Raw genomic sequence first — 220,547 nt, 5'->3', positions numbered from 1 at the left:
CCAAGGAACGCCTGACTACGGGCACAACAAGTTTTGTGGAGGGTATGAGGTTGCTATTGCTCCTAACCCAAGACTGACAAAAATATTCAGTATAACAACAGGGTTAGTCAAATTCCTAATTGTCTGCTATAGAGAAACCTAAAAGGAACACCAACATGACCAAATGTGAAAACAATATTAGCAACATTGTACAGACAAATATAAATTTAATGCTTATGGAAGATGCCAGACTGCATGCCCCTGTTCGTCCTACAGCAGGCATTAACAGAGAACCTTTAGGCCTGAACAAGTACCAGCAGTTCAAGTCAGCCATGCCTGACCGCTTGGGTTTGGAGGAAGAGCTAAGTGACCGACTAGGCATCAGGTTTTTCGTTTTGAGTTATCATCATTGAGGGCCTCACCAGAATTTGAGAAAACCCTACACAGGTCTTTGCTCAGGGTAGGGACTGTAGAGATGATTTTGGATTTTGACGATGTCAGCAGAAGATTGCAGAATGCAGAAAAGAAATGTGATCCCAAGGGACTCAGCCTTGCTCGCTGCTTTGATAATAATCAAACACTCACAGTAAGGCAGTTTTTAGTTCATCTAATATTCAAACTCTTTATTCTGTCCACTGCAGGTTTTCTCACTCACAATGCCATGTGACATTAAGTCAACCAGTCCCATCGTTCTACCAAAAAAGGACATTACAGACAGTGGGATTGAGTGCACCCTCAGCAAGCTTGCCGATGACACCAAACTGTGTGGTGGTGTCAACACGCTGGAAGGAAGGGATGCCATCCAGAGGGACTTTGACAGGCTTGAGAGGTGGGCCCGTGAAAACCTCAGGAAGTTCAACAAGGACAAGTGCAAGGTCCTGCACCTGGGTCGGGGCAATCCCCAATATCAGTACAGACTGGGAGATGAAGGGATTGAGAGCAGCCCTGCCAAGAAGGACTTGGGGGTACTGATAGATGAAAGGCAGGACATGAGCTGGCAATGTGTAGTTGCAGCTCAAAAAGCCCATCCTATCCTGGGCTGCATGAAAATAATCACGGCCAGCAGGTCGAGGGAGGTGATTCTGCCCCTCTACTCTGTTCTCCTGAGACCTCACCTGCAGTCCTGCATCCAGTTCTGGGGGTCCCAGCAAAAGAAAGACATGGACCTGTTAGGGAGGGTATAGAGGATGGCCACAAAAATGATCAGAGGGCTGGAGCACCTCTCCCATGAAGAAAGGCTGAGAGAGTTGGCGTTGTTTAGCCTGGAGAAGAGAAGGCTCTGGCGAGATCTTACTGTAGCCTTTCAAAATGTAAAAGGTGCCTCTAAGAAAGATGGAGAGACTTCTTTTTACTAGGGTGTGTAGTAACAGGACAAGGAACAACAGTTTTAAATGGAAAGAGGGTAGATTTAGATTGTATATAAGAAAGAATTTTTTTTCAATGAGGGTGGTGAGACACTGGGACAGGTTGCCCAGAGAAGTTGTGGACACCCCCTCCCTGGAAGTGTTCAAGGCCAGGCTGGATGGGGCTTTGAGCAGCCTGGTCTAGCGGAAGGTGTCCCTGACCATGGCAGGGGGGCTGGAACTGGATGATCTTTAAGGTCCCTTCCAACTCAAACTATCCTGTGATTCTATGACTACATTTCTTTAACAAAATCTACCTTCCATGAAACCCACTGACTGGCATTAACTATATTTTTAGCCTCTAATTCTTTGCTGATGCAGTCTTGAATTAACTGTCCTATGACTTTTACCAGAACTGACACCGAGCAAACACTCCAGTAATTTTCTGGGTCACCTTTTTACCCTTTTTAAATATTGAAAGTATATGGAAAACCTCCAAACTGTTAGTATTTTCCCCATTTTCTTCAGGCTTTGTTGAAAGTTAACACTAACATTCAGAAGGTGATTGGTTAAATTAAAAACAGCTGAACTAGACTGAATTGTCCCAACTTCCCCCACATTTCTGTCTGTATTTTGAATTATGCTGTATTTTTATCTAAGCAAAAGAGCTTTACATGAAGAGCAGAAAATTAGATTTAATACGCTTGTGTTTGATTTTTTGCTTTGACATTGATGCAACTGTAATTTCACTAACTGGGATTATAAATAGTCTATATATAGGAACTAGCAGGACATGGATCTAATTGCAGACTCCAGAATTAAGTATATTAATGTAATGGGAAATAATATTTTTTCCCCAGCATTTGGGAAAAAAATGTAGGGCTAAAGATCTTTGTGCCGTAATCCGATTAAACACAGAGAGTGTCTCCTTCAGGAGGAGTAATCTCCTTCAATATCTAGGAGACTCCTGGAAATATCTAGGAGATATATCTAGGAGAATTCAAATCTAGTAGACTCCTGGAGTGCATGGAGGGCAACTTCTTAAGCCAGGTAATAGCTAGCCCTACCAGAGGGGATGCAGCACTGGACCTGGTGATCACCAATATAAGTGAGCTCATTGGTGATGTCAGGATTGTAGGCAGCCTTGGCTGTAGTGATCACACACTGGTAGAGTTCACAGTCTGGAGAGGTAAGGGTCAGGTGAAGAGTATAGTCAGGACCCTGAATTTTAGGAAAGCAAATTTCCAGCTCTTCAAGCAGTTTATCAACAGGACCCCCTGGGAAATGGCCCTCAGGGACAAGGGAGCAGAACAGAGCTGGTAAGTCTTCAAGGATGCTTTCTGTAGGGCACAAGAGCTCTTGATCCCCAGGTGCAAGAAATCAGGCAAGGAAGAGAAGAGGCCGGCATGGCTGAGCCATGACCTGTTGGTCAAACTGAAGGGCAAGAAGAGATTGCATAGGCAATGGAAGAAGGGACTGTACTCTTGGTAAGCGTACAGGGACACTGTCCGGTTGTGTGAGGATGGGATAGGAAGGCCAGGGCTCGGCTGGAGCTGAACCTGGCGAGGGATGCGAAGAATAATAAGAAGGGCTTCTACAGGTATGTCAACCAGAAAAGGAAGGTTAAAGAAAGAGCACCCCTTCTGATGAGCAGAAGTGGCGAGCTGGTAACAACAGACGAGGAGAAGGCTGAGGTATTCAACAACTTCTTTGCCTCAGTCTTCATGGCCAACCTCTCTCCTCACACCTCCTGAGTCAATGGGCCATTTGACGGGGATGAGGGGGGCAGAGGTCCTCCCACTGTAAGAGAAGACCAGGTTCGCGACCACCTGAGGAACCTGAACATACGTAAGCCTATGGGTCCTGACGAGATGCATCCGAGAGTCCTGAGGGAACTGGCTGATGTAGTTGCTAAGCCACTCTCCATGATATTTGAAAAGTCATGGCAGTCAGGTGAAGTCTCTGGGGACTGGAAAAAGGGAAATATTGCAGCCATTTTTAAAAAGGGTAAAAAGGAGGACCCTGGGAACTACCGACCTGTCAGCCTCACCTCTGTGCCTGGGAAGATCATGGAACAGATCCTCCTAGAAGCTATGCTAAGGCACATGGAGGACAGGGAGGTCATTCGAGACGGCCACTGCAGCTTCACCAAGGGCAAGTCCTGCCTGACCAACCTAGTGGCCTTCTACGGTGGAGTAACTACATCAGTGGATGAGGGAAGAGCTACGGATGTCATCTATCTGGACTTCCGTAAGGCCTTTGACATGGTCCCCCACAATATCCTTCTCTCTTAATTAAAGGATATGGATTTGATGGGTGGACTGTTAGGTGGATAAGGAATTGGCTGGATGGTCACATCCAGAGGGTAGTGGTCAATGGCTCGATGTCCAGATGGAGAACAGTGACACGTGGTGTCCCTCAGGGGTCCTCACTGGGGCTAGTGCTCTTCAATATCTTCATCAATGACATAGACAACGGGATCAAGTGCACCCTCAGCAAGTGTGCAGATGACACCAAGCTGAGTGGTGCAGTCGACATGCCTGAGGGATGGGATGCCATCCAGAGGGACCTGGACAAGAGGAACCTGGACAAGCTGGAGAAGTGGGCCTGTGTGAACCTCATGAGGTTCAACAAGGACAAGTGCAAGGTCCTGCACCTGGGTCGGGGCAACCCCCAGTATCAATACAGGCTGGGGGATGAAGGGATTGAGTGCAGCCCTGCTGAGAAGGGCTTGGGGGTACTGATAGATGAAAGGCAGGACATGAGCTGGCAATGTGTAGTTGCAGCTCAAAAAGCCCATCCTATCCTGGGCTGCATGAAAATAATCATGGCCAGGAGGTCGAGGGAGGTGATTCTGCCCCTCTACTCTTCTCTGGTGAGACCCCACTTGGAGTACTGCATCCAGCTCTGGGGTCCTCAGCACAGGAAGAACATGGACCTGTTGGAGAGGGTCCAGAGGAAGGCCACAAAAATGATCAGAGGGATGGAACACCTCTTCTATGAGGAAAGGCTGAAAGAGCTGGGGTTGTTCAGCCTGCAGAAGAGAAGGCTTTGGGGAGACCTTATTGCGGCCTTTCAGTACTTAAAGGGGGCCTACAAGAAAGATGGGGACAGACTTTTTAGCAAGGCCTGCTGCGACAGGACAAGGGGTAATGGTTTTAAACTAAAGGAGGGTAGATTCAGACTAGATATAAGGAAGAAATTTTTTACAATGAGGGTAGTGAAACACTGGAACAGGTTGCCCAGAGAAGTGGTAGATGCCCCATCCTTGGAAACATTCAAGGCCAGGCTGGATGGGGCTCTGAGCAACCTGATCTAGTTGTAGATGTCCCTGCCCATTGCAGGGGGGATGGACTAGATGACCTTTAAAGGTCCCTTCCATCCCAAAGCATTCCATGATTCTATGAATATAAGCAGTCTACAAATAAGCAACCAAAATAGGCAACTACTACAAGTTGACTGTAAAGGGCTATGAAATATATAGTATGTGTAATGCACAAGAGGTATTATTTATGCTATAAAACCCAGAAATCATGCTATGAATTCTTCAGTGCCATCACATCCATAAAGGCAATCTCCTCTCCATGCCCCATGCTTTCAAGAGCAACGTACTGTTCTCCATGAATAAACTCCACCACCATCTGGTGCTATTTAACACACCTGGCAGTTGCTGACCAAACACTTACAGAGTTACCAAGTCTCATTATGTTTTATAGATAGTCCCAGATCTCAGATTTAGCTGACCACATAAGAATCAAAACATGCATAAATAAAAAAGGAGTCAAAACAGTGAAGACCACCCACCCTGGGAGCATTTCTATGGTTCCAAAAAAGCGAGTTGTACAAAAATGCTCTCCCTCACCCAGCTAAGAAAAAAAATGCCAAAAAGCAATCACAAATTTTAAAACAATTTTAACATTTACATCTCTTACTTGTTTCTTGTGTACTTAAAATTGCTAAATCATGGGACGCAAATGCAGCCACTCCCTCTCCGAGACACAGTCCTTCCAGATCACCTTGAAGGCACCTGCAGCAGAAAGCAATAGAGAATGTTCATTTCTGTTCATTGTCTTATATTTCCGTAGCAGATAAATCAAAGGCTATAATGTCCATTTCTTAATCAAGCCAAATGTGCTCCTAAACAGTAGTCTTGAGATTATATTTTAAAGTTTAAAATCTTGCACTACAACTATAGTAAAACATACTTAATTGATAGAAAATCTCTTGTGTCATTTAAAGGCACAAACCTTTCTGTAATGCTGAGTATTATGATAAGAAGAACTGCAAGAAACTGTTACTCAACTCCTTACAGGAGCTATTTTGGTTTATGTCTTGTGTTTACTTAGTTTAAGTGTTTTTCAACACAAAATATTCATTCTTATAAATCAGCTTTGCATTCACTGACCTCCAGTAAAGTGCATCTACAGAACTAGAGAGGGATATGAAAGTAATATTTTTACTTTAAAGACAATGCAAAAACATGATGTCTGTAGGAGAAGCAAGTCATAGCCAGCGTTTTTACATTAACTTCTCTAATTAACTTTTCTACATTGCTATATGATCATTATAATAATTGCAAAGTGTCAGACTCTTAACAGAAGTTGCATTAGATCTATATTCATAAATGCACAAGTCCTCACCTACTTGCTATAGAAAGCAAGGACTATGTCATGACTGTTTCCCTAGCAAGCAGAAAAGGAACCCATAAATTCAGCCTAGCTCCAAAGGAGCAAGTTTTGCATCAAAAACCAAACACTGCATAAAGCTTATGTTGAGGCACAGGCTTCATTAAACATTCAATGACTGGTTGATCTGGAATATCTCAACTTTGTGGATGTCTCTACAGAATCAGCTTGAAAGACACTAAAGCTATCTAAGACAGAGTGAGCCAACGTGTAATCTGCTTGTGTATATGTTGCCTAGACCAAACACATCCCACAGAGAAAGGCATTCAGTTTCTAGTATTGCTTTTTGACTTTTTACAAAATAAGATGACATGTTGATGCTGTATAGTTTTTGAATTCTTGAGCTTTCCCCGTATGCAATGTCTTCTTTTCTTACATAGATATTAACAAAAAATAATAGGAAAACTGATAATAAGGAAATAATGGGTGGCCATATGCAAAGCTGCTTGTGTCATTAGGCAGGTGGTTTTTCTCTGCTGGGTAAAGTGTTATTTTCTTGAATGCTGGGTGTATACATATAATAAACCAAAGGCAAACCTTACTCCACAAGAGCCTGTCTTGCAACAGCAGCAAGGCACGTGTTTCCACGCAACTAATTCACCTCCCTTTACAATTAGTTTTATGTACAACACAATCTTGTATTCTAAACACATAGTGTATCTTTCTCGATATCTGGTTTCATACTCACATCACATATTGAAATCAGAAACTGATAAGGTCAGGAGCTTTAATATGTAGAAGGCTTAGGGTTTATTTTAATCAAAGGAGAAAAAGACTGCATAATATTAGATGGAAGCATAAAAGAAAAGGAATGGGGACAATAAACATGTCTTGGAGGCCAGATGTATAGTAAATTACAAATTGTTTATGTGAGGTTGAGTTAGACCTTGCAAATTAAATGAAAATGAAAGATTTAAAATAAAAGTTTTAAAATAAAAAGTCATAAAAATAAATGTATATGAAAATATTGGTTAAAAGAAATGCAGACATGTTCTATTACTGCTTCTCAACCTGTGGTCCATTAGTGGTCCCCAGGATATCAGCAAGTAGTCTCAAAATGGCTACGCGGCAAAACAAACTGACATATACATTCCCACGCTTGTAAGCAAACAAACAAGTAAAACTGAGGAAAACAAAAGAACAAATGGAACCATTTAGGCTAATTTTTACCTGGTTGTAAATGCAAAAATACAGCACGAACTGCAGTCATATGTCTGTTTTTTCCCTAAAAAGGCTAAGTAGTTCCTTTTAAAAGACTGAGAATCTCTTTCTACTGTGCACCAAGGATGGAATTGAGGTTAAATGTGATATAGATATAGCCCCTGAAAGTAAATGAACATTTTGCCTTGGTTAGCAATAAAGGGAGTGATGACATAGATGGAGCAAAGATGCAGTAAATTTCTAGGACTGGGGAGGATCACAGTATCTTCAGAAAGAACTGGATAGCTCAGGATATTATAGTAGAAATGAAATGATGTTTCACAATACAAAGCCATGCACACATAGTTAAGGAGCAGTTACAAAAATTCCAGCTATAAATTTCCAGCTGGAAATAAGAAAGAAATAAAAAAATGTATATTTGAATGTATTAATCTGAAACAAGATGTCTATAAATTGCTAACATGGTGCAATGAAAAAAGAAAAAGAAAAAAGCAAGGGGACAATTTTTTACAATGAGAACAATCAGCCATTGAAATAGTCTCCCCAGAGAAGTGGTGGATTCCGCAACATTGGACGCTTTTAAGATTCGGCTGGACAGGGGGCTGGGCCATCTTGTTTAGACCGTGCTTTTGCCAAGAAAGGTTGGACCAGATGATCCTTGAGGTCTCTTCCAACCTGGTATTCTATGATTCTATGAAATCCAACCATTGGGATGTTAGAAGCAGCTTTCCATTAAAACCATGGAAGTACTAATACCATTGTACTGACACTGTGAGACTTCATTTGTACACAGTTTTGATTATATAAATGTTCCAAAATGTGTAAAAAATGTTCCAAATGAAAGCAAGTGCAGAGGAAGGCTTCAAGAAGGATCACAAAAGGAGTCAGCTTATTTACATTGGAAAAATTAGTAAAAAAAAACAAAAAACAAACCAAACAAAATATGCAGGAAGCCAACCAGCTGGTCCCAGTTAAGTACGAGTGGGTACAAAACTCAACTCTGAGCTGGTCACTCAGTGGACAGATGGACTTCTTAGCTCTGCAGATAATTTCTGGCATATTTTTATTTAAAGTTTGTGCCCCAACTTAAAAGAAACAGATGAATCTGAACAGCAAAAAATCCACAGATTGCTCTTGCATATTGCCAGATGCAGAACTGCTGGACTGAAGGAAAGAAATCCTTCTTTAGAATAGAAGATAATAAGAATACTGACAGGTAACGAAAGGAGTGAAAAAAAGGTCCATTTAAAAAAGAGTCTTGGCATGGATACGGATATGTTTATGCCTACAACAGAAAGGGACATTTAATTTCTTCCAACTCTCCAATTATGAATATTAGCCCAATATCCAAGCTTCAGATTCATCCCCTGTGAAGTTCCTTTCAAAACAAATCTATATAGCCTGAACAAGTGTCACATATCATGGACGTCTGGACTGGAAGGCAAGGCACGAAAATACAACTCAAAACTGTAGATTTCAACCATTTCAGCAAAAGGAGAGTTTCTATAGCATAGGTTTTACCCAGTGTACGTGAGAGACCAGGACAAGATATCCCCCACTCACTCAGAATCAATGTCAGGAGACCACATTCAGATGAGAATTCCTTGCATCGACACAGTGACACTTAACAACAAAAAAACCAGCAAAAAATAATTGAATTTTTTTGTTCTCAGTTCTCTATTTCTACGTTCCGCCAGTTAGAACATTCAAGGCATTTTCAGCTTTAATGCAAGAAGCATGAACACTTGTATATCTCACTATGAATTTATCACATTAAACACAATGGGCACAGAGTAAAACAGCATTCCCTTTGCTGAAGAAAGGCTATCTTTTATTCTCAAAGACACTTCAATAGAAAAAAATATTCCAGGAATTACCTTAAAGATTTCCACTGCAAGAGTTAAATAACCTGGCAAGAGCAATGGCCTGCCATATGACTTAAGCATCACTAGGATTAGATGTTAAGTATGAACAATTACAACCATACAACTTTCCTCTTTATTACCCAGATATCTCCCTTATGCAACACAAATTAAATTAATCTGAAAACAGTGACTCATACCCATCTACTGTGCACTAAATCCAATGGTATGTAACCCCATTGTTCAAACGTTAATAATTCCATTCAGAGCTATCTTTTGTTCCTCTGCTTTGTCAGTCAACCCACTTTAATACCCATAGAGGCTGATAAATCTATAAAGCTTCTGATTTTTGTGTGGCTCATCTTGTTACAAAAGCTTATTACACAACATAGCAGTTCTTTTCATGGTACACACTGATGAAGAACGGATACATTGCTGCTCTGTCAAAGTGGGAGCATCAAGCTGCTCTAACCAAAGGATATGTTCGAGTTAACAAGGTACGTGTTCGCTGGCCGCAGCTGGTAACCGGGCATTTTGCTATAGTCAGCCTCTGTGTATCATGCACTTTTGCAACTTTGATTGCTTAAGGAAGATTATTTTCTTTGCAAAGCATTAGCATGTGATTTACTGTTAATGTTATCAATCTACATAGCCATCTTTTTGATAAGGACAGAACTAAAAACTGACCCAGCACTGTAAAAACAAATGACCACTTCTATTAAAAGCTTATTTTGTGAAGCATTTCCTAGGACAGACTACAGGACAATGGCCAAAATTCAAGATTTCTGCATACTGTTCTCAGCCCTGGACCTTGGGCAAGATATTTAACTCCTTTGTGACCCAGGTTGCTTTGCTGAAGATGGCAAAAAGAATTTGAAATTTGAATTAGCATTTTCAAGGTACCTCAAAAACAAAATCTAGTGTCTTGCATCTCCAAGCAAATGCCAATGAAGTAATTCAGCAGTAAGTTTCCAGATACCACATTCCCCTGAATAGACCCCATGACACATGAGGAGAGGTTGAAACTATTGGGTTTGTTCAGCCTTATGAGGAGAAGTCTAAGGCAAGATGTCTACAACCACCTCATGGGAAAGTGTAGAGAAGAAAAAGCTAGACTTTCTTGGAAGTGCACAGTGATATGGCAAGAGACAACAGACACAAGTTGGAACATGGGAAATTCCAATCATGTGCGAACAGTCTTTTTCACAATGAAGGTGGTCAAAAACGTCCAGAGTGTGTGAAATCCCCATTACTGGAGATAATCAGACATAGACTGGACGAGGCCTGGAGTAAGCAGATCTAATTGGATCTTCTTTGAGCAGGAGATTGGACTTAGATGGCCCCCAGAGGTGCCTTCCAGTCTAAATTATTCAATGACAATTATTCCTTTATTCTTAGATGAATATTGCAGGAACCAAAGGAGCAGGAAAAGGTAGTTTGTGTCAACATACCACCTGTCCCCAGGCCTTTTTCCTATACTTTTGCCAAATACCAGACTCAACCTTCTCCAGGAAACCTCCAAGGTAACTTCAACTTTTCTACTTTAACAGTGATTAATTCATTACCTGTTGAATAGCATAGTTTGTTTTCCCACTTCATATTTCCAGGTAGTACTCTGAATATAAAGTTAAGTGGGAATCCAGATTTTTTGCAAACAGCCCAAATGAAAGCCATAGGCCCAAGGGCGTTGATACTCTGATGATCTACAAATACAGTACTACTGGGCCATTTGGTATTCTTACATTGGAATTATGCTAGTTCCTGGCAAGAAGTCCCAACTCACCCACTTTTACTGTATGCATTTTAGGTGTTATTTGTCAGTAGAGGTGTTTTACTTACCTTTTGAACCTGGTTAAACAGTAATGCAAATAATAATAAAGAAGACTCACTTCATTAAACACAAGAGAAGACAGACTTGTTCATTTGCTTGGATCAAGGTGCACTAACTGTTTCATTTCATAATAGTTTCACTGTTTTTAGATGATACATTTACATTAAAATAGTCTCCATTGTCTCTCTCTTTCCAGAACTTTTATCTGTTATATAACTTGTTTCATTTAGAGATCTCAAAGCACATTTTATTCATGAAGATACTGAATAAAAAAGCAGTCACAGAACTTGCGAAAGTCACAATTTTCAGTTCATTGTTAAAACAACTTGGTACATCCAATTTCCTGCTACTCAGCCCACTCCTCTTCTTATGCAAGTACCTGCCTCAACAGTCGGGGGAAACTTTTGGATGGCTGTTGATGTGGAACACAAGCGGAATAAGAGCAAACCTTCTCGGTTTGCAAGGGGTCATGCAGCTTTCCAGACTGCAATCTCAGAAAATGTTAATGTTATTCCATTAGTGGAGCAGCTTTGCTCCCTCATCGCTTCCCTAGAAGTGTTCTTGCCATCTCCTCTCATCTGTAGGCAGAATGCTTCCCAAAGCTATCCCTGGGGACGTACCCTTTCACAGCCTGCCTATGCCACTCTGCCTGCTAAGGTCAAAATTTGGTTTGTATCTCTTTACAACAGTAAAATGTGCTCTACACTGAAAAATGCTGCACATCTAGAAATATTGTAAAGTAGTAAATAGTTCTTGCTTAAATAAATGAAAGAGAAACTCACTGAAATTAAAATGATAGTGAAAACAAAGAACCCGTCACCAGCAGCTAATAAAGACTGTTAGATTATCTGCACTTCTATATTCAAAGCAGCATTACACCTCTATATTCAAAGCAGTATTACGAGTATTAGGAAGAGAAAGAACTGGGAATGTTCACTAAATCCTTTTCATTCCAAAATGAGATAAATTTCTCATGCATATCTACATCACAAGCTCTGTATACAGAAAGCACACCACTCTGCTTTCCATGATCATCAACATGCCTAGCATATTTTTTCTTCCCATTTGCACCAGGTCATTAAAATGTGAGACAAGAAACATTGAGGGCAAACACAGGGAGGACTTAACAGAGAGATTTCCTCTCTCCAGTTTCTGTTTGTGCTTCTGCATCCTTTAAAGCTCACTCTGCAGTTAGAGCTATTTTGCCTGAGGATAGATGATATTTGAATAACTTAGCTTAGTTTTATAGCAAGATGGGCTCACAGTTCAGTGACATATTTTTACTTCTTCCCCTCCCCCCCTTTAATTACTCCAGAGCTCCTGTTAAAAGGTACTAGGTTGATAGTTACAGATGATAAAGTTGTCCCATTGACACAGCAGGTCAAGCTGAAAGACTTTCTCCACGCTAATGCTACTGTACATCCATTCTGAGATGAATGAAGCAACGAGGCATGGGTTTAATGGAGGAGAATGAGGAATGGAGGTAGAGGGGAGGGAAAAAAGGGGCCTTCTGTTTTTTACTGGCCTTCTCAGCACCAAGAGGTTTCTGCCATCTTTCTCTATCTCACAGTGTGCTGTGAATACTAACAAGGATGCCAAATGCTGGTCAACTGATGGGGTAGAGTCACCATGAGAAACCTCTCCACAGGGTTGCTGGTCCTTGCTGACTTGAGCCAGTCTAATGTAACAATGGAAAGACTCTTTGCAATAACCTCCTACCTACCTCTCGGGAGGAGTCTCTTCCTACTACCTTCACAGATTTAACTAACCATGTTGTTCTTTCAAAGCCCTCAAAATTTCTTTTTCTCTTGCATTTCTCAAACTCAGTCTCCCACCGTGCAGCAGCTACATGCAGCAGGCAGCAGAACTGCTCTTGTACACCAAGCACCAGCTTGCTTACAAACCTGACCGACCACTGCCTTGTTAGCAGACATTGGGGGGTCAACATATTCCTTTCTTTCCTCCCCTATCTACACTTCTAGAAAGGTTCTATGAGCTTTTTAAAATCTTCTTGAACAGCAATCAAATAGAGATGATAGAAGGAATTCAAGATTAAACTCCGTTATGAAGGACTGAAAGACAAAGCCTTTCTCCTGCTGGTTGGAAGGTAACATCAGCACTGAGCTGAACCCAAGGTCCAGCTCCCAGGGGCTCAGGAAGAGCAACATGTGTTAGGGGGCTACAAGAGCTTATCCACTTGTAGGAAGACACCTGGAACATGATGAAAGGCTTTCACTCTTCGCTGCTCCCAAGGCCTGCAAGAAACTTCAGGGGAGTATCCAGTCTTTTATTTTACTTTATTATTTTTCTCACTTAACAGTCGGGATCTGTCCTCTAAGCAGGAGGTGTGTGGCATGGGAAGCTCTCAGTAAATCCCGTATATTCCCATTCCACAAGCTCTTTAGCACAGGCAGATTAGTGGAAATTCAATAGAGACACCAGGACTCTCTAAAAACTGATCTACGTCCCAAAGATTATGAAGAAACTTGTGCTGTTTACAGAGGGAAGGCAACTACATCGGTCCTAAAAAAAGTTGACCAGACCGTCTGTGAAACTTCAACCTTTAATGGCTCAAAGACCGAATTGCCAGTTAGTTGTCACAATTCTGAATTTAACTTGTAACTTTTATATTGAAAAAAAGAGAATACTGTTCTATGAAAAGCTACACTTACACCACTGGGAGGAAACCAGAGGGGAATCTGGCTGCTGTCACTCCAGTTCTTCCTCAAGGGAGAAGGTGTTAACAGGAGGGAACGTAGGCTGTCAAAACATGTAAATAGGTCAGCCCTCAATCCTATTACAAAGTCTATTTCTTTTAGTAGCCAGTACTAGAACCAGCAAAGTCCTACCACTCCCCCACAATCCCCATGCTCAGCGACGAACTTATCCAATCAAACAAGTAAGAAATATCTTCCTGACTCCACCTAGGGATGAGGTTTGAAGCAGAAGGATATATAACAACTCTGCATTTCTTCTCAGCTAATTGCAAAGTAAGCTTAGGAATCATTTCCTGCCATGTAGAAAACAATACCCTGGCGGCACGTATGCCTGTGTGTGTTAGTGCACTGTACAAAGATCTATCATTTTGCATGTCAGTATGTTTGCGTACATAAATATTAATGAAATAGAGGCCAAACAGGAATTGAACTCTCTCTGGGAACTGTTCCTTCATGGCATACCCAGGGAAGCAGGGAATGAAACATTCAGCAACTGTGCACAAACTACTGAAAAACAAACACCACTATCTTCTATTGTGTCTATCTTTTGTATAAAATAACTCTGAGAAACTAAACAAGTGTGTTTATGCTGCTCTCAAGTGGGGTTTCTTTTTGGTTTTGGTTTTTCACTTTGTTTTAAACTCTAACTTGATTTAAATAACAAGAACAATCCAAGAAGTTATTCTCCTCAAGTAACTTATAAAGGAAATTTGCCTGTCAATACCCAGGAAATTCACTGGTACAATTTAGGCTCTTTCAGCAAATATTTAGGAAATATTTTACAAAGTAACTCTATAAGCCTTTTGCATTGCAGAAGAAACCTAGTCTTCTCACGATTTTCTTAGGGAGAAGCAACTACATATCAACAGGCAATATTTATAGGGGAAAACTGTATTTCTTCTGCTGTGCAATGAAACTGTATCTGTTCTGGTGTGTGATGGCCATTTTAAAGCCACATGAAATTTTTTGTAATTTGCATTGGATAATTGTTAGAGCTCCAAAGTGGCTGGATTTTACACACTATACAGACCAACTTTGCCAAACTCCTCCACTTTGCTGTTACATCTGTTACTTATTTCCCATCTCTGGCCTATATGCATGCTACAAATAGTTGTGCAACTGTTGCGTGCATAGACATATCTGATCTGTATTTAGGCAGTCATTGGTATTAATGGCTGAGAAATCACAAGAGCACATATATCCCATCCCCTGGACCGGGATGTCCAGGTCTGTCTTGGGCACTAGGTCCTTTCTCAAACATATAGCTGCTGCCTTTATAGCAGAACATTAAACACATAAATGATGTCATTATTTAGAAGGAACTCCATTTCCCATACCTCACACAGGAAAAATGTGCTTTCTAGGGATTAAAAGATGTAATTTATAAAAAAACTTCCTAAAGAGGAAGTGGGTTTTGTGGTTATTGTTTTATTTCTAAAAGGATTATCAAAATGATTAAGTGCTGAGGCACTGATTTTGAGAGAGTGGCCAGCTCGCTGAATGTGAGGCCCTTTCTGAGGTTTCTGGAAGAAGCCACCGTTTAAAAATCTTTCTTTAATTTTTGCTGCGACTAGAAATTTTGTAACTATGACAACACTGTACCATCTGCATAACAGGATCCTGTTATAGTATCCTTCTGGTAAGTAAAGGATTATTTCATCAAATCTTATGTTTTAAAATCCATGCAAGTGGGAAACATGTTTACCCCATGTGGTTTGAATGGAACGACACAAGACAGCTGGAAAATTCCTTGACCAAGGGGACAGACCATCAACATACATTAATGTTTTGAGATGGTTAAATGGTTAAAAATGAGCCATTACTTCATCTTTTGTTACATTACATACACCTCTCTCCTGTCTGAAAATCCTGCTGGAGAGACCCATGTCTGCCAACAGCTTAATACAAAGCTGTGGTTTCAAAGAACTGATAGGCAACACCTAAAGTAACAACAAAGCAGATGCAGGAAAATGCTGTGCTTTAAATATTATGTTATTAACTGGTTTGTATGAAACACAGAAACCTGAACTCTGGTTTTGTCATTTTTTCTACTCCCATTTATTGCTTGAAAGATCAGGCTAATGCTTATAAAAAGGATTCATTAGTGAATTTTACAAGTGGATGAAAACACTCAGAACAAGGAAAGGAATTTATTATGCTTTGAAAAGAAAGTCATGGGGGAAGGAAGAGAAGCAGAGAGAGAGAGGGAGAGCGAAACAGTTTTAAAGAGGGGCAATCCAGTGACTTTCTGTATTACTTCTGTGGAATTAAAATTAATTTTTAATGTTTCTCAAAGAAAAAGGAGATGGGCTCTATCCAAGCAGCAGGAAGGCTTAAATCTGCCCCAAATTTGACTATTAATTCATCTCTAGTGGGAGAGAAAAAGAGTGAACATCCACGAGAAAGGAAAAGACAAATAAGTCAAGAGAAAATGGAAAAAAACCCCCGCAACTTTCAGAGAACATCATAGACTAGTCACAGCACTGAACCAACACCAACATCTCCCAAGGTTTATACACAAACCAGGATCAGCAAACAGCACTGTTTGGGGGCACAGAGAAGTGAGACAGGTCAAAAGCAGCCCAATGACAAAGTGGAGTTGATCTGGAAGGCTTGGCGACTTTCCCAGCCAACTGTTTCAAGACCTTCAATCCAAATTCACCTGAAAATTCAAGCCTAAGTGAACTTCAGAATTCAACAGGTTGATTCTATCTCATACATTGAAAAAACAATACATTTCTACTAGCCAAGCTACGTCAAGCTGTAATCTCATCAGGTGGTACACTTATGACCTTGCATCCCCATTTTTTACTGAAATTATTAGAAATGTTTTTCATCCAGGTCCAATGACATAAATCTCCATTTTAACAAGAAGAAAAGAAGTTTAGTTCCTTAAACAAACATATTTTTGGTATAGCTTGCCTCAAAAATATTTTTGTTCCCAAAAATTTTATAAAGGGAACATCTTCCCCATAGGAATAATTCCCTCCATCTGCTGCTCTTTATAAAGTGAAGGAGGTGAGGGAGAGGAATAAAAAAATTGCTTGACCTGTGACCACCTTTGGATAAAGCTTTCTGGCACAAAAATCCTAGTGCCTAAAAGCATGTTCTCATTGTTCTCTGTTGCAGGAGCTGATGAGGTTCAACAAGGCGAAGTGCCGGGTCCTGCATTTGGGTCACAACAACCCCATGCAACGCTACAGGCTGGGGGAGGAGTGGCTGGAGAGCTGCCTGGTGGAAAAAGACCTGGGGGTGCTGGTTGACAGCCGCCTGAACATGAGCCAGCAGTGTGCTCAGATGGCCAAGAGGGCCAATGGCGTCCTGGCTTGCATCAGGAATAGTGTGGCCAGCAGGACCAGGGCAGTGATCATCCCACTGTACTCGGCACTGGTGAGGCCGCACCTCGAGTACTGTGTTCAGTTTTGGGCCCCTCACTACAAGAAGGACATTGAGGTGCTGGAGCGTGTCCAGAGAAGGGCAACGAAGTTGGTGAAGGGTCTAGAGCACAAGTCTTATGAGGAGCGGCTGAGGGAGCTGGGGTTGTTTAGTTTGAAGAAGAGAAGGCTCAGGGAAGACATTTTCGCTCTCTACAGCTACCTGAAAGGAGGTTGTATTGAGGTGGGGGTCGGTCTCTTCTCCCAAATAACAAGTGATAAGATGAGAGGAAACGGCCTCAAGTTGTGCCAGGAGAGATTTAGATTAGATATTAGGAAAAATTTCTTCACAGAGAGCGTGGTTAGGCATTGGAACAGACTGCCCAGGGAAGTGGTGCAATCACCGTCCCTGGAAGTGTTGAAAAAATGTGTGGATGTGATGCTTAGGGACATGGTTTAGAGGTGGACCTGGCAGCTAGGTTAACAGTTGGACTCTATGATCTCAGAGGTCTTTTCCAACCTTAATGATTCTCTGATTCTATGACTTAATGCTTTAAGAGAAGAAATGATGTAGCATTACTTCCACGACAGATTCAGGACCCTATTCACGAACAAATTCTGCAGTCAAGGTACATTCTTTGCACAATTTTCATGAGCAAATGTTAAATTGAGTGGCATACATGTTCTTCAGTCTTAAAAAATAAATAAATACAGACTTCTCAAAGTTTGCTGGTAGAAGAAATCCTGTCAGCTTTGGGGGATACAGCAGCTGCAGTGATATCTAAAAATAATGCATCAGCACCATAAAGTTGGCTTCTCTGGTTTTCTTTTTACAAAGCAATGAACTATTGCCCTCTGTTTAGGATAATGGGTTGAGTACACCTCCTCTCTTGGCTGCCTCTTCTTGTTTTCTGCACCTGTGTATCATAAACATTTTACATAATTGGTCATACTCCTGCCATTCAGTGAAGGGGAGATATAGGTCTGCTTGGAAATGAAGCAACTATCTATTTCAACTCACCTCCTGATTAAGAAAGGCATCAAAAAGGAGGCTTCCTTAGCATGAATTAGTAGTGTTCTATATGTATTAAAATGTTTCCTTTACCACACATGCACCCACAAGGAACTCTTATCTCCGAGTTGCTTGCACCTTGCCTTCTCCCCTAGCATCCCTTTCTCATTCATCCTGTTGTCCATACCAAACCTGAAGAGATGTATTTGTACCAATGATTTTAGAAGGAAAGCAGTGATAAGGGGAGGGTCTCCCACTGCTGGCCTCGAACAATTTACCTCAGTGTCAGAGAAGGAGATAAAATCTGTTTACATTCCCATTCCCTGAAAAGATCATGAGATTATTTAGATGATGTCTGGACAGTGCTTTGAACATTTAGAAGAGCCACATAATGCTAAGCATTATGATGAATAGTCTTCCCTTTCTTTTTAATACCCTAATTTCCAAATACATACAGGCAGCCAAAATACAGAGTTGAGTATGCCAGCAATGCTGGTGTAAATCCCTGGCATCATACATCAATATGCTCTTTCATGTGAAATTAAAAACTCGAACAGTCAAAGGAAAAACAGAAAATGGGAAGAGAGGTGATTGGAACAAATTGGACTGAGTTAACCTGTCTGCTCAACTCTAACCAAAGGGCAGCTGAAGAAATACATTTTCCACTCAGCTGCTATCATGTTAGCCACAAAATACCCCATGAGGCTTACCAGCAGGCCCTGACCGATCACATGCTAAGTTTGACGCCCATCATTTGTTGCATGCAGCTGCTACAGGATGTCTTCCACCTAAAAATCTAGTATTAAAAGGTTCTGTGCTCGCCCTTATATAGCTGTCCTGGAGTTACCTGGAAAAAATCACCTTTTTCCTGCATTCCCCATACACAAAACCAGATAAAATACAATTTATATACTGAGTTTCACAATATTTAAGTCAGTTTTGATGGTAAAGCAGCTTGAAATTTCAAACTAAAAGGTATTATAGAAACAATATCTACTTCAGCCATGAACATTCACTTAAAAGTGAACATGCCATTCCTTCTTAAATACCAATACTAAAATGAAATACTCAATTTATGTTTTGATGAAATGTTGTCCTGAATTCTATACCCATTAACATGCAAACCACTTTGACTTGAGTGCAGCACTGTTTCCAATTACAAGCAGCTGATTTGTCCAGTACATAGGCTAGAGTCATGATAACACTTTCACCTGGCTTAACAATCCACCCATTTTGCAAAGTCAGTACAGTGCTGATAGTCCTCAGTTACAGTCTAGTTCTATAGCTGTCCTTGTGTACCCAGGAAAAAAGAGGAAATTACGTTTGAAATGGGCCTCCCTGTTTGTCACATTCAGTCTCCTTTTGCCATAAACAGTATTTCTGTATAATTATTATAGAATCCATTTCACAGTGCATCAAGTTCCCTCACCCCTCCTACTAGGAAATCTTCTAAGAATCTCAGTACTCCATTTAGATGCCTCCATCCAATTTCCAACTTATGCTTGGACAATTCATATCCTTTTCTTCTTATGTTGACATCTGCCTTCAGCTTTATAGCTTTTTCCCCCCTGGTACGTACCACTCCCCCAGCTCTATCTGCAGACAAAAATGATCCCACATGCTCCCATAAGTCCCTGGGAAAGCACTAAAGGGCTGCTCAGCTCGTTTGAACAGAAAGAACCACAAAGTAAACGCAGCAGCTCTAGAGACCAGAACAGACAAAAGCAGGAAAAACACAGTAATTGAGCTTTGCTACCTGGGTACCTGGAACCTGCTGGTGCCACAGGCCACGAAAGACACAGGCATTGAGCAGGATTCACCTTACCCTGGTCTGTCTCATTAATATTGAATCTGCTTGAACCCCCAAAGTACTTTTCTCCCTTTTCTGCCAGGGTTATGCCAGGCATAAAAAACCCCCTTCCTGCTGCTGCTGCCGCCACTTGGCAGCCACTTGGGAAGTGGAATCTGCAGGGCAGACAATGCCGTTGGCACTCCAGCAGACCTTCACCAGAACCGTGATGGATGGCTGTGCATGTCTGCAACATCAACTATGTCCTCAAAATAGTATGACATGTCCTAGCCACATCTTGGTAACCTTCTGGCAGCCTCTTGTGACCAAAGGTGGAAAACAGATGAACACAGTCAGGACAAATAGCAATGTAACTATGTGCTGTGGGGTGAGGGGGGGAGGTAATTTCCCACACGTTTGAAGAAAATAATCCCAGGGGATTGAAAAAATTTCACAACTTTTTTTTCTTCATAAAATCCACAATAAAAACAGACCATATTAAGCAGAAATGAGCCTACCAGAACTTATGAATAACTTGCATTCTTCCACTGGAGCCCAGCCAGTTACCCTTGGAAAAAATTCCTGTTTACTTTGTAGTGAATGTGAGAGACACACAGTCTGCCAGAAGCTGTTCCGACAGTAAAAACACAGCCAGAGGCTGTCACAAATGGGGAAACCACAGAGAAAGTTAATTTGCAAACTTCAAGGACAAAGATTAAAACAATATCTATTTGGTAAAAAGGTATTTACTTTATCACATAGAAGACTTCAGTTGAGTTAACACGAAAGCTATTCTTGTTCAAAGGCAAATTTCAGATACTTCTTCAATAGTTAGCTTGTTTTTAAAATTTGATTAGATTCACAAAAACTTCTTTTCTTATTGTTCTCAGTTTGGCTGAGATTAATATTTTGCTCTACAACTGCATCTTTCTTCGACAAAGCCTCAGCCAGGATGATTGCATTAGGAGTTTAGATGCCAGTGTCCTTGCTCAAGGCACTTCCTAAAATCTGAGTATCTTGGGGGATGATTAGACATGCTTGCTCTTTGGCCTCTTTAGCAGTGCAGTCCTAAGGTGAGTCCTACATAAATTATGTCCCTAGGCCTGTAATTTTAGAAATCCCAGAAAACATATATTTCCAGTACCCACAAGCCTGAATTCTGGGGCCTGATTAAGATGACAACCTTATTCTAGAGGAAAAAGAGGGTAATGTGTAGCCCTTACAGCTCACACATATTTGTATTTTAAGCTTAGATTTATTTCTTTCTGATCTTCAACAAAGGTGAATGCATTTTTTTAATCAGTTTCCATCCTTTTGCGTACAGTATTTGTATTCCTTCTTTCTTGGTAAAGTATTGCAAACCGTAAGTTGAACATAAATGCACTTTCTCATGTTCATTTACATTCTTAATTCATCTTTTCATTTAACCTTCCTGTCTTTTATAAGCAACTTTCTGCTTCTCCCACAAACTAATGAAAGGCTCATGATCTACAGATGTCTGCTGTCTCAAATCAGTCACGTGCCCCCGAGCTGTCATAACTTCTTTCTGCCTCTATTTTCCTATTGTCTATCACATTCCTTTAAAGCACATTTTCTAGTCTTTGTTGTTTTGTTTTATACTTAAGACCAAGAACATGTTTAAGTCTTTTCCTGAACCAGAATCCAAGAAATGGTGACCTGATAACCTTGTAACGGTAGTAAAAACAGGAGACAAATACCATCTCAAAGAGACACTTGAGCATATCTGGCCTTGTCAGAAACAGGAAATACCAGGAGTCTTACGTAAAAGATTTCTAACCTAAATTTGCAGACCCAAGGGGCTGGAATGGCTTAAATATGGTTCAGATAAACATCCAGACTTTCTGATGATTATCCAAACTCTTTGAGAATCTGCAAGTTTTGAGGTTCACTCATCAGCACTACCTTGAGTACATCCTGGAAGCAGCCTGCACCTTGAAGACGGCAGTGATAAGGCTATGCTTTCCGGAAGCCAAATGCAAAAGCATTAATTAGACCATGTTGGTAGGAAGCTACGAAACAAGTGATGCCGTACAGATTGCCAAGTGGCTCAGGAGAAATAAATCAGTTTATAAATATCTTCAGAGTAAGAATATCAGTATTTATACACAGTCTTAGCAAATGCAGGATTTTTAAGACAAGAAAGAAAACATTTTGAGCACCTGCTTGTAAAAATTTCTTAGCCAAAGGGGAAAATTTATCTGTAGAAATCCTCCTTCCTTCTACCCCAAAGGAGGTGGCTGATGACTGTACAGCTAGAGAACAAGCTAGCACACCACAAAGCGTGGGAATAACCAATGCTGGTGATTTAACCAAGCTAGGACAGGAGTAACTGTTTTTAAAGCTGCTGTATTCATCAAGGGCTTGTGTAAACATGGACATTCCAGAAATTAACTTTTAAAGCAGATTAATAAAATCTCTATTCAGAAGTCAAGTAACTTTAATTTGACTTTGGAAATGAAGCCAGCTATATCAAATTAAGGCCAGTTTAATTCTGACTATGATTAACTACCCGGAGGCTTAATGCAGTTTGACTAATCCATGTTAAAATCACATTTTTAGTTAATTTAGATTATTGCTTGAGTGCTCCTGTAAAGGTGAGTCCTAAATCTCACCAGTCTTAATTGGCCAAAAGAAAGGAGGCCCTGCATTTAAGTGGTCGTTCTCCATCTGTTTCATAACATCTTAACTTTGAAATCTGTCCAACATAGTGCATTAAAACAGCAAAGAAACCTTTTAGGCTGCAATGGGCAAAATCCTGTTATTTTTAGTAAAGTTACTCAAAATAATTAAAAGGGAAGGTATTTTCAGATCTGGTTGGTGTACACAGCTTGTTGAAGGACCTCTGCGGATAGCTGAGAATTCAGGGGAGATTGGTGAGTTGGGGGTACATACAAATGGAACAATTATAATCTTACAAGAGGGTGAAGGAAAATTCACTGTCTCCAGCTCCTTGTACAGCTTCTTACTGACAAAAAAGTCTGAATTTCCATTCAGTCTCAACAACTGATTTACATAGATTTGTTTTTTTTATCTTTAGAGGGCAAAAGTCTAGACACATACAAACTCAAGTCTTCCTCAGGCTAATGCTATTAGCAAGGGATTCCCACATTTTCTCTGAGAACCAGCTCTTCTCTTCCAGCTTACCAGTAGTAGCAATCATAAACCTCATGTACCACTACCAGACCATAGATATATCAACTGATCTATTTATTCCCACTTATTTCGTGGACTTCAGATAAGGCTTTTTGCATTTGCTAGATACAGGTTACAGGCTCAAACTGTCAAACCTGAATCAAAATTGCTCTACTCTGGAGTGCCTCTTGCCAGCTAATGCTTTTAACAAGCTAAAAGCAATCAGCAGCTCTGCCTCATCAAAACCTCAAGAACAGCATGTCTGACCAAACCTTTGTCTATTTTTCCCCAATTACAGTAATTGGTCTCCTAGGGGATATTGACTCCACCTTCACACCTTTCTTGCTTTTTCTTGGAGGCATGACAGCACTGCTACTAAATCATGAACACAGTCAGCTGTTAAAAAGGCTGGTATTCCCCTTTCCTCCTGCTGCGATTTGTTTCCCATGCTGGACTCCCATAGTGTCATTCAAAACATGCAAACTATCCGTCACAACAAATTACCTCTCATATCTCCCAGATCAGTGACCACCCTTAAATAATCCTAATTACTGATTATGCCCCTTTCTAGCATCTCTTGAGAAAGAAACAGCTTTTATAGTTCTCATAAGTCAGGATTTTATATGCCAGCCCTGCTGGATTTAATATTTTCTCAAAGATGATTGAGAGAAATAACACACTATTTATAGAAAAACTCTTACAGGGTTTTGACAGGCTCTCACGCAAAGCCATTGTTTTGCTTTCTTATTTCTTGTCCCTATGGAACTATAACCCCCTGCTCTAAATCACGCATTCACATCTATTCATACATATGTGGCAATGAATTTCAAGACACCACAGGCTGGCTGCTAGTGCCAAAATGCTGTAAGGACATTTACAGCCGTTTGGAATATTTTTACTTCAAAGCAAAGGATTAATGAAGATTATGGAAATGATCCTCAATCTCTGCATTTCCACTGACCTGTTTTCCCCCCACATATCACATAATGATTTGTTAAAATATGTGTTAGCTATACTGTAGAAAAGAAATTTTTAGTGCAATGCAGAGTGGGCAATACAATCTTCCAGATGTACATACTGCTTCCAATGTAAAAACTCTTTCGAAGCACCAGTCAAACACCCTTGGCACTCAGACCCACTGTCCTGGACTGGTGTAGCACCATTTGAGGCAATATAATCTTCCCCAGCCTTTCCCCCTACCCAATAAATGTATATCAACTCCAACACAAAGCACAACTGCTAGTACTTCATCTGCACTAGTTGAGGAAAACATTTGCTCGCACAGACTTTACTCACTTCTGACCGCTCTCTGAGCTGCAGATCCACTGTGAATCCACTACATTAGTGCCTTTACATAACCATGGAGATAGCAGGAAATGAACTGAGAGAAAACAAGATAAGCATACTATGATAATGCAGCTAAACACATGAAAGAGACAATCTACCAGATCAGCAATGACAATATCAACAATACGCAAGCTTTTTATCTTATTTCAGTTTTTAAGAGTACCTTGAAAATTTGTGCCACATTATCTATGTTGATGATACCTACTCTGCCTACCTGTATTGACCCCACCTTGACCTATATTACCAAAACTTTTATTTAAAGACATGAAGTATGTGTCAAATCCCAATTACTTGCAGAGTCTTGTCACATTTGAGAGTAGTCAAACAGTGGCACAAGTCACCTGGAGAGGTTGTGGAGTCTCCATACTTGGAGATATTGAGAAGTCAATTGAGCCTTATCTAAGCTCACCTTGCTTTGACCAGATGACCTCCAGAGATCCTTCCAATTTGTAATTTTCATAGGATCATTCAGGTTGGAAGGGACCTCAGGATGTCTCTGGTCCAAGCTCCTATTCAAAACAGGGTCAGCTCTGAGGTCAGACCAGGCTGCTCAGGTCTTCATCCAGTAGAGTCTTGAAAATGTTAAAGGATGGAGATGGCACAACCTCCAAGGTTTGATTATCCTCATGGTAGAAAAGTTACTCCTTATATCCAGTCTGAACCTCTCATGTTTAAGTTATGCTCCTCCCATCCTGCATTACAGTGAAGAACAACTTCTCAATAACGTCCTCATAGGTACTGGAGGCTGCTGTGACATCCCCTCCCAAGCTGTCTCTTCTCCAGGCTGACCAACCTCCATTCCCTCAGCTTCTCCTCACACAGCAAGTGCTCTAGCCCTGAGCATCTTGGTGGTCCTCCACTGAACTCACTTCAGCTTACAGCCTTTCCTGTACTAGGAGCCCAAAACTGGACATAGTATCTCGATGTGATCTACCGAGTGCTGAGCAGAGGGGGGATAATCCCCACCTTGATCTGCTGGCCGTGCCTCTGTTCATGCTGCCCAGGATGCTGCTGCCCTTTGGTGCTGCCAAGGCACCATGAACTCCCCTCTGCTCATTGTCTCCAAACCCCAGCACCTTTCCTGTAAAGCTGCCCCCAGCCCAGCAGGCTCAGGCTAGATCGCTGCCAAAGACTGCTTTCCCATGGGCAGGACTTTGCACTGAACTGAATTTCATAAGCTTCGTCTCATCCCATCCCTCCAGGCTGTCTAGCTCACTCTGAGTGGCAGCCCTGCTCTCAGGCTGTCACCTGGTACCCCCAGTTTGATGCCATTTGCAAACTCAGTGAGACTGCTCTCCATAGCTTCCTCCAGGACATTGATAAAGGTGTTAAACGGGACAGGTCCATGGACAGATACCTGCAGTACTCCACTTTGTATCAGTCTCCAGGTAGAGCACCAACAATTAACCATCTCCCTGTGAGCCTGATCATCTAAGTAGTTTCTTAGACGGATGGACAAACAGATGCATAGACTGTAACTCCTAGGCTGTGTTTCAATGAACAATTTACTCTTTCATGTAACACAAAAAGGTTTTCATTTCCTTTTTCAGTGTATTCTGGAAGATGCTGGTCAAAGGACGTTGGAATCATTCAGATGTGCAAATGTCCTCAGTATGCCATTCAGTGAAGTCAGTACTGATTTTGACAGAATGTTTAGTACAATTAATGCAGCTGATTTTATCACTGTAGTGATATGGAAGAGTTCAAGACATTATGATGAAAAATTATATGCCTGAGAAAATAATTCATAACTAGGTTTTTTTTGGGGGGGTTGATTGATTGATTGATTTGGTGTACTTTTTAAGATCAGCTGTAAATAGAGCAAGCACAACTGGTGGAAACCTTAAGGAAAACGTTGTGGGAAAGTCTGTGTCAGGATCGCCATATACCCATATAATTTGGTTTATTACCCGTCTCTTAGATATGCTAAGTTGTGAAGGAAAAGAGTAGAAAATGTTCCATCAGTCATTTCCCCCAAGGCCTGTTTATTTTCATTACAATATCAAACCTGAAAAACCAGATTGTTTGGCTCACCCAGTCAAGTAGCAGACTGTGGTGATGTACTGTGGAAAGGGAAATCCCCCTTTCCCTTGCTTACTTACTAATACATTTGATTAGACAAACACAACAGGACTTATTCGAATACATTTGATGTAACAAATACAGATAGCACATTGTACAGAACCACCTCGCTTCCAAACAAGCAGAATGGGCGTGTTGTGCATATTCATGATACACTATTTGAAAAGCTACTTACATTCCTTAAACAAAAAAACAATTTTTAGATATCTAAATTTAGGTATAAATCATCTCATTCTTAGAACCAAAGTCGTCTTAATCAGTAAATGAGGTTACCCAGACTTTGCTGGGGTGATACTTTGGCTCTATTTTGTTTAAATGTAGATGTATTTGCATTTCAAAGCAACTCATTAAATCTTATTGCATTTTGATGGAATTGCAAATACGGCAGACAAGTTTAAAAATAATATTTTATGTGCCGACATCTATTTTGGAGGGATTTTCAATGGCAAATGAGTTCCATCTCAATGGAAAATGAGTTTCAAATGCCGGATGGTGTGCCCATATTTGGTAAGTGTTTCTCCTTTCATTTACCTGGTTTCAAATAATATTTTTACCAGTATACGTATGCAGCACCTTACTGATAAGAACAGTTACAAATGTACTCTCACTGCAAGAGGAAAAAGATAAATCTGTAGGGAGTGTCTTAATAGCCTCCTGTATAGCTAGTGGGCACAACTGGTTATGTGCATAACTATTGCAAGGTGAAGATTTCATCTAGTGCAGAGACAGCCATGTTATCTAGAGCTTCTTAAATGTGCTCTGTGCCAGCCAGAGGGACTCAGAGCTTGACACTGCCCCATGGTTGCGTGATCACAAACTTGATACACAAATGCAAGCTGGCTTTTAATTTCTGGCACATAAGAAACTGAATGAACACATTTTTTGTCCCTGCCAATCAGGCTTTATGTGCCCTGCAATTACAATTGACAACAGATGGAAAATTGCAATGACTAAACCCCAGAAGCTGGTGCTTTTCTACTTTTAAATTAGTAGTTTAGTGGATTAACGTTAAACATTTGCTTATTGCTGGATCACCCTGAAAGTATGTTAAACACTGGGTTAGGGAACAACCCTGTGAGTAGCTAAGCAAACATAAAATCTGGAACTAAACCTTGATTTGCAGGTACACAGAGATCAGAGAGACAAACAAACCTCCTACACCCACAAATGATCTTCTCTGTGTTTTGTTAGAAGTAACATGTGAAAGTATGCAAAAAAAAGTACTTGTGAGCATTTTGCACATGCAAATCCAGCCCAGCTGAAGAGCTGACTTGATCTCCAGTAGCAGAGCTCTTGTGCAATACACACATCTGCATCCCTCCAGGTCTTGGAGCCACACTACCAGATTTGCCTTGGTTCCTGCCGGGGGTTCTCTGGGCTTCGGGCCCTTTGCCCAGCCTGTGCTGGAAGCCTTATCTCCACCCCAGAAGCACAGTAAGAGTTGGATTTTGGTATTCAAACACTGAGGAATGGTTCTGTTTCCACCATAAGATGGGGAGAGGGACGTGGTGTGGAAAGCCAAAAGGAAAGACTTAGAGTTGGACTGCTAATCCTGCTGCCAGGAATAGATAGAAAAGTGGAGGCAGATCCTGCACTACACACCCAACTCCCTTCCAGTGCAGCACCCATCCTGTAAAGTAACCAGCAGGGCCACAGCAATCATGCTGCTTATAGTCAGCTGCTGCCCTAAGCGATGAAATACTTTCACAGTAATACAGCTTTCTGTGGGGAGACAAAAGCCACATGCTTCTCAGGATCATGTTATATTTCTTGTTCTTTGGTTTGACATCTCCTTCAGCCTACAGTAGGAAGGCATCCCATCGAAAGCCCAATTCAAAGTCCTCCTTGCAAAGTTGTTCCTCAACATGCTGGCAGCCATTACATGCTGTAGACAGCAGACATCCTCAATTCCCTTGCGCCTGTATTAAGAGAAAACAGAGTTCAGATAACACTTCTCCACTTGCATTTGAACTTTATTCCCTTCCAATAAGCTAAGCTAAAGCTGTCAATGCTCCAATTAACTTTTTCTCTGCCCACTATTTACCCCAGCCTGTTAGGGCAGAACAGAGATTCATGGCTGGCTGTTACTTACAATGAGTAGAATTACAGGAAAAGTTGCCATGAGCTGCAGCATTTGAAAGCAGGACTGATAAACAGGAGCCTATCTACTGTCTGGCAGCCCTCAGAACACAGGGAAAGAGGAAACATTTTAGGACAGGTCAGGGAGAGAAGAACTGAGGCAGTGGGAGCAAGAGGAAAAGGTAACAAAGTAATAAGGTAAAAGTCTAAAACTAGGAGTTCAGGGGCTTTTGCAATACATATCATCATGATTTCTTTTGTCTTACGTGACTCTTTTAGCTGGATTTACAAGAGTGAAGTGTTGGGGAGGAGACAACCCTAGCCATAAATAACTGAAAATAAAAGTAACAGGAGATTTCAAGCTTTGCTGATTCAGCGAGAAAGCATGAAATTCCTCTCTTTCACTACTTAAACACTTACTCAAAATAGAACTATTAAGAGCTAAAAGTAAGGATATTAGGGCAACTAGGATATGCTGACAGCCCTCATTGATCTAATACCCTTGTCTAGTCTTTAAAAAGTGTAGGAACAGGAATGTGCAAACCATAAATTGCAAAGCCAGCATCTGCAAACCTTCATTCAAGGTTCCTAATTGCTCTTTGATTCAACCAGACATGTGGCTCTTTTTATTTATTATTTGTGAGTATTCAGGCAAACTGACTGGTATTATCACATGCTTGGAGAACGGCCTTTTGTCAGTGAGGTGTGGGCATATTTCTGCTTTGTTTTTAGGAGGTCAGTGGTTTGGGACAAGGCTGAAACATTTCAAAGCCGGTATAAAAATTTCTTTTCTTTCAAATTATCCTCAGGGAAAAATAACAGCCTGGCCATTCCACAATTTTAAGAGCTACAGCCTTACTTCTGCCAGCACTTTCATCCATGACTTACACTGATGACAGTACAATTCCACAACCCTCAAGGTGCAGTTCACCACCTCAAAATGATCAGAAATTGCTTCGTGGCTCCCAGACCAAAAGCAGGCGCTGTTTCAGAGCATGTACATGTAATACAAGGAGGACAATTAGTGCTACAGAAATAGTCTTCAGAGCATGTCGATTCATTTTAAAGAGTACAGTAATGCTGTAGGTCATTGATTTTATATACAAAGATGTACTGTGTTTTAATTGCGCAATCCGTGGCAAGTACATAACCAACACTCCCTAGGAAAACACTGCAAACACAAAGACAAAAGGGGATGAACCATGTTTTAAGCTCTCTCCTAAAACAAAGTGATATACATTATTATTAGAACATGCACTAAATAGCCTAGATCCACCAAAAATACATATCCAGACATGTCTCTATTTCACCTCAAAAAAATGATACCCTAAAACATGAAAAATGAGACTAATTTCCCCTAGGCAGAAAACATACCCGTCCATTAACACCATACATGGTAACCTTAAGAGAAACTGAGCTAGGTGACCCTGGTACAGCTCTGACTTAGATTACCTCCTTCCATTTCTGTTAAAATGCTTTATTGTAAGCACTATGCTAATAAAATTCTTTTGAGTTACCTGAACTAATCTCCTAATTTGTTATTAGGTCACTAAAAGGAGAGATTTAGACTACCGGGATGTTACTTACTTTAACTGACATCCAAGCAAATAACTCAGGGACAGATTACTTCATAGATGGGTGGAGAATGGCTTTAGGTCATCAGAAAGCCAAACGCACTGCAAGGAGCAATAGCTCTTCTGAGACCTTTGCAAACCTACATCCTGCACTCCTCCCCACTGACGTCATGCCAACATACAAGGGCTCAAAGCCATGCCTTAAGCTATCATTACTCAACCCTTGGCTCACAAAACCTTAGAAAACAGTGGCAGAACAGAGTGAATTTCTCTAGACAAGTATTGGGGGAGGTAGAAGGAACCAAGCGCATCTCCCAAGGTTTTATGTATTTCATACATACAGCAATTTCGCAGTCAAACTATTATTTTGTAAAAGCAATCAGATTGTTCACATATGTGCTAAGCTCTTTATCAAACTCCTTTCTACAGCCAGACTACAGAATACAAAGCACATGCAATTACAAGAGACTGAGAGAGGCAGCCTTTTGCCACCCTCACAAGGTTGCTCTGAAGTGCTGGCTACACCATGCACCAGGCCTGTCTGTCTTGCTTTCAGCAAGATCAAGTCTGTCTCTTCCACTTGTGTGTCACAACACCCTCCTCCTCACACAGCTACAAACAGCATTACAACTCCCTAGTGTTACTACACCTTCTAGCTACTGCAATTTTTTGCTTTTCACCTGTTCCCAGCTTTTTGAACACACAATCTCAACTTTCATTGAAAAAAAACTACTGTAGACTCATTGTTGCAGACATGAGCTTGAAAATAACAACATAAAAAGATATAGGACTTACACTGTTGTTGACTTAGCAGTCTTAACTTCTTAACCATCAGCAATGGGCTGCAGAAGTCCTTCTCCTCCATGTAAGGAATAAAAACAAGCTGATTTCTGAGTTGGGCATTGTGATTGCACCTGCAAGAAGACATTTTCCTATGGTCATTGTTTTCTTTAAAAAGGGGAAAGTTACGAGTGTGTTATTCATAAATGGCTTAAGCCTATTTAAATTCTGTGCTGCAAAAAAGGCACGTGCTCACCTTTCCCAATTCCTGCCCTCAGTGCTAGCCCAAGTCAGTAGATCCATCTGCTAATTAACAAAGAGGAAAAAACAATTGCTTTCCAGTCAGGTCAACTCCTTCATCAGGCTGGCAATGAAGTCACATAATCTTTAATGCTGCTGACTCAAGGAGAGGCATGACTAGCAATTTTAAAGAGAGCAAACTTCAGATCTATTAAGACAATTGTAACAAAGTGAGTTCAGTGCATCCCAGGAAATAAGTGACTTATTTTGCCTGAGCTTTGCTTGAAGAATCTAGAAAGAATCCCTTGGTCTTCCTCCCCTGAAGAGGAACCCAGAAGAAAAGGACATATATTACTGAAGACCAGCATTAATGTTTGAGATATTCAACATGTCATTTGGAGATACAGAGCCACAGAGTATCTGGAAATGAGAAACTAAATGTGACGTGAACTAGACAGTGAAGTGGGAGGAAAGGCCTTTGACCATAGTCATGAAAGAGCTATAAACAGAGTGTGCCAGGAGACAAAAACATCTGAAGCTGGGCCCAGCAAAGATAGAGCATGCTGGATAGAAAAGTACTGCCCATGTTAAGGGTGTACCTCACCCCTCCCACACAGCCTAATTGATTTACTCACTGCTTGAGAACAGCTAGCTCAATTTGGAACTGGCCTTTACTTGTCATAGACCGAAATTACCCACTTGAACAACAAAATATGTTATATATTCTATACAAGTCTATTCTATTTGTATTCTATAACAGGTCTTAGGACCTCTTATAAAAGCCTAGATTTCAGAAAAATGCAAGCACAGCCCTGTATTCCTAGCAAATAAGTTAACAGTTTCCCAGCATATTCAGTGAATATTATTGCTATCACTGTGAAGTCTGCTTTCTGCAACTTGAAAAAAAAATCAGGCATAACGTAAAATAGGAAGAAACAAAGGAAACCATAACCACACATAAACAGTCTGAACTTCCTCCTCCTTGCTTATCACAGGGCTTTGTTTTTCCCCTCACAACTGTTTAGATGCTACAAGAGGTCAGAAAGTCAGCTGTTAATCACCCGAGTTCTCAGGCAGCTGAAGGCGAAGTAACTCACTGCTCGTCTCTGCATTAGGAAGCAGTAAACACCCTTTTCTTCAAGCTGTGTTTCATGAACTGCAAAAAGTCAGATGCTGAGAGCCTGAAGAGGCCTAGATACCGTCCTACTGGTGTCAGTAGCTAACCTCCAATTGATTTCACTGGAGAAAGACTGTATTCAAAATACAGTTTTATCAGGGTTTTTTACATCCTTTCCTCACATGACTAATGGTTCGGCTCAGCCAAAACATCCTGTTCCTCAGCAGAAAGTGGGGCAGACCCCACGGGCAGAGCAAAGTAAAGAAAACAGAAATCCTTTGGGGAGTGGGGGGAAGGGCAGGAAGGGGAAGAAGTAGACAAAAAAGAAAAAAAGGATTTCAAGTAACAAAATAGGTGGGGAGAAAGGAGTCCAGTATATTAACTGTGCAGCCATGACTGCATCATGTGTCATTTGTAGCATACATTCCACATTTGACTAACAGGAGCTGTAGTTATTCTTCTCCTGTACTTTTGTTACCTTTGCACACATTAAATCCAGCTCAGGAGGAAAAAAAAAAGAGAGCTTTCAAAATACTTTAATAACAGGCAACAACATAAACAAGAGATGTTGGTAAATCTGGAACAAAACCAGCTCTCTCTTGGAAAAGATTTCAAGCCCTATCAAGGCTAGCATGTTTAACACTCGTGTCCTTCATTTACAATAGGTGCAAAACATCAATAAACACTTTTACAGAAGCAGTTCGTTGAAATAAATGGCAGAAAACCCTACAGGTCCATGTGAGTCTGTTTGGGAATTTGGAGCTTGCAGATGAGCGGCTTTGTTGGGGACACAGATATAAGTGTGTGCATACAGCACACAAACATGTCACGTTACGGTGGACTTGGCAGTATTATTAGGTTTACAGTTGGACTCGATGATCTTAAAGGTCTTTTCCAACCTAAATGATTCCATGATTTGTGTGCAAGACTGGTATGTATGTGACAGAGGCAAGGGGCTGAGTGAATAAAAATTTTGAGAAGAATGAGGAGCTGAAGCCATACACAACCACAGGACTGCTTGCAGTGTGACCTCGAACAAGTGACTCCACAGTGAGTTATGGATCAGTACAACCAGCTGAAAGAAAAAAAAACCAAGAAAATTATCCTCCAGCATTCTGGAAAATGGGACTTATATATACCTAGATGCAGCCTTGCTAGTTCATAAGAATGTACCCGACGTTATCACAAACTTCTCCTTTCACATCAGATAATCTGTAAGACCTCAAACTCTGTCTACTCATGCCAAAGGGCTAACAAATCCTCATCTGTATTGGTTATATCTGTAGAACGTGAAGCATTTCAAACACCAGTATAGTTTCACTGAAATGAGTAGAAAGAGGTGGCTGATTCTTCAAAGCCTTGTGTTTTAATTGCTTGTAGAAGATCCTATCATGCTAAAAATACTGAGCAATTCACCTACTCGTATATAAACACTTATTCCAGGTAAATAAATTCGGCAGGCAGGTAAGTAGCAGTTTGATTTCAACATAACCTTCGACAAATTATTGAGCTCTTTACCTTGGAAATTGTATGGGTTTAGCTGGGCCTGATATACAACTGCAGAAGGTAGATATAAGCCTCGATAAAAAGCAAGTCCACGTGTTAGATGACTCATTTTTTCAGAATGCATACAAACCTTTCAACATATTATGAACCAATATTTTTAATTTTGCATCAGAACAATGGGAAACTGAGTTTGCCTAGAGCAACTGATGATCCACAGAGATTCCTCTTTACGCAGTGCATGTTCTTGCATTGTCTAAACACAGTGAGAAAAGTCTAATGTGATTTCAGACCCCTTCTCCTTCCATCACTAACCTAGAGTTGTTTGTGTATCAAAAGGAAGAACACACAACGTGCACTCAACCAGACAGAGCTGAACTGCCTGCAGCCAAAACACAAAAGATTGGATATGTAATTTTTTTTTGTAGTATAATCATTCTGTCATGTATAATGGATGCACAGGCATAGTTTGGGCTTTTGAAAACCTAAAGCAAAGCTTTACTTTATTCCTGTAAATCTCATGGGCTTCAAATTGAAGCATTCCCTTCTGTCAGCAGCACAATGCTTAGCAATGAAATTCCGTGGCCCAAATAGGACTTTGAGGCCTTAATTATACTTTAAAAACAGATTGTCATTAATGATTTTGTTATTTTGGGGGGCATATGAGATACAAGAGCTTTAATACATCTGTAACTCCATAAGGGGTGTGGGAAAGAAGGGCCCGAACAACAGGGTACCCCAAAATTCTGTTTTCTTCAGATGTGTCTAAGACTAAAAATTTCTGAAGGTCTGAGAGTGGAGGAGGCTAAAGGTGTTGGGGGGTTTTGGGGGAAGGTACAAAATATGTGGATGTGGAAAAAATTGGTTAGTGTATTCTCCAGTCCTAAAGAATTAATTAGGCAACCCTTATCAGTGTGCCTCAGGTGGAGAAGCGGTGAAAGCGATGGAGAGTCGGGGCTTTTTGCTTAGTTGTGGAGCCTGGAGGGAGGTGGAGGGGGCAACACAAAGATTACAAGAACGGATGCTGTGAAGTCCTTCCCTAACCAAAGTGAACAGTCAGGCTCAAAAGAAATGAATGGATAAAAATATTTCATATAAAAATTTTTGTTTCTCTGCCTGACAAGACAGTTTATGGCTCATAATGCCATATATCAAATTACCTCAAGTATGTTGCTTCATTTTCTTCACAGGATAACCAGAAATGTTGTCAGCCTTATTTTTTAGAAAAGGAATTATGGCAAAAAGAGACCAGATGACATGCCCAGAGTCAGCCACGAAGTCTGTGGCTGAGGTGGGAAAGGGTCTGAGTCCTATCTTTTTTAGATGACATAACTGCAAGATCACAGTCACTTTCCTAAATGAAAATCCTGTTTTCATAGTGATGAGTCTGAGCTGCACTGCCCAAATTGTGATCAAAGCTTTGGATGCCTGGCATCTAGGGTATTCAAAACATTATTTCAGCATGATTCATTACAAAGGAAGAGGCCAGCCACCACATTCAGATCCAGATTTTCAGTTTTTGAAGTGCTCAGTGCTAAAACGTTGGTTCTGACAGCACCTGACCAAACTTAGGTCCCCTTTGTGCCACCGTTACCTTCAAGACATAGAAGCCCTCCAAACAAATGATAACAATCCATATGCTTGTGACCTGGTCATAAGACCTCCTAGGTCATAGGCCTTGTATTGCTTGCTGTGGTTGCTTGCTCCTCCTGTGCTTGCTCCTATTTTGAGCAAGCACAGTCCAGTAACAGCACATATGCAGCTGTAATTTCAGCCCTGATGAGTTTTTAGGCTCAGGAGAGTAGGGAGGAAATTCCACTAGCGCAGCCACTACAAGATTATCCAGAAGAGGGAGTGCATAGCATACGTACACGTAAAGCCGTGTTTTGCTATGCTATGTCCTCATTGCAGAGCATAGAGGCTCTGCAAACGTCCAGCCCGATTTTAGACTCTGCCACATGCTCAGTGCTGCATACAGCTCAGTGAAATACCTACTGCACAGCTCATCCAACAATATATCACTCCTCTTTGCTGTGTGTCTGCTTGAGATTTTTCTTGGATTTTTTTTAAATTAAAGAAATACTTATTTTTGCTTTTTGATAAGCTTGTTTTACATATTGGCTTGCCAGTCAAAATTAACTTCTGAAGCCACAATTCAAGTAAGTTTGGTTCCAAGTCCCTTACAATTGTTCTTGCTCCCTGATTTGATAAGTAACTTGTAAGAAATGTTGCAGAATGCAAATTCAGAGTTAATTCCTCAGGCTTATTCAAGAGTGAAGTTCATACATTCCCTTTCTGTGAACAGTGAAGTTTTTCCAAGTAGAACTTCCACTTACGTTTATCTGGTTTTGTAACTACAGACCAAAACGGTACCTAGACAGTGTTGTAGGTGCCCTTGACAATTAAAAATGCAGTCGACCACAAGAACAAAGCCACAGGCAACCGCCGTGTACAGTAATTAACCAGTTAGACCTAGATTATGAAAAGGAAGCAAGAAATGGGCAGGGATATTACAGCAAGTTTATAACGAAAACAATTCTGATAATGTTTTCATGTTTTTCTTAATTTCTACATTGATACATGTCCTCTCCCTCCCCCTCAACAATCACTGTTCAATGTCCTAGTGAACTACATTCTTTTTATATTGGACTAAATCTCTGACCTTGGTTTGACTTTTTTCCATTTTGCTTATCTTCGCCCTTCTCTCTAGTTAAGAAAAAAACCCACAAGACTTAATTTTGAAAGAAGGATTAAAAGGCTATATTAACTTTGTTTATCTCCCAGTAATAGTATAAATAGTAATAACAGGATTCTTTAAATGATTATTACCTGTTTTTATGTGTCTTCCTTACCTAATCCTTGCTTTTTTTTTTTTATGTGTTTTACAGATTATCAAGAGCTAGTATTCTGTTGACTTTCGTTATTCTTTAAAAATGAAGTTCAAGGTCATTGTAGCCACAACTGATAAATACATGTTGTTATTATGGTCTTGAAAATAAATAACTTCCATTGTAGTGCAGTGAGTAAGATTTTGAAAAGAAAAAAATTGAGAGAGACTTCCTGCCTGTGCTGGGTTATTAAGCAATACTATACAAATGGGTTAAAAAGAAAGTCACTGCTGTAATTTAAATTATCACTACAATATACTGCTTTACGTTGCTCAACTTGTACCCTCTTTCTACAGAGAAACACCAATAGCAAGTTCAGATAACAACTCCTGCTTATCTTCAGCAAGGTAAATAACTGAGGAAGTAATCAGTATTAACTTGCAATTTATGAACATTGTTTCAGCTCTGTTATCAAGCCCTGAAAAGTTTAAGGCCCAGGTCCAGACTGGATTCACGTGATCTCTGACTACACGAGGAGCAGAAGGAGCCTGAGGAAGGCTCAGACAGACATGCTGGGCAGCAGCAAAGCAGAAGCATCTCTTAAAATGGTTCTCATTGCAGAAGGTATTTCTTTCTTTAGGAGACTGGGAGAAGAGGCAGCAATGGCTTCTCCTTTCACCTACCCCTCGCACACTGGGCAGTTTGCTAGCTGTACACATAAGTGGGCCTGCATTGCGACTCCTGGACAAGTGTCAGAGGGCAGGGAGGCACCTGCTGGCTGGAAACCTGAAGGTCTTCTGACTCCCAGAGGCTGTGCAGGGCAATGATCACATCCAGCGCAGGCCGGTGCCGAGCACACAGGTGAGCCCTAAGCAATAAGGAACAAGGCACCATGTAACAGTGGTTTAACAGCCCAGGCTCTGCTGTTAGATGCAAGAACTAGCAGAATAGGTATGGACATCTGGAGAGCAGGAGATACATGCCTCTCTATGTGTGTTTCTTTTCCCTTTTAACAGGCTTAAGTCAGTAGCATTGAAACAAGAGACCTTCCAAGGTGCTTTTTAGGAGAGAGACAGCAGTAGATTTTGCTTGCTGATACAAAGTCATTCTGACTTGTTTCCATGAAACTCCCAAGATTTTTCCAGCATAGGGATGACTGAGCGCACACAACAACTTGCACCACAATGCTTGGCAAAGGTACTAGCTTTTGTTTAGTAGTGTCCGAAGGACTAAAAAACCACTTAATTATTTGCAATCAAACATACAGTAATCTACAATAGCATTCAGCATATCAGTTTTGTCAACTGACTCAACCCTTCACTGTGGTTGCTATGAATGGGGTGGAAGTTCAAAGGCTTGACGCTAACAAAGGCTGAAAAAAAATCATCCTCTGTTTATATGTATCAGTTATTCAAACAAAAGAAGGGAATGGCAGTGAATGACGCTAGTTGAATACCTAGTATCAATAAGAACAGTCATGGAAAGTGGAAAATGACGACAAAAGTAGAACCCAGTGTCACAAAGTGCTGGAATCCTGGTATAGAGCAATGAATTACCCTCACCGGACTTTGATTTCTTCAAAAGACAAGGGTATGTTGTTCCTTTTACTACCTGCTCCAAGGATTGATTTGCTAATTTTCTAGAAGCTGAACTTGTTTCCAAAAAGAAACAGTTGTTACTTTTATTTTATTTAGTGGTTGAGCTAAGGTTCAGCTGAAAAAAAAACCCCAAACATAAAATCTACACCATGGTGGAATCCAGTGCAAGCTTTTCTACAGGAGTTTCCCATGAGGAGAAAACAAGTCCTTCCTTGTTGACCAAATTTCTGGACTGAGGTATAGGAAGAACAAAAAGCTAAAGAACATCTTGTTACACAAACTAGCTATTCTTAGCTTAACTTAGGAGCTGAAGCTCTCTGTAGAATCATTATAGTCTCCTGAGCTACTCAAGGCATCTAACTTACAGACCTCTCTCCTTCTATTGAGGCCAAAGGGTGTCTTGGTTCATAGGTTATGGCAGTACCTTCCACAAACACTTACAAAGTAGTTCTTTGGAATACCTTGCAGTTTTGACCTCTTTCAGTTTCTTTTCTCCTTGAGTTTTTGCAGAGATTTTCATACCCGTGTTAAAAGCAGGACAATCTATTTACCTGTCTGATCTGGTAAGAAAATTAATTTCCTGCTAGAGTAGGATTTTTATTTTTTTTTAAATATGAATACATGATGCTGGCAGAGTAGCCATCAAAGATAATGAAGTATTCATAAGTCCTGGGCCCCTGATTTTAACCAGCAAGAAGATACTAACACTGACAGTCTGTATTTTATCTTTCATTTTCAAAGTTGTGAAGTAAACTTAATGCTTCAAAAGAGCTTCACAGCATATTTGAGGTCTTACAGGTTATTTGAAAAAAGAACTATGAAGACTGCAATGTACCTTTCTTTCCCTTTATAGTCTCCAAACAAACAGTACACAGAAAGGTTAAACCAAGGTAAGGAAGAAAGAAAAATAACAGAAATTCCCATTGTACCGTTGTTTGGACAATTCCCATCTCACATGTTTGGAAAGACCACAAACATCAGATGTGCCAGTGTTCTTGGAGAGTGTTTAGGGTTCTTGGGGTTTGTTTTGTTTGGGGTTTTTTTAGGAGGCCGTAAGCCTTACTACCTGCCAGCACGGACTCCACAAAAAAAAACCAACCAAACCAACAATAACAATAAAAACTAACCTCCCACACACATCCCTGTTCTTTGGATTTGTATGTTTCTGGGGGTCTTTTTAAATTTTTTAAATAGGTCATTTGCTAATTTGCCAGAATGACACGAGACATTCAGTGAAACAGATCTGCGACTTATCTGCAAAGCTTAGGCACGAGAGCAATCAAATGCAACAACTAGCATTTCAATTCTCCAAGCAATTTTGTTATTCCAATCCTGCAGTAGATCTTTGATTTTGCGGAAAGTCTTCTCTCATTGGAAATCTACTTGAACTACCAGTTCAGCAATACTAACACATCTGTGGAACAGCAGCATAGGGAGCCCATGAGAAGGAGATATGATTTCTTTTTCCCCCCAGTAATGCATAAGACCCAGTTCAGTGTATTTCAGCTAAGAGCTGCTCTGCTGCAATAGCAGTATCCTATACAGAGCCAGCATTCTTCCAGGAATGAAAGCCAAAGCAACCACCACAGCTGTAAGGGAGGAGACTACATATAAGTGGGTAAACTTGTTAAAAATAGAGAGAAAGGGCAGCTAACAGAGAAATACTTGCAGGTTTTGTGACAACTTAAGAGCACTGTACTGGAAATACAAAGCAAAGGTTTATCAAGAAGGTTTGAGAAAAAGATAAGAGAAAAAGGCACAGCCAAACACAATAAGGGAAGTTATTAAGCAGGCGTCCTTCAAAAAGCTGAAGTCAAGTACAAATGAAGACAACAGGAAGCACTGCAAACTATGGCAGGTTAAACGTAAAACACAAAACAAAAAAAAACATGAAGGCAGGCAAAAAAAATATTTTTGAGGAACAATTTGTAAAAGGTAAAGAAGAGGTTATTGAACAAAGAAAAAAAGGAACTGTGACCTGACATCAGGATCAGATCATATTCATCCAACAGACTGGTGACAGATTCTGAAGGATTTCAGTGACATGACTGATGGAACTACAGCAGGTAGCATCTCTCTTGAAACTGGAAACTTGGGAAGTGGCAAGTAACACACCAACTTTTAACATAGGTATTAATAGAGGTCTGGAAAACTACAAAGTGGGATATCTGACATCTGAATCAGGCAAATTAATTTCAAAAGCTTTTAAGACTAAGATCTTCTAGATGATCTGAAGTCTGATAAAACTCAGTGTAAGGCACCGGGTTCCTGTGGTCACATTGCTTCTTGTGTGCTTCTCCTCAAATGTGGATGGCTATGGATTGGAACAGACAGATTTTGTGTATTTTCCGAAGGTGAGCCCCACCTGCGACAGTTTTACCGTAGAACAGTCTTGAAGTGACAAAGGCGTAAATTACTAGCTCACTGGTCTCTGAAATAAAGAATAATTTCTTCCTCTCTTTTGACTTATTCTGGCAGTGTTGCAGGCATTGGTTTTAATGTTTGATTTTTGGTAACCTCAAGGTGACCACATACCAGAGCCATTCAGAAGACTGATGTTTCTCCAGTTACTTTTGAATATGTATGTTTGTGGGTTTGTTTTCTTTTCTTTTTTTTTTTTTGAAGAAGTAAGCTCCTTCAATATTGGCACATGCATTCTGTCTCATAGCATTATTTAGAACTAGTTCTTCATGTTTTGTTACATGTAGAGCAATCAAATACAGTTAAAGAACCCATATATGTCATATTCAATTTTTTCTACTTGGACTCTGTTTCCCACAAGTTATAAGAAAGAATCAGGTCTTGTTCTGCACTTTCTCCCAGCCATAATTACTGTTAACACCTAGGAGAAACATTCAAAATCAGCTCATACTGTTGCTAGTGAAAGTATCTATCTGAGGGATTACTAGCACAGCATTAGACAGCTGCTTACAGGGATAAGAAATTGCTGGAAACAAGTCCACTCAATAGTTATATTGCAAACTTCAGAGTAGTTAGATGTAACCCCAAGCTGCTGTAGGCTTGTTTTGTAAATCAGACTCTTGGACAACAGAGACTGATTACACTTTATCAAGTTGTTCTTTGGTGCCCAATTTAAAATTCATACCAAACTTGGTCCATGAAAACAGGTCCATTTATAATTTTTTCCCCCTTATTAATAGATCGTAGATATCAATATGAGATCACCCTCATTTATTCTGTCCAATTATACTTGAGTTCTCTTGATTTTATATGGAAGAACTACATATATAAGAGCAGGAAAAAAAGTATAAACTTGTTCAACAAAAGATCAGTGTTGCTACATCCAGGATGTTGAGAGCACTGGGGTGCCTTTATAGTCATCCCTGTGACTGTATGTAAATGGTTTTAATAGCTGTTATAATTACACAGAATTAAAATGCACTATAAATTTGTGTGACTGTATGTATTTCACCTGTTGTTTTGAACAAAATGGGTGTGGAAAGAAAAATACTGGGGAAGTTACTCCTGACATTAAAAAAAAAAAAAAAAGAGAGAGAGAGACTAATTAAAGTAAACATACGAACTCTTAGTCATGTGAGTAATCCTTTCCCCTGCAAATAATTTTATTGACGTCAGGTGACGCTCCTTGTGTGAGGCAGGATTACTTAATGTGACCAAGGGCTTGCAGGATTAGGTTGAAACATTATTCCAGAAAGAGTCCTTATAGGTGTCCAAGATTAGCCTAATTATTTTGCCCTTTGTAAAGTACTTATTCAACTGAAATTCCCTCTAATAAATTCAATTTCTCCCCTGGGTTTTCTATTACCTTTCCATCGGTTTTTAGTTATTTTCTTGCAGTCATAGTGATTGGAACAGTGACCTGAGGTTTAATTTGGCAACATCAGGTAACGCTGTTGCAAGAATAGCTTACACTAAACTCCTGATATGTCTGGTTTTAGTTCACCATTATGAAGAATTAGAGTTTATATATTGTCTGTCACTGAGTTCAAGCAATGCCAGTTTATCGCTATTTCCCTTGGACTGCTTGATATAAGATTCCAGTGTCAAATTATTACATCATAAATGCAGAAATCCGGCTTGCAGAAGGCTTTAAAGCTTTTAATATATAAATTTCAAAAAACAAAGTCTCCTTTTCTCATATAATTCCAATCGTATTATGCTTCTATATTAAAAAACATGTGCTATATTGTAACAGCACTTCATGCATATCAGTAATGTATCATCATAATAAAGTCACATATCATATTCATCCTTTTTCTACTGAATTTTTAGCCTTACTCCAATCATACACTATTTTGTTATGAATTATATAGCAGTATATTTAGAGGATCACTACCAGAATCTTAGGTCAATAGTGTATATGATTTTTATTATGCATAATGGAAAAGAGACAATAGGTTTCTTAGTTTAGAAATTATCGTCTTTGACACTTGCTGAAGTAAGTAACTGCTGGCCCTTAAAATTGAATGTATTGAATTATCCAACTACCAGAATACTCTAACATAGTGAATGATATTAAAGTGTTTACACTGTGGCACCTTGGACCTTCTCTTAAGCAATAAAAGGGAGCTGAGCATGTCCTCTTGTTCCCATCTGGGCCTAGACATAGGACCCGTGGATGTGCGCATGTTTATGTGCCTCTGCTCTGTGCACTCAACTGCGCAAGTTTTCCCAGAAATGGGAGAGTTTTTAGTTCTCTTCTTCTGTTTCCTGCTGTAGTCCCAGCACTCAACTCAGTTCCCAACTACCAGGTTTAAGATGATGAAGAGAAAACAAGAGCTTATTCTAGTGTGAAAGAGTAGAAGTGTTCCCAGATTTAAAACAAATGTTTTAAAGCATAGAAATGACAACTTCTGCTCTGATGGATCTTGCAGAATACACCTTACATGGCCTCAAAACAGAAGGCAGCAGAAGATGGCCTGTTAGGGGCTGTTTTGTTTTAACCTTGATATCCCCCATGGCCACACAAAAAACTGTTGATCAAGTTCAGGATACACTCAAAGATTATAGTTAAGTGGTTTCTGCATTCATTAGTGTCTGGGCTTTCTTCCTTTTGGGGTGAGAAGGAGTGAGGGGCAGAATGAGAGGAAAAGAGCCTTTTCTTCCGATAACCAACAACTTTGGAGTCTGAATTGCAAAGAAAACTTGAAGATGAGAGCTCATGAGGGATGGAGTTGAGAGCAAACTTCACCCTGATGGAAGCGAGGCAGCCTATTAGCACAGTGCTGTACCTCTCTCACCCCATGGGAAGTCACTCTTCCTAGTCCTGGCCATTAGCAGTGCTCTGCGGAAGATTGGTATTCCTTCCTTTTTAGCATAGAAGATTATGTACAAATCAGGAATAAAGATCCAGGAAACTTCAATCATAGAAAGTTATTTATACGAAAGGAATGGCCACACTGCATTTGTGGTTTTCTGCTCAAGTTAATATTCTTTTTAGATTTATGTCATATGTGGTATCTCCTTTGCTAAGCGAAGAGATATGGACGCAATCCTAACCAAGGGCAAGAAAGGATGAGTAACAACAAGGCATTTAACATCATTTCTTGAGAAATTCATATCGAGAAGGAACTCAGCTGGCACAAATCCTCATCACGGCTAAAATGAGCTTCTAAATTATAAGTTTCCTCTACTGCAACACTGGACCCTAGCCTCAGCACAAGCTGGAGGAAAACCATTCTCAATTAAGAATCCATTTTCATATCAGCTGGATTCCCTGTGCAGTTTCAGGTTTACTTGCTGTCCTTAAACCAGATGCATATAGGGTAATTTTTTGAGCTGTAGGAGTGACTTCTGGTATACCATTGATATGTAATAGTAAACAACATAAATGTTGGTTAATGTCCTAGGAGTAAAATGTAGCAACGCTTCATCCTTGCACCTGCAACCAAACACACTGACTTCTCTGTTAAAAACATAGCTGTGCAGAATGGAGTATTCAGCACACAGTCTACTGTGCTAGGTAACGCTTAACGTATTTCATATGATAACAAGGCTGCTTAAAACTAACCCTAACCAGATACAGGGGTTTTGCATTGTAACAGCTCAAGAAAACACAAAGGGAGTCTAACGGTAAAATTGGGATCCACAGCTAGATGCAAAAGCTAGATGCTCGTGTGTTTATAGATGCTCAGATCCTGATTTTGATTTAAAAAAAAAAAAAAAAGTAATCACTTAAACACAGATTAGACTTTAGATCAGAGTTTCATGTACCTACAACCTACCCATTTAAGACTGGTGAACAGTGAGACTTGGGTTTAGTATTAAAACTAAGATGTACATATATATGTATCAGAGTGAGGAAGATGTACCTGAAAATGCAAGGCTTTTTATAGATTTAGAGGAGAAAAAAAAAAATCCCATCTTGCATAGAATGCATCACAAAGGATGATAAAACACCTCATGGACAGATGATGGGCAATTGATGCAGAACTCCTGCAAAACAAGCACCTTTGCTGAGGCTCAGATTCACTGCATGCTGTATGATGTATTTCTCCTGAGAATAGTAAAGCAGTAGTACTGCCATCTTCCCCTGAAGCTTTTCATTATAGAAACAGGTTGAAAGTGAGAGCTGGCATCCTTCTAGCAAAGCATCCCAGCTGTGCCTACTTGCCAGGAAGTGCTATTTTCTCTTGGATTCTGCTTGTTGTCCCACTTCTTGGGAAAAAAAAAGTAGGAGAATGAGCAATTCCTGTTACTCTCATCTTCTCCAAAGGTGGATTTTAGTTATAAGACCGTAAGTCATGGCTTATATTTACACAAACTGCTATGAACCCTAAAATGAACACAGTCCTTTAGGCAATTTGATCAGTGTCACAGAATAAGCCCACAGAAGAGTCAAGAACAAGTATTCAGGAGTTTAACCTTCAATCTACATGGCATTTAATTTCATTTTTTGTATTGTTGGGGGGGGAGGGGAGCAGGTTGAAGGTGTTAAATGCTGTCATTCTGCCTTAAATGGCAATACTCCACATGTAAATGGGGGGGGGGGGGGGGGAAGTGGAAAATATTTCATAGCACAAGTGGCAAAGCACCCTCTTTTCCACCAAAGTACAGGTTAATGAGCAATATTGAGTTGTTATGGTTTAAAACAATACTGTTGGTGATATCTTTGGGACTCAAGAAGCAGTGCAGCAGGTCCAGCATAGGTTTAGGGATACTCACATACATATAGTAATACTGCCTGAGCAGCTGGCCAAATGTTTGAAGTGAGCTATTGCATTTTTGCATGAGTCATTTGTTTATTGTCAGCTTTAGCAGATGAATCAATGACCCTGTGTATCAAAGTCTCTAATGTTGATTTGTTTTGTTTTCTTTCTAAAATGTTAAATTGCAACATCTATTCCATTCGCCAGGTAATCTTGCAAATTATTAACACTGCAATCCATAATAAAATAAATCATCAACAACAAACCAGAAAGGTCTTATCAGGGCAAAACCAATAATTTAGTAAAAACCCAAGCATTAAACACTAAATTATTTCTTTCTAATTTGAGTTGCTGGTATTTCTAGTTAGGAAAATGTGATCCCAAATGAAAAGCTTTCCCAGAAAAGATCATCAGTAGCCCACTCTCTAGCCTGCATCTTTACAAGTTTGAGTTTCTGTGAAAATTGCAAACAGCCTCACTGCAGGAAGAGGGGAGAAGAGCAGGACAACAAATCTCCCAAAATCTGTCATGCTTATATCATTTCAGCTCAATGTAATTGATGGAAAACTGATCACAATGTTTTTTCCCTTCCTTCCTCAATAATATTGTTTAAATTCAGCTAACATGAGTTCAAAGAAACTGTTCATAGACTATTTTTCTGGACTTGTGCTTCAGCTGAACTAATATTTTTTTCCCAAAGACAGCATGGCTTATCAGCAGATGTAACCCCATGAGAGATTTCAGTGCACTATTCTAGAAGAAAGCATCAGACTAACACACTCATTTTTATCAATATAACAAAGAAAACATTTGCTGTGAGAAAAAGCCTTCACTGTATTATGAACATAATAAATTAGGGCAGGTTGTTTGGAATTCTAGTTTCATCTAGGCCACTAAAATAAATCTGCAAACATTTAATTTGTCTGAACTCTAACTGTTTGTTCTTTGTCTGAGGACATTAATGCAGTAAGACCTAAAGCTCCCACACATACTTCTATTTCTTTCTATTTACCTTTTATAGATAGAAAAGGGTCTGATCAGGAATGCCCTGTGCGGGGCTTTTGGTGTTGGCCTTCCTCACTTTACCAAGCTCTTTAGGGACAGACAGAAATCCTAAAAAGTTAAGATAAGGCTCCAAACAGGATACAAGTCAGTGCTAGTTTTGGTATTGAATTCAGAACTATATACAAGTCTCTTTCTCCATTTTAACATAAGTGCAGGCTTCTTAATGAGATTTTCAACTGCCCCTACTTGGATGCACAAATGCCACAAAGTAGTACCATTTCAGGAGCACTACTTCCAGGCTTAGACTTAATTTTCAGGCTCAAGGAATGCAAGTCAGAGTGGGCCCCATAACACTCCACTCATGTTTTGTGAGAAATACACTTCCAGCGTAGCCACTTCCAACCCGAGTACTCAGTCTGCAGAGAAGCCAGTTTGGGATTATCAGTAACTTGACACAACTGAGCGCCCATTATCTGTCTGTGCCTGATCTTCAGTCCAGTCAGCAATCTAGTATTCATTATCAGCATCTATATAGGCTCAGAGCCAGCAAATATGAAATAGCAGGTAAAGAGAATGAATAACAGTTTCGGCAACCAGACACAAGCCTTTCAGGACATCCAACCTTACAAACACTGAAGAAATGGACACCAAGGCTGATTTTTCTTTTGTAGAGCCATTGGCTATCAGGAAGTACCCACTGCCACGTTTCCGAACTCTTATGCCAAAGTTTGTCTAAGAAGAGGAAACAGTGAAGAATATCTTTCAAAAGGTGGTGTTAACACTGATTTACCACCCAATGTATTTGCATAACAGCTAAAAAAAGCAGGATGCAAGAAGCTCCATTTGCAAATTAAGGGATTTCCTCTGAAATCCTCAGTTTGCTTTCGATTTATACTTATTCAGTAAATGGAATATCTTTATGTAACTAATTAAATTTACATTTTTGCGACAGTTCACTTCTCCTCATGAAAAAAGTTTTCTGAGTTATTTTTAACACAATAAATTTTGATATATTTCCTAAGACTGAAAGCCTCATGTATTTTGTCTTTCTGCCTTATCTGACTCATACACGTGGCCTATGTAATGTGTCATGCCTTTCACAAAAGTAAATTTTTAATCAACTGCAGTCTTAGTGACCTCCTTTGGAGCATTCAAAGTACAATCCAGGCTTGGTTTACATATTGACAGGTCACTCCAGAACAAGATCAGTGAGCCATGGAAGTGTTTCCATATGAAACTGAGCCAATAGCATATGCTGCCAACAGTTGATCAAATTGAAAAACATCCTGAGCATGCATGGTAACTACCTTTGCTAGCTGAGCCCAGTCCAGACCCCCTCCGGACAGTCATCACTCTGTTGCAGGTAGATCTAGCTGTGCCTCACATGATTTTCTCTGGATCCAGGCTGAATCCAGTCACTGTTTATCTTCAGAGGTCTTTCAGGCATGCCTGAACACAGACCTCTTGTCCAAGAGCTTTCCATAGACACATGTACCTATAGTCAAGTTCGGTTCCCAAAAATCAGGGTCTCAAACACCTATACTGTAGAGTTACACACACAAAAATGCAACTTTTAGCTCTTCAGGCATCTGGCAGCAGGCAGTATCTTTAATACCAGTGTGAACTACTGGGTGTTTCACAGTAGATGATCAACTGATGTACACGTGATACACGTAAAACTATCAGTGGAGAGTCCTCCTCACTTCCTGCCATCCTGAGATGTAGAAAATACCAAAGAAAGGCAGTTAGGCTGTAGCACTGAAGGGAAGGAAGCAAGGCAGAGGACATGCCGGGCAGCAGTGACATGCAGTACCATCTCCCAGGCCAGGAGCAGCAGGAGGTTTTCACGACATTTGGAAATTGCTTCTTTTTGGCAGCCTGGGAGCCAGAACTGAGCAGCCCTAAGGACACCCCATGCACCTTGTAGGGGCATGGCTGCCTAGTTTGTCCTTAGGTGGTTGCACTCTGGGGAGAAATGGAGAGGCAGCCATGCATATAAAAACCATACAATAAAACCTATCACACCTACATATTATAGCAAGAAATGTTATTAAAACAAGTGACACAAGCATAAATAGATAGATCTACACAAAGGCAAGGGAAAATATGAGCACAGACTCCTCAAAGTAAATCAGAAGTTTGCTCTTTCTGCAGCTATCGTAGATTATCGCTGTTCCTGGACACTGTTGTAATATTTCTGTCTTGAATGCAGACTAAGCAGAAATTTGGTTTCTTCCATTTATTGGAAGGATTTCCCCAAACCACTAGCAGGTTTCTTGTATTTTATAGAAGTTTATACAAGGCTACTCTCTACAGCTAGGAAGGAATCTTGCATTCCCATGTCTTTAACCAGCTTGCTGTTAGCTACTTTCAAAGTGTCCTGAACATCTGATGAATGGCAAAAATCCAGACTACTAAATAAAATTGGATCTACTTCAATGCTAATTGCCTACCACCGCTTGTTTTGTATACAATAGATAAGTAGTACAAATAGTTTCGTGGAGTTACTATGGGAATAGTCTATTTCTGTTACCCTTCTCAAGGCTGCACAGAGTGTTCCCTCAACTTCACACTTAACCTACTCCTTGTGCTAACATTGTGTTGATGTTTTTAATCACCTGAAATATATTTGTTTTAATGACCCATATCCTGATGTCAACCTGGCCACAAAATAAGCAAGTTCATAAAAAACTGCTAGGAAATAGAAGGTACGAGTTCAAAGACAGGAATTTCAGTTTTGCCTAGTTTAAGGCCGTGCTGACAGTCTTCCAGGGAGAAATGGTTGCCTCTTGTTTACACCAAGCTGAGCAGACAACCCCCTCCTGCCATATGCATTTGAAAGCCTGCTATCAAGTGAGCTACCTGCCTGGGGAAACGAGAAAGGCAGGCAGAGAACTGTTGTCTGGAAAGGTCATTTTTCCCGTAGTCAGGAAAACAGCTAAAAACTGCCCTCGTCTTCGTGCTTTGTTTTCAGTTTGAACCAAGATTACACTCTTGAAAGTGCCAGATCCACTCCCGGAAGTTGTAAACGCTCATATTTCCTTTTAAATATTTACAGTGAGACAGAAGACAGCGCACGTTTTGGTCACTTTGCCCCAAAAGTATGTACAAACACTGTGCAGTTACAACATTCATACAGTCTTGGATACGCCTCACTCCCACCCAGGACATAGTCCTGTGCAGCGCTTTCTGCAAAGAGCTGGGCTAAACCATTCCCATATTTTACACAGATCACTAGACAGGGCTTCTCCAATAAAGTGCAATATGTGTTGCGTCCTTGCAGAAATATGGGCTATTTACCTAAGCTTGCTAAAACAGGATTTGATCTTCAGCGTGTTGAGCAAATACGCCACTGTCTTTAAAAAAAGTGTAAAAGGAAATCTGAGGTAATGTATCAGTCAGCCAAACTTTAATCCCTTGAAAGCTCATGCAAAAACAAATATTAAACAAGAAGACACGTTAATTTAAAAAAGGCAACAAGTTATGTCAAAGCAATGTGCTTTTACTTTCTTGGATGGGGCAAGTGGTCCAGTAGCAGAAGGGGAAGCCACAGAGGTGTCTTTCCCTGACTTGGTAAAGCACATTCCCACAGGACATTCTCATAAGGAACTACTGCCTGGAGTGCAGCTCCAAATCATGGATGCACAACTCGCTGAAAACAATTCTTCTCCAAATGTGTTCATCAGTAGAAGATTTATTATTAGACCCAAAGGGTATTGCAAGCAGAATCATATCAGATGTAGGGTGAGCCTAGAAGTTATATCTTAATGCAATGACTGGGATAAGAATAGAGAAAGTTTGCTTACAGAATTTGCAAAGCAATTGCAGATGTTTTGGAGGACAGGATCAGAACTCAAAGGTGTCTTGACAAATTGAAAAGTAGGTCAAAAAGCAAAGAAACAGGACCCTAAAGAAACTATCTTATCTACCTTCTGACCCACAGGATCAGTTCTGTCAATACAATTGCTTCCAGTTGTTTGTGAAACTTATTCTCAAAATCCTCTAGTGGTACAATGATTCCACATGCTCGCTATGTGTTTGGTTTGTTTTTTGGTTTTGTTTTTTTTTTTTTCCCCAAGGCTTAATCACATTTATTGCTAGAAGAGCTTTTCCCACAAACAACCCAAATCTCCCTTAATGTAATTAGAGTCTTTTTTGTCTTGTCCACTGTGGACATAGAGGACATACCATTTTTCTTTCTTTTTGCAGCAGCCTTTTAAGGTCTTACAGATTTATGTCCCACTCTCCTTCCTTCAGTTGTTTTTAAACTGAAAGAACGGGTGTTGTTTTAATCTTTCCCTAAGAAGAACTGTATTTCTTAGATCTCTGACTACTCTCACTGCGCCCCTCCCAATGCTCTCCAATCAGCCCATGTCTTTCCTGAAATGTAGCATCCAAAGCTGGACCTAGGTCTCCAGTCAAGGTCTTACTAATGAGTAGAGCAGATACATTGCTACACTTTTTCAAATAATGCTCCTTATTCACACTCTCATACAATATTTACCTTTTCAACTACAGTACAGCATTGTTGATTAGCACTCAGCTTGTGATTCCCTCTACCAGCCTCAATTCCTTTGCTGCAGAACAGCTTCCTCCGCGCTTGTTGTCAAACTAAATGATCTCTTGTAATCAAACTAAAAGTTAAGGGCTCTAAAGTCAGATGTCCACATCTCCATTTTCCCAGGGCAAGGCCAAATGACACAGGTAGTTATAAGCCTGGTTGGCAGTATAGTTGTGATATTTTACAGGACTGGCAAATACTGTTGCTTTTTGGGTACCAGCAGGCAGAAAGAGTTTGCTGTTTTACACAAGTGGATTCATCATTATGACATAGAGTTGATTTGCCAAAATAAAGACAGTGCAAAAACACCAAGGTGCACACTCCTAGCACCTTCCTTGTGTGTGACATTTCCTTCAAGCACCTGCATAAACCTGACTAATCCTGATCTTTTTTGAGTCAAAGTGACACCCTGCTTATGAAGGAACTTGATTCAATCAGTACATGTCATCTCACTGCAGTCAATAACCTCTCCCCTCCGGTCTTTCAGGAAGACCTTTGTACAGCTAGTGTCTCCTTTGATCCCTAAGCTCTCAGCTTTGGCAAAACAAGCTACATCACCCAGGTCAAGTAAGGTAATCTGAATCTTTAGATCTATTACCTTGCTGTTGTTTCAAAGAGCATTGTTTGGGAGGCTCCTTATTAGGCATTACACTGCACTGGCTGAGAGATTTCCTCCCTTTGCCCAGGCCTTAAGCATGCAAGGGAATGCACAAGACGATTATTTTTGTCCCCTTTGTTTTGCCTTCCTTTCCTGTACTACCATTCCTTCCCCCCCTCCCCCATTCTTCCCTTTCACTATGTCTTTCTCTTTCTTTCTTTCTTCCTCTGTCTCTCTCTTCCTTCCTACACAGGCGCACACCCCACCCATACCCACCATATATCTTACCAGCTACAGCTAATAATAATAAGCCCAGTACGTTAAAGACTTAATTATTCAGGCTTATGTTCCATGAGCCACAGCAAGCGAGGATCCCGTTTCCCATTTTCAGTGATGTCAAAGTCAATGCTTTACAAGCCCACAGGCATTCTTGGCAAGTACTATAATCCCATTACAGATGGGATTTCTATTCAATTAGAAATAAACAAGCATGCAAAATAGCACAACACCCCCACCCCTACCCCCCAAGTCATCCTGTCACCTACCACTATTCCTGCTTAAAGTCTATATACATTATTAAAGACACTTTGCAAATGTGACCACACAAGACTCCAATCCTATACTTATCTACAGAAGGGTGATGTATATAAACATAAGCATTTCCACATTGCCCTGTTGTTATGGTCCAACATTTTACAGGTAAAAGAGCTATTCAGCTGCTGTCAGCTCAAGGTGACTAATAATTTGTCAGTGAGAGCACTAAATGGAGCGCTAATAGTGCAGGAGAGGGAAGGCTGGAATAAGGTCAGCCTTACAGTAATCCACCATTGAGCTCCACTGGACTGATATCTCTAAGTCATGCTAAGTCACTAATGACTTAGGAGATGGAAAATCCTGCTAAAGCATTCACATGAATCTGAACTCTCTCCAATTGCCAAAGCGGAGAAAAGATATGCAATATAAATCACAGAAAGAGCTTCTGAAGGTTCTTCAGCTGAAAGCTTACCAACAGAATAGCAGGCTTCCAGACATTTAAAAATACACTACGTTTTGCACCAAATAAGATATTAGCAAAAACAGAAAGATATTCAGATTTCTATTTAAATCTTTTCTTGCCCCCAAAGATAATGAAAGTGTCAGTTTGCCACTTCTTCACCTCCCTCTCTTTTCCCAAAAAACCCTTTTCCAACTGTCTTTTCAAATCTGTAAAAGTAATGATGTCCAAAGGAAAACACGTAAAGGACTTAAACATCATCTTGCAAGCCTTGTCAAAAAAAAAAAAAAAAAAGTAAGGGGAAGGCAAAGAAGAATGCAAGAAAAATAATTTTAAAATATTGAATTTATGAACATAAGCACATCCAATTCACTTTCAAACAGTTATTTTATTATAAAAATTCACACAGAGAGTAAAAGTTTCTACCACAAATTATTCATTCGCACTTCTGCAGAAGAAAATTGATTTTTCAGGGACCCTTACCCACAAGCTCCAATGCCCAAGAAGAGAGTACATATAATAAAACCTGTTATATCCTTTCATCTTACTCCATCAGACACAAGAAACATTCAAATTTTTTTCTTGTAAGCTTCCAAAATATGCATCACTGCTACTGCTAATGTTCGATTATGCAATCTTAAATCAACAGAAAACAACCAGAAGCACTATTAGTTTTCTTTATCTTTCTTTCTATTATAGAAACCATGCAATAAATATAGCCTATAGAAATTGATCCAGGAGAGTGATCCAATTGTACTATTTCACTTGAAGAAAGTTAGGGGCATTGGCTCACATAGCATCTGTTGAAGAAATCTAAGGAAGAGCTGGGAGAGCCATCTGAAAGCACAAATCTAGAAGGAGCTTTATAACAACCTCCTCTCCAAGTATTTCACTTCTACTTAAGTCTTTAGGCATTGGATCCTGTTTTCACCTATTTTATGATGCTGTTTGGGAACAGGCCTTATTTTTTAAAGAAAAATAAGAACAGAACCTGATCTTAGTCTAGGAAGAGTAATTTAAAAAATTAAATTAAAATTAAATTAAAAATTAAAATAAAATTAAATTAAAAAAAAAAGTCTAGGAAAGGTTAAAAAAATCAAACAAGCAAAAAACATGAGATTATCTTAAAATACAGATTATCAAGACCTTGCCAGTGGGATTTTAAGTGGTGAAATGCTTACAGACCCTCCGCTGCATCAATGGCAACATTTATATCAGCTTTTGGTACTTCTACTAACTTCCCATTAACCAAACAGGTGAGGTGATGTTAGCAACAATGCAATTTTTTCCAGATACATCCTTTTGAGTATGAAAGCCAATATTCCGACCAGGATTTGCAAATATATATATATGTATACATATAAACTAAATAAGTAGTCTTAGCAGGACCCTTATTACTGAGGTAAGGATTAAGCTACAACAGAAAGACCTTCTTCCCCAGCTTTTTGGTATTGTTTATTTCAGTTAGATCCTAAAATACTGTGAATCTGTCAAAAGAAAAATATTTTTGGTAGAAATTTTAATTGTTTAAGAATATGCTCAAACAAAACTGATATTCTGCTAAGTGCATCTAAATTCCCATGAGGACACAGTCCTTCTTCATAGTAAATACAAGACACATTCCTCTGTGCTAGAAGTAAACTACTTAAGACATGATTAAGAGTATCCACAATGGTAAATTATTTGACTTACTTCAGAGTAACTTTCCCACCTGTGCAAGTCCTACGTTTCTCTATATTTACTCTTCTTCATGCGGGTAGTTTCAGTGGGGTTTAAAAAGATAACTGGTATCTCTTTTTCTAGAGATATCTTTAGACTGGTCTTCAGTACTAGAAGGACATAGATCTGTTGGAGAGGGTCCAGAGGAGGGCCACAAAAATGACCAGAGGGATGGAACACCTCTTCTATGAGGAAAGGCTGAAAGAGCTGGGGTTGTTCAGCCTGCAGAAGAGAAGGCTGCGGGGAGACCTTATTGCAGCCTTTCAGTACTTAAAGGGGGCCTACAAGAAAGATGGGGACAGACTTTTTAGCAAGGCCTGCTGCAACAGGACAAGGGGTAATGGTTTTAAACTAAAGGAGGGTAGATTCAGACTAGATATAAGGAAAAAATTCTTTAAAAAAAATTAAAATATTTATAAAAATTTTAAAAAATTTTTTACTGGAATGGGTTGCCCAGAGAGGTGGTAGATGCCCCATCCTTGGAAATATTCAAGGCCAGGCTGGATGGGACTCTGAGCAACCTGATCTAGTTGTAGATGTCCTTGCCAATTGCAGGGGGGATGGACTAGATGACCTTTAAAGGTCCCTTCCATCCCAAAGCATTCTATGATTCTATGATCTTTTTTTTGCTAGAGAATCTTTTTGATTTTGTCAGAGCAATTTTCCCCTTGAATATGATGAACATATTTTCTAAGCCTGGCAGATACTACTTTCCTTATCTGTGTTGCCTTGGAAACACAGGCAAAGATTAATTTTCTTAACCAGGCCATTGATTTCCTCTCCTTTATATACTTATACTATACTACAGCTGCAAGACTTATGCTCCAATGAAATGTAAAACTTGCTTTAATGTCATCAAAACAGTTGGTATCAGTAGGTACTACTGATATGATTCTTCCATTCCTATGCTTCATCCATGCTTGAAATACTAGCACAGAAAAAAGATCAATATGCACGTCCAAATCTTCAGAAATTTTTGGGAAAGAATGCAGTTGGCAATTTTCAACCGCTTGATCCAGCAAGCACTTTTTTTAATTTGCTATTTTACTTGCCTTTTGCACTGTCCTTTCCTTCCTGTTAATAACATTATGAACATGAATAATTGGAAAACCCAACATTTAATCTTAAACTCCACAGATTTTCATACTGGGTTGACTTTGAATTGGACACTGAATCTGACCCAGCACATGAAAGTAATTTGTGGATGACACTGACTATATTTCTATTTGCAGCAGAAAGAGTGAAAGACCTGGAAAATGCCCATATTTCTAGTTTCTCAAGTAGTTGCAAACAAAAGCTTTTTCTATGTTACCAGCGTAGTAAGCATGAGTGAGCAACAGCTTAAGACTTCTTCCAAAATGTCGCATTTCAGAAACCATGATATCTACTGTCTGACTTCTGTCAATTTGCCTAAAAATTATTTGCAGGTTATCTGTTCAGTGCAGAAGGCTATAGAGAAAAAACTCTCTGAATAAGATGAGCATCTACATCAGGTCCCGATAAAACAGTACAAACAAGATCAGAATTTGTACCTCATCAGCTCTAGCATACCCAATGCCATTTAAGTCAGTTGAGTTAACCAAAAATTTGCACTGAAGCTGAATTTGTCCCAAAGATCACATCTTTAGTTTCACGGCTAGTATTAGGACTTGTAATGATGAATCACCAAATCCATTAATTATATGTCCACATTAAAAACTAACGACTGAAAAGAAAAAAAGGTAAAAGGAAAATCACTGAGATTTAGCCTCTATAGGGCTACAGAATGCACAGGGAGCACAGAAACAAAATGCAAACACTTTGCTATTGATTTAGGGAGAGTAGTGTATAGATGAGCATTTACATTAAGAAGTGTATGTAACCTATGTCTGATGAGGGACATCTGGAAAAACTAAAAGAAGCAGGGCAAACAAACATAAGCACTGCTGCAAATCTAGTCCTATAGTCTTGTAAAATGCAGGCTTTAAGCACATCAGCAGAGCTCAAGAAGTTAAAAGTCAGCTATTTTTAACCATTTAATATTAAGCAGTAAGAGACATTATTCGAAGTAAAGGTTTATCCATGTTGACCATTTCCAATGTAAGAAATGATTCAGTGGGAAATAAAAGTAATGTAGATACCTATGTGTTTGCTTCTTACGCCTCAGTCTTATATATTAAGAGCATTTAAGTAGAGACTCTAAGCGAAGCAAGGCAACTGGGAAGTTGCTTAACCTGTCACTAGGAAATACTGTACTCTAGATTTATAAATAAATAAAAAACCAATGAGAGGTTATTAAATGGAATCAAATGATTCTGTGATTTTTAAAACATATATAAAATCCGTATGTTAGTGTGGTATCCATTTAATTGTAACTGGTGTTTAACGGTAAAGGCACACAGGGTAAAAGTGCTGCATTTCAGGCAAATAGGACTTTAATCATCCAAACAAGTTTTTTATGAATAGTATTAGGTACTTTGTGAAACAATCTTACTACCGGATGATGTTCATACACTGAACACAGCACATTAGTGTACATGCCCTGCTCTTTATACCACCTCCCAATATAGTTACTGACATGACGATATCTCTGAGCCCTACAATGCCCCAGGAAATACAGACACAGAAAATACCAGTGCATTTTTATTGATTTAGAGACAGCACTGGCAAACCAGCATTGACAGCTGGAGATGAATGTAACCTACATCTGGCAAGGGACACATTGGAAAAATAAGAGAAGTGGGGCAACAAAAAGCCAATCTCAATTAGCTTTTATTGACCCTGTTGCATAAACAGACCAGATAGTAACATTAGTGTAGAGCCCTGGATGCATTTTTTCCTTTGTTTGTTTTCCAAAATGTCCAAGGGAGTAGAGGTACCAAGAATATTACATCCCAGCTACCTGTGCAGCAAAGCACAGAGCCAACCTTAACACACTTAGAACACACAACAAGCCTAGATACTAGATGAATAATAGCCTGCACATAGGGTTGAGCAATGCCTAGGGAAAAAATAACATACATACTCAAAAATTAATCTCAGGAGAAGAGCTTTCATCAGCTTCCACAATATTTTCAAATGCAAACTCTATTTTTACCATGTGTTCCCTTATTATGCTTACCAAAGCTAGAGCCCCTTACCAATTTTGCTGTCAATAAAAATGGCATTTCTAAGCAGTTCTGTATGGTATAAGAGGTATTTCCTTCGAGAGGAGACTCTCTAAGCTTTAAAGAAGTACTGAGTTTACAAATGGGTATTTGGATAAGAAGAAGCTAACATTCCTAATTAAAAATGGCGCAACAGGAGATGCAACCACAGACTAAGATGTTAGACTCATCGTTATCTGAGGAACAAGTTTTATGGATGGTGCAGAGAGACTATCAATTAATCTTGGCTACCGAGGGAATGATGATTGATCAAAAATCATGCCAAACTGTCATTAAGACATTCATATGGCCAGATATTAGTGAAAATCCAAGAGCAGAAGTAACGATGACATTTACTGTTCTAGATGGTGACTGTAATAGATATTAAAAAAAACCCCAACAACTTAACATGCAAGCCAGCAAGTGGAGTTCGGAAGAGTCACTGCCACTACCTTAAAAAGGGGAACAACTCCTGACTAGCTGTAGCCAGCATGTTGCTGAAAGTAGGTGAGATGTTTGAAAACAGGCACTGAAAGAGTTACATACAACAGTGCTGCACACTTTCCCCTGCTGGGAAGGAAATTAGCAGGAACACATCAGTTGCCATACAATTTATTTGATCAACCATGCAGGCAAACTAGTTTACACCTAATGTAAACATGGAAGAGATGCTCACCAGGCAGCTGCAGCAGGGAGGGGGGAGCACAAAGGCTCCGTTTTGCTCCTCTAGAGAGCAACACAGTTTTTAATCTAAGCAGAAATTTGAACTGCAACGAACTTGCTGAACCTGATACGTAAATTACTCTTGGTTTCTGTGGACTTGGGTATATGCTGTCTTCATTTGTTAGAGACACAAAAGGTTTCAGACAAAAGAAGTGATTTTCTGGTCTATGTCTGGAGAGAGCTGCGCTTTTCACCTTGTCCAGGAGTTCTTTGGGGAAGCTGAATATTGCTTTTTTTTTAAAGCATTCTTTTCATGACTTTGCCTTCATATTTCCCAGTGGTTTTGCCCTCCTGGTGGGAGGTACATTTCTACTATGTCCATTCTGATTCATCCATGAGTCTTACAGCATTGGCCACATTTCACCTCAAGCACAAAGCACAAGGTATGATACGTCAAGTGTACTACACCCTTTTGTCATGAAAAAACAGCATGGGATGAAGCATTTCTAATGCATATATTAAAGGGCACCTCTTTTTCCAGCTTTGCAAGGACTGCTACCACTACTTTGAAGTAGGGCTTTAAAGCAAACATTCAGAGACAGATTTTAGCCATGTGACTATGAAAAATAAACATGATATTTAACCATTTAACCACACTGCAACAATCTTAGGGGAAAAAAAAAAAAAAAAAGCTGTAGAAATATTTTCTCTGCTGCAAGGCTGTTGGTTACAAAAAGCAACATAGTATCTTACTGCTGAGAAATGAAGTTGCCTTCATGCTGCAATTCATGTTTTTATTCCAACTGTTTTTCTTCAGATTGGAAGAGCTGTTTATCCCTTCCGCTGTTCTGAGGCATGTTAAATATGCCAACTTGCCTTTGTTTGTATCTGCTGCATCTGCAGCCACTGTCAGAACTTTGCCTCAAACAAAAGCTGGCAAATTCTATTTCCTTAATCATCTTACTGAGATACTTTAAGCATAAAACACCAATTTCTTGGCAATATTAGCATTTTCAGGAAATTACAGTAATGATTATTTGGAAATCAAATACAGAATCACACTATCTAGAAAACAATCCTTGAGCCCAATTCTGATATTGTACTAATAAAAATTACCCTGGTAATATCTACTGACTGCTAGAGAACTGTAAACAACTCACACAAAGCACAAGATCAGAATCAGGAATTTAAATCAATGTCATGACCAGCTATCAGTATATCACTTGTACATAACAGGTAAGCAATGTTTTGGCTCTTCAAAGTGCTTGACATACACATTAGATAACACACACTATAATCCTTTAAGCGGTAAGGAGCATTACTCATCATATATTACAAATGCAGAAAACAAATGCAGCAGGAAGAACTAAAGTTTACCCACATTGAAGCACCACAGACAAGCCACAGTTCAGTCCCATCCTCTACAAACCATTTTAACTAATGTCCTCAACTGACAATTTCATACAAGTTTAGGCCAGCAGTAGGATGAAAACTCACCAAATTTCTAGGGTTTGGCCCTATTTTCAGGTCACAAAAGCTGGAAATATAATTACTGCCACTGAATCACTGGTGTTGATTCTTGTACAGGAAGAAAAGTAAGACCTCAAAAAGCAAAAATGGGAAGAAAGAAGGGAATCCAGTATTTGGTATCTGTGATCATTTAATACTGGAAGACACAGATCTTTCAAATAAGGGCAATTAAAGAGACTGAAAAGATTCAGAAACAGAATGGTGAAATTAGGAAGCCTTCCTGCCCGCAGTGCTAGCTGGCTTGCCAAACAACTTTTCAACAGACCAAAACCAGCTAATTCCTCATCTGTGCTGAAAGGAGCAAGCTCTTTGCATGCAAGCTCAAGCAGCCAACACAATGAGAAGCATGAGATTCTTTGCTTGCTGTACCACCTTTTTTTTTCTTTCAGCAAGCATCTGTAGGGTAAAAAGGCCATTCATATCCTAGGATCATGCCTGGTCCACTAGTATGGCTTCTCTTTCTGTGTTGCTGCACCTTTCAGGACTTGAGACGAATTCCCCCCCCAACTTCAATCCTTGCTGAAATCCCCAAGAGAAGGACCACTCCTCCACCTTGCAACTCCCCCTGCACCAGCTGCCATCACTGCTCACAGCTTTTGCCACTGCGAACCTTCCCCTCAGATTAGGTTTATCTTATGGCACCTTCTCACTGGCCCAATATGTTCCTGCAGTCATAATATCTCCTCCATATGCTTCAAATAACTGTGCACTGACCCCTTCTTACAGACTTACTCCAAATTTTTTGAAGGCTTCCCTACCTGTAGCACACATGAGTATCTACCACTGTTTTGATGTCTTACAAAAAGTGACCAACAGCCCTTGCTTGCATTTGCTGTGAGTCACGAGACCAGCATTATAACCTCCCATCAAGCTGTGGCATTCTCCTTTTGTAATAATTCATCCTACCATTTCCTCAGCTGCATCAAAATTCTTGCCCGTCAAACTTTAGAGATTTTTGTATTTTCTTTAATTCTGTTTCTGGAATGAAAAAAGGCTACTCAAGAAAGAACCTCAAATCCTGTGCCCTCTGGCGTTCCTATGCCAGCATTCAACATATAACCCAGGCAGGTACACTGACCAACAGACAACATCAAAACAGAAGCTGCTGTATATTTTTCCTTTAATTTTCTTCTACTCTGTAGTCCCAAAGAATTTTATGGAGTGCCTGTGGCTACAAATGCTAGAAGTAATTAGAACCCAACTCTACAACTCCAAAAAGTTGTTACTTCTCTGGTCTTGAGGAAAGATGTAAAAATGAACATGCTAAAAAATCAAAACAACATGGTCCTAAAAACAAGTATAAAAAAAAATCAGGTTCCTCACAAGTACTGTTGTTTGTAATTAGACTGTATGTTGTCATTGTGCATCCACTTACACTTTTGGAAAAGTTTTCCTGGCTATACCACCTGCACAAATTTCAGAAAGATCTCATTTCAACAACTAGTATAAGAGTTGGATCATGGAAGAACTTTGTGGAACTTACATAGATTCTTACAGTACTTTCCTTTTTTTAGTATGCATTTCAGAGAAGGTTGTCTTAAGATTTATGCATATATTTTTACATTTATTGCAGCAAGACATCAAATTAACATGTGCATAAGTCTTTGGATTATTACAACCTAACAGAAAGTGACATTTACTGCCATACATTTTCTGGTGTGTGTATCTGCTATAGATACCCATCTAATGATGGGTTCATTAAAGAGCCCATTTAAAAGCACATCACTTTCCATTAAACTCTTTAACTGCTTTGATTATCACAGAAGTTGCAATTGTTTCATCCTTATTAAATTCTTGAGAACTTGTTCATAAGAGTATTTTAATAGAGGCTGACAAACTGAAGATTTCAAAGATATTCTAAGCATTAGATTATTTACATCCCTAAGAACACTGTGCTCCAGACAGTGAAATTAATTTGAGCTGGCTTACCCTAAATTTTTTTCCAGCTTCTCAAGAGATTTTGCTACTGTGTTTAACAATATCAAGCTGGAAAAGGACAAAGTACCACAAGATTTGTAGAACAATACGTAAATCGCATATGGAATAAAAGTTCAAGGAATTAGATCCATTTGAAATAAAGGATTTATAATACAAAGAATGAAGTGAAAAAACCTGCCAAAAATAGTGATGTTCCTACCAGAAAGTAAGTCCAGATATGTCATAATTTTTTTCTCTATAAAATGTCTTTCTAAACTATTATTTGACTACTTTTCCCAGCTATAGGTACAGCTGGGAAGAATCTAAGGTGGTACACTCCCATACTCAAAACTGGATTAACTTCACATAGCATTTGATATTGAAGGTCTGCAGAAGCCTGCTATAATATCAAATACATTTTAAAATTGTCCCTTTCTCACTAAGAAGAGCATACCAGAGCTCTTTTACAGTGAGAGCTTCACCTGGAGCAGCAGCAGCAGCAGTCCTGGAGCCATTATTATCACTGAGTTCCTTCAAGCACTACGTATGGGCACCCAGCTCTTCAAGCTGCAAGAAACTCCTCACAACCAGCTCGTCCCTTGCCTTTCACATAAGCAAGACGCAATGGATCAACGGTGGCAAGGGACTTCCTCTTCCTTGCAACTTAAGAGTTGCAAGGACTGAGGGACTGTGGAGTGCAAGGAGCAACAAGGTCTTATTTGGTCTTATATCTGAGAGAGGCAGGTATTCTTGACTCTCAGGTGCTGCTGAGGTTGTAACTACGTTCCTTGCTCTTCAGCTGCTGACTGGCCTCATAACAGGAATAACAGACCTTTGTTTCAATATCTCTGTCGTGGAGACATGGCAGTTTCCCAGAAAATCTGCTGCAAACTCATTTTTTTCTTGATGTTATGTATTACAGATTTCATGGACATGGAAAACAGAGTAGTAACTTTGCCTTTGCAGCAGCTTTTTAGTCCTTGAAAACTTATGTTCTTCGGTCTCCTTTTCCTTAAGCAACACAATCCTCATGCTTTCAGATTGCCTCATACACCTTATTGTCCATATCCACGATAACTCTCATCACTCACGTCTGGACTGTTTGCATTGATCTGTCTCATTAGGGAGGTGATAGTGCCCCTGTACTCGGCACTGGTGAGGCCGCACCTCGAGTACTATGTTCAGTTTTGGGCCCCTCACTACAAGAAGGACATTGAGGTGCTGGAGCGTGTCCAGAGGAGGGCAACGAAGCTGGTGAAGGGTCTAGAGCACAAGTCTTATGAGGAGCGGCTGAGGGAGCTGGGGTTGTTTAGTCTGGAGAAGAGGAGGCTGAGGCGTGACCTTATTGCTCTCTACAGCTACCTGAAAGGAGGCTGTAGCGAGGTGGGGGTCGGTCTCTTCTCCCTAGTAACGAGTGATAGGATGAGAGGAAATGGCCTCAAGCTGTGCCAGGGGAGGTTTAGGTTGGATATTAGGAAAAACTTCTTCACCGAAAGGGTGGTCAAGCATTGGAATAGGCTGCCCAGGGAAGTGGTTGAGTCTCCATCCCTGGAGGTATTTAAAGAACGGATAGGTGTGGTGCTCGAGGACATGGTATAGATGGACTTGGCAGTGATAGGTTAACAGTTGGACTCGATGATCTTAAGGGTCCTTTCCAACCTTGACGATTCTATGATTCTATGATTCTCGAAACGCATATTTCAAACACTGAAAACTGAACATCTCTTTTGACTTAAGGGCTTGCCAAAGGCAAAAGCTTCTTCCCTGAGACCACTAAGCAAGTTTTTGTTATGGGAAAAAGAGACCCAGACCTTGGGAGTTAGACTGAAGGAAAAAGAAGTTATAATCAATCCTGTAATGACAGAATGACGAAAAAAAAGAACGACTAATATTGCTTTTCAGTTTCAGATTTCTATGATTAATCATAAGCGTATGAACATATTTTCAATAACTTGAAGGCATCTCATTAATTATCCATTACAAAGCATGTGTAATTGCAGATGGCATAGCTCTGTTTCACATATTCTGTGTTACACAACGATGATTATGGTGACCCCAAACTGCCACAACAAGATATTTAACACTCATTTCAGGCCAAATGTAAAAAAGATATTAAGATGCCTAAAGATGCAGATTGAAATCACTCAAACTATTAAAGCTAATTAAATTCAGCATGCATATACAAGTATATCTTGTAAATAGCTGTAATGAAAAATATTATTCATTAGTTTTGGAATTATTAATTCAACATTCTGAAGCTTCAGAAAAACGGACACAGCAAGAACTAGGGTTTAGATGAAGACTTTCATAAAATCATCAACTCAGTGGTTGGCAGCTGTCCAAAAGGATAGCCAGGTCTCAGGAGTTATTATGAAAGCAATAGAGCATGAAACAGAAAAAAACATTATGCCATTACATACAATCCATGGTTCTTTCACACTGAGTACTCTGTGAAGCTTTGGTCAAACATAAAACATTAAAAATGGAAAAGGTTCATAAGACAGTAATGAGGGTGATTAAATGTATGAAACAACTTCCATATGAGGAAAAGAGTTGACTTAAAGGCGGTGTTTTAGATGTTTATGTACTCTTGAATAGCCTGGAGGAGGTGAATAAGAATCAACTATTCATCTCATGCACTGGTTCTTGAGCTGGAAGAGAAAGTGAAGCTAGCGCAAGTCAGGTTCAGAATAAACCAAGGCTGTTGGTTCTTTCCAAAGCACTTGTTCAAGCATCTTTCAAACTCGTGTAAATTTTGTCCATCCTTTGGTGAAGAGTTGTACAGGTCTACCACAAGCTGTGTAACTATCTCCTTTTGTGTTTTGGCTGTGAAGTTCTACTCAATCAAACCTCACATGGAAGTTCTTCTGTACCTTTGCTGCCCTTTCCATTTGTTGCCTTTTCCATTTTTAATAAGCAAAAAGCTTACATGAGATCACAAGACAACTGGACAAATGCTTAGGAAAGAGCTGCAGTTGGGATAACAAAACTGACAAACCCCATCAGCCTTGCCTGAAAATGGCTGGGGGGTGGGAGAGAACATGGCGACAGGCAGGAGGAAGAGAGGGAGAGGGAAAAGTATGATATATACTTACCCTGTTCTTACTTTTTTCTTGTCAGCCATCCACTTCTGTCCAATATGGGAGTCAAAGCAGTGAGCCATGCAATACCTTGGTCCAAATCAGCATGTCTGTTCTCATGATGCCTAAAATCAGAGTGAAATTAAAGAAAATAATAATTTAATGTACTTTTCCCAAAAAACTATGTAGCATTTACTGTTCTGTCATGAGCTGATATGCTTGGAGCACTGTGTTTAGTGGTAGGTAGCAATTAGTAATTAGTAATTGGTAAACAATTATTGATAGCATTGGGAATCTTGCTGTACAGTTTATGATTTATTAAGATGTTTTGTGAAGATGCGTTCTCATGACTCAGTTTTCCAGGATAATTTTTTCCCTCAGGACTCCCGTAAGTTTGGCATGATGACTCATTCATGTCATTTATTCTTCATGCTAAGGGCACAGCTGTTTTGTGAGAACAGTTGACCAGACTGATGGATTATCATCAAGATCAAAACAAAAGGCGATGGATGGCTTCAACCTTTCACATAGTTTTAATTTTATTAGACAAACTGCCCATAAACTGATCTAAAGGACACAAACCAAGTCACTCCAGATTTTGGGGTATGTCCAATATTCTGACAGACAGACATTGTTAAGAGACATCTTACTCCCTATCTTTGATAAGGCAAAGGCCAGAAATGTGTGGGTTTGTGTTGTAAAAAAGCTGATAAGCATACACAGATGCTTCCTGCTTGATATTGCCAAGGATCGAAAGAGCCCTCAGTATCAGAAGTAAGACCTGACATTGACAAAGAAACTCTTTTATCTTTGCTGATATTTTGAATCCTTTGATACTCTTATTTCAAATCTGGATCCAAAAATTCCCAATTTATCTTTATTTTAGGCTCCTCTGAGAGAAAACAATCTTTTAAGATCCATGAAACTTCTGAGCAGTGAGGAAATGATATATTCTGAAAACATTTGTTTAAACCCAGCAGCATTCAGAGGGCAAGGTTGAGCTCAAGAACAGGAGTACTGTCCATGCCAGCATTTTTAAGGAAAATTTGGTTCCCTGTTGTAGCAATATAGGCTCATAGCATGTTGACTTCTATTGCCTCTAGCAATAATAAACAGGTTCATTGGAAGTACCAGACAAGCCTTATAGATCTTAGGACTCTCCTGTTCAGATTTAGTCTGCCATTTTCACACCAAGAATTTCCACATTCAAAAGAGGAGTGTGAACCAATGCTTCAGTGTTTTTCTATCAGGAAATCAAACAAACACTTTTGCTCAGTTTTTATATTTGCAAAGCCATTTGCTACATTAGCTTACATGCCAGTCTGCTGCATTTATAAATTCCTTCACATAGCAATATTTGGGAAGCAGCAAGATGAAAACTTTTCACAGATAAACAAGTTCTCTATAATCAGGAAGTTAGTAAAACCTTGCCATGGAACAACAACATAAGCTGCATAAACACTTTTACATTTCAAGACTGTGATAAACAAACAACAGAATTTCTAGATTTAAAAAGGGAACAATGAACAGATCAAAGTGAATGAAAAATATATTTACTGAATGCCCTTTGGAAACTTCCGTCCTGTGAGACTGCATGCGGAGTCACTGCCAATCATTCACAGTGAGCCAATTGCCATTATATACAAGTCAATGGTAGCAGCATGCACCTCATGAAATAGAGGCTGTAAATTAAATTCTTACGAAGTTTCATCAGATTCCTTTATTTATAAGGAGACTGAAACAAGTGAACCAAGCTTAAACCCATCAGAAGCAAGACCTTATTTCTAGTATAAACATCAGTAGAGTGACATCGCAGAGGAGAGACTTCACTGCAAATCCAATTTACATTGTCTGATCTTCTCCGGAGACAAACAATTTTAATTCCCGCAGAGGTAACCTCAAAGCAGTTTACAAGGCTGATCACCTTGTCTTTGTAGGCCAGCCCATCTTTACTAGCCCCAAGAGTTGTGATACTAACCTTATCTGTAAATTTGGGTCACTTGTATTTTGTCTTTGTGATTACACACGCTTGATTTATTTCGCTTCACAGAAAAGCAAAGTGTGCATGAAGACCAACAGCACCTCTCTTAAAGGAGGGAAGTAGGAAAGGGCTGCTGAGAACAGTGGGGGGAAAAAAGAGAGATTCACCTATAAATATCACTCAGTAATGAAGCAATAGAATAATGTAGTCTGGCAACAGAGCAGATGTTAGCAGGAAAATAGATTGTATGGTATAATATTTTTTCACAGAATGCATGTTTTTTTTTCGTAGTCTTTCTATGCAAGTGTTGTGCATTATTACAGTAAATTTAAAAGCTTAAAATCTGATTTTTTTTCTGAGCAGCAAATGCAATATTTTTCCACACCCTTTATTTAAACTACTGTAATCAAAACTGTCACTTGCTGTGGCTAGACACTTAGGAAACACAGCAGTTCCCAAGAGTCTGTGGAAAGGTTTATTTTTCCTTTGACTACTCAGACAGTATTTCCTTTTAGCCCTGTCATACTGCTCTTTCCACCAGATGGTTTGCTGGTTCCTATTCTAGCTAAGAAGGATTTAACCAGCTTGAATTAATCCTTACAGTTGTCATCAACTAAGTGTTAATGCTCTGACACTGATTTAATCCTTTGGGATTTCTTTCCTCTCTGCCCCGCGATGCCTTTTGGAAAGGGAGGGAGAAGAACGCTTGTGGTGTTGAGCTGACGGAGAACAACACAATGCTGTGCTCCATTTCAGCAACAAGGTTATGGGTACCCACCAGGCACTGCCTGGATAATCTAACCAGGTACCTTCATATGGTAGATACGAACGACTGGGAAAGAGCTTATCTTATGACAGAAAAACTCAATAATTTAAGCAATTATATGTGAAGCAGAAGCCAATACAAGTGTAAAATCTTGCTTATTTGGTTTGTCACTACTGAGGCTGGGTAGTGTCTTTCACACTGTCCTAATCTTTTTGTTTTCCTCTTTTAATATATTCTTTTTCAACTTTCAAAACTAGAATATCTTTTAAAATAGCTTTAGCTCTGTTTTCTTTCCTTCTAGAATCTGTATTTCCTATTGTACTGCTGAAATTATTAATCCAATACACCTCCATGCCCTCTGTGTGCATTAATAACAACCTGGAATTTGGGTCATTAGCATATCACTAATCTCTGGAAACTAATTATAAAGCGCATGCCCAATTTACACTGACCTTTTCACCATGTGACTTAGAATCCAACTAAACAACTGACAGGCTCTTACTTTGCGCTTCCCACTGTCGCTCTAGGAAGGCAGGATTACTTGGTGTTTCCAGTAACTACAGGTATCATCTGGCAGGCATTTAGCATTCTGTAAGAGATGGTAACACTTGTCACTTGTTTATCAAGAGATGCTAATATTCAGGGGAAAAAAAATTAGATTAGAAAAAGCCTCTTTGCTACCAATGGAGCCCCTCTGTAGTAAACCTTGCCTCCAGAAAACATTTTAGCTCCTTCTGCAGAAAGTAGCATTTCTGCTACAGATAGCAATCTGGGAAGCATTTATATATAAGCAGGATGACTATTCAGGGGCAATGTTCCTGCTGTCCTTGCAGAGCATCAGATCTGTTTAATTGTGACAGAATCTTTTCAGCAAAAATGGACAGTCTGTCACTCCCAGATTAGAAAGCATTCCTATTTGAAATTTTTTGCAAATGCTTTGATTGATAGGCTTATAATCTTCCCTAGGTAAATTGTCTCGACAGCAACCAGACAACCCTAGACCTGCTAGCTTTAGTAAACTAAACATGAAGTAATTTAGCAGAATTTAGACTGTGATCTCACATCCACTGAATTTAATAACCATTCACAAGTATGAAATTAATACTTTTAGATGTTTGCATGATGAAGTTTTTAAGTAAACATTTCCAGGTACTGAATGAGCAATATCAAAAGAAAATGTAATCCTTCTTTGTTTATGGCTGAGATCCTGAAAGAGTCATTCACATTTCCAATTTTTTATTTTCTGCCTTTTTTTTTTTCACTTTTTGCATTAGTGTTTTAAGTAGTATAACCAAAGTGTTTTTACAATAGAAGAAGCATATACTTATTCTACTTTCCTGCAATGCTTTCAAGAAGAAGCAAAGGAATTTTTCCTCAGGTTTTCTAACACTAAGCAACTAACTAAGCAACAACAGGTCATGCAGGACTTCTGTGCAAAAATGAAGTGGGTGAAAACATGTTGGCATAATGGAAGCTTTAGCAAGACTGCAGGTGGTATGACCAACTTCCAGTATTAGGGTTTAGGTTATATTTATGTTTCTATATCCCTCCACATGTTTATACACATTGTGTATTCCCTCTTCGTTGTATGCCCTACTTTAACTGGACCACTTTTCTTCCCCGCTGCAACACCTGGGCTCTGGCTTCCCATTCCCTCCAAAAAGGAGAAGACGAACAAATGTAACTTTTCAATCCACTTCTGTGAATTATGGCTCCTGAAATTATATAGCATAGTTACTGTTAAGCATACTCTTGAACAGGGATACTAGAAGATAAAAAGGTAATGTAATTACAAATGGGGGGATGGTTGAGTGTGCTAGGACAGATTTTATTCTCCATTTTCACATACAGAAGTTTGTTGTGTACTTTTAGCTCAGACTGACTTTTTTCCCTCCTGCTGCTCTATTGCAAGTAATACCTTATGATGTAAAGATCCTCATTGAACTGGGGTTAGGCTGAGACCAATTTCAGTGGGCTTTGGATCAGGCTGGAACTGTTAAGACTGAATATTCTTAGTTCTGAAATCCCTTTTTCCTCCCTCATGTAATAGAAATTTTACTTAAAGACAGGAATTGGCTCTCCTGTCTCAGTTTTTGCGTTCAAGGGCCTTTTGTTAGTGAGCAGAAGCTCAGGCAGGGTTTGCAAGGGTCCCGGCTCAGCAAAGCACAGCTGCATGATTGATTTTCAATGCCTAAGTAGGCCCAGTTTAAGCAAAATGATTATTCACACCACTAAAGGTATGTCTGCATTGTCTGCATGACACATACAAGCGCATCAGTTGCAAACACCGCCCTTCCTCTCATGTTACTGATTCTTTTTTCCTAAAAGTTGAAAGTATATATTGAAAAATTAAAAGGAAAATCGGGGTTTTGCTCTGCCCTCCAATTTTCATCCCCCCCAGTGTAATGGAGACATGAATGGCTGTTGCAGCACGGCCTCTTCCCATACACCTGTAGCAAGAAACGTGGTTTGGCTCGAGCTACATGAGCTCTCACAAAAAAAGCCTAATGACAATGATTAATTTACCCAAAATTTAACAACAGGCTGTTTTTGGGTGGGGGGCTGCCAGAAACCCCAGCTACAGCATCACTCCCCACTGCAACAGCCCCTATGCAGCAGTTAAACCCGTGTCCACTGTGGTTTTGCATTTCCATCATCCAGTGTCAACTGCACTACAGATTTGCCCCAAATTTGCCTTGCCTTGGCCACCCCGGCATACGGCTGTCCCTCCATTACCTACCTTCTTCCCTCAGGCGTCTGTCTCTGCCACAACCAGCAAGCTGTCAGACTTTGGCCCCTGAGCAGACAAAATGGCTCCTGCCAGGCTGTCCCCTGAGGTGGGGACAGGCCAGGGCTGATGAGAGAATGGATGCCACAGGGGCTGTGGGGAAACAGCCCTGGGCAAAAAGGAGGGATGGCACTCTGTTGCAGCCAGTGCTGGGGGAGGAAGAAGCTCTGCCATTGTGCAGACTCTGAAGTGGGCTAAAAATGGATGAGGAAAAAAATATCCTAAGCCAGAAAGGATGGGAGTGATGATTGATGAAAGGCCATTCAGTGCCCTGTGGGGAGCAACCAGAGACTGCCGCCTGAAGGAAGATGAAGAGAGATTTTTATGTTTTAAAATGGCACACTTCAGGTGCCCTTTCTAACCCAAATTTCCTCCCAGTCTGAGGAGGAAAAATCCCTTTGGGACACCCCCCCCCCCAGCACCATGACAGTGGATGGCATTGCCCCCCCACCTCAGCAGGGCTGGCCACCTTGGGGCAGGGGCTGCAGGGGCCATGGCGCCGCAGGGGCTCTATCCCGGCGATGGAGAACAAGCTCCTGCAGAGAAAGGAAACGTCCCCAGCATCAAGGCAGCCAGGCAAAGAATTCACACTCTGGATAAGTTTAAAAACACCAGCATTCTTCTCAGACGAAAACATAGGTCCTTGTGGAAATGTGAGTTTTACAAGGAAGAAGACGTGCTTCAGGCTGCCCTGTCCACTGAGCTTTAATTAGTGATGTCTTCCTTCCACATTTCCATGCGAGTGATGTGCTGATCAAGTGCCGTCGTGGCAGTTCCTGGGAGAGAAGCTCCCCACACAGCCACCATATAGACACAGCAAAGCAACTGATGGAGAAGGCTGCTCTGCTCCCCTCATTCTCTGCACCATGCCCTCAAACCCACTGAGTGATGGGACTCACTCCGTGTCAACAGTAGGGACAGTTCTATCTATCTAATCTATAATTAAAAGCAGTTCCAGTTCTTAACAGTTATTCAACAGTTATGATTAGCTACCTACTTCCTCTCCTTTAATCATCCATAATGTCAATTGCTATCAACTTATTTTATTCATGTGAATATGCTTATGCAGATATTCACTGTACCTCCTGCCACTGAATTCGCCACGTCCACTAAGTACTGTAAGCCTATAAATAAAAACTGAACAGTAGCAAATAATCACATTGCAAATAATCACAAGAATTGGTGCTCCATCAAAGTTATTTCATCCAGTGCTGCAGAAAGCCTGGGCCAAACAGCTTGAGTCTTTGTGGCAATAGTTTTGTCTGATAAAATGGTGCTGACCTACTGATGGATGTATGGTGATTTAACATATATGATTTCTCCGATTCAGTGATGAGCAGAGCATTCCCCTTTAGGAGGATTACAGTTTTATGGCAACGCCCCATCTCCTTACACTGAGCTCCTAACACTTGTTTCTCTCTGCTGTGCTCCAGAGGTTGAGTAGATTTACTTTGGTTGTGTACAGTACATTTACTTGCAAGCGCTTTCAAAGTTATGGCCATGATTCTTATCATCCCCTAAAGACTGTTAATTAAAAAAATCTCTTCATTAACATTTCAGCATTATTTTGCATGATGTCAATGATTACCTTTGGTATTACTCAGGACAACATCTTGTGTAAACCTGTGTCCCAAAGTTAATAAGATAGTAACTCCTGGTCAAGAAAGAGAGCCAACAATTATTTTATTCACATTCTTCACTGAATTTAAGCCCTGACATGTACACCTGCTCATGTTAAATACCACTATGGTTATGGTCTTTTATTCACACTAAGTATAAATGTATATTATTTTAACTAAACACGGAGGCCTGACTAGAACATGTAGTAACTAAGATTCTCGGTCTTGTTGTAACCTGTAATGATCACCATACTTTCCAACAGTCTGGTTTAATGCTTGCTTTTATGAATATTTTCCCTTCTGCTCACTAGTTATAATAGAGAGGGAGTTCACCCGTACTAGTGGGTGCATGTTGCTGTACACACTGCCTCATCTGCTGTGATGAGATGCAAGAAAGGAGGCAAAGGAGCACACATGAAGGATTGTACAGAAAAGAAAAAAGCACACACACACACAGAAAACGATATGCCCTCATGCTGCAGCCTCCCCCACTCAAGCAGCCTCTGACAGCAGAGGAAAAGACTTCACAGAGCAGTTTGCTTCGCTGCAGGAGTGACAAACCAAAAAGCAGCAGTGGAGCTATTTCTGCACTGATGAGAGTCAAAGCCTGTTCCTCTCAAGTGTCCCTCATAGGAGGAAGATTTGGAGAAGATGAGAGACAGCAGACATCTTCTCAGTTAAAACCACCAACCTGATCTTTACATATTGATTTAATGGCCACTAGCATAAAGGAAACAGAAATTCTGCATTCTACCTCATAACCCCCCTGTCTGAAATATCCTTGTACCTGGAGTAGCTGGCAGAGCTCCAGGGCAGCACAGCACACCATACTCTTCTGTTCAGAAAAATCCAGTGGGCTCAACAAATACAATTTGATTCAGACACTTTCCCAGACCTCTGTCCTTTCGCACCCCACTAAGGCTTGAAATAGTCTCACAACCTCAGTGTCTGTTTGGGTTGGTAAGTCTCATGTGGCTCTGGACTAACCAGCTACCCACAGCCCTTTTTAGAGGTCCTCGGCCAAAAAAATCACAGGTAAATTAAAATGTATAATTATTCTATACCTCACTACAGGTACTAATAGGAAGTTGCAAATTTATTCTGGTGAAATGTGCTGTAACTTAGCCATGGATACCTTGTTTTGTCAAGTTCACAACAGGCTTTTACATCCATGTCTTTATTACAGGAATCTAGAGCTCTGCTTTCAAAGGAAATAGCTTTAGGCTGCATCACATGTTATACCTCCATATGGTGATAGTTATAAAACCCTTTTCTTACACATATCCAGGAAAACTCAGAGCTGCTGTCAAGGCTGACATAACAGTCTGCTTTATCTTGTTAGCGGATGAACAGACTAAAATAGCCTTTTTCTCACAGAATGCTAATACAGTTCTGATTCTATATATAAGCCCATGGATTTATTGCAAATCTACTGGTAAAACTAGCACTACACTAACTTCTGTAAACTACTTAGTGCTTTTTTTCCCCTTTAGAAAATTTGAATATACTCTGAGTACTCCTCATTTTAAATGTTTTTAAAAGTTGCTTTAGGAAAACTTTTTTTCAGTGCTCTCCGACATTTCCTAATTATTTGACAAGCATCTTGGAAAACAGACATAGAATCATAGAATGGTTTGGGTTGGAAGGGACCTTAAAGATCATCCAGTTCCAACCCCGCTGCCATGGGCAGGGACACCTTCCACTAGACCAGGCTGCTCAAAGCCCCATCCAACCTGGCCTTGAACACTTCCAGGGAGGGGGCGTCCACAACTTCTCTGGGCAAACTCTTCCAGTGCCTCACCACCCTCGTAGTGAAGAACTTCTTCCTTATATCTAATCTAAATCTACCCTCTTTCAGTGTAAAGCTTAATGCATGCATTTGGGCTGAATCTGTCAGCTAGAGAAGTGAAATTAAAGTTATATATATGCCCTAACTTATCAAATGTCCATCTAATAATATTGTGCCCAAATCAATTGCCAGCTTTGTTGGCAGTGGCAATGTCTAACCCTGCCTGGTCAGAATATAAACTGGTGACCAGCTTTCAGAAGACTACATACCACTGCCAGACACATAAGCTATGCCTGCTCCCAAACACCTTCCTGTCTTTTATGGCTTTGCCTGAAGCATTAGTGAATCTTCCTTTTAGACACATATTCTGCATACTGTTAATAGCTGATGGTATGCCAGCATCCTTCTCCTCACTTATTTCCATTTCTCCAAACAAACCTTTACGCAAATCTTTTTTAATAACCTGAAAAAAGAAAAAAAGGGAGTTATTTATGGTAAGCTTTCAGCAGTTTTTCTTCTACTTTCTTCTTCCAAATTTCTTCTTTCTCTCTGCTGTAGTTACTGGCAGGTTCTAACTACATCTTCACTATGGATGCAAGTTCAAGATCTGATGTAATTCTGACAACAATAGACCACACCTTTCAGTGTGAAGTTTCTAAGGTGTGGTAACAATTACTGTGCCTTGCGCTCGGAGGCATGGGTAAACAGGTAAAATGCAGCTGGATTGGTGCGTGCTATTATATAATGCACCCAGCTTGAGCTCCAATTATCTAGTAATGCAATATTTCTTTGTTTTCTTAAAGTTCTGAGTAAGCTTTTTTCCTGCAGCACGTTAGATCAACATAGGCTTTAAATGTGAGAATCTTCCTTTAACACTATTCAGCAACCATTTTCCACCCTGGTAATTAGTAAATGCTGGCCTAGATATGCCAGAGCTAGATCAGAACAAAGGCGAAAGAAGCCTTGGATAAAGCCAGAGGGAAGGGGTACTGAGTCTTGTTTTCTATCTTACAACTTCTTTATGGTGCTCCTTTCTTTCTGAATTTGTATGTGGGATTTAGGGATTGGGGGTGGGGAGGTGGGGGGGGGTGGTATATGTGTTAAAATTACTTCATTTTCCCTAAAGACAGAAAATAATACAGCGATATCACATTCACAGGCAGTTGTGCTGGCTGTCACCTCTACATGCTTACATCAGATGTAAGTCTGCACAGAAAAACCTTGGCTAGCCAGATATCTGAAGCAGATCTTGAAATTCAGGAGGAGGTGGGGTGGACATTTGTGTGTCAGATCTGGTATAGTGACACTTGCATTCTCCTTTATTACTCATGCACTGACTACCTCGAAATCACTTTTAATTCAGATAATTATACTGCTGTTCAGCTCTGATATTTTGCTTTTAATGCTCCTGCATCTTGCTCACCTCCATCTACTGAGGTGACATTGTTTTTTATGAAGGGCAGTTTAAAAACTGTCACAGAAACTGAAGCTGAGCCATCCAGGAAAGTGCAAGATGTTCCCTTCCCTAAAAACATCAAGCAGAATAAAAATGAAGAACAGATCTGGCAGCACAGTTTGCATTTCCCATTATTATTTGCACTGTCTGCATGTTGGAGGTGGCAAGAGAAAATCAGTCCACTCTGAAATCTCTTTTCATTGCTCCTGAATAGCCTAGTTTGTCCGTACATCCAAACCTCTCATTATTCAGACAGACACTCCTACTATTTTCACCTCCTTGCTTTGTTTATCCATGATAGCATGATTGAGTACATTTCTCCCTTACCATGCAAGTAGGTGTTATGATTTATGCTTTGTTTTCTTAAATAACCTCCTACGACAGACGACTCCTCCTTCAAAACACAATCATCTCCACTGCACTTTTATTTTTTCACATGCATCAGATTAGGTACCATTCACGTTGTTTCTCTAACCCCAAGGAGACACAGCCTGGGTAGAACTGAGCCGTACTTACTCAGTACTTACTGAGAGCTGTCAATCAGCCATAGCCTTGATGTAAGCAGCTGATTGAAGGGCCATGGGGAGAAAGGAAGAGTTCAGTCTTCAGACCTCTTCAGTCCTTGTCCTTTTTACTGAAACATTTGGGAGTAGGTATACTTCTCTCTCTGGAATAGAACAGAAATCACATTTCTACCTGGCCAGTACATGCCAACCTGAATGGGAACTGATAACTCTATAGATGTAAGTAACAAAATCTCATCCTTCAAACCAATGATTCTTTACCATCGAACATAAAATTTTCAACTATTGAATTGAATTAAATCATTGTGTTTTGCACACGTCTGCCCATTGCAATTTCAGGTTGTAAGTACTAGTGCTGATTAATGACTTTGCTGTTTTACAAATCAAAACGACAGAAATCTTCCATGATATGGTAGAAGAATTTCCAAACCAGCTAGAAAATATGTACCTTTGTAGAGGAAAAAAAGTATTCCATTATTTCAGAGAAAAAAAAATATTTACTTGACAGCTACTGCTGAAACAAAGCAGAGCAAATACAGGAGGACTAGTACACTGTACTTATTATTGGATACACACTTCTCAATTAGATCTGCGATTTCCCAAATACATGGATAGTATTTACATTGCAGATTAATTATACTTGGAGTGAAAACATTCTGAAAACTGTGTCACTAGGTAAATATCTTAAGCTAAATGTTTAAGTTAAATTTCAAACTCTTTTGTCCAGTTACATTTCATCATGTCCTACTGGGCAATGTTTTTCTATGAAACATCTTTCTGAATTATTTTTTCTCTGCTTCATTATTCTTAAGCCATCTCTAGAGGAAGTTCACAGGATAAGGATTTATCATGTTTTTCCAAATAAAAATGCCTCTCCTAAACTCTGCTGTCATAACAGTCACGAGGTCTCCCAGCCCAGTTAGCATGCATGTTGTAAGAAACAAGCAAAACATTGTACTTACAAGCTTATGAACTTATAAGCACAAAGAGACAAAGCTAATCATAGGCTTTCTTAATTCAAATACCCCATATAGCTTGCCTAAAAAAGATATGCTCTGCCAGAGGTCAGTGCAGAGATCTATGTGGGAAGCAGACATTGAGATAAAGTACTTTTATTTCCCTGCTCTTCATCTTCAGGTGAAGCCACTTGACCTCCTTTGTAGGAGGCAACTTTATTCTCTTGTGTATAAAACAGGGAAGCCTCAAGTTTACCCTGAGTTTGCCATAGAGAGAGGCTGTTTTGTAATGTAACCTCATCAAAACCCTCTGCATTCAAGGAATAAAAAGAAAAAGTTGTAGTAATAAGGCAGGAAGGTTTTCCTGATAGAAAGACCCAGCAAGTTTATATTGCTTCATCAGTGTGAGATAACTTCTACTCAACTAAAACTTTAGCTAATGCTTCTGTAACCCAAGCTACATTCATGATTTTTGTTTGTCCTGGAATTTGGACCCTTCAGCCTGTCACAGATCTGTTTTTTCAACATATAATGCCATTAATAGTTAGATACCTTTGTTCTCTGAACATGAGAAATAAATTATATGTACCATATAACATCCTGCTTGCTTCAAAAATCTAAGAGCTCTTGATCTCTGTGTTAGTTATCTTTTCATCACTGTCATTATAAAAATGCATATGTAGTTGAAAATGGGTCATGTAAAAAAAAAAAAAAAAAAAAGACCTTCCAGAAATGATGCCCCAAGACATAATCAGAACCCTTAAATATCTATATTTCATTGGGTTCAGTGGAGCTATAGCGATTCAAGTAATTCTGTTTATGGTAGTCCATGGCCAGAAAACATTTCTGCATATTCAGTAATACTTCATCACTCATTCTTTACACACTATAATATTTATTTTTCAATTTATACTTAGGAGTTTGGTCTCAGGAAGTTAGTGGTGTTATCACATATTCATATAAGCTCTTAGTTTCATAAATGTAGTGTCATGAATTATTGTCATCACCCAAGAGGGATGTAAAGGCTACCAAGTCCTTTTTGGGAAAAAATGAATAAACCTTATCTCACACTGGGAATTTCTTGGTTTTAAGTGTCTGCAATTAATTACTGTTGCCTCGTAGATTCATAAGCTAGCCAATATTTCCTGGAGAGACATAGAGGCAGAATTCTTTCAGACAAGCACATCCAGAAAATAACATTTGCTCACTACAGATAATGCTTCCCACTGATTGTGTTAACAGCTAATGTTTCTTACATCTTGAACAATTATAGTCTTGAAAATATTTACAACTTATTTTTATTCTCCCTTTTTTCCCCTCTCTCCCATGGTGTCATATGAGATCTGACTGTGTATCACTAATTTTTTGAAATGTCCTGGATATAATTTGAAGCCAGGCTGTTTTCACATGAAATTGTTTCACAATGGATTTTAAGTAAGAAGCTCTTACTCCATCTACTAAATATGGTTTATGTTAGCTTCACCTTTCAAACTGCCTGAATGCATGAAGCCTCCTGAAAATTTACAATGTATATACTACAAGGTGATACCTAATTTAGTTTATGCTATGAAAGTCTGATCCAGTTCCCATAGAAATAAATTAAAAACATTATGCTGACTTAATGAAAATTGGATTCAACCCTAAAAGGGTAGGACTCTGCTTATATGAACAGAAAGGAGAATATGGTATTTCTGTCAGTGTTTAAAGTGAGAATGAAAATTCAGGAATCTCTTATTAGAGAGAAGGAGAGAGATAAAGACATAATACCAGTGAAGTCAGCAGAGATAAACTGATATAAATGCTTTCAGGTGAATCATACCATTCTGACAAATGATGCAAAAGCATAGTAGCTGTTACAGCCTCAGGTTAAAATCAAGACACAAAAATGTTTTGCATGGTAGAGACTCTACTGCATTTATGAACATAAGAACATATATTTAGCTCAGCATTTTCATCTTTTTCATTTTATACTTGCATTTATAATCTCATCTGGGTTTCCTACCCTCGTTTTCTTAGCAATCATAAACCTGCTATATTCTGTGCTTAGAGATTTTGTGAGCTATTATGGATTCCGCTTGGAGAACATACGTTTCAATACCTATGAAGCACTGCATCAGCACTATAAGCTGGCTTTTTGTTTAACTCATATGCTACAGCTTTCATATTTTGCAAATAGTACTTCGTGTAGGGATAAAGAGTTCCCTGAAAAAAAAACTTGGCCACCTCAGTAGAGGTCCAGAGGTCTTCCTGCGCTCTGCATACAATAGGTTGGAGAAAACAGTCTTCCTGAAGTTTCTGGCATGCTGTTCTTGCTCCCTTGGATCTTCCAGAGGGAAGTATAACAGCTGAAAAAGTTGAATTATTCTGTGTCATTAAGACTGTGTGTGACTCGGCATTTTGGGCTACCTGTAATTAGCTATGAAACCCTTTCTGATAGCTTCCTCATAGCATGGATCAGACTGAAGCTGTTACCATTCAGTGGGTGTGAAATGAGGTGGCACCCATTTGTTTGTTTACTCCTTATCTAAAATGCTCTGCAGCATTAATCTCTAATAGGATAACTACTGTGTATCTAGATCCACCCTGTAACAAAGCTGGTCCTTAGAATGCGAATAATCATCACCGATGAAATGCTGAAGCAGAATCTATTAAAGCTTCAAATACTTTTATGCTTACAAAAGACACAGCAGTACACTTATCCAGAATGTGGATTTTTGGAAAATCGTGCTTAAAGACTAGTAGCCACCATTAGAGAAAATAAAGTTGCTGAGCCTACAGTCAGCTTATATGCTTTTTCTAGCTAATTGATCTGTTTTTGCAAGTGAAAAAGTGTATCAGATGTTAAGCCCAGCTGTTCCTTGGTGGGACAGTTCCCATAACTGGGAACTACAAAGGGAGAAAAAAAAAATCACATGTTTATTTCAACTTTGAGGATCTTCATTAAAAAGGCATACATTAAGCATGGAATATAAATATTAATTTTAGAAGAAAGGCAAATGAGACACTATTAGTAAAGACGTGGATAGCATAGCTGAGATGGATTTGACTAATACATTAGCAATTACAAAATAACCCAAGTAATGTTAAGTTTCCCGGCACTAAGTAACCTTAATTACATTGTACATCTCTAATATAAACATATAGTTTGCCACAGGGCAGTTATCCATTATGTTGAAGAGTAAATTTCTGTATTTATTTATATAATTCTCAGTATCAGTAGCCTATTTTAAAAAGCAAAGTTAAAGTAATGTAATGTTTTGTATTTAAGGTTTGTTCCACAGCCCACTGGAGTCAGATGCAGTCACTCACTGAATCCCCAGCACAAAACTGAGCCTTATTAATGTGAGATGGTTCGTACTGGGGAGTGTAATTGCTCTGAGGTCTGTCTGCCATCCACTGAAATAGTGTATTTATCGCTTTTCTGTAGGTGAGAAAGTGACTACCAAAATTATGACTCAAGCTCTCTATGAAGTTTTACAGCTCTGTCTTGCAGGGAGGTTATGGAGAGCAGCAGTGACCAGGAAAGTTTTGCTGCTGCCCAACCTTCAGCAGCCCAATCTCAGCAAAACCTGAAGCAAAGGCAAATTGCTCTGAATTCTCCCGCTTGCATAAGGCTGGTAATGAATTTTATGCCCATGGATGCTGTGCGAGGTGGAGCCAGGGACCCTGCTGGTGCTTCCCAGCTGCACTGTGTCTTTTCCCCCTTCAAGGAGAGAAGGGTGGCCAGCCTGATACTGCTGACCGGGCAGCTCCAAGCATCTGCCATCTCTCTTTAGCAACAGCGTGCTGCCAGTTGACTAAAGACCCACATCCCAAATGAACTGTTAAAAGATAAAGAGGGACAAGGTAAGAGTTAACATGAAACATTTGAAACCATATTCTCCTATTTGCAAATTCTCCGTGTATTTTGCTCAACAAAAATTATTTGTGAAGGGAAAGAGATAATAGCTGTTTATAAAAGCGGCAGTATGTGTTATTAGTGTGAAATAAGAGCAAATCCTGAAAAAAGCAAAATTATCTAAATTATGAGAGAAGCAGTTGAACCCCATAGTGCTGACATTTAAAATTGTAAATATTGGAATGAAGCAAACACGTGAATAATGCCTTTCCACAAAACACTGCTCATAATAACTGACATTTTCAAGTCCCTATTTTAATGCCTTGTAGTATGTTAAATACTATTGCCACATTAAAATATAAATTTCAAATTTGAAATGTTACAGAAATAACTCCTCACTACCTTGAGGAAAGATGTCAATGTCAAACAAAATTAGCTCACCAGCAAAAACCAGCTTGTCTTCTGTTATGGAGGGACTGCAAAGAAATAAGAAGACGTTTATACACAGGTAAACAGACTTGAGGTAGGGGGCTATAGTACCCTTCTGGAGGAATCTGCATGTATTATTATACATTATATTTTGTCTGTGTTGTATTGAGCCCATCAACTGCTGTGCATTCAGTTTTGGGCAGTGAATGTCTGAGGTTTATTAATAAGAAGCACTTTTAATATTTACTCTGCTACAACCAAAGCCAGTTTTGCATTTCAAAGGGAATCATTGTATTTATTCCCTCATTAAACAACCTATTTTTCAGCTGGAGACAAGTTTCCTATTTTGAAGTATTAATATTTAAAACTAACGTCTTCTTATTTTGAGGATGTTACCTACTCATTAAAACAAGGATCCAGCTCACCTGGTCAAGTTACTTCACATCTCTCTGAGATGTCAGCACTCATAAGATGAGATTGATAATGCCTGCCTCCTTTATGCAAAGATGGGGCAAGGTTTATTAGCTCTTTATAACATTTAAATGAAGGGTATTGATCCTGTGATGTGAGGAAGATTTTGTTCTTCTTCTCAACCAGCGTAAGATTCATGTTTTGCAGTCTGAAGCTGGGGTGGTTGGGCTTTAGCTTATTGACCCACTGATTCACTCAGACATTAAGGTAAAATAAGCAGCATGTAGCTGAGCATTTAAACATCAAAACCTCTACTGTAAAGGGTACATTGATGCCAAATTAAGTAGCCCCCATGAAGTTTAGCTTTCGCACTGAATAATGCATCTTACATGTGAGGCAGACCAGCTCTTTCTGAGTTTTGCTGTTACGGATGGCTTGTCTCAGCCTGTCACCACCCTGAAGGTGAAGGTCCTGCTATAGTGTGACTTTTTAGGGCTTAACAGAATTTTTTATTTTTATATTCATTCTCAGGAAGTATTTGCACAAGACTTTACAAGCACGTTGTTTTCAGTGAAGGAGGTGTGTTTGTTTATTCTCAGATTGCTTTTGGACTTATAGACCTTTTCCAGCTTAACAGTTATATCTGAATGACATTCCTCATTCCAAGCTTAAGCAGAACAAGCTAATTGCTAAGAGACTTTATGTACACAGAGCTATTAATTGCAATTAGAGTATAATACACAAGAAGGCTGACAGAGATTAAATTTCATTATCTGGCCTCAATCAACTCACATGGACTGGGGTTGTAAACTTTATTTCCCATCACATGACTTCTCTGCATATTCCTTGGTAGTCAGCCTTGAAAGACACCAGTTATAATCTACAAGCCCTATTACATTTTCATAAATATTCAACTTCAGTGGTGATTTGCCGAGTGCCCTGTACTTGATGTTCTCTCTCACCCTGGAGTAATTTCCCTTGACAAACATTGATGGAAATGCAACCAAAGTTAATTGACACAATTTCCCTTTTTTGTTCTGAGTGTAGTTGCTCTTGGTTTTACTCTGTTTGCACAGGCCAAGGATCAGTTGTCTTAGAGAAGGACTTATTCTGCCTGAGAGAGAAGGATCCCTGTTAACCACGTCTTTCCACAGGCATTTCTGTGACGATCTCCTCCAGTCGTCCAGAAGTCTTTTGCCAGCCATTTTCATACTCAAGGATAGCATTAATCTTCTTGTGGAAAACCTTATGAAAATGAAAGCTGTTGTCACTGTTAGCAATCAAGAAGCTCTCCTTCCTTTTCATGCAACCCTGTAACTCTGCCCTGAAAAGATGCTTTCCAGAAAACAGGTATTTCTAACTCTGTTTTAACCAGAAATAGTTAGGAGTACTTTTTTGAAAGATACTTTTTAGAGGTTTAGTTTATCTCTAAGAGCCGTAGTATCAGGAGCATCAACATGAAGTTTGGCAGTGTTTCATGTCCCCTAAACCGAACTGATAGCACTGATCTGTCTCTAATCAAAGCCCACCTGATATTTAGTAACGATACCAGCTTCGCTTGCTTAAAAATAACAGCACCAATTGCTGCACTCCTGAAAGTTTTTACAACATTTGATATTGAGACTTCAAAATAGGAAGATAACTGGAAAATATAAATGTATTTTTGTAACACTTAACTTTGTTTATGATGGTATTATGTACACAGAATGTTTTCTGCAGACATGCCTCCAGCTTACATATTATTTCCTTGCTCGAAGCCCTCCGAAGATTAGTGAGTATGTCAACAGCAATTTATACAAAAGCAGCCTCCAGGGCCAAAACGTGATGCTTGTAAGGTTGGAAATTCTACAGTAAAAACGTCTTAAACATATGAGTGTGTCACTTTATTCTTAGTGTAAGTAAGTTAAAAAGCATTATCATTATATTAAGAATTTAAAATGTTTTCTGTTCCCTTCTGTTTTACAGGGAACTTGTCACTGTGCTCCTAAAGATTCCTGGGTCTCAGCAATTTTCAAAAGCTTCTCTGCAAAATTTTCCAATTTCGTTCGCTTCCGTTTACCAGGCAGTACTCCTGTTTTTTGCTATAGGTGCAGGAGCCAGCTTGGTTGCCTTTGGTTTGCATGAGCAAGACCATGCAGAGGTAATCAGACTAATGAACCTGCCAGGGAATGGCCAGAGTAAAGAGCATCAAGAAAATTTGTGCTTTCAGTTCTCTCTGATCTCATCTTTCAGCTCACTAATTGCTGCAAGGCCAACTCCATTGAGTTCCTCCTGCTATGGGAATTAGGATGTCTGGGCATCTTGCAACACTGGGCTCATCATTTGTGGGTTACCTGTGATCAAACTGTAAGGAAAATGGGCACTGAGGCATTTTTGAGGGAAAAAAAATTACAATTCCCCCTTTTTTTTTTTTTTTTTTTTTTTTGTTACTGGAATTGTATAGTAAAATAATCTACTCCCTATTGATTGGATTTTCAAAGGCCACAATTTTAGCATCCAAAGTGGTTTTTCTTTAACATTAAATCCTTAATATCAGGTGTTTGGAAGTATTTAAGCCTTGAAGAAAAGGAAAAGTTTTGGGTGCTTTTGAAAACATAAGCAGGCCTCTGTATTTTTCACATGTTAACCAGCAGCCTTTTTTGTTGGGAAAGTCTCTTTGCCCCAAAGTTTCTAGATCAGGAGATAAAGAAAACAGTGGGGCTTGTCTGTCTCATTCATCATTTGGGGAGAATTTATGCTTCTTTAGGCAGGCAGTGGGCCATGATTAGGTGTATTGCAGTTAAAAAATATGAAGAGGTGCATACAGAGATACACATAGAGATCAGTCCATTGGGATTCACTCTACAGCCAGACTGGGAAGCGAGAGCAGTGAGAGGAGCATTTGTACAGAGAAGCTTGTCTTTCTGCAGACTGTAAAACTTCCACATTACAAAGCAGACACAGAAAAGGAAGTAGAAACCATGCCTTGGGTAGTTCACATTCACAGGTGAGCAGATCTGAACCAGGGATTCTCTGCATCGAGGGGATGACATGGGAGTGGGGAGATGAATGGAAGTGGTAAAATAGCTGTTTGTATAACTGGGAGATGGTCTGTGCCAGACCAGGGTGTGCAGGCATCGCTCTCAGAAAAGATCGGTTCCCTTCAGGCTCTCCATACATTGTCTCCGGATCACAAACCAAGAGGCTCAGCCGCTTGTAGCCACTTGTGCACAAGGTCTATTATTTCTATATCATATAAACCAACGTAGAGTACAAAATTACCTGATTAGGTACCCTGCTCTGCTCTCCAGTCTGAGCTGATACTTGAGGGTGGGCATCCTTCTTCCATGTAGCAGCTACAGGATTACTATTTGCTGTTCAGACATAAGAAACTGGTACAACATAACAATGTAACTGGTACAATATAATAGCCTAATTCAAAGCCTCCCGAAGTTAGTGGAGTGACTCCCATAGATTTCAAGGGGATTTTGCTCAACCTTAGAGGACCAGATTCTTCCGAAGATATTTAGATGCCTAATGGGATTTTCAAAAGTACCTTAATAGATTAAGCATCTAGTTGCCCTGAGATTTAGGCACCTAATTTTCTTTTCATTAGATTTTCTTTTGAAAATGCGACGTCTGGGTGCCAGCTGCATTTCTAGGGATACAAAGATCTCTGAAAATTGGACTCTTAGCAATTTGCCAGAGAGTAAGTGGTATGTCAGTAAACAAACTCGAGAGCACCAGCTCTGTAGTCTGCTCGTTGTGGCTCTTTTTGAAGCTCACCCGGTCAGCCTTGGGTGCTAATGAAATTTCAGTGCATGAGTACGTCTGGTTGATATGATTAAAAATAACTGTAAATAAAGATATCAAAAGTAACTCCTTGTCCTCTCCATTCCACATGAAGTTTTATGGAAGAAATAACACATATTTGTAATTATTAATCATGAAGGAAAAAAAAGGGAAATTTTAAATCCACTTTAAATTTTGGCTTTAAAGGACTGAATTAGTTTATTTTTATCTCCTCTGGAGGTTGTTTTTTATTTTCCATAGAGGCTGAAAACTTCCTGTCCATCATATTTATTTCCTATTTATTTATTTTTTAAATGTCTCCTTTGAAGCTCTGTGTCCGATACTCCATCTTATTTTTCATGGAAATTTTTACCATGAAAAAAGAGGAGCAGACAGAGTTAGGGTAAAGGATACCACTTTACTTAACTTGGCCTCTGCATGGACCTATGTATTTGTTTATGATTTGCGAGGTTTCTGCTTTCATCCAGGCAGAAAATGGTTGCTAAGCAGCAGCATTGCTTTTTAAAATGCGGAGCCAGGGCCTGATCCTGCACTGACTTGTGCACGTGGTTATTCACAGGGTTATGCCCAAGGAATGGGAAAACTTATACGTACCTCCCACCTATGCACTAATATATGTCTCTATATAACTCACATAGGTGTGTACATCTGTGCGTGTATATATATGTACATACAGAGATAAAAAGAAATTATGTTTGTGTTCTTGTATGTATTTCTGGGTGCATTGGTACAATTTGACTTAAAACCTAGTATCTGTCCTCTTAAATGAATTAATAATTGCCTAAACTGTGATGGTGGTATGAAGCTGATCCATTGATTTTTGCCTTAGAAAAATCCATCATAAAAAACTTGCATCAGGTTTGGGTTTTTTGAGTTTCTCACCAGACTTCAAACACAAAAGTGAAAAGCTTTGAAGCAAACCAGAGAGGTTCGTAATATCTACAAGAACTATCAAGTAATGTCTCAGCCTTTCTTGCACTGTCATGCTCCTGCCGTTATTTTTACTAAAAATTACTCATTTGTTGAAATTTATGCAAGTGTGCGAGATGCATGAAGCTGTAAAAACATTTGGAGATTTCAGTCATTAATCCTTTGCTGATTTTTTACATTTCGTCTTGAACACAGCAGTCAGGAGGATGCATGCTGTCTTCTCAGCTCCTAAAACAGACCAAAAGCCTTAGAGGACATGAGCGCAAATATATAGATTTCATACATTTACCATATGAATATAATATTGTATGATATATGGATATAATATAATTTTAAATGTCCAGGTGATATGACTAAACTGCTGGAAAGCCACTGTTCCCACATAGTACCTAGGACTGGTGTGCTTTAAATCTTCAGAGTGCTTTATATACTTTACCTAGTTCTTCAGTATCACTCTTGAGAGACAAGTCGAGTACCTAAGTGCTGGTACAGCACCTGGGACGCCAGTCAAAGCACTGCAGTGGCTTTTTTAAACCCGTAAGAGGGAGTCAGATTGAGGAGAGGTGTCACAAATTCCTCGCTTCATGAGCCTTGCAGTAAATAGGCCGGACTGCAACCCATAAAACTAACGCATAAGATTCCCCGGATGTGGCACAGATTGGCAGGTGGCTTGGGAGGAATCATATAGTTTATCCACATCTTGTTTTCTTTGTGTGTATAATGCAGTTGTCTGGCTTGGCTCTGTAGGCACCTGGGAGATGCTGTGATAACGAACAGGGTGACACACACGTGCCAAACCGCTCAGTCTTGGGATCACAGCAGGACCACACATGGAGACACGCTTAGAAAATTCTGTTTTCAGATCACTTCCCTCCACCGTCATCTGCATCTTTGTGGCAAATCACAGAGTCACTAGTATTAAATGACCGGGAGCTGAACATTTGCAAGTGTAGCCACAATGTCCGACAAGGAGCAAGGTAATTTTTAAAACAAGCTTCTGCCGTGCTGTCTTTTCCTGGTATTTTTATAAAAACAAGAGACTAAGTAAACCATTGAGAGGACTGCAGCTTCTTTGTACCGCTGGAGAAGTTTCGGGCATTGAACAGAGGCTGTGGCCACAGTCTTGTCCAAATAAGCCCTTGTGTGCAATCCCAGGGACCCAGAAGAGGAATGAGATGACATTACTTCAGAAGAGCACGAAGAGTTCCCTTTGGAGGTACATTCAGGTCAGCTTAGATCCCTGGCACAAAAGTTGGAGCAAAACAAAACAAGGTTCAAAGGCAAATACACAAAGACCAGGTTGTTATATCTCTGAAATAGTACAGGAAGAGGACAAGAAAAAGCTAGTCTTAATCATCAGTAGCTGTTTTGCTACTGCAGATGGGATTACACAAGATACTTCCATGAGAATTTCAGTCTCACCCTGTGCCTCTGTTTATTATTTTTTCAGTATACTCACTTTCGTAGGCTTCGATACTGGATTACCTATATAAGAACACATTCCCAAAAAAGTGGGAATGTAGCCTAAACTTCTCAATTTTTCAATGCTGCTAACATTAATGTGCTTCTACAAGGTGTTCTAGCAGCCAACATTTTAACCACTCTGATGCCTAACTTGGTCAGAGAAGGTCTAGACTGCCCGGTTATCTAAAATAGCTCCAGCAGCCCCTCAGCAACTGTGTTTCACTATTGCTTAAATAAGACAATTCTAGTACCTCCAATCTGAATTGTAGATGTATGTAATTATATGTATTACTTCTCCTGTATTCTATAACATTGTGTCAATGTCAGAGTTTAAAACAACTTTGCAATACAACCTTCTTAGCATATGAAAACTTAACGTTTTGGCCAAATCTCCAGTTCTTGGGAAAACTTAATGCTGTTTCTCTTTGGTGTTGAAAAGCAAAACTGATTTAAAGTATATTTTTAAAAAGCCAGTGGGAAGTTAAAAAGAGAAGTCATGCACATGACTCACGGTCCTGGAAACAGCTGTACTGCTTTTGGTGACAAAGGGCTGGTTTTATGCCTTACGTAACTTCAGGAAAATCAATATGCAGCAAATGTAATGAGCGAGAAAGGAATCTGACCCAAAATTTTAAAAATAATACAAGCTGTCTCACGTTATATCTTTAAATGGGGGTCCTTTGGCCCTCCAAATATCTTACTTTCTGTCATGTCCTGAGAAAAGGATGAGTGATGTGTTTGCAGTAGATTGGGTCACTTAGGAACAGTGTAGATCAGAACAGATTCAAAGGTAATCACTACTATATCATGAGTGTTTAACAACATAAAGAGTATATTGGTCAATAAAAAAATGCCAAAATTCCGAGTTGCACCCAGCCTAATTGCAGGCATCTTCATGAGAGACAAAAAGGGCTATATGGTACAACTGCATCTGTACAGCAGCTGCCTTCCTCTGGACTTCAGTCTCCAGATATCTCTGTAAGTGCTCACAAAACCGCTCATTTCCACACCCCCAAAAGAACTAAGGAAACCGGAGCAGGAATGCTGGTTGTCTCTCTTAGGCCCAAATTCCATTTGATACCAAAAGTGTTGGACCATGAAAGAGTAACCTGTTCTTTAGTATGTATTTGAAATGGTTATTTTTGTGCCTGGCTGTAGTTTGTTTCCCAATACCCCTAACAATGTTTTATCTTGTGTTTATTGCTACAGGGTTCTGTTCACGTACTATTGGGTATTTTACTACTCAAAACTCAAACAAATCCAAATATCTGACATATATATTTAGCAACCCCATGCAGACTTATATACTGGGTATAAGAAATGCCCTTAGGCCAATGGTCCATCTCACCCAGGTTTCTGCCTCCAACAGTGACAACAGGGAATGCTGTTTCGGGAGAGCCCATGAGCCTGACCACTTTCTGTGGTCCCTCCTATTGCCCAACACCCACAACTGTGTTAGGGATATTAGAGGATACATCTTTACCTATTCCCTGTAGTAGCTATTTATGTACCTGGCATCCATGAATTTGTCTAATCCCATTTTAAATTGGCCTCCATCACCTCCTGTGGATACAAATTTTAGAAGTTCATTACACACAGTGTAAAGAAGCACTTTCTTCAGTCAAAGCTTTAAACCCACCTCTTACTTGTTTCAACATATGCCCCCTACTACTGAAGGATTTAGTGAATAACAGTTTGTTGTGCACCCACCACCTTCATTACTTTGTACTTATTTTGCCCTACCGATAGTAAAAGAACTACAAGTAGCCACTTTATGATATGGCACTGTTTGTGCCTTCTCCTGGTCTTCTTAAATATCAAGGCAGTGATATTAGGGATACACCGTACATAGTACTGCTATCCAGACACCGTAGCCCATTGTAAGTTGGCTGTAGTAGCAAAAGTAGGTGTTAAGAATTGCCAGCCAGCTGGCCATTCCCATGCAAAGTCAACCTGTTGAATGATTCAGGTTGAAAAACAGAAAAACCTCTTCAGAAAAAGAGTTGTTTCTTAGCTTAGGTAATTTCATTCTCCTGCGTTACAGCATGTCCCAGCAAATAATTGCATTGGTGTAATGGGGAGTGTTAAAAAACAATGGTGAGGCCATAGGGATTGCTCTTCCCAACCGTTTGTTTCTTCAGCTGGATTTGCAGAACTACAGCAAAAGTAGTAACACATAATTATGGGAAACTTGTTTGCCATATTTCTGTTTTGTTAGAAACAGATCCAGATCATCATGCAAAAACCCTCTCTTTTCTTCATTATGAATGAAGTTATTGACAATTGTAGGCTACGTCCCCTTTGCTCCTTTTTTTAACCCTAATTTGCAGAACCCCATAACTCCGTGTCTAACAGACGTATGTGCTGCAGTCCTTGTCCTATCAAAGCTCCCAAAGTTATGGCACTTTTTGGATTTGTTCCTGAAAAATAAAAAGTCATTCTAAGTAATCCAACAGGCTGTGCAATAAACTATTGTAGATTATCTCCGCTGCTGTGCAGGAGAGTCCCGTACAGCAGCAAGAAAGGGATCCCTTCTTGTGACAGCTGATATTGTCATCCCTTCCCATTCTCCTGAAGGGAAAGTTAGTACAGCTGCAGCTTGTATCTCTTCCTCTTTAGCTCATTTGCTGTATTTCACCCATTTGAATCATACATCCACCACTGAAATTATAATCCCCCGAGAGTGAAGCACACAGCCTATCCAAAAGCACACAACAGTGCCATGCTAATCCCTGAAATCTGCAGCGCATCTGATTGTCATCCAGTATTCCCAGTCCCACAGCACGAAGAGGAGGCAGAAGGTGAAGGATGCAGGATTATTCCGCAGAGCTCACTTTCCTCAACCACACAGACTCAGGACACGTTTTCCATATCTAGGAATAGTTTTCTCGTCACCTGATCTCCTGCTCCTCCAGATACCGCAGCAGCTGCATGCACAGCGCAGGTGGTCTGAGATAGGAGAGCAAGTGTTTCTGCATCTGTCAGGGGGGTTGTGGAGGAATAACATCTAACTTCACCAGCTGCTCTTCTGACCTAAACTCTGAGTAAGGGAGGGATGCAGCAAGGAGCTTGGGAGCATGCAGAGAGAGTTCAGAAATGAGAGGTGTTGAGAGGTAATAAATGAAGGGTTTCAGGCACTGAAAGTGTGGTGTAGTGGTGTGCCTGGGGATGTGAATGGAGACTGGAAAAAATGGCTGTGGATAATAACGAGCTAAGCAAGTCCTAAGGTAAGGAGGAGTCAGGAATTGCAAAGTCAAATTAATCAAGAGAGTTAGTTTGTGGATGAAGATGAATTGAGTCTGTAGGTCGAAAAGGTAAAGGAAAATTGTGTACTGGCTACAGCTGAAAGCAAAGCTGTCACAAAGTGTCAAATAATACCTCCTTCATTCCATTTTTTGTTGTTTGGTTGTTTTGGTTTTTTTTTTTATTCTGAAATTCAGAAGTCCTGGAAAGCTTGAGAGTGTTTCCTTCTATTTATTTCCTCTGCCAGACTTTTCACTATGATCATGCTGTTACCCATTCTTTCACCAAATACACAGTTGTCCAGTCCCAATGTTTCATTTTTCAAAGAGGTAGCTAGGAAGTATAGGAAGATACTACAGCAATACCTGCAGCTAGCCAGTTATTTTGGCCATCAGCCTTCACTGCTGACTTAAAAAATGGCAAATTTTTAATCTTATCCAAACGATAATACATCTTTCTGGATATTTCCTCCTTAAGATCATGCTGGCTTATTCATATTCATAAGGTGGTCCTCTTCTAAATGGTTACATAAAAGAGAAAAACAAGCATACATGCATGTATCACATATTATTGTTTGCATTACAACAGAACAATAGCTTTAGGGTGAAAGTGTTGATATAGGACTTGGGTGATCCAAATTTAACTCACAATTTTGGTACATTCTTCCTTTGTAACCTGAACCAATGACTTAGCCTTTTTGAGCCTCAGTTTCTTAAACTGTGAAATGAGGTCTATGAATCTGAGTTGTTGTGAGACTACAATCATTAATCTCAGTGATGGGATCAGATATTGCAGTGGGGAAAACTTCAAGAAAAGTAACTATAGTAGAATTTCAAATAACAACAGGGCATAATCCTGATTCGCTCATAAAAAGGGAATGACTACAAAACCCAAACAGATCCAGCTTTCACTTACAGGTTTGAAACACGTTTTCCTTCTCAACATTGTGGCTGTGACTTTATAAATGGTTATGCCACTTTGCCTTTCCCATCAAACAGATTTCAGGTCTCATTCATTTATAGGCGAAAGGAAAAGATAAGGCATCCCATAAAAGTACCACAAGAGTAAAGCCACTGGTGATTGTTCTTTCTAATGAAGAGTCTGTAATTTATCACCTTGGTTTTTGCCAAGTGACATAAAAGCAGACAATGAAAATTACTGAAGAAAGGACATTCAGAAGACAGACCATAAATGAACAAGAGAAAACAAGAGGCAAAAGTTAAAGAGATTAAGATAGATTATCAGTTAACTTCTTTTGGGGAAATGCAAGACAACATTCTTGGTTTCTTTTCAGAACTTCAGGCCTCAGCAACGCAAAGCGAAAATGTTTCTTTGGACTAATATAAAATGAGCATCTGCTTTGTTTGTTCTAGTAACTACTAGAATTCACAAGAGCTGAATACACACTATGTATTTTGGCCTGGCTGTATGTTTTGTTTGGTCTGTGTGTATTATCTGAATGCTGCTTGTATAAAACCACTAATACCTTTCTCTCTTTTTCCTAAATACATACCTTTTCTTTCCTAATGTTACAAACTTGCATGATAATTAAAAATGTAACACCATAAGTAAACCATGCTGCAACTACCTGAGGAATTTGGTTCAAATCAACTCACAGGGCTGATTGGTTGAGTGAAGTAAACGTTACTAAAGTCTATTATTTCACAAAATTACCCAAGGGGCCAGTTCTTGTTCCCACAGAGTTCAAAGGTAAACATGCTTTTAACTATAATAGGAGTAGGAACTTAATGTTGACTGGTAGGGATGGCTGAAGAGCTTTGAAGCTAGAACAAAATACATATGGCTATCACACATCAGTAATTATCTTGGCACCATGAACATTTATATATCAGCATGTTACAAACTCTTCATCTTAGGTATGATAATAGAATAACTGAGTCCTTAATGTGAGGGCCAAAATATGGTATTTCATCTTAATAAAAACTGAGTTTATTGTTTAACTTCCTCTCCTGAGTATCCTGGTATGTTAATACACAATACATAAGAATGGCACTATGTAATGCACATCTCTCTCTCTTTCTCTCTCTGAAGAAATAAGCTGGTCATTTCACTGCAGTGTTTGGCCAGATAACGACACTATTAATACTCTAGTGTATCACAAGGCAGCCTGTAGCAGTTATCGTTCTCTGTGCTAAAAGGATGGAGCCAAAAAGTGAGATGTATGACCTTATAATGGAATTTGCAGTCCTCAGGAGAGCAGATATACATGACACCGAGTGTACGTTACATACTCTTGTTGCATTTAGTTCATTCCCATCAGCAGCCATCATGCTGGAATTTTAAATCTCTGCAGCCTTTTTGTCTCCTCTCAAGGCTGTGCGGTAATTCAGATTCTTGAAGGGACACTGGTGCTGCAGAAAAAGTAGTTTCTTGCTCCAAACGTGCTCCTTTACAATTTCCTCCTGTGCTGCTCTATCTTCCATAAACCTTTCAGGGCTCATCCTATTTACACTTGTGTACATGTCTTCAAAGTGCATGGTATTTTGATTATGCAGATTTTCTGTGACTGCATTACAAGGTGCTGGCAACCTAAGGTCGCTTCTGTGCATGAACTGATTCCTGATTAAATCAATATGTGGGCTGACTAGCTCTAAAATAAGACTGCTTTGTTCCTGTTTTCTTATATTTAAATTGAATATTCTTGTTAAGGAGAAACTTGCAGTTACTTGTGGGACAATTTCCTTAAGTATAAACAGGTCACACTACAGACATTAAATATTAACATCTCCCATTTAATTGTGAGAGATTTGCTCGTATTAGCATTGCAATCAGAAGCTACCAGCTGAATACGGAAAAAATAAAAGCTGGAAACAGTGACCTGCTCAGTTTTCAAAGGAAGCAGGCAAGCAGAGGGAACTCAGCTGCCTCAACTGCCTTAGCCCAACCACTAAACTGAATCCCACTGCAATAAGGAGTATAATAAAGTCCTTATAGCTCCTAACTATTCTAGCATTCCTTATATAGCCCCTGTCCCCCACATCCCTTCCGGTGAGCCCTAGCTTCTTCAAGGTCGCAAGGAGAGGAGATTGCTTCTCAAGACACAGGTAGTTACCACCCCTGCAGAACGGAGGAGTTCCAGGCAGCAAAGATCCAGCCCCTGCACAGATCTCAGGAGGGAGCACTTGGGTTGATATGCTGCAATTACCAATGCAATTACCAGTCAGGGCTGCACTAGAAGCAGTTCAGTATGGCTCAGCACAACCAGCTGCTAAAATCACAGGCGGTTCTCCAACCTGCTCTTAAATATCATTCCCATCATTTGCTTTCTGCTGCAGCTCCTCCTTTTTATTCCCTCCCAGGTATTTCAGGTCACCCCTAGAACAGCATGCCACGCATCAGACACGCACCATGTGCTGCACTTGCAGAAGTCCCACAAAAATTCTGATGAGTGCAGACTGCCCCAATTTTCATTTTGTTGTATTCTCTCTAGATTGAAGAGTTGGGAAACTTAGTTTCTGTCAGTGTTGCCATTCTTGCACTTTTGTGGTCTCAGGCAAATCAGACAGTCCTTTTCATGCAGTCCACTCATCTGTGAAAACAAACAAACAACAAAAAAGTAAAGCATAAATATGATAGTTATCTCCTCCTATGCATTTCTATGCTGCTGAATTAATTTACATACAGTTCAGAGGTCTTAGAACAGAAAGCGTTACAGAATTCCAAACTATCATGACTCATGTGAAAGAAATCATTTCAACACAAACTCTGATGGCTCAACTTTACCTTTGGTTCATTTCCATGGAAGCGTTCCTCAACCCTATCAAAACCTACAATCTACGGCAGGCCGGTTGTAGCACTTATCAATGTTTTTGGAAATAAATCATACGAATAAGAGAGACCTGTCCCAAATGTTGAAGAAAAACCCCTCATGTTGAATGAACTCATGACACTGATGAAATCCAAGAGGATCTACCTATAAGAGAGTTATTTTTTTCAGACGCTGTCAAGCTGCAGCATAATACAAAGTGAGAACACAGTTTTAATAAATTTTTTGTGTTCTTTGGAATAAATTATGAGGTTTTAAGACTAATTCATTGCTCTTGATCAAGAAACAATATAGCTCATCTTTGGCTTGTTCCTGTGCACGTCTGAAAAACAACACTAAAGGAAGCTTTCTCATTAACCTTCTGCCTTCCTGCTAGCATGGATATACAAACGAAATAGCTTTCCTTTCACAGGACATAAAGGTTTTTCTACATTTTTCTTCTTCTTTTTTTAAATTAAGTTAGTCATAGCATTATTGTGGCTAAAACATATAAGCAGAGTTAAAGTGACTTTAGAAATAATGCTACTCTTCTGCTTGTGCAGAGACTACAAATGCATAGTCCAACTCTTAAATCAATTTTGTTCTCATTAGCTTTAGATTTTAGCATTAATTAAAAAAATAAAATTGAAGGGTGCTGGGCTCTTCTGCAAAAGCTGAAAAAAGAGCTTTCCTTGAAAAAAAAGCACCGAAACAGGAGCTTTGGACCTACTAGTACAAATCTTTGGTCATTGCCTGGAACGTTTTCTGAGCTCACGGTAGAACAGGATGTTTAATTCTCTTTTATTTTCCCAGAAAAGCAGATAAATCACTATCTGATCATTCCTGCACTCACAGCCTTTACGTTATTTTAGAAGCTAACCTGTCTCAGAGATGGAGATTACAGATAGTGTATTCCTCACAGCCACAGGAATGAAAACGGTCTGTCTTGGAGCGCAGACATGATCTCCCAATCTGCTAGGATGGCGCTGTGCCTGCTACCAACATCGTATTCTAGTGTTTCTAATTACCGTCATCACTTAATGACCAGATTAGGGGTGTAAAAGTCTGCAGAGCCATAAGTGACAGACCACTGGCAAGAAGCAGCCTTTTCCAGTTGCGGTGTCGTAACAGGAGTCAGTGATTCTTCGGCACAAGAGGCGGCCGCTGGGACTTACACACCTCCCTTTCTTTCGCTTGCATGACCCCACGCTAACATAGTTTTTCTTTGGGTTACAGGCAATTAGGTGTTTGTTTGTTCTGCAGAAATTCCAAGTGCTACTATTCTTAATATTTGAAGAAATATTCTCATAATTGAAAATTTCTAAATTATTTTTCTTTGCATTTTAATTTTTCATTAGGACCATGAGTGAAAGTAATGGTGTAGTTTCAGGAGGGGAAAAAAGAAGGTAAAGCAAGTTGGGAGCTACCAGACTGCAGTAGAGCCAGCAAACATATTTTGTGAATACAACACCAAGGACAAATAGTACAAAGCTCTTACTTGCATGCACAGTCAGAAGCTGGCAGAAAGCTTAAGGGTCATGAAGGCAAACAATTTAAGAGCAAACTGTTTTACAGCTTTTTATTGTAACACTCTGAACAGGATGTTTCAGCCAAAGAAACTATTGTCCTTATGGAAGCAAGAAAGACATACAGGTGTATGGAACAAGTCAGTGTTTTTGTAATGAACAAGTAGAATATATTTGCAAGTATCACCACGCAGCTACCATAAATTAATACAGCTGGAAAGCATGGGAGAGTTCATTTAATTTTAACTAGGCTTCCAGTCCTAAAGAACCAATAACAAAATTCCAGGTTCTACAGGAAAGCCATAAACTAGAGATTTTTTTTAAAAGGCTGATTTCTGATCCAGCCCTTCAGAAGCTCTTGAACACGCACCGTCCAAAGGGTCAGACTTTAAGCAAGTTTCCTTAATACGTCCCACCACATTTGCTGGGGAATCAGATTTGAATATCAAATTTTGATTTCTTTGCTCAGAGAACAAAGACAGGACAGATACTGCTTTGTGAACACTATTATGCAGTTTACGTAAGCACGTCCATACTTTCAAATTGGTGTTACATCTGAGTTAAATACTGTGACGACTGTCCCAGGCCAAGCAAAAATAACTTGTAACATAAATAAAGGTAGTATCTCCGTGCACAGAATGGATCTGCTGACAGTTGTCTAGTGAGAATTGTCTTGAAAGAACTGTAAAAGCTATAATTTTTCAAAAATTGTAGCTATTTTCTCTATGCAAGATATATTTGCAGCTGGGAGCTCCCATGATGCTTCATCTTAAAAGCTGTGTTTCTGAGATCACAGGATTGATCCTTCAAAGACAGGTAGTCAAAAGAAGAGGGGTTTTATTAAGACATTAACTAGCGGCTCTGTCAGAATCCTCGGTATGTCTCCAATGGAATTAATTAAAAAGACTTCTCTTTGCTTAATGGAAGTAAGACAAGACATAATTTATAACCTTGGTGTGGAAGAGAGGCTCTGGTTTTCCATGCAACACAAAACTATTTAAAATCAAGGAAGGTCACTGTGGAGAAAGAATTGTGTCTCCTGAAATGAAGAAGGAAAGTTGTTTACACTGTTTAAGAAAGATGAACAGAGACTTGACCGAGAACCTGCCTTTAAAATTTAATGCCACAGCTATTAAAACTGGGCCTTTTAATACTCTTTAATACTGCATCTAAATGTCCTACAATCTTTGCTCCTAAGTAAAGAATCATCCAAGATGATCGCTGCTTTGCCTAAGAATAGGGAAAGGAAAGGAGACGGACTGCCCTCCTCGGAGTAGCTGTTATCAGACAACCAGATGGCAAACGACGTGCCAGAATTTACAGGAAACAGTCCAGCACAGATCATTAATTCCAACACAGCCTCTACACCCCAAACACCATTAAAATGTCACTGCTAAGGACTCTGAGAGCCAACACACCAACAAAACGTGTTCTAGACAAGGATTTCTGCAACTAGAATGAATTATTGAAAACCCTTCCAAAATGCAGCAAGGAAAAGTTATGGAACTTTGGAAAGTTATGGAAGATTGGTATATGTGATAATTATGGAGAACACAAGTGACCTTCAATTGCAATACGTACCTATATATATTTTAAATATATACATAATAAATGATGTTTCACTAAATTGTATTCAGTTTCACAAAACATTTTGTTTGTTCATAAAAATGATTTTTTGAACAGAAAACCATGGCCCAGATCCTTGACTGGTAGCATACCTCACTCAGGTGGTGTACTTCACTGAGCTATACTAATCTGTGTCCAAAGAGAAATGCTACGTGATGATTTAAAGGTATATTGTAGAGTCGCTTACGTGAAAACAGATCTTGTTCTTACTTCTAGGACTAATGTATTTTTTCTACAATTTTTCAACTTTTAATGCAGCAATCCAAGGCACATATTTTGCTCTCACCAAATGGAATATCTTCTCCTCTCAGGCGGTCTTCATGACTAAGCTTCAGCAGAAGCAGAGCTTAATGTTATGACATTAAGCCTTGCAATATCCAGAGTTAACAAATTCAGCCTTTCCTTTAGACATTAGATCTTTAGATGAGACATGTGGAGTCCCTTATAACAAGACAGGGACCAGCAGAAGAGCCACGTCAGAGTCAAGGACACCTACAAACCGCCTGACTTAGGAGGAACAGACCATTTGGAAGAAAAGCAAGAGGGCTTTCCAGGAGAGGGCTTTGCATTCGTTAACTACGAAGATCTTCTGTGGTGGGAGACAACAGGTATGCAGAACATCCAGAGCCTCCACAAGCATAACTTTATTCATTTTTTTTAAAATACGGTGTTGTTAGAGAAGTGGCTTTGCTAAAGAAGTGTTCTTGACATCTTACAAACACTGTTACAGGGAAGGACAGTTGCCAAAACAGGAGATCTAAAACCCTAATGAACAACACTGCTCTGGTGGTTGCACATGTGCTGACTAGTTCTTCTGGCTCAGCTCCCAGTAACTCAGTCATCTGGTATGAACTTGATCCCACTGGTCCTTTTCAATAAAGTGTTCTTCTTTAGATATCAAGCAACCTTACTAAAAAAATGGCCATTACAACTTTCTGCCCTCTACCTGTTGACACGCTTCAACAACCAAGCAATCCTGCCTACTTGTCCCTTCCGTGAGACCAAGCAGCTTTTCTCATCCAGGCACCTCATTTAGACAGAGTGATCTCCTGCAGTCCATTGCTTGCCAGTGGCGAAGTTTTAGCTACTTTTTATGATATTTTTGTAAAGCTGCTGTACATTTCAAGATGCACTTTTGGCTAAGACATCAGGAAGCCTAACTGAAGCTCAAGCAGAAATCGTACTCGTATGTGTAACATTAATTCTACCATTGGATAGTTTTATACGTAAGAACAAACCATTTAGCAAAGCAAGAGAATACCCTGTCTTTCTGAGAGATCTTGTTTTCTTAAACAAAAGTGTCAGCTGGAAGGAACATGCTTGTTTCTTGCTTTCACTGTTCTCTTCTGAAGGAAGAGTGATAACTGTGTTTAAGATTTAGCATAAGTTTAATTGGGAAGGATCACGGAGGGTCTAGCAAATTGAAATAAAGTTATTCACACATTATAGAAGTCTTTTCCATCATCACAGGAAACACAGCTGGAACAATATTGTTTTAATGATGTAAAATAATTTCATGTTGATGACAAAGCAAGAAGCAGAGAAAAAAAACTTTTTTTTTTAGTGGGAGGTGAGTGTGGGTGATCAGAATGCAACCGGCCCAAAGGAGACGCTGCCTGAGCTCCCAGCCTAGCCACAGTTAGCTTGCAAAATCCCCAATGGATCTATGTGAAAGGAGCTGGAAACACCCATCTGTTAACTCTGTGCTGTCGGGAAGATGCTACGCTTGCTCTTTGACATCACTAGCAGCGGCTGATAATGAAAATTAATGGTGGTTCATAAAGACATCTGCTTTCCTAAGAATACTGGAACAGCAGCTTGTGTAATCCTGAGATTTACTTAATTAAGGAACATCCCCAGCACTGTTTTATTTGATCATAGTTCCTGTCTCTTGTCTTCACCTCCCTCTCCCTCCCAGCTTTACCACAAGTGCCTTTGATTAGCACAGCCCTAGGAAGAAGCTTCATTCAAAAAGAAAGCAGAGAGTGGGAAGGTAGGCACTGAGGTGTGGCTGGTGATTTAGAAACTGAAAGGAGGAGGGAGTGGAAATACATCAGAGAGAGGTGAGAAGTAGGGACGGTCCTGTTTGCTGCCAGCAAAACGAGAAGCTGAAGAGAGAGCCCAGCCACGCCATGGGCACTGCACTATCGTGTATGTCTCTAGAGACAGAGGCATTCGCATAGGTGAGGAATATACCTGTGGCTTAATGCCTCTGCTCGCTTCTGATGAGACAAGACCATTATTTTCAGTATTTTGAAGCACTTTCTGCTCAAAACCTCAGAATCATCCAACGTCACTGTTTTGAAACATGCTTCTCCACTGAGATTCTGGAAGAATGTTAGAGAAATGGGTAAATATTATCATGTATATCATACACATCTGAGAGGCTGAAGCTGTATCTAACACAATCTCCTACAGGTTTCCTAGTTTCTGACCAAGGCGGCCTCTGAGTCAGGAGAAAGCACACAGGGAAACAGCACGGGGAAGCGTATCGCTGCCTTCCAGGTGACCTTGGTGTTTTTAATCAGGAAGCAAGCAAGGAACTTCAGACTTCCTCCAGCTCCATGCTTTATTTATTATGATATTGCAGCGGCACTCAAGGCCCCAGCCATGAATCAGAAACCCATTAAGCTATCTAGCATGCAAACACATAACAAATAGACAAGACTTCTAACGCCCCTCATTTATCAGCAGTGATGTTTTAAAACTACTTTGCCTAGGAAGATAGGATTTATCGGCAAAAGCAGGGGGGATATTTCTCATCCAGATGGGAGGCGGCCTTTCGGGGCTGCTGGAGCCAGAGGTGGGACGGAGCGCAGCCCAGCCCCCACGCACACAGGACAGGCCGCCAGGGAGAGTTTTCAGCTTTAAATATGATATTTTGCGGTAAAGTGTCCTTGTATGCAGATATGACGCCTTGAACTACAGATCCGAACGATGACAGGCAGCCATCGCTAAGGAGAAAGGGCAACTCCAGGTTTGAAAAATAAAATTATTGAACCAGGCGGGCTTGTGGCTGAGCGCTACGAGTAACGACCGCGGTGGCAGTCACTCGTAGAAACGCGGCCCAACGCGGCGCGGCCGGGCCGGCCCCGGCTGCTCCCCTGCCTGCCTATCCCTCCTCCCACCCGCCCCGAGCCCTTCCGGACGCGGCTGCTTTTCCCGCCCCGCGGCCGCGACTGACGGCGGCGCCGCCAACCGCCGCTCCCTCCGGCGGGAGGACGGCGGGAGGGAGGACGGCGCCCCGCCCGCCCCCGACCCACTTCGGGAGCGGCGGGGGGGGCGCGGCCGGACTTGTTTCTCGGCGGAGCGATGCCCGCCGCTTCAGTGCCGCCTCCCGCCCGCCCCCTCGGAGGCGGAGGGTTACGGGGCGCAGTGCCGCGCCCGCGCAGGCGGTGTGGGGATCCTCCAGCTGGCGCGGCGGGTCCGTCGGTGCCGTGCCCGCGCTCCGCTCCGGTTCGCTCCCGCCGGCCCTCTCCTCCCTCAGCAGCGCCTCGCCTCACCTCGCCCCGCCGCCGCCTCGCCTTGCTCTCCCTGCGCCCTCCGCTCCCTCTTCCCGGCGGGCTGGGGCTGCGTCTCCGCGTCGGCTTCCTCCTCAGCCTGGAGGCTCCCAATATGAACAGCATCGTCTGCGCTGAGAGGCACCAGGTACGGCGGGGCGGCGGCGGCCCCCAGCGGGACGTCCGGGGCGGCGGGCCCAGACGCGGCCCGCGCCGGCTGTGAGGGAAAGGGCGGCGGCGTGGCGGGGTGGGGCAGCGACCATGAGGCCGGGGGCGGCCGGGCGCTGCGCCTCCCCGGCCCCGCCGCTCTTTGTTCCCCGCTCGGCGCTGGCGCAGGGGGTGGCGGCGGCCGGGGGCCGCGGGCGGGCGGGGCGGGCCCCGCCGTGGCAGCGGCGGCGGCCCCGCCGTGGCGAGCCCGGGCCGCCGCACCGTGCCCTCCCCGCGCCCTCGGCTGGAGGAGCCGGAGCCCCTCTGGCTCCGCGGGTTTTCGTCGCTTATTTGTGGGCGGTTTCTCAAACGGTGGCTAAATCGCGAAGTTGCCACGCTCATCGAAGCGAAGTTGTGTAAATGGCCTGAGGTTGATTCCCTCGCGGCTGCCGGCCCTCGTCCCGCGGGGGGTTGCCGCGGCTGGGGCGGGGGGGAGTCGGCGGCGCTGCCGTGGCCCCGCGTGGGCACCGGCGGCTGGCGGGCTTGTCCTGTAGCCCCCATCCCGGCAAGTCGGGTGTCCCCCACACGGGTGGGTGGGTGGGTATTGTTCCAAGGTCAGGCGTTGCCTGCGCGCCTTTCAGCGCCGCGCTGCCGTCGCGTAGTGGCACCTTCCTTAAACCCTTCATAGTAAGTGGGGGGGGGGGGAAGAGAATCGCAGAAGTCCTGGACTTTGAGTGAAGAAAATAGCCGTTTCGGGCTGAAGAACATGTGCTGACAGCTGGTTGCCAATGTCATGACCCTCCCTGTCATCTATACCAGTTCTAGGAAATAGGAGATAATACAGCAAAAACACTGGCTGTCAGTCCATATTAGTGCTTCTGGAGAAAGGTGATGAGTGTGAATGACCAGTCTTTTTTTTTGGGTGGGGTGGGGAGAGAAGTTCCGTATTTTCTGCCTGCATGCACAAGTTTCCAGCAGCTTTTTAGAATTTTTCAGAGGTGCTTCAAGGTAGAAAATATCTTTGCATTAGCACCTTCACTGTTCCTTCACTCAGGATTCCCATAGACATAAAACCTGAATTGGTTACAATTTCACACAGGGTGGAAAAAATGTTGATGAAGTGAGAGGCGAGGCGTCCGAGTTATTTACTAAGGAGAAGGATAGCAAGACTGAGCAGTGATAGACTAGTGGAAATTCAGTATCATGTCGCTCTCCTTATTTGTTGTGGTTTGTGAAGGGGAGGATTTTTTTTGTTTCCAGTGATGGGTGTGTAGACACCACATTTATTCTTTTCTGTCAGGGATCTACAAAATAAGAAACCAAGCAGGATGTGGTGCTTCGATGGCGAGATTGGTTTAATTTTAGAAAGCGGATTTTGTAGCCACAAGCCTAACTCCAGGATGCAACAGTCAGGGAATACTTTCCAGTTAGGAAATGGTACTTTAGCTACTGTAAATAGGTCTAATTTTGTTTTCCTCGGCTTGAGTTCTTAAGGAGCAGGAGATGGTAAGAAAGGCAAAAACTGCCCAGAATGGGGGGGTGGGAGACAGCAACGACACACAAAAAAACCACCAGTTTGCTGTTTGTGTGACAAATGTTTGAAGAACTGTGGGAAGTGTGTGTTAGTAGAAAAAAGAAATCCATATGGAGGGGGGAAAAAAAAGGGAAAGAGCTCAGATTTTAAGAGAGTGTGTGTGAGGCAGAAGGTAGAAAAAGAGGTGTAGATAAAGACTGTGACAACAGCAAAAAAGGTATAATGTGGAAAAGGAGAAGAGGAAACGCAGAACCAGTATGGAAAGGGGATGTAATGACCAGTGCTAAGACCCAGTGAAACAGTATATCAGAAGCATGGGGGGGCGGCGGGAGGATAGCATTGGAAGCAAGCACTAAATGGGCAGCTGGCGTGTTAGAGCTGAGAGCTGTAGTTGAAAGAGCAGTAACATTCAAGTATAAAACCTGCTTCTCATAAATTTTTTAAGTCTACATACATAAATGTGTGTTTGAAAGAGCTCTCTAGGCTTGCTCTCTATGGAGGACAGTCCAAGTATTACATCTTCTTGGACTGCATATAAAAGATTTTGGAAAATGTCCATAGTACTTTTTCCTTGGCCTTCAATTCTTAACCAGCAATAGCAAATGTTCTCTCCCTCTCTCCTCACTCTTGAGGTGCGAGCATAACTGAGGTTGATTTGCAGTGGAATAGAACAATTTTGTTTACAAGTCATAGTTATTAATGAGACTAAATCTTCAGTGGAAAACAACTGAAAAGTGAATAAGCAAAACAAAACAAAATTGATATAAATTCAATGAGTCTTACTTTAAATCACTGGTGTAAAGAATTTGAGCCTGTTTAGTGGTGTAAGGTGTGTTGATATATGTCTTGGTCCATGATGTTTTGCCCAAATAGAAACTCAGACATGAAAAGGTAGTGTGTTTTTACCATAAATAAATGCTAATGTATGAAAGAAAATTTTTGAGGACATCTAATTTTGTCTTCTGATACAGGTAGTGGACTACAAGTAGTTGTAGGTGTGACCTACATTTCTTCCGTACTGGGCTGTGAAAAGCCAGAAAGCCCACAGCAACTAAAAAGCACCAACTGTGGTGTTAAATTCCATTTGTGTTTCACTTTGTCAACAAATGTCAATCAAGTGTCCATCATTGTATCAACAAGTATCAACTTTTAAAAGATTAAAAAGTATCTCCCCCAAGTTTAGTGTTTTACTTGTGAGTTGAAGAGATAGTACCTTCATCTGACAAAAAAGTTTGTGCAAAATTGCAAGGGCTTTGTTTACTTTTTTTAATGAAAGGAAGTGGTACACGGTATATGGAAAGTACCAATGGACTGTGCTATAGATGAGAGCTCTCAGGTGGGATGAAAAATAAATATTACCTGTGTTCTTAGGTCATGGACAAGGTGACTTTTGCCTTAGTATGTGGCTCTGGGACCTGTTGTCTTGGTACCTCACCTGAGACCACAGCTCGTACCTCTGCTGAAAGTGGCTCTGCAGTGGAGAGTCCTAGGGCAGGATAACAGTTTTTAGATCTCAGAGAAATTCAACAGTAATCATCATGCAGCAGGTTTTTAAATTGTTGGAATGTTTTCTGCGGTGAACAACTGTTTAAAAAAAAAAATTGGGACAAACAAATCCTAAGTTCTAAACACAACAATTTAAAGTGTATTAATTATGACATTTATTTGCTCTTGTAACTGTGCTAGTCATATTTCAATAGTATGTGCAAGATACATGTAAGAGGACAGCATAGTGGAAGATGAGAAAATAGTATCCTTGTTATTTAGGTGAGTGTTCTTAAACGCACCTTTAAACATATATACAGTGAAATGGAAAGATGAGTTTAAAAGGGGGAAATTTCTCTTCTGGAAGTTACTTATGTGCAGCAAATGTATCTTAGAGTGTATTAGGAGCCACGAATCTTTCGTGGTCCAGTGGTACATACGTGTAGCAAATTAAATTCTCAGTCTGTGGTAACAGTAAGTGTTTAGGAAACACAATTACTGGAACACAATTATTTTTAAATTGAGCAACTGGGAAGACGTTTGAGTACTGGCATTCCTCTACTTGGGTACAGCTGTATCATCGAGACAAACCACATGAATGCTTCATGGCATCTGACCTGTCTCAGTCCTCTGCAGTATTACACGTAGTGTGATCGACTCTTGATTGAAAGTGGTGCCTCTGGGCTCAACACCAGTATCGATCTTTAATATTAAAACTAGAATGGAAATCCAGAGTTTATATATCACTTATTTTTTGCTTTGTTTTAAAAATAAGGGCAGGAATTAGGCCTGCTTTCAAGTAAGAATTTTCTGAAATGGAATGTGTTGTTCCCATTCTGGAATGCTAATTCTGTAGCTTTAACATGTTTAAATAATTGCATTTTGATGGTGCTTGAAAAGTGATCATTTCAGAGGCATCAGACTTAATACTTTACCTAGTTGACAGTGATATGTGAACATCACACTTTGGTTTAAAAAATTCAAAGTCCTGGAAAATGATAAAAAAAGCCGCTGACAGTTCTTGATGTGGTGAGCTAGAAGGGAGTATAAACAGGGGCGGGGAAGGTAATGACAAAGTTATTTAGATGCTTAAAATAATTTAAGAAAGGAATTTGTTCGCAGTACCTGTTTATAACCTTTAATGCGGAAAATGCAGCATTCTTGGCTTTTCGTTGAATTTTGGCTGATTGGTTGGTTTTTGTTCTAGCAGTAGTATACCAAACCAAAAAGAATGCAGTGATGCGTATGCTTGTGGTATTTCATGCCATTTTGAGTAGTAATATTAGCCATAACAGTATTGAAACTTCGTGGAAGTAATTAAGATGTTCATATTCCTAGATATTCAGATTGAACAATCCTATTAGGTGCATAAATGCAGAATGTGTGGTTTTGACCTTATGCACAAAGGAGGACTTTAAAAGACAAACCTTCCATTTCAACCCAGAATTATTTCGGATGTCCTTTATAGGTCTTGAAGGTCATAAGCAAGTACATCAGGCAAAGTTAAAACACTGCACTTGAAATAAAGTTCTTCTATTACAGCAGAACTTGACAAAACATGCCCAGAGACGTAAACTGAACGAGGATGATTCTGGAATTTAGTTGAAATTGTTTGAATAGTTGTCGTGTAGCTTGAAATCTTCCCCAAAGCCTCAGTACTGATAATTAACAGCAATCCCAATGAATATTAAACAGGGGAATGCATAATGTGATGAGCGAGCAGACTGGTAGCCTGTTTGTCTGAACTGTGGTAGCAATATACATTTCATTTGCTTTGGTAATTATGGACATCTATTCAGTTAACAAGAGAAATTCTTTGAGAGATCTGGCAGTTGAGAAAAAGCTGGTTTAAAACCAGTGGGAGCAAGATGGATAATCTGATGTGCCGTGTGTCGCTTTCTGCTCAGAATCAAGCAAGTGGTGACCGGGTTGATCCAAGCCTTTTCAGCAAAATGGTCTGATGCTGTACTGACCACCCAGTGCAACTCCTGCCTGGAACTCGGAGCTTGTCCCCCTTGACTTTCCTTTTTAGATGCTTGCTGTAGTTTGCACTTGGCTAGGTAATCTAGCCGTCATTGGCTAGGTAATCTAGCCGTCATGTCTGGATAATTCCTACAACACAAGTGGAAGGTTTAAAATCTGAAGTGATAAAGTCAGAGGTCTCCTGATGATAATTCTCTTGTACATTTATGGATAGTCTTGGTGAAGCAGAACTTCTAATAGATTCTTATAACTTTCTAAGCTAATTCATTGCAACACTTGTGTTGAAATAATACCTCTGCATCTTTGAACAACAGAATGTTTCAGCTGAGGTGAATCTTTGGTGAAAGTGTGGACATCAGACTGCTGCTGGTTTTGAGAAGTGAAATGTTTTGATTGCTTTAGAAACTGAAAAGGTTGTACCAACAAGAGAAGTGTTGACTTGCAAATGCTTAGTTAAATAATATTTGGTAAATAGATCTTGGTTTCAGTTTCATAAGTTGCCTGTAGGATTATAAAAAGAACATAACATTTAATCTATGGAGATTTTCTTCCTAGCAAAGTATGCTGGCATTAAAGTATGTTGTAGAGAGTTGTAGTCCCTGGGGTTCTGTTCCCGTAGTCCTCCCTGCGTGAGGGGATACTATATTACAGACGGACACCAGTGCTGCTCTGGAGCAGTTGTTTCCTTCTTTATATGTATGTGTTTGTGTCTGTTCTGGTAGCCAAACTTAATTAACGTTCATTCTTTCTACCTGGTTATCTGCTGGCTGAAACATTCTGTCTTCAGGGTTGCAAGAAGCTGTTAAGGATGGAAGCAGTTTTCCTGTGGAGCTGGTATGTTGCGGGCTAATGTCCCCTGCCCCTCTTGAGAATCAGCCTTGTGCTTGAGCTGCTGATCTACTTAGAGACCAAGGGAGGTACAATTCCTGCCAAAATGATCCTGTGTGTAAGCGCTGGCCGGGCAGTAGGGTTGTGAGGATCTCTTGCCTACAATGTAGGTGACTTAATTTTTGATGTGGAGAAATGAGCTGCACCTAATTTTAGGAAACGTGATTCCCAATGTGGCATTTAATCTGTAGATACAAATATAGTTTTGGAACTGCAGTGGGGAACTCAAGTGGATTAAATGATCGATGTTTTCCTGAGGTGGCATCAGGGTCATGGAAAGTTCCAGAGTGGGTGTTTGTTGCCTGTTCCCTCCCTGCTGCTGCTCCTCCTCCTCTTCTCCCCTCCCCAAAAAGGCCCGGCATAAACAGTCCACCCGCATGCAGAATCCCAACAAAGCTACTCCAGTCTGCACTGCCAGTGCAGAACTTGACCAGAACTTAACAGATTCTGTTCGCAGGGTAGCAAAGAGACTTTTTATCAAACGAAGTTATAATTGAAATAGTGATTTCTGACTTTATAATTTTTTTTGAAGTACCGGAGACTGGAGACATGCCCAGTCATTTCAGACATGTCCTTAATCCATCTTCAGTCCATTTTAGGCATTCAGTAGAAGAAGGATATAAGTAGATGAGTACAGGAAAAGCAAAAGGTAGGAGGCATGTGGATTGGTTTCTTTTTTAAAATGTAGTCATTTTTGTTGTGTTACTTAACTGTTATCTACTTTTGTAAGCAAACAATAATGATCTAGATATAGGAAGTGCTGAAGGTTAGAGTTGGTAAGGAACTGTCTAAAAATGGGATTCAACTGTTATAACTTTTTCTCTAAGCACTAGTTTAGCCACTTTCTCATCTCTGTGGGTATAAAAATTGACGTGGTTCACCTCTTGTTAGGCACAAGAATGTATTGGTGTCAATATGGAAGTTTTCAGGCTGTTTTCTTTTTGTGAAGAAAAACTTATTTGTTTGGGTCAGGAAGTTCTACTTTAAGAGACTATCAAAGTTTCATCTGAAATTTATGATAGTACTATCTATTGTCCTTACTTGATAGCTTCTCCTTTATTGCAGATTATGATGCATGATTATCACAGAAGAAATTCATGTCTATAGCTCTTAAGAACTTGATTACATCATCTTCAAGCCTGATAGTTTTGGAATCCATATTGCAGCTGCAAAGACACATCTGCTTTTGCATTTCAACAAACATCTTCCCTGTCAGAAGATACTGAAACTGAAGTGCTCTGTTTTAACACAGTCATACCATTGGATTATTTTAAAATCTCCCAGTTAAAAATTTACAGTAATATATTTGCTAGGTAAGTTCGTACTGTTAGCTGGGTGTACAATTGTTAATAGTTTTGCTGAAATTCTGCGGCTTTAAAACCTTGCTGTCCTTTTTTTAATAAAACACAGCAAATGAAAGCGCATACAAATGGATAGTAATCTTTGTAAGTAAGATTATTGTTGCCAGTTTAGAGTCAAATGCTTTCAGTAGTAAGTGAATTTAAAATAAACGGATTACCACTAGAATTACTTTGTGTGGGGCTTGCTATTTTTATTACTGATTTTTGCTATCCACTTTTTCTATTTTGGGGGATTTCTTGTTTAGTTTGATATTCAGAATTTTCTTAAACTTCAGATGGAAATATAAATTGTTGCTGGTAACATTAGTAGCATCCCACGTATTCTTTCCTCTAAAATTGTGGAGGAAAGTATACTTTTATATTGCTAAAGTACTCATGTTAGCAGCTCAAACTTAGAAATTTGATTTTTTTTTTTTTTTAATTATTATTTCAAATTTATTAGGTCTCCTCAGGGTCGTATTTTACTATTCTTAATTAGCTTCCTATTTGTAAAGTGGACTTTTCCGTAAAGTGCTTAGCCAAAAAAACAATCAATTACATGACCTATAAAATAGCTTCCAAACTCGAAAGTTAGTTTCCTGAAATTATTTTTCCAGTCTTGGTCCAATTTACCTGAGGTGGTATGTTTGTGTATGGGCAAGATCTTCAGGGGAGGTTGTTTTAGCTTCGTGATGACTTAAAATACACGGTCGTTGTTCAGAATGTGTTTAATTCTGTCTGTTTTGTTGGTGCTAATGTTCTTCCATACTCTAAAATATTTAATTAAGTCATTACGCATAAAATTAAACAAGAAATTATTTCTATAACTATTCTTCCACTTTACTAGTTACTTTAAATTCTCAGTTCTTATTTTTCAATGTTGTTGGATTTTGTGTCTGTGCAAAAAATGAAGCTGACCAGTATGACAGATTTCATGCAGCGAGCAGAAAATAGTGATGAATCTACCAAATCCAATCTTTATTGAGAGGAATGAAGCTTCTTGTGTAATCCAGCCGTTTCCAACTTGTTCCCACGGACCTAGCACAGGTTCAGCATGTAGTTTTGGAGTTGGTACCTACTGAAGTGATGTGGCTAAGTTAAAAATTGTGGCCTCTCTCCAAAGAATTGTTGGCAACACGTACTCAGCAGCAGTAGTACTCCTCTAGGCTTTTTTTTGCAATTTTTTTTTTTTAATTCCTTATGAATGTTTGCAAAGACTGTGTTAATAGTACTTCTGTACTGAAGCAGAATGTTGTATCTCTGAACTTTATACATTCTGTTTTCAGCCAGACCAACACCAAAATGATTCCTAATGGATATTTGATGTTCGAAGATGAAAACTTCATCGAGTCATCTGTTGCCAAACTAAATGCCTTACGTAAAAGTGGTCAGTTCTGTGATGTCCGTCTCCAGGTAACTTTTTTTTCTGTCCGAGTATGATTGTCGAATGCGGTGGGTTTTTTGTTACACTGTGTAATGCTATGTGCCTCATTGATTGTGAGGCATGAGATAAAAATCAGATATCCTTTGAGAGAAGCAACACTAACATTTTATTTTCAGCTGACCTAAATTGGAGACCGTATTGATTTGAAAATTTGAACTGTGAACATGCACTTGAGTAGGCCTTTATACTATTATAATACAAACATAACTTAAAAAAATTCTTACCAGCATGTGGGTCTCTTATTTGTGTTTTAAATAAAGGTATGTGGACATGAGATGTTGGCGCACCGAGCCGTGCTAGCTTGCTGCAGTCCCTACCTGTTTGAAATCTTCAATAGTGATAGTGATTCTCATGGAATTTCCCATGTTAAATTTGATGATCTCAATCCAGAAGCTGTTGAAGTTCTGTTGAATTATGCCTATACTGCTCAGTAAGTAGTTTTCACAGAAACTAGAGAGAGTAGATTTTAATTTAAAAAATCAAAATAATGCAGATAAATTTCTTTCTTTAATAGATTAAAAGCTGATAAAGAACTGGTGAAAGATGTATATTCTGCAGCAAAGAAGTTGAAGATGGAGAGAGTTAAGCAGGTACAGTTCTCAGCTCTCCAGAAGTCCATTCGGCTTTCTCAGGCTGACACTATTATGCTTTTTGGTGTTAATAAGACAAAAAATGATGATTCTGTGGAAAAAGTGCTTAGTGTATAAGCTTCTTTAGATGTTCATTAGCATTGTATTGATTTGAGTGACATCAGTATGTATTGCTTCCACCTGTGTTAGCTTTGTGCTGAAGGGTTTTCTGAAGTTCAATTTTGTATTTGTGCACCTGTATAAGCAAAATGGCTTGTGAATCATAGCTGATTACGTACCTTCAGGTTCATGGAAGTGGTGGTGTGCTTGGTTGTGTTGGGGGGCGTAATTAAACCTGTAAATCTGTGGCAGTGATATGTGAAAAAAGAATAATCCACACACTCCTGAACATAAGTTTGGTAGAGCTTGACTTTAGAACTTGCTGCAAATGAGGATACCTTTGACAAGAGAATTGGGATTCTTATCTTCACTTGACTGCAAATAAGCAGTTTTGAATAGGCGTTCAATAGAAAAGCATGGGGTCAATGTATATGTGAGTAGCTTTCGAATGTGCATGATGTTCAATAGAAAAGCATGGGGTCAATGTATATGTGAGTAGCTTTCGAATGTGCATGACTTTTTTTCTTTTAATATATGCATATTCCTATGGAAGGCAACATTTTGTTTACAGCTCTAGCACGAGGTGGGGATGGCAAAAGGCAGTCGCTATTCTGCAGTTAGAGAACAGCCGTTGCTGTATGTTGGGGTGGATAATTTAAACCTATAAAAATCTTGTCTGCTTGTAAACTAAGATGCAGCCTTTTTTCTTAAAAGGTTTGTGGTGACTACTTGCTCTCTAAGATGGATGTTCAGAGCTGCATCTCTTACCGAAACTTTGCAAGCTGTATGGGAGACTCACGTTTGTTGAACAAGATTGATGGCTACATTCAGGAACATCTTTTAGAGATTTCAGAACAGGAAGAATTTCTCAAACTTCCACGGTTAAAGGTTAGCTTAAGTTTGTAGACTTCCTTCTGGTACATGATTTCCAGAAAGCAACCCAAGGAGCAATTATTATGGCTTCCTTTTTGGGAGTAGGAGAACTTGGTGTACTGACTTTTACCAACAACGTGAAAATTCTGGATCTGTATAATATTCATAGTACTCTGAACCTTAACTGTAGAGAATACATACTATCATCCTTTCTAAGCGTAAAAGATAACTGCAATTGTACTTAAATGTGCTTCCTAGTTTCAGTGGCTGAAAGCTCCTTGTAGATGGTGTTTTCTAGCTGTGTGGTAAACTGAGAGTAATGCTTACTATGTGAAGTACAGTATGCTACAAATACAAGGGTAATACCTATAGGGTAAATAATTCTTTCCTCTTCTAATTCAAGCTTGAAGTAATGCTGGAAGACAATGTTGGCCTACCCAGCAATGGCAAATTGTACACAAAGGTAATCAACTGGGTACAGCGCAGCATCTGGGAGAATGGAGACAGCCTGGAAGATCTAATGGAAGAGGTTAGTCTTTAAGAAAATGGGATTAAACACTTTTTTTTTTTTTTTTAAGTCAATATGAAGGATGATCCCTTTTTCTTTTTTTTCTTTTTTTCAAAATTTTTTCACTTTTTTAACTATGACCCTAAAGAATTTAAATTTTACTGTAGGTACCCCTAAGCTGAGAAACTGGGGGGGTATTCAGGTGAGCTGAATGAACTGTTCAGTCTGGTCTTCTGCTTTCTTTTTTTGCTCACTATGTGCTGTATAGTAACCTCAAAGTGGCATGTATCTTGCTTTAGAATTGGGGAGGTGGTACTGAAACTTGCTGTAGATTCTTGATGTTTTCCTTTGCAGGTTTTGCTTGTAAATACAAAGTAGGTAAAAGCTTCTAATGGTTGTTCCTCCCCGTTGATTTATCTCCCCATAGGTTTATTAACAAAACTAGGATACCAAGGCTGAAGAACCAAGAAGAAACCTCAAGTATATTGACACGTACAGAAGCAGCAGTCCTGCCCCAGTTCTCCTAAGAAAATCCGCTGTGGGCAGAGAACGATGATGATGATTTAATGGTGTTTACTTACTCCTTTACAGGATACATTCTTTTAAGTTGTGTGTTATTAAATGGCTTTACTCATGAATACTAATACTAGATGTAGCTTGGGCAGTTTTTAATGGAAAAATGAGTGGGGAATCTAAATTTTTAATTGGCTAGAGAAAATGGACTTTACAAAGGCCCATGAAATATCAGCGTTTTCCCAGCTTGTTATTACAAGCACGATAGATCTTCAGCAACACTTGTATAGGCAAAAGTACATGTTGATACTGTCGTATGTTCTCAAGTGTATATTTCCTCTTGGAAAAACTCATTTTAAAAGCTTTGATCATGTGGAAATTCAGATGCATTTCACTGAAACAGTTGCATCTGATGTTTAGTTGTGAACCACAGCTTCCTCCAGAACTTAAATTTGTGTTGTCTTCCCTCATCCCCATACCTTTCTCTTAGTCCACTGTTGGCTTCTCTTTAACTTTTTTTGATCGAGATAAATATATGTATTTTTTGAAGCAGAAAACTTGTATGCGGGGATAACGAAAATGCTTGCATGAGATTGTGAATTTGTGTAATTCTGCAAATTAATGTGCATCTTGCTTGTCTAATGTTTCTGTGCTGGAAAAACAGTAGACGTCCTTGGAAAACGAAGATTTCTCTCAAGCTGAGAAAGTAAGGAGCCTTCATCCAATGTTTGAAGATTGCCACCATGACATCTTCCTTTTAGTTTTGTCATTCTGCTAGATTGAGATGAGATGACGAGAAGTATGCTGGCGACTGCCTTTTGTAATCTGCCTGTAGCTAAGTAGCAATGGAGACAGTAGCCACATGGGTATTCTGTTGTTGTTTTTGCAGGTTCAAACGCTGTACTACTCAGCTGATCACAAGCTGCTTGATGGAAATCTGCTAGATGGACAGGCTGAGGTGTATGGCAGTGATGATGACCACATTCAGTTTGTGCAGGTACAAATTGCAGACAGTCTGAGGTAACCCCAGGTAGACTGGAGCAGTTTACAGCACACCTGAAGTCTTGTGTACTGTAGCAGAGAAAGCAGCAGTAGCTTTGATGGAGAAATACATGATGAGAAAGTATCTTTCTCAAAAACTGCTGGAGGTGATGATTTACTCTCTGCTTCTGGTTTTTCGGCAGACTAACTGTAAGCCTTTGCAAAACAGAGTGCTTTAGGTTTGACTTCAAAATAAATCTTAGGCTGTTAGAAGAAAGAAGAGGTAGAAAAGCAGTCGGTTGTAGCAAGTCAGCTGCGGCTTTGTAGAGATCTCAAGAGGCTGTAAAGGATCACGGACTGCTTGGCTTGCAGTGGAGAATGGCTTATGCATCTGTTAAATTTTGGCACAGAAAAAGATTCCAGACATAAGTTCTGATCCTTCAGCTGCCAGCATCCATTTCTTTCGTTCAGCTGCACTGGTAATGTGCAAGAGAGATTTTTAAAAAGCAACAGTAGGTAACTTCTGAGCTAGACATAGCCGATGCTTTGACTGTGTATAAATCAGTCTTGCGCTTTTTGAGATGATAATTTTTTTTTTTTTAGTTCTAGCCAGATATAATAATTCTCAACTCCTGAAAAATGCACAGCTTAGCACAATGGAGGCTGTTTAAGAAACAAAGAGTAAACAAGAGCTAATAGATGCAAATTACCAATCGCTTTATACAAATTAAGGTTGTTTAAATTCACTGAGTTAGAAGCAAATGTATTGTAATATTTTAACTCATAACAGTGGCATGTGCTGATACAAAAGTATACTTATTGAAATTTTTGGCTAATGTTTATGTTAAACACTCTCCATCCTGGAACATGGATTTTAGAAGTGAAAAGAGAGGAAAATGAAAAGCCAGCTAATTTTCCAGTTTCTTAACTGTTTTTAGTAAGCCTTCACAGACTTCACCACCTTTGGATACTACTCCTTGTAATACTTAGAAGCTGAGAGGTGAACGTTCAAAAAGTTCACTTTTAGAAATAAGGCCAAGAGTTCTCAACTTTCTCTTAAATCCTTTCTGATAATAAGTATTGCCAACTTTAGAAACTCTAAACAGTTGAGAGAATTAACACCAGGAACCCTTAGACAACAGTCCTGGAAAAGTTATTACTTTTAAATTATTGAATTTCAAAAGTTTGTAGTTTCTGACTGTCGAGGCAAGTTAAGGGTAAGGGAATAAGCTGTTAATTGGATGAAGGTTCAGAAATAACAGAAATGCTATCCACAAATGAATTGGTTTTCATGCTGAATGGAGTATAGCTGTCAAACTCTTGTGTGTAAGGTTATCTATGAGTTAGATGATGTATTTCAGAAGTCTTACGACAGTTTCCATAGAGATCAGACTCCAGGGAACTGTGCAAGCATTGCAGACTTGGTACTGCGGTCATACTTTGCTGCTAAACAAAATAGACAGAATGATAACTTTTTGTGGTTTGTTCTTCTGAGTCAGAAAAAGCCTGAACAACCCAACCAACTGTGCAGTGTAGTCTGAAATGTGAAATTTTGGGGTTTTTCTTAATTGAGCAAAATAACATAAGCTGCAGTATGAATTTAATTGAAGAAGAAAAGAAAGCAGAAATCTCCTGTTAGCGGGAAGTATCAAGGGAGTAAAATCCAAGAAACAGCTAATCTGAGCACAGAGAGGAACTGAGGCGAAATTAATTTGTCTTCGGGGAATGAAGAGAATAGTTTAATTCACTTCCAAATAGCATTATGTAATTAACTCCAGTTCCAGAAGCAGAGCTTGCGCGTGAGGCTTCTAGTTTGTACATCAGTTCTCTCCAAATGGATCTAGGTTTTTCCCTAGACTTGAAAATCCTGCTAGTAACGCATACCGTCTTCTAGGACTTTGAACTGATTTCTGGTCAGACACCAGCAGTATAAAGGTGCAGTCACAGGATGAAACGAGTACCAAGATAAGATGTAGGGTAGTTTTTGGCCACTGTTGCTGAGTAGGCAAGATGTTCTGTTGAAAATTTAGGTGTGCTATAAATGATGCTCTGCGGAGGTGGTAGATGAAGTGTTCTCTTGAATAGTTATGTATTAGCTCAGAGAAGCAAAGGTAGAAGGAGGTGTAGTCTCTGGCTAGGTTTCTGTAGCTGCCTTTTGATTTTGCAGAAGAAGCCACCACGTGAGAATGATCACAAGCAGATTAGTAGCAGCTCCTCTGGAAGTCTTTCTCCACATGCTACTGTTCAGAGTCCTAAACACGAGTGGAAAATCATTGCTTCAGAGAAAACTTCAAGTGAGTAACTGGGGCAGGGTTAGTCTAAAAGATGCGTCTGGTATTATGTACCTACCACCTCTCCCTCCCTGGGGATTTCCTTCAACATCTGTAAGAAATGCAGAAATGCTTTTTCTTACTGATGGTGTAAGTCAAGTAATTTGCCCAGTAATTTGTGGGATGTTTCTAACGTAACTGGGGCCAAACTGGGATCATTTACGTCTTGATTCCTTATCGACAGAGCCATCCCAAATCCCATGGTGTGTATAATTTGCCCCGAAAGCCCTAAGGAGATAAGCAGTCTCTGATTAATCAAACAGAGCTATTTGCTGTGTGTGTGAGACTGTCTCCTAGCACATCTTTAGATTGCTGTCTTATGTCCTTTGAGCGCTATATTAATCATCTGAACCTCACATTTTTCAGTAACTAGGAACCAGTAACCAGAAAAAAAAAAGTTTTCATATGTATAAGGGGAGAAGCGTAATCGGAAGACCCTAGTCAGCATTTAAATTCACCTAAAATTGGTGGTATCTCCTTTTCTCATGACGACAGGTAACACCTACCTGTGTCTTGCTGTTCTGGATGGTGTACTGTGCGTGATATTCCTGCACGGCCGTAACAGCCCTCAGAGCTCTCCCACGAGCACACCACGACTGCTGAAGAGTCTGAGTTTTGAGCTTCAACCAAATGATGTCATAGAGAAGCCCATGTCTCCAATGCAGTATGCTCGGTCTGGACTGGGCACCGCCGAACTCAACGGCAAGCTAATCGCTGCAGGTAAAGCAGATGGATAGCAACAACGCTTTCAACAACTTGCTCAGTTGGCAGCGGGGTGGGGGGACCGTGGCTTCTTAATTGTCTGGGCTATATTAGAGTCAGTGTTCATCATCATCAAAGCAATTGGTCTTTGGAAACGTGGTATCATCTGACCTTTTGCTTTTAGGTGGATATAACAGAGAGGAGTGTTTGCGCACAGTGGAATGCTACGATCCGCAAAAGGACACCTGGACTTTCATTGCACCTATGAGAACACCAAGAGCTCGATTCCAGATGGCAGTTTTAATGGTGTGTGGTGGGTGGAGATCAGATGGAATGTAACAGTATGTAAATGTAGGCCGGACAAACATGGCAAACTTTGCAAAATGGTAACAGAAGTTGCTTAACTGTAGTTACACCGTTACTAAAGTGTTAATGATTTGAATTATTGTCTACTTCCATGTGAAGAAGGTATTTATTTTTTCCATTTAGGGGCAGCTATATGTGGTGGGTGGGTCAAATGGTCACTCAGATGACTTGAGCTGTGGAGAAATGTATGAGCCAGAAATAGATGACTGGACTCCTGTTCCGGAACTGAGAACCAATCGCTGCAATGCAGGTAACACATCTGCAGTTGACTGGCTGTTGGTTTTGGGGTTTTTTTTTTATTTATTAGCTTACTTATTACTCTTTCCTATATGAATAGGAGTATGTGCCCTGAACGGAAAACTGTACATTGTTGGTGGTTCAGATCCTTATGGCCAAAAGGGACTTAAGAACTGTGATGTGTTTGATCCTGTCACAAAATCTTGGACAAGCTGTGCTCCCCTTAATATCCGTAAGTTTGCTGTGTAGTTTGGGAGGGAGGGGGAAAAGGGTGATTTGTAAAACTGCAGGTTTGAAAACAAAGAAAAAACCTGTTTAAATTTCAGCTGCTGTGGCCTATTGTTAGTGCCTGACCTCTGTGCTGGGCTGTAACTCCTGGTGTTTGGTTGTAGGGAGACATCAGTCTGCAGTGTGTGAGCTGGGTGGATATTTATACATAATTGGAGGAGCAGAATCATGGAACTGCCTGAATAGCGTGGAGCGTTACAATCCAGAGAACAACACTTGGACCCTGATTGCGCCCATGAACGTGGCTCGACGAGGAGCTGGAGTGGCTGTTCGTGACGGTAGGCTTCCGCAGGCTTAAGCAACCTCACGTGCTTGATGAATTTTTCGTGTTAAGCTGTGATGCAAGTAGAATACAAAGCTGTGCTCCTTCTCGGGGAGGAAACGATACAGTAAGAACCTGGCTATGCCTCCAATTTTAATTAAAAACTGTAATCAGAAAAACAAAAAACTCTTTGTGTGGGGGCATTCACCCCTACCTCTTTCTTTTCAAAACATCACCATGCAGCTTCCAGAACTGCATCTGTTTGAATTTGGACTTTGCACTTACTCTGAAATACTTCCCAGTCAGCTCTAGTGATCAAGAAATCGAAGGCAGGTCAATACTGTGACTTGAATAAGGCAAAAGTTTCTGACGGAAAACCTGAAGTTCCTTCGTTTTGGCTTGGTTTGTCTCCCCGGAGAGGAGGCTGTGTTGGGTGACGTAGCTGGTGCTTAGCAGTGAAATGTTCACTTTGTTTCCTTTTGATAGGAAAACTCTTTGTTGGCGGAGGCTTTGATGGCTCTCACGCAGTGAGCTGCGTGGAGATGTACGACCCTGCTAAGAACGAGTGGAAGATGATGGGAAGTATGACTATTCCGAGGAGCAACGCCGGCATCACGACGGTGGCAAACACCATTTATGCAGTTGGGGGATTTGATGGCAACGAATTCTTGAACACAGTTGAAGTCTACAATCCGGAGTCAAACGAATGGAGCCCCTACACAAAAATTTACAAGTTTTAAGTGAATTAAATTCCCTTTTCAAACTAACAGGCTTAGTGATGTAATTGTGTTTTAGTAGAGGTACACATGTGAATAGGGCTGGGGAGGGCATAGATGTTGCCAACAGCAACACAGAGCTTTTGCATATTGCATATTAATGTGCTGTACATATTTGTTTTGGAAAGAATATCGAGATGAAGGGTTTTTTGTGTATTTTAGAACTTGTTTTAGGGTTGTTTTTTTAAGATTTTGAAGATAATGCAAGAGAAACTAGACTGGGCATATCATTTCAGGAGCTTCCCCCCAGTGTTTGTTTTGTCACTTTGCACATTAAATGATCTTTCCTGTAGGATGTGTTCTTGGGGCAGGAAGTGTAAGGTTTACGGGGGATCGTTTTTTTCATCAGGCCTTGTTTTCCTTCAGTAACTGGAACAATCTGTAACAAGAAGCCTTATTTAAATAGATATAATGGCTATTTTTTTTATTAAAAGAAGCTGACATGCCTGCCAATACCTTATCTTTTATGATTGCCTTTTTATAACAGTTTTTATATACTCAGCAGAGTATTTTATCTGTTGACATGAAAATGGCAGATACGTGGTTATTGAAGCAAAGGGACAACCTTGGAGTTCATCGAGGCTGAGTGGGAGAACTGATTTACCACTGTACATGAGCTTCTGAGCTTTTGCCTCTGCTACAATGTCGTGACTTAGTATGCAACACCTTCATTAGAGCTGAATGGAGTTTCTGAACATAACATAGCTGTGACTTTCTAGGATGGGAAAATTATTTTGGCTCCAACTATTTTGACGAAAATGCAGCGGGTGCTTTCTGTACAGCAGTTTTGTTACTATGGGTGAGCTAACATTTGTAAAACAAAAACTTCAGTGTGGGGGTTTTCTCATGGTTTTTAAACTCTTGCCAGTTGGCAATGAAAATGTATTCATCTGATTAGTAACTGTCTTCAGTTTATTTTTCTAATACTACATGCTGAAAAGTGTGATACAACGCCAATAACTTGATTTCGTATGTGCTCATAGTACTATGTTTTAGTTCACTTTCTCTATTCATACGGATAAAACTTGGTGTCTAATGTGTAGTGCTGCACATCTAACTCCTGGTGCCAAAGCTAGCACTGACTGCTTGCTGCTGATGCAACCACATTAAAGGTACCTTTTGGGAAATCCTTGCACCACAGGACTGCTGTGACCTGTCTTTGTGTCCTTTTCTTTACCGAGACAGTTTATGACATGAAAATAGACGTATGTAGGTTTAAGACAAAGTAGGGTATTGAACTGCTCCCCTAGCTCAAGTTTGGGTTGAGTAGAAATGGGGGTGGGGGAAGCATCACGTACACCTCCTGCCTGCCGCCTGAGAGTTCCCCTCTGGAGAGAGGTGGCGGGGTCTCAGGGCCCCTGGCTCCTAGAGCACTGCTGCTGTTGTCTCAGGGAGAGGTACCAACTTCCAGGCTGCTCTCAGGATCCGTTTACTAAAAGCTCTGTGCAAATCCAAGTGTGGTGCTCCAGAGGCGAGATGAAAAAGGGGCCAAGTGAACATGAAGAAAAAGAGTGCGTAACACCGTGGTGAAAAGAATACTGTGCTAAGAAACTGGATCTGCTCCTTCAGCCGTGTTCCTCAGCCTTACTCAAGTAGCTTTAGGAAATGAAGCTGCCAGTGATGGCACTAATTTCAGTCACCATCACAGTTGTCTTTTCTACTGCTTTGGTTCAGGCCTTAACAAGCTACAGCTGTCTGATCCCAACACCCACAGCAGACCTCTGCTCCAGCTCCTGCACAAGGCAGTCCTGCTACACCTGTACACTGGAGCAGGGAACCATCAGCCCAAGTAACTGAGCTGACTTTTGAGCTGTAAAGCTGGGTGTGTTTGAACAGGGAGAGGCAGTATGAGAAAAGATAACGTAGTTGTCTTAATCTGTGTCAGCTGTCTTCCCCTAAAGTATATGAAAAGTAGATGCGAGCTAAGACAGACGTCCTGAAGTTGATCTAGCTTCCTAGATTTAGGGTAGGAATTGGCAACAAGCTTATTTGAGTATAACGTACTTCTCCCACAGTTGGGGGGTAACAACTTGAATGGAAGTAGCCCTTAAAATGAATTTTGCTCTGACAGCAGCTCTACCAGCCCACTTCTCTGACTTCCAGGTGGCTGGGGACAAGAGCCGCATTAAACTTGCATCCACAGTAGTTAGGCAGAGTGAAAACAGAGCTATTCAAAGAAACTGCCACGTAGAATTAACTGCCATTTACTGTAACAATAAATTAGATTTTTACAAGAAAGATTTTACAAATACATCCAAAAGTTAATATCAAAATAAACACTTCTAAAACATTGCCAGTCATCTCATCTCTGTACAAATACATACATAGAAGAGGTAGCTTTCAAGGCCACAGCAGCATTGAAAATGGCTTTTAGAAAGTTTCATGGACTTCAAGAGGTTTTGGAAAGCAACAAACAGTACATTCAGAGAGAGATGTCACCTGGAGAGCAGAGATGGGACAGGTCATGGAGCATAACCCACGGGGGAACCGCTCGTGCCTTAGCAAGAGAAGGTGGCAAAAGAGAAGGATGAGGAGTTTCCCAAAAGACAGTTTCTAGCAGGTTTCTGCTGTATGAAGTAGGTATTTTAACAAAGGAAAAACATCTCTTTTCTCTGAAAAGAAGTCCAGGACAGACAAACCTGCATGAGGGTGGTTTGTTTTGGTTTGCTTTTAAAAAAAATGAGCATCAATCCATTTCTTTCCCTGTTCTATGTCCTCTCTTAAGCCTTACGTGGTTCACTACATAGGATACACACGTTGCATCCGCGTTTTAGTCTCCATGTCCGTAGGGCCAGCACGCATCGCGGGGATCCGGCTTTGTATTCGGCTGCTTTCCTTTCAGTCCTTTCAGAGCCCCCGGTGTCACAATATATTATTTTTTCTCACTTGTCATTTCTCAAGTATCAGCAAAACAAATGCCTTACATGGGTTTTTCCTATACAGCCACTAAGAGACCTAGCTCCTAGCACGACTGTTTGGAATTTAGAACAGCAGCCCAGCGCATCTGCACGCCAAGCCAGCTGCGTCAATCCAGAGCCCCTCACTTGAGACAGAAACTTCTATTAGCTCGCGATTCTTTCTGAGAAGAAATTCTGACATTCAATGTACGTATGTAACTAGTTGGTTTTTTCCTTCAACTCAAATACAAACCAGCACCATCGAGAAAAAAGGCGGCAGATTTTTGGTTCCTCGAGCGTTTCCCTCACACGCACCAGAGGAGCAGTTGGACTTCGTCTGGACAAGGAAAACGCAGGGGATGAGCACCGCAGCTCCGAACCCCGACCCAGGCGTCACAGCCAGCCCCTGCTCTTGGCTTCCGACTGAACCGATGCATGACACTGCTTAATAGTGTGCTCCAGCTGGGCCAGCTGGCAACATCCAACCTCTAACCTTTCCCTAGGGAAGAGAAGATACAAAGGGTATCAGGACACAACAGACCCATTTTATAGACGGGAATCTTTCTGTATATTCCTTTAAAACAAAATTCAAAGGCATTCTAATACCACACATCTTTAACTCTGTCAAAAGTGGAGAATACTCAGCATCTCTGGAAATCCAGACATATTTTTATCTGTATAGCAAAAGATCAAGTTCACTACAGAGCTGGCTAACCACTGCTGTTTCCTGCAATGACATCTTTAAAACAGGAACAATCTAAAAGAGCCACACAGCAAACGTATTAGTTCAGTCTTCTCAACCCAAAACTGAGCCTTCAACTGATAAATAAATGTTACTGGTTTTTACTGAATGTGTTTAGCTGAAGTCAGCTATACATTTCCTATAGGCTTATGTGTTGCAGAGAGAAACAGGTTCTATCTGCAGTTACAACACGGTCAGAGACTGAATTTAGGCTTCTGGGATAATCTGGCTTCAGTCTGCAGCTAGGCCTGTTCCTCTTGCACTTGTCTGGCACCTGTAATTTTTCTGATCCTCTGTGGAGTGTCACCAATCGGAGACAACATTTTACAAGCTTATGCTCCTACAAGTTAAATATAGTTTAAATTAGCTACTCATAAAGGGACTTACGGTCAGATATTCAATATAGGACACCTGCACTGAGAAAAAAGGACTGTAAGAAACATTTTTTGAAACAAAACAAAACAAAAAAACCCCCTAAGCGTGCATTCACAGTAACCACAGCGATTCCTGTTGTGGACCATATGGCAGGCTGGCAAATGGTGTTGAACGTTTAAATAGCAGCCGCTCTAGTTCAACACATGAAAAACCTTTCCAATTTCAACCTTTTTCTGAAAGACAGCGAAACAAAGCTTCCATCCCTCACAGTGCTTTAATAAATGTTGGCAAAGCAACCAGATCCAGGATGTCGTTTCTCCGCGTCTAGTTTCATAAAAATCACGGGCAGACACTGGACCACTGCAGGTCTGCTGCATTTTTGTTGGCTCACAGTTTGACCAGTCTTCCCTGCACAGTTTGCTTTTCTCCCAGCTGTAAAATTGCCAAAACACCTGTTCCTGTTTTTCTGTTTGAACTTGGAATCAGACGGTAAAATTGGTTAAATGGTAAACAGCAAGAAAAAAAAAAAATCCTCATTTCTATACTTAAACTAGAGTATTTTGCAAACATATTTGCTATTGCATTTGGGGAGAAAAAATAAATCAATGACAGATAAGGCAGCCGAGTTCCAAGACTTTAAAAAAATGACCTCATGCATACCTAAAAATTGTTATTTTAAACTATTAGCACAGATTTTTATGTTCTTGCTTGTACGAGCATGATCTGCAAGAGATGCAAAAATCCCCCTTCACCCCCCGGGGAAGAGGAGCAGGCGCTCTGCCCCGAGTATCGCCTATCCCTCCCGTCTACTCGCACCCTCGCAACAGCCCCTCGGCACACGGCGTGCTGATGAAATAGCAACTGCTCTACGCGTTATCCGCTGGGTGATCTCTGCAGGCTCTGGTATTTGCAACCAAACGTAACCTCTGAGGAGGAGCAGCTACTAGGAATTATCTGTTGCTTTCCTACTAGGAAACCAGTTGTCCTGACTCAAAATACGATTTCATACAATTTTTAACTAAAAAGGCATATGGCAGAAGACAAACGATGCAGTTGTGATGTGTATGATCAAAAAGGCAATTTCCATAAAACCCAAGAACTAGCACTGACTTTTGCTCTAAAGCTGCTAAAATCAAGGATTTTATACCATCACCTTGAAACAGCCAAACCACAACCCAGCAAAAAGGCAGAGCTCCTTTTTACTTTCATTGTATTATGTAAAGGTAGTTTTAAAAAATAATCAGCATTGAAAGGTCACTTATTACAGCTTTCTTGACAGAATAGGGATTTTGGAAGGTTAAATTCAAACCGTCTTTCATATATTTACACATAATATATTTACACACAAAACAAATCTCTTGACTACACTAATTTATTATTTAGACTTTTGTTTCAAAAGAGGCATCTAAACCTGATTACACAGAAAACATTCTGTAACTTTGGTTTTCCAAAAGATACTTTCTCAAAAGACCATTTAAAAGGTACTCCTCGAAAAAAGAGGAAAAAAAGGCAAGGTTAAGTTACACAAGTGCAGCCTGAGGGCTACCAGACCAGACTCGCAAATAATTTTTTTTTACTATGCCAAGCACAAATTTACACACATTATTTTCTTTATGCCTGTATCGATGCAGATCTATATCCAACAGCTAGATTTGCTAGTTTGTTGGGGTTTTTTTTCCGTTGATCAACTTTTTATAGATATGTATTTTTAATACAATTCAAACTAAGGGATGCTTTTAAGATACGTACCATACCCTCCCAGTAATTTTTGCTCTCACAAGTAACGTAAGCTTGGCAGATCAGCCTGGCGGAGCAGGAGATCAATTCTATCACACAGAGCAGTCTAAATGTATAGCATTTCTCCAGCAATAACCTATAGCACTGGCACAGCTACTCTGATGAAAGAACATCCATCCTCCTGATGAACGAGCTCCATTCATCAGCTACAAACTGCGCCTCGACTCCGTTTCGACACTGGCGAGCGAGGCACTACTGGGCAGCCAGTAGCGAGCAGGCAGCGTACTTACTCAGGCTATCGGTCAAGTCTGCGTACAGAACGAGAGCGAACACTGGGACGCCTCGGCAGCACAAGTTATAAACCCTCCGCAGCAGCGAGTGCCTTGACAGTTTTCAAGAGCAGCTCTTAAAAACTAGCGCAAAAAAATATCTTGGCTGAGACGTGAATATTTCAGTACCCTTATCTCAATTAAAATTTTCCCTACATCGTTCTAGTCACCACTGAGTAACGGTTAAAATGGTAAACACTGCGGTACCACATGCAGACTTTTAGACCCAAAGACAATGCAACAGGTTAATTCAAATGTCATTACCACAGTAAATAGAAATAATATTAAACGGGCCAAAAAAGAGATTGTTTCTGGGCCCTCAAAAACACAATGGTGGGTACTGGATTGCAGATAACTTCCACTGAAACGCGTGACACCAGCGTGGGACACCCAGCTGTGCCAGGCTGGCAGAAAGGGACGTACAGGGCACTGAAAAGGACCGTCAAGAAACAAGAAAAGGGGCAAGGTTTGCAAACGATGCAGTCAGTACTCGCTGAGGGTATCTGCCAGGCAGTCCTGTGCTTCATCGCCACAGACTGTGGTATCAGGACAATAAACCAAACCGTTGCTCTGACCGCACCACACGTGAAATCTGGCCCCACGGTCGGTAGGACAAGGGGAGGCACAGGGTGCTCTCCCCGGCTAGCGGGGGAACGCCTGGCCGGAGGGATCAAGCAGACTGGTATCGCTGTGTCGGTGCCCATTCCAGACCCCAGGCATCGGCATCTTCCCAGCCCCTGCCTAATGCCTCACCTCCACCTCCTCTGGCAGTTTACTGCAAGGTAGACACGACCAGGTGGAAGAGCAAAAGCAGCAGTGTGAAAGTCACGCGTAGCTTTCAAGTGCGCTGCTTAGATGCCCAGGCCTCCAAACAATGTATTTTCCTAGTTCAGATGTGTTCACGTTAGCTGCTCGCCATAAAAGCTAATGGCCTCTCTGAAACTCTTCTTGCAATCCAGCAGCCCTACTGTCTGCGGTGCACACTTGAATGGGATGGGAGGGAGGAAGAAATAAGGGCTTTAAGTAAATCTCCCTTAAGCTACAATCTACCTAATTCTGCAGCTCAGGACTGTGGCATGTTCCCACTGTTCAGAAGGGAAAAACTGCATTCCAATTAAGAAAGATTCCCCAGGCTAGGATTTTCGTAAGCCCACTTTATCAGGTCTGAAGAATCTGTACCGAGGAAGAAATTAGCAGCCAGGCCTGCCCTTTGCTGCCTTTGTATAATCCCGTCTCCCCCCTCGCAGGCTACTGCCTTGCCCCCTAACAACGATGTTAACTGTGACAGACCTGACTCAGTGGACAGTTTTGTTTTGTTACCGGGCTTCGCTCTCACCACATCTCAGTCTCTACCAACGTAAGGACAGGGGACATGTGGAAGCCGTGAGACAGGGGGGGAAAAAACCCCACCAGAAAAGGAGAGGTCTTGGGTCAACACTACTCAGATCTATGCGAGGAAGACCGGAATCTGCCAGGCAACCAGCAGGCAAGTTCAGAAAAGATTTTTAAAAAGTCACCTAAGACTTTCTGATGGAATAACTTACTTTGCGAATCTGCTGAAGATGCAAAAAATTGTTACAGTGGATCTCTGGGGCAGGGCCAGTCTGTTTGTTCCATTTATATCCTAAAAATCTGGACCTCGGCTGGCAACTTCTAAATGCTACTGTGACACCAAAGCCTGTCGTACTGCTTAGAGATAGGAAAGCAGTGACAATTGTGCACGTAGCTTTGGCTATTTAGCTTCAAGTAGTCCTTTTCCTTCTCCAGATAAGGAGAAACCCTTTGGATCAAAATTTCAAGACAAGAGCATCTTTGGTGTATCCTGAAAAAGGAACAGTCAGAGTACGAATATTCTAGACAGGAATTTATGTCCCAAAGAATTCAGAGGCTAGGTTGAAGTAAAAATGTTTGCGGGTAATTGAAGCAAGGGGAAACATTTTGTTCAGCATGTTTCTGCCAAAGCACAAGTAATTCAGCCTGCTTTAAAGCAGTCTCCTTTCCTGTGCCTTTGCTCTTGGAACGTTGCTTTTTAACTGAGTGCTTTTAAAGCCTCATTTAGCATCTCTGCTTTATTGGGTGGAGTCATATTTTATTTCACTTCTGTAATACCAAATAGTTTCATTGCCATAATAACTGAGAACAACAATTAGACATAAGTAGTACTTTGAAAATCTTGGATTGAATTTATAGCAACAGATCTTAATCTTTGCTTCGTTTGCTTTATATGTTTTCAAAGGACAAAAACGTAACAAAAATGTCACCCTCGCCCTGTACCGCTCATCCAGAAAATGAAAGTTCTGGCGAGAATGTTTTTTTTGGCTGTGAAATCTACTGTGGCACACAGAATTCGCCACAGTGGTCCAAGTTTTTGGGCCTTCTGATAAAGCATGGACCTAGGGACACCTTTCAAACGTCAAGAAACTGCAGTTCCCTTGCTATCCTTAGCACAATACCAAAGGCTGTATGTACACTATAGATTTTATACAGGCAGTGATGGAGATGTCCACAAATGTTTGGAAACGTGAGAACTGCAGAAGTGCTGGACACCAACTCAAGCCAATTAAACTTCTGAACTACTTTTCTCTACTGATACATGGACTGAATCTCTCCCTCCCTGCCTAACTTTTCTCCTCTGACCTAGCGATTTGCACAAATTCACAGAAGATTTAGGAAATCGGTATCAATCCAGGCAAAAGAAAAGATTTTTAGAATAATTTGCCTACTCAGATTAAAATAACCTGCAAGCGTTTTACGCAGCTGATGGAACTATGCTTCATATCCTGGCAAGTTACAGCTAATTCGTATCCATATAACAGGAACATCAAAGAAAATATTTACCTGTCTTTTACTATCCACTTAAGATTTATTAAAAAAAAATAAATTTGCATTTTAAAAACCTCACAGAACCTGGATTTACAAGCCCTCAATTACACAAATTCAGAAATAAACCTTTTATGAGCCAGAAACTTTACAGTTAGGAGCTGTAAGTCTTGCATGACACTCATTTTTAGATTAAAGTTTTCAAGGCCCTTAACTCAGCTGTACAACAGAACATTTATTTTCTTGTGACTGAACTATAAAAAAGCCTCCTAAAATGGAAACGGTACTTGGAATCCTGTGTTTGTTTCTCCTTTTTTTCTAACTGGACTTACAAATGGCTTAATTTATGACTTTAATAACGATGGCCACAGTGTAGCACAGCAACTGCAGATATGCCCAGTTTTCATGGTACAGTTCAATCACTTGAATCACCTTGAGAATCGCAGGGTTTTTGCCTCTGCTGATTTAAGCAAAGTTCTCATAATAACGAGTTCCGTTACAAGAAGTACCTCACCAAAACACAATTTCAGTTATAATCAAATTCATTTAAATGCAGTCTCATGCTCTAACCTATCTTACAATGAATGCTGTCCTATACTGGCTCTGTCTGCCACTAAGCCATGAATTCAAAACTGGTAGAGGAAAGAGGGACCAACATCTCACCTCAAACAGCTGAAGATCACTGTGTAGATGCTAATGGCTCACCTCTAATTTAATTTCTGTCCTCTCCTACTCTGTTGTAATAGTAGGTCATTAAAAAAAAAGGGGGGGGGGGGGCGGAGAAAACATCCCCACTCATCTTTCCTATGCCTCTCCTACAATGGTGATTTTTTTATTTATCCAAACAATTTCTCTTATGGTACTTTGGTTAATACAGTACACACTAAAATGCTGTCTCAAAACCCATCTGATGTGGTCAGTAATTGGCTTACCGATATATCTCTTGTGAAACACACTCATAAAGCTCCTCAGCAGTGAATTTTATACTATTATTTATCTAAAACAAAGAACAAAGAATTAACAGTAATTCACCAAGTACCACATATTGATCAAAATTATACAGCTGGTATAACAGATATGGTTAATGTATTGCCTAACAGGCTCTCAAGTTGAGACAGTACATAAAAAAGTCATCCTATATATTATAAAATCAAATAATACAAATTAACAATCATGATTGTATATAATGGGAGTGATAGATATCACCCCAGCTCCATTTTCTAACAATTTCTGCACAAATCTAAAAGACCTTAAATAATTCTTCTTTCCCTCTTAATTTACCCTATAGTTCTATAGCAAACGAAGTATATGCAAGTATATGAAGTTCTACAGCAAATGACTCCTGTTAATTCCATAAATATAGCCACCCTATATGTACAGGCCCAAAACCCAAATATGTTTTCCTGTATAGGAGAGGACTGCAAATCTGAAATACATAATATACTAAATGGAAAGATACCTCTATTCCACTGCAAACATTCATTTCAATTTCTCAAAATCTTTCAGCACAAATTAGTTAAACCTTCATGAATAACTGGTAATTTCAGTTTATCTGTTTTCCTCTGAACTGCAGCCAATATTCTCCACAGAACTACCCAGGGCAATGCACTCTCTTCTTAAAACGACTAGGTCAGGGATGTTTTGGTGACTTCAGCTTCAAGACTTTTTACTCTCTACAGCGAGACATTCACAACAAATGAATGCTCAGAAAGGCACACAAGCAACTCAAATATCGATAGAGGTTCAAATAACTTTTGGTAGGTACCAACTAAAAATATATTTTTATGTCTAACGCCTAATAAGTAAGAGCAAATCTTCAAAATTCTAGCTTAGTGGAAACACGGTGAGGAGGCAGCTAACCTCATCACTACTTTAAATAAAAAACTTAAATAACAGAAGCGTATCTGGCAAAACGTTAAAGAAAACTTCATACCTCGTTGCTTATGAGGAAGTTATAGAGGGTCCAAGTATCTTGAAAACTACTGGTTGGGGTCAAAATTCTGAAAAAGAAAAGTTTTGTGATTTTTTTAAGCAAATATAAAAGGATTCTATGGAAGAGTTAAAAAATAGTCAGAAGTGCTTCATGAAAAAAAAATCTCATTACTTTCTTTAAACAAAAAGAGAATTTTGATCTTTGAAGAATTTTTCCTTCCACCCATCCCTTTCCACTCCCCTAAAAGAATTAAATGAGCTTATTATTTCTGTAAGGACTTTCTATGAAGGTTTTTCATAATTAAAAATTCAATTGATGTTTTTATGAGCAATTTCTCTATATAGACGGGAAGAAAACAAGAAATAATTAGAAGTCTTTTGTTTCACATAAGCAAAGCCTGCTGTATTAACGTGGAACACCAGAAAAGTGACACACAATACAAAACTTTCCCCCACTAGCTAAAGCTTTAACCCATTCCCTCCACTATTCTAATTTACAGCTCAAATACTACAATTTACATACCATTTTTGCTACTTCTAATAATAACCAATTCCCACCCAATACCGAGAAGTGAAAATACGGTTTGACAGCTGAAGAAAGGTGTCTTTATGAAGAACCTAGTATCATGGGAAATACTGGTATTTTATTTAGCCACGAATACACACAGCAGCCAGCAATATTTCAGTCTTTCTAGTCCTTGTTCACTACGTTACAAGCAGAGATGCCACCCGCAGAAGAAAGCGTCAGCTTTGGTCTCTCCGTAAGGTGGTGTGAAGTTCTGAGAGATGTACACCCTGTCCCACAAGGCTCCAAAAATGATCCAATAAGGAAGTGATTCTCTCAGAAATTAATTCTCCTAATCTATTTAAGCAGATATAATTCAGTTATACTTCACCGTAACTTCATTTTCATTCACTAGGAAAAAACGGAACCCTCTTAAACATGCACAAAATGTACATTAAAATCAACATTAAAAACCATGTAGCACTTTACATATATTAAGAAATACTGATAAAATTCTGCCTTATATTAAGTTTTAAGTATGTAAATAATGATTAAGAAAAGGACTGGGACTGGAAAAAAAAATATTTAAAAAAAAAAAGTCTTTTTGGGAAGCTCTATTTACTTTCCCATGGGAAAGTGCCCAAATTCTCCCCACCCTCCCCTTGCAAGCTGTAAGCCTTTATAAATAGAGTTAATTAGGAATTGAAAAAAACAGAAAACTAACGGAATAAGTTAAAAATCCCAGTTAAAAAAGACACTGTTTTTTTAAAAAGGCTAGAAGACTGTGACACACCACAGGATCTATCGTAACTAGTAAGTCCGCTGCTTATTTTCATCATGATTTTACATAGGAATTATCACTGTTACAAAAATTAGTCACCCATTCTTTCCCCCTTCGTAAGAAGATGCACTCAGAATTTTTTTCTTAAACTAAAACACAACCTGCCAACTAAAAGTCAGCAAGAGAAGCAACTGGCTAGGTTTCCTAAAAATACCTCGAAGCCTTCAACTGCTACCTCAGTGAGAAAGCTATCAGCTTTGACAGTGTAAAACCCCAGCAGAGACAATTTGGCAAACATCCTTGGAAACGCTGGGAATCTTGGCAGCTTGGACTGCATCGCAGCTAAGGTTCCCATCGACCAGCTCCATGTAGCCGCTAGCCAGCAACCCTGTCTGCATGGGACAATGCATCAGCTTTAGCTATCGCATCAGTCATCTGCAATATAAATAAATTAGTATACCCGAGCCTGGGAAAGTGTGATTTCTATTGCTGATGATTTTCGTACCGTTCTGCCTTCTATTTAATGCAAAAAGGAGGAAAGCTTGCATGTTTGTTTTCATAAAATGCAATGCAAAACTGTACGAAACACAAAAGGTAAGGTATTACTAATAACTTCACCTGAAGGCCATTACACATCGCCACACAATATGTTGGGGCAAAATATGTTCATCACTGTATTTTTCCTGCTGTGCCAAGGACACATATGGAAGGGTGTAGGATAAGTAAGACTGCTGTCACAGCTGAGCTGCCGGTGGGAAACCCAGCCAGGCTAGCTTTCTATAGGAAGGATGGAAGGTGGGGGGGAAAGGGCAGCTGGTGAGAGAGAGACCTGTATTAATTATGGGCTTCTGGATTTTGTGGAAGAAAAATGTATGTATGAGCTATGAAAAGGTGAAGGAAGAGACTGAGAGCAGAGCGGAAGGCAGGATCAAACGGTGCTGCCTTCCCCTTTGGCTATACGGCATCTCCGCATGGCTATTTCTGTTCATCTGACTTCTAAATTCCCAGGGCAGAGAAGCAGCTAGGAACTTCAAGTTTCACTCCATCGTTCTTAGCAAGGCTACGTTTAAAAGAAAACGAGTTTGAAAGTAATTTTCGAAGCAACATTAGACTGTAATTCCAAGGTCATTTTTAGACCCCTGGTTTTGCGCAGATCTTTGTACTGTGAGTATGAAAGCAGCCAACACGCCACCCACACCCACGTTTCCTTTCCCTTCACAAGCGTAACACCATGAAAGCACCAGCATCACATACACTGTATTTGATCTTTTCTTCCTGAAGGGACCGCTTTGGAACGATTACTAGAAAATCTGAATCTTGACACCAGTTAGGAGGCTGCAGACTTAAAAATCATTCCATTGATGTTTCCCAGACTATACGCTTTAGGCACTCAATAAGGTAACCCTCACCACTCTTTCTATTCATTTCTTGTCAGGACATCAAATTGGAAAACATACTTATTTTTGTACTGGTGACCAAAGCGTACTAGCATACAGCTAACATTATTGGTTTAGCTCACTCTAAGTTACCAGATCCCAGGTGGATGTACAAACCAGCTGTGCTTCCAGATCTTTGGGGGGAAAAAAAAAAGTAAAATGTGTAAATAAGCATACAAGTAACTTAATGTTAAATCCTGTAACTTACTTTATGGCGTTCACTTGGATTATGACAACAATTGCTTCTGGGTTTGTAACATGAAATGAGAAGCCAGACATTTGGCTCAAAGCTTTACACTATCTTCAAATAAAAAATTTGTTGTTTTCAAGGAAGAACCATTGCAACACACTGAGTACTGAAAAGAAGTTGGTGAGAGAAAAGCTTGCACAGTAACTTCCCCCACAAATTCTTAACAGGTCAGCATTCACAAAAACATGCTTATTGCTGTTTTCAACTAAATAGGAACTGGAATACAAGCTCCAGTCTTGGAATATATTTTTCTGTAGAAAATTGTAACACATTTCTGTCTGCAGGGCAATGATTTCACACCACCGCTGTTGTCTACTGGTTTTAATCGCTTTATGTTCCTTTCATCTCCTGTAGCCATCATTCTGCGTTACGGAAAATAGAAATTCTACAAGAAGATGCACATTGGGAAATCTGGATATGTTTGTATCACATCGACTCTGCATCTATGACTTCATTAAATCAAGTTGATCTTGTTTTCATCAAAGTTTCTCGGTGAAAAAAAGTCTGCCTCAGTGATAGAACTATGTCTAGAGAACACCCTCTAAATTAATAATACACGAAGCAAATGGGCTCCTATGTAAAACTCTTCTAATGAGCAATCTGAATCTCTCTCAACATGACATCAAATGTATTTCAAAAGCAGAGGGTGGAAAGCCACTGAATCGCTTTGGCTTTCCTATCAGCACAGCCGTGCAAAACCAAACTACAAATGACCCCATGTTATGTAGTTCAACTTTTAATTAATCCAAACATCATGCTCTGAGCAGATGTTGGCAAGGATGCTGGGTGACATGAAAGTTGGATGGCCAATAAAATGCAATTTGTTGATCAAGCTAAAAGCTATAGTATGGTTGGTTCTGTACAGTTTTCTGAAAATATTTAGTACGTCATAGAAAGACACAAAAAGTGACTATGGGCAACAGCTACCAACCAGAGGTTAGATATCGTCCTTGGGGCAGAAGGGAGAAAGAAGAGAGTCAGACTTCATGATTTCTATATCATAAGCAATAGGGCTTCCCAAACCACTCAGAACACTTCTTTACCTACTGTCCTGTCACTCATCTGCTGCCAAACGCATGCATAAAGCGTAAGATACGATAATCAAAAATGGAAATGGATAGGAAATAGCTCAGTGGGTTTTCACTTGTGCATAGAGAAGACCTGGGAAACAAGCAAAGCCTATCTGGAAAGGATCAGAAAATTAACTTATCAAATCGAAGGAAAAAAAAAAAAAAAACAGCCCACAAAACAATCTGGCAGTGAAAGCATGTCAGCCTGCCAGCTGCTCACAAACACTAAAATCCTGGGCAATGACAAGTAAAGCATATGGAGAAAAGTCATATGAGACTACGTGGTCATCACTCAAATCTGGCCAAACCTCTGTACCTCAGTATTTGCCACACTGAGTCATTCCTCTTCAACAGTTCTATATAATCGCCTGTAGTGTACGACTGATAAGACTGTCATAAAGCATTAACCAATTCAATAAATCTGTGCGGTTAATCAAAAAGGCATATGACAATTATATAAAACTCAACTTAACCCACTAAAAGCCCCATTTAACCCCACTGTCAGAAGATCAGGGAAACAAAAAAGATGAGAAATGGAAAAGCAAAACTTCTATGCGGCTTATCAACAAATCCTCATTACACTGCACTGCAATAAGGACTCAAACTGGTGTTACAATCATCAAAACATGCCAGAGTTTTGTTCAGTATCAACCTATTGGGAAATTAAGGGTATTTTCCCCAAAATAAAGTCAAGCTCATGCTTTCTTCTATTGTGGAAGTACTTCAGATGTCAGATCCTAGGGCCGCTTTGTCTAAATGCCTATTCCCTAGCTTTACAAAGTCAGAAAAAAAACCTACGGCTTTTACAACACTAACTCATTTATTCAATTTTTTCTGCTTTTTAGACTGGCTTAAAGGCAACAAGGCTTAAGCAGCTGCCACAGCATCACCTCTGCCCTGCTCCTTGTTAAGCCCTGGCCAATTTCAGCGGTATTTGACAGAGGCAGAGGTCTTGAAACTTTTTAATTTCTTACAGCTCTCATTAAAATAGGCAGAAGGGTAAAGGACCAATTTGGACCCTGGCAGCAGAGAAGGCAGTAGGTTAAGTTCAAATGTAATAGGAGATGGCAAAGAATCCATGTAGGAAAGGAAACACTACAATTAGGAGGAAACCTTTTGTCACATACTGCACATTTTCAACTATATCAGACATGATAATTAAACTAAAGGATACAATACTGCAGAAAGATGAACTTCAGATATGCTATTACTGATGTAAAGTGGTTTTTTTCTTAGTAACCAAGGGGATGTTTCCGTGTTACTGCTGACCCCTGGGGAGTGACATTTCAACATACAACGCCTTTCCGCAAGATGCCTTACAGCTCATTCAACCATAATGCTGCTCTCAGCTGTGCCAATCTGACTATGTGTGGTCAAAATGCTCCACGGAGTTAATCCCAAAACATTCAATTCAGTGATCAGTTCTGATACAGTAACGCTTTGCTCCGCTACTGAGAAGATCTTAAAAATTATATTTTTAATTTACAAATGTTTATGAAGTCCTCATCTAAATCAGTGCTTTCCAAACAAACAAAATCATTGGGAATTTGAGAGAAATTCCATTTAGATAATATATTAGAAAAGCAGAATTCAGGTTTCTTACTGCAGTAAAAGTAACAGATAAATATTTTTACAGCTGACACTGTATTAGTATAAATATTTATAAGTATTGTATCTAAGAGTATATGCTGTAAATTGTGAGTGATTTTAAAGTTGGCATGCGAACAAAACAATTATTTCTTAGTGAACAGATGAAAAAATCAAACTAGAAATAACTATATCAATTCACCAAAAACGAACCATTCTTTTTCTTTTCTCTTAACAAGGATTTCTTATTTAAAAGTAACTTGTGCAGGAAACATGAAGACATGTAAAATTCCCTAAGGGTGCAAATAAAGCTTTGAATCAGAAGTTATGTTCAACCAGGGGAAAACGTTGGCGAATGTAAAGCCCTATAGATACAGTTAAATGCCGCTGCTGAAGCCTTTGAGTGAGTCAGAAAGCTATCTGTATCCAGTATTCCAAGAAGCATGTTAATGGGAAGAGTTAACAGCAACAAGACACAAAATATGTTTCAGATGACTGATCATGAAAACCTACAAGCGCTTCCAATCTTCTGCTGGTATTGGTGCACACATTAATTTCAACAGGTTAAAAGAGAAACACATCTTGCACGCAGCAAGTGGAGAGAAGTTATGATGTAACTTAGGTATAGAGTCAAATATATCTTAAGTATATATACCCCCCCCAGCAGTGATACCTTGCAAGGAATTCTGCACTTCTTAGAACAAGATCTGTAAGAGTTAATTATCTGTGGTAAGTACTTAAACCTCTCCTCTCTCCAAAGATGAAGGGCCCAAACATCTTCCAGCAGAATCAGTGAAAGAATTTCTACAAGTGATGACAAATTTGGCACATACTTGAGAACCCTGAGTTGTAGAAATACTTCTGTTGCCTCAAAGAGCTACTTGAAAACCAAGAAATTATTTTAAAGATTTTTGAAGACAATTATTTTAATTTATTTTAAAGATTTAATTTAAGAGACCTTAAATTAGGCCTCCTAGTTAACTGGTTCCAAGTAATACCCAACCCAAATAATACACAACACAAATACGAGTGTAAATCACCACTGAAAACAGTCAGAAATATTATTCAATCCAAAATTATTTAAAAGCATGTCATGGTTTTACAATTTGACTTGAAGTATAAATTTCAGGGGTTTAATAATCTTTGTTCATTGCTAATCAATGTACTATACATCAACACATACAATACCCTCTGCTGTCAAAAGTATTCCATGCTCACTTTTTAAGTGAGTAAATCTCAAGAATACACTGATACAACAATGGCTGCAAGGATCAGCTATATCTGATGAGACAACTAACATATACTTGTTTAAATACATTCCTGCTGCCAAAAGAGGCAGGTAGGTTATCAACGGTTGCTAACCATCCTACTGTCTTCATTTTAGAGCTGAAGTACTGTAAAACATTTATGGCATGCAGTATTTTGCAGTATAAATACTATTCTGCTACCAATGCTGTTAGAGGAAGAAGCAAAGATAAAATTAAAAACCCGTATGGTATGACAAAAGTTACAAAAATAGGGTAAGATGCAAAAAGCTGTTCATAAGACCTCTTCTACGAAGCAGCTCTTCTCCCCCCTCACCCACCCCTTCTTTTAATATCTGTATTTGTCATAAACACATTCTGGTCATCAAGTCTACATAGTTGTTGTAGTGCCACTAGTGTAGTATTTTCTTTATGAGGAAGGGTATCATTACACACATTTATCTCAAGAAGTGTGATTGTGCTTTTCTAATTGTTTTTAACAATTTGAAAATCTCAACTTTTAATGCAGTTGAACTTTCAATATAACTTATTTGTAAAACGTCTAAACTTTCACAAGACAGTTTCTTTCTTCTTTGTTCTGGACAGCAAGGAACAGAAGGTAACACAGAAAACGCTTGTATTTTATCACGAAAGCTGTATTACCTCCAAATATTCAAGCTAGAACTGTTTCACTATTTTTTCTCCAGAGGTCTCATTTTCTGCAGTCACACCATTAGATTAACTACAAATCACTGAAAGGAATTTTTTTCAAAAAATCAAGAAAAATAAACATACTCTAAGTTCAGTTTTAGAAAGGCTGAGCAACCTAGGCAAAATGAGCCTCCCTCTCGCTTCTGAAAACTTCAGACTTTTAATACTATGTAATATATATAAACCTACAAGGATTCATAAATATGGCTTCTGACTCTTTGGAAAACCTACTCAGAAGTCTCAAACTAACTTAAGTACCTACACTCAAGACTAAACCAGAAGATTACCTGTTACAGTCTCTCTGAATTTCTTGCTCCACGATGCCCCCTACTGCAAATCTGCAGAACAAACTCAGAGCAGTCATTTCCTAATGCAACCTCGCAAGAAAATTACTGCACTCCGAGAATAATCCTGGATGCATAAATAATGTATATCAGTTTAGTGGTAGAAAAGAAAATTTTAAAAAGTATGAAAGGAATTTTTAAAGCCATTTCATAAATTTCATTGAGTGTGATGGTAATCATGTGGAACAGAAAATAGCCTCTCCATTTCAAATAAAGTCAAATAACAGAATCCTGTTTATCTTTGCTCCAGATACTCTAATGGCTCTAGTCAAGAAAGCAGATCTTTTGTAAAATATATTTCCCTGGTATAATGTTAGACCTTTTTATTTTTACAGAGCTCTCCCGTAACAGGAAATAGCGGATATAAGTAGCTTTCACTAGAAGAAATAAAAAACGTGTTTTGTTATAGCTACATGAAGTTTTAATGAAACACTCCTCTAACACAGAAATAACGACCTTGAAGCACCATATTCCCATTAAATCTCATCCACCACATACATAAACTGATACCACAGGATTTCTTTCAAGAATTTTAGCACTGGAATGAAAAGAACCAAGTTTAGCAGTAACCTGCTTTATTAAAACAATTTCTTTAGAGAAAAAACTGACATTGCCACTACTAAAATCTAATCTCAATTGGGAACACTAAACGAAACAATCAGCAATGAAAATGAATCAATTACCACCAAGCTATTCTAGCTCACATTTCTACCCATATTTTTCTGTTTCTACTTTCATAATATTTAGACCATTTATCTTCAAAAGAAAGACAACAATTCTTTGAATGGATTTGTCCCATTATTAGTGTGCTGTACAGAAAAAAATCTGACCTATAACTTGGGCTGTAATACTACCGATGCAGCGATGGCCTTTTATGCTCATGTGAACACACTACTTCACATGAGCGTACCTTGAAGCTTGCTTGGGACTTACAGAATATATATTTTACTGAAACATTTTAATTAAAGTAATATTATTTTGACCATAATGGAAAAAATGCAATGAAAACTTATTTGGGTGTGGAGACAAGCGAAGCAAATGTTTGCATGATTCTATCACAACTTTTACTGAAAAAAGAAAAAAAGAAAAAAAAAAAAAGAAATACTGTAGCAGTTACAGATGAAAACTAGCTCAAGTTCCAAGTGACAGAGCTCCAGACCCCTGCCTCAGACTTTTGAAGTGCCTTGACAGGTCAGACCTCATATTTTACAACTAGGATAACGAATCATCCATACTTGGCAGGACTGTTGTGATAACTATAGCATAAGGACTGTGATCCTTCAGCAAAGATTATAATGAACACTGCTAAGTACTGATAATGCAAGTTTAAAAGCTCATTACTACCGTAGAATGATAGAAAGAACACTTCTTGAAAAAAATTATATGCTTATTAGATAATCCCCAATGAAGCTGTAAGAGTCTACAATAGAAATGTAACATACCTCAACATTTACTTAAAAGGCAGATTGTTGATGTACAGGGCAAGCCCAATCATTTGGATGCATCTATTTCACAGTTTTCTAACCTACTTGCGCTCTTACTACGCAAAAAAAGTATGCAAAGCAGTGGTGTTTTCCCAAATCAAACAGCTCCAGCCACTCAGATTCACGGCCTGCAACACTTCAGGATGTTCACGGCAGTTACTGGAACTTCAACCACAATTACAAAGCAGTTCCTACAAACACTCTTTAAAGTCAATGGGAAACTGAGAAACTCCACAATTGTAAGAGTTAACATGTAAAGCATTCTTCTGTAGCTGACCCTGCCAGTGAATAAACTTCATTGCTATAAAAAAAAAAAAAAAAGACTAAGCTAAGACTACACAGGAGATACCTTATTCTTTCCAGAGCTTCATTTTTATTATTCTGCACTCTTTAAAAAAGAAGTAAGACAGAGAAAATACTATCCTTCCTAAACTGAGAGTCCAGCTCATCGTTTGTCATTGTTACTGCTGCAATATAGGTTTTGACTCATGAAGAATACTCTAGAATTGGAAACAGTGAATTTTATGTCCTTCACCATATTGGAAATTTGCCCCAATGCAAGTGGGCCTCGCATTTGAAAACCAAATGTTTTCAATTATTCAAAGTGGTTGCCATCAGAGCTAATGTATTAGTTAATCATGTCATAGCTTTGGTTACACTCTGAGCAGAGGTGAGTGGCTCGTCATCAAATACTGGAAAACAAGCCTCAAGTCATAAAAGAGAAAATTCACTACAAGAGATCTGAATGTCTGCAACAGTTTCTTATTCTTTCGCTACCAAGAAATGGTTCTAGGTAGCCTTGATATCAAGATTTTTACTTAAAATCATGTAACTAAGCACACATAATAAATTGTAGTTTGGAATGAAAAGATTTCAGTGACTTTTATGACTTTAAGTGATTGTTATTATCACCAGCTTTTATGACTAGCTTAAATACTTACCTACTAATTCCTTCACGGATATCATTCACAGCTGCCAACAGTTTCTGCAGACCTAAAAAAGCTTCTTCAAACGAAGACTTTGCTGTCAAAGTTACTGCATTGGGGTCCAACTTTTGGAAAATTTCAATACTAATAGTAAAATGAAAGAAAGAAGAGACATTGAAAGCAGTTAATAAAAATCCTCAAAATTCAGAGAAACCCAGTATCTATCGTATGTATTGTATTTTGACTATTAAAAAAAAAACCAACAAGGTCAAATGTAAATTTATAGTAAAACCATGTTATCTAAAATAGTCTTAGAATAACTAGTAGAAAGACCATGCCCTACAATTGTAGTTCTCTGTTTAATATTTTCCTTAGTAACTGTATTCTATAACAGTATTTTATCTTTGACTTAAATAGATTTATCATTAAACTTCACTTGAGAATGAAACAGTCTCTTCATGCACAACCTGAGTACACCTGAGTAAGCCTCTCTTAGAAGAGAACTGTTAGGTTAGAGAAGCAAAGTAAAGTGCTTTCCATCAATTTTCCAAGCAGCTTCATTCTCCGTTTTGTCCAGGCTTGACACCTTCCCTGCAACGGTCGTGTTGGGACAACGAGCTGCAGTGCACTCATGAAGAATTATCCTCACAGGTGCAAGATAAGTAGTATTTTCTTGATGTGAGCAAGAAGAGTGTGAAGTGACCTTTGATTCTAAAATTTTACCCTCTTTTCACAGCACGGTCCTTAACAGGTGGCAAGAGCCAACAGTTCAGTTGCATTTTCATTATAACGTGGTACACTTGAAAGAGCTTTTCCTTGATGGCTATATGAAACCTTCAAATTCACGATTACCATCCCAGTAAAGAGAACGGTTAAGTAAGAGATCTCTGGAACAGATCCTCAGCTGACTTGAAACACCACACCACGCGATCTCCTGACCAGTTTCAATTCAGCTTAATTTGCACTGGTGTAAGCCCAGAAGACTTACGCTAGTGCAGCTCTTTAGTAGGTTCTAACGCTAGTGTGGAAATGGCAATGGTAGAGTTATTATCACTCTTTATTAGGTGAGACCTTAACAGACCACCAAAAATGGAGTTCCTTTGTGCTTGACGTAACTCAGTGTCCCTCCTTTGAAAAGATTTCAGATTAAGACTGCAAAAAGAAAACGGTATCTATTCAGATTTAGTGATAGCACCCAAAAGGATGGCATCTCAGTGATTTTTAAGCAGATTTTTCAGATGTCTCACATTTGTGGCTCTTACAGGGGTTTCAACACCATTCTCTAAGGCAACTTACTTCAGCCACTGTGCAGAAAAAGAGCAGCACACTAGACAGATCACTGATTGCATCCACATAACAATTTGTATGCTCCTAACTTCTTTGTGTGACAAGTTGTGTGATTTTTTTTTTTTTGTCAATTTTGATTAATTACTAATAGCTTCTTCTCTAAAAGAGAAAAAACAGGCAATTTCTAAAGTGTGCTTCTTTGAAAATTATGTAAGGTTATGTAGAAGTTCTGAATTTCTTTAGCATACTGTACCTGTACAAGTTTATTGTATTCCATACAGCTTCGAGGACTGACCAGATTTCCTGGTACCTGTTTTCTTGAGCTACATGAAAGCTTGGATGTGACTTTTTTTCTTCGCAGTTTTGAAGATTTGGTGTCATTGCTTCCATTTTTTCACATACAGCATTTTCTGAAAGAACCATGATGTCTTCTGATAAATCCTGCTCACTGTCTGACCTCACCTTATAAAACAGTTCAGCAAACAAATAATGAGTGTATTTGGTTCCTAACTTAAGAAAACTTGAACACTTCTACTTTTTTTTTTAAAGCAATGCTCAAAAAAACCAAGGCAGATCTCTTCTATTCATAACCATCTTTATTACAGTCCCTGCATCTAAAGCATCTCTCAGTCTTCACCAAGTCCTTCTTCTATATGTATATATTGGTATTTCTACAGATGGGAAATGGAAGCAAAGGGAAACCCTGAGCCAAAGCTTCCCAGGCATAGTAAGCTGGTATAAATAAGAACTGCTTCTTACTCTTACTCCCTATCCCACGACTGATGGCACATTTTCCTCTGCAACAGCACAAAGTACTCATCTACTCATTTGGTAAACTGGTTCAGAAAATTTGTCCAGGTTAATCTGAAACCGATCTGGCACAACCTAGTCTGTATAAGGGCAGTTCTTCGTAAAGTCAAACACCTGTCAGGACAAGGAGAGCAGGAAACAAGTTTTCAGATAGATTTCTTACGTCAGCACCGTTCACAGAACTGCGGACTAAAGTGGCTGACTGCAATACACACAGAAGTCACAGCACAGTAGGCAATCAAGACTCCCCAGATCATCCTTCCTCTCCTTGACTGCCGCCTTCTTCCTCTCCCCTTCAGCTTTCTCCAAAACTCAAAAGGACTTTTTACAGATATTCTGACCTGTATTCTTTGCCATACATAGAAATATTTCAAGTCATCCATGCTCCTTATTCCCTGTTTTATGCCATTACATATGGAACTAACAGTACCACAAACCAAGACACTGAAATTTCTTCCACAGCGACTCAGAGATGAGCTGGAAGTAAAGACATACTTCTCAGAACACAAAAGGTATCAGGACACCCATTAACTATCACAAAGCACATGATACAAGCGAGTCCTTTCTTCATGTGTAGCACCAGAGCTACCAAGACAGTGAAAGCTGAAATAACACACCTAGGAATAGTAGTATTGGATCAACGTCAGACGTAGAAACAACAGTTTTCAGATTAATCTTTAAGGCCCTTTTCCATCAGCTACAAATACAATAGAAAACTAAGACATTTTTCCTGAAAGCAGCTAAAGACCGTTTTTCAGTCACCGTCCAATACTAACACATTTATATTGGGGGCTGGGGGGGTAAGTCCATCAAGCATATATATAAAGGCAGATATTTGCTACATGAAAATAAAAGTTAAATTTGGAGCCTATTAATTTTGAAAACACTCCAGCAACAACATGTCCTGCAATAATTTGTTGAAATTATGGGAACAATTTAGAAATATAAGCCAAGTTTGTAATATGAACATGGAGCAACTTCAAGAAGTTGTTAGGTAAACAAATACTAAAGCTCTCCTTACCTCTGTAAGTGTTTGGTATAGCTTATTCACTTCAGCATAAGCCTGGGGAAGTACACCATTATAGTTTGACCTTGAACTGAAAGCATGGAGTAATTTTCTGGATTCCTGGAGCAAGATACCTGCTGTTGAGGAGTCAACTGTTTTACCTGATATTTAGACAGTAATATGGGAAATAGGAAAAAAAATATTAGATGTTAGGAGTTATCAATCTTAGGAGACAAATTTAATAATCAAATATCTGGATTAACTGAAGCACATAAAAAGCCTTAAAAATGTTTCAGAAGCATTAGATAAAAGTTCCAAGAGAAACGTGTGCAAGGTTAAGATTTCTTACTTCTTAACCAAGTCTTCCAAATTTATCCCAGGATCTGGCAAGAGGATCAACTGGCATATCTAAAATTGTTCTGGAGAACAGCAATATCCAAAAAGAGGTGTATCTGTTAAAATCAAACTTAAAGACATCTTTAAATAAATGAAAGGGGGTTGGGTTTTTTTTTTGTTGGCTTTTTTTGAAAACAAACCTCCCTGCCCTCATCTATCACATTAAGTAGTCTTTACTCCTCCATAAGTTATTTGGCGAAATGCAGATCATTTGGCCACACATAACATGGTGGCAAAGGAGAGAGAAAGATTATTTGCTTTTTAAAAATAGTTCAGAGACTTCGGTGACCATTAATATATATATTCATTAAATGTTTTTCCCCTGATTTTTGCAGGTACATAGAGATGTGTGAAATAAATTCTTACATGCCTGATAGTGTCCACACATTTGCTTTTACTGTCTTTGTATAAAAAGTAGAAAAAGCCAGGAAAATACTGAATTACAAAAAAAAAAAAAAAAAAAAAAAAAGAAACATTTCAGAAATTATTTTGGTGATTTTTGCAGGTGATATTTAGACCATCTGGCACCAGAGCCTGGACAGACTTGATCTTGCCACAAGCTTTCTTTTTTTAATGTAATTCATGGCTCATCAATTTCAGTTCAATTCTGGCTTTAAGGCTCCAAAAACAGTGTTGGGATTTTGTTACCCATCTGGGGAATAAACTCTGGATCAATACAAGTAGATAAGACTGTCCAAGGTATGGTTCCATTTGGATAATCTTAAATTGAAAAAAAAAAGGCAAAAAAGGATGGAACACTATTATTTAAACATAGAGAGTACATGCCTTTTCAAAGTATCTACTTCTGTAACTACTACAACCAGAAGAGTGAGGTTTTTTACATGCTTACAATTAACATTCTCAGAGATTCTTACCTGTACAAAGGTGTTTATAGAGACATTCAATGGTTGAAAGTAAACTCCTTGGCACAACATAACCAAAAACAGCCATCCAGTGTTTTTTATAACACTTCAGCAAGTTTCCTAATGTCCATGGTGGCTTCAGATACAGTATCTGAAAGACAGTATGTTATAAATTCGAAGGCTGATTTTCATGTAGACATATTCCTATACATTTCACAACTGCTCTGTTTTTCAATAATGTTATGATTTGTGCTTGCTGAAGTAGAATTTCAATGATTCCTCAGAAATAAGGCTATATTCAGATTTAACAAGTTTATCTATTAAAACAAGATTTGATTCAATAGCATCATGGGTTAAACAGAGATGCTCACGTAGAAGTGTTTAGAGTACAATAATAATCTTTCAACATTTTCATGATTTTTGGTTCCCCTTTTCTCAAACATTCCAAATACTCTTGAGTTATTACTGAGTGATTTAACTATACTAGAAAACCTGAAATAGAAATTTAATGCAACCAATAAAGATAGTTCCGAAAGTTCACGCTGAACAGCGAGCATCTCTGTTACCGTATTATTAAAAGACTATTAAAATACTGCACAGTCATTACTGGTCAAATAGAATAATCTTGTTATAAAATGAAATAGTAAAACTGAACACTGAACTGTTCACTGTCAGTGAACTGTTATGTTAGTGAACTAGATGACTTAGCTGTTTGGCTTAGCACAGGTACTAATATCATTAAAATATCAATGACATTTAAAGCTCTTAATACATGAAATTATCAAGCAAGACGATATAAGAAACCACCTCCATCCATAGGTTTCCGAATGCAATTTTCATTTCAGTCTCCAAAATACAAGATAAAGCTTCTCCTAAGTTCTTTTCAAGGTCTGGAAGTATATTTGGGAATCGGGCAGTAAGACTAGCATCACCTCTTTCTGTTTTCTCGAATTCTGTATCTGTCAAAGCAATGATAAGAAAAGGTACTTATCGCAACTGTTTCTATATCTAATTTATGTTGATAGTACACAAATAACTTGTCCCCATAAATAAAGACAGACTGCACTTTATGTTATAAAGCAGATAGGCTACATCTAATTAGGTTTCAAGTATTTCTAGTTATACCCACTTGTACTGTGGATATTTTTAATTACAAGCTACTAACCAAGAAGATTAATTTCCCCAGAGCATTATTCATTTGTGACCTTACTCCACATTTCTTTTTTCCTTAAATAACTTAGATCATATACAGCCAGTGGGGTTATCAGCAAGTATAAGAAGATCACTTCTTAATACTGTAAGCTGTATTTTTATCTCTGGAAAAATGAACAGGCAACTCAAGAATCAAGTTCTACTGTTTAGGATGCAGGTAAAGGTATTAGCATAAACTGTAAGGAGTGATCTTAGCATACTGAATTTTACAACTACTAAGAACAGGAGCCAAACTGGCTCAACTGGATAAACCTCTTTTCAGTCCTAAAATGTTCAGGACACATTTTAGATTACTATAAACACAGGAAATTAATGCTGTGTGTTTTCTATAAAACAAAACTACATAATATTTTAATTTCCTAGAACTCTAAGAGACAGATGTTTTAATAAAGGTCTCAAACTTCCAGAAAACCATTTACCTTTGAAAATAAAAAACCTGCCCCAAACAAAAAGCATTCCTAAGGATTCAAAGTATCTGAAAACTGAAGTTATAGTAGAAACTGTTCTCCCTCTCCTACACTGATTATTACGTGTCTCAAAAACCAACATACAGATACATGCACATTAAACAAACTTACCACATTTTGACTGTTGCAGCTCAACACAGCCCTGGTGCATGTTTACATTCAGATTCTGTAGAGCAGTAACCAAATCAGCTTTGCAGAATGCCTTGACCTCACTCACAATGGCTTTATTACATAAATTTTTATCATCCCTAGGAAAAGAGAATTAATTTTTGACATAAAACTGACATTATTACATATTAAGTAATAAAAGCAACACACTGAAAAAATTGCCTTCAGTAAGCTTCTTTGGGAGCTTCATTATATATGAAGTTTTCTTTCTCAAGCAATTAGAAACAGTTCAAAAAATTAAACCAGAAAATTAACTAAAGCAGCTATTTTGAAAAAAAAAAAAACAGAAACATACTGGAAAATGTTTCAGGCTCTAGGTTTGCCTTAAGAAAAAAACAGCTATAAATACCACAGCAATGATGCCTAGTTACTATGATCTTAGAATGCAAACAAGGCAATGATTCTAAGACAGTAATATCTTATTTGATTGCTACAACAAATCCTCATTTTTGACACCTTTTTTTGCTGTTCTACTGGCCAAATCTTTGTCTCAAATGCTGCCCTGCTCCAGCAGAACTACTATAAAGATGCAGTACCAACTTGGATCCTAGTACGTTCTCAAAAATTTCCATTGCTTATAAGGATAAAGGGATTTTCAGATGAAAAGCACTTCTGACGTCACCTCCTGTTCTTTACTCAGGGAAACCTAAAATAATTATTAATAGCCCTACCAATACTGCGACTGAAATAGTATTTTCAGCAGCAACCCAATCCACACACGTCACCTTGCACAAACAAACTGAAACCTAGGTCTTAACCCAACTTACTGAAACTATGCAGGTTTAGCAAAGACCACAGCAAGCTGTTTACAATACCTGTCAAGGAATATTAGCCCTTTAACAACTAGCTTCATGTGATTTGTATCACATTGAGAATCAATACTTAAAAGTCAGCCGTTATCGTCACAGAATATGAGTAGAGGCAAATCTATCTCCATCTTCTCTAAGAGTAACCTTCAGTGCCCATCACTCTCCCCAAACCAGAGGCAAATTTATCTCCATCTTCCCTCTTTCTAAAATTAACCCTTGCCAATGTTTATCACTGTCCCCAACCAGGTGGGCAGAAACAACGTATCTAACTGGATCTCAGTCGTTAATACAAATAGATCTTTTGATTTTGTAACTCCAATAATATTTTTTATGAGAAATCAGAATAAACTCTGAGAAAGCTATGCTTTAAAAAGTTTTTAAAATGAACATTGAATAAACTTAATTCTACTTTAGGCCTCAAGCACATGAAGGTGATTACATCTACAGTCTTTGTGTTTTATTATATCTTCACAGAATCATAGAATGCCAGGTTGGAAGGGACCTCAAGGATCATCTGGTCCAACCTTTCTTGGCAAAAGCACGGTCTAGACAAGATGGTCCAGCACCCTGTCCAGCCGAATCTTAAAAAGTGTCCAATGTGGGGGAATCCACCATTTCCCTGGGGAGATTATTCCAATGGCTTGATTGTTCTCATTGTGAAAAATTTTCCTCGTGTCCAATTGGAATATCCCCAGGACTAACTTGTACCCATTACCCCTCATCTATTCCATGTGACTCCTTGTAAAAAGAGAGTCTCCATCTTCTTTGTAGCCACCCTTTAAATACTAGAACATAGTGATAAGGTCTCCCCTAAGCCGCCTTTTCTCAAGGCTGAACAAATGCAGCTCTCTCAGCCTTTCCTTATAAGGCAGGCTTCACAGTCCTTTGATCATCTTTGCGGCCCTTCTCTGGACCCTCTCCAGCCTGTCCACATGTTTTTTGTATACCGGGGACCAAAATGGAACACAGTATTCCAGGTGTTGCCTGACAAGTGCTGAATAGAGCGGGATAATGACTTCATCTCTGGTGGTGATGCCCTTGTTGATGCAACCTAGCATCTTGTTGGCTTTCTTTGCCACAGCAGCACACTGTTCACTCATATTGAGCTTGTTGTCCACCAGGACCCCCAGGTGCCTTTCCACAGAGCTGCTCCCCAGCTATCAGAATTCAGTAGATCCCAGCCTGTGCTGCACTCCTGGATGATGTTTTCCCAGGTGCAAGATCTTATATTTATCTTTGTTGAACTTCCTAAGGTTCTTGTTAGCCCACTCTTCCAGCTTATCCAGGTCTTCTTGCAGGGTGGCTCTCCCTTCTGGAGCGTCCACTTCCCCACTCAGTTTGGTATCATTGGCAAGCTTCATCAGGGCACACTTGATCCCATCATCCAGATCATTTATGAAGATATTAAACAGCATTAGGCCCAATATCGATCCCTGGGCGACCCCACTTGTGACAGGTTCCCCGTTTGAAAAGGAGTTATTTACCACCACTCTCTGGGTGCCGCCTGTCAGTCAGTTCCCCACCCACTGCACAGGCCACTTGGATAGACCATAACGCATCAGTTTCTCCAGGAGGCGGTGGTGGGAAACCATATTGAAAGCCTTGGAGAAATCCAGGTAGGCAATGTCCACTGCTCACCCCACATCAACTGAGCAGGTTACTTTGTCATAGAGGATGATCAGGTTTGTCAAGCACGATTTGCCCTTCTACTTCTACTTTCTCCTTCTACTCTAGGTTTTAAGAGGGTGATTGCTCCTCCAAAAGTTTATTTCAGAAGCAGCTCTTCATTTTAATATACCCTTTGAAAATGCTGTATTTGGCATGAGACTACCTTAGACATCATAAGAGACCTAAAAACACACAGAAACTCACGTGCAGAGTATGACAACAGCTTGAGGAAAGAGGTTCTGATACTGGAGACAACATTGTAAAACACGATCATCATTGTTCTCGTCACTCAGGCCATCTGCAAATTTAGTTAAGACAGTGCTGACATGTTCAGAAGTAACTCAACATAAGAAAAACTTCAGTGTAGTCATGGTACTGTTTTTAAATTTAATACTCCCCAAACGAGGACAGAGAAAGGTATACTAAGGACAAGTCTGAGCTTTGAATTCTTAGGTACTACTGCACTCAAAACCACTATGGTTTTGCCAGAGAACATCAAGTGAGCCACAAGCAAAATCGAGTATGTTAGATTTTGTCATGACCAAGTCAAAAGCAAAAGCACGCAACATATCCTTAGCTCACAGGTAAAAGTAGTAACTAATTTTCATTAAGTAATCCCCCACCTACCAACAGACGCAGCTAAAAGCAAGAAACAATTGATAAAACAATAGTGAACAAATCACTAATCTGAATAAGGTATTTGCATCCTAAAGTCTTGGATACGCTCTGAAGGCTGCTGTAAGCTATTAGCTGATTTTAATTAGCAAACTGCAGGGTGAAGACTGTACTAAACTCAAAATTTAGTGCTAAGGTTCACGCTAGGTGAACTGCAAGGATTAAGTACCCAAAACAAATTGATTGCACATATATTACATATTTTTTGAGAAGCAAGCTGCATGGATTGCCCCCACAATTTTGAATCTTGGTTTTTGAGACACGCGTAGATGAACTGGACTGCAGGGATAGCTTTGTCCCGAACGTGCTGCAACATTTTCCCCTTCTTCAAGTTGTCCAGCTCTTGTAGGACGACCCAAGGAATTATTAACGCAAGTCTGCCAACCCCTGGAAAGAAAAAGAAAAAAAAAAAAAGGCAAAACACAAAGGTATTTTGAAAAGCCATGCAAACTACTACAGTTAACTTTTAATTCAAACATCGTATTTATGTAAGCTCACACTTATCTCTTTTGCCATTAGTTGTCATACTCCATGCTCAAGAGTATCTAGCATTAGAAAATAAACAACTGAAAAAGGCCAAGTTACCTCTTTCTAATCTAATCTCAAACTGGCACTATATTGGTCACACGTAAAAATTACAATATTAGGCAAACAAAAGGAATAAACAATTTCAATCAACAGAACACTTTGACAACAGTATGTAGTGATGTTGTAAAATACATTTGCAGCAATTAAAATCCTATCACACACACACTGTAAGATGTTAAAGCAAGGTGACAGCATCTGAAAGCACAGGCTGAAAATACCTGGATGACCACAACAGTCACTGTGCAAAAACAATCATCACATAAAAGGAGCAATGGTTTGTGCTAATTGCCAACCAGCATTCCTAAGCAAGGAACAGGAAGTATGGATATTGGACCATGGTTTTATTTGTATGTAAGTATGGTTTGAACTTCAAAACTATTATATATGACATACATGGTAAATCGGAAATTTAATGACTGTTCTGTTGGTCCACCCACGACAAATATTTCAACAGTTTTTCTTTCCCATTCACACTATAAGAATACAATTTTGAAAAAATACATTAATATCCATCTGCTTTGTAATAAATAGGTCAGGAAGCAGAAACCTTCTGAACCTTTTGCATAATGGGTCTGGTGCAGGACCAGAAATTGGAAGCTGCAATATTCTAAAAAAGGCATCCCAGTGTACACAATGCAACACCATTCCTAATATGGGAAAGAGAAATACAGTCTGACACACTCTTGAAAATTACTCAGGCCCTTACAAAGTTATTTTCCAGGTGGCCGGAATAAATGTGTTCATTAGCTGAAAGTATCAAAGCACTCTAAGTATTCTGATAGATTCCAAATGTGTCTACCAATAACTGACACACACAGTCCTAATCCTGCTAACATGGAATCGCTAAGAGCTTCACAGCATATTGAAGCCAAACATTAAAGCCAGGGTCTGCAATCTGAATTCCTGAGAAATTGCTCACACATCTCGTGAATTCTGTGACCTTTACCAAGAGAGAAATAAAGCACTGACTGACTGCTTATCAGATTTCAAATGTTTTTAGATTTCTAGAAAACAAGTGCTAAAAAGAAAGTAGAAAACATCACCACTAGTAATGAATTAAATGCTGAAAAGTTTGTTTTTACAATAGGTAAGACTTATTTACCTCTAATTCATGCACATTCCTGGGAACGTTGACCATGATTCTCTGTAGGTATGTAAGTATAAGCACAGTAGGTTCTGCTTTCATAGCTGAACTTTCCTTAAGAGGCAGCCTATTTGGGTTCATAGAATCAGCCTCTTAAGCATGAGCCTCCTGCTTCTATATGAAACCTGCTGCCTTTTTAAGGAGCCCAGGTTTGTTTTTCTTCACGTAGCCTGAAGTTCTTACATCATCTGTTTTTTCTTAAAATGTCTTATTGATCACCATGTATTCACATACCTGGTATGTCCTCAGATTTCAGGGATCTGACAAACTCAAGGTGACTAATCATTATATTTGTGTCAATCACCACCAATATGTTCAGACCAGAAGTAAAAGCCTCTGGGGGAAAAAAAGGAGGGAAAAAACAAAACAAAACAGAACAAAAAAAGTTGTGAAAAAATCAGTTGTGTACTCTCTACTCAGACCATTAACTGACTGTAAAAACTAGTTGCAAGTAGATACCAAAGACACCAAATCATGACATACCAGCAGAAATATTTAAATCCTGTTCTGGAAGATCTATTTCCATACTTGTAAGCTCTCCACAAGTCTGTACTACAGACAGCGCCATCTTCTTCTGAACACGAGCAACATGCAAATCTTCAACTATCTGCATCTACAATGAAAAAAATTTGCACGTGTGAAATCAATTGTAAGTAATCACTTATGAATTGTTCCCGAAAAAGACACTTTCACATTAATCCTGTATGGTTAAAACTGGCTAAAAATGAAGCATGACAAATTTTAAGTTGGTACAGCAAATGTAAAGCCATGAGAACCTTCTGCACATCCTCCACTATAAGATGTCCACAAAAGATGTCCAAAATACGGCCTAGAAAGATTTGTTTATGATCCTTCTACCTGATACCCAAAAACTTTGTTCCATTTTTTGCTACATAGACTGCAAGTTTCCTGATGGGTGTTTCTTAAAAAAACATGTCTCTTCCAACTTGAAAGTTAGAGGATGGAAAATGAGATCGCTAGAGTATGTAAGCAACTATGAACGCCCCTTACATTGCAGGTAATAACAGAAAGGCAATCTTTCTATCTCAGAAAGTTCCTGATTAGCAGTACTTTAGCAAGTTTGTTTAGTATTTGAAAAAATTGCTCCACATTTTTGAAGTGTAGATCATAAGCCAACAATGCAAAATACTAGGACAGGTCATGGAATTGTCCAGCTACGCAACCTTTGTGCCATGAGTTTTTAACGCAACTTAGACGTGTTAAATTAAAGCATTACTAACCTCTTGGTCTGTTTCTGGATTCTGACTGTCTTGAAGGGGTGGAAAGACTTCAAAGCTCTGTAGGAAGAATTAAGAAAAAAAAAAAAAGCCAACAACACAAAATACCAAGGAAGAATGAGGAACAAGTGATACCTGTTTCAGAAGTTTCAGAATATAGCTCTTCAGTGTTGAACAAGCACATCACTAACCTTTTGGACAGACTTTATGTCCTCACCTTCTTGGTAGGAGTCAGACGTGCACGGCACCTCAAAATTCTAGAAACAAGTAGGAATAGAAGTAGAACATCTATCAGTCTTTCAGAGTGCTTTTTAGAGAACACTGGATATTCCCAAGTGAATTGAATAGGTAACATAAAATATAATTTCGATATCCATGATGAAGCGTCTACAATATCATTTCAAAAAGGCTTGGAAGGATGGCTTTCTTTTAAAATAAATACAGTGGTTTACACAGTAAACCTATTTTTCCAATCTCTTGTGGGTTTGTGGCTATGTTATTCTTGCTCTGTGCTTCCCAGAACAAGACAGACATGGCTTTAATGGAGTGAATTGAGCAAAGGGTCACAAAGATGATGAAAGGACTGGGGCACGCCATACAAGAAGCTGGAAGAGCTGGGACCGTTTGGCCTGGAGAAGAGAATGGGGAATCTCATCAGTATTTACAAATATCTGACGGGATGGTGTAAAGAAGATGGAATCAGACTCTTAGCAGTGCCCAGTGCCAGGGCAAGAGGCAACGGGCACAAACTGAAACACAGCAAACTCCATCTGAACACAAAAAAAACCCACTTTTTTTACAGCGAAGGTGCTTGAACAGGCTGCCCAGAGAGGTTGTGGAGTCTCCATCCTTAGCGATATTCAAAACCTGACTGGACAAAGTCCTGGGCAACCTTCTCTAGCTGACCCTGCTTCAGCAAGGGGACTGGACTAGATCTCCAGAGGTGCCTTCCAACCTGAACGATTCTGTGATTCTGTATAAAATTACTATCTTTGTGTACACACAAAATGATTGTGCTACCATAATATGAACTGAAATCATGTTGCTAGGCATGTTAATAACAACAAAAAGTAACCACACTCAAGATAAAGTTGAGGTGCAGAGCCAAACACAAGCTAGAACTTAGAAACAAACTAATCACAGCCAAACGTGAAGTTCTGCAGGAAACGTACAAATTTAGTTCTAGATCTACAAGCTCTCCTGACATCACTTTGCCAGCAATGAGCACCTGTTTGGCAGACAAGTTTTCATTGGCTTGGTTTATTCATTCAAAAAATAATACAACCATGCCGGCTCAAAAAAAATTCTGTTGATTTATACCTAAATTGAAGTATTCCACACCCCCAGTAGCAAAGCAAAGCTATGAAAGCATACGTGCAGACACAGTCCTAATATGCAAGACCTTTACCCTTCTAGTTTGTTTAACCATTTAGCAGAGCAGAGAAACATTTTAACATGGTTTACATTGGGATCAAAAAAATCCATCTAGTTAGCTATGAAATCCTGTTTGAAACCTGTAAGAAGACAGTCTGCTTATATAAAAACTGCCTGCCATTCAGAAACTAGCCTGAAACATCTACCTGCATAATACAAAGAACTAGGATCTCATTACCTGCTTAAAACATAATGCTGTGGCTTCAAAGTACCTTTCTTCAGTCCCTGAATTACCAGTAGCTTTATCAGAATCAGCATTCTCTTTTTTCCGTTTACAGGAGTCCCATCGCTGTGGTGTTTCAGCTGAATAGTGTGATGGTGTATGTTTATTCCCATGCCATTTTTTCTTAGAAAACCCCTTATATTCTTCTTCGTACTCTTCTTCCCAAGTCCTAGGTAACATATTTGGCTTCTTAGTGAAAGGCCTATCATCATGCACAGTCCCTGTAGAGGTGTCAGATGGCTTTTTTGGAATTCTGACATCTTCACTCCGTTTTTTTGATCCACCTGCCTTTTTATGTGGTACATGTGAATCGTACGCAGATGACTTCAATTTTTCCAACATAGTTTGTTCTGCTTTTAACTTTAGTTTGCAGAGTTCAACTTTCTCTGCCTTTTTCTTCATCGCTTTGTCCCTCTGAACTGCAAAGCTATGCCAGAGTCTTTTTCCTTCTGTTCCATCAAAACGACTTTTGTTATATCTTTCCCTGCTAGTAGGCACTACATCAGGAGTGCGTGTACTTCTTCCATGTTTAATTTCTTTGGCTTTAAATTGAATAACTATTCTCTTTTGCTTTTCAGTTTGGATTAAAGAATTGTCTGTGGTTTTGCTTCTATTCGGAGATTTTCCTTGGGATCTTCCATCAGCAGCATGAGAAATACTAGAATTTTGGTCTTGCTTCTTCTCTTGCCCATCTTTCTCTATTTTGAATCTATAGAAACATTAAGAGAAAAGTAATGTAATCTAGCTCAGTTAATGTAAAAGAACAACAACAAAAAAAAAGCCTGCCCTTGATGTAAGCAGTTGCAGCTAAGTATTTATGAGTACCAATTTGGTGTGTTCTTAATATGAACTTGCAGCAACATCTGTCCTTTAAAATAGTTTGATACAGCATTTTTAGTATTTACAGTTTCCTAGCTGTACAGCTATTTTAGCTTACAAAATTGAGAAAAATCCTTTTCTGCATTCACAATCTATCAGTTTGAAAAATGTCCTATAAAGTCTAGTTTCATCTTATCACACAGATAAGTTTTAACAGCAGTTTAATAATACATGAGGTGTGTCACCCTGAAGTTCCAGCGTGCAGCAGTTCAGCTTGGTCATACAGTGCCGAACACTGCACAGCTTTCAAACAGTGCAGGATAAACAGACCGGAGAACTTGGCAAAGAAACAATGGATGGGAAGATCGTAACCTTCTCAGAAATCATGAATGATATGAAAACTGAATAGGAAGCTTTCTTATAATAGCAGAGAAAATACTCAATAAATTTACCATACACTAGGTTTAAAATATCCAAAGAAAGTTTCTATCCTACTCTCTAATAGTGTCATCAAAAATGTTGGGGAGGTAAAGGCCATTTGACAAACTCACATAGGACACGTGATTTAAATGCACTGACTGGCATCCAACTTCTGACTTAGGAGACCCCTAACTGGTTCTTGGAAGCTGGAAGGGTGTACAACAGGAAAAATCATTTTGTACTTGTCTTGTTTCACATATTCCTTCCTATGCAAGCCCTGCTGGCCACTGTCAGGGATGGGGTACTGGACTAGATAGAGTTTTGCACGCACATGGCGACTGCCTTATGGTTATATCATACTGTACTAACAAACAGTGCTTAACAGCATGCATACATGCAGCTAAATATCCTACAACTTACAACTCCAGGCTAACAGAGAAACTGCAAGAAGATTTTGCCATGATTAAGAAACAATCCAAAGCCTATCAATCTCAGGATTCACGAGAACATTCTCACTTTATATGAAGTAGTTTTCAAACACCATTTAACATTTGCTACACTCAAGGTGAAAGATTGCTTTCTTTGCCTTGGAATCAATTACTTCAAGCATCAGGAGAAATCAATGCTTTCAGGACTACAGAAATCTATCAAAGGTACTAAGTTCACTGCAGAACTATGTCCCAGACTTCACTGGAGCTTTTTTTGCTAACAAAACATGTGTAATATACAATAGAGACCAACAAGGTAGTGCTCAAGCCAAAAAAAAAAAAAAAAAAATTATCTTTTTATGACAGCAGTGTTGGAAGGATGTAAGTCCTACCTTATTTGAAGTGTAGTAGCATACATTAGAGTTAAAAAAAAAATAATTTCTGAACCCTGTCTACTCAGCTATCTCAAACTGCCCAGCTTAGACAGAACCTACTCATTAATGCAATGCCAACACCTCATCAGTTAAAATACCATATTTTATTTGGTGAACAAGTCCAACAAAATTCTTAAATTCAGTATTTAAAAAAGTCTGTGATTGTTTTATTTTTAAGTAATTCCATTTAATGACAGAGCAAGAATTTACCTCTGAAATTCTGTCTCTCCTTTCATAGTATGGTTATAAGATCTTGGGTCATCAGAGTTCTGAAAGAAGGAAAAAATTCAAAGGCTTATAGAGGAAACTACAGTTAAAAACAAACCTTCGTAAGATGGAAAAAGCTATTATTTCATGCTAGATTCACTATGATCTTGAATAAGTTAACCTTCAAAAAGGCAGCCACATACCTTGCTATAATCTAGTATTTAGATTTTGTTGTATTTAAGAACAACGCAAGGGGAAAAACTTGAATGTGGCACACAGTCCTGGGTTATAAATAGAGAAAGCTCAACTAATTAAACACATTTAGGATTCATGTCTTTCATATACTCTACAAGTATATCAGTATGTAAAAATATACATTTTTGTATATTTATAAAAATTCTTATGGAAAAGAAAATTACCTGAAGATTGCTTCCAACTACCCCCTAGGTAAGGCCAAAGAGAGGATATTTCTATGGGAGGTTTTTGTGCAGAAGTGATGTGTTATTAATTCTCATCAGATTACTAATTAGGTGGAACAGTGTGAAACTGCAGTCCCTAAGCAAAGAACTTGAATGGTCCTTGTTTAGAAAGCAGTTACATCACTGCTTGGCATATCTATATTGCAAGCTGCGTTGCATTCACGTTGTGGAATAACTGGAAGGCGACTGATCAGGTCAGAACGGAAAGCAGTTTACTGTTGCAGCTATGGGAGAGAACAGAGAGCAGCAAAATGACAGACTGCTGATACGAACTCTGCCCAACAAGGCAGTTAATTTTTATACGCCTTTGGGTTATATAACTCAGTTTTCCCCAAACTACAGCACGGTGTAGGAAGTTACAACAGAGAATGGTAACATATGGATTACTTCAGATAAGGAAGCTCCAGACAGTACATCCTTTTACAAATAATTCACTCCTTCAATAATTGGGTCTTGCTGACTCAGTGAGGCTGTTAGGTCACTGCTGCAGAGATTCTCCTAACTAGAGAGGCCTGCAAAGGCCTATGAAGCCTTAGCAATTTTATTTACACATTAAGAAAGCGCTTCATTAAAAAAATAAAAGGGTTGCAGAAACCAGTGGAGTCCTAATGAATTGAGGACATTTTGAGATCTTCTGCCTGTGGTTGGTTCTGGAGTTGTAACAGCAGCAAAACCAATGAAATCATAACTTAGGAGGCTGTTAAAGGCTGCCGCCACTGAGAATCATACCGATGCAACTTGCTGCAGGAAGACCTGTTCAACTCACATCATTATAATCAAACAGGAATCAAAGTGGTTTATTTGTTTATTAAGAACTCAATTAACTGGCAATCAGTGAACTACACACTCAGGATCAATACCAGCAATACAACAGAAAAACTACAATAATAGACAATTACAAAATGACACCAGATCAGGTGACTTGGTACCAGAAAGTTTTAAATCTCGTACACCTACATGACAGACTTTGGGACACACACTCACGCTGTTGACAACATGGGTGCGCCAGTCATGCGTGCAACTGTACCACTTCCTACAATCTGCTAACGCACACGCTGGTGAGAAAGGCCCCCCACGAGGTCACGTACACACACCCAAGGTGTGGAACCTTATGGGGTGCCCCCCCTGTACTGTCACTCCACCAGCTGGAACGCAGGCTACTGACAGTGTCCGGCAGTGAAGGTGGAGGTCGTGATGCTGGTGACAACCACTGGCAGTACCAACCCCAGTTTGATTGCTGCTGCTCAGTTACCGCTTCCTCTCTTCAAGGCCTAGAACCACGAGTTTTCACGATGTTTTTTGTATTTCTTTTCAACTTAGCTCCATCTTTTCTCAAAAGTCTCTTGATAATTCTCTGATTTTCACTTAATTTGGGCATCTTAAGCAAATTTTCTTACTGTTACTTTCCTCTTAGCATTATCAGTTTGGGATAAGTGTCCTCTTGGAGCAGACTGTTCTAGGTGCTCTGTTTACAGTCCCATGGGTACCATATCACCTGGTGTTATCCAGGCCACGTTACCAAGAGGAAGCTGTGCTGACTCCTCCAGACAGCTCTGTGTAAAGCTGTTCTAATTTATACTGTGACAAATGTCCTTTCACTCATACTTATGGAATCATATGCCAAACCACTAAAAGCTAACAAGCATAAAGTTTTCTGTAATCTGTGGTCATGCTCACAACACACATACACACATAAAAATAACCCCCACCAAAGCCCCCACACAACCATGCCTAAATATGACTCTACATAAATGGCTTACTCTCACCTGTAAGAGCTGAAGATACCTCTTATCCATACTGTGACCACACTGAAGAAACACTTGCTACTATTCAGAGGTTTCCTTATCTTTTTGCTATTATTAGTTTGGGTTCTCAGTATTGCTTGCACTGGTCAATGTCTGCATATAGCAATATTTCATGCCGTCTCAAACAGAGTGAGATCATGCAACAGTTAAAACTCTGTATTCTTCAAATTGGTATAGGCATTAGCAATGGCAATACAGCTATAGTATGAGGTTTTAAGCCAAGTTTTTACCCTTTGTATTGCAGAAGTAAAAAAAAAAAGCCACCTTAGAATAAGTTAATGTTAAAAGACAAATTGAATAAGGAATTCAGGAGAAAAAAAATAGTTTTGGCCTTGAACAACATTTTCTACATGAACAAAAGGCTTCTAACATGTATAACTCAGTTTACAAGGCCATCATATCACACTCATTTATAAACACTTCCAAACATTTTTTGAGACATTTATGGTAAGACAGTTAAAAGTTCTCTTATTTCATATATATCTTACAAAATCCAAGGGAAAAAAAAAAATCCAGCAAACTTAAGTGTGGATTTATTAAACTACTGATTTATTGGATATGTATTACACTACTGGCAGGAAATAACTTCCCAGAAGGGGATACAAACAATAAAAAAAGAATGGGAAGCTACATACAACCATGACCAGAAAGATTATCACCCCTCTAGCACCTGCATTTCACAAGCGATTCAGTGAAAGCTTACTCACTAGATACAAATATGTACCAGAGTATGCCAAGAATTTTGGTCATTGATTTATGTCTCAGGGGTTAAAAGGAAATGTTTGAGAGTTTCTTGCTAAAATGCTGAAAAGTATAATTTGTGATCAATCAGAAAATTAAGATATATGATCCAAGATAAAGAACAATACAGGAAAACAGTAGTGGGTTTGGTAACAGTTTTAAGCTCAACTTTCCTCAACCAGGAAGATACACTAAAATAAAAAAAAAAAAATCTCTTATTTTCTGATACCCACACTACTCATAGCCTCTGGAGAAAAACATAAGCTAGTGATCTGGGTAGAGCTTGCAGTCATCTGACCAATTCAACCCTCCTGCTGTTCTTAATGACCCCACCTTTAAATTTGATTCATCCTTCTGTCACAAGACTACGAAACAATTCATGCTCTTCTCTTGAATGTGGGGGTTCGAATTAAAATAATAAGAGTAATAATACAGCTATTCCTACTTTGTCATCCTGGCCATCCAAGCAGTCTTCCTTTCCAGTTAGTTTCTTCAGTTTCGTTTTAGACATCTTCAAATGCTAAGAAAAACAGTGGTGCCATTATTATTTATTTCAAGTTTTTATTTCCAGCTGGTATAAGAAATAAATTTTAACTGCATAGAGAAAAAAATACTCTAATACTCATGTTTTCTCATGACAGAGCGACAGCAGATTTCAACAGGGTTAATTATTCACATGTCACTACTAAGAGACCTTCACAGAAAAAAGGATGGCAATTACTTTACCATCTGCTCCAGGGACACATATTTTGTACCAGCAAACATACCAGACTAATAGAGACAAACATCCTTTAACATTTAGTCATATAGCCCTCAAGTTTTAAAGCAGTTCCAACTATACAACTCCCGCCTTAGCCCCCCCCCCCCCCCGCTACGGTGGAGGTAATATCGTGACATCTCGCAACAGCTACACCACCCTTAAGACAAACTAGTCCCGAGAGCCTGCCGCGAACAAGAAGAGGTTTAAGGGGGCTGTAAGAAAGCTTCACCAGAAGCTCCCAAAGCTCTAGAGGTGAATCTCCAGAGCACCGGTCAACCACCTAAACAGATAAGCCACAGAAGCAGCTCAGCCATAAAGCAGGGAAGACCAAGTAAACAGACGGCTCTTCAGGACAGCCTTCAACATGGGCGGGCTGACTGACGGCAGGAAGAGCTGCGGCTCCGCCACCAGCAAAGGGGGAGCAGCCTCCTGCCCCAACGCCGCGCCTGACGGAAGGGCGAGCACAGGGGCCCTCCAGAGCACCGGCCTCCCCACCGCACCCCACCCGGCAGCTGCCAGCGCACCCCCTCCCCTCCCCTCCCCTCCCCTCCCCTCCCCTCCCCTCCCTCCTTCGCCTCCCCGGCAGCAGGGCACAGGGACGGCCCTGCCTCCCGGCCGGCCAGCTCAGACGCACCCTCCCGTCGAAGTCGAAGCCGAGGCGGGCAGCGGCTCCGCGCCCCCCACGCCGTCGCGCCGGGCGGCCTCAGGAGGACGGTCCTGGCGGAGGGGCCTCAGGGGCAGCCCGAGCGCAGCCCCGCTCTCTGGCCGGGGACTTCCCTGTCAGGCACAGCCCACCGCGCCTCTCGCCTCCGGGAGCTGCCGCTCCCCGCCGCGGGGCGCGCTGGGCAAGGCCCGGCTCCCCCGGGAGCTGGAGTCCTGCCGGCGAGGCGGCCCTCGCCCCGAGGCGCTCTGGGAAATGTAGGCGGTGCGGGCCCGCCTCCTCTCCCGCTGTACGTGCCGGGCCGCCAGCGCCGTGCCTCCCCTCCCGCCTCCCGCCCGAACAAGAGGCGTGTGGGTACGGCGGCGCGTCCCCCTGCCTCGGCTCGCCTCCCGTCGCCCGCCGCCGGGCTGTCTCCGGAGAAGATGGCAGCGGAGGAGGCTGCAGAGGCCTCGCTGGCGCGGCTGTCCCCCGAGCGGAGGCAGCCGGGGCGGGAGAACGATGATGAGGAGAACACCGAAGGCGGCGGCGAGACCGCAGCGCTCAGTGAGGGCCGGGCGTGGGGGGACCGTGAGCGGGCGGGCGGGCGGTGTGGCGGGAGCCGGGCCCTCCGTCCCTCTCTGAGGGCAGCAGCGCGGCGCCCGGCTGCAGCCCCTCTTCCCAGGTCTGGGCGGCCCCGCCGTGCACGGGAGGTGCTGGGGGCGGGCGGGCGCCATGCGGAGGCGGAGGAGGGAGAAGCGCTTTGAGAGAGCCCCGTGGAGGTTTGAATTTACAGCCGAGCGCCTGGAGCCTCCTTTCTCCCTCCACCTGCACCGTGAAGCCCCTGCGAGATGAACGAGGCCCGGTTTTCCCCGTTTTACCGACTTTGCGTAGAATCGGGCTGGTGCGGGGCAGGCGGCGGGGCCACACGTGCTCCCCGCGGCGGCCGGCCCGGCCCCGGCGGCTCAGCCTTGGCGGTGGCCGCGGCGGGCGCCTCCCGCCGAGCTTCGAAACGGCGAACGCCGGGCTTGTGTCGGCCTTTCCTCCTTTTCAGTCTAACGGGGTACTTCTGTTGTTGGTGATCGTTGATTATTTCAGCCCGTGGTCCACCAGGTCCCGTTACAAACCGGGGCCTGCTGGAGGCGGGATGAGGAGGCGGCGTGTGCCGTGCCGTGCCGTCTCTGCCCCATGCGTTTTCTCCTCTCGTTTTTTTTTGCCAAATGTGTTTAAACTGGTTGTGCCAGTTTTCCAGCCGCGCCAAATGTGGCATTGATGCCAGTCATTTCCTACTGCAGTCTCAGAGTTGAAGTGAACTGACTCTTCTAATTAAAAAAAAAAAAAAAAAGTATCATTTAGGCTCCCGGAAGCATTATGATGTTTGTGCATGATCAGTGATTCCTCATGGGCTTTTTAAAAATCCTGCAATCTTGCTTTGGTAACAGCCTGCTTTTCTTAATCATTTAGTGTGAAAGTTTACCTCTCTTCATGTAGATGTGTATAAACTATATGTACACATACGCATACTCTCTTTTTCAACCATTTTAACCTATACACTTGCTCTAAAGATGCAGACAATCCAACTCTGCTGGACTTCGGTCCCTGCTATGCTCTCACGATGCATTTTTCTAACAGTGTTAACAGTTTTTCTCACAGCACGTGCGGTCGTACTCAATCATTGTTGTTCTTACGGATTTCTTACCAAAAATCCTTTTCCTTCTTAATCTTCTTTCTGCCTTTCTATTAATAAAGCATGTAGAAACTATCACCAGGCAACTTGCAACTTTTTAACTGAGAAGTGGGCAGGAAATATAAGTCTGTCGCAGGTGAGTTGTCAGCTTAAAAATAGATCTGTGAGAAATACAGCAGTGCTCTCTGAGTCGCAATGCTGATCTTGATATATTTAAGGTAGGTAGAGTAATTTTACTCTGTGCTTCTGTCTTTCTAAACAATTTCTCTAACCCCTGTCTTCAGGTATTCCTTCTATTTCCTCTTTCTGTTTGGTTTGTTGTTTTTTTTTTTTTTATAATAGCAAAGATTTGTATCCAACTGCAGTGTTTAAAAGCAAACAAACAAAAAACCCCAGGGTGATTGTAAGAACTGCTGTAAGATCCTTTCGGCCCTTACTCTGTCTTCAGTAGTGGCCAGGAGTAGATGGCTAGGGAAGACTAGCAGAACAGAACAACCATACATTAATGCATCCTCCAGAAATATCTTCAAACACAAAAGTTTGTTATTCCCTACTTTCTTGAGCCAAAGGTCGTATTTTCATATTTAAAATCCCATGGTGGATTTCTCTTCCATAAAATTCTCACTTTGGCACTCGTAGACTTGCAGCATCCACAGCAGACTGTGGCAGGGAGGTCTGCAGCGTTAACAGTAGGTCGTGTAGAGAACATTCTTCTGCTCTGAATTTCCAGCTGATACCTCCATTTGGTGCATCCCAGTTTTTGTGCTGGGGTAGACAGTGAGTGGTTGACTTCTGTGCTCTCTCTGCATCTTACGATTTTATAGATATCTGTTGTATCCAGGCTGAAAAGTCATAGCCTGCTCTGCTGCTTCTCAATAGCTAAGAAGTGATGCCATAGCTTTGTTATTTCTTGTCACCCTTTTTTGAAACTGTCCTAGTTCGACCGTGTTCCTTTGAAGCTTGGGGGATCAGGGGCCGTACCGTTCAATACCCAGGCTGAGCGGAGCTATCTGCATCCTTTCCTAGTACTTCCTAATGTCAGTTGGTGGGCAGAGAGACCCGCTACTTCTGAGGACTTACACCTCTTCCTTTCGTCAAAACTGTATTTTAAAATCCCAAGGTGGTAGTCCTGACTGGTGATGTTCAGCTCAAAGTCCATCCATTCATATGTGAAATCAAAATTAGTTTTTTTTTTCCCTAAGTCCGCCACTTGACACTTTTTTGTCATTTTATTGCCCAGTTACTCACCCTTTTAGGTCCACCCGTCTCTGTGCTACCACAGAGAAGTCATTCATTTGCAAATGCTGATGGCACCAGCACTTAACCATCATCAGGGCCCCTGATGATAGCAAATTCCTTCCTTACTCCCCTCCTTTTTTCACGTTGTTCGACTAGTCATAAACAGTGCTAAACTTCTGTTTTCAAATTTTCTTAGCCGCTAGTATATTATTATGAATATTTGGACCTTCTCCTTGCTTACTTTGTCTTGCTATTTTGCCCGAAAATAGCATGTAAATATTGTTTTGTTAACTTTAAACATCTGATGATACAGATGGGAAAATAGTTTCATCTCTCCAGGATGGCATTATTTCACAGTTGTTTCCAAGGATGAGCAATAATTAATCTTGTATTATTCTCCAACATACTGTTTATATATTTTTTTTTCTCTTTCACACTTGTAGTTATTTTTGCCTGTTAGAAGCACCGAATTATTGGAAACAAATGAACATGTTTGTATAATTCAGTTATATCAACAACACTTCAACTGCTTTTTTTGTTTGATTTTGTTCAGATGGTGTGGTTGTCTCTGGAAAAGTAAAAAGCAGCAGCCTGGATGTGAAAGTTACTGAGTCAGAATTGGAAACTGAAGAAAAAGGAAGGGAGGAAGAATCCACCAGGGAATCTGATAGCAACATTTTGGATGTATCGTCTGATTATCCAAGAGGTTTGCTAATAAACTCTAAGACTATTTGTGTTGTGTGCTTGAGGAAAGGAGGAGTAAAGGTAGAAATAGTGGGGAAGAAAGTTAAAGGGAATGTGTGAAATCTCATTTTCCATACATCTGATAGGTATGGATACTTTTTCCCATGCATGTGAATAAAATATTTTCCTAAGGCATTGCAAGTCTCTTTTAAATGAGATGCCATTTTCCCCTTACTAACATTTCTAGAAATCACTGCAGAAATTCAGACATACACAGTGACAGAAGAGAAGTCAAGGTTAGATGAGCTATGGTCTATGTCGGGCTCTGACGCTAAAAGCACCACAGAGAGCACAGAAAATCTGTTCTATCTAAGCACAGAAATTACAAGCTAGGAATTGCTTTTAACCCTAGCTTTAAAACTCACCTCCGTATCTTGAGCACATTGATCAATTGCCATCTTTGTCTCACATAAGAAAACCTGAAGACTAATCTTGTAAAAACATTGTAAAGGTTTAAAATCAGTACAGAATCAGTATTACTGTAAACCAGGATGTTCTGTGTGCTGAAACCAATAAAGCTGATCTATTGGATAAGCTAATTCTCTTGTTTTTAGCAAATTCTCCACTGTTTCCTTTGACTGATAAGTTGAAAAATCAGGAGGTAAATTTAAAGGTTAAATAGTCTCCTAAGGGGAAAAAAAAAAAAAAGTGGTAAAATTTGATGTATCCTGGCTATACAGTGAATAATTGTTCCTTACAATTGATCCACTTCTAGCTGATATTTTAGTTTTGCCAGACAGTTCATAGGCTATCATACTACTTTGTGCATGATTTGCATTCACTAATGATGTTGAGCAGTAAAATCAGGAGTAAAAGGTGTGTGACTTGATCTTTTCAGCTTGTTTTTTCAAATGAAGGTCTTTCCAATTTGAGAAATTTGATGTGTGTCAGCATTAAAGAGCAAGCAGAAATTTATGGAAATATGTGGATCTTATTAAAGAGCCATTCTGGGTACTAATTTTGCAGTCATTCCTTCTAACATGGAAGTTAAAGGATACAAACAAGTATTCCAGTTCCAATGACTATAACTATAGTCATTCTCTAATAGTGTTAGATCTGAAATGACGCATAAAAAAATAGCAGTAAACTAAAAATAATTTTTTAACTAAGAATGTTTAACTTCCAAATATCTCTGCTTTTCAGAGAAACATATTTCAATTCAAAGACATCTTGCTGATCTAGAGAAGCTAGCTGACCTGAAAGAAGGTGAGTTTACCATGGCAGTATCCCAGAACACAGATCTTCATGTTACAGGTATCTACATTTTTTCTTAGTTTTTGTTTTTAACACACTACATATATTTATAATGCTTGAAGACTAGGGGTTTCATAAAAAATAGCTTTATGATTTGTTCCCTTGCTTATCATATGTTGTACTTCCTTCGGTAAATTTAAGGCTTTAATGATTCTTTTCCATCTTTTTCCTCTGCATTGTAGCATTTCTAATGTTGGCAATGTGCATGGATCAGCAAAATGTTAATTCTAGCTATACATCAGCAGCTTAGTCTCATTTTTATTTTACTTCAAGTGCCACGATAACAGGGAAGCTAATTGTTGCCTTAGCAGTGTTTAAATATCAGTTTAAATAAGTATGTATTCTGTTTTGGATGGTTTTTTTCCCCACTCTGTATTCATTTCTGTTCCAGAGGTATATTGGAGGACTGCTTTAAGACTGCAAAGTGTTTTTATTACAACTTTTATTTTTTCTCTGATTACATGTATGTATTTAGTGCTGGTAGTGGCAGCCCTTGCAGATGAAACTAGTTTTTATTCACAGATCAAGAAAAACATCGGGGTCCACATAGGTTCTGCATCATATGGCTTTTGCACCTTAATCATCTTTTAGAGTGGCCACTGATGGAAATAATAGCCTGCCTCCATGTCTGTTTAATTGTACTAGCAAATATGCCAAAAACTTGAGAGTAAAATAGAGATATTTAGAGAGAATAGATATAGAGAGTTTGTTCCATTTTTAATGAGGAGATAGATCATAAGTATCTCCTAAGTCTGGTACTTGTAGCTGTTGCTGAGCCGAGTTATGTGTAAATCCATGGTAGTGATAAACTCATTCCCTTGCCTATTCTCAATAGTAATTTTTTTTCTTCTGCCATGGATGTAGGATTCTTCTGCCATGTGTGCTAATGGACTGACTTGTATTTATTACCATCGCCTCGTGTATTTGATACTCGGTAAATCATAAGTCAATAGAAGAGGCTGATCAACATTAGAGAACACTGGTGATTTATTTGGTGAGCTGCAGGCTGCCTCTGTTGGCTTCAGTGGCATGGGACTTTGGATGGACAGAGTAATCCACTCACAAAAAAGTCATAGTAAAGGAATTTTACTGTTGTGCAAGCCTCAGATAAGTTATTATTACTATAGATGCCCATGTTGTGTGGCATGTGTCAGTATTCATCCTGTACTGCTCTAACACATAGAAGCTTTTCTGCTGAATTCAGCATGAGAAGTTGTTTGACATTCAGCAGTCTTAAGACCCAGCAGCAGATGTATGCATGCTCTGATACATAATTCCTATGTACAGCTTTACAACATATGTCTCCCAATAGCTAGTTTTTATTTAGGTTAGTACTTCAAGTGCTTCAACACCTTTGATGTCAGATAATCTTGCCTTTGCTTTTTTGTCCCTTATGCAGGAAAAGAAAAATTATTTTAACATAGAGTACGTTGTCTGTTTTATAGTGTAAAAAGATACCGGGTGCTTGTTTTATCCAGAAGATTCAGGAGGAGGAAAGACAGATTCTTGTTCTAACCTCTTCAGTTGAAGTTTTTTTGAAACATTGCAAGTCTCTAGACTTCATCTATAAAATTCTGTTATACTACAATACTCATCAGAAGTTGCATTAGCCTCATGTTGCTGGAGTAAAAAATACTAGAAAACAAAAACTAAAGGTTGTAGCAGTTAATGGTCTTTAAAGCAATAGTGGTTCTTGTCTATATTCTATGGAGTAGAAAGAGGCAGTCCATAAACTGGAAGTTTGTGTATGCCTGAAATAGAATATTGGGGGAATTAATCTTTAACTCCCATTGATAGTACCTTCAGTCTTTTTTCTCTTAACATGCATCTCTGTTAACATCAGTGGTAACTGCATTTCATGTGTTTCTCATACTTCTTGTTTATTTGTGTTGTCAGATGAAAAGAAGCCTTGTCCATTGTGTCCTGAGGAGAAATTCAAAGCTTGCTATAGTCATAAACTCCATCGTCACCTTCAGAATTTGCATTGGAAAGTTTCTGTTGAATTTGAAGGTAATGGCAATCGTATATGAATAGTAAATATTACAAGAAATTGTGGACACGTGGGACATTGTTCTGTGTTTCATCTTTTTAAATTCCTCTTGACTTAGGCATCTTGTTACCAGCTCTGAACTAGAACTGTATTTTGATGTAATGAATTTTGACCTGGGATGTAAAATGTAAACGTAAAATAGCTCTCTATTCTTCTAGATGCCAAAACGGTTACAGTTGTGCATTTTCTCATTTTAAAAAAACAACAATTGCTTGGCATGTCATGAAAATGACTATAAAATTTAAAATATGTATATAATGATAATTACTTTAATAAAAGTTTTGGTTATATTGTGAATAATCAGACATAGACACACTGTCACGGATGAGTGGTTAGGTTGCTTAAATAATTGCCATCAAAGATATTTGCAGAAGTGATTTTAATAGAAATTTATAGAAGTGTGATTTAACAAAGTTCAATGGTAAGGTTCATGCTATTACTTATTAAATGAATATATATAAAGAAAAAAATTGTGGTAGAAGCGAATTAGAATGATTTATACAGAGACTGAAAGTACAAGGGAGTATAGGAGGTTCTCCCATTGAGTCACAAGGTTCAGAATGGACCCTCTTGCTTTCTAAACTCCTTCTCAGAGAGGAGCCTAGGTGCAGCTGGATTCAGACTTCGCCTTAGACTTTATCAACCATTTATGTCTAAGGATTATATCTGTCTAGCAGCAGTTTAAGGTTTATTCACAGTTAAAGAGAGAATCACAGGAATTTAGTAGCAATTAATCATCGGTTAATCTAGCATTTACAAAGTGATTAAATAGGATTTACTACAATATTTGAATCGATTCACACACACAATGTGCATATAAAGGTACCTGTCAAAAATTCCCCTTGAGCTAAGTGAAGTACTCACTTCAAATGATTGTCTCAATGGGCGAAGGTTGAACCTCAAGGAGTGAGGGGGCTCCTGGAGTTCAGCCCAGGTCCTGTCTCCAGGCCTCTGAACTTTGCAAAGTTAAGAGTTCGCAAACTCCGAGAAGCATCCCACTCGGAGGGAGATACTGGGCGCAGCCTGCAGTGGTCCAGGAGAGCTCAAAGGGTCTCACGTGGTGCCGCTGTTTATAGGGTTGAGAGGTGGTTGACTTCAGGCATCAGTAAATTCCGATCCTGGCCACAATCTGGGTCAGTAATTACCAGAGTTCTCAAAAATTCCAGTAATGCTGGTACCGATCCTCCCATACCTATCTGCCCGAGTTACAATCCACAGTGATATGTTCCAGGGCTGTCAGGGGATGACGGGTTGTTCCCCACTTGTCCAGGCAACCGGAGCTCCTGGTACGGTCAGTGCTGCTCCCCACCTTAGCCATGCAAGAGTTCCTGGTACGGTCAAGGGACGCTTAACTGCCAAACTCATTGCACAAAGGCCAAGTCTTGAAGGGAATTCCTGAGATTATAAAGCAGTCCAGGAGGCGGAGGGGGGAAAGCACCACGACACACACATGTAGTCCTTTTTGGCTCTATTTAGTATCAGTATTTAGTAGCCTTTTTAACAAACTCTGTGATCTGCTTGTAAGATGCGTTAAAATCCCTACAGGAAGTTTAAGAAGGAAAAGAAAATGAGCAGTATGTGTTTTTAAAGAACTAGGTGTATGAGTTTGCAGGAAATAAAATAGTAATCAGGCAATGGACAATATTAAAATTAAATTAAAAATGATCTGACTGGAGCTCTGTTTGTGTGTGCGCTAGCAGATTTCTTTGGTTTGGGTTTTTTTTTTCTTCTTCAAACCGTGGAACATATGTTTTATAGGAGTATTCACACAGTTGTTTTAGCCAGGTAACAATAATTTTGTAAAATACTCACAAGTACTTTTGAAAGTTATATACCATATAGCCTAAAGACTCGCTGTAGCTTTGTAGGATGCTAACAGAGTTATTTAAATGAATTGTCTGCATGTAATTTTTTCAGATTTAAAAAATTTATAATGTATAATTAGCTGATAAATTTCTCTGTGCGGAAGGCGAGTTTATCATATAATTGGTAATTTTCTCTTGTTGCTGTCTTGTGGCAATATTTGGGAATCTTAAATGAGACCATGCCCTAAAAATAAAGAACATTTTTAATCAGAGTTTGTGGTATAGGACATATGCATTCTGTTTACTTACTGTACTGTGATTTGACAAGAATTTGTTTTCCAGGGTACAGAATGTGCATCTGCCACTTACCTTGTCGTCCAGTAAAACCAAACCTCGTTGGAGACCAGGTAAAAATGCTGAATCACAGAAACATTTGTTACCCTACGAAGTGGGGGAAATGGGTCATTTAGGGGAACTTCTGCGATCTACTTAGTCTCAAAATATGTCTCGCTATCCAGTGCGGGATACCAAAAGCTTATCGGTCCAGAATATAAGTATCTGATACAACCCTTGGGTAGTTGAATGTAGTTGTAGCTCTCTCTTACTTTGTGGGTAGCTGCCTAGATCATGTAAAACACTGTCACAGTTTGGAGTAAACAGCAGCTTTGTGTGGAAGAGATGGCGGGTTCATTAGGCCAGGCGATGGATGCCTCTCAGTTCCTTCCCTGTGTTCTGAGTATAGAGAGTATTGGCAGAGTTTAGTCGGTTGTGGTGCTGTGGCAGGATAGCTGTGCTGTGCTGGCTCTGTGGGTGTGATTATTTACAGTCTCTGTGGCTGTAGATTCAAAATATTTTGTATGCACTAGAAGTAACAGACAGATGACTTCTTCATATGCCTGCGTTCCGGTATAGTTCTACTTTAACCGTGTTTATGTATTCTGAAACTACACATATTATATTTTACAGACAGTTTCAAAGATGGGAGCCCATTACCATTGTATCATCTGTTCAGCAACTATCATGCGAAGAACTGACATGATAGGTCATATTAATCGTCATGTGAATAAAGGAGAAACTGAATCAAGGTTTATTACAGGTAGGTTCTTCTATAAAACATTCAATCTTTTTATACTATGTAGCACATGGAATAACTATGATATGTGGGTAAGAGACATGAGAAGAATTCCGAAACAGATTTAGCTTTACTAATGAGAAAGCTGCCCTTAATATTTCAGAACTTTTTTTTTACCTCAGAGGTGTAGCAGTGTTGTGATGTAGTCTCTGCATTGACCACCTACTCTGTTCTTATTGATAAATAATAATCCATTCACAATTAGTTTAATGTTGTAAATGTAGGCTTCTGTCTCTCCAAAAGAATGGAGGACATGGAATCCCTGCAACAAAATCTGTATAGAGAATTTAATGCCTGTTTATTTGGCTCTGTGTGTTTGTAAATCAATCTTGCGTAAATCTTTGCAATATAAAAATCCTTTGCTTTTTATCCAAACTGCACCAGCATGGATTCACAAAACAAGATGACTTTTTTTTCAGTCCTGAAGAGTCATGACGGACCTGTCCGTAGTTCTTTGGTAAATGACAATCCTGTCTGACTTTCTCCAGAATTAGACTTGTGTTTCTAAACTTGTATAAACTCAATTGGAAGCATTTTAAATTATTGGAATGCCAAATCTTTATTTTTGCAAGTTGTCTGTTCTCTACAGCTGTCAAGTAAAAAGCACATTATTGAGTAGCTGGTGTGTAAAAATTAAGGCTTTTTTGCTACAGCCCAGACTGTTACTGTTGAAAATTGGTCTGATTTTTTCTCTCTCTCTCTGTGTAGATGTATGGATTTTATCTAAATATAGTATAATAAAGATGAGACTGGGAGCTATGAGGGTCATGCTTCTTTCTGTTGCCAATATGCAGTTTAGGAGTAGCAGTTTAGCATCTGGGGATCAGTTTGCATGTCTAAGAAGTGATAATAGTACGTATTCCATACCTTTAACTTATATAGAGTTTGTGTTGTGAAATGTATTAATCTGTGTATGGTTCCCTTCAGAGCTGTTAGAAAAGAATGGCCCATTTGTCATTTTTTAACAAAATGCATGTGGTTATTTTTTCTCACGGGAAGAGGAGAAATTCAGAGGTCAGATATTTTATGCTTTGGAGGTGCTTCAGCAACACTTGAGGGCTATGAACATGGAGCATGTGGTAGAGAGGTTCACAGATATGCAATCTGTGTGTTTTAAAGCACTGAGAGATAGGCAAGCTGAGCACTGAAAGGTATCTAGTTGATAGCTAACAAATTTTTCCTGGTCATTCCTGGGTAAATTTTGCTACTGTTAGACTGGGGATAAATTGCTCAGAGGAATGACAGCATGTGTTTGCAGCTGTCAAATCAGAAAGCTTGCTTTGCCACAGACTATTTTATACAAAGCTTAAGTGCTGAAATTGTCCCTATGCTTGTGCTGTCTATACACGTTTCATGAAGCTATTTGGTAACTTACAGAGATTAGATCAAGGATTTTGAGGGATTTTTGCAGTTCATAGATATACATTCAGGACTATGTTAGTAGGGTTTTAATTAATTAGCAGTGTATTATGTTTGAACATGCAGAACAAATGTGCTAAGCCTCAGTCTCAGGGGCTTGCTTTCTTAAATTTGAGTGGATACATAGGAGCCTGACTGAGAAAGAAATCTGGTGTTTTATGGGAAGAAAATCGTGGTAGAGCTTGATCGTTATCTGCCACTCTTCGGACTAGAAGATAAATTGTTGCCTGCTTTTTTCCCCCCACATACTAGTTAACTGATCCATGTGTGCCACTTGGATTACTGCATAATCCAGACTTCATGCTATACGGGAGAAAATTTTCAACGTAATTTATCAAATGTGCTAATGTTAATTTTAGTTCTCACTAACTCTTTCCTTTCCCCCACAATTACTTTCTTTTAGTTCCTCCTCCCAAGTCTTCTCATGAAGTGCTGAAAGAGTCGGCCACAGATGTGCAGGTTCTTCCCAACTACTCCACACCTCAGAAAACAGATTCCTATTTTAATCCTAAAATGAAACTCAACAGGTAAGAGAACAGGGAGTGGGAGATGCACCAAGAGGGGTGGTGAGTTTGTAGTGAAAAATACTCGTGTGTTTTGAAAAGCAAACCCTGCAAAACTTTTGTTCGGAGGGCAGGAGAAATAGTTTTCCATCAGAAAACTCTTCTTGACAAATAATATTTAAACCCAAGAACACTATATGGGAAATATTGTAATTTCTGAAGCAATTAAGTATTTTTTTGTAGTGAGTAGTTCATGGAGAGGAACAGGATTTGAAAGGAGCACACTTGAAAACTAACTTCATTGTATACACTTAAGATGTTTTTCTGTGAATCTCCACAAGATACCATGTATAGTCACTGCCCTCTTCCAACTGAACAGCAGCATACCTACAATTTACAGTTTTCATATTCTAGGCCTGTTTCTCTTGGGACTCATTCTCTCAAGTGTCTTATTATTTGCATTAAAAAAGATGGAAGGAAGAAACATTGTCTTTTTTTAAGGAGAGTCATAAATGGTGTCTGTACCACAACTGAAAGGTGTGAGCATTGATACCAACGCATAGGACTGGGCTTCAGCCTATGCTGACCCCTCGTGTTCTCAGTGCTGTTAATATTTGAGCTTCCAGGTTTAAAGATCCGATATGTCTGTGACAGCGAAGACGTGCCTCTGAAGAAGGCCATTGCAACTAAGGCTACGGCCATGTCTAAAAGAGCAAGGCCCGTTCCTCAACACAGTGGAATTTCATTGCTCTACAGTAATTTCTGACACCTTTTTAAAAACAGAGCCATTAGTACAGTAGTATCAGATTGTGCTGGGAAAGTAAGAAAAACACTATTTACCTTTGAATGCTAGCCACTTTTTCCAGTGTTAGGGTAATTAGTAAGTTGATTCAGGATCTTACCTTCTGAATATCCTGCTGTAGAATTAAACTTTTAAGGGTAGCTGAGGTTTTTGATTTACAATTCTTCTGTGTAAAATGTAGAGTTTAGCTTAAATGTTCTAGTATTATGTTCAAGGGAAATAAATAAGGAAGAGGAAGGAAAAATATTTTCTCAACTTACTTCTATGACCATTCTTTTTTATTTTCAAGGCAATTGATATTCTGCGCACTAGCCGTTCTAGCTGAGGAACGTAAGCCGATAGAATGTTTGGATGCTTTTGGTGCCACTGGTAAAGTCAATTTCTTTAATCTCTTGGCTAGTATCCAATAGTATGAAGCTGCAGAAATCAGTAGTAACTGACATCGCATATTCAAAAATACTGTGAGGTACACAATAATTTTCTTCCTTAGGCAGGCAGTCACTAGCTTCCATGCAAAAAAACAAGCCTTCAAGAGCCTGGTATTAGACCTTTTAAAAAGACTGTAAATAATATTAAATCAAAGCTTAGTGGTCTCCTTAAAATGGATTGCCTTAATGTCCATGAAATGGCATCTTCTTAAATTTGCGTCCAAGGTCACAGATCTCTTGTGACTCTGTGGCTCTGGAATCTGGCTGTAAAATCAACCTGTAGTTCAAAATGGTGATGAATCCAAGCTTCTATCAGAATCATCTCTTAATAAAATTCTGAACATGAACTAAATGTAAAGTAGTTATATCAGTGTCTGTTAACCATCTGGAACAAAAATCTGAAGACATCTGGATTGCTGCCTCATCAGCCAGCTACTGTAAACTTAAGGTCTTAGTTGAGAACAGCAGTAACTGCTTAGCATTTTGCACAGAAATTCTTGATAATTAATTTATCACCATTCTGAACTAGGCCAGACTTCACAAATGCACCTTGTCCTGCACTTCTACAATGTAATTGTGGACTTCACTACGAAAGTCAGCAATAAACATTTGGAGGCAGCCTAAAAAGTCTTCACAGTACCTATTCTCATGTTTGTGTTTTACTGTGGTCTGTCACAGGAGTCTGTCTGCTACACTGGAGTGTTAAACAAGCCAAGGGGCTTTCCTGTAGATTGTGGGTCCAGCATCACACACACTTCTGTATTATAAGCATTTAAAAGGATGATTTTTTTTTTCTTAGTGGGTTCAGCAACCCAGAAACCAACTCCTTATTCTGTCACAGAGTTACAATTCTGTCTTTCCTTAGGTATAATGGGATTACAATGGGCAAAGCATCTCAGAAGTTCTGTGAAAGTTACAATTAATGATTGTAATGAAAATTCTGTGACAATGATTCAGGAAAACTGCCATTTAAACAAAATGAAGGTGAAACTGAACGCTAAGGAAGACGACAATGATGAAGCTATGGGAGATGGAGAAGAAAATACTGACACCATTGAGGTGACAAAAATGGATGCCAATGTTATAATGCATTTGAGATCGTTTGATTTTATGTAAGTGTTGAATGTTTCTTAATAATTTTCCGGTTTGATAATGACACCCCTCACCCAATCTCCCAGTGTATCATTATTTAGGGAAGTTGGAATGAAAGAAGCTACAAACAGGCAAATCACTTGGTATTTTAAATGTAACTCTGTTGTTCCAGAAATGGTGTGGGAACGTAACTTTAATCCGAAATGTTTTACAAATCGCTGGAAAAATAGTAAGCCCTTCTGACACCCTGAATGGACTGTAAACGTACATGAAAATTTTAAGCCAAACTATTTTTGGTATAACTTCATTGTGTGTTTGATAAAGAGAAATTATTTATCTTTTCTTGTTTGTTCTGTTTTTCTTAAAACTTTTAATTAGTTAAAAATTCATACCTTTGCATATTGTTGTGTAGGACTTTATTGCATCTCTTGTTTTAATCCATTTTGCAGCACATTCATTTTCAATTAAAGTAGGCTAATTCTTCCAAGTTGGATTTATAGATGTATCCATTCAGAACCTATACAGACATCAAAATAAGTGATGGGACTCTTTGTGTTGATTAACATCCAGATCTAAGCTAATTAAGCAGCAGGTATTCAGGCTGAAAATTAGTCTAATTATTTAGTACATAAACTGGAATGCATACCTGTGAAGATATTTTTGTTTTTAGAAGTTTCCCTTTGTTTTAAGGATGAAGGTAAGCATCAGGGCAATATTCTTGTAAGTTGAATTAGTCAGTGGGTCAGGAGGCAAAAAAAAACCCCGACTTGCTGGCTTTGTGGTGATGTGGGTTTTTCCAGCACAGTGCTGCCCTGGCTGTTGCGGTTTGACACTTAAGTATTCCAGAGTAATTCATGAAAGGTGTACTGTAAATTTTAGTCTTCTCATTTTGTTTTAAATATGATCATAGGTGAAGCTTATAAAATAGCGTTTTCCTGAGATTAAAGCTAAACTCTTGAGCATCTATAGATACTCAGTGGGACTTCCTTTTTTTTCAGCCATTTGGACCCCTTTGGAACTTCTGTGAATTACCTGGATTCTGCCTTCAGAAATGTGAGAAATCTTGGAATTGTGTCACTGACGTCCACAGACATCAGTTCTCTGTATGCAAAGGCTCAACACGTGGCCCTGCGGCATTATGGATGTAATATTGTCAGAACAGAGTACTACAAGGAACTGGCAGCCAGAATAGTAATTGCTGCTGTGACAAGGTACTGCTAAAACAAATCTGCTCAAATTCTGGTAGAAACTTATTAGAAAAGTATTAGCGATACAAAACCTAAGACTGCTGCTGTAGGTTGTACATGTTCAATTTCCAGAATTCCTTAGTTCTAAAAGCCAGGCTTCTTGATACAAAATTAATGTTTCATATTTTATGTGTGCTGATATGGGATGATGTAAATTTTAAACTAAAAGACTGGGCAAGGTGAAAGTGCATAAATAGGGTAAGGATTTGGGATGGTGGGGAGGTTTTTTGGTGGTAGGGAGGGATGGTAATAGAAAAAGTAATAGCCAGGCTTGCCTATCTCTTATTCTACTCTCTTACTCTACTGTCAATTTTGTCATTTTAGTGCTGCATAGGACTTCGTAAATATTAATTAAGCTGCTTGAATGGCTTCTAGCTAAGCATTACAGTTAGACTTGCTTCAGTGGAAACTGATGTTTGCCCCAGAGTCTCGTGCTTGAGGTTAAAAAGATATATGTAATTACTAACTTGTGAAATAAGTCATTTGCATGCAGATATTCTCAGTAAATTCAATCTGTTAAATAAATGAAGACATAAAACCTGGTCCCTAATTGGGGAAAAAAAGATAACAGGCAAGAGGATGGGAGAGCTGCTCAGGAAAGACAGGGGGATGAAATAAAGTGCTCAGAGGTCTTCAGAATGCCAGAGCAAAAATACTGACCTGAATATGTTTAGATTTTACTTCTCTATCCCTGCATATGTGGAGTTGTTCCTTGTAGAATATTCTTAGATACAGATATACTGCTCAAGCAAAGTTTTAATTTTGTTCTGGGTTACATGCTCCAGCTCCCCTAAAGATTTCTTCTTCCTTCTCAATGCTTACCTCTTGAGGAACTGGTCACTTGCCTTCCCACGGTCCTTATTTAATTAACATTCGATGATTTACCATCATGTGTGTCCCTCTACATTTCTGCCTTCTCAGATTTTCATTTAGTTTGTTTATATTTTTTGTTACAATATCCTGGCAATAGGTAGGTATTTGGATAGAAAGATGATGCAGATGGCAGACCAGTATTTCTAGACGTGATAAGAAGAAGTAAAACAAGATTTGCTTAGGCTTACAGGAAGTAGACAAAACTAGGCACTTAAGAAACAAAACTTTCTCCTGATTGCTTTCTCAGATCTTTACTATCTCCTTCTGGAAAGTGGATGAGCTCTCAAGAATCTTTCAGCAGGTTCAGGTGTCCATGGCAATCTTAGTCTGCTGATTCCAGTACAATGTGGTTTTGTGTTTTTTTTCCTTCGTAGAGCTGCAGCTCGCTGTAACAAAGGCATTGAAGTTTTACTCGCAGTAGCTCTAGAACATTTTGTTCTAGTAGTGGTCAGAGTTTTAAGGGGACCATCTCCTGCAGATGATTCAGCAAAGAAAATAAGATACCTCATCCATTGCCAGTGGTGCGAAGAGAGAATTTTTCAGAAAGAGGGTAATATGGTAGAAGGTAAATGGATTTTCCTTTGTACTTTCTAGAAGGTCCGATTCCTGTATCTCCATTTTGTGCTTGTTTAGGCCTTGTTTATATTTACATCCCTTTAGTAAAGTAATAATTCCCTTTAATCTAACAATGAGTGTACTGTATGAGGTGGAGAAGGTACCATGCTTTATGGTAGTGGGTTAGATTAGTTGTCTGCATGGATTTTGCTGTAAATGTACTGGATTTCTTTCTAGATAGGACATACTCCAACTAGCTGTAGCTGCTGAAGCTGCCAGGATTCCTGATATGCCCATGGATCTGTCCTTTCACTGAAGGGTATGAAGAGTGGGACAGTCTGTGCTACTGTTTGGTTCCTCCATACAGTGGCAGCTTGGTAGATTTTGGTGTCAGATTGTTTTTCCACTGTTCATTTCAGTTACCTTAAAATGTAGTGGCCTAAACAGTATCCCTTCCCCTCAGATGAGGGTGTATTCTGCCTGGCCTTGGGCAGTATCTGTAAATGCCTGATGGAAATATCTCGGCAGGTGTGGTAGGGAAGGTATGCAACGTTCCTGTAATTCATCTAACACTTGGTGGTGAATGAAGGCAGCCTCTAGGTTAAAAACCAACTGTTCGTGGGCTGTCTCTATACACAAGTTAGTAGAGGCAGGAGACAAAAATTAAGCTAGGAGGGAGCTACTAGCCAGGTGGTAGTTCAAGTGAATCTAAAAGGAAAAAACTTGTTTCAAAGGTACAGGTTCTTCAATACTTAACTAACAGTGGTGTCTTGGAGTGCCCTGCTCAGTCAGGTGCAGGAGCATGCAATGACCTTGTTTAAAAAGATTTTTAAAAACTTAGCTAAAGTTTTAAGAACAGAAATGAGTAACCGATAAGTACAGTGTTATGGTAGGGATCTTATTTAGTAAATTAATTGTTTACTTAATGCCTTAATTGCAAGCAAGCTGACTTATGGCTTAGAAAACTTGTAGGTGGGCTGTATTTTGTAGATGTAATTGGCTGATGTCTGAAATTTTTTTTTGTTCTTTACTGTTAACCTGGACAGCTACTTATATAAGTGTCGGAAGGTTAACAATTTCCTTGTTACTTGAAGTCTGCCAAGAAATATAGGAATTATGTGGCTTTTTAGTTTGGTTTTTTTTGCCCTTCAATGTTTTAACCATGATTAAAGATCAAGTCATCAATCACTAAATTCTCATAAGCACTGCTTGGCAGAACAGTCACACTTCTGCTGTTGCTTGCCCTTCCAAATCCCTCCACTGAAGTAAGCTACTACTTCATATCTATGTCATCTCTCTCCAGTAAAGTCAGCATTGCTGACTATTTCAAAACAACTTAAATCCTGTTTTTCTGTTGTAGAAAACCCTTATCAGCAGCTGCCTTGTGACTGTCACGGCAGTATGCCCGGGAAGACAGCAGTAGTTCTTGGTCCTCTCTGGTAAGTACAGAACACAATATAGAATCAGAATAATTTAGGCTGGAAGGACCTCTGGAGGTCAGCTGTTCAGTCATAGTGAAAATGCAAGTCTGCTGGCTATTTTAGCACTACAAAAGGCAGTGTAGCAATCAGGAGGAATCCAGGAAACATTTAATTGATTTGAATTCAGTGGGGTATTCAGTTTTTGCTTTTGTTCATAGAGTTCAAACTGGTTAATAAATTATAAGAAACTTGCTTTAAATTTCACATTCAGTGCAATTTATGTAATATGTCCTGCACAGTAGAACCTGGCTGTGTGTTCCTCTAGTTGCCAAATGTTAAGCAACAGTTTGTTACTTGATACTGGGGAGAATTGATTTAGTAAATCCTTACATGTGCTTATGGTAGTAAATAATACACTGCTTGATAATTAATACTTAGACTTTCCTCTTGTGAGAAACAAGAATAAATCTTTTGGTAAGTCTTTCAACCATTTCAAAGCAGTATTAAAAATGGTTGACAATTGACAGTACCTTTCTTCTGGAGGTTAAATTACTTTTTCAATGTAGTAGGGCAAGTCAGTGGTGGAAATAAAATTACCATTGTTGAGATCTTGATTTTTAACATGAGAGCAATGTTACTGTCATTGGAAACAGCAATTCAGCATCGCTAAGTTAAGAACACAGCCTGATGCAGCACTTTGGTGTAATATAATTGCTGATCAATTTGGGTGAGAGAGCAACTTACTTGCTTTCATTAAGAAGTCTTAACTTTTCACTTGTCTTGTATTTCATAGGTCAGGAGCCCTCTTTAACACTGGATTCCTCAGAAGAATGCTGTTTGAGGCTGTCCAGTATGGTCTGGATGAAGCTCAGCCACTTTTGAAGGCATTAGTTTGCGAAGCTGAGTGCACAACTTTCAAACATTTTTCTACCCATAGTCCTTGTGATGAGAACAAACAAGGTGAGAAAAATGCCAGACTGCTCACAAAAAGGACTGGCTTTGTGGTGATTTAGAGAGGTACTGCTCTTTGATAACTTACTACTAACAGCAGTGTATACATAAAAAGGTCAAGAAAACGTTCGTTGCTTTGAACGCAGTGTGGGGCTTGTCAGCTCTTGTCAGAGGGTCTTTGGTGCTGCAAAAAGAATAAGGTCTGTCAGAGGCAAAGTGCTGGATTTAGACATCTTTAATGAGGACGATAGGTCTTAAACCAAATAAACATAATGGAGGTATGTTGACTACCATGAAATCCAGCATGTTCCCTGAAGGAGGTGAAAATATTAAGTGTCTGCTAGTTCTTTGGTGTATCCCGATCCCAACCTGAGAGCATGTCCTGTTAGGAAGAGAGGACTCCAGCTGTCATCCTTTGCATACTCTGCAGGGATTGCAAATCGGTGTGCCAAAAGAAATAGCTTTCTGTATGGGAATGCTGTTCTACTATTAAATGAACCTGTATTTTGAAGATCCCCTCTAAATTCAAGGTACCTGTATGTATGCTGCTTACTATGCTTCCTTCTTTAGGCCAGAATGTAGTATTATTTCCTTCTGTTTAACCAAGGCATTTTGCTATTTTACTGTCTTACAGTAGAATTAATTTTGACTTTTAATTGTATTCTAGAAGAATGTGGTGTATATATTAAAACACCAAATACTTCTGCAGAGTCCTACTTGGTACACGGTAAGTAGATCATTTTGGTGTACCTCTAGCAGTTTCAAATTAAACTGTAGTTTAAGTGATCGCTAAGCCAATCTAGTGTTCACATATTTTTTTATATTTAACAACACTGGTACTGAGGATTTATTTTCCCACTGAATAATGATCTTACTTTACCTTCATCCAGAATCATATTCACTGGTAAAGGCAGAATGCTAAATACTCCATGAAGCCTTCTTGACTTCGCTTTTTATTACTGAAAATGGCATGTTAATTAAATTCAGGCTAGATTTCAACTCTGCAAAATACTAGCTTATGAAAGCAGACACAAAGGTGTAGTTGCTATGTGGCTTTTTCTTGTATGTACTGTCTTTGGCTTCGCTGGCATTTTTTGTGGTCTCACTGGATATTCACTGGTTTCACTGGCATTTTTTGTGCTCCAGGAAAAAGAAAAAGTGATGAAGTGATTCGAAATGCAGCCAAGCGACAAAAATCCGAGAGCAGTGCTGAGCACCCTGCATTTTACTACAATATCCACAGACACAGTATTAAAGGAATGAACATGCCAAAGTAAGGTTTTCGTTTAAGTTCCAGTCTTATATTAGTATGACAACTGATCTGTAACTTGTATTGAATCAGTGATATTAGCATTAACTCTTTTTTAAATGGTTTTGGTTTGGTTTTTTTTTTTTTTTTTGCAGGTTAAATAAGTTCTTAAACTATCTTTCTGAAGCTGGATACAGAGTAAGCAGAACTCACTTTGATCCTATGGGAGTTCGCACGAACGCGCCCTTGGCACAATTTAAGACTATTCTTATGAAGTACAGCACGCCCACGTACACAGGGGGGCAGGCAGAAGGCCCTGTCCATCTAGCTGAAGATGTCCAGGCAGGAGAACAGGCTCAAGCTGCTGCAGACAGCAAGGCAGAAGATGCTGAGTTTCTGGAAGATGATAAATCCGGAGTCGCGGCTGCCATGTTCACAGCAGACTACCCTACTCACTGTGCAGCTGATTAATGCAAATCATTTTTTTCATAGATCAGGATATTACAGACTTGCAAGCACACCCTGTTCAAGTAAGCCAGTACTTCTTACCAAACTGGATTTTGAAAATTTGAGTTGCCTGCTATTTTAATTTCAAAAGATGTTTCAGAATTATGTAGCAGAACTTACCCCGATCACAGCGTGTGTGGTCAAGGTACTGTTACTGTGAGAAGGTCTCCGAGACAGTTACTTGCTTTTATGCTCACATCCACTTTCACACTGCGGCATTGTGGCTGCTCCTGAGTCTTTGTTAAAGCCTTATTGCTAGCACAGAATCCAGAAGGGTGGATGGGGCCAAAAGTCTTAAGCATTTCTGAACATGAGGTTGAAATGAAACAGAATATTCCTAAAATGAATCATTCCTAAAACGTGACTGGTTACAACTCAGAGAGAGGTCATGTTAAGATGATAAAGTATCACAGGATAAAATGTGATCTGAGTTTAAGCAAGCCAGAAATGCCTGACTCTGTGCACTTCTAACTCCAGATTGCACATGTAATTTGGCATTCAGTTCTGTTTTCATAATTCTGCCTATAAGCAAGGACCTAACACAAGTGAGAATGGAAAGGAATGGTTCCAAGACTGTTACTGAAACTTCAGTTTATAACCAAACTTTAGTGAATTGTGTTAGTCACCCTAGGTAGTTGTTTGTTCAGAGATTACATTTGGTTGTGTACTGCAAAAAGGTACAGTGACAAAGCACCACAAGTTGAAGTTCTAGGTGAAGTTTTGCTCTGAATTCGTCAATGAATGATACAATCTATCTTAGCTGTTAAAAAGATCTCTTCTGTGAATGAGCAAAGATGCTGTGTGTTGGTAGTCGGTTCTGGTTTCCTTAAATATATGGCAGCATTCCAGCCAAATAAGCTTGACTTTGTCCTTTCTTTCCCCCAGCTTTGTTTGGATACCTCTGTATATTTCACTTCAATTGGGAACAACTGTCAAAAGTGAACTAATTGTGCCACTTTTTCACAGGTTTGGTGTTCAACCTGGCCCCCAGTGTTAGCTTTCTCTAAGAGAATATGCGGGGTGCTTATTCTTATTTAGCCATCTCCGAAATGTCACAGTAAGAGTATTGCTTCTCTTTCGTTGAGCGCCAACCACGAGTAACATGACTGATACACTCCTGATCATGCAAAACTTCCTAAGCTCCTGTCAGGCCAGAATTAAGTTACTGTCTCTTATACCATCTTAAATTCAGGACTGCTTTGGTAATGAGTTATTTTCATTCTGTCCTAATTAAAAAAAAAAAAAAAAAAACACTAAAGGGATAATAGATTGCACTTCAGCAGTGATACAGCAACAAACTTAAGTTTCCTTAAAAAATTTAGTGCTTATAGTTCTTTTCTTTCTTCTTACATTTATCTTTCCAATTTGATCCCAAGTTATCTTTGGAAAAGTTAGTGTTCCCTAGTTGTTCTGAACTAAGTATTTCTTTTTTTTTAAGTGGAGAGACTGTTTGTTGGAAGGCTTTGCTTGCAGATAACACACTGCTCACTTCAGTGTTAATGTAAGAGGTGGGATACAGTCAGTCAGAAAGTTGGTTAACTGGAGCAAAAGGGAGTGTTCCAATTACAATAAAGTAGGCTAAAAAGAAAGTTTAACTGAAGCCTGTTGTGGGAAATATTTTTTTATTACTTTTGCAGCTCCTCCTAAGTAACAGAAGGTATTGTGCATCTTTTCCAAGTCAAAGCAACTATACCTTGGTGGTTGTAGCTGTGCCCAAGGAGGGGCAGAGAAAATGAAGCTCAGGCTTGTCTGTACAATTCCTGCTTTTGTCCCCTCTGTCAGATGGGCAGAAACCATTATAATCTGGGACAAGGAGTTTTGCCTGTTGTAAGTGACCAGCAGAAGAGGTGTTTGTAACTCAGGCCTGTGAGAATTCTCTTTCTGTTCAATAGTTGTCTCAGCTGTTCATCAGGTAGGGCCAGTCCTGCAGTAATTAGTTAACAGAACACTAGCGTTGGTTCAAGGCTGTTGTTTGGGGACTCCTTGTTATTTCTTGATTCTGTTAGAAGGTATGACTAGTACGTTGTCCTCGTGTTGCATGGAAACAGGGTTTGGGGAGCACAGCAGTCTGCTTGGCTGTGTCTCCAAACAAGTCGCTAATGGCACAGCAGTGCAGAGCGCTCTGTGCACAACAGCATGACCCAAAGCAGTTTTGATCAGCTTGGGTAATCCATATTGCCCTGGTTGGCTATTACAGTAGTAAATGTAGTAGTAGGCCGATGTTGCACCACAGGGCCTTGAGCTGATACCCAAGGTAGTACTTTGCCAGGCACTCTGTGTCACTGGCGCAGACCTTCAACATGCAACAAATCTTTGTCAGGTGGAGGTGTTCCTGCAAGTGGCTTGTGCTGAACAGAAAAGCAGAACTGATGAACTGCTGGAACCATTAGTGCCCTGATACTAGTATTAGGTTATCAGCTGATCAGCATGCTGGAGGACAAACACCAGCAGATGATGGAAAATTAAGTTTTAGGATATGATCTAGTTACCAGTATGGGTGGTACAGTGGCACCTCTAATGCTTTGTAGCTGAGGGACATATCCACCTACCCACTGCATACAGCAGAGAGTCGCTGCCCATGAGCTCTCTGGGTGTTTTCTGTTTGGCTGTGATTGAGGGAAGCTTTAAGGGAGTTAAAGCTGTTCAAAGGTGGCTCTGACAATCAGTGTCAGCACAGTGAGCAGCAGGAGTCGAGGCAGAAAGGGACCTCCTTCCGCAATCAGAGTTTAAGTTCAGTACATCTCAAGAAACCCTACTCTTAGCGTACACAAGCATTCCCTCTTAACTCAAGGTGCAGCCTTCTGGTTAAAGGTTGTAATAACCATAGAGATAAAAAAAAAGTGAAGTTCTGTTCCTTTTGTTTTAATAATTTAATAGTACCTCAACCCAAGTGATTCATTACAGTTATCCTACACTTTTTTCTGTTGAAGCTGCTTAATGTACAATTAAATGCAACCAAAGTTGCTGGGTTTAACCTGAGTGCTGTGAAAATCCTTCATCCCATTTCTCAGGCTCCAAGATCTGATTAGAACAGAAGCACCTATGACCCATCACTGGAAGAGCTGCTATCTTCTGTGTGCCTCTCTATTTCTCATTCAAGGCATGCAACACCCACAGGAGTTCAGTTGGTTTCAAAGGACTGTAACAGTGCTCAGGGCCAGACTCAACTTGGATCAACAGCGGTTGAGGTCAGCTGCACCTACTCACCCTTCCCTCTGGACAACCACAAACACGGCAGCACTGACAGACAGACAGACAAAAACTGTCCAAAGGGTTTCTTTTATAAATTACAAGAGGAAGCAGCACTGGAATTTCCCAACAGGTTGTTGATAACATTTTTGCTTTTATTGTCAATTTGAGAATTTCAGTGTGACTTTAGTTGGATACTAGAGCTATTAGGCTTACCCGTACCTAACACACATCATGTACTTAAAAAATAACATGGCTTTAAGAGGTGGAAGAGTAAAGTCATTTTGAAAATAAAATAGTTTATAGCACTAAAGAGTCACAGTGCAATCAATGGTTTAATCAAACAACTACATTATATATATAATATTTAAAGAACATAAATATTCAGTAAATTCACTACAACATGAAAATAAAAGCTCCACGTTCTCCCATGCTTTTTAAAGAACTGGGGACAAAGTGACAGACAGCTCCTAGACAGACTGCTCCGCTTCACAAACACCTCTCTTGTTTACGGGACTGGACATTACCTTAGCTATCACAATGGGAAGGTATGCTGCAACTAATCTAGAAGTTTCCCCATAAATTTTAAAGCACTTATTATCACTGCTCCCCCACCCCCCAGATTATATTTAGTGGACATGCACTACTAGTCTACACAATGCAACATTTCACCAGAAAGTCATGAATAACGTATTTCCTTAAAAACTGCCCCCTCTGTGTTCTGATACTTCTGTTTCATGTCACAAAACCCAAAATCTTTCCAGTAAGAGAAGATAATTAAGTTACTCAAAGAAGCCTGTGCAGTTTTCACATCGGGATAAAGCTGATCTGAAACAGCAATCGGACTGGACACGTATTTACAAGTGCTAGGCTTGAAAGACAGAAGCGATGGAAGGGTACTTCCTCCCCAAGAGAATCCCCGAGCATCTGAATACTTATGTAACCACATGCCAAAAACAGTCTAACTATGGGCAAGACAAAGAAGGAGCAATACCATATGGTTTAAAGTATATTACTTCTCACATATTGTAGCAACTTCTTTTGCTTTGAGCTTCAGGTGCTGCAAACAGGTGAAGGCTTCATCAGCAAGTCTTACAGCAAAGGGAATCTCACGGTAACACCATTTCGCTTAAGAAAGAATGCTAATAGGTAAAGCAACCCCCATTAAGTGACAGCAAGGTTCAGAGCGAGGGAAGAGGAGTTTAACATGCAAATGAACAGTAGCTACTGGACTTTACACAACAGCCTGCTGCCAAGTTTTAAAACTTGAACCTAAATTTAAGACACTAAATGGTAAACTTTGTCAAGTACTAAAATTGCCTTCCAAAGTGCTAAGCCACATTTGTTAAAGCTATGGCAAAGAAAAAAAAATATAATCTTCGAGCAGCTTACAGTTGAAGTCCTCCCTACTCAGACTGCAGCCTGGATAAGCTCACAGCTGGGGTGGCACAAATTCCATAAAGCAAAGCATTTTGATGTTGCATTATGTCCATGTGCTGGAATTCCAGGGATTTGCTTTCAAAAAAAAAAAAAAAGTTTTCAAGACAGTTCTTTGCAGAAAGTTCCGATACATTCACAATAAAAATCTGTTATTGTAGGGAACAGAATAGGCTGTAAAACTTCCAAAGTATTTTGTTCAATTAAGCTTGTGAGGACAGGATAACGCTGCAACGGGGGCCAGACGGGAAGCTGCAGTGTGCATCAAGATTGGCATGTTCTACATGCAGAAGAGTTACGGCTTTGGGTTGTTTGGGATTTTTTTGACTGAAATACTTGTTAAAAAGCAAACCAATCTCATTAATCGCCTTGCACTGAAGTATTAAGCCCAGTAAACAGCAAGATTTTAAAGTGTCAGTTTTCTCACGACAGCTCTATTTGTTCACAAGAAAATGACTAATAAATCTTTTCTAGGGAATGAGATTACCTCTAGCTGCAAGACTATCAGAAATCAATTCTCTAACAATCTTTTATATGGATAGCCATTAGCAAATTACAACATTTAACACATTCCTTGGCATATGTTACTATTGAATAGACTTACTTAGCCATCCAATGCTCAATACTTCACAGAGGCTACTATAACTGTGTCAAATGTATTAGAAATCCAGATTTACCTGGACAAAATTAAGACATTCCAAACCGGAACACTCGTTCAGTTATCATGCGTTAGGAACAAAAAAGCATGTCAAACACCGGAATGCACTGGAGAAGGTCATTTAGTCTCCTAGGGAAAAACCAAAAACCCCAAAACAAAGACTAAATTAAATACAACCCAGAATACTGTCTAATCATGTTAATAAGTATACTGAGAGAGCCTGAAGGCATCACGTGTATTGTCCATGAAGATAATGGTGGTGCCTTCTTTTAATATTAAAGAAGTCATAGCTATAAAAAGAGTTAGTCCCATTCCAGCACAGCTTATTTATGTTCCTTTGTTGGCGCATAGTACAGTTCCATGGGTTTGTTCACTTTCCAGTACTTCTCACTGACCAGTTCCAAGGAAAATGACCCATTTAATACCTAGAAGAGAACACCAAAACAGAAATGAGATCTGATGGCTTGCACAGGTAGTACTGTAACAACAGACAACTACTTAAATCAGAGGAATGTGCCAGCTTAATGTGGAACAAGGTATTAGGTACCCACTCAGCGTCAAAAAACAACAATGCAAGCTATTCTGAACTCCTGCTGGTCTCGCTAGAACAGTACCGGAAAACACTTTTGCAAAGTGAATATAGTGGCAAATAAAGTGAACCTGAGTTTTTCTTTTTCCTGTCTCTGCAAACAGAAGGAGTAGTAGATGTATATTTACACCAGAAGCATCTCTGCTTTTGTCTAAGGGACAATCGGTAGTCATGCTTGAAAGCTGTTTGAAACAGATTCTTATTGCAAAGCCTGCCTCTTAACGAGGAGACTTCTTCTATTCGGATAAATGCCCAAGTGTAAGACCAGGCTCAGAGTTCAATCTAATTGCGATATTGCCTTCTTGTTGTATCTGTATATTCTGAAGTCAGCAACTGAGAGGAGGGATTCTTCATTAAGTGTACTCACAGCTGTTCGGAATACTAGAAGCCTACACAGAAGTGGAGAAACGCCACCTTACAATAGATGCTTTCTGGTGCTAGAGCTATCTGCTCTTGAAGCAAGATTCTCAGATGAAGTAATATTTTTTCCCCTTCAATTTTAACTGTAAAATAATGGCATAAGTCAGCTAGTAGTTGCTAGCATCACTGGATTTTTCAAGTAATGTATATGCCTCCTTTTCTACTAGCCAAGCTTTTGCTGTATACACTTTCCCACAAAGGAACTGATCTGCTTCTAAATAAACAACCTGGTGCTATGAATTGTAACCCTAAGCCAACTCAGGAAAAGTCCAGCTGAGTGGATTTTAATCAAATCTGTATCAAAGATGTATTGATGCTCAGTTTTACTCTTAGACAGAAGTTCCGCTTACAGTGAACTGCCCATTGGCAGTAGCAATGTAAATGGTATACTGCTTCTCACTGGCCGTGTCGAGGTTCATCTGGTTTGATTCTCCTTTGCTACGAAGCTCCTCCAAAGCCAATCTCACAGCTAGATACTTGGACAAGTGATCAACGGTGGCATTGCCTGAGGTCTTGATATATCTGTGACAACAACCACAAAGATAATCAAAGACATTTGAGTTGCAGGTATAGGAAAAAGACATCTGGAACACCCCCAAACATTAAGCATCAAGTGTGAAAAGGCCTTTAAAGACAGTTCAGAAACAAGAATATTAATTGCTTTCACCAAAGACATGCAACCAACTTACCAAATTATACTGTTCCAAAGTGCCCTTACATCTTTTTGACACTTCTCCCACAGGCCCTACTGCTCTTTGTAGAGAGAAGACAGCACTACCCTCTCATCTGCTTGAAATAAAAAACCTAGTAACAGGTTGTCAAGGGGTTTTAAGAACTACTCGTGACTGCTGAAATCTTCTGAGCATAGATACAGTCTGAAATGCCTGGACAGAAAGCCAGGTGTGAGAGCTATGCACGCAACACTCTGCACCTCATTAAAGTTACTCTTCCTTATTGTCTCACTATCTGTTCTCACTTTAATTCTTCATGCAAGAATTAAAGGCTGACACAAATGCAGAGGCCTCTCCCGGAAGCTTAGCTTTCTCTTTGCCTTTCAGAACAACCCCCAGAACTCCCTTGCAATTCTAAACCAAAAAGGAAAGCTGGCTGAAACATATATTTATAGGCACTACAGAGGGATGTCTCATCAGGAGATAAAGCCAGGAAGAAGCCTAAGGAAACTCCACGAGACTGCTCATTGCTGTGATCCAAAATTTGCAGTCTGTGCTTGGACTGGATCATGAAAAAAAATGCCAGGAAAAGCTTCCAGCCTACAAATCCCGCTGACACAAAGCTGCTCCGAAAACTGCTGACACTTACGCAAGGTTTGTTTATTCCCAAAGCATCTTATAATAAGTAGAAAAGGGCTGATATTATACTGTCATCCTAGTACCTATTGTGAACTGCAATGCCAGAAACCCTTAAAAACGTCTTTATTTGTGATCAAAGGCTTAAAACAGATTGTTACTCTATTCTTGACAATAGCTGAGCAGTACCATCTACCTGACTTGCAATGGAAAGAGGGAAAAAGTGCATATGGTTAAACAGGATGTGGCATGACAATTAAATTGATTTTTAAAAGCCCCAAGGAGTGACAGAAAACAAAAGCAACAGAAAATAACAGCAGAATACATGAAGAGGAATAGAAGACATTTACCTCGTCTGTGCACTGTCATCATTCTCCATGAGGGTCGGATGAGGCCTGAAGACTAATTCGATTTCACTAGCACCATCCATTACGGGGTCTATTGCCACAGTTGTGTTGTTATTGTCCAGTTCTAGCCCAGAATCATCCGATGTTTTGGTCCTCTTATTACTAGGCCCCGCTTCCTGATTGCTGTGTGTTGAGGCATTGCTACAGTGTGAACTGTCACCGTTATCTTCTGCTCCACTGCCATTCTCAATCTGTTGTTTCTTGCCCCTCTGTAGCCTGATCAGAAATAGGTAGAAATAAATGCTAATCCACATTCACAATTCACCCAATGTACAGGCCCACAACGCTTGTACAACTCCTCCCTCTCCCAGTCTCCATCATGCCAGAAGTTAGACCTATGCAGACACAAGCATGTTTACATTTCAGAGATATGTAAAGTTCAAAAAGAAAAATTCATTCTTTCTTATCAAAAGATACTCATAGACAAGACTATGGATTTTTTTCCTATCCCTCAAACACCTTTTAGACATGTTTTAAGATCATTTTTAACTTCATACAGTTATTTTTTCCAGGCAATTTCAGATCATTATTTTCATCTAAATATGAATCCACATGTGATTAAAAAGATAAATGACATCATGCTTCACCACAACTTAAAGTTTAGGGCCTCTTTCCCAGCTGGCTCTCTTAGGTTTAAATGCACACCCAGAATTTCAATACTGTGTAAACACCATATATTCCAGCCTTGTGAATTAAGTCACAATTATAACCTAAGTTCTAGCATTATGTGCATTTATTTGCATGTCATGGTAATATGTTGGTACAGGACTCATTGTATTACAGTTTATTACCTAAGACATGACAGCCATAATTTGGTAAAGCTAAGCTGAAATCTGTTGTCTACATCAAGCTGCCGCAGAAGTTGCAGGGAGTGATACAAAGGTTACTATTAGTAGGCAAAAGGTTAAAAATTATTTTGGCAGACTTCAGAGGAGAGAAGAGGAATCTCAAGCTATGCAGGGAGTGAGGACAGACGGTATATTTTTAGTGTTAAGGCAAACGAGGTTACGCGTGGACAAATTACGTGGATTACATACCTGTTCATAGCCTGAATCTTTAATCCTTCCTCAATGCTGTGACTTAAAGCTTGCTGGTTATTGTGCTTGCTGATTCTTGCTAGCACTCTCTCCTGATGAGCTTCATATTCATCTCGGCTTGGATAAATTTTACTGATGAGAGCATCAAAATTGGGATCTGGTCTCAGTGATCTTTTTGAAACTAGCTTTTTACGACATGTGGGACATTCTTTGTTGCTGGACGTGAACAAGAAGGGAGAAAACAATACTAACTCTCTGGCAATAACAAAAGTCTGCCCTAATGCTGCAATTCATAATCCAAGTGCTCACCAAGCCTCAGTATTTATAGTAAATCTGGAATGGGGCTTCTATCTTTTGACAGATCAGGTAGTTCCAGATATTTAAACAAAACCCCCCAAACATGTATCTCCCTGCTTCATTTTTTTTTTAAAGTTTGTTTGAGCAAACTGTATTTAGACTGAAGAGTTCAAAAGTTCCACTCTGCAAAACGGTTCTTCCCTTAACCCTCTGGATGGATTTTCACCTAGGAAAAAAAAGCATGTCCAGTGGAAATCATATTAAGGCATAGTTTTCCTAGCACTCCCAGGACAAAACAGGGATTAAGGAACCTATTCCATAGTTCAAGCACTAATTACTGGGCAAACTACAACAGTCTTGTCCTTCCTACCATTTTGTTCTCATTTAACTATAATGTCAGGTTCACATAATTTTTTTCCAGTAAGAGGAAGAGGCCTCAATAGCTGAAACACTGGCGTCTTTACTCCTGATGGTTTTCTTGTTTCCCTCTAATGTATTTTTGCTAATTACTCATCAGAATTTACACAGGCACAGCAAATTAAGTGTGACCTCTGAACACAGGTAATTGCCATTATCAGAAATTGATACTCACATCATTGACTTAATTGCTGTTGGTTACCTCAGAATTCTGTTGCTTTTAGGAAAATATGAACTTGTAACTGAAGAATACAAGAAAGATTATTTGTACTTTAGCATAGGTTGTTTCAGTAGTGAAGCTTGGAAGCAGGATTACTGCTGAAAGGCCATACAATTTGCAATTTAGTGTTAAGAAAGGGAAGAATAAAGAAAATGAGACTCATTTTTGTAAGTAATGTAGTGTATTTTTGTTTTGCTGTTACTGGATTGAAAAAAAAGGGAAAAAAAAAAAAGAAGAGAAAGGAGGTTTTCAACTCCTTGCAAGAAACAAAAGTTATGGGATTTTTCATATGAGGAAAAAAACAGATCTGGTCTGCCACAAATGGCTGAACACATAAGAATGAAATATGAAAGGTGTGCTACACATTCAGAAACTTGCAGTGCACAGGCACGTAACTGTTCCACATCAACACCCAGGACTTAAAGGATTTCCTTGATCACATCTCCATCTTAAGTGAAATCCCTTTTCCCTGTAATAATATTTACATACCCACTCCTGAGGGCTGTAATGATACAGTCAGCACAGAAGCGATGCAAACATTCTTTTGTTGTCATGGTGTTTTTTAACATATCCAAACAGATGGGACACATCAGTTCACTGTGCAGGCTCCTGGGTGACACCACTATTTCCAAGCCATCGGTGATTGCTTCCTAGCGTAAAGTAAAGTAAAAATCCTTTAATGGAATTTAGGAACTTCCTCAGAGATTGCATGTTTTACTATTCTTTAAAAGAGTAAAAAGGCAAAACAAGACACACATGCAACCACATCAAACACACACACACATACTGCTAAAAGAAGGAAAAAAGAAATGAAGATCAAACATTCGTTTATTTTTCTAATATTATAAGACAGATGTTGTTTCGGGAGGATTTTTTTTAACATATACTCTAATTTAAAATAGGCAGTTAACACTCCTAAAGGAAAAAGAAAATCTTAAATGTCAAGCTTCGTGTTCTAAAAAGTATAAAAAAAAGCCTTGCCATAAAGGCCAGCTCTTTAACACTTATTACCTGAGGCGTTCTTTGCAATTCGTACAAACTGAGCTCCCATGTTTTGCTTAAAGGTTGCGTCCCATTCGTCTGCACGGCTTGAGACATGGCTGGGAAGAAAAAGAGAAACAAGTTGCACACTCATGTACATCTGGCTACAGGAGCCAGCTCTCTCTCCCAAGCAGGCTTCTCTGGCACGTGTGGAGTCCCCGGGTCCATACGGACACAGCGGTCTCTGTGCCAACAAAGCAGAAGTACAGGGGGAATGCTTGTTCATCCAAGTACCAGGCTCCACTGTGTTACACACAGATAATCCCATGCACTGTACCACTCCAGAAAAATTAAGGGAGTCAGTCAGCCATGAACATTTTGCAAAAATCAATTAAGGTTGTTAAACAAAACTGACATAGAACTGAAGGCCATAAAACTTTGGCCGTCTGGTGCAAAAGCTGCAAATGCTACCTGATGTGGAAAACATTCATAAAACATCCACTTACAAACGTGCAATGGGTCAAGTAGGGTCTACTTCCTAACCGAGTGGAAGGTCACTATTACACATGCACACAGAAAACCAGCTAAACATGTTCACTGGAAGCACACTATAATGCCTTTCTTTTTCCTCCTGAAAAATGTATCGCTAGGGGTTTCCAATCAGAAGTTTAGAGAATATTGAAAGATCAAGTAAAACCTAGCCACTCGGTAATTTCAATCAAGAGGTCTGATTTTCCTCTGCAATCCCACTGTACTTCAGTAGATGCGCACCTGATTTGCAATGATGTTGGCGGGGCGGGCGGGCAGGGGAGAAATCAAAAGTTTTTAAGTTTGAGAAACCCAAATCATACACACATTACCAGGGTTTTGCTCATTTTTTGTATCAGTAGTGGTAGACAGGCATTCCTGGAAATGGACAGGGCTAAAAATAAATGCACTCAACAGATGACTGATACACTCCACAACCACTGCTGCAGAATTTGCTTACAGGCAAAGGCACACATCACCTTTTCATTAAAAAAAAAAACATAAATAAAACAAACACTAAAAAAAAAAAAAAAAGACCACACAGAGAAACCATAATGCCTTCCCAACAAAATTTTGGGATTATTGTATGAGATGAGGCAAAACTACTACACATGGTCACTGCAGACATGTGAAAGAAAGTCAGGTCAAAATGACAGAAGAAAATGACGTTTCTGAACAGAAAATATTTTCACACTGAGGGAGAGGGGGCAATCCTCCCCATCTCTCCAAAAATACCTGCCTTGAAGCAGGAAAACTTATCCCAGACTGCGTGGTATGTTTAAAAAACATAAATGTTAACCATGTAAGAGGCAAGATTGCAGTTGCAGACATTTCTACTAGGTGAAGGAAGTGCTTTCTTCCTTTCTTTTATAACTTTTTTTAAATCTAGGTTTGTATTTCCAGACCCTTCACATCAGGAGCCAAATGCAGATTCTATTGGCATCTACCAGGTATGTTATAATCCAGTTTCCAATTCATCAAGTTCTATATGAAAAGGGTCAACCTCTCTGGAGAACAAGTATACTTTATAAGCTTTAATTAATTGTTGAGGGAAAAGGAAGAGAAGCAGTGCAGCAAAGATTATTATATCTACTTTTATCCAGGCATTAGAGTTTTCCCACCTTATGAAAAACGGGGTGGGGGGGGGAAGCCTGACATGAAGCAGCCATGTCCACTATTATGTCTAATAAGTAACAAGGGTCTGAAGAGGCATCAAAAGAAATAATCAGGAGATGACAGACCATCAACTCCAATTTTTACTAAAGAAATACTGTGCCCTAAAAATACAGTTTACTTGTCACAAGAGACACGTTCATCTGTGTGGATCAGAAAAGTAAGATATCCAGTTAGGACCTCATCTCCCCATTAAAAGCGACAAGCCACCATGACCCAGCTGCAGACTGTCAGCTCCCAGCCTGGCCAAGCATTGGACTGTCCTGTCAGGATTCTGGGCATTTTATTTAAATTATTCAGAGATATCAATTTAACGATGGCATTAAGTGACACATCTCAGCAAAGAAGCAATGTTGGAAGGAAAGAGTATTTCTTTGTGTTCTAATTTCTACTATTATTTAAGATAGTTCCAGGCATACAGGATGTCAAGTCCTTCAGGGTAAGGATTTCTGTTACATGTTGTTGCCAGTCAGTTGTTCTAACAGAGGCCCAACATTGTTATTCTGTGTTTGCACTGGATACAACTCGATTGCTTTTAAAGTTGACACATTTAATTAACTATAATTTCAACTACTGAGAGAAATTCGTCAAGCTGCTAATCATTCACACCCTTCCCAAAATCTGCTGCAGCATACAGGCAGACTGCAGCAGATTAAGACAGGTAAATCCCAGTAAATCCAGCCTCTCTTAACAGAAAAGCCTGCTCCCAACATTACGCAGCTCCATCACAGTAAAGAGCTCATCTAAGGAGCCCCATAGTAAAGAGAGCATTGCATGCACAAGTAAGATCTTGCCTAAACTTGCATGTGCTTACACTTGCTAACGCAGAACAGCAGTTCTCCGGGTGCCAGACTGTCAGCAAACCTATCATTCCGGAGAACAAGTGTATTAACACTATAATTTATATTGCAGCCTTGCCTACAAGCCTGAGGCTACACTGCAGAAGACACCATACAAGCGTCATGATAAATAATTGACCAGCTTTATTCTAAAAGCTTCTAATCTGAGATGCTGAGTGCTTCATTCTCACCCTAAGGTCTGCAGTGATAGCACTTCAAATTTTAAGAGGAAAAACACTGGCCTTAAAGCTAGCTGAAAGTTGGAGAGATCCACATAGTCCACTTGAACACTAGTAAACACCTCCTCTGCCTCTGGTATACACGAAGTCGAAATCTGAGGAACAGCGGAAACATGGTCAATTCAAACATGCTGAGAAGTGTCATCTCCCCCTTTGCCCCCCAAAAAATCACATTACACGGCATGGAGTTTTTCATCTGCTTGATGATCAATAAATAAGCCTCCTTAGTTTTTTTCCTGTTCCCCTACAGTTTCCAGATCTGTATTGGGCCTGAAAAATGCATGCGAATAAGGCTTGACTTTTCTTCCTTATGACATTGTTGGACGTCGGATTGGATTACGTTTCTTCACACTGCTGAAATCTAATACAGCAACATCAACAGCTGGCACTGGTATCAAAGATTAAACTCCACAATCAAGGGAGGCATTTTGACCTAAAATTGTAGTGACCATGTAATAGCCACCAAGTATCAACTAGCAGTCTCAAAATCATAACCAGTAAACCATCTCTTTAGATGTTCTCATCAATGACAGATCTTCTCCATTCACTTGAGGAATGGAGGTAGGAAAAACCTCTACAGTTAGCTGACTCTCAAGTCAAGCTTTACAACCAAGCAGGAGGAAATTGCACTGGCCTCTTGCTCTCAGGTTTAACAGCAAATAGTTAGGCAACTATACTGACATCTGTTTTAAGTAAGCAAGAACTCTTCAGAGGCAGTCATTTTCAAAGCACATCCTAAACACCACTGTTTAGTTCATTTTCAGGTGGTCTCCGGTAGAAAAAACCCTCATGAGCAAGACACGACTGGACTGGACACCACCATTCCCTCTGTTCGTGTGCTGGCTGTGGAGCCAAATTGCTGTGGACAGACCATCTCCAGCTCTCCTTGCCTGGCACAAAGGAAGTTCTGACAGAAGGGCTTTTCCTAGCTGTTCCGACAGTGCCAAGACATCACAGCCTGCAACAATAATAGAGATTACTGCTTAGGTCAGTTTTCTCTTAAGACTGTCCACCACTACTAGATTTGAAGCAGGCATCTGCTAAAACAAGTCCTGAATGGTGCAGGCCAGACTAGCTGATCCTTTCTAAAGCTACAAAATTAGGAAAAGTCTTTCATGAGCCAAAGCAAGATTTTCTTCTGTTGTTGACACTTTGTCCAGAGCTAAAAATATAAAGTGAAAAGTTTCTAGACAGAAGGAACAACAGACTTTTTATTAACTACTACTGGCAAGGGGAGAGAAGATACAGAATAAATATAAAACCTCACATTTATTCTTCAGTCTTGAAATTTATTCCACTGAAATCTCACGTTCTTAAGTTGGATCTTCACTGACATAGTTCACTATTCCTCTGCATCCCTTTCGGCATTTTTGTTTGTTTGTTTGTTTTTAAAAAAAGTCTTACATAACAATTTTCTCACGCTCATTTTTCCAACTCAAAATATGAAGCAGATCTCATCACAACAATATCTACTTAAGTTTTCAGCTATTCAACATTTCAGATCTTTTCCACTTTACAAATGGAGAAGACAAGATCTCTTCTTCACAGGTCGCAGGTTTTAGCACTGGGAACAATGTGAAGTCAGACACCCCCTGTGAACCTTTTTTCATCATTAAGTTTTTGAAACAACTTCTAACATCATAACTTTATACTTTTTATCACTTTTTACCTTTATTACTTGTCTATACCCTCTGGATATAAGAGGAAAGCAACCAGTCACACAACCACAGGGCAACCTGAAGGGGAGAAGCCACATTCCTGTAGGCAGATCAAAAATCTTTCTCTTGGAGCCACTAACAAGTACTAGTTGTTGTGATTTATGCTATAGCCGGAGGGTCATTCTTGTCAGTTATTTAAAAAACAAAAAACCCTAACTAATATTGTACAGACACCTGCGATCCTTCAGTCTTCAAGCACAGTAAAACTCTTAAGCACAAACTTCATAATTACAGAGTATGCACATCTGTCACTATCAAAGCAAGAGCTGACTGATATAACCAAAGGAACGCATTACAAATTTGAGAACCAGAAATGCTATGAGTCTCTTCAGGTTTGATTCCTTGTCACTCCCCAGTTCCAAACAGCAGCTGAAAAAAGAGAAACAATCTAACATTTAGTATTTAGTCATAAAACTTGCCTAGTTGCTCCGTGTCTTTTATAGAAGAAAACTGAAAGATGAAAGAGGGAGATTGCTAAAGTTTATCAGAACGTGTCAATTTTGATTTCTTTGTACCCAGAATGTTTCTCAGTTCTCCACATTGCCAAAAGATTAAAAACAAAAGAAAACAAAACCCACCTGTGCTGTTCTTAAGGAGCTTTGGAATCTTTTGATCGACTTCATACAACCAAACTTTATCCACAAGTTGAATAGCTCCCTAACTAGTGCTGGGAGACGAGCCTGCCAGCTTCAGTAAAAAGCACCGCATCACTTCATTTGAAAGACTTGCTATTTAAGCCTGATTTCCTTGGAAAACAGGGCTTATGCAATCTTGCTTTTTGTGCTCATCCATCTGTAGACTATTTTCCAAAACAAATTTGAAGACAAATGGCTGGGGTTTAAAAACACAACAACAAAATAAGTCTTGCTCCTGAAGCACTGGAAAACAGGCAGAGAGTTATTGGGAAAAATAACAGTATGAACAACCCTATCAGAAAAGCCCCTCTGATCTCCTGCCTGCTTACTGACTGGGGAATTTATGCTGCAGAGTCCTTCCAACGTACTTAGAAAAAACTCCAGCAGAGCAACATTCGCACTTGTCGCATACCACATCCGCTTTACAAGCTTTTATCCTGAAATATGCTTAATTATTTGCTCAAATATAGTCATGAGGCACAGTAGGTCAGGCATTCGGGTATCCCATTCCTGAACCTGTCCAGTAAAAATAAAACCCAACTGGCAACAGGTACACTTGAGACCACTCAGAGCTGTGGGCAGACAGGCTGTTCTGGCTACAAGGCAGCCAAAGGAAGAGCTTGGCAGCAACACGTCACTGCTCCTGCTCTTCCCTACTCTACCTCTTCAGAGGTTTACCAGCCTTAGATTCATCAACATATAATTGCTCCTTAGTCTTCTTTCTCAAAATTTGTCATTTGTGAGAATTTAACATTTCCTTAGCTCTAGCTTGGAACTAATCTTGATAGTGGTCCTGCTTTAACCAGGGAGCAGAGGACATTCTACCAGATGACATCCAAACATCCCCCAAAACCTGAATTATTCTCCGAAACACTTTGCAGCGCCTATTTTAGCCCAGGCAAAGGCTAAAGAGCAACTGCACGCATGGTTGTATCAGCACACCGTGAGATCAGAAAAAGGGTGGAATGGTACCAAGCAGCTGGAAGAGATAACCAGCAAACCCAGCTCAGGTGTGGCCATAACCACACCAGCTGCTATTTAACTCAAACCAGTGTACCGATCTCTGACACTTGCATGGAAAAACACTTCTGAGGGGGGAGGGGAAAAAAAAGCATCAGGCTCTTTAAAAAAAATAATACACACATTTTTATACAGTATTAAATCCTTAGAAATCAACTGATTTTTGTTCGAAGTTTTAAAAGGTAATATTTAGACTTAAAATAGTAAGACAGTTAGACCTCTATTTGGTATGCCAAGTACAACAACACCTTCAACCATTCAGATTTTTTTTTTTCCAAAGGATTAGTTCTTTTAAAAACAGTTACTTTGGAAGCTTAACAGGATTAGAGTTTTATGTTTTACTCTCTCTGATACTGTAACTATTAGGGACACACTGCATGTTTTGGCAAAGTATTCAATCATTCATTTCAATTTATTCAATTAAAGCGTTCTGAAATGCAAGGTTTTTCTGTTTTTACTTTCTGGCTAAGAGGTTGATGTGAAATAAAAAATTCTGGAAAGACATTATTTGAAGGAATTAATCTTCACTGCAATTCACTGGCAGCTCAGATTGCTTTACATTTGGTTGTAATCTAGGACAACTAGTACTAGATTACAATCTAGTACTTTTAGTATTCACTCTTTTCTGAAGTTTTTTCGTCTCTGGATCTCAAAATTCCTGGGAGACAGCCGAATCAGATTCTGGCCTGGAGCTCATTTTGTTCCCAGCTCTAAAATTAACTGCTCAATGATCCTAAATGAGTCTGTCACTGCATTTGTCTGTGCCCCTCCCTCCTCTTCTGCTTGTTTACTCATATTGTCACCACTCTTCAAACTGTCTCTCGCTATGTTTATATTGCATATATAGTATAATTATATGCTGATCTCAAAAGAGGATAAGCTTGAGGGACACTAAAGTGTTTTTAGTTCATTCAGCTATCAGTCCTTGTCCTCCCGATATCAAGTTCAATGTCACAACGTCCCTTAGTGGGAAGGCTTTCACTTCTTTATATTTCCAAATTGAATTCAGTATTATACTAGCCATGTGTATAGTCATCTTCTCTTGGCACAATCAGTAGTGATCTATGCTACCAACAAATTCAAGCTCATCAATTCGTGTTCAGTGTCGCAATCGAAACACAGCACCTCTGTAGAGCAGCTCACCTCCATCGTGCAAGGTTCAAGTTGTCAGTCTTGCAGACATCTAAGAGATAAAATATGATTTTGTATCCATCATAATCTCTTACAGTCATTAAAACCCCATTAAGAATCTTTAGGAGCTAGTGCTGTGGACTCATACCACGAGCCAGACATAAAGCAACAATCACATAAGCTACCAAAAACAAAATGAGAAAGTATTTGCCATGACAAAAGGCATACGGACAGACAGAATAAACTGGTAAGTGCTGAACAGTATAATTCATAGGGGAAACTAATGCTATACTGAAAGCATAAAGCCACAGCAAAAAGATCACTAATAAAAGGTCACTTCAGAGAGGTTGTAGGATCTCCACTCTTGGAGACAGTCAAACTCAACTGGACGTGGTCATGAACAACCTCATCTAATTGGCCCTGCTTTTACTAGGAGGTTGTACTAGACGGTCTCTGGAGGTCTCTTCCAACCCAAATTATTCTAATTATGGGGGTATCTCACTACCAGAGAAATTTATACTTAGGTTTGCTGTATGGAAAGTGACACAGCCAAGAAAAGCCAACAGCAACTAACGCTAATCAGGCAATAAAGCACTGCCATAATAAAAAGTTGAAGAAACCTGAACAGAACCTTCTCCTACTCCTCACCTGCATACACACACCTTTCACAATCTATGTGGCTGAATATGATTATATGAACATCCTTCTTACCCAGAAAAGAAACATCAGAAGGCTTTTTTGGGACTACAGTGACCACTAGCTTTGTATAAAGTAGAATCCATTTGTTTGAACTGCGTGAAAACAGCAACAAGGGAATTGGGCCCTCAGATACCTAGTATGCTATAAAATATATCCAGCAAGTCTGCTTAAGATGGGAGTTCCCTCCATAAACACATGATATAAGCACATATTTAAGAAAAAGATATTCCTTAAGTATCTTCTCAGAACTTGTGGAATCAGCAGTAAAATTCGCAACTAGGTATTTTTGTCTAAACTGGAAAATTAACAAATAAGCCCCAAAACACCACACAAATGTTTTCCGAGAATATAGTTTCTCTCTCCTGTACGCATATTTGAACTGGCCAACAGCAAGCAAAAATGCCTTGGGTTTTGACCATCTCCTAAAAGCAGGACTCTTGAGAGCTGAAGATACCTGCCCAAATTTAACATTTGTAGCTATTAGAATAGAGATGTAAATATTGATGGATTAGTAGTCAATCTGCAAACTCATGAGGATCAGATACAGATTACAAAACGAATGTTATCAAGTGAATAGTTTCAGCTACTATCACAGAATGCCTAAAAGTACATTTATGGTCTAATTTCAAAATTATTACCAAACACTTTATCAGTCAATACTCTATAGTAATGTAAGTGAGCTCCTTTGTAAATGCCTACTACATTTAAAAGTGAGTGGTTAGCAATGCTTATGCAAAGCCAGTGTTTAGAATACTTTTGTACATATTAACTAGAAGTCTATCATCTGCAAAGCACAATCAAAGCCAATTAAAAGACTATTAAATATGCCAAATTAATACAAACTATGAAGTTGAAACTTCAAATAGCAATTACATGCTCCAGAAGTCAAATCTGATAACAAATGAGTACTTACACCATGCTTTCCACCCTTAAGATACATCAGCTTGCAAACAAACACATCCTTGCACTATATTTGTGGGGTAGAAACCCTGAATTAAGAAAATCTGAGGGAGAAGAGACACAGTTACAGCTTGTTGTGTTATGCTCCATAAAAGAGATGAAACCAGCACACCAGTAACTCCATGGGCAACAATGCTGCTGGACCAAGCAGACTTCGGCGTCTTCAGGGATCTGCTTGGTGGAGTACCATGGGATAAAGCCCTGCAGGGAAGAGGGGCCCAAGAAACCTGGTTAATATTCAAGGATCACCTCCTCCAAGCTCAGGAATGATGCATCCTAACAAAGAGGAAGTCAGGCAAAAACACCAGGAGATCTTATAGCAGCCTCGCAGTACCTGAAGGGGGCCTCCAAGAAAGCTGGAGAGGGACTTTTTACAAGGGAGCGTAGTGATAGTTCAAGGGGTAATGGCTTTAAACTGAAAGAGGGTAGATTTAGATTAGATATAAGGAAGAAGTTCTTCACTATGAGGGTGGTGAGGCACTGGAAGAGGTTGCCCAGAGAAGCTGTGGATGCCCCCTCCCTGGAAGTGTTCAAGGCCAGGTTGGATGGGGCTTTGAGCAATCTGATCTAGCGGAAGGTGTCCCTGCCCATGGCAGGGGGGTTGGAAGTGGATGATCTTTAAGGTCCCTTCCAACCCAAACCAATCTATGAAATAAGAAAGCAATCAGATTCTTGTCAGGGCATCATCCTGGGATCCTGAACTGGGCTTTGGTAGTGCGTGTTTAAAAACCATATGCATCATTACAACCCTACTTACCACCTCCATGCCAAAAAACACTCCTTGCAAGTGCCAGCACAGTCCTCCCCCAATTCCCTCTCAAATACCACATGGAAAGGCACTGTTACCCTTACGTCCCCCTGCAATCACCCAAAGCCTCCAGAGTACTGCAAGAAGCTTCCACTCTTCCACCTCTCTCCAAACCTACTGCAAGAGCAAAGATCATGTGAACTCAGAAAGAAACCCCCATTCACCTCCACTGCAGATTCAACTGCTGTCCCTTACTCTCTTCCCCACACAACTGAATAATGGTACAAAGACCACATTTACATTTATGAGTGCTTGAAGGCTGACATTATAACCCATACCTTAGAAAAGCTATTAGCCATGAGGCACTCACGTAGTTAAGTATCCTCTCTCCTTTCTTCCCAGATCCATTTTTAAGGGGTTTCGTATTTCAGTCTTAAAGAGCAAACCTGGAAACCTGTTTTTGAGCTAAACAAAATAAACAGAAACTAAGTCTGAACAAAAATGTATGAAAATAAAGAACAGCTGGGACTATCCTGAGGCCGCACATTACCATAAACAATAATGTATATTAATGCAAGCAATCTGACTGCGGTGCACGTTACAGTCGACGTTTAATGCAACGAAACAACTTAAAGCAGGTCTACCCTTTCACTACTTCAAGCCATTCCAATTTCAGTTACACCTGAAGGACAGCATGCGGCACACTGAGAAATAGACAATGTGATAATCATCCTGACAATCCCATTTTAACAATGTATGTATCTGGTTCCTTGCCATCCTATTTTCCTACTTTATTTACAGAATCAGAATGGTTTGGGTTGGAAGGGACCTTAAAGATCATCTAGTTCCAACCCCCCTGCCATGGGCAGGGACACCTTCCACTAGACCAGGTTGCTCAAAGCCCCATCCAGCCTGGCCTTGAACACTTCCAGGGAGGGGGCATCCACAACTTCTCTGGGCAACCTCTTCCAGTGCCTCACCACCCTCATAGTGAAGAACTTCTTCCTTATATCTAATCTAAATCTACCCTCTTTCAGTTTAAAGCCATTACCCCTTGAACTATCACTACGCTCCCTTGTAAAAAGTCCCTCTCCAGCTCTCTTGTAGGCCTCCTTCAGGTACTGCAAGGCTGCTCTAAAGTCTCCCCGGAGCCTCCTCTTCTCCAGGCTGAACAACCCCAAATGAAGTAAATGAAGAGATTAACATTCAAATGTTTTGATCAATTATATCAATATAGCCCCACTATGGCTGAGAAAACAATTTAACTATAATAAAAACAGAAAACTAATATTAAAATGAAACACAAATTTTACTTTCAGATTAATACATCCAGCTCCCACTGAATGTTAGACAACTGATCGACTGGCACAATGAAGAAGTTACTAATAAAATTATTTGTACATACATGAGTGCCAGATGTTTCTCACACTCAAGGTTGTGCCAAGTTCTACATTTAAAATACAAACTCAGCCTGTTCTGTATGAAAAAATACCATATTCTCCTTTTCTTTATAGTATTGTGTCACCAGAATGCATATTAGGAGAAGTTATAAGTATGCATTTCTACAGGCTGCTTGAAAGCACATAATCTTAAGACAGTTTGTCAGATTCTCTCACTTGCCACGTAAAACCATTTAGATTTCTCAAAACGTGAAGCTTATTGAAATCTATTGTAAAGGTCACTCTAGAAAGATTCATACTTTTTCCTCTTATCCCATTACTTTCAATAACAAAGCTTTTCATCTAGAAGAGACTTGACTACATAAGAAGTCATTTTATGAACCTCAACAGTGGAAGTACATAACGATTAGGGAAGCTGTGTTTATTCCCAAAGTAAGCATTATAAAGCTCTTCATTTTCAGATGGTCAAACTGAGAAATCCGAAGTTTGTCAGCCTATAAAGAGCAGTCAGCAAAGTGAGACAACCTCATTTCTGCCCTAGAGTGCTACCAGCCAGGAGAAAAAAAGAAAAAAAAAAAAGTATAATTAATTCAAGACCACAGACTCAAAAATGTCCCAAAGCAGCCAATAAAATTGAGAAATGCAGAGAAACCCGAGGCACTGGTACAGTTTAACAGCCTCAACAGTCAGTAACACTACAGACGTTTTCCCAACATGATCATCCCTCTCAATCACACTAGTTCTGAGTTTTCAGTTTTCCTGATAACTAGTCCCAAACTCCTATTTTCCCACAACCTGCTCCATAAACTTAATAGGCATTTCTCTTCAACATAAAAAAAAAAAAAATTCTTCCCTGAAAACCAAGTAACACCACCTAATGCTGTGATTATGAAATGTCCAGTAGGCTGGATGCCTGACAGAGGGGAAAAAAAATTAATACTGGCATTTCTGAAACACGCTAGCTTGCTAGCACATGGTCTTTTACAGTTTCTTCACTGTATTTATTCTCCTAAGGAAGTGGTTCTGCCTGGTGCCTTAAGACGTGTGATCTTCCAGTTAATTGCCGTTCACAGTTTACTGGACCTAAAGTGAATTGATCCGTGGAGTATGGCAGCATTTCCAATCTGGCTGTCAAGCTGCTCATCCTGGCCTTTAGAAACATTTGTGCTATGACCTCATACAAACCATCTGCCATACACATGTACACCTATGGAAGAATTCAATTAATCTAATGCTAACAGAAGTGACCAAAGAGAGAGAATCCTCCCATTTTAGATGTCAAGAGCATTAAGAAAAAGAAAGTATCCAATTAAACTTTTGATCATACTCAAGGCCGTTCTATCATAGTGTTAAGAACAGTCACATAGTTTTGGACATGACAGAAGTATGTGATTTTTAAGTTGGTGCTTCTCTGTATATTTATAGCAGTAAAGTATAATAGCATATAAGCACTATACGTACATGTACATTGCTCTTCTGTAGATGATGCTCAAATTGCAGTTTATTCTAACGGGTTCTATATTCCCTGCTAGGGGCATCAGCAGCCTTTTCATGCTGCCTCCTGGATCATTCCATTACTGTCGATAACCTCAGTCCTTAGTGTTCAACTTATTTACAGTTCTGTATCATACCCTCCCGGACATCTCCTCAGCTACAAAAAATGAAATACACAAAATTATCACAACATTTGCAGAGAACTCTCTCTATATCATGTTAGTTGCCTCCAAGTAGTCCAGAATTCACCTATCTTTCTCCAGCTGTCATACCTACAAATGCTCAAATTTATCACATTTCAATACCGGGCTATTCCTAAAGCAAAAAGCTTAGATCTTTTTTATCTTCAAAGGATTAAGTAAAAAAACTTTTTTGGTTCCTGTTACTAGTTCAGCAGCAAAGGTTAGGTCTCTGGAAAACTACTCTTCTACTTTCAGTTTTTACATTGGGAATATGGAGAAACACAATCCTTGACTGATGACTGTGCTGTAGAAATCACTTCTATAGCTACAGTTAGGCTGGGAAAAAAAAAATGCTGCTGTTTTTTACCCAACAACTCAACCCACTTTTGGTGATGATAATGAAACACACTGATTCAATTTCACCTTCAGGACTTTGCACTTTTAATACAACAGATTAAAAAAAAAAAACAAAACCCAAACAAAAAACAACAAACCCCCCCCACAAACTCCTGCCAGAGGTATGCGTAGTCAAGGCTTCCAGGTTCCTTCCTGACAGTTGTGGTGGTCCCTGGCACCGCCAACATCAAAACCTGCACTCTGTTCAATTGCAAACGTGAGGATAACTTTAATAGGATCTTAATGAACAGGAGCTACAGAACTGATATATTACTTCCATAGTTAATTTGTTAGAGTACTCTTCAGGGCTGTACCTCCTGCTCCCCTCACTGCGCTGAGGTGGCTTCAGGTGCCCCTCCTGAGCTGGTGGCAGAACAGCTCACTCGCCACCCAGTTGCCAAGACAGTGTAAAACTGAAGGCATGTTGAAATTCCCACGCTAGACCCTGAACTGCAATGCTTTGGAAGCCAGCACAGATCTGCTTCCACTTCCACTGGGAAACCAACGTGGGTTTGTTATTTTTCATTTCACCAGCAGAAAAAATGAAAGCCTGCTCATGAGCTCCTTGGACTACTGCTTTGGCTGCTTTGTTACAGTGCTACGGGATCCAAGATGCTTCTAAGCAGATTTTAAGAAACATTGTTGAAGCTCAAGCCAAATATACTGTAAATCGGGTGTACTGCTCTGCCCGGGCGAATGGGGTCACATCAAGTCAGTCACTTTGTTATCCTTCCCTTCAGCATACAGCATACCTATCATCCATCACATTTATTAATATAATTGGCAGTAAGCAGTAATATTCTAATGAGTTTATATTGTGGGAGAAATTCTGAGAATATCAGATCAAGAAATATGCTTGGGTTTTTTCAGTTTTTCCAGAGCTATGTTAGGTAGCCACAAAAATTTCTCACCCACTTACCAGTTATCATAATGAAGCTAGCCACAACCAATAGCGATATAATTTTCTTAGTGAGAACAAAAGACAGCTTGGTTATTAATAAACAGAAAATAAACTCCCCCACAACACCTGAGAGACAAAAAGAAAGACTCAAGTAATCTTGCGTATGATTGACTTAATACCTACAATAAATATATAGAAACAAAATTGTTAATTTGGCAACCAGACAGCTTTCATCTAAAGTTGGGTGACAGCTAACAACAATTCGTGTTTTAAGGACTTGCTCTCAAATAAAACTGTACATTTTGTAAACAGTACTACAGGAGCAATACTTACACAGTTTAAACCCAGTAATCATCCAAAATAGTTTAATTTTATCCCTGAGTGGTAAAGAGTAAAGAATGGATTAGGTTTTTAATTAGTTAGCAGAATACTACTGCTAACTCCCAGCTGTTCGCAAGAGAGCTCCACGATCCAGAAGTGGGGGGAAGGCAGACAGGGATAATTCCTAAAATATTTCTCCACTGCAACAAGTCTAAACAGCTCCATAATACCAAATGCTGCTAATTCCTCAGAAAATTAAGAATTTACGGTCAGCTTCAAAGCCCCGTTATTTTCACCAACAAGCAGAACCAAGCTCAGGCTCAACAATTTTCTCCCTGTTTGCATCATTATTAAACTGCTGATCTATTCAGTAAAAATAGGAAAAGGTATTTAAGCAGGGAACTAAAGTGGAAGGAATCCCTTTACTCTGATACTTCTTTCATGCACGTTCTCTGAACTGATGCTTCAGTAACAGTAGATCCAGTGCTCCTTGTAAGAAAAATACAACTGAGCAGTTGCAGACTTAGGTCTCATTTTTGAAGCTCCCTTTCCCCCCATTGCATTCTTTTTCTTAAACAAGGGAAAGAGAAACGTTTAAAGAAAGCTGAAGAAGTTCATGTATCCCAACGTCTATTTCACATATAAGACTGATGGCTTTCCTATAGGTGCCAACCACATTTCTATTTCATGGAAACACAGCCCCGAAAATGCCAGAATTCTGCTCTAATCACCCAAGATGCCCAACCAAGTCTTTATACTCAACATATTACCATGCACCACTCTTAAACACAAAGTGTCATTGATAAAAGGAGCCCCATGCAATTTATTACACTGGCACTTGTGTATTACTACTCTTAAGACACGACAGGCAGTGCTTTTCCTGGCAACTGCAGTAGGGCTGGTGTTTCAAAGCTTTGATGCCAAAGGTCAAAACTTTAGCCACCGAAGAAGTTGAATTCCTCCAATGCAAAATCTGCGTCCCACCATTATTATGAAGCCGAATGCATAAAATAATAAGGCACTTATTAAACACTGTAAATAGCAATTCACAGGGTCAATAAGGTCTAAAGATGTTCTAAACTTATTTAAGTATCATCACTGAAACACACCATAACAGAGTCAAATCCAGCCACAAAGCTTGCTACCCGAGAGCCCGGCTCATGCTAACATCTGTCCAGTGAAAATTCCTCCCATCTCCAAACAACTGACAAAGCTAATCCTTCAAACAAGTGGATCTTTTAATGCAAAATATACTGCTTATAGATATCCGCTACTTTCAAAGTGAGCGCCTCTGTCTTAGCTGATAAGTTGAATGCCAGCTCTGAGCTTGACATGATGTATAAAAATGTCAAATTATCTCATTACAAAAGTTTTTAATGAAAACATAGATGAATACAAATGAGAGTACCTCTGCAGGGAACTCCTATGACAAATCAAGTCTTTGTCACTGAATGAATGACATATTTGATTAAAGAATTTTCCCCAAGCAAAAATAATTTCACCCGCACACCAGTCATTTTTTCAAATGCAAGCAATTTCCTTTAATCCTTAAAAGCCTGCGTGCAATGCATATTTATTGCACAGAGCTATAACCACTTCCAAACAGGACTGGATTATGATTTATCATCCTGGAAATCAGCTTTCTCCACTAGCTGTCCTCTGGATTTTTATGAAATTAGGCACTTGATCCAATTACTCTCCATAGAAGAGGGTCTGAAAAACAAATAGCTTAACAAAAATCCCAAGAAAAAGATTCTTGCTCGGTGTTCGTTTCATATATACACTATGCCATGGGGTGGGTCCAAGGAAGGCAATTTCAAAGAGCCAGCTGCCACAGAGTATGAAAGTTGGCAAGAAACAGGTGCTAAATTCATATCAGAAGCAGCGAGAGCAAGCGTGAAGGGAGGAGACACATCTACAGCTCCCGACACAGTGTCTTTCTCCACCTGATGCCCTGTTGGAAACGACAGCATTTCCACAAGAGTAGTCAGGTCATTCCCAGTATCAGTTTATCAGCCTTACTAATACTGTTCAGCATGGTGATGTGCACAGGCTTTAGAAGAAACAAAAGACTGGGAATGCAGAGCGGTAAATCATATTGAGTATTGCATTTTAAGCAGGGGCAATTTATTAAAACAACAATAACGGCTCGTGACTCTGTTAATCAGCTCTCCCTTCTCAAGTAAGGCATTTGGCAATGCCTTGCCCTCTGGGTTGGTGTTACGGTATGCGGCTGTGGTACGGCGCTGTGCATGGTACCTCTCCCTGCAGCCTCCCCAGCGTGCGTGTGCACATACATCGATATCCCCGCACGCCCGGGCCTCCCGGCCCCACGCCGGCCACCCCAGGGGCGGCTCAGGGCTTGCGATGCTCCCCGCGGCCGGCGGCCCTGCAGCAACGCCGAAGGCGCCAGGCTGGGGGGAAGCAGAAGGGCTCCGGGCACGTCCCACGGCCCCACCGCCCGCCCTGGCAGCCCCCTCAGCGTGGGGGGCCGGCAAGCGGGGGCCGAGCAGCCCCGGCCCGGCGGGGGCAGCCTGTCAGGGGGCTCAGGGCGAGCGGAGCCGCCTGACGCCGGGGCGGGCAGCGCATCCACCTGCGCGGCGGCTACCCAGCCCGGGCCGGGGGAGCCCGACCGCGGCTCCTGGCCGGACAGCCCCCACGCCTGGAGGGGAGCCCACTGCGGGACACCCCCACCCCGCCGCAACAACCACCTCAGGGAGGCGCAGCCCCTCCTCCGCCTCCCCCGCACCAGGGTCAGGCACCGCTCCCGGCACCAGACGCCGCTCCGGGGCACCCCACCGCAGCCGGCGGCTCCGCACCCTCCCCTGCCCCACTAGGGGGAGAGACCTGGCGGCAGCGACCGCGACCGCAGCCGCCCGCCGCTCTGCGCTCACCGCCCGCCGGGCTCCTGCCTCAGGCCGCCGCGCCGCACCTCACCGCGCCGCTCGCTCCCGCCGCCCGCTCTCGCCGGCGGAGAAGCCGCAGCCCCAGCGGCACAATATGGCGAGCAGCAGCCTCCGCAATGGAGCTCGGGAAATAGAGGGGAGTTACATATTCATGGCTGGGGCTGGGCAGGGGGAGCGCGGATGGGGCTGCCGAGACCGGGCCGCCTAGCGTCCTCCCTCCCCCCTTCCCGCCGGGGCGCGGTGGCAGCTGGGGGCCGCTCGCTCTTTTCCCCGCCTTCCCCACACCTCAGCTGCGGCCGCCTGGCCCCCGGCTCCCCGCCGCCTGCCAGCGCCGCGCTCCCCTTCCCCCGCCGCTGGTCCCGAGCGCCGGGCGATGCAGGGCTCCCCACCGCCGCCCTCCCTTACCTCAGCCCGCGGCCCCCGCTCTCTCGCGCCGCGGCCCCTCTCCATTAACGGCCCGCACCGGCGCTAAGCCCCCAAGCAAGCCGCGGCCCCCCGCCCCGAGCCGGCGCCGCGAGCCTGGGGCGGCGCCAGCCGCCGGCGGTGTCGCCTGGCGGGAGGGGGCCGGGGGCGGCAGCGCTCCTCGAGGTAAAGCCGCGGTGGGCGATCGGTGCGGTCCCGTGGTTTCCACTCAGCGCCGCCGAGGAGGCGCCGGGGGCCGCGGGTCTGAGCCTCCCGCCGCCTGCCCGGGAGCTGGCGGGTCGCCGTGAGGCAGTGCGGGTACCTGCGTGCCGAGCAAGGCAGGCGGGGTGGCGGCGGCCGTGTCCTGGCTGAAGTCCGGACTGACGCCGAGCAGCCGCTTGCGTCCCATCTCGAGGTGAAGCGATGGAGTGAGGTTATTAAATTGTCTTTGGGCAAGAGCGGGCCTGCCAGCCTCAGGACCCAGTGGGCCAAACGTGTGGCCTCTGGCTGGCCTTTGCTGGGCTCTTCTGCCTAAACGTGCCTGCTAAACCCCATGGCTCTTGACCTATCTTGCTCTTAGCCGCCCTTCTGAAGAGAGAAACATTTCTGCCGTTTATAGGCCATGAGAAGAAGCTGGACCCCCAAGCAGGACTGAACTGTGAGGCTGGAGCAGCGTGGCACCAAGCCCAACATATAGGCATGCTGCCATCTTCACGCTCCTCAAACAAGGGTCAGAAACTGAAGCAAGGCTCAGTGTGCTTGTATTTAAGATACAAAAATGCTCATTAGGTGTTTTCAAGCATCTCAAGTCTGTTCTGCGGTAGTAACATGAAATAAGCATTTGTCTTCCGGTGTCTTGCATTTTAATGTTTGTTAAATTAAGATAGTTTTTATGAGCTTTGGGTCTTCAGTGGTGCCCTTATTGGTCTTGTCATTAACTGTTTTATAGCAAAAGCAAAGCAGTGTGCTTAGTGTAATTAAATCTGGTGTGAGTAAAAAGTGAACAGAGATCACCTTGTGAGACATAAATTTGAATTAATACTTCAGTCTTTAATGATGCAGCAACATCATTTAAGATTATCCAATATGGAGTATTTAAAACAATTCAATATGGAGTATTTTAAGTTTTCCTAGAGATTTACAGTTAATATTCTCGTAATTGGAATATTAACAAAGTCCTGGTTTGGACTTTTCCCCTCTTTGCAAAACTTAGGTATTTTTACGAAATTCTAGCCTATGTCAGGTTATTCCTGGTCATTCTAAGTAACTATTTTTATGTGGTAACTTTCACTCCTATATAATTAAATCCTCACAAGAGCTTGATAAGGTAGTCAGCAATAACATCTCTGTTTTCGAAGTGTGATCAAATGTCTCAGCTAACTCTCGGAGGGAGTCAACCGGGGACAGGATTTAACAGTCCTTTTTTTGTTCCTGATTAGGTTTTTTTAAAGAATTCTTTTTCTTAAGTGGGTTGTGTTCAGCTCTTGAAATGTTAAAGTTCAAAGCTGGTACAGAACAGAAAAAGAGATTCTGATAAGTTCCTCTCTTTAGAATGAAACTAGTCAGAATTAATGACTGAAATCTTCCTGGTATTTCAACTGTTTGACAGTGCCGAGGAAAGGAAGATGTTGTCTGTCAAGCTATTGCTGTACCAGAAAGTGTCCTTTGGTGAAAACTGCTTCACTTGTTAATTGTCTGCAGTACTGTGGTGAGTGAAGTAGTTTCTATGTTAACATACCACTGTTAGTAAAATTTTTTCGAGATGAATAAAGCTAAATGAATATTAGGTCGTTGAATGTTGCAAAAATAAGATTTGCAAAATGAAACTACACAATTGGAAGGAAGGCAGATCTCCAAAGGCAGATGGAGTGCAAGGTGAGTTGGAAGCATCTGGTAAAATGAAAAACTATACAGTGGTATGTAAATTAACAAACTATAAATGTTTTTAAGAACATTTTGCTGAAAGGGAGACAAAAAGAAATTCAATACAGTTAAGTTGTGCCAGTGGTGTCCAACTCACCATATTTATAAGAATATTTGTTTCATTTTGTTTTGTATTTCCTGTATTTACCATTTAATAGTAGCACCACAGATCTTCTCTGCAATGTGGTGTTCTTGCTACTTTTAAGGATGTAAAAAAAGGCTACCAAATACTTTTCAAGTGCAGGCTGTCAGTCTGCCAAGATATCACTTGAAGAAGGTTTCTTGTTCAGGGAAAAAATGGGGTGCAGATGCACAGTTCTGCTCCATACCAAGTACCCTGCTCAGCATAGGAGCCAGGACACTACCTCCTCTGTCCAGGAAGGCCCTGGGGTCAGCATCCTGGGTGGCACAAACAGGGGCATGGCCAGGAGATCAAGGGGGAGATTAGTCCCTTCTGCTCAGCACTCGTTAGATCACGTCCAGATACTGTGCCCCGTTTTGGGCTCCTAGTACAGGAAAGGCATTGACAGACTGGAGCGAGGTCAGTGAGGCCCCCAGGGTGGTTAGGGCTGGAGCACTTGCCCTGAGAGGAGAGGCCACGGGAGTGGGACTTGGTCAGCCTGGGGCAGAGAAGGCTTCAGCGACCCTATACCATCCAACCCCTTCCTATGAGGTTATTGAGAATATGGAGTCAGGCTGTTCTCCGTGTTGCAAGGGAGCAAGGTGAGAGGTGACAATAAACTGAAACAAGAAGGGTTTGGACTGAATGCAGGGAAAACCCATTCCCCATGAGGACACTCAAGCAGTGGCACAGTTTGCCCAGAGAGGTTGTGCCATTTCCATTCGTGGAGGTTTTCAAGACCCAACTGGTTCAAGCCCTGAGCAACCTGGTCTGACCCCAGAGCTGCCCTGCTTTGAGTGGGAGGTTGCACAGGGACCTCCTATCCCATCATTCTGTGATTCTGCAGTCACAGTGCAGACAAGAAAGCTTGGGATATGGATAATATTGTATTTCAAACTTTTGCATTTGTGAGCATTTTTGTTCTTTCCAGCTTTCTCTGCAGCAGGTGGGAAAAAAACATGCAGCATGATAGCTGGAAAAGCTTTCATCAGCTCGTGGTTTCCCCTGTTCCTGGTGTAATGGAAACATTTCTTCTGGTCCTCACAGCAGCAAAATAATAGTAAAGAAAATGACTCCAGTCAACTGAGAGATGCTGTTTCCATGTCCTCCTTCCAGGTAAAATATTTATTACCTGTTAAAGTGATTGAAGGTCACCCATTCACTGCCTTTTAGAAACTAATATGTAGAGAGAAGAAAAAGGAAAATAAAGTACTCCCATTTTAAAAGTCTGGAAGCAGGGAATAATACAAAAAAGATGGGAGAAGATAGGAGGAAATGTCAGTCTTGGTGTGTTACTCTGCTGTGGTACATTACAGTAAAGAAAGATGAGTGTATAAATAAGTGATAGCAAGGGAAAAATAAATGGGCAGTGGATTGGTAAGATGAGGTAAGGTAATTGGTGGTGTCCCAGGTAGCCCGAGAGACTTGTTTGCCCAAACGTTAGTAAAATACTCAATCCTTTTTTCCATGCTGGCTGCCCCTGTCAAACAGAGCAAGAGAGATTTCTGAGGCATTTACCCTTTGTGCAGGTTACAAAGTGTATACAAAGCAGCCTGCCTTAGGATCAAATCAGATACAAGCGAGGCAGGAAGAATGGGCACTGAGGTTGTTCTTCTGAACCAATGCTGGCTCAGAATTGATGGGTTTGCTACAATTTAAGATTTAGATTCTTTAAAAACAAAGCAGAGGCAAGCAAGCTGTGTGGTCGTTAATGAAAAATGTTCAATATTACAAATGGGACAGGAGGGAAATTAAACAAGATTGCTCAGCACAGATTGTATTGTGGCAGGTCACATTCTCGAGGAAGTTCAGAATACAAGAAAACCTCCTGTGTACTTGCGTGTGATGCTAGTGCTTATTCCAGCTTCAAAACTAAACTAAGATACCTTAACAAGAAACGTTTGCTTGACAATGGTATCTTGAACTGACAGGTGGCATTGGCACAGGTAGATGAACTGATGTGACATTGTCGTAGTGTGGCTGCAACTGCAATGTACCTCTTCCTCTTGCTAGAGCTATAACAATCTGGTGAAAGTGTCCAGTAGCAATCCAGAGGAAAATCCCTTTGTTGGATCATAGGAGAGCTGCACAAAGATAGGGTAAAGGCAGGCATTCAGCCCTTCCATCAAGTAATAGTTCAGTTTGATGAAGGCATCATGTTTGAAGTAGGGCTCCCTGGCTGTAGATGGGTTTACTAGACCCAAAGAAATCAGTGACAGAGGATATCTTTCATGGCAAGGCAGAAGTTATGTCACTTTATGCAGCATTCAAATGGGCATCTTGAAGTGTAAGGAGTTACTTTGGATATACTTGTTAACGGTGTAGTAGGTTATGCTTAGCAGTAATAAACATTTGGACACATAGACTTATCACCTGTTTCAGTAGTGGGTCATGCATTCTAGATGCTTGCTTGTGTATGTGATGAAAATAATTCAATGTGTGTCAGAAACAGTCAAGTCTGCTGTAATCTCTATTAATTTCCTGGACTGATAGGTAACATAATACCCCGGTAATATATTTTCAGAACTTTGAAAAGACTGCGGCTCTATTTTGAGACTTGTAGACAAAAATAAGTGAGAAGGAGAAAACCATGGCATACTAACTACTCACAAAGGTAACGTCAATAAATGGGAATTGTAGCAGAATCCATGTTACTCAAGGACCAAAATGCACAAATTAGGGTTTCTATCAGCTTTATTCCTTTGGAAAAGAAGTTTTTCATGAGACACTACAGGATCTTCAGTATTCAAGCCCCACTATTATTAAGTTCTTGCTTTCAAAAAAGTTGCTGAAAAACAGTATGTAGCCAGCATTTGGACAATCAGTGCTGACCCAAGAGGGAAAGATATTGCTAAAAATAGCAGTTTGTAAGTCCTGAATGAGCTAGGAGTAGCAGAGATGGGAGCAAATAGTAACATAGTGGTTCTTGTTTAGGAAGTGTCAAAGACTTGTTTTCCCCTCTAGTGTACCCTAAAAATGTTGATGTATCTGACCCTAATATAGCCTTAGTAAACTCATGACTGCAACGCACTTCTTAAGCAGTGTGCAGAATGGCAACAGATTTTGAGCAAGCAGGGGCATAAAATCTTTCACCAGCTTTGATGGAAACAGTATCAGGCCAAGTTCTCTAATGCAGATTGCTTCTAAAAAGGCAAAGATGGGAGGGAGTGTAGGAAAAAAAATATCTCAACTCTTAACTGGCAGTATAGTCTAATAGCTTTAGTAGTTGTATGGGCATGAAGCATTCCAGTGTAGATAGAAGCTAAACAATCATACAACCACGACTGGTGAACAACAGTAGTACAGTGGTATCAGTAACTGGTAGTAATTCAGCAATATTTAGTATTTTCCAGACAGTGTTTTCATAACACCATTAAACTGCATGGTTCTGAAAATAATCATATCGGCAAAGTAAAAACAGAGGTCAAAACTAGCCAAGAGCTTCAGGAGTAGCTGCAAGATAATATTATCTACTTCATAAAATGAAGTTTCAAGCAGTGATCAAAGGATTTTGCCAATTTAAAAAAAGAAAGATAGTTCAAAACAGCAAAATCCCGAATTACAGAAATGGCTATACAAATGAAAAAGTTAGTACATGAAATTCAGATTCTTAAACATTTCAGAAGGCAAAACCCCAAACTCACTTAGAATGAAAAAATGTATTTACCAAATCTATAGACTTAGGGTTTGTGCTCAAAAATACACAGCGTTTTCAGAATATTCATACTTTGAGTAGACATTTTATGTCTCCTTAGTTTGTGAAATATCTTTAAGGCATATTAAGACAATTGGCTAAAATAATAAAACTGGATAATTAGAGCTATCATTTGTAAAGGCATGCTTAACTTGGACTTCTGGAGTGGGGTAGCATGCATTTAATGGCTGGTATTAATTCTGAATTTGATATTTAAGACAGTATATTAACAAGTGTAGAAATGCAGGGAGACAAAGAATTTAATTATTTAATCAGGTAATTAGCTTATTAAAATATTTTCATTTGATGGGAACTTTATTTTAGGCATTTCCTTTATCCCTTTAGAAAGGTAAGAGAAGATAATTAATTCCATTTATCTAAAACATATTGTTTATCCACAACAAAAACAAAGGTAATAATTCTTTCTTCTTGCATGTGCTGCCAAAGAAAATCATAACTGAATACATAGAAGCTGTTTATCTGCCCAAAGTAGCAACTTTCTGACAGTGTTTACAGCCATTCAGGTACGCTAACATAGGTGTGACTTTACTGTTGCTAGTTTACATTCTCATGTAGATTCTTGCATGTGAAGCCAGGTGTCTGGTCCTAATTTCTTGTCATCTAAGCTGTATTTTCAGAGTACACTGAACTTTTTTGGCTTAAATTCACTAGTGATTTAATCTCTGATAACAGAATATTATTCTTGTCCAGCTTATTTCAAGGGATGAGAGTAACACACTAAACACATGTGATTTCCTTCTACTTGTGGGATGTTGCGCGTTATGACCTGTTCTGTGTGGCTAATGGATATTCAAAATTCAGGCTACAAAAGATAAATTGTTAAAGGCTACCCTTCTATTCCCAGAAATCCAGGGCTGGGAGATAAAGACAAAAACGCGGTCCCTCTTTTTAAGCAACTAGGAAAGCAATAAAATGTTGCTCCTCTTGAATGCTAAGTCAAATGAGTCTTCTAATTAAGAATATGTATAGAAACAAAAACGTGAAATGGAACTGCACTCTCTATAGTAACTGCTCTAAGACTTAATACTCCTAGCCTGGGAGTATTCTTTGCTTTCCCACTGAGCATTTTTCTTCTCTTTTGAAGGAGATTAAAGTATGTGTGTGGCTGGCAAACTGTCACTGACCTTCTGTTCTCTCACCATGTGCAATAAGGATTCTTAATCCTTTCTTCTCTTCTTGAGGGACAAGGGTCCTGCCATCCCATTACACGCGTCCTGCTAGTGTCATGGCTAGGGCCCAAGGTTAGTTCGTGCTAGTGCAGTTATTGCTTGCAAAGGTGTGAATGAAAAGCAAAGTCCAGAAGAAAAAAATCCAAAGGTGAATGAGAGAAATGTGTGTTATCACCCAAAACTACTTGTGCTGGTAGGGGTAATAAGGAGGAAGCCAGAACTCAGAAAGCAGCAGCAGTGTGAGAGTTTCTGAGTGAGTGGAAAAAGTCCCCCACAAGAGAGAATTGTAGTGGGTATACAGGACTAGGAATTTCCCTACTCCCACTCTTCGACAGAATGATTCAGGCCCACTTTATTTTCCAGTGTGTCAAATTACTACGTCTGAAATCCACAGTGTGGGCTGGCAGCAAAGAGAAAGCACACATTAGAGTTTGTTGGTGTTCTGACAAAGAAGTTCCCCCAAGATATTTAGGGCAAGTCACTAGTGATATATCCAGCCAGTTCCAGAGTGTTCCAGAACCTCTTCTTGGGACTTGGATTTCCAAGCAAGTTTGTGTTTTGTGCTGCTGGTAACTTTTCAGAATTTAACCAAAAGCCACAATTTCGTTTTTCCTAATTCTCTTTCCTGTGCGATGCAGGGACTTGTTCAATTAAGCAGTTGTTTCAAAATAGTTGCAAATGAATCATTGCAAATCTGCTTTAAAGACTTAACATTGCTGTCGTGGTTTAACCCCAGCCAGCACCTGAAAGTGAGAAAACGCATGGGTTGAGATAAGAACAGTTCAATAATTGAAGTAAAATAAAATAGAATAGGAGTAATAGTAGCAATAGCAGCAGCAGCAGCAGTAGTAGTAGTAGTAATAATAATAATATTATACAATAATAATATACAAAGTAAGTGATACATGATACAATTGCTCACCACCTGCCGACCGATGCCCGGTCTGTCCCTGAGCAGCGATCGCTGCCTTCCGGCCAACTCCCCCGGTTTATATACTGGGCATGATGTCATGTGGTATGGAATAGCCCTTTGGCCGGTCTGGGTCAGCCCCCCTGGCTGTGCTCCCTCCCAGCTTCTCGTTGGCAGGGCAGGGGAAGCTGAAAAGTCCTTGACTAGTGTAAGCACTACTTAGCAACAACTAAAACATCAGTGTGTTATCAACATTATTCTCATCCTAAATCCAAAACACAGCACTATACCAGCTACTAGGAAGAAAATTAACTCTATCCGAGCTGAAACCAGGACAATTTCTCTGTTAGATTTGCAAAGGATGACTTTTTGAAATGCTTCAGTGAAACAGAAGCTATTCCTGCAGTTACCTGTCTGCAAAAAGAGCAGTAAAGAGGACAGAAGCCAGGCTAGGTGTCAAGCTGCATCTGTTTTTCCTTTTTTACTACTTTATTTACCTTTTGCACTATAACAAGTGGATTGAGAGGAAAGAGATAATTTTTAGTTAGTTTTTTACCTTGTTTCCTCAAAGGAATCTTGATGATATTTTGCACATACTTTCAGAAGGATCTAAGTAGTCTCAGAGCAAAGAGGAATGCAGAATGCGTCAGCTTCAGCACCTAGCAGAAGTAATTTGAACAAAAATAGGGGCATGATAAAACCATTTTTACAACTTTTTAATTTGTGATTCAGCAAACACGTTTGTAACATCCTATCTTCTGCATTAAGGAAACAAGTGTGATTAACACCTATTGAATGTGGTTTCCCATAGGGGAAATTCTGTACACAATGTATTGAAATAGTTTTTTTTTTTTAAAAAACTATATACACATTGCAAAGACAAGGTCAAAGGCCTTTGAAGCATGGAAGGTGGTAGCATTTGGGGGAATAGCTCTACAGACTTGAGACTAACCCATAATAAAGCTGTCTCTTGCACTGATGAACTTTTCATTTGCGGTGAAAAAATTGTGCTGTGCCCTGGAAAGCAAATTTAATGATCGCTGTTTGCATCCGAGAGCTCTAGGCAATATTTTAGGCATGTGCAATATTTTAGGTATATGACACAAGACAGCAGGGCAGTAAGATTAGAAATGGGGCAATGTTTGTAGGTAGAGGCAATACCTGCATACAAGCTCTCCTTGAGATCTGAAACAGAAGCAGCAAACTTCAAGCTGAGGGTAGATGGAAACACTGAACTTGCCACTGAATGTTTCTATATTGAAGACCTAACTTGTAGTTGGTTAATACAGCTATTGATCTCTAATTAAGTGCAAGTAACAGCTTTTTCACAATAGCTGCCTGGATGATATTTAGGATAACTATCTGGTGCCCTCTTGCGGAGTTTTTCACATCAGACAATAGTAGACGGAAGTATCTTGCTCTGTCTTCACAGTATCCGCAAAGATCTCTTTAAAGGAGGGTACAAATAAGTTTAGTCACATTTGTAATTGTAGCTATATGAAACAGATGCAATCAAATATAGATTTTTTTCTGCAATTATTAGTTCTGCAAATATAGATTTTTTTCTGCAATTATTAGTACAATCCTGCGAGTGAATGGCCCAACCAAGAGCACTTTTGCTGAAGTTGTTGAAGGTTTATGCTTGCACTGAAAAGCATGCAAGACATAAATAAGTATGAGGATGTCTTGGCCTGTTGTGTTTATCTCTACAAGGCCATTTAAAAAGTGATGAATGAAAGTGTATTTTTAAATAGAGAGTGAAGGATAAGGACAGAAGCAGGCAAAGAAGAGAGGAGGAAAAATCCAGAAAAAAAAAGTAGTCATGATACAGTTTTAGTCATCCCTGGATTAAGCATCAGTTATAGCAAATATTTGACTACTCCTTCCCTCTTTTTATACCTTATTTTAAAGGATTTCGCACAGCACAGACTTACCTTGTTTTGTAGCTGGTGAAAGCACGCGATCCCCATACGACTGTATAATCAAGTGTGGGCTAATTTACTAAGTGGAGAAGCTCAACAGATGATTGTGCCATACTTTTCAGAGGCTGGTTAAATTTTGCAAGACTATCCCTGAGCTATGTGTTTCAAATATAATTCAAAGAGGTTTTCCTTTAACTCATCTCATTTTTCCATTATTTGAACTTAAGCAGTGACCTCAAGAAATTGTGAAAAATAGGTGTATGCCAGCTGTGTTCTGGTTCCAAGTCAGCATGTGACTCACCAAAGCAATTCTGCCCACTTCTTCGTAACGCAGCTCTTTTTTCATAAACGTTAAAAGTTGTTTAACTCAAAGACGGTCCTGCTGCTATAGTCTGGGCAGCCCTTGAATTTGAAGCACATAGATCTGAGCTCTAATTTATTTGGTGGATGGTAATGCATATTGCACACACTCACATTTCAGTCCAACATTAAATCGGATTTTGCAGTTAGGGAGTTTCTTTCCAAGGAAGCCCAGCCCAATTTCCACTTGTACTGCAGACTGCCTGTGTGAACCTAAGCAAGTCACTTAAGGTTTGTGAATCAGTTCCCACACCTGAAGACAAAGATAACAATTGTCAGATGATCTTCTAAACAGCCTTATGAATAGGGATCTGTAGTGGACTTTGATAGGTGCTGGGAGCAGGCATTATGTTAGGGTAGAGGTCTAAAGAAGAAATAATTCCCCTTTTTGGGTTCCACCTTCACTCTTTCATTATTTTCAGGCTAAGGGATGGGAAAGTGAGATCTTGGCTGTATGTTGTTACTTGTTTCTAAAGTCTGTGGGTCTGCTATTTGGAAAATTTTTGCCTTCCAAATGACCAGCAAGAACACAGTTTAGAGAAAAACAGCCTACACCTATTCTCTACAGCCTCACACATCTGGTTCAAATTTGCAGTAAGATGAGAAACGAGATGTGTAATACAGGTTTATGAACACAGCAGATATGTATGTCCATACATGCACACACACACAAACACGCGCACACACGCTGGATACAGAAGACTTAAACCTTTTGGATTCAATTAAATGAGGCATGAGGCTAGTGAGAAGTACATAACTATTTGTTATAATGGTTTCCACATTGCTTGTAAAGAACCTGCATTT

The 220,547-nt window shown here is 40.0% G+C and overlaps 4 protein-coding genes and 2 long non-coding RNA genes across 20 annotated transcripts; 2 read left to right on the top strand and 4 right to left on the bottom strand.

The window, feature by feature from the left end:
* Positions 1 to 26,218: 26,218 nt before the first annotated feature.
* Positions 26,219 to 31,345, bottom strand: LOC148052212 (uncharacterized). Its single transcript, XR_015698976.1, has 4 exons — positions 31,025 to 31,345; positions 30,784 to 30,902; positions 29,303 to 29,397; positions 26,219 to 28,254 (listed from the first exon to the last, which is right to left on the bottom strand). It is a non-coding gene; the product is annotated as an uncharacterized LOC148052212 (long non-coding RNA).
* A 59,565-nt stretch (positions 31,346 to 90,910) lies between these two features.
* On the bottom strand, positions 90,911 to 100,918 carry LOC148052211 (uncharacterized). The gene is made up of 2 exons (XR_015699114.1): positions 100,784 to 100,918; positions 90,911 to 93,912 (listed from the first exon to the last, which is right to left on the bottom strand). It is a non-coding gene; the product is annotated as an uncharacterized LOC148052211 (long non-coding RNA).
* IVNS1ABP (influenza virus NS1A binding protein) lies at positions 100,510 to 119,269 on the top strand. Of its 3 annotated transcripts, none has more exons than XM_087733798.1 (15): positions 100,510 to 100,928; positions 107,883 to 108,130; positions 109,448 to 109,570; positions 109,862 to 110,031; positions 110,116 to 110,191; positions 111,005 to 111,178; positions 111,567 to 111,692; positions 113,074 to 113,181; positions 115,333 to 115,459; positions 115,991 to 116,215; positions 116,382 to 116,503; positions 116,687 to 116,813; positions 116,901 to 117,032; positions 117,193 to 117,366; positions 117,837 to 119,269. In XM_087733798.1, exons 3-15 carry the CDS (start codon positions 109,460 to 109,462, stop codon positions 118,088 to 118,090), a joined length of 1,926 nt encoding a protein of 641 aa, XP_087589924.1. In that variant the 5' UTR covers positions 100,510 to 100,928; positions 107,883 to 108,130; positions 109,448 to 109,459; the 3' UTR covers positions 118,091 to 119,269. The 3 variants fall into 3 exon arrangements, with proteins under 3 accessions (XP_087589924.1, XP_087589922.1, XP_087589923.1); XM_087733796.1 differs by having other exon boundaries at positions 100,511 to 100,928; positions 109,444 to 109,570; XM_087733797.1 differs by lacking the exon at positions 100,510 to 100,928 and adding an exon at positions 107,198 to 107,466 and having other exon boundaries at positions 109,444 to 109,570.
* Positions 119,270 to 119,408: 139 nt separating this feature from the next.
* Positions 119,409 to 160,262, bottom strand: SWT1 (SWT1 RNA endoribonuclease homolog). 6 transcript variants are annotated; one of them, XM_087733786.1, is made up of 20 exons: positions 160,012 to 160,262; positions 159,063 to 159,137; positions 155,596 to 155,654; positions 153,240 to 153,993; positions 151,819 to 151,884; positions 151,631 to 151,687; positions 150,873 to 151,002; positions 150,624 to 150,725; positions 148,856 to 149,044; positions 148,187 to 148,280; positions 145,449 to 145,585; positions 144,463 to 144,617; positions 143,671 to 143,809; positions 142,415 to 142,560; positions 140,837 to 141,045; positions 139,312 to 139,440; positions 128,960 to 129,026; positions 127,959 to 128,023; positions 122,153 to 122,176; positions 121,414 to 121,522 (listed from the first exon to the last, which is right to left on the bottom strand). In XM_087733786.1, exons 2-19 carry the CDS (start codon positions 159,126 to 159,128, stop codon positions 122,155 to 122,157), a joined length of 2,586 nt encoding a protein of 861 aa, XP_087589912.1. In that variant the 5' UTR covers positions 159,129 to 159,137; positions 160,012 to 160,262; the 3' UTR covers positions 121,414 to 121,522; positions 122,153 to 122,154. The 6 variants fall into 6 exon arrangements, with proteins under 6 accessions (XP_087589909.1, XP_087589911.1, XP_087589914.1 ...); XM_087733783.1 differs by lacking the exon at positions 122,153 to 122,176 and having other exon boundaries at positions 119,409 to 121,522; positions 160,012 to 160,261; XM_087733785.1 differs by lacking the exon at positions 122,153 to 122,176 and having other exon boundaries at positions 119,409 to 121,522; positions 144,466 to 144,617; positions 160,012 to 160,260.
* Positions 160,263 to 160,330: 68 nt separating this feature from the next.
* On the top strand, positions 160,331 to 184,357 carry TRMT1L (tRNA methyltransferase 1L). 5 transcript variants are annotated; one of them, XM_087733795.1, is made up of 16 exons: positions 160,331 to 160,581; positions 163,494 to 163,646; positions 164,828 to 164,890; positions 166,835 to 166,948; positions 169,136 to 169,200; positions 169,760 to 169,889; positions 171,748 to 171,871; positions 172,939 to 173,018; positions 173,943 to 174,189; positions 175,168 to 175,380; positions 176,664 to 176,854; positions 178,205 to 178,283; positions 179,059 to 179,225; positions 179,884 to 179,943; positions 180,363 to 180,489; positions 180,621 to 184,357. In XM_087733795.1, exons 1-16 carry the CDS (start codon positions 160,461 to 160,463, stop codon positions 180,934 to 180,936), a joined length of 2,250 nt encoding a protein of 749 aa, XP_087589921.1. In that variant the 5' UTR covers positions 160,331 to 160,460; the 3' UTR covers positions 180,937 to 184,357. The 5 variants fall into 5 exon arrangements, with proteins under 5 accessions (XP_087589921.1, XP_087589920.1, XP_087589919.1 ...); XM_087733794.1 differs by having other exon boundaries at positions 179,851 to 179,943; XM_087733793.1 differs by having other exon boundaries at positions 164,828 to 164,938; positions 179,887 to 179,943.
* A 120-nt stretch (positions 184,358 to 184,477) lies between these two features.
* RNF2 (ring finger protein 2) lies at positions 184,478 to 209,852 on the bottom strand. 4 transcript variants are annotated; one of them, XM_087733800.1, is made up of 7 exons: positions 209,627 to 209,852; positions 191,962 to 192,050; positions 191,440 to 191,600; positions 190,017 to 190,232; positions 188,923 to 189,195; positions 187,616 to 187,787; positions 184,478 to 186,681 (listed from the first exon to the last, which is right to left on the bottom strand). In XM_087733800.1, exons 2-7 carry the CDS (start codon positions 192,046 to 192,048, stop codon positions 186,580 to 186,582), a joined length of 1,011 nt encoding a protein of 336 aa, XP_087589926.1. In that variant the 5' UTR covers positions 192,049 to 192,050; positions 209,627 to 209,852; the 3' UTR covers positions 184,478 to 186,579. The 4 variants fall into 4 exon arrangements, with proteins under 4 accessions (XP_087589926.1, XP_087589927.1, XP_087589925.1 ...); XM_087733801.1 differs by lacking the exon at positions 209,627 to 209,852 and adding an exon at positions 209,248 to 209,455; XM_087733799.1 differs by lacking the exon at positions 209,627 to 209,852 and adding an exon at positions 209,210 to 209,454.
* Positions 209,853 to 220,547: the final 10,695 nt, after the last annotated feature.

Source organism: Nipponia nippon, unplaced genomic scaffold, assembly GCF_047370975.1.
Source record: "Nipponia nippon isolate SJK-2023a ecotype South Korea unplaced genomic scaffold, ASM4737097v1 scaffold_5, whole genome shotgun sequence".
Classification (NCBI taxonomy): Eukaryota; Metazoa; Chordata; class Aves; order Pelecaniformes; family Threskiornithidae; genus Nipponia; species Nipponia nippon.
Note: the sequence above shows the minus strand (reverse complement) of the source record. Positions and strands in the feature narration are given on the sequence as shown.

Bases quoted from the DNA above. Each gene is read 5' to 3' on its own strand.
- TRMT1L (XM_087733791.1), top strand. From the start codon at position 160,461: ATGGCAGCGGAGGAGGCTGCAGAGGCCTCGCTGGCGCGGCTGTCCCCC. The intron at 160,582-163,493 runs GTGAGGGCCGGG...GATTTTGTTCAG, and splicing joins CGGCGAGACCGCAGCGCTCA to ATGGTGTGGTTGTCTCTGGA. The intron at 180,490-180,620 runs GTAAGGTTTTCG...TTTTTTTTGCAG, and splicing joins AAAGGAATGAACATGCCAAA to GTTAAATAAGTTCTTAAACT.
- RNF2 (XM_087733800.1), bottom strand. From the start codon at position 192,048: ATGTCTCAAGCCGTGCAGACGAATGGGACGCAACCTTTAAGCAAAACA. The intron at 191,601-191,961 runs GTAATAAGTGTT...ACTTTACGCTAG, and splicing joins AATTGCAAAGAACGCCTCAG to GAAGCAATCACCGATGGCTT. The intron at 189,196-190,016 runs GTATGTAATCCA...ATTTCTGATCAG, and splicing joins AAGATTCAGGCTATGAACAG to GCTACAGAGGGGCAAGAAAC.
- SWT1 (XM_087733783.1), bottom strand. From the start codon at position 159,128: ATGTCTAAAACGAAACTGAAGAAACTAACTGGAAAGGAAGACTGCTTG. The intron at 155,655-159,062 runs GTAGGAATAGCT...TCCTTCTTTCAG, and splicing joins TGGATGGCCAGGATGACAAA to AACTCTGATGACCCAAGATC. The intron at 151,688-151,818 runs GTTAGTGATGTG...TTCTTCCTACAG, and splicing joins ACATAAAGTCTGTCCAAAAG to AGCTTTGAAGTCTTTCCACC.
- IVNS1ABP (XM_087733798.1), top strand. From the start codon at position 109,460: ATGATTCCTAATGGATATTTGATGTTCGAAGATGAAAACTTCATCGAG. The intron at 110,192-111,004 runs GTACAGTTCTCA...TTTTCTTAAAAG, and splicing joins AGATGGAGAGAGTTAAGCAG to GTTTGTGGTGACTACTTGCT. The intron at 115,460-115,990 runs GTGAGTAACTGG...TCATGACGACAG, and splicing joins TGCTTCAGAGAAAACTTCAA to GTAACACCTACCTGTGTCTT.